This window comes from Biomphalaria glabrata, chromosome 14 (assembly GCF_947242115.1).
Source record: "Biomphalaria glabrata chromosome 14, xgBioGlab47.1, whole genome shotgun sequence".
NCBI classification, from domain to species: Eukaryota; Metazoa; Mollusca; class Gastropoda; family Planorbidae; genus Biomphalaria; species Biomphalaria glabrata.
This window is the reverse complement of record NC_074724.1, coordinates 20,485,672-20,688,100: the sequence shown is the minus strand read 5'-3', so window position 1 is coordinate 20,688,100 and position 202,429 is coordinate 20,485,672. Positions and strand designations below refer to the sequence as shown.

At 37.0% G+C, this 202,429-nt stretch overlaps 2 protein-coding genes across 6 annotated transcripts; one reads left to right on the top strand and one right to left on the bottom strand.

Moving 5' to 3' along the window:
• The first annotated feature begins 70,123 nt into the window (after positions 1 to 70,123).
• LOC106052591 (serine/threonine-protein kinase SIK2-like) lies at positions 70,124 to 129,190 on the top strand. Of its 5 annotated transcripts, XM_056010754.1 has the most exons (15): positions 70,124 to 70,409; positions 89,704 to 89,804; positions 97,836 to 97,952; positions 98,747 to 98,911; positions 99,459 to 99,634; positions 107,578 to 107,641; positions 114,912 to 115,073; positions 115,213 to 115,337; positions 115,977 to 116,100; positions 116,286 to 116,506; positions 116,795 to 117,658; positions 119,980 to 120,186; positions 121,069 to 121,374; positions 121,582 to 121,782; positions 125,175 to 129,190. In XM_056010754.1, exons 6-15 carry the CDS (start codon positions 107,581 to 107,583, stop codon positions 126,300 to 126,302), a joined length of 3,399 nt encoding a protein of 1,132 aa, XP_055866729.1. In that variant the 5' UTR covers positions 70,124 to 70,409; positions 89,704 to 89,804; positions 97,836 to 97,952; positions 98,747 to 98,911; positions 99,459 to 99,634; positions 107,578 to 107,580; the 3' UTR covers positions 126,303 to 129,190. The 5 variants fall into 5 exon arrangements, with proteins under 5 accessions (XP_055866729.1, XP_055866730.1, XP_055866728.1 ...); XM_056010755.1 differs by lacking the exon at positions 98,747 to 98,911; XM_056010753.1 differs by lacking the exons at positions 98,747 to 98,911; positions 99,459 to 99,634.
• LOC106052590 (uncharacterized) lies at positions 128,750 to 196,016 on the bottom strand. The gene is made up of 18 exons (XM_056010751.1): positions 195,851 to 196,016; positions 179,482 to 179,598; positions 169,887 to 169,950; positions 156,773 to 156,934; positions 153,310 to 153,434; positions 153,089 to 153,212; positions 151,542 to 151,771; positions 150,936 to 151,107; positions 149,688 to 149,836; positions 147,662 to 147,877; positions 146,925 to 147,045; positions 146,450 to 146,568; positions 143,918 to 144,015; positions 139,412 to 139,554; positions 137,143 to 137,246; positions 136,912 to 137,019; positions 136,731 to 136,817; positions 128,750 to 135,228 (listed from the first exon to the last, which is right to left on the bottom strand). The coding sequence occupies exons 1-18, from the start codon at positions 195,989 to 195,991 to the stop codon at positions 132,889 to 132,891; spliced, it is 4,620 nt and encodes a 1,539-aa protein (XP_055866726.1). The 5' UTR covers positions 195,992 to 196,016; the 3' UTR covers positions 128,750 to 132,888.
• Positions 196,017 to 202,429: the final 6,413 nt, after the last annotated feature.

Genomic DNA, 202,429 nt, shown 5'->3' with positions numbered 1-202,429 from the left:
AAATGTGAATGATTATGACATTTTATCCATGGCTACTACATATATTTATAAATGTATGTTTATTAAATAAGAAATAGACTTTACATTAACTGAGCATGTTTTTCTTCTTAGACTTTAAATTCGTTTACACATTACGGACACTTTTTTTCATTATGCTAACCTTATTCAATTTTTGACTACCATCTAAAATATTTTAGAATCGAGACCAAAAAATATTCGCCGCCCCCTTAGTCATTTATTGGTCCAACTTTTTTCAGTGTTTCTGAACTTCAGACACGAATTTTCTTTGGTTTTAGATTGCATCATTTCTCCTAGTCAGAAATCGCCGGTTAAAGAAAATAAATTAAGAAGAGGTGGACCTGCCGAATTTGAAGTTTGAGAAACATTCAAGGCAAATGAACAGTGCTCCTCAAACTTTTTCCTGTTTTTTTCCTGGACATTTTGTTTTATCGCACCCCAGCTAGGTACCTAAAAGGGAAAACCTATGAAAGCGCTAACAATTGATTTTGGAAGGCTTTTAAGAATGTAATGAAAAAGAAAAGATATATAATTATGATAAAATTTTCCGGTTTAATTTTTTTAAAATATTCATTTTATGTTTGGAATCAAAATGTACGAAGTGAATGTTAATTAAAAGCTAGTTTGTTAAGCCTTTGGTTTCGTAAATGTTGATTTGTAGATAATTCTTTCTTGCAGGAAATAGCATAAGAGAGGAATCAGTTCCCCCCCCCAACCCCTTTTTAAGTGACAAGATCTAGGGGAAGTGCCGTAAGCTTCGCCAGACGCCTTCCTGCCTTCTGGGCTTCATAATTTTTGTGTTTTTATTTTCTGGCGTCTACACAGCGCTTTGTTCTCGTGGTATGCAGACAGCGCTTTGTTTCTCGTGGTATGCAGACAGCGCTTTTTTTCTCGTGGTATGCAGACAGCGCTTTGTTTCTGGTGGTATGCAGAGATCATGTACAAAATGATTAACAGGCAAATACGTTCCAATATTGAATTATTTTCTTGCAATCAGAAGACACTATTCATCCAAATTTTAAAAAGCAAAAGTCTAATAAAGAAGGATTGGTCAAAACTGGTATACTAGGGATATTCGAGCGCACGTATGACTGTAGTGTGAGTGACGGTCTTAAGATTATTTTCTTGTTCAGTAAGAACTTACGCTTCGGAACTTTAATTTTTGTCACACAAAAGTCGTCAAACTACTTCAACAGTTGTGAGGATGTCTGGCCTAAGAAAGACATTTGACAGGATTCATATTAGAACGTTGATTAATGACTACAACAAAAATACAACTTTTTAATTTTAACCTTGAAAAAAAATTTGAAAGGTTTCGCACCCTCCAGATTTTTCATTCCCCCCAGTTTGAAACACTTCAGTATAACATGCAAGTTTTTAATAGGCTTATCCACAAACATACCGTCATTTCATCCTATTCGTGTTTAGCCAAAGGGCTTGTAGCAGGCCTGTTCTGTTCACACACAATACTTCGATTGTAGGCTACGTCAGAGAAGATCGGGGTATCTTACTCTGGAATAAATGTAACCTGACACAACTACACCAAGCTGCACTAAACTTTCAACAAACATTCTTATTAGAAAAAGACATTAACCAACCAGTCGATGACCTCTGGAATTTCATTAAAAACCATCTTAAAAGCATTATAGAAAATCATATACCAACTAAATACACATCAAACAAAATAAATAAATGCTGGTTTAATAATAGACTAAAGAAGCTTTGTAAACAGAAGGTAAACCTATATAAAAAATTTAAAGAAACTAATGCAGAAAGAGTTTACAAAAAGTATATAAAAATTAAACACTTAACCCAAAAAGTAAGCAGACAGCTGCAGAGTGAATACATAAACAATGTAATATCTAAAGATAACAACAAAAACCTATGGTCATACATTAAGTCTAAGAAAATTGAAACAACAGGCATAGCGCCATTAAAAGATGAACATAACATAACACATAATGATAATGAAACTAAAGCAAACATCCTAAACAAATACTTTGCATCAGCATTCTCAGCCCCAGGAGACAAAGACATATTACTGAATTTGAACCAAGTAAACAACATAGAAGATATAGTAGTACAAGAAAATGGAATTCAAAAACTATTAGCCAACACCAAACCAAATAAAGCTTCTGGGCCTGATGGTATTCCAGCTAAATTACTCAAAGAACTAAGCAATGAGCTAGCCCCAGTGTTCAAAATACTCTTTCAGGCTTCACTTAACCAGGGCAGAGTACCAAAGGACTGGAAAGAAGCTAATGTCACCCCCCTATTTAAAAAAGGAGAAAAATCTGACCCAGGCAACTACAGACCAGTATCACTTACCAGCATCACATGTAAAATCCTAGAACACATAATATGTAGCAACATCATAAACCACTTAGACAAACATAATGTCCTCACACCATACCAGCATGGCTTTAGGAAATATAGATCATGTGAAACACAACTAATAGGACTAATTGATGATTTTTCGAAAGGTTTAGATAATAGTGAAAAAATAGATGCTATCTTACTAGATTTTTCTAAGGCTTTTGACAAAGTTCACCACCATAGTTTGCTTTAAAAATTAAAATATTTCGGCATTAATGGTCCACTGCATCAGTGGATTAAAGATTTTCTGATAGGGAGAGAACAAACTGTAATAATAAATGGCTCTAAATCAACACCGATAACAGTAAACTCAGGTGTACCTCAAGGAACAGTCTTGGGTCCACTACTATTTTTAATTTACATAAATGATTTACCAAATTGCATTAGTTCAGGAACAAAAGTCAGATTATTTGCAGACGATTGCATAATATATAGAACAATAAAAACAACACAAGACACAGATATTTTACAAAGAGAATTAGATGAATTACAGAAATGGGAATCAAATTGGAGCATGTCTTTCCACCCAGAAAAATGTCAGTTGTTAAGAGTAACAAAAAAACTAAAACAAATTAATTCCACTTATCTTATTCATGGCAAACCAGTAACACAGACTAAAAACGCAAAATACCCAGGTGTTATAATAAATGAAAAACTATCATGGAATCCACATATTGATGAAACTACAAAAAAATCAAACAAAGCATTAGGATTTATTAAAAGAAATTTCTATAAATCAAATAAGAACATAAAACTAAAATGTTATTTAACCTTGGTTAGGCCAATAATAGAATATGCATCCTCCGTTTGGGACCCCTCAACTCAAGAAAACATTAAGAAACTGGAACAGACACAAAATAGAGCAGTGAGATTCATAACAAACGAATATTTACATTTGACTAGAGTAACACCTTTAGTAAAATCACTAAATTTAGAAAGCCTTCAGGACAGAAGGCTCAAAAGTAAAGTAGCAATCATACATAAAACACTGAACCATAATCTTCAAATACAAAAACAAAATTTAATAAAATACTCTGAAAGACACAAAGATAAAGGCACATTCCTCGTCCCATATGCTAGGACAAATTTGTACAAATACTCCTTCTTCCCTAGTGCTATTAGAGCATGGAATGGGTTGCCTGAGCTAGCCAGGAAAACCAGTGACTTGGCAGAATTTAAGTCATTGGTTAATATGCATGACTAAATGCATGACGCGTAGGACGTAATCATCTACTTTTTTGAAGTAACGTCTGTATTATATAAGATAAGATAAGATAAGATCTGTGTTAATGTAACCGGGACTGCTTTTTAAATGCGTTTTAAAAAAACGTGTTCACTCTTGGCTCAAGCCTCCTCACGTGGATTAATTCTGCTTATCTACTTATACCACCACATCTGTCAAGTACGAGTTCTTTCCCTTGTTCGATACCTAACAAAATAATTAATTATCAATAGTTAATTAACTAACTGATTATTTTTCATAGATTCTTGTTTTGTCAGGTAAAAGAAATAATTGTGCAAACTTTCAACTTGCTGCTAGACTGGGTGTGGGAGAAATAATGTGTCCAAACTTTGTACCAGACAGACAAAAAGCTTTGTAAAAAGCAGTATTAAAAGTACTTTCAATCGTACAAATTTATTGTTATTAATCTAAATCTGTACATAGAAAATTTATTGTATGATAGATTCAAAATAAGTGATGCAATATCACTCAATATTTAAGCTTTCTTTTTTTTAAATATTTTTTTATTTTGCCCCAAACAATACACCAACCCCCCACCTCTCTTCTTGTACATACACCACTGTCTCGTTCTGTCAATGACATCGAAATTAGTTGTAAACTATTAAAACACAAACTGGTGGAGTTTCTAGGTTAAAAATAGTGCATTAAATGTGCAAGGAGCTAGGAGAGTCCGACACTTTATAGCAGTGAATTCAAGTCGGGAAAATCCAAGATGTTCTAATGTAGGAGACGGGTGGCCGATGTTGTAAAGTAAATTCAAGTCAGATATGTATACAAGAAGATGTGGGATAGGGAAGGTAGCAGAACGATTGACAGTGTCTATTTTGATGACGTCAATACAGAGCGGCCGAGTACAAATTGACCAATCAGAGACAGGCTTGTATCAGCGTAAGGCGCACTACTTGCGTCATTAGAGGTAAATCGAATTCGAACTGTAACCCTCCCGGTCTTTTTTTTTTTTTCTTTCTATTTTATTGATTGCTGTTTTCTGACGGACGTTTTTTTAAACACAACGAATTTAATTTCTTTCTGCTATCTTTTTTTTTTCCAGTATATTTTCTTCTCTAGCTCGTTGGTTTCTCTCTCTTTCTCTTCTTACTTTCAAATTATATATATATAATGTAGGCACACACACACACACATATATATATATAGGCCTACTTGCCGTTCCTTTCGAGACATCAGCTACATGGAAAAAGGGGTGGGGGGAAATAATGTGTCGGCGACGTCGTTCCGACCATAGCAAATAGCTTAGCTTCACGATTGAAGAAAGCCATGTAAATACATTACATAGATAATAAAAATACTGTGATATAGGGTTTACCCGATTGTTAAAAATTTTCGTTCTTTAATTGAGATAAATGTATTTATTTTATTTTCATTTTTAAGGCATTCATACATACATGCATACATACATACATACATACATACATACATACATACATACATACAGCATACATACATACATACAAACAAACAAACAAACATACATAGTATATATATATATATATATATAAGGCTTGTCTTCGAGTCCGAAGATTAGTGAGGAATACAGTATTTCCCGTGGCTGCGCAGCCCCAGCTGTGACCTACATATTTTACCACATCCAGGGCAAGCATAACCATTGTCCGCAGGTGGTCGATTTAGATTTTCTTTTCGTCGTCTGCAGAAGATTTTCTTTTGGTCTCAAATGTGTATCCCACGGCCTTCGTGAGTGACCTCCAGCTGTCTCGTTCCGACGCCGCAAGCAGCCAGGTGCTCTCTTCTATGTCAGCCAAGGAAAGTTGACGCCTAAGCTGGTCTTTGAAGCGTTTCCGTGGGGCGCCTCTGTTACGTCGACCGCCTTTTAGCTCACCAAAATAAGACTGCCTTTGGCATACGTTCGTCTCCCATACGGGATATGTGCCCTGCCCAGCGTAGCTGTCGGACGATAAGAAGTCCCTCTATACTGTCCGTACCGGCGTTCGCAAGGACATCGCTGTATGTCCATGATGGAGCGCAAGCATCTTTGGTGAAAGCGCTCAAGAAGTCTTAGTTTTTTATATAGTGTCCATGTCTCAGAGCCATTTGGAGGATTGAGAGAACCACCGCCTGGTAGACATTGATTTTTGTAGGCAGGCTGAGCGATTTGTTCTTCCAAACTCTCGCCTGAAGGCGCCCAAAAGTGCTACTAGCCCTGGCCAGACGGTTATCAACTTCCCTTGAAAGTGAGGCGTCATTTGACACTATACTACTTAGATATGTGAAGTGGTCTAACACGTTAAGGGGCTGTCCGTTTACTGTGATCCTTGAGGCTGAGTATGTTTCATTGGGTGACTTCTGGAACATGACTTCTGTTTTCCCTAGGTCAGGGGTGGGCAAATTACGGTACGCGGGCCACATGTGGCCCGCCAAAGTGTTTTATGCGGCCCGCGGACAGCTAAAGATATCAGGTGTGCCCACACATTACACATAAAAATGCAAATATATTAAAAATAAATACTTGTAAATATCTATAGAAATGATTGATACTTTTGATTCTTATGAATTATAATGAAGAGGCTAAAGAAACATTGTCTCTAAACGTCATTCTAAAAAGTTATAAAAGTTAAAAAGTAATAGTAAACGAAGATCATTTTAAATGGCAATATTTAAAAAAATTCAGTCAAAGACACAAGCCCAGGCCAGAATACTATGGAGAACTGTGTTGAAAATGTTGGGTTGGCTTGTACAAGATGGCAAGGGTAACAACTGATGGAGACCGTGCTTTGACTGAGAAAAAAAAGGCTTTGTAATAAAATAAAGAGCAATTTCCCAACTATAAACTCATTACGGGAAAATTTACAAAAATCTGCATTGAATATCGATCAAGTTATACTTTCCTCATAATAAATATTCACATAAAAGACATAGAACAGGCCTTAAGCATAGGCAAACTATGGGCCCATGATTGTTGAGAGCCCAGCAAAGAGTATACATTTTAGAGAAGAAATAGCAAAACTTGTCCTTACTGTTATTGTTGAAGTACACTAGACCTTTAATAAGCTGTTAATTTATATTTTTCTATTTTATTTGGGGCCGTCAAATTCACTTCAACCAGGCCCTCCAATTATCTAAGGCCGATCCTGACTGGCAGTTCCGAAAAGTAATTGAAGATTTGGAAATAAAACACAGTAGCATCCGCTGGCCTAGCAATAGAAGAATATGGAATCTTAAGGAAAAAAAACAACAACCAGTAGGCCTAAGCTAGTTCCATGGTTCCGGAACATAAAGCATGAGAGTAAACAGTTATATACTTAACATTAAGTACAACTATATACGAGTACAACTATATATTTGTGGGGAAACAGACAAAGGCAAAAATATTTTAAAAACAATTGGTAAAAATATAATTCCTTAATTGGGAGTGCATATAGATGTATATATGCAGCCCCCAGTCCCACGATTGTTTTGAATGCTGCCCTCGGCAGAAGAAGGTTGCCCACCCCTGCCCTAGGTTTATAGATAGACCGAAAGAGGTGGCAGCGTATGCAAATTCGTTTACCGCGTTCTGGAGGTCATGTTCATTGTGAGTTAGCAGGGCGCAATCATCGGCATAGAGAAGCTCCGTAATGACCATCTCCTTTGTTCTTGTATGGGATAGTAGACGCCGGAGATTGAACACATTGCCGTCTGAACGAAACCGGATGTAGATGACTTCATGCAATTGCTGCCTCATTTGACCCAGCATTACGCCAAAGAAGATAGCGAATATAGTAGGGGCAAGTACACAGCCCTGCTTCACGCAATTTTCTATTGGGAAGTGATCAGAAAGGGCACCATTGTGTCTGATCTGGCCTCTTTGTCCCACGTGAAACTGCTTGAGAATGGATAGGAACGTGGGTGGGCATCCCAGCCAAGCCAAAATCCTCTACAACCCATCGCGTCTGACCGTGTCGAAAGCCTTGGTGAGGTCCACAAAGGCAGCGTACAGGTTTAGGTTCTGCTCTTTGCATTTTTCTTGTAGTTGTCGCAGAACAAATATCATGTTAGATGTACCTCTACCGGCTCTGACACCACATTGGCTTTCAGATAAGACCTCGTCCACTAAAGAGTGGTTTAGTCGGTCGAGCAACACTCGAGCAAAGTTCTTTCCTGCTACTGACAGAAGTGTAATGCCTCGATAGTTGGAGCAGTTAGACTTGTCACCCTTTTTGTATAGGGATATGATTACGGAGTCTCGAAGTTCCACGTACTTCTCCCAGCATAAAGAGAACAAGTCTGTTAGCCTCTCGGTCAGGACGACAAAACTCATTTTAAATATTTCAGCGGGAAGTCCTTCAGAGCCAGGTGCCTTGTGTTTTTTTGAGTTTAGAAATTGCTGTCTCAATTCTTCAGATGACGGTCGGTCGTCGAGCTCCTCTCTTATAGTTTTCTGAGGGACATTTGCCAGCGATTCCTCCGATACATGCCTTTTATCACCAAACAGCATACTGTAGTGTTCTGTCCAGCGATTTAGTATGTCCGCCTTGCTGGTAAATAGTGTAGAACCATCGGATGATCTTAGCGGTGCTGTAGTCTGGTAAGTTGGGCCATAGGCACAACGAAGCGACTCTGTTTACGGACAGCTGCTTAAGCCACCAATTATTTTTTATTTTTTAGTTCCCTGATCTTTGACTGCTGAGTGTGACAAGAAGCTTTATAGAGAGTTCTGGCTGCGTTGTCGTTAGGATTCGCGAAAACAGAGCGATAGTATTCATTAGCAGTTCCTTAATTGCGGTATTGTTCTCATCAAACCAGTCTCTGTTGGGTTTACTGCAGTATCCCACGACTTTGGCTGTCACGTCTTGAAGTATCGCTTTTAGCTGGCTACAGTTACTCACTGGATCATCGTCCTGGGGTTTTCGAAGGTCAGCCTCGAGTAGTACTCTAAAGCGCTCTCGTACGTCAGCCAGCCTTTCGACATACATAGTATACATTCATACATAGTATACCTACATGCATACATACATACATACTTATACATACATTGTGGTTCGATGATGACCACTTTTGTCATCCAGAGGGCCGGGGCTTTGTGCCTCCTCATGTGGGTGGCGAGACATATGTGAGCCCGGAATGTTTGGTCGCACACTGGGCAGGTTATTCCAGCTGGAGCTAGTGTCCTTGGCCTTACTTTTTTTTTCCTTTGACTACATACATACATATTGTAGTAAAGCTCTGGCAAGCACGCATTAAAAGAAGATTAATAGCTACAGAGATTTAATAATTAATTAACTAAATAAAGTAATCGAGACATACAAACCAACAGAACACAAAGTTCTCTAAGTCAATACTTTACAACTTAGCCGGCATCCACCATATCTCTATCTCCTCTCCTGTTTTTCCATCCCTAGTGGTCAGCAGGTGAGGGTTAGGGTGAGAAGCAGTGTAGGTTGTAAGGTCAAAAAGTCGTTAAAACGATACTCTACATAAACTTACGGGGATATCTTCCACTAACAGGAACAACCCTTTCCACAATATCCTCACAAGACTTCTCCCTGGCCCTACAACATTGAACAGTGCACTGGTGCGCACCAGCGTAAGAGCAGAGATACAAAATTGCTCACTTCTTCACAAGTTCCCGAACACTCTAGAACAGTAGAGGTTTGTCAGTGCAGGTGGAGGTCGATCGGTGGGACGGATGACAGGGAGCATATTCTCCACCAAGTCATCTGCTCTGTTCTCTGCGGGCTTCGCTTTCTCCTTTGGTCATTCTTCTCTTGGAGAGATGTCTTGGTCGTTTGACACATAAAAAGATTGTGTTGAACTTTGTCTTCGTCAACAGTGTCGTTGATCTGACAGGCGGTCTCAGCAAACCCTCCTGAGAGACGCCTCTCAAGAGAGATGCAGGTTCCCATATAGCCATGTTGCAATCATCCTCAGCCAACAGTCTGACGTTCGGGAGATAAATCTCCTGGACACGTCCCACAAGCTCAAGTTGCATATGTCTTCCTCTTGTCTGTCAGCCTCGATTGATTGACATTCGTCTGTGATGTCGACAATGATGGCAGAAGTACAAATGTCGATTGGACACAAGCCTTGTTGGTGGGTTTCTTGGCTGTGATAGTAAGTGTATGTGTTTTGCGTGGCTGGTAGTGCAGTGTGTGTGCATGTGTATGAAATGACCAGTGGACCTTGAGTGTACATGCTTGAGTGAACAGCAGTGTGTCAGGGACTGTGTGTAAAAGGAAGTCAGAGTATAGAGAACAAGTGGCTGGAGTAAAGAGCATAAATAAGGACGAATAAAATCATTGTGTATTATTGAAGCTCGTGTTGTTTTAGTCTATTACAGCATCTGCCTTCTCTGTGAAATGCGCCGCACGTATAGTTCATGCTAAACTGCTGAATGCAGTTACTGAGCTTCAAATTTCCCTCGTAAGCATTGGCAGATAAACATAACTCTGTAAGGTCCATAGCAACAGACATGGAGCAGACCCAATGTTGTCTCGATCTGTCCAGTTGGTCGAGGTACTCATATCAAGTACTCCTGTAGCAAGGGCAGTCAGATTATAAGTTAACAAGTCGACCGGCGGCATAGCATACGACGCTATTTTGCAGGGCCCGCTTTAGGTTAGTTTAACCTATGCGACGCAGTTGGCCCCGCACTTTCATAGGACCCGCGCTAATTCTAGGTGTATAAATTATTAAATTAAAACCATTTTAAAACTCATAACAGATTTCCCGCGGCCTCTTGTCGATTTACCAGGAGCTCCTGGAAATCTCTTGAAATTGCAAAATATAGGAAAAAGTCCTGGAAATATTCGAAATATATACTCATACAAATCTCATGAAATATATTGACAAAAATTGTCATTTTGGGGTGTCATTCAATATGGAAAACGCCATTCCTACGCGCGATAAAAAAAAACGGCATTATGCAAAACCCGTAATTGTGTAATCTGGTGAAAGAAGCTTCTCGCACCTCAAACTAATAAAGAATTACTTGAGGTCAACAATTCTCGTAAATAGATTGAAACATTCGGTAATTCTTGCTATTGAGCGTGATCTATGTAGGTAGATTGAAATATTTTGGTATTTCTTGTCATTGAGCGTCATCTATGTAGGAAATAACATTTTTATGCAAGGCTGGTTAAATAGTTTTGTACGTAGAAAAAAATTAATAAAATGCAAAGTCGAATTTATTTTCTAATACAAACTCTTGAATTTCACTTATTATCCGTATCCCTACCCAAATCCGTTTCGCATAGGGACCCACAACGGTTGAGTTCGGCCCTGCTTTTGAGGTGACGGGTGAATACAGAGTAGATTACTTGTTCTCCCCCCCCCCTCTCTTTTTCGGCGCTACGTGAGGTAGAAATAAAAAAAAAAGAGTGATCTTTCTTGGTCACAACGGTCCGGCCCTGCTATTTTGTGAATACTTGTTCCCCCCCCCCCTCTTGTTTTTTCGTGGGGTGACTATCCGCAGAAATAAGAGAGTGATCTTTCCTTTACTTCTTCTTCTCGTCCTAACTCTTGAGCGACGAAGAGAATTATAAAGGCCTATAGAGAGATAGATTAACTAAATAAAGTAATCTAGACACACAAACCAACAGAACACAAGGTCACTTCTTTACAACTTAGCCGGCATCCACCATCTCTCTATTTCCTGATTCTATCCCTAGCAGGGAACAGTGCGCTGGCGCACACTATATATGGAACTTGGGAAAATAGTTACAATATATACATACAAAAACAAAATTTAATAAAATACTAACAATAGATAGGTATAAAACGTTCTATTTTCATAAGCACTTTCCTGGCACATTGGTTTGTGTATTGGCTTGAGGAGGCTTGATGGGACTTAGACCTCGAGTTCGAACTTATTAATACTTATAAACAAATGCATTGAAAAAAAAAAGTAATCACGGTAACATTCTCAAGGTATCCCCTTCTTTCTCCTCCTCCCTGCCACTTTTCCCAACTGTTTCAGGCAAGTGATAGGATCATAGCGTGTTGAGGAAGCTAAAAGCAGGAAATTGCTCTAAACAGAAACAACAGGTAAAAATATTTCTAATTTAATCGTTAGTCTAAATTTGATTACATGAATTAATTACAATTACACTTTTTTTTAGCGGCCCCCAGAAAGGGGAAAACACTCTATTAGTTTTGTGTGGCCTGTCTGTCCGTCCGTCCCGTTTAGATCTCGTTAACTAGAAAAGATAGTGAAAATCCGACATCACAATATTTTAGACTTTAGACCATTCAAAGTTCTGATGCAACGGCTACTTTTTTCTTTTCTGAAAGCGAAAAATCCAATTTTTTAAATCACTATACTTTTCACTATTAATAGTAACAAACACTTGAAGCTCTTTATTAGGGGAGACAACAATTAACCATATTTTTAACACATTTATGCAAACGGTTGTAGAGTTTTTGTAAAAAAAAATATTATTTTTATATTTTTATTGAAGTTACGTAAGTTCTATTATACTAAGTACTACAATTACACACAAAAATGTTTATTTTTTTTTAAAGAGAAAGAATTTTTTTAGTATGCATATAAGTTAGACATAATTTAAAACAACAATCAATAAGTAGTTTTTCATATTATCGCGTGAACTATAATATGCCACAGGCGTATAATGGAATTCAATAGAGCTCTTAACCCATTGTTTCTGTGCGCGGAAGATTTGCAGATGTGCCGCGGCAGTTTCTACAAATATTTGAAATGTATACACGTGCAGCGTTACACAGATCAGCCTACTATTAAATTTTTATCCTACGTTGCGATGACATCGCCACTTGCACGACCAGTAATAGTGGCCCGCACTCTCCTCCTTTCTATGCCCTGCTAAATCGGAACTCTACATTGTGACGGAAAGAGGTGTTAGCTATTCAGGTTATTGAATTTTTCACTATACATATATTATTATATTGACTAAAATATAGGCCGCCCTAGCAGACGCACAGCAGTTTTTGAATTGGTAACGATAATAATAAGCGATGTGTTTCATGTAAATTTTTTAGGTGTATGCTAATAATAACAAATTATCAAAAGCATTATTCATTGTTATCCATGGAGAATTACGTTAGTAAGAATGAAACTGCGAAAGCGTTAATTTTAACAGTGATGACCAAAATACGGCCCGCGGGCCAGATCCAGCCCGCGATGTGGTTTTATCCGGCCCGCCGAAACGTCTGCACAAAGTGTAAAATTTATCTTTACCCACGTTAGGGTTCAGACTTTTTCACTGATGAATTGGTACCATGCCATTTAAAATGTGTAGGTTTATGAAATGAGAGAGAGCCGAAGAAACTACAAGTTGAATCTGGATTTAGAATCAAACCAGGAAAATTGAACGGATTTTCAATTATTTTTGTTGGAACATGATAATAAACCAGCATATTTGTTTTGTAAATTGTAGCTGTTTTAAAAACAATAACATATATACGGATTTTAAAACAAATATGAAGGCATTCTTGGTTTGAGCCGCGAATAAAAGGTTGTTAAACTAAGCCTAGAAATTGAAGGATCGATGGGAATATTAACCAAAAAGAGACAAGAAAATGAGTCGTTGGTAAAATGAAAAGCAAGGAACGAAACGAAGGTACAAAGAAGATTACATCGGATATGGTTTCATTTCTTCGGGACCTAAAGATGCTCCATTGCCATTCTGAATGATCTGCAATGCAACTCTGTTGAATGAGGCGCTTGTTCCAAGCAAATTGAAGAGACACTTGCAAACAAAACATACAGCTGTAAAAGCGCAACCGAAGCACTACTTCGAAAACATCAGGGCTCAACAAAATAAACAAGCTAAGAAACTTACGAACTACCTAAGAGAGAGACGTCTTACAATAGACGATCAAATGCGAGTTTCTTTGTCGACTTTGGAGCCTCGATTAGATCGCATTCGCTCTAAACTAAACAGGCACATTCTTCCCATTGAATGTAATACTTATAGACAGTTAAAATATGTTTTCATTTTATTATAAAACAACGTGTGTCTCTTCCTGGTGGGCCGCGAAATTTTTTATATTTTTTTTTAGTGTGCCGGAAAACAAAAAAGTTTGAGAAACACTGACTTAACGAAAGTGTGAATTTTTTTTTTTTTTTTTTTTACGGAAATGTTTTTTTCTTGACGAATAAGAGATTGACCCTTTACAAAATAATTAGATCAATTAGATATTCATTATAAGTCATCAGTTAGGCCAGGTTCACATCTAACTTTACATTCACTTTCACCTATCCTTTGGTCTGCTGGACCTCTGGGGCACCACACACGATCTGTTAACCTTTTTTCTCCATTCTTCTCTGTCATTTCACTTTGATAAAATTTCATTCCGATAATATTGAAACCTGCCTTTTTACCTATGTGAGCAGGTCAGGCAGGTGCGAGTGGGAGACCAATTCTCTGCTCAACATTAAATTTTACACAGTAGGCAGATGGTAGCGCTACTGGGTAGGCTCAGTCTGTGACACCTCATTCTACGACCAAGGGGCTAGAGCCGCCTAAGTAACCAGACATACTAACCTAAACTAAATGAAAACAAGATAAACGAACTTCAGTTTAGGATAATTAAAAAAAATGAAACTTTATTAACTTACAAAAAAATTAATCAATAATAAAATAAATACACTACAACGAAAACAACTAATACTAACTAAAACCCTCTGAATCTACGCCACTAAAAACTAACCAAACCAACTATCTAACACAAACTGATCAAAACAACTATCTAACTAAAGAGAACTAAATCACTAAAAGACAACTACTATACTAGACCTAGATCTACACAAACACACTACAATAAACTAGTCTAGATCTACAATATTCTACTACTACAACCAACCCATAACTAATACTAAAACAAGAATACCTTAGTCTTAGTACCTTACTATTAGTATTCACTAAGAACAGAAACAGACTATAACTAAGCCACTAAGTGTGACGAAGGCAACACTTCAGAAACAAAATAAATCTAGATCTACAGCAGAGTAATAGCAGCATGTATTTCAGCAGTAATATTCAGCAGTAACACAGCAGTAATATCCAGTAGTTATAATCACTAAATCAGCAGTAATAATAGCAGGCCGTCCCAGGTACAGAATAATAAAATAATTACACGACAGACCACAAAGATCTTCGGCTGTCACACAGACATACTATACTGACCACTGGTCAACTGTACAGTCAACTGTTTTAAAACAGCATGTAATACATCACTTTTTATACTATCCCGCACTAACCTATATAAATATGCGGAAGTACAATTATAAAATCTGACACTAACCTATAAAAATAAAATATACAAAAATAGCTAAAATTACATATAAAAATAGCTCTGGGAGCGCAAGCTCACACTTACCTGGGTGGACCACTCCGGGGGCCCATTTTCAGTTTGTGTTTCCACACCAACTGTCTTTGTAACCTTGTTTTAAAGTATTTTTATGTTTTTCTTTTCGTCTCTCATTCTATTATAATGCACAAACATTTCTTAGGCCATCAGTTTGGACATTGTATATTCTAATCAAACTGCTGTCCTTGAATTCTCAAAATACATAACTATACCTGATACATGTGCTACGCTACTATTGAAATATTGGTATATGTGTATATGATAATATCGCCTTGAACACTTTTAAATCCATCAATAAAACAGTCCGCATAATAACGTTACCCCACAGCTAACACGATTTTCTAGCCTTCAAATTATTTTTTTCGTCCTTACATCGAAGGGCCCACAAAACCCTATTATGCAGTATGCACAAGCACTTCTTTTGCCCATCAGTTGTACACTTATCTACCTGCATTATAATGCTCTCAAAAACATACACGATTTATAATGAAACTCCCCTCCCCCAACAGAAGGCCTACACTTTGCGGCGTCTGTATATTTAGTGCAACAGCCAATGTTAAAATAATATATGTTTTCGCAACTTAGACCACTCTTTACATATTTATTTTCATTGTTTTTCATAGATCTAGAACTAAGGCAAATTATTTAGAATAACAATCGATACAAACAAACTCCTATTTCCCCCCCCCCCCCCCCCCCAAAAAAAAAAAAAAAAAAAAAATTCGTACACAGTCACACTTTTAAGAGTGACAATTTTTAGCACTTTTAATTTTTCCTTTAGAATAGTGGACTACTTGTGGATCTAGATTAGTCGTTTTAAATTTGTTTTACACACACACGCTTTCATACAGATGTAAAAACACATTTCATAATCACAATGATCTAAGGATAATCCCTCACATTCATTTCGACAATGATCTCCACATAGAGGAGAGTTACATTAAAGATCTGGATCTGTGAAGAAGTATATAGGAATAACTAATTGGAATGAAAATAAAAGTTATACATGAATTTCATAGATATTGGTAGAAGTGGGAGTATTGGTGATTATGAATGAATGAATGGTCAGAACCAAGAATTATATATATATTCTTTTATTTCATCGTTAACTTACTCGGAAATTTAGGTCACTGAAATGACAATTGCCAGACGAACTAAGATATAAATGGACTTCTGACATGGTTTTCGTGGAGGGATGGGAGGATGTTTTTTTTTCCTCCCATTAAAGTCATTGACGTCATGACCCAAGAATAACTATTATAGCAAATCACAAGAATGAGTCATGACCTATATATCTCTCTTGATGTCCCTGTTGACAATGCGACTGTAAGTTTCATTCTGTGAGCTTGTCTTCGTCAGTCATCACATATCTAGTTAGTAAGAAAAAACGTGTAAATATTAATATGCTAAAAACAAAGTTAGTCTGCAAGACCATTTTAAAGCCAAGTATTGAAACAATCTTACAGTTGTGTGTTTACTTACTACTAGTGGTGCCCAATAGAAAAGGCAAGACCCGAGTTTTTAAAGTAGTTATGCTAACTACTGAAAGTCGAGACATTACTAGAATGACTTGATCTATGAACTGAGTGTGCTGCATCACTCATGGGTAAACGAAGACTTGTTATTTGTTTTGCAGTGTTAACTACCTAGCATGATATTAAAGATCTAGACTTCTACTACTAGACTTCTACTAGGCCTGCTAGACTTCTACTACTAGACTTCTACTACCAGACGACTTCTACTACTAGACTTCTGCTAGGCCTGCTAGACTTCTACTACTAGACTTCTACTACTAGACGACTTCTACTAGGCCTGCTAGACTTCTACTACTAGACGACTTCTACTAGGCCTGCTAGACTTCAACTACTAGACGACTTCTACTAGGCCTGCTAGACTTCTACTACTAGACTTCTACTACTAGACGACTTCTACTAGACCTGCTAGACTTCTACTACTAGACGACTTCTACTAGACCTGCTAGACTTCTACTACTAGACTTCTACTACTAGACGACTTCTACTAGACCTGCTAGACTTCTACTACTAGACGACTTCTACTAGGCCTGCTAGACTTCTACTACTAGACGACTTCTGCTAGGCCTGCTAGACTTCTACTACTAGACGACTTCTGCTAGGCCTGCTAGACTTCTACTACTAGACGACTTCTACTAGGCCTGCTAGACTTCTACTACTAGACTTCTACTACTAGACGACTTCTACTAGACCTGCTAGACTTCTACTACTAGACGACTTCTACTAGACCTGCTAGACTTCTACTACTAGACGACTTCTATTAGACCTACTAGACTTCAACTACCAGTCGACTTCTGCTAGGCCTGCTAGACTTCTACTACTAGACTTCTACTACCAGACGACTTCTACTAGGCCTGCTAGACTTCTACTACTAGACTTCTACTACCAGACGACTTCTGCTAGGCCTGCTAGAGTTCTACTACTAGACTTCTACTACTAGACGACTTCTACTAGGCCTGCTAGACTTCTACTACTAGACGACTTCTACTAGGCCTGCTAGACCTCTACTACTAGACTTCTAGACGACTTCTGCTAGGCCTGCTAGACTTTTACTACTAGACTTCTAGACGACTTCTACTAGGCCTGCTAGACTTCTACTACTAGACGACTTCTGCTAGGCCTGCTAGACTTCTACTACTAGACGACTTCTACTAGGCCTGCTAGACCTCTACTACTAGACTTCTAGACGACTTCTACTAGGCCTGCTAGACTTTTACTACTAGACGACTTCTACTAGGCCTGCTTGACTTCTACTACTAGACTTTCATCTATTATAAAAGCCAATGGTTCACCTGTAATATCAGGATTTCTTTATATTCATTAATGTGAAGACTTCGGGGTCTATCGGTTGTATTTTCCTGCATTTTAAGTGCGAATATGGGTTTGGAATGGAAGAGGTAAAAAAAAAAAGAAATGTATTTTGAAGAGTCTTGTGTCTAACAAGTGGCACACTACAGAAAAGGCAAGACCTACGTTGTATGAGTTCTAGACTCCTGTCTACTGACAGTCGAGGTATTAGTACTATTACTACAAAATGGCTAGATCTCCACTCATTGATTAACCTGGACTTATATTTGAAAGTTATAACTTTAAAGTCTAATTGTTTAACAAGTTAATTGTTTTTCTGAGTTGACTACTCGGCTTCACATTAAAAATCTGGATTTATACCATTGGGTGGTCACTTGTAATGAAGGCTAATGGGTCACCTATAATTTCAAAATTTCTTTTCATTCATGAATATGAAGGTACTGGGGTCTTTAGACTTTATGCTCATGTGTCATGAACTTATTGTCAATACTAAGGAATCCTATCATTGGTTGCTGAATTACATGCTCATTGTTCGAGGTGTTGGCTAGTCATAATTCTCAAGACTAGCCTTCAACATTTAAACTCTATGAAAACTAGTACAATTAGTTGGACTGCTTTGGGTAACAATATTTGTTGTTGAAGACGAAGGAGAAACAGCGCCCACCATTGGCTCACTGAAGGACAGATAACTCCATAAAGAAAGTATACACATGGCGGATAAAGCTGAGATAGTGGCCTTGGTAGAAGAAGGGAGACTATTGATCAGAACTGAGAAAAAAATGTGCAAGAAAGATTGATAGAAAGGGAAAAGTTGTCACTAGGGTAAAAGAAGTTGATCATGGTAAATCTAAATACCTTTACTATACTTATTTGATTTGGTAGGAATGTAAACACAACCACGTTCCTCGTCATTACATTATGACTTTATTATGTATGTACATTGTATTATTTTTTATCGATGCTGTATCTTCATATAGTATTATTAATGTCAATACGAGATATACAGATGTTTATATACATGGAGACATGACAAACACATAGGACATCTGCCTTGAGCACACTATCTTCATATCGGCTCTATACTTGGGCGAAAATCGTTCTCTGCTAATGTCAGCATCTTTTTCTGTCTAGTTTCTGGCAGTGCGCACCTTCTGCACTAGCTTGAATGGCGGTGCGCATGGCGGGGTTATAACATTGCCCCCTTCTTAGCGCTTTTCGTCCCGAAAAGAAACAGTGCCGTGGAGGTTCGACAGTTAAGGTGAAGGTCGATCGGTGGGAGCCATAGGTGGCAGGGAGCGTGTTCCCCACGAAGTCATCTGCACTGTTCTCTGCGGCCGTTGCTTTTTCTTTTTCCAGTTGGTCAGTCCGTTCTTGATACAATGACGTGATCGTTTGACACATAGAGAGATAGTGTCGAGCACTGTATTCATCAACACAGCCGTTGATCGGGCTCGCTGTTTCAGCAGACCCTTTCGACAGACGCCTATCAAGAAAGCTACAGGTTCACCTTCAGCCACGTTGCAAACAAAGTCCAATGCGCCGCAGTCTTCATCAGCTAATAGTCTCACGTCCTGAAGATAGGTCTCTGCAAGTTCAAGTTGCAGAGGTCTTCCTCTTGACAGCTCATATTTCGCCTGGATTGACAGACATTCGTCTATGCCAATGACTAATATGAAGATGGCAGAAGTACACATGCCCTGTTGGTGGTTTTCTTGGCACCTACATTCTCTGTGTGAAGTGCCGTAAGTACAGTTCATGCTACACTTCTGGATGCAGTTGTCTAGCTTCGAATTTCTCTCGTGAACACCGGCTGATAGGCAAAGGTCTTTAAGGTCCACAGCAACATGCTTGGACGCAGACCCAACGTTGTCTTGGTCTGACGGCTAATTGAGGCACTCGTTGCAGGTATATCAGGAACAAACGCTTCAGGCACATAACAGACTTCAGTTCCTTCATTTTTCTCTTTCCTTTCGATTAGGTAAATCCCGTTGAGATCGTCGCAGCAATCGTTGTCACGGTTCTCATCTTGAAATTCACACCCACAAGACTAGCCCACAACACTTTCACAGACAGCACTCCAATCCCCAGCGCCTCCATCACCACTGTTTGTGCAGCCACAGTCTTGACCAGGTAACTGCTCCTTCACTAACGAGTTTATTCCTCCTTTCGCTTTCGACACAATTTTATCACTTTGGTCTATTTGGCCTTCTACTTGCAGTACACTTTCATCTACCTTGTTCCACATCATGTTCCTAATCATGTTCATTTGTTTAATATAAATGCATCCCTACAGTCCTGGATCTTGCCAATGACCTCAAGAATCCCAGGTTCAATTTCAAATTTCAGATATCCGGATCTTCTTCTTCATCGATCAGGGCTTGCCAGAGACGAGCCGTGAGCGTTTCCCTGCTACCGACAGGTTTTAAACCTCGGTCCCGAAGCTCTTGTCTTAGCTCTTTAATTAAGAGTTGATGTAATAGCTTCAAAGATGCCATTAAGATCGAATCCTACCTCCTCTCATTGAGTCGCCTATAATCCCACTTCTGACACCAATGTAATAACTGAAAGGAGGCAACTCAACGAGATATACAGCTGTTTATTCACATGGAGACATGACAAACATATAGGACATCTGCCTTGAGCACACCATCTTCATATCGGCTCTAGAAATGGACGGAAATCGTTCTCTTCTAATGTCAACATCCTTTTCTGTCTAGTTTCTGGTAGTGCGCACCTTCCGCCCTAGCTTGAATGGCGGTGCGCATGGAGGGGTTATAACAATATTATTATTTCCCACGGCCTTGTGAATTATAGTTCCCTGGATGAATAAGGTTTTGATTAATCATATAAACCCTTTAGCATTGTAGCTCGATACCTCACATTTTCGCCTTATTGTGTACTTAAGTGTACTGTGCTCATTCCACATTTTACTATAACTGATTACTTATCGACGTAATCACATTCAATGGATGAATCTTGACTAGTATCATCCTACATTGTATGATAACACATTTATTGTGGTTAACTCACTCGTATTTTGTTTATCATTGAGTTATGTGTGCTTTAAGATTTCACGCTAATTGTTTTAAATGCCTTATTGGGATTGATACCAATGCCTGCATCTGAATGATTGCAAGACATATGAGAATCCCTGCTCAATGCTTTTAGGAGGTTCCATAATTGTCTATCATATCCTCAGCCTGATTGCTGTAACTGGTTGCTGTTAACGCATTATCGACGTAGACCGGCATTTGCCTACATCTGCCAGATCTCCACGCAAACCTGTTGTAACATATTGGTATTATATGTACATTTGCACACAAGCGCGTCAGTGCAACACCGCTTGTGTTTACGTAATAAATGGAGTTCATAATTTGTCTTCCCTCTTAAACACTAGTTTGTTATTAGTGTAACACAAATATTCTACATGGCGTCAGAGTAAAACTAAAAAAGCTGTCCAGACAAAAGGTTTTTATTAATCTAATAATGGCTTCTTTTTATTTTGAGCAACCAATCTTGAATTGGAATACAAAAGATCAATATTAAGAGTTTTTAAGGTTTCAACAGCAGGTGAGCTTTTGTTTCAAAGGACCGTTAGCTGGTGCCGATAGTAAACAAAAAGCTTGGAATGTGGATAGGTCAACGGGGCCGAGAAGTTTACAAAACTCTAAATATTACTGATAGTGAAGAGGGAGATTCGCAATTGCTATTAAAGAAAATAGAAGACTACATAAGGCCAAGACAAAATAAAAGAGTGTCTAGATTTAGAGCACATCAGAGCAAGCAGGTAGGAGGTGAAAGTTTTGATAACTTTGTTAAAGACCTAAAGCTTCTCATTATGGACCTTGAGTATGACAATCCAGACGATATGCTTATTGATTTGATCATTAGTGGAGTCATACACGAAAAGATACAATTAAGATTACTTGATCAGGGACAGAAGTTGACCCTTAGCAAGGCTTTTGAAATTGGACAACAATATGAGATGTCGCAAAGCCAAGTGAAAATGTTTAGGGGCCAAGAAGTTCTAACAATCAAGAGACAGTCACACAAAGTACTAAAGCAGAAGTCTAATGTTAAAGACAACTCAGATCAATTATATAGTAAATGCGGCAAGAACCATGAAAAGGGAAAATGTCCAGCAAAAGGAATCACATGTGTGACAGGTTGGGGAAAGTGACGTGTGTTTGGCGCGTTTAGTGTCTAGGGGATGATTATTTTAGAAAGCTATCACACACCTACCCGTCAGCATATAAATCGGGAGCAGGCACGCAACGAGACAAGCAATAAAAGAGAGATACAAAAGTTAACAAGATTACAAAGAGAGTTTGTGTTACACAAACTCAGAGGCGGCCCCCATCGAAGGCGGATCCCTGTCGGATCTGCATATTCGCAAATAATATTCAAGAGGTGATTTAATTTTGATGTAAAATGTTTTACATGTTTCGGATGTTCCTTCAGAGTTGAAGATAATTACTTCCTAGTCCAAACCTCCCGCGGGACGACGGGAGCGGGCAGGGTTTGAACCCTGGACCATCCATAAATCTGAACGACAGTCCAGCGCGCAAACCGCACGACCAGGCAGCCATCCGATGGTCAAAAGTAATAATGTTTCAAAGATTCATTTGCCGTAAATTTAAATTTAAATAAAATAAAAAATAGTAGATTAGTTTTAGTATATTGAAGATAATTACTTCCTAGTCCAAACCTCCCGCGGGACGACGGGAGCGGGCAGGGTTTGAACCCTGGACCATCCATAAATCTGAACGACAGTCCAGCGCGCAAACCGCACGACCAGGCAGCCATCCGATGGTCAAAAGTAATAATGTTTCAAAGATTCATTTGCCGTAAATTTAAATTTAAATAAAATAAAAAATAGTAGATTAGTTTTAGTATATTGTAATAACTTAAGTGAGGCAACTCAACGAGGACATAGACGTTTATTTACATAGAGACATGACAAACACAAAGGGCATCTGCCTTGAGTACAGCATCTCCATATTGGCTCTCTCCTTGGACGGAAATCGTTAGTCTCTTATGTCAACATCCGATTTGTCTAGTCACAGACAGTGCGCACTCTCTTTCTGCACTATCTTAAATGGCGGTGCGCATGGCAAATAATAACATTGCCCCAGTCTTAGCACTTTTCGTCCCGAAAAGAAACACTGCAGCTGAAGTTTGACAGTTCAGGTGGAGGTCGATCAGTGGGAATCTCAGACGGAGGGTGTCTGTTGCCCACAAAGCCATCTGCACAGTTTTCCGCGGCCGTCGCTTTCTCTTCTTCCAGTTGGCCAGTCTATGCTTGAGACGATATCGTGGTCGTCGCTTTCTCTTCTTCCAGTTGGCCAGTCTATGCTTGAGACGATATCGTGGTCGTCGCTTTCTCTTCTTCCAGTTGGCCAGTCTATGCTTGAGACGATATCGTGGCCGTCGCTTTCTCTTCTTCCAGTTGGCCAGTCTATGCTTGAGACGATATCGTGGTCGTCGCTTTCTCTTCTTCCAGTTGGCCAGTCTATGCTTGAGACGATATCTTGGTCGTCACTTTCTCTTCTTCCAGTTGGCCAGTCTATGCTTGAGACGATATCGTGGCCGTCGCTTTCTCTTCTTCCAGTTGGCCAGTCTATGCTTGAGACGATATCGTGGTCGTCGCTTTCTCTTCTTCCAGTTGGCCAGTCTATGCTTGAGACGATATCGTGGCCGTCGCTTTCTCTTCTTCCAGTTGGCCAGTCTATGCTTGAGACGATATAGTGGTCGTCGCTTTCTCTTCTTCCAGTTGGCCAGTCTATGCTTGAGACGATATCTTGGTCGTCACTTTCTCTTCTTCCAGTTGGCCAGTCTATGCTTGAGACGATATCTTGGTCGTCACTTTCTCTTCTTCCAGTTGGCCAGTCTATGCTTGAGGCGATATCGTGGTCGTCACTTTCTCTTCTTCCAGTTGGCCAGTCTATGCTTGAGACGATATCGTGGTCGTCACTTTCTCTTCTTCCAGTTGGCCAGTCTATGCTTGAGACGATATCGTGGTCGCTGCTTCGACTTAATGACGGTAGTCTCTGATGCCAGCCACTTAACACAAATGGAGGTTGTGGCGACTACTGTAGATTCCAGGGTTGTTGTTCCAAGACGCTGAGTCAGCGGACCTTTTCCATGTCTCGTGACACAGTTGTAGGCCCACTGGTAGCCATGGTTTCAGGCACATAGTCTTTCTCAGCCTCATCTGTAAGGTATGCCCATGAAGCATCCTTGTAATGTTCATCCACCGCTACATCAGGTTTCGCTGGAATTAATTCACAACCATTCAAGTCACTCTCACTGATGTGGGCAGAAGTACACATTTCTGTCAAGTTCAGATCTTGTAGCTGGGTTTCTTGGCATGGGCACTGTCCCCGCATGGCGCCGCATATACAGTTCATGTCAATCGTCTCTTATGCCGCTGCCAAAGTCAAATTCGTTCTTTCTGTCTCGGCCATTGTTGGGGCCCGTATTCATAATTTCACCCGACGTCATCCAACGCAAGGAATCAGAAACGGTCTTCAGGCTTTCATGGTTTGAATTCTCACCAAAGGTACTGACAGATAAACAGAGGTCTTTAAGGTCCACAGCAGAAAGCTTGGACGCAGACCCAACGTTGTCTTGATCTGTCCGGCTCATTGAGGTACTGGTAACAGGTACAACAGGAACAAATACTTCAGGCACATAACAGACTTCTCTTGTTTCTTCATTTGTTTCTTTCCTTTCGATTTGAAACATACCGTTCAGATCGTCGAAGCAATCGTCGTCACGTTTCTCGCCTTGAAAGTCACCCCCGACAGACTCGCCCACAACACAGTCACAGACGGCGCTCCAATCCCCAGCGCCTCCATCACCACTGTTTGTGCAGCCACAGTCCTGACCAGGCAACTGCTCCTTCCCTAACGAGTTTATTCCTCCTTTTGCTTGCGACACAATTTTATCACTTTGGTCTATTTGGCCTTCTACTTGTAATACACTTTTATCAACTTTGTTCAACATTATGTTCCTGCTCATGTTTCCCATCTTGTTCCCAATCATGTTCAGTTGTTCATCAAATGCATCCACAAAGTCCTGGATCTTGCCCATTACATCAACAATCCCAGGCTCAATTTCAAATTGATAGGTCTCCGGATCTTCCTCTTCATCGATCAGAGCTTGCCGCAGACTAGCCTTGAGCGTTTCCCTGCCACCGACAGGTTTTAAACCTCGGTCTCGAAGCTCTTGTCTTAGCTCTTTAATTAAGAGCTCATGTAATAGCTTCAGCGATGCCATAGAGATCTAATCCTACCTCCTCTCGTTGAGTTGCCTATAAATCCCACTTCTGAGACCAATTGTAATAACTTAAGTGAGGCAACTCAACGAGGACATAGACGTTTATTTACATAGAGACATGACAAACACAAAGGGCATCTGCCTTGAGTACAGCATCTCCATATTGGCTCTCTCCTTCGGCGGAAATCGTTAGTCTCTTATGTCAACATCCGATTTGTCTAGTCACAGACAGTGCGCACTCTCTTTCTGCACTATCTTGAATGGCGGTGCGTATGGCAAAGTCATAACAATATTATGATGTCAATAAGAACGTAGAGATAAAATGTGATGCAAGTAAAGATGGACTGGGAGCAGTATTACTCCAAGATCGTCGTATAATTGCATACGCATCACAGATGCAGAAACAAGATATGCTCAAATTGCGAAGGAAGGGCTTTCAATTGTGTATAGTACAAGCAATTTTACTGCTACATATTTGGTAAAGAAATAACAATTAATAATGATCACAAACCTCTGGAGCAAATCTTCAAGAAACCTCTATTGTCAGCATCAATGAGAATACAGAAGATGCTAATGAGACTACAAAGGTATGATCTGAAAGTCTGTTACAGAAAAGGCAAGGAAATGTTTATCTCCGATAGATTTCTTGTGCACATCTACCAAATACTGATACACAGACATGTGAATTTACAGATGATTCAGTACATATGATCTCTGTAAGTGATTCGAAATACAGTGAAATTCAAGACTGTACAAGCAAAGAACTTTCAAAGCTTCGGGAAGTAATTATGACTGGTTGGCCAGACACAAAAAGTCAGGGCATATTGGGATTCAAGAAACCAGTTATCAACTTCGGATGGTATTATATACAAAGGTCTGAGAATAGTCATGCCACAAAGCTTACGTAAATACATGCTAAATCTGATTCACAAGTCTCACTTAGGAATAGTCAAGTGTAAGCAGAGAGCCAGAGAAGTCATGTTTTGGCCAGGCATGAATGCAGACATTGAAGTGACAGTTAGGGTTTGTAGCAGGTGTGCTGAACATCAGAATCAAAATGTGTCAGAACCGCTAATAAATATCAAGACACCAGACCTTCCATACAGTATGGTTGGGTGTGATCTGTTTAACTTTGAGGGGAAAAGTATGTGCTTCTAGTTGACTACTTCTCAAAGTTTATTGATGTCAAAGAACTGTCACAGGAAACTATCATCGAAGCAATGAAGAGTATATTCGCAGGCCATGGAATTCTTGAAGGTTAAGGTCAGATAGCGGGCCACAGTTCGCTTCAAGAGAATTCCTGAACTTCTGTGGATCATACAGAATAGAGTTTGAAATGTCGAGTCCTCATTTTCAGAGCTCAAATGGCTAGGCTGAAAGAGCTATACAGACAGTGAAGAAACTGTGGAAGAAAAGCAAAGACAAATTTCTGTGTCTATTAGACTACAGAACTACTCCACTGACTAATTAATTAATTAATAATTTTATTTATAAAGCGCTGTTAACAAACAAAATGTAGGCTCAACAATACAAACACAGACATGAAAGTTAAAACGACAGTTATTCTAAAAAAGTTTTAAACAGATAGGTCTTAATGTTCTTCCTAAAAGTGGTGTAGCATGTTGTCTGAGATCAATGGGGAGTGAGACTAATATTAATTTGTCGCCAGCTCAATTACTCATGGGACGCCGACCCAAAAATTTGTTACCTTCGAGAGAAGAAATATTCACACTTAAGAAGCGTGGTCGAGAGGCCAAGCTCGCTTGAACTTGGCTTGGCTTGGCTACCTAGAAGGGGGCTCGAGGTTCGACACCCGACTCGGGCAGAGTTGTGTTTACTGAGCGCCTCAAGGCAGCACGGAAAACCAACTCCTAGATACCCCCTCCCCCCCCCCCCACTGGTCCACAAATGAGATTGGACAAAAGCGCTCTGAGCATGCTATAAGCATGAAAGCAGCGCCATATAAAAGCTATATATATATATATATATATATATATATATATATATATATATATATATAACACCAGATCTCAAGGTGGCGAAGAAACACTTTGACTCTGAGAAACAGTCTCAGAAACGTTATTATGACAAGAGGAAATGAGTTAAGAGTAGTTTCGAAACATTCTAAGCCTAGATCATATAATGTCAAAAGTGGAAATCAGGTCTACAGAAGAAACAGGAAACACATCAGAAAGTCGTCTGAGAAATCAAATAATAATTATGACTTTCCAGATAGCATCTCAGATCAGCCAGAACCACTACACACAAGATTACAAACTACACTACATGTAGAGCCGCCACTACACACTGCTTCTTCTAACACCTCTAGACCACATGAACCTTACGTAACACGCTCGGGCAGAATAGTTAACAAACCCAAGAGATTTAATTTGTGAATTGACTTTTTAGTTGACTAGTTTGTTAGTTATTCTGATAAATAGATTTTCTGAATTAAAGAAGAGAGATGTAACATATTGGTATTATATGTACATTTGCATACTAGCGCGTCAGTGCAACACCGCTAGTGTTTACGTAATAAATAGAGTTCCTAATATGTCTTCCCCATAGACCATGGAACTATACTAAAGGAACGACGACTTCAAAACCGGTCTTTGCGCACCTGTCTGCGCATTCTGCACTGTATTTTTTAAAAAGTACAGAGACAAAGAAGGATTGTACACCTCGAACGCGCGCAATTTACCTGTGTAATTACGGTGTTGATTAGAAAATGTTTTTTAGCTCTGTATAAACAGATTCTTAAAAACTTCATCAATTTTCAGACAAGCTGTTATGGTAGATATAATTTTTTAGAGTAAGAGATCATCACAAAATTATTTTATTTTTGATCGTCCTACTCAAAATTATATGTTCTCAGGGATTCCAAAGTTGTGTTTTTTCTACTAGATCTGGTGCAGTTTTATGTGCTACTTTCAGATGAGCCTACCGTTCCGCATTAAGCGGAACTGCCCCGCTAAAACATGAAAAATTAATTAATTAAAACTCACATGTTACGTCGTTCCTCATTGGCACTTTTATTTTGTTCCGCAAAGTCCGAATTCCAACAAAATAAACAGTCATTATTTTTTATTAATATAAAAAGAAAATATTGAATACAAAATCCATTTATTGTTTACATTTCGTCCTATTGTGGCCTAAATTTGGTTAAGCTAAGCGCCAATGCTTTGTTTATTCGTATATTCAACGATAAGGGTCATTTATAATCATGCCAAAACATTTGTACGATATGTCTCTAACGCACTGATTTCTAAGAAAAGAATAGAATTTAATAAGGACAAGGATTCTAGATTATGTCTCAATTATAGTACAGACTTATTTGAAAACTTTGTCTTGAATGTAGATCCAGATCTACTGCCTATTTGATCTTCCAGGACTAGATATAGATTCAAGTTATAGTCTAACCCTAACCCTAACCTTGACTTAAATCTTGATCTAGATCTATCTATAAATTTAAATCTATTCTAGATCAGATTTACATCTAAATCTACACGAGATCCAGTAACTAGTAGGCCTACATTTAGGCTGAATCTAGATATTACATTATTAATATATTTATATTTATAGAATAATCTACAGTAGATCTAGAGTCCTAAAGTGTCTCTTTTTCTCTTTATCTCTCTATCTCTCGGATAGATAATCTATATATAGATATTTATTCTATATCTAGATTAGTAGATCTTATAGTACTACAGGCTAAGTTAAGACAGTTAATAAGGTCTAAAATCTATTTGAATTAGAATATTTAGGCCTAAGAGGCTTAAGCTAAGATTTTACAACTAAAATATATTTTAAATTAATATACGTCTGGATTGAAATTCTTGATCTATTTCTCTATAATTTGTAATGTTAATCTAGATTCTAGATCTATAATGACAACGTTAGATCCATATAGGCCTAGAAGTTTAGTATATGATGTGTATGATTACTTTTCTAGTTTAAAAAATGGTAGATAAGCCCTTTAAACGGTGACTGAAAATTACAAAGGCATAAGATCTAGAGCTACGTTCGTCCCTTTAAGTGTAGCCTACATTCAAATATATATAATTGAATGTAAGCAGTATGTATGTAACTATGTATGTCTAATGTCTGTCTTCGATAGAAATTAAAACCAGTTGGTCAATCTTGATGAAACTTAGGATAAACGCTCCTTATACACAAGCGGTAAACCTAAAATATGTTAAGTAGCCCTACCATAAAGTGAAGATCCTAAAAATAATATAAAAAATTGCCTAGCTCTGTGGATTAATATTGGATATAGCCCGAATGGTCTTCTTGACATCGACAGCTCCATACATAATAACGCCCGCAGCTTACATGAGCAGCACGGAGATACAAATCAAATAAGACTAAGACTAAGACTGCTTTATTGATCCTTACGGAAATTTGTTGTGATTACAAGGACACGTTTCTCATATAAAGACAACACAACAGAAACATACACATAAATACAACAGACAACATAAAGAGTTCATTCAGCGACTACACACAGGTATCTTGGTGCATTTCATGTTCCCTGATCAATGAGTGGCGGTGATAGAGTCTGACCGAGTGAGGTACGAACGAGTTTTTGTACCGCTCCGTTCTTGTTTTGATTGACAGCAGTCGCCCACTTCGCGACGACCTGGCGTAGTTCTGATGGAGCGGGTGGCTGTTGTCTTCCAAGATTTTTTCGATTTTTCTTAGGCACGTTTGTTCAAAAAGTTCCTTTAAATGTGTTAATGTTGTGAGTGTAATTTTTGATGCTTTTTTAATGATGTTTTCTAGACGTTGCAACAGTTTAGATGAGGCGTTGCCTTGCCAACAACTTATTCCGTATGTTAGCAGATTTTGTACAGTTGCGCCGTAAAATGTCTCAAGGATCTTCTTGTTTAATTTAAAACTGTTGAGTTTGTATAGAAAAAAGAGTCGCTGGGCTGTTTTCTTTGTCAGAGTTCCAAGGTGGTCTTCCCATGAAAGCTTGTTGTTGATGATAACGCCTAGATATTTATATGCATGAAAGGCCAAAAACAAACAAAATATTAAAGGCGTATTATTGGACATGTTAGCCATTAATAAACAATAATAATACAACAATTATGAAATCTTTCCCTAGATTTGTTATTAGCACATCCTTTGCATCTTTTTGATTGGCCAAGGCTTGATCTATTCACTCTAATCTGAAAAAAGATAAATTTTAGTTAAAGGGAAACTCCGATGGTTTTGACAATTTTTGATATAATATGTGTTTTGATTTACAGATAGTGAATATATTCTTCTTTTTTTTTTATTTGCAATAATAACTTAGTAATTGATGTTTTTCCGACGTAATTTTCCTGCGCATCCAAAACAGTCAGACCTTTCACCGGGTTTCTATGTGACGTCACAAAGGTGTTTTAATCTATTGACTTATTGTATAACAGGAGACCATACAGCAAAGTTTACATTCTCGTAAAAGAAATATATTGTTGTAAACCTGGTGGTGACACAGATGGGGGTAGTGCTGTGTGTTTTTAGCCTACCCCAAATCGCCCCAGTCCAGCGCAGGACGATCGGTCAACTGTGACCAGTGACAGTACACGCCAGTCCGGCAACGACCTGTGTGTAAATATTACGCACGCAAGTCACGGCGATTGTGATCATTCTGAGTGGTCAAGAACGTTCCATCCGATTCTAGAAGGCCAATAGAGACACTATATAAGAGCGAGTGTGTCAGAAGGACTGGACTTCACGTTACCTCGCAATGTGACCAGACGAGGCGAAGTTAGAGACAGACGGTGTGTGAAGTCAGGCGGAGCAAGGCTTGGTTTTTGTAAAGACAGTGTGATGTTGTTGCCAACTGTACAGTATTTGTAATGTATTTGAAATTAAATTGACTGATACTTTGGAGCCCTGAGTTGTGAGGTTCTTTAAGTTCGTTGTGTCGTGTGGTGCAGTTTGAAGAGAGCCTGGATAGTAGGAGAGATACGTAACACTGGCGTCAGAGAGTGGGATCGGATCTACTATGGCTCGTCTGAAACTGCTGAACGACTGGAATTGAAAGAACTGAGGCGAGAACTCCGTGATCGAGGGCTGAAGGCAATCGGAAAGAAAGAAACCTTGCAAGCACGTCTCCGAGATGAACTAACTGAAGAAGGTGAAGATCCAGACACCTACCTGTTCGAGTTAGAACCCGATGTAGTGCAGCTGCTGATCACCTTTCAACAACAGATGTTGGCTGACTTTCAGAAGAATGTGTGGAAGGGTGATTTACAGAAAGATACCTGTACCAGAGTAGACCAGATGTACACTTCAGTGAAAGAAGTGATGAGCCCCGAGCTGAACGCTTTGAACGAGGTGGTAGAAACCCCGTGCTACGAAATACTCACATACGACGGCCATGCTAGTGGAGATGGTGCTTCCTGTGACTCTAATAGCAAGCCGTACGAAAGTAGCTCCCAAGAGAAGAAATGTGATTGCTGTGATATCCTCAGCGAGTACAAACCTGATGAAGCTGTTAAAGAACATTTGCATGATGAAAGCTACCGGCGAGGTTTGAAACCAGCAGATGTCTGTCTAGAGGTCAAGACCAACGAGATAAGCCCTGGTGATGATTACGAAAACCCACCGAAACCTGATGACGCATCAGAGACCCCCTTGCAAGTAGAAAGTAATCGAAAAGGTCTCAACCCAACAGACGATTGGTCCGCTGCTGAAACTAGTCGACCGAAGCCTGATGCGCAGCCTGATGCCGAAGAAGAGGGACCATTGCGTGTGGAGAGTTACCAACCTGCCCCACAAGCATGTCCTCCATACAAGTCTGAAGATGATGACCTGTCCCATAATTTCCCCTCCAGTGAACCTGAAACCCACCCCAAAAGTCCTCTTCGAGAAAACCATTTGAAACCACCTGTTAGGCCAATGATTTTGGTGACACCGGCCCTGGCATCCTATCCCTCCCCATGTGTAAAATGGCTGCCCGCAGTACAGAATGACAGAAGGCGACGTTTGATGAGCCCAAGGTGCATGGTGATGCAACCACGACGTCATTGCAACAAGATGAAGATCGACTGGAGGAGAAGAAAGCGACGTTGGCTGCGTTCGAGGATGGCGATGCGACCACGATGTCAGTGCAACCAGGTGAAGGTCAACTGGCAGAGAAGACGAAAGCGACAGTTGCTGAATTCAACGTGGATGGCTTCCTCTAGCTCAAGAGGCAAGCCCACTGTCACCCCCACCGATAGACCCCCACCTGCAGCGATGAAACTACACATCCCATGTCATGAGATTGATGCTGTCTGGGACGGACAGATCTAAGGAGGGGACAGTGTTGTAAACCTGGTGGTGACACAGATGGGGGTAGTGCTGTGTGTTTTTAGCCTACCCCAAATCGCCCCAGTCCAGCGCAGGACGATCGGTCAACTGTGACCAGTGACAGTACACGCCAGTCCGGCAACGACCTGTGTGTAAATATTACGCACGCAAGTCACGGCGATTGTGATCATTCTGAGTGGTCAAGAACGTTCCATCCTATTCTAGAAGGCCAATAGAGACACTATATAAGAGCGAGTGTGTCAGAAGGACTGGACTTCACGTTACCTCGCAATGTGACCAGACGAGGCGAAGTTAGAGACAGACGGTGTGTGAAGTCAGGCGGAGCAAGGCTTGGTTTTTGTAAAGACAGTGTGATGTTGTTGCCAACTGTACAGTATTTGTAATGTATTTGAAATTAAATTGACTGATACTTTGGAGCCCTGAGTTGTGAGGTTCTTTAAGTTCGTTGTGTCGTGTGGTGCAGTTTGAAGAGAGCCTGGATAGTAGGAGAGATACGTAACAATATCTTTGTCTATGCAGTTAGATCTAGGATCTTGTAAGCAAAGAAAAAATGCGTATTAAAAGTAGATTTACATGCTTGACTAATCACGGCAGTGTGTATTTTCTCGTCAGACCACTCAACACACAACAAACACTATCGCTTGGTTGTCTTGTCATGACCGACTACACGTAGTCTCGACTAGCCTTACACTGACCAGTTTGTTCGAATCATTCAGACACACGATCTATTTACTTCTTGCGATAGGGTGAGGCTTAGATGAAAATGTTACTTTTGTTTTTCTCGAGTTGGTTATCCTAATGCTTTTGGATCTATCTATACATAATATATAACTGTATCATAGCTCTGGACTAGGCCGTCACTAAGCCTAACAGCTTAACAGCTACTGTAAGAATGAAGCGATACGATTGGTTAAATCAAGTTTCTCTTTCAATATTGTTTAGGGAAGTGACGCATGAAATAACTTAAAACAAAATCTCAAGAAATCCCGTTTTTTTTTTTTGAGATGTCAAGAATTTACTGACTAATTTATTAAATATAAAATTTTCTAAGCATTTAAATAAAAAATGATATAATGTTTACTATTACAACTTTTTTACGCAGAATTTAAATATGTCAATAACCAAAATTTGAATAATTATCGGAGTTTCCCTTTAAAGAAGTGAACGTACAAAATATAGTCTATCCAATTGATTATTTAACCAAATTTACGTTGAAATGGGCGTTTTCAAAACATTTTTAGAACTACACATCACTGTAGTTGTAAGTCTTTATTTTAGATTGTGTTTAGAAAAAAACAACTTTCAAATTAGCCTACTATTAAAGGACCACTAAGGTGTATTTTTAAAAATTAACAACTATTAAGGTATATTTCAATTTACTAATTATATTTAAAAGCATATACGCACACACTCCACCTTAACCACGTATTTTTTTAGATCTAGTAGGGTAAAAAAAAGTATGTATAAAAAATAAAACAAAAAAAGATTCTGTATCAATCTTGAAGAAACTTGCCATGAATATAAGAAAACAAAATCATAATTAAAAACCCGAAAAAAAAAAGCCGGGTAAAATAGCTAGTTGTAAATAATAATGTATAAAATCTGGCAATCTGGGTATATTTAAAACTTGAATATAGATTTAGGCATTTTCGTTATCAAATATTGATCTACAGTGTTTACACTCAATCTAGATGACTATTCTACACTGTCGTATTATATAAACGTAGTAATAATGAAACCGATAATAGATTTAGATTAGAAAAACGTATAGACAGGCACTATAATCCACTAGAAATAGATTCTATTTTCTAGATATAGCGCTAGATCTAGTTCTACTTTAGATTACGGCATTTTATTTGTTTGTAAACACAGTAGATCTATTTCCGTTAAGGATCTATTTTCTAGTTTTAAATATACCCAGATTGATATTTCTTTATTAACATGGTTTTAAGTAGCATCATTTATTAGCTAGGCTCATAAATATCGTAAGCAAAAAAGCATACTAGATCTGATAGGCTATCGTTATATTAATTATGTCATCAACATCATCATCAAACTCCATTAGAGTGAGGGCTTGAGAGGTTCAAATCCTCTCTTGCAAAAGCCCTGGACAGAAACCCTGCTGTCTTGCGTAGTGCATAAATGTCGCCATACAGGTCGAGAATTTTGGGTTTCCCAGACCTGTTGAGACGGAGATAAGCAAGTCTGGGGCAGTCAAACAGAATATGAGGCACGGTGTCCTCTTCTTGCCCGCAGCGGGGGCACCGTAAATCGAAATTTGGCCATAGCCGCGAGAAATATGAGCCAACAGGACAGTGGCCTGTCATGCACTGTGCTATAATAGCTTGCTCAGGCCTGGACAGCCTCCACCACGTGGAAGTGCTGTCAGGGCGCCTCATGCCCACGGGCTTTTTGGGACTTTTCCCAGCACTCCAACCACTTTTCCATTTCTGTTTTTTGAATTATAGCCAGGGCTTGATAAAAGCTTACAGCCTCATCAGTGGGTGGAATTTGCCCTCCCTGGTGGGCCAAAGAGTCTGCAATAGTGTTGCCAGTGACACCTATGCATAATTACAGGGGTGCCATAGAGTTGTTTAATGTTATGTGAAGCCATGATGACAGTGTTGATATTGGGGGGCCATGGTCCGGGGCTTTGCAAAGCCTGTAGTACAGATTTTGAGTCAGTGACCACAACAATCTGTGTTGCCCTCAAATGTCCCTCGCCGAGGGGGAAGGGGATGAAAGCGTTGAATGTTTTGTTGGTTGGTGGAGAGGCCAGCTTCATCAGATACTCTAGTGGCATGATGCATAAAAGACTGGATCTGGATACGTCTTCTGCATCTCCAACCATCCACTAGTTTTCTAGCTGGGAGGTATTCATCCAGCCTTTTATACCGCTCATAGCAGGTCAGTACTGACCTTTCCCTCCTAAGGTTTAGTGGACCTATATTAGCCATTATTTCAGCCGCATTTACTGGACTTGTCCTAAAGGTTCCACAGACAAATCTTAGTGCTTGGGACAGTATTTTATCAAGTTGTTCAAGAGCAGTCCTAGAGCCATAAATTTGCACAGGTAGGCTGTAGTCCAGTGTTTCTCAAACTTTTTTGTCTGGCGGCACAGTAAAAAAACTACAAAAATTTCGCGGCACACCACTAAGAGCAACAGTTGTTTTATAATAAAAAGATTTTACCTGTTTTTAAGTATAAGTATTACATTTAATGTGTAGGGTATGCCTGTTTTTGAGAGCAAATGCCCAAATGCGATCTAATCAAGTATCCAGAGTCGACAAACAAACTCGCATTTCATCGTCTATTGTAAGAAGTCTCTCTCTTTATAAGCTTTTCTTAGACTTGATTTCAATCAGTGCTGAAAATTCAATCTCACAATACCATAAAGATGCAAATGGAAGAATTATTTGGATTGCTTTTAAACTGATTGCAGGATATAACTTGTTGATTGAAATCCAAAACATGTCCTGGCGAGATAGTATCATTGGACAAAGGAAATTTCTTAACTTTTTCGGCAGTATCGGGTCCAAGGATAGTTTCAACAACTATTGCTAAAGCTGGTGCAATGACAGATGCAGCCTCTGTGTGTGCTTTCTTGCTTTTTTGCTAATAACTGAGCAACCTTATAACTTGCAATCAATCCCTTTTCTGGCAGCTTTAGGTAGTTCGTAAGTTTCTTAGCTTGTTTATTTTGTTGAGCCCTAATGTTTTCCAAGTATTCCGTAGGTTGGCTTTTACAGCTGGATGTTTTGTTTCCAAGTGTCTCTTCAAGTTGCTTGGAAAAGCGCCACATTCGACAGAGTTGCATTGCAGATCAGACAGAATAGCAATGGAGCATCTTCAGGTCCAGAAGATATAAAACTATATCCGATGTAATCTTCTTTGTACCTTCGTTTGGTTCCTTGCTTTTCATTTAATGCTTTCGAAGTTTCATTTTTGCTAACGTATTTCTCCATGGATAACTTTTTTTTGTTTTGTTATTATTAGCTTACACCTAGACTCTAAACAATTTACACGAAACACATCGCTTATTATTATCGTTACCAATTCAAGAACTGCTTTGAGTCTGCTAAGGCGGCCTACATTTGAGTCATTATAATTATGTATAGTGGAAAATTTCATAACCTAAAGAGCTAACACCCCTTTCCGTCAATATGGAGCGACCCACTACTATTACTGGTCGTTGCAAGTGGGAATGTCATCGCAACATAAAATAAAAATTTAATAGTAGGCAGACCTGCGTAACGCTGCACGTGTGGCGTTCTCAAAACTCCCGCGGCACACCTGCAAATCTTCGGCGGCACACTAGTGTGCCGCGGCACACAGTTTGAGAAACACTGCTGTAGTCTATCTGTGATCGGACTGCTCCTAAATACAGGGATCGGAGCATGTCTGCTCGGGCTCCCCACTTCGTGGATGCCTGCTTCCGCACAATGCAAAGTTTCCCTGAGGCCTTTCTTACAACATCTCGGATGTGCTCACACATTTTTAGTTTGCGATCTAAAGTTACACCAAGGTATCTATTTCCGTTAAGGAAAATTCCTAGATCTATTTTCTAGTTTTAAATATACCCAGATTGATATTTCTTTATTAACATGGTTTTAAGTAGCATCATATATTAGCTAGGCTCATAAATATCGTATGCAAAAAAGCATACTAGATCTGATAGGCTATCGTTATATTAATTATGTAGACTTATATGTTGATTTCATTGGATTATTTTTAAATATAGTCTAGAATTACTTCAAATCTTGTAGAATGGGTCGACGCAGTGACAAATTACATCAAATTCTGTGAAAACATGTGTGTCAGCACTAAGAGCATCAAGATATACCCCAACAATAAACCATGGGTCACTGCAAAAATTAAACGGGAAATAATCAAAAAGAAAAGAGCATTTATGAGTGGCGATGGGCAGACAAGGAAAATTGCTCAACGAAATCTCAACGTCGTTCTTGAGGAAGGGAGGAGAAACTACCGCACCAAGATGGAAGACTCAATTGATACAAGTGACATGAGACAGGCGTGGGGCATAATGAACAAAATGGCAGGAGCACAAGTCAAAATAAAAAATAATCTTGCTACAAGAGACGAAAAAACATTGGCCAACGAGTTAAATGATTTCTATTGTCGCTTCGACACGAAAGATTTTAATTATCTAAGACTCAAAGCCCTTGAGGATGTCAATGTTAACAACTGCTTAGAATTAGCGATTACTAAAGAGCAAGTTTGTAACATTTTCAAAAACGTCAACCCAATGAAAGCTGGTGGGCCTGATGGAATAAAAGGGCGAATCTTAAAAGAATGTGCTGAACAACTAGCTGAACCTTTAAAAAATATTTTTTCTACTTCATTACTAAACCATGAGGTACCACCTGTGTGGAAGTCATCTATAATTGTACCTGTGCCAAAGGTTTCCAAACCGAAGGAAATGAATGACTATAGACCTGTTTCACTTACTTCCATTGTGTCTAAATGTTTAGAAAAATTGGTTAAAATGTTTCTTCTGAATGATCTTTGTAATAAGTTAGACCCTTTACAATTTGCTTACCAAAAGGGTAAAGGTGTAGACGATGCCATCCTAAATATTTTAAACTGTGTCTACAAACATCTGGGCTTACCGAACACTTATGTAAGATTGTTCTTTGTTGATTTCTCATCAGCTTTTAACACTATACATTTACTCATTGAAAAGATGAAAGCGTTGCAGATTAGTCAATACATAATACTATGGGCTAATGAATTTTTGACCCTGAGAGCTCAGAGGGTTAGGGTAAACAATGTTATATCTAATGAACGCATAGTTAACACAGGGGCGCCCCAGGGGGCTGTGACATCGCCATTGTGGTTCATTTTGTACACCAATGATTTTCAATCCGATAGTTCTTGTTGCTCCTTCACAAAATTCGCTGATGATGCGGCTCTTCTTGCCCTGCTCTCAGAGCTCAGACGTAAATGAGTATTTCAAAGAATTAGAACACATTGAGGTATACTGTAAAGATAATTTTTTATTATTAAATGTAAAAAAAAAAAAAGAAATGATAATCGATTTTCGCAGGGACAAGAAGGAAAATGATATTGTTTCTGTAGCTGGAGGGACTATTGAAATTGTGCAAACCTTTAAATACCTTGGTACTATCCTAGACAATAAACTAAATTTTACTGCAAATACTGATTATATCAGCAAAGATTACGACTATTAAGAAAACTGTCCTCGTTTAATGTTAGCGAAAAGGCCTAGGCTATGTTTTATCACGCTCACATCTGCAATATTTTCAGTTTCAATATCACTGCCTGGTATGGCAATCTGAGCATTAAAAATAGGAATAAACTTAATAGAATCCTCAATGCTGCTGGGAGAATCATTGGCAAAAAACAAACCCCATTTGGGCAGTTGTTTGAGACAAACATCTATAAAAAAGCTAACAAGATCCTCGAAATAAAGAATCACCCTTTGTGTCAGGATTTTGTGATTTTACCATCACAAAAGAGATACAAGACACCGATAGCAAAGACAAACAGACACAAACACTCTTTTGTTCCCCTGGCAATCAAATCATTAAATAAGAACAATCTGGTATAAACTTTGTCACATGTAAATTATGAGTGAGTCTGGTGTGAATGTACACTTTGGTTTCTTATAGTTATAATGTTTTTTGTTTGGTGTAATGCACAAATTGTAAGACAAATTTCCTTACGGATAATAAAGATTATTATTATTATTATGATTAAAATGTCCGTTTCTAATATCGTAAAGATATAGATAGTTGAGCTCGACTTTTAGAAACATTGCTACAAATAGAATAGCATCTAAATATACCGTCTGCGAATAAATGTACTTTCAATAGACCTAATTGGCTTACAATTTATTTTCATAATCTAGATTTAAAAAACTCTCTTAATACTATATATAGTCTTAGATCTATAAAAAAAATTACTTTTTAATGAAAGGGCTCCTTTCTATCGATCACACATGTATTAACTTCGTTTACATTAGGTCTATGTTTTGTATTACTTACTGTTGACTGTTCTTATGCAAATATGAATTAAACTAATGAGAGATAGGAATGGCATTCTCTATGGATTTCGTTTTTATTTTTATGTGTATATCATATCATACATTTAAAAGTAGCGCGTAAAAAATAACCCAGATCTAGTAGAAAATACCTAACATGAAATTTACTAAATGAACGGTAACTTCAAAACAAACGCGAAGGGGGATAAAAAATAAGATCATTTGTGATAATCTCTTACTCTAATAAATTATATCTACCACAACAGTTTGTCTGAAAATGGCTAAAGTTTTTATCGATCTGTTTATAAAAAGCTAAAAAACATGTTCAAATCAACACGGGTAAATCGCTCGCGTTCGAGGCGTAAAATCCTTCTTTGTCTCCATCATTTTATTTCGCAGGCATTGCAGGATGCGCGAGAACATGAGTAAAGAACCTGTTTTCTATACGGCTTTGTAAAATAACCTCGAAGTCGTAGTTCCTTTAGTATAGTTCCATGGATAGACTTATATATACTACTCTAGACTGGACATGGAGATTTTTTAGCACTACAAAAAAAGTCGGGAAAATTTTTTAGAAAGTTGGATCAAGGCGTTGTTTTGTAAAGTAGTTCAAAGAAGTAAAGTTGTTTTTTTCTCAACCCTAACCTATGTAACATATAATTTAGTTTTTAGATCTAGATCTAGTAATTGAACATCAAAAATAAAAGTACTCCCGTCTCATAATTATTATTTTGCAATTTTTAGATACGTAATCTAGAAAGATCTAGGTAATCAATCAATTTAAATGTACATAAGATAATTTAAATCAACCTGAGTAATTTCTATCTAGGATTTTTGAAACATTATCTCAATGGAAACAAACAAGAAATGGCTTTGTTTCATATATTTGCGTGAATATCCGAGAAATGATTTTGCATTATTTCTAAACTTTGAAAACTAAAGATCATTACTTTTCTAAGACAAAAAAGCCTGAAAAAAAGAGTTTACGTACATAAAAATCTATATATCTATAGGTCTGTGAATCGATCAGTCGCGGATAAGAATTTATTTCCGGTTTCCAGTCTAGATATAATACATAAGTCTATGGTCTTCCCTCTTAAACACTAGTTTGTTATTTTTGTAACACAAACATTCTAAAGCTGTGACCGCAGCCGACGACACTAGATACCCCCCCCATTACATACCTGTCAACAAAAACGCATTGCCTACTGTCCCTGGCCATAGAATATAGACCAGTGTCCACAGTGCCTACTGCCCAGTATCATCTGCCCAGTAGGCCTATCCGGCCCAAGCTGTCCACTGCCCAATAGCTACTGCCCACTGCTTAGAGCAACCTTCGCTACAGAAAATAAACCGGTGTGAGTTAGCACGCAATCTACGAGCTGGAGACTACGGTTGAGAGTTCATTCAACGATAATTACCACAAACTTAGTCTGCAGCACCAACCCTCCCACTGCTAAACAGACAGCGGCCTAACCCTAGCGCCAGCTTGCCAACAGCATAGAGGACATCCCAAGACGACGTCGTACGACAGAGTCGGATGACTCATCCTTTCAGTATAATATATATAGGCCTATATGTCTATGAAAAAAAACAACACTGCAGCTATTGTATTGTTACGAATCTCACTATCCAGGCTCTCTGCAAACTGCACCACACGACACCACCAACTGAAAGAACTTGACAACTCAGGGCTCCAAATAACGTAATATTTTCATGTCAATAAATAACAGCCAATACTGTACAATTGGCAGCACAAGACTGTACAAATATCTCTCCGCTAATAGCCGTACCGCCGTATCAACTCGTGCACTGGTCTCTCTGTCTCTTCTCGGACTTGTACTGAGCCGTCGTAACGAACCGTAGATCGAGAAGTTGTGTCTCCTCGTCTCTGATACCTTCTCTCTTTATAGGGTCCCTGCTGGCCTTCTAGAACCGGACAGAACGTCGCTCGATCATTCTGGGTGGTCAGACGATTACATCCCTCGTGACGCTCCTGAGCTCTGTTCACGACGCCGATCCCTCTAGAACCGTCATGTTGACACTCGTCTCGGCTGACCGTCGTAACTCGTCACGGTTGACCGCTCGTCTAGCGCTGGCCTGGGGCGATTCGCGTCGGCTGACTACACACACACACCACTACCCCCATCTGTGCCACCACCAGGTTTATAACACTGCCCCCTCCTTAGATCTGTCCGTCCCGGGCAGATCCAGCTTCACCATAGTACTTGTTGAGTCTTTCGATGTAGACGACCTTCAGTTTTGAGCTTGGGCACTTCTGTATTCGATACACGACATCTTTGATTCTTTTTATCACGCGGTAGGGTCCTTCCCAGTCTTTTTGAAGCTTTGGGACTTGCCTTTTCGTCTTTGTGGGTTGTACAGCCAAACCAGATCGTTCTCCTGAAACCCAGCGGCATTGGCCCGTTTGTCGTACCTGTCTTCACCTGGTCACTGTTGATCTTGATGTTCCTGCGGGCTAGAGCGTGAGTTTTCTCCATCCGTTTTCGGAGATTTGTGACAGTCTGTCGAAGAGGCTGGTACATTTCCATGAATCCCGAATAGCAAGTCACATGGTAGTTGCAGCTCTCGGACAAACATCTTTGCTGGAGTGTAACCAGTGGTGCTGTGAATCGATCCTCTATATGCCATAAGGAACATTGGTATATAGGTGTCCCAGTCATCTTGACGTTCATCGACGACTTTCGACAGGTGTTATTCTAGTGTTCGGTTAAATCTTTCTACCATCCCGTCTACTGGGGGTGAAGAGGGGTTGTGCGTGTTTTTTCGATGCCGAGTACCTGGCACATCTCTTGGAAGATCTTGGATTCGAAGTTTCGGCCTTGGTCGGAGTGTAACTCCATGGGGGCCCCGATTCGGCTAATCCAATTTTCCACAAGTGTTTCCGCTATGGTGGTGGCCTCTTGGTTTGGTATCGCATACGCCTCAGGCCACTTAGTAAAATAGTCGATCACCACTAGAACTTGTTTCCTCTCTGGGACTCAGGGAATGGTCGGGCTACATCGATAGCTATTCTTTCGAAGGGATTACCGACGTTGTATTGCTGCATACGTCCCCTCGTTCTCCTGTGCGGGCCCTTCGCTGCTGCACTAGCGTCGCACCTTCGTAACCATTCTTCTACATCATCTCGGTAGCCGAACCAGTAAAACCGCTGGCGTACTTTTTCAAAGGTTTTGTTGACACCTAAATGTGACCCACTGGAATTATTATGGATTTCTTGCAACACCTTAGCAACTCTTAATTTAGGCAACAACAGCTGTAAGCGATTGCGTGTCCCATCTGCTGTTTCCCAGACCCAGACTTGAGGACTCCATTGTCCATTGTCAGTGAGTCCCATTGCGCCCAATATGCCTTGGTGGCAGCTCCTTTATCAGAAAGGTGATCTTCATCTTTTAACTGGTCTTCTCGGATTCTTTCGTCGGACCATGACCCACAAGCTTGTAAACCTAGGCGTTGGCAATCAATGATAACTTCCTTTTCTTTAACCTTACTGCAGTGTTTACAACTTTACATTCCATTCTGCAAGGTCGTCGAGACAGCGCGTCAGTATTCTGGTGAGTTTGTCCTTTTCGGTGCTGTGTCTTGAAGTCATAGGTTTGCAAACGTTCAATCCACCTGGCGACTTGTCCTTCAGGACTTTTAAATGACAATAGCCATTGTAAGGCAGCGTGATCTGTCCTCAGGATAAATTTTTGTCCATATAAGTATTTGTGATAATCTTGTATGACATCCACAACTGCCAGTAGTTCACGTCTGGTGACACAGTAGCTTCTGCTGCACTAGCGTCGCACCTTCGTAACCATTCTTCTACATCATCTCGGTAGCCGAACCAGTAAAACCGCTGGCGTACTTTTTCAAAAGTCTTGTTGACACCTAAATGTGACCCACTGGAATTATTATGGATTTCTTGCAACACCTCAGCAACTCTTAATTTAGGCAACAACAGCTGTAAGCGATTGCGTGTCCCATCTGCTGTTTCCCAGACCCAGACCCAGACTTGAGGACTCCATTGTCCATTGTCAGTGAGTCCCATTGCGCCCAATATGCCTTGGTGGCAGCTCCTTTATCAGAAAGGTGATGCCATTCCGGTCTTTGCCCGTCTTCCTTCATGATCAGAATGGGAGCCAGGTCTTCATCTTTTAACTGGTCTTCTCGGATTCTTTCGTCGGACCATGACCCACAAGCTTGTAAACCTAGGCGTTGGCAATCAATGGTAACTTCCTTTTCTTCAACCTTACTGCAGTGTTTACAACTTTACATTCCATTCTGCAAGGTCGTCGAGACAGCGCGTCAGTATTCTGGTGAGTTTGTCCTTTTCGGTGCTGTGTCTTGAAGTCATAGGTTTGCAAACGTTCAATCCACCTGGCGACTTGTCCTTCAGGACTTTTAAATGACAATAGCCATTGTAAGGCAGCGTGATCTGTCCTCAGGATAAATTTTTGTCCATATAAGTATTTGTGATAATCTTGTATGACATCCACAACTGCCAGTAGTTCACGTCTGGTGACACAGTAGCTTCTCTCGGCTTTGGACAAGCTCCGACTAAAGTAAGCTATGACCCTCTCAATTCCATCTACCTTTTGGGATAAGACAGCGCCTATTCCGATATTGCTCGCATCGGTGTCAAGTATGAACGTCTCGCCTGGTATTGGGTAGGCCAGAATGGGGGATGAAACAAGAGCCTTTTTAAGGTTCTCAAAGGCTTCATGACATTCCTGTGTCCAAATAAACGGCCTCTTCGGTTCTGTCAATTGATGAAGGGTACTACAGAGGCTAGAGAAGTTTGACACAAAACGTCTGTAATACGTGCAGAGTCCAAGAAAGCTTCTTAACTCCTGGATATTAGCGGAAATCGGCCATCCCTTTACGGCTTCAACCTTATCCGGGTCTGTGCTGACACCCTTCTTCGACACGATGTGCTCAAGGTACTTGACGCTTCTTCTGAACAAGAAGCACTTCTTTGGATTCAATTTCATTCCAGCGTTTCTAATTCGTTCAAACACTTCCTTCAGGTTTGCAATATGTTCCTCATATGTTCTGCCTATGACAATAATGTCATCTAAGTAAACAAGACACGTGGTCCAGTTGAGTCCTCTTAGCACCTGTTCCATTAGTCTTTCGAATGTGGCTGGGGCGTTGCAGAGACCAAACGGCATCACCTTAAATTGCCAGAGACCATTACCAGCAGAGAAGGCCGTTTTATCACTGTCCTCGGGATGTAGTCCCACTTGCCAGTAACCACTCTTCAGGTCAAGGGAGGAGAAGATCTGTGACCCAGCAAGTGTGTCCAATGTGTCGTCAATCCTAGGAAGCGGATAGATAGCTGTCCTTGTGTGTGGCGTCATTTAATAATCTATAGTCGACACAAAATCGCATGGATCCATCTTTCTTCTTCACCAAGACGATGGGTGAACACCACGGACTGTTGGATGTTTCAACAACCCCCTGCTGCCTCATTCGTTCTATCATGTCCATAGCGCGACGTGGTTGCTGTCGGATAGGCCTTGTGTTCCCTGTGTCTATTCGATGCTGGATCAGGTTTGTTCGCCCAAAGTCCATTTCATCAGATGGCAATATGTCAGAAAACTCTCTGAGGAATTGTTCTGCTTTGATGTACAGTTCTTTCGACAAGATCGTTTTGACCTCTGACAGAAGGTTAGTAACCTGTTGTCCACTCGGCTTATATATTCCGTCAGGGTTTTCACCGCTACAGTTTCTTATCATCTCAAAAGCATGGCAACCAGCGATGAAGCTACCTTCCCGTAACAGCTTCTCTACTGTGCCGAGGTTCATAATTCTTACAGGTACCTTTTGGTTTTACCCAATCGTGACTAGTGTCTTTCCTACTGCTATCCCGTTGTGGTTGGTGTCCAAGCTTTCTACCAGCGCTGTTCCTGTCGTGGGATAGCCGTCCTCAATTTTCCCCCAAATGATCATTTCAGACTTAGCAGGCAAGGTTGTATTTTCTACCAACTTAATCCTTCTGACTCGGCCATCTTCTTCATTCTCGTCGCCAAGCAAGGGTACTTCGAGGTCTCCATATTGTAAAGTGCCTCCGCCGATATTAAAGGAAAAGCCATATTTGAGCATGAAGTCGAGCCCTATTATGCAGTCATCTGTGACGTCAGCAATCAGGAATTCGTGTTTGAATGACTGATTCCCGATCTCGACTGTTATGTCGATCAGGCCTTTTATGGGCATCAGTTCTCCACTGGCTGTTTTCAAAGAATAGGCCCTAAGTGGCGTTTTCTTGTTATTGCTCACTTTATCTGACCGGATCACTGATCGTGAGGCACCAGTATCTAGGAGAAAGTGATAGTTCTGACATCTAATTTTCCCGATGACTTTTAGACTCTTACTTTGCCCTAGCACGGCGACCGGGATGATGGTTGCAGGGGCTTTCATTCTTTGTGTCGCCGGGTTCCGCCCCTTGAAGCCGGCGCGTGCTAGTTTCCATGGTAGCCTTGGTCTTGCATTAGTTGCATACCTTTCTGATCTGTGATGTGTTCCGTTTTGTGGAAATCTTCTAGTGCAGCTTCTCTGTATTTGTCAGAGTTCACCACAATTTCAGCACCCTACAGGAACCCTAGGTTGATTTTCTGGTACCTGGTTTATTCGTCGTTCATCTAGTGCCTCTGTCACTCTTCTAACAAGTTGCGCGAATTCTTCCTCTTTGACTTCCAACTTTTGGCTTTGGTGAGCGCTCCCAGATGCGTCTTTAGCGGCTTCATATGAGAGAGCGTATACGAGGGCTTCACTGGCCTTACGTCTACCACTAAGTCTGGTGGCTTTCTTTTTAACTCGGGGTCTCGAAGTGCATCAATGAAAGCGTCTGTGATAATGACTTCTAGAAAGTAGTGTGCGGCGGTTGGGTAGGCCAAATGTTCGAGGCGTCTGTCTCTAGCTCCTGTAGTGTTTTCATCAGGGCGATGTTGTCGGGTCTTCAGCTGCACTCGATAGACCTCCGTATCGGAGTTCCATAGCCTGTACAAGAGCGGCGAAGTCTTGCTGGTTTGGTAAGGACTGAAGCAATTCGGAGGCTTTTTTTCCTCTTAAAGATAACACAAGGGCAGTTGCTTTCTCCTCCTCGCTGTTCCATTTGTTAACTGTTGCCGCTGCGTCAAATTGCTTCTTGTACACTGACCAGGACACGGAACCATCAATTTCAATTTCAATTTTTTCCGGAGACTTCAGGCACAAATGACGTCATATTTTGCTTCCAGTGCATTAGTGTGCTTACAGTGAACTTGCGTTTTTTATTTTTCTTCGATTGCCTTCTCCACTGCGTCGACCCTCTGATTCATCTACTCGTCAATGTTAGTGATTCTTTCCACCACAGCATGTATGCGTTGGTTCATGGCCACTAACTCGGTTTTGATTCCCGAGTCCATCGCGCCTATCTTGTCATTGGTGTTTTCTAGCCCCCCCCCCCTCACGAACAGCTGCCATCTGCTCCTGTTTGCCTCTGGTGATCTCTTCTTGCATAGAACCGATCTTCTCATGAACAGTTGCCATCTGTTCCTGCATGCTACTGGTGATATGTTCCCGCAAGTCCGGTTCGACTTCAAAAAGATATGTGTCCGGATCTTCTTTTTTTTCCTTCATCAGCTCTTCCCGAAGGCGTGCTCGTAAGGATTCTTTTATTTCCGCTCGTCTTCAGATCTCGGTCACGGAGCTCTTGCCTCAGTTCCTTCACAAGGATTTGGTCTAGCGTTTTTTCGTAGTAGCCATTGCAGATCCCACTTCTGACACCAGTTGTTATGAATCTCACTATCCAGGCTCTCTGCAAACTGCACCACACGACACCACCAACTGAAAGAACTTTACAACTCAGGACTCCAAATAACGTAATATTTTAATGTCAATAAATAACAGCCAATACTGTACAATTGGCAGCACGTAACACAAGACTGTACAAATATATGTCCGCTAATAGCCGTACCGCCGTATCAACTCTTGCACTGGTCTCTCTGTCTCTTCTCGGATATGTACTGAGCCGTCGTAACGAACCGTAGATCGAGAAGTTGTGTCTCCTCGTCTCTGATACCTTCTCTCTTTATATAGGGTCCCTGCTGGCCTTCTAGAACCGGACAGAACGTCGCTCGACCATTCTGGGTGGTCAGACGACTACATCCCTCGTGACGCTCCTGAGCTCTGTTCACGACGCCGATCCCTCTAGAACCGTCATGTTGACACTCGTCTCGGCTGACCGTCGTAACTCGTCACGGTTGACCGCTCGTCTAGCGCTGGCCTGGGGCGATTCGCGTCGGCTGACTACACACACACACACCACTACCCCCATCTATGCCACCACCAGGTTTATAACAGTATAAAATAATCAACGAATATAGGTATGAACAAGTAAGCTGGCTAGGACTACTTCCCATGCTTTTACAGATTTGAGAGAAAGCCGTGTATATTTTAAAAAAACAACACTGCTCTAATTAATCGACCGCTCTTCACCAGTTTATCAGCTCTTAAATTATAGATATAACACCTTTGGTTAGTTTACTTTTCCGTTATATACGGCTTCGTCTTTTTTTAAATCATAAAACAAGCATTGTTCTGTCTTTAGGGGGTTCATTGGTTAGGTAGATATGTCTTTGATATTAAATAATATTTCTATCACTATTATTATATTTTTAGGTTAATCAATTTTCAATTGTTTATGATTTAATACTTGTGAATTTTGATAACTTACAAATAAAAAAAAAAGCCCACAAAAGAGGCAAGATGGCCCATAAAAGAGGCACATAAAGCCCAAAAAAGAGGCAAAGAAAAGAGGCCTAAGGCCCAAGGATTCCTATGATGATAAAGCTAAAACTGAATAGCGCAAATTCTGAGGTTTCCTTTTAAAAAAAAAACAACAAGCAATGTGCGCATGGAATGAGACACCGTACATATTTCTTTAGACCATTTGTTTCAGGCCTAAATGAAACAAAAATCTTTTTCCGAAAGCTTCAATTAAATGGCCCATTCTCGCCCCCCCCCCCACCCCAACTACATCTAAAATTGGAATGGTGTTTTCTAAAAAATAAAAAAAATACCAAAATTCGTTTATTTATTATCTTTTATTTGACCAATTTTGAATGGCCTCACTCCACACTACATTTATTTAGACTGTGAATAATGCCTCATCCATAACAACAGATTTGATAAAACAGCAGGTCTGTGAATATTCCCTTACATTCAGAGTGACAACTCTGTGGGTTCTCAAGTGTAGATCTAGGTCTAGAGGCAATGAAGATGATGATGTAGTAAAGGCCTATCTACACACACACAGGCATGAAATCATTATAGTTCTTATTCTCAACAAGAAAAACATTAAAAATACATTTTTTAAAAAGACAATATCTTAATTATAAAACTTAATATACAATTTAAAAAAAAATATACATAGGTAGGTAGGGATAGGTAGGTAGTTAATCGATGTACTTTCTCTTTATCATTGGGCCAGACTAATTTCAACTAGGCCTATTGTAATTATTATTTTATTATTTATTGGCACTATATGGACTTCCAGAACTAGATTTGGATCTAGACTATTGATTTAGAACTCTTAAGGTCTTGATCTTTATCTACTTCTAGAATCTATATGCAATATAAATAAAAATAAAGCTTTGATACGCCTTTAGATCTAGACTTAGTAGACTAATCAATAAACCCTAACATTCGGAAATTCTCGAAAAAGCGGCAGTCTTTTCAAGAACGCAATAGTAATTTCAAAGCCAATGTTGGATCTAGGTCTAGATCTAGTTCTGTAACCAAATTTGCATTTTTTTTTCATTTCAAAAATTACAACGGCCAAAGAAGAGTTTACCCTATGTGGCCGACGAGCTAGTAATTTTTTCTCATCAATATACATCAATTGTTAAATTTCTAGGAAAATAGTTAAAATCTTTTGAAAACTCTTACAAATCTCATGAAATATATTGACAAAAATTGTCATTTTGGGGTGTTATTATTAAACGCCAATCCTACGCGCGATAAAAAAAACGACATTATGCAATACCCGTAATTGTGGAATCTGGTGAAAAAAGCTTCTCGCGCCTCAAACTAATGAAGAATTACTTGAGGTCAACAATTCTCGTAGATAGATTGAAACATTTGGTAATTCTTTCTATTGAGCGTGATCTAAGCAGGAAATAGAATTTTATGATATACTGTATTACTTCGCTACAAGCAAGGCTCGTAATTCTGTAAAGAATGAATAAAATGCAAAGATGAATTTATTTTCTAATACAAACTCTTAATTTTCACTTATAATCCGTATCCCTACCCAAACTTGACCCTGCCAAATCCGTTTCGCATAGGGCCCTACAATGGTTAAGTCGGCACTGCTATTCAGTGATGGGTGAATACAGAGTAGATTACTTGTTCTCCCCCCCCCCCTATTTTTTTTTTGCCCCTTAAGTTACGTGGAGTAACTCTGAAATGAAAGAGTGATCTTTCCTTTACTTCTTGGTGTCCAAACTGTTGATCCATGAAGAGAATTATATATATAGAGAGATTTATATCATCTACAAACCTGAGATTGGAAATAGGCCGCCCGTTTATGGTCAAGCTAGGAGTAAATCATTCTAGAGCTGACATCAAAATATGCTCCAGAAGTCTGTTAAAAAGAGTTAGAGAATACATCTTTGCCGCACTCCTACACTTTCGCCGCACTTCTATGGATGTTCTAAAACTCTCTTCAATTTGGTTGTTTAGAAGTACTCAGCTATTCGCATTTTGGTGCCAAACCTGGTCAAAAGTTTTTTTAGCGGCCCCCGAAAGGGAAAAAAGCGCTCTAGTTTTGTGTTGCTTGTCTGTCCGTTTGTCTGTCCGTCCCGTTTAGATCTCGTAATCTAGAAAAGATAATGAAAATCCGACATCACAAAATTTTAGACCATTCAAAGTTCTGATGCAGCGGCTACTTTTTCTTTTCTGAAAGCAAAAAATCTAATTTTTTAATCACTTATGCAAGCAGTTTTTTCATAAGAATACACCACTTTTACAACTATTCACTATTAATAGTAGCAAACACTTGAGGCTCTTTATTAGGGGAGACGACAATTTATCATATTTTTAACACATTTATGCAAATGGTTGTAGATTTTTTGTCAAAATATTTTTTATATTTTTATTGTTAAGTTATGTAAGTTCTGTTATACTAAGTACTTTATTTACACACAAAATGTTTTTTATTTTTTTAAAGAGAAAAATTCTATTTAGTATGCATATAAGTTAGACATAATTTAAAACAACAAATATTAAGTAGGTTTTCATATTATCACGTGAACTGCAAAACCACTGGAAGACACCTAACGAAAGAAAAAATATTTTTTTTTACGAAAATGTTTTATTCTTGAAGAATAAGAGATTGTCCCTTTACAAAACAATTATATCAATTAGATATTCATTATAAATCATCAGTTAGGCCAGGTTCACATCTAACTTTACATTCGCTTTCACCTATCCTTTGGTCTGCTGGACCGCTGGGATCTGTTAACCTTTTTTTTCTCCATAATTTTCTGTCATTTGACTTTGGCAGAATTTCATTCTGATAATATCGGAACTTACTTTTTTTTTACCTCACGGGGTGGACCACTTCGAGGCCGATTTTCATTTTGTGTTTTCACACAAACTGTCTTTGTAACCTTGTTTTTTTTTTTAAGTCTATGAAGTTGTGTGCTAGTTTCTTTTGGTGTTGAAGGCATTGTTTGTACAATGTTTTACGTTTTTCAGATGTTCCTTCAGAGTTGAAGATAGTTTACTTCCTAGTCCAAACCTCTCGCAAGACGACAGGGAATGGGAGCGGGCAGGGTTTGAACCCGGGACCATCGATAAGTCTGAATGACAGTCTAGCGCGCAAACCGCACGAGAAAGCAGTCGTTCATTTATAACTTGAGAACTAGTGTTTCTACCATTTTAATATCACAATTGACATTATCTACTTAGTCTTCAGGATCATTGACCTCTCCCTTCATGACAGCCAATCTATACCCTGTCCTTCACTGGTTGGAAGTGAATGTCATTGAAATCTCCAGTAACTTATCGCTGGAACTGTGACGTCAAACAAGACCTTCTGTTTGGTTCCCTCCAACCTAACCCCATTTCTTCACACTCCATGTTTTCCCCCTCCCTTTTACTCTCTCTCTCTCTCTCTCTCTCTCTCTCTCTCTAACAGAGACAAAGCCAGTCTCAGACAGAAGACTGTAGTTGAAAGTGTCTCCAGCAGACGATTGGAAGGTGTTTTATAACTGTGATGAAATGGGAATGGAAAAGGGAGGGAAGGGATGATTATTATATGAAATTGATCTAACACCCAATTATTAAGAAATTAAATCTAAATTATTACGTTGACACAGACCTTCCTTAATTATGATTATAAGCATTTTTTCTCAATTATAAAGTAAAGTATTTTATGCTTAAAAGGTGGACAGTATGTTGCATACAAATTCGAGATACATTTTAACTACAGTCTAACCAACAAAACGCCCTGGACAACAGAGACATTGGCGAGGCTCTGATTCTATGATCGTTAATAGAGGAAGCAATAAGATCCCTTAAAGGTAGCAAGTCAAACTCCATTTGAGTGGGGGCTTGAGAGGCTCAAATCCTCTCTTGCAAAAGCCCTGGACAGAAACCCTGCTGTCTTGCGTAGTGCATAAATGTCGCCATGCAGGTCGAGAATTTTTGGTTTCCGAGACCTGTCGAGACGGATATCAGCAAGTCTGGGGCAGTCAAACAGAATATAAGGCACGGTTTCCTCTTCTTCCGCGCAGCGGGGGCACCGTGAATCGAAATTTGGCCATAGCCGTGAGAAATATGAGCCAACAGGACAATAGCTTATTCTGCACTGTGCTGTAATAGCTTGCTCAGGCCTGAACAGCCTCCAACACGGGAAAGTGCGGTCAGGGCGCCTCATGCGCTCCCAGACTCCACGGGCTTTTTGGGACTTGTCCCAGCACTCAAACCACTTTTCCATTTCTATTTTTTGAATTATAGCCAGAGCATGATGAAAACTTACAGCCTGTTCAGTGGGTGGAATTAGCCCTCCCTGGTGGGCCAAGGAGTCTGCAATAGTGTTGCCAGTCACACCTATGTGACTTGGTACCCACTGCATTATTACAGGGGTGCCATAGCTTTGTTTTATGTTGTGTGAAGCCATGATGACAGTGTCGATATTGGGAGGCCATGGTCCGGCTTTGCAAAGCCTGTAGTACAGATTTTGAGTCAGTGACCACAACAATCTGTGTTGCCCTAAAATGTCCCTCGCCAAGTTGAGAGTCAATGATTCTAAGGCTTCACAGACTGCCATGGTCTCCGCATCGAAACTGCAAACACTATCACATGGTCCATAGATTTTGACTGAGTGAGAGCCAAGAAAGTCGATGTAGGCTCCATAGCCTGCTCTTCCAGAATCTATCGATACTGACCCATCGGTGTATGCAAAAATAGCACTAAGCTTGAAGGTATTAATGGTCTCCAATGCTAGAATTTGAAGGTCTTTAGATGAACGACTTAGCTTAGTAACATTAGGGTCTACTAGTTTTAAAGTATGTCTGGGGTCGTTGGGCGACACCAAAGGTGAAGGGGGTAAAAACGTTGAATGTTTTTGTCGGTTGGTGGAGAGGCCAGCTTCATCAGATAGTCTTGTGGCATGATGCATAAAAGACTGCATCTGAATACGTCTTCTGCATCTCCAACCATCCACTAGTTTTCTAGCTGGGAGGCATTCATCCAGCCTTTTATACCGCTCAAAGCAGGTCAGTACTGACCTTTCCCTCCTAAGGTTTAGTGGACCTATATTAGCCATTATTTCAGCCGCATTTACTGGACTTGTCCTAAAGGTTCCACAGACAAATCTTAGTGCTTGGGACAGTATTTTATCAAGTTGTTCAAGAGCAGTCCTAGAGCCATAAATTTGCACAGGTAGGCTGTAGTCTATCTGTGATCGGACTGCTGCTAAATACAGGGATTGGAGCATGTCTGCTCGGGCTCCCCACTTCGTGGATGCCAGCTTCCGCACAATGTAAAGTTTCCCTGATGCCTTTCTTGCAACATCCTGAATGTGCTCACACATTTTTAGTTTGCGATCTAAAGTTACACCAAGGTATTTGGGTAGCTTTTCCATGCTGAGAGCCACTCCGTTGAGGGAAAGCCGGAAAGGTTGCCGGAGAATGCCAGTCCCGAGCGTGAACAGAGAATAGACCGTCTTGAAGGTGTTTATTTCTAACCTCCATTTTTTTGTGTATGAGCAGAGCGTATGGAGATCTTCTTGCAACACTTTTTGTATAGGGGTTGCGCTCCTTCCGGATTTCCAAAGGACAATATCATCAGCATATAGCAGCTTTTGGCATTTTAGCTGAGCCTTTATGAAGGCCGTGAAAAGGGCGCATGACAGGACGGAGCCTTGGGGGAGGTCGTACTCGAGGGTCATTTCCCCAGAGACTTCTCCGTAGATTTTGTTCTTATTGTAAGAAGTCTCTAAATCAGTAAAAAATCCGTCACCGCACCCCCACGGCTCTTATCTTGTGAAGCAAACCAGACCGCCATACTTTATCATATGCCTGTTTTAAGTCAATGAAGACTGCGTATGTGCTTTCGGTCCTTTGGAATCCATCTGCTACGCTCTGCATAAAGATAGCGAAATATTTGTTCAACAAGGTGGCAATTTTCTTCTTTGATAAAATGGTTACCCCACTAGGTGAAGATAATGGGGTTGCTGTTTTCGTACGCCAAGCATTTTCGAGATTTCTTAGAAGACTCCAGGCCTTAGAGCTATTCCTTAGGTCTAACCTTGCACAGATGTTGGTCCAACGTTCTCGTTTTTCCCTGTTAACAGACGTTTTGACTAGTAGGCTGAGTCTGTTATATATCTGCCTGAGTGTTGGATTGTTTTTTTTTTTTGACCTTTTGGTATGCCCTTTTCCGAGCCATAAAAAGTTTGTTGATTTTAGCCGTCCAAAAGTTTTTGAATGTTTTACAAGGGTAAGTTCGAGGAATAAACTTTTTAGCAATGCCCAGGATAGCTGTTGTTACTTGACGGTATACAAGGTCGACAGAGCTAGACTCTACATGGATTTTTTCAAGGGCATTGTCGACAGCTGTCTCGTATCCTTCCCAATTAGCCTTACTATAGCACCACTTTCGTGGTTCTTTAGTGGCCTTGGTGTTGATTTTAGAAAGTAATATTGGAAGGTGGTCACTGCCAATATCGCCTAGTACTTGATAAGTTATGACAGATTCCAAGTTAGCAGAGACTAAAGAAAGATCTGGTCGTGATAGTGAACCACTGCTAGCATGCAGAAGAGTAGGAGGAGAGAAATTGATAACATACCTCTACAATTTTAAAACATAGTGGCTCTCGTGTAACCAAATGTTTTAGGACAATCTGCTAGAAAATAAAGGACGACAAGTAGTTGATTGATGGAATAAGTAGGCAAGTGATCCGATAAATAGTTGAGTAGATCCCAGTAGGCAGGAGGTGATACCCATAAACAAATAGGCAGTAGTGTGGTGCTGAATAGCACTAAGTACAAAGGCAGACACCTGAGGGAGGCTGCGGATTAATAAAGACAAGTTAGGACCTCGACTGAGGTGCATTCGTCAGATTGCAAAATTGCTTTTGAGCACAATGGGGAGATGATGACAAATGGGATTTGGAAAATATATGGCTGATAGTAGCAATATAAAAGTGTACATAAAAGGGGAAATAATAATTTAAAATAAACAACACAAGTAGAAAGAGAAAGAGTGTGTGTGTGTGTGGGGGGGGGGAATGGACGCTGGTCAGCGACCATGACGCTATTGTTTACACATGGCCATCGACCGAGAACAATGGAGAGCGCTTGAATGGAGAGAGAGTCCGTTCAAGGGGCTCAACTCTCGTCAAAGTAAAATGACTAAAGGGGAGATAATTCATATATCTTTTCTAAGCGCAGTATTACTGCGCTAGTTAAATTATCAAGGCGGTCAGCCGAGATAAAGGAAATAAAATAAGATGTACAAATATATACATGGTTGCATCAAAGATCAATTGAGCAACGTAGCATTAATAGGTAAATGCAATACATAAATATATACATATGCCATGTTTATGTTGTCTACTTACAACAGTGAGAAATACACAATGCAATAATTAAATATAAATGAAATAATAAAATACACATGATAGTATCCAGTGAGAAATATGCACAAAGTAACTAAGATGGAACTTGTGATTAAGTTCGGCTTACCACCAGGTATTCCTCTAAGAGTAAGAATAAATGAAATAGTCCAGACTCGATTGACAGCGAGAGAGAAATGAGCGGGTCTGGTTTGACTTTGTCTACCTTATAAAGGTCTGGAAGAGGTGGGCGGAAACAGGAAATGTCCTAGGCTAAAGATTATCTCTCACGTGGGTGAATCTGACTCGAGATGGGAGTCGCACCTTGGAGTGTCGAGGGGCGTGTTGATCCGAGTGATCTCTTTGAGACGTGGGAGAGGGGGGGGGAAGAAAGAGCGATTTGTATTCCACCCAAGGTGGAGTCAACCGCGACCGTCAGACATCCGGCGGGTGAACTCAGTTTAGTGAGAAGAGGAAGAGGTGGGGCGGGTGATGAAATTGGGGATAGAACGGGGAAATAATTAAAATAAAATAAATAAATAATAATTAATGATAATTAATGCTGTGATAAAATTGAGTGACTCTGACAGCAAGCTTTTGACTTGTCACAATGGTGATGATACGGAGACTGCCGCCTTTTGGGGAAATACTGAAAGTAAAATACAAAGGTTTGATAGAACTTGCGGTTTTTCACGAATTGCGGTCGTCAGGTTGCGAATCTATTCAAAAGCGTTTTTTAGTGAACACCTAAGAAGCAAAAGGAACTTGTGTACGAAATTTGATGCGGACACGTACGATATTTTAAGAGATCTCGTGATCAATGAGTGGTCAATGAGTGGTCAATGAGTGGTCAATGAGTGGTATTTTCGCGTATATATTGTAGATAGAAAGAAAGAGAACGTAGTTAAGTGACATAAAGAATAAAAAAAAATAGGTTCTAAGAGGGAAAGAGAGAAGGAAAGAGAAACATTATAAACGAGAGAAAAGAGGAGAAACAGTGTAGTACCGAGAGAGAGAGAGAGAGAGAGAGAGAGAGAGAGAGAGAGAGAAGATGGCAGAGAAAAGGTGTGAAAAAGAGAAAAGAGAAAAAGAAAGAAAAATAAACACTGTTAAGGACGTGGAGTGAGAAAGAGAGCCAGATAGGGATGATGTCTAGTGCCTAGTTAAACAAGAAACATTAATAGCCTTGGCTTTTGATCAAATTGTTGAGTTTACATTGATTTGAAGACTGTCATTACTTGAGTTTATAGCGTTCTCAAACACAGTAAAAAAAAAAACACTATCTCTCTCTCTCCATCTCTGTTTGTGGGTGTGTGTGTGCCATCTATATTTCCCAAAGTTAACTCATTTTAATGCACTAGTGACTGGCCTAAACACTAGTTATGTGAACAAATGTTGATGTCTCTTGCCAAGTAAGGTAACTCCTTTATGTGCTATTTAAAATACAATGTATCATATTTAACTAGATTGTTTCCCTTTTTTTTTAATTTTGAAAAGATAAACAAGAAAAACATTTAAAAACTAATACGTTTAAAAACAAGATTATTAAGAGAGTTTGTGTTATCATACAAACTCAGAGGCAGCCCTCGTCGTATCCCTATCGGATCCTCCTATTTGCAAGGTATATTCAAGACATGCTTTTGTTTTGATTGTCCAAAGTAAAAATATTTCAAAGATTCATTTGGCGTTGTAAAAAAAAAATATTTTGTTGTAAAATGCTTTACATATTTCAAATGTTCCTTTATAGTTGAAGATAATCTACTTCCTAGTCCAAACCTCCCGCTGGACGATGAGGGATGGCAGCGAGCAGGGTATGAACCCGGGACCATCAAGAATTCTAAACGTTAGTCCAGCGCGACCAGGCAGCCATCCTACTAGATCTACTAGCAAGATTTAAATCTAATCTAGATTTTTTAGACTACATCTAGATCTATATTCTAATTAAAGTCATTGTAGATTCTAGATCTAGAATCTCTAGGTTTAGTCTAGAATTATATAGATTAGATCAAGATCTAGAATTTCAATTCCACTACGTCACACGACCTAGTAAGACTAAAAACATGCATCTATTATCACGAGAGAGTTGACGAGGGTTCCTAGACATTGGTGCACCGAGTTCTTATAACATTTCAGTTATAGAATTTTTCCATATGGACATCAAAGGAAAAAAATTCAACTTTGTTACCCGGCCTAGTTAGACTAACAAAATGTCTTTATCAACACGATAGAGTTGACGAGGGTTCGAAGACATTGATGCAACGAGTTCTTATAGCACTTCATTTAAAGAATTTATTCCTTATGACGTCAAAGGAAAAAAAACCACTACATCTCGGCCTAGTTAGACTAGCAAACTTTGGACATTATGTTACACTTCCTCTTTCATGACCTGGTGTGGTACAATTCTATTACGTCTTGAGGTCTGATAAGGTAACCTTTCATTTAAAGCCTTCTCCACCATTCTTCGAATCAACCGCGGAAGATCCTCTTCTTCCGACACATGTCACTTCCGACAATAGTGTATTGTCATCACTGAAACTTCGGCCGCCTCGTAGGACATGACATGAATGAGCGTTTCGTTGATTTTTCGCTTTCGTTTTCCGCTTATTTGATTGGCTTTTTTTACTTCGAATCTCGCACTCCGTCTATAAAAGCACCTGTAACCAGAACATCGAAAAAAATCATGTGATGCCTATGGGTAAGCAAGACGGGCGAAACAGGCAAGACGTTCTATGTCTGCTGCTAATTCCTGCAATGTCTCTCAACTCTTCTGTTGTCGATTCTTTAATTGCATCCTAAACACTTCCTGCAGGTGTTCATCGCCGTATTGTAGTTCCATTGTTTGGGCCATGGCATAGTAGTCCGTCTGATCCGACATTGTCTGCTGTAACAATTTGGCTGACTTGCCTCTGTGACTGAGTGCCAGCATGAGACCAGTTGCTCACCCTAACCCTAACCCTAGCCCGTTTAATCATAAATAATAAACTAGAGCCAAACCAATAACAGCTAAAGCGTACTTGTTTTCATTCTCTCCTCTGTTTCTCTATTTTGTCCCATGGTGCACAATATCGCGCTTAATGACAGTGTGAAATGCAGGATATATCTGTCCGTCACGTTAAGATCGAAAAAAACAATACTAAATCTATTGAAAATCTGATGTAACTTAAAATTTTCCTTCCTAAACATCGCAATAGTTTTAATATATACATATATATATATATATATATATATATATATATATATATATATATATATATATATATATATATATATATATATATATATATATATATATATATATATACACCCCAGAATTTATTAAGTTCCTATTCCCCTGAGCTTTTCGGTTTAAACTAAAACAGGATTATATACTGTACTGTACGCCTTACGTCATTGGAGATTTGTCTAAAGACTTTTCAGATGATGGTCAAATACTGATACTTTTGTTAGCAAGAAAGCACTTAATTTTTTTTTTTTTTTTTTTTTTTTTTTTTTTTTTTCGTACTATACGTGATCGAAGATGAGCAAATTTTTCATATGCAATGAAAAAGACTAAAGTCCAATCCTCGCTATAAAAAAGCCGAACGCATACGTGGCATGGGTAGCTTTGATCAGTTGTAGATAGGCCTGCTTCTTCTCTCAGCTTTTTGTTGGTAGGGCGCTCTTTCACGCTGGCCACTCTTTTTGCTTCATATCTTGTGACTCGACACTCACAGCTTCACGCCATGAGGAGCGATCCAGAACTTCAAGCAATACTTTAACAACGAATATATGTTAGTTTGGAAAGTCTTTTTGCAGTTTTATTTAGATTTTTTTTTTCGAAAGCATCATGAGGAGATATGCACCGAGCATCATATACACTAACTACGCCTCTCTCTCTCCATTCATCTATCTCTCTCTTCTCTCTCTCTCTCTCTCTCTCTCTCTCTATATATATATATATATATATATATATATATATATATATATATATATATATAGAGAGAGAGAGAGAGAGAGAGATAGAGATAGATAGATAGATAGATAGATAGATAGATAGATAGATAGATAGATAGATAGATAGATAGATAGATAGATAGATAGATAGATAGATACGTCTTGAGAGAAGATCTTTTCCTTTGCAACTTCTTGTGTGACTAAAGAGGCCAATCCTTGATGCACAGCTGCGGTCACAGGTTGGGCTTATGTAATCACCAGGCGCCTTTGCATTTTCACCCTTCTTTTTACTACTGATGTGTATGGCATCTGCATCCGGGACCCTTCCTTTATGTTCACTCTCCATGTGGATCTATCCAGTGTCACTTTTTCGCAGCTGTTACTCTGTAAGTGTCGATTTTGAAGAGCTTCATGTCTCGTTTGCATACATCGTATACCGTAAAAAGGACCACCAGTGGCTCTCCTACCTTCTGTTAAATCACCATACAGAATGTCTTGTGGAAGTCGACTTTCTGACATTCTATGAACGTGGCCATTAATTAAATTTTTGGGATGGTCTAGCATGAAACTTAGATGCACCATAACCTTGTGGATAGATTTATTATACCATACTTTGGTGTTAGGAAGTTGTTTTCCTTAAAATCCAGGACATAACATTAACGATAATTAGATTTTTGTTTTATCTAGAAAATTAAATGTAGTGTAAGATAGAAGTGCGATTTTAAACAATTATCTAGAGTTAAAATGACGGACGGACAGACAAAATGCACAAATGTAAGCGGCTTTTATCCTGATGTAGGCACTGAAAAATTAATAAAATTTGAGTATTTAAAACTATTTGAGGGAACTAGCTTAGTATCATGTGGCCGCGGCCTTCACGCTGCTGCACGAAAATCGCTGCTTAAAAAATCGATGTTAACAAATGTGCTTTGACATTTACATACAAAGTGCATTCTTAGCCTTTATAAACAAATATAAATATTTTCTTTTAATTTTAGTAGCTAGTATACAAAACACAGTTACTAATATTTATATTTGTTGTAAATACTACTTGCACATTTGAAAAATATTTTTGAACAAGTGATAATAAAAATACACAAAAAAATAATCTTTCTTTGCTTACATATTGTAAACATAATATCCCTTACATTTATGTATTGTTTAATTTGATGTATTTTTATGAAAAACAAGATTACAAAGACAGTTTGTGTGGAAACACAAACTCAAAATCGGCCCCCGAAGTGGTCCACCCAGGCAGGCTTCAATATTTTCAGAAAGAACATCCAAATGAAATTATATCAAAGACAAATGAGAGATAAGAATGGAGAAAGAAGGTTGACAGATCTTGTGTAGTGCCCCAACGGTACAGCTGATCAAAGGATAGGTGCAAGTGATTGCAAAGTTAGATGTGAACCTGGCCTAACTAGTTCCCCTTTCAGACCTTGTGGTCTATAGGGCAGATGATGTAAAGTTCATCTGTTTTTTGTGGCCTACGGTTAACGAGGGTGTCATGTAGCCAGCACAACGACCAACCGCCTTTACTTTTCCCCAACTAATGTCAGGTACCCATTGGAGCTGGGTGGACTCAGAGGCGCCTAAGGATTCCGAAGTAGAAAATCTCAGTCTTCACCAGGATTCGAACCCGGGGCCCCCGGTTCGGAAGCCAAGCGCTTTACCGCTCAGCTACCGCGCCTCTCCTGGCCTAACTGAAGTCTTTTAATTGATGTAATTGTTTTGATAAGGCTCAGCCTCTTATTCGAATCACGAAAATGAAGTTTACAAAATTACTATTCGTTTTAATTTAGGTCTAACTTATAATGCATTCTAATTGGCTTTTTCTCTTTAAAAAAAACTGCTTGCATAACTCATTTTAAAAATTAGATTTTTCGCTTTCAGAAAAACAAAAAGTAGCCGTTGCATCAGAACTTTGAATGGTCTAAAATATTGTGGTGTCGGATTTTCAATATCTTTTCTATTTTACGAGATCTAAACGGGACGGATGGACAGACGGACAGACATTTCGCACAAAACAATTAGCGTGTTTCCCCTTTCGGGGGCGGCTAAAAAATCGCTTGCATAATTAATTTTATAATGGATGTGAAGTTGCGACTCTTTAGTTCCATACGCAAATATCATTTATTTTAGGGAAAAACAAAAACATTTTAAAATCTTTCTGAATCAATCAATTAAAGAGGATTAGGCACCGATTCTATCTCTTAGCCACGTTTCACCGCACCCCTCCGCCATTACACGCGTCGTCACTGTTGTCAGTCCGTCGGAATCTCAAGAATGACGCCGTCGTCGGATGTTTCTATGTAGGTTTTAATTGGCTTTCGATGCAAAACAATTTGGCGTCTTGACCAGTGGCTTTGACGTATAGTTTGTTATTTCAAGTAAAAGAGTTAGAAACGAATTATCTTGTCAAAGTTATGTATAAAACAAAATGGAGGCTCAGTATTCTGATCTACGTTTTCAAATCAAAGTCCGATGGCTTTCCGAAGATAAGGTGTTGAAACATTTCGCTTTGTGCTTGAATGAAATAAATACATTCCTAAATTTAAAAGAATCATTAATCACCTATTATAAAGGAACGAAAAATGAATGCAAATAGTTTACTTTATGGAGGATATAATAGTAAATTAAATGAGCTGAATCTAAAACTATAAGGAAATTGAAACCCATCCTATTTTTTGGTAGAAGAATTGTTTGTTTTGAAAAAAAAAATCTTTTTGCAGCAGATATTCAAAGCGGGCAATTAATTCATTTTCAATAGCTAAGGCAGCATTGCAATAAAACCAGTAAACTGTTAACACGAATTACTTCATCATAGTTATAAAAAAATTAACTTCAATTGTCTGACAGATTAGAGTAATTCAAAACCATTCTAGCATTCACAAATAGTAACGAAATCCACATTGAGCCGTTAGGAATTGACAATGGATCTCTAGAAATTCTATTGATCGATTTAACAAGTAAAGCTTTGTGGAGTGTAACATTTACAGAGTTGAAAAGAAAGTTGTAAGAGATGGAGGTCCAGAAATGTATGTGCGATACGCAACAAAAATGGACAGCTTCAAAAGAAATGCCGCGAGATGAGGCATTTATATTCAACGCATATATATTATTTTATTCTGGAATCGTCTCTCATTCTTAAGACAATGCAGCTTATCTTGCATCATTCACAACCAATCGTTAATCATTTTTCACCGTCGCCATAGAAACACATACACTCCATATCAAGCACCCGTACCTGATTAATAGTTGTCATTCTACCGTCCCTACCAACTTTCCCGCAGAAAACATGACTTTGAGAACAGGATAGTCAAATATGGCGACATTTTTTTATGTAGTTACTACAGTTCTAAAATGTCTTTCTCTGGCATGAATTTATATCAATTATTTAATGAAAGACTCATTTTGGAAAATTTAGAATTCAAAAGGAACTTTTAAAGTATAATTTGAGCAAAAAGAGATGAGTTTTGAGCCAGAATTCTTTCTTCTTATTCACCTTTTCCCAACCTTTTTCAATTTTTCAATTTTATAAATGACTTTGATCCTATAAGAGTATTTTGAAACTGTACACATACAACCCCCCCCCCCCCCCCCAAAAAAAAAAAAAAAAAAAAACATACATAAAAAATAAGAGTAATAGATCTACTTTATTACAATATCTCTATTCAACTCATAACTTCATGGAATATTGGTGGGCTTAGGACTCATAAACCTGGGTACGTATCTTGAAAACGGCTCTAACGATGAAAATAATTATTAGCTCGTTGGTCACACTGGGAAAACTCTAGTTTGACCATTATAATTTTTCAAAGTTAAAAAAAAAGAAATGGAAATTTGGCTAGTGAAATTATTTTTTCTCAACGAACTTAACCTCTGTACGGGTATTTCCGCATTCCTTGAGAAATGTAATACATTGATGTTAGGAAAATTTTGCGCATCGTCTTGCATGTCTTCCTTTGAGTAGGAAGATTAAGGAAAAGTCATAGACATAAATAAATATAGACTGGAAAAAGGAAATAACTTCATGTAACTTGAAAACATGTATATCTATTGTTGTCGGATTTCCGAATTCTGAAAAGTAGCACGATCTTCAGTCTTAGAGATTAAACAAGACTACACTGCTGTATAATAAAGTACACAAAATTGCAAGTCACAAATTTTCGTTTCATAAAACTCTTTTATCAGCCAGTCTATATTTATTTATGTCTATGGGAAAAGTGCTGTATTTCACGTTGTAAAACATGTCCCCCAGTATCACTTTAAAAATACTTAGCCAGGCTGAAGTATATCCAAAGAATCGCTAAACCAGCAAACCTTCTCTGGTGGAAGGAGCGGAATAGAGCGGGGCTAAATACATTGTTTTAGCGGCCCCCGAAAGTTTTGTGTGGCCTGTCTGTCCGTCCGTCGCGTTTAGATCTCAGAAACTAGAACAGAAAATGAAAATTGGACATCATGATATTTTAGATCATTCAAAGTTCTAACATCTTTATTAATAACTCTAGCTTCATTCATACATTCGCGCATTGGTATAAAAAATTAGCCTCTAAGGTCGCAATGGTAGAAGTGTCAATGGATCATTATAAAATATATTTTCCATTTATTAACTAACTCATTGAATATAACACTGATTCAAATGTTGATTTAAAAAAGAATTTTGATACGAACTTCGTTTTAGTTGAAAGTTTGAAAAATAACGAGCTACTTTTATAGCGCGCAGTTTTGACATATCCTCATTATAGGGGCCTACACTTGACGGTCTAAATAAAACTAAATAGAGCCAAGATCTAGATATATTTATAATATATTATATATATATATATATATAAATATATATATATTAAAAATGTATTGATAATTAGAACAAAATTTTAATTATTAAGGCAATAACTTATCTTCTGACAGCTTAGGAGTGCAGATTTATTTATTATGTAAATAGTATCACATTAAGAAATGAATCGGATACGAACAGCCTACACCATTATCCGGTAACAAAAAGCCTACTATTCATGATCATATTATTGGCCTAGGTCTAGTAATTTCAAGATTAAACGTGTAAATTTTATATCGAGATTCTATATCTAGTTCTTAGATCTAGATATAGACTTAGTCACTTAGATCTAACTCTAGATTCTAGATCTATACTTACATCTAGTTCTAGATCTAGACTTAGATCTTGAATTTAGATTTAGAACTAAACTTTTATGGAAAAATTGTTGACTCCCCGCCACTGCCAGCAGAGGTCTGGGGGAGAGCTAGGAGCTCTCCCAACGCAGGGTGGATCCCCGCCGCCAAGAACCATTTCTGGTATTGAAAGCCAACTAAATGCATATTCTGGGGTATCTACAGTGCGTTTTCCTGCTATTAAAAAGTTTTATTTGAAAGACCTAATGTGCTATTCTTACTGACTTAGACCCTCCCGCGCCGTTCGGCTCATTTGCCGTCAAGCTGTTTCCACTTTAATGTCTGAAGCCTCTTCCCACCTGCTCTAAGGACCTGCATAAATGTGTGGCGCCAAGTTGTAATAGGATTTCATCGCAACTCTTATTATGCGTAATTCATTTTGTCGCAGAACATGTCCCGCAAACCCCTTGCGACGCTCTGTCACAATCTTACTAAGGGGTCGACTCCCAGTTCGGCATAGGATTTTCTTGATTTAGACCCTATCTCTATAACTGACTCCTAAAATCCGTCTTAGCCATCTTTGTTGAGACACATTTAGTGATTTTCAATTTCTGCAGATGACTATTCTCTGCACATTATCAATGGAGCCCAGCCACTGGTAGATGTGTAACCTCTCTTGAATACGCTTTTGGAATTAGGTGACTTATAGTAGTTTGGTTTAGATTTTATATCGAAAGGGAAGTTTTATCGTTAAAATCATTTGGGGGTGGTTGTTTTTTTTTTTTAATTCATAACTCCATTTAGCTACGGTCATAGAATTTGGTAACTGTAGTTTGCTTTAGAATAATATTGAAGATAGAGGTTTTCCACCTCAAAACGCTCTCTAGGGGGATTTTAAACTCAAAACCATCTGGAGTAAAGGGGTTTAAACTCAAAACCCATTTATCTACGCTCATAACATTTTGAGTGCACAATTTGCTTTTTTTTTTCATATTCTAGAGGTATTTTTAGTTTCAACCCCCGCTGAAAGCTGAGTAAAAACCCATTTAGCTACGCTCATAACATTTTGAGTGCGTAATTTGCTTTTTTTTTATATTGGTATTACTCCGCCATACGCACCGACATCTAAGCTAGAAGGTGAGCACTGTGATAAACTAGACTAAAAAGGATGTCAACATTACGAAGAGAGGAGAACTATTTCCGCCCAAGTTGAGAGCCGAAGTGAAAAGACTGTGCCTAAGAAAGATGATGTTTTATGAACTTGTGATGTCGTGTAAATAAAGATATATGTGCCTCGTTGAGTTGCCTCACTTAAGTTATTACAATTGGTGTCAGAAGTGGTATCATAGGCAACTCAACAAGAGGAGGTAGGCTTTCTTCTTCTTTCTTCTTCATCGTTCTCATTGTTATGTTGGAGTGTTCATATGACTAGACCAATCCATGAGATGAACTGCGCAGTGGTTTCCAAATCAGGGAGCTCTCCATATAGTTTTCTTTCTATTGGGGTGATTTGGGGCCAATGTCTTATACGGGCCTCTTGGTAGAGAGAGCAGTTTTGGAGAACGTGGTCGGCATTTTCTGGTGATACTCCACATGGGCAGATTTCACTGGTTCCAATTTTGAGCTTCCGGAACATGTGTTGTCGCATTCTGTAGGTAGGCTTTGATTACAATGACATATTTGAAGCTATTACATCAGCTCTCAATTAAAGAGATAAGACAAGAGCTTCGGGACGGAGGTTTAAAATCTCTCGGTAGCAGGGAAACGCTCACGGCTTGTCTGAGGCAAGCTCTGATCAATGAAGAAGAAGATCCGGAGACCTACACATTTGAAATTGAACTTGGGATTGTTGAGTTCATTGGCAAGATCCAGGACTTTTTGGATGCATTTGATGAACAACTGAACATGAGCAGGAACATAATGTTGAACAAAGTTGATGAAATTTTTTTGCAAGTAGAAGGCCAAATAGACCAAAGTGATAAAATTGAGTCGCAAGCAAAAGGTGGAATAAACTCGTTAGGGAAGGAGCAGTTGCCTGGTCAGGACTGTGGCTGCACAAACAGTGATGATGGAGGCGCTGGGGATTGGAGCACTGTCTGTGACTGTGTTGTGGGCAAGTCTGGCGGGGATGACCTTCATGACGAGAAACGTGACAACAATTGCTGCGGCGATCTCAATGGGATATACCTAATTGAAAGAAAAGAAACAAATGAAGAAACTAGAGAAGTCTGTTATGAGCCTGAAACTTTTGTTCCTGGTATACCTGCAACGAGCCGGACAGATCAAGACAACGTTGGGTCTGCGTCCAAGCTGGCTGCTGTGGACCTTAAAGACCTCTGTTTATCTGTCAGTACCTTTGATGAGAACTCAAACCATGAAAGCCTCAAGACCGTTTCTGATTCCTTGTCTTGGATGTCGTCGGGTGAAATTGCGAATACGGGCCCCAACAATGGCCGAGGCAGAAACAACGAATTTGACTTTGGCAGCGGCATAAGAGAGAACTCCATACTTGGCAACTGCATCCAGGCGATTGACATGAACTGTATATGCGGCGTCCTGCGGGGACAGTGCCCATGCCAAGAAACCCAGCTACAAGACCTGAACTTGACAGAAATGTGTACTTCTGCCCATATCAGTGAAAGTGACTTGAACGATGGTGAATTAATCCCAGCGAAACCTGATGTAGTTGTGGATGAACATTACAAGAATGCTTCATGGGAATACCTTACAGATGAAGCTGAGAAAGACTATGTGCTTGAAACCATGTCTAGCTGTGGGCCTACAACTGTGTCACGACACGTCCATGGAAAAGGTCCGTCTTAGAACAACAACCCTGGAATCTACGGTGATCGCCACAACATCCATTTGTGTTACGTGGCTGGCAACCCTGACTTCCACTAACTCTCCATGTGTCAGCTGGGTGGCATCAGCGACTATCGTCATGAGGTCGAAGCAGCGACCACGATATCACCTCAAGCGTAGACTGGCCAACTGGAAGAAGAGGAAGCGACGACCACGGGAAACTGTGCAGATAGCTTTGTGGGCAACAGGCACCCTAACGTCTGTGGTTCCCACCGATCGACCTCCACCTGAACTGTCAAAGCTCCACTGCAGTGTTTCTTTTCGGGACGAAAAGCTCTAAGAAGGGTGTCGTGTAAATAAAGATATAAGATATAAGATATATGTGCCTCGTTGAGTTGCCTCACTTAAGTTATTACAATATTGTGGTATTTTTTAGCTTCAAACCCTACTGATGAGAGAGGGGTGCGGTTCGTGCGGTTTGCGCGCTGGAATGTCATTCAGATTTATCGATGGTCCCTAGTTCAGACCCTGCCCGCTCCCATCCCCCGTCGTCCTGCGGGAGGTTTGGACTAGGAAGTAATTATCTTCAACTCTGAAGGAACATCCGAAACATGTAAAACATTTTAAAACATTTTTACAAGGATATTAGAGAAGGAAGAAACGAACTTTTGGACAAACCAACGATTGAAAGAATCAGGCCCAAAATTCAGAAAGGAACATCAACAGAGTGACAAGGGGCCAAGACAAAGGAAAACGTGTAAATTTTGCTAGGGTGACCATGAATACATAAATTCAGAGGCCAGTGTTTCATAATCCTTTCAGTGACTGTAATCATTCTTTTGTATTAGTCATTACAATGTCGGGCTTGGAAACCTCATTATTTGACGTAGTTACAGTATGATTTAAAGCATGGGTGTAGTCAGGGAGGGGGTTCAACCTTTCTTTTCCCGCGGGTGGAATTTTGTGACTGATTTTTTGCTTTATTTAATTAATTTTATTTATTTAGGTGATATTTTAAAGTTTAAACCATCACTTGCCCCAGCGCAGCCTGGGGGAAAGGGGTTAAAATCCCCTTCCATGGGGGTTTTGAGGTTAAAACTCTCTCTTCAATAAAACAAAAAATAATGCAAACGACAGTCACTTATTTACATGAGCGTAGCCAATGTGGATTTTGTGTTTAAAACCCCCTCCAATTTTTATTTTACGATAATACCCCCTTTTCGATATACAATGGTTACCAGTTTCTACTAGCGTAGCCTAGAGTTTTGAGTTTAAAAAACCCCTCCAGAGGATTTTGAGTTTATTTCCCCCTTTCCAGCGGGGTTTGAAGCTAAAAACCACCTCTTCAACATAAAATTAAAGCAAACAACAGTTACTAAATTCTATCAGCGTAGTCAAGGGGGGAAGGGTGATTTTAACTTCCCTCCAGGGCTTTAAATTTAAAACCCCCTCCAGATGGTTTTGAGTTTAAAACCTCCTACAGAGAGTTTTGAGGTTAAAACCTTCACTTCATTATTATTCTAAAGCACACTACTGTATCAAAATTCTATGAGCGTTGCTAAGGGGTTTTGAGTTTGTTAAAAAAAAAAAACTTCAGAGATTTTTTAGTTTTTGATATGAAATCTAAGCAAACTATAATCACCCAATTCCATGAGCGTAGCCAAGAGGGGTTACAAATTTCTATCGTCGGGCTACATTAATAAAGTGCAGTGATTAGCAGATTTGGTTTTCGAATGTAGATACCTCAAAATATGCATTTTTTAAATACGGAAATAGTGCTTGGCGTCGGGGCTGGGCCACGAACCCCGCTATGGGAGCTCGCAGCACTCTCCCAGACCCCTTGCTGGCAAGGGCGAGGGTATTTAAGTCTTTCCACTAAATCCTGGAAGAACCTATTCTATGGCACAATAAACGTTTTCCGAAAGAATGAAGGGTCGGAATGTAATAAAGATTAATTTATAGTTCGTCCATGGTTGTTCGATGATGACCACTTTGTCATCCAAGAGGCTGAGGGCTTTGCCCTGATAGATACCTCAGAATATGCATTTTTTAGGGTGAGATTTTAAAGTTCTACAAAGATATATATATATATATATATATATATATATATATATATATATATATATATATAAACTAGATCTAGCTAGATTACTAGTACCTATCTATCATTGTGTGTATTTCGAAATAGCCTCCGACTTTTTTTTACTCATTATTTGCACTTCTCGTCAACAAACACGATGGAGAAAAACACGGTTGATGCTTACACTGCAAAAAAATCACTGTTGTCACTCTAGCTAAACATCGATACACTGAGCAGGCTTGCATGCACTTATTTGTGTTGGCGCCGCAAAACCCAATGACCTACTCCCTAATAGTACACTTTGCACCGATCTCTCTCTCTCTCTTAAGATATAAATTCTAGATCCAGATCGTGTATTTCCTAGATATACATCTACCACTGACTGGCTCGCTGACAACTGACTGTCGCATTCATGTTTGTTAATATCGGTATTAGTCATCGAGGCACGAGATACTCACTACCAATCATAAAAGGGTCGGTTGGTGAGTGAACGAACAGGCATTTTCCCTTTCTTAAATTATCTCTTCACTTCCGTCACTCCCCTCCCCATTTTTTTTTTTTTGTGCCCTGGACCTGTTCTTCTTTTGTGGTACACGATGAACATTTGCGTCACGCTTCCTAGCAACGACCGAGTTCGAAACTCCGCCTTCAAATCAGAAGATAATAGGTGAGCATGACGTCAGAATGACGTCACTCATCGAAGTCGGAAACGCCATGCGAGAAAATCAGTAAGAAAGAAAATGTCGGGTGTTTTGAGTATTTTTCGAGGCCTAACGCGATTGAAAAGTGGCCTCAGAGATTTCACAGTATTCATGAAATCAAAACCCTAAGCAATGGTCATGGCGGAAAGGCCGAAAGGGCAAATCCGAGTAGGATTTTATGATATCGAAAGGACTATCGGCAAGGGAAACTTTGCAGTTGTCAAACTTGCTAAACACCGGATAACGAAAACTGAGGTTGGTTTTTCATCTTATTGTTCTTAATTTATAATATCTAGATCTAGATCTATTTGGTCTAGATCTAGATTTAAATCTAGTATAGATCTAGATCTAGATGATATTATCAATATCAATATCATACTATTTAAATACTAAGCATAGGCACCTATAGGTTAGTCATTAGTCATAGAATTCATAGATTAGATTTTAGATCTATAGATGTAGATTCTAGATCTAGAATCTAGATCTATCCTATCGTCTAGAGTTCTAGAGTCTATCTAGATCTACTCTATAATAATTTAATAATAATAGATCTAGTATAGTATTATTCTAGTTAATTCTAGATCTAGATCTATTTAATCTACTTTGACTCTTCTCTAGGATCTCGATTCTAGAGTCTAGATCTATTTATTCTATTATTTATATTATTATCTAGATTCTAGAGTTACTAAGAGTAGAGTAGTAAATTTAACCCGGACATTACAATAATTACATGAATTCGGACCTTGCTGTTTTTGTGGTCATTAAATCTTTATTTTGATATTTAATATGAAACTAGTGTGATGATTCTGACCCAATTTCATTCCGTTTACTATCATTTAGCTGTCTTTAATGTAAGAAAAACCAATATCAAATTTGTAAGTCAGGACTCAGGTTGTTGTTTTTTCCTATGTTACCCGGATGACTTTACCTCTTCCTAGGGCTAGGGTTAAGAGTTAAGACTATATTTTTGGATTGGCTAAGTCTATGCTAATGAGCCCGGCAATATTTATATTGTTTTTGGAGCTGATTTATTTAATTCATAATGCCATGATAAGCCAAGTTGTTTCATGATTCCATACAAAAAAAAAAGTAATAGGGCAGGGTATTTGAATTAAATTACGATTTTCTTACCAAAATTTATTTCGGACAGCCAGTTTTGGACATCAATGTTGATGATCTTATATAAATATTTGTTTGTTGTTGTTTTTTTATAGAGAATAAATGGGCAAATGTTTTGAGTGAGCTTGGTACATTGAATGAAGTTAAATGCCTAGATCTAGACCTACTAGATAGAACTAGATTTATAGAAAGAATAGAGGATTCAGCTTTTTAGGCAAGAATGGCTACCGAGCCTGTACTATACTACAAAAGATCATCTGTATTAGAAATTTATTAAATGAATAAACAAAAAACACAAATATTCAACACACATCTAATCATGCAAACATAAAATAAGTCTAAAAGTTCGCGTAGAAGTCATTATCCCAGTGACCTAATTTTTGAAGAATAAGTGTGTTTATTTTAAAAAAAATTTTTTTTTTCACATTTATGCATAATTTGAAAACATCTTAATGATTTCATGTGAGGGGCTATGCCTGGGGATCTTAATATTTAGTTAATGCTAATATAGAATTAAAATCTGAGTTTATTGATGCCTAAATATAGAGACTGATATAAATTATGGTGTCTGGAATCAAATAATGTAGGTCAAATATGTCTGAATTAAATGAAAACAGCTGGCCTCTTTGACCTTAAATATAATAACAAATATATAGGTTAGGGTACAAATATAAGTAGTCATCCTTATTCTCCATAATATAAAGTAAAGTAGATTTTGATACTTCATTTTCTTTTCTATGTCAAACCATTGTCAAATAATGCGATGTCAAAGTCAAACTTTAGAAATTTTGGCCTATAGGTGTCCGAATAGCATATATAAACTACTCTAGATCTAGATTAGATTTACTTATTGATTAGATGAATAGAGATCTAGATCATTACTAGACTAGATCTAGATAATCTAGATCTCTAGAATAGATGGTAGATATAGATCTAATTAGTAATTACTTTTAGTCTAATGACACTAAATATTGACTTAAAACGCTTCAGATTCCCACTATAAACTAACTAAAACTAAGTATGGCGCGCGATGTAAACAACCCCCATGTGACTCGGAAGAAATCCAGAACAACCCCATTAAAAAGATAATAGGTTTCTTACCTTTTCAAACGGGATCACATAAACCCATTTATTAAATTAAAAACGTGTTGATTGCAATTAGCATACATGGTGAAATTCACTAATGCATCAGAATAACAAGATTACAAAGACAGTTTGTGTGGAAACACAAACTCAAAATTGGCCCCCGAAGTGGTCCACCCAGGCAGGCTTCAATATTTTCACTAAGAACATCCGAATGAAATATCAAAGACAAATGAAAGATAAGAATGGAGAAAGAAGGTTGACATATCTTGTGTAGTGCCCCAATGGTACAGCAGATCAAAGGATAGGTGCAAGTGAATGCAAAGTTAGATGTGAACCTGGCCTAACTAGTTCCCCTTTCAGACCTTGTGGTCTATAGGGCAGATGATGTAAAGTTCATCTGTTTTTGTGGCCTACGGTTAACGAGGGTGTCATATAGCCAGCACAACGACCAACCGCTTTTACTTTTCCCCAACTAATATCAGGTACCCATTGGAGCTGGGTGGACTCAGAGGCGCCTAAGGATTCCGAAGTAGAAAATCCCAGTCTTCACCAGGATTCGAACCCGGGGCCCCCGGTTCAGAAGCCAAGTGCTTTACCGCTCAGCTACCGCACCTCTCCTGGCCTAACTGAAGTCTTATAATAGATGTAATTGTTTTGAAAAGACCCAATCTCTTATTCGAATGCTCCAAAAAAAAAATTAAAAAATTTCGCAATAAAGAAAAAGTTCACGAAAATGAAGTTTACAAGATTACTATTCGTTTTAATTTAGGTCTAACTTATAATGCATACTAATTAGCTTTTTCTCTTTAAAAAACTGCTTGCATAACTGATTTTAAAAATTAGAGTTTTCGCTTTCAGAAAGAAAAAAGTATCCGTTGCATCAGAACTTTGAATGGTCTAAAATATTGTGATGTCGGATTTTCAATATCTTTTCTAGTTTACAAGATTTAAACGGGACAGACGGACAGACATTTCGCACAATACTAATAGCGTCTTTTCCCCTTTCGGGGGACGCTAAAAAACAAATATGCCCACAGATGGCCTATATAAGGAGATAATGAATCATCAAAAATTGAATGCATTTTCAGTGAAAAATCAGTTTCCAGCCAATACTAATTTGTAGACTAAGAATCTAGATCTAATTATTAATATTCATAATCTAGACATATATATATATATATATAAATATATCATAGATCTATATATGTCTAGATCAATATTAAATAATAAAATTTAATAAATGTATAGATCTGGGGCTAGGTTTAGAAAATGTATGTCCATTTTAGAGTAGATATCTGGACTAGACTCTAAATTGAAGTCAATTTCCTATTGAATTTTAATAACAATATTATCTTGTTGAAATTTATCTAATTGTCCAAGTACATAATCAGAATTGGTTTTAATAATGTGATTAAAGGAGGGTGTTTGAAAGAAATTTATTATAATGAAAAAATAATGATTTAGAGAGAGAAACATCATTTGAAATAGCATTTATTTTTGGGGTTGGGGTGATGGGTGCAAATAGATTTAAATTGTTTAAATAAATTAGGTCAAACTTTGTAAGTATTTAAAAGAGTACTTAGAACCTCTTTGCCAAATCCAACTCTTGTTTACTACATTAACTCTTTCTCTCCTAATGGATGATTAAGACTAAGACTAAGACTGCTTTATTGATCCTTACGGAAATTTGTTGTGATTACAAGGACTCGTTTCTCATATAAAGACAACACAACAGAAAAATACACATAAATACAACAGACAACATAAAGAGTTCATTCAGCGACTACACACAGGTATCTTGGTGCATTTCATGTTCCCTGATCAATGAGTGGCGGTGATAGAGTCTGACCGAGTGAGGTACGAACGAGTTTTTGTACCGCTCCGTTCTTGTTTTGATTGACAGCAGTCGCCCACTTCGCGACGACCTGGCGTAGTTCTGATGGAGCGGGTGGCCGTTGTCTTCCAAGATTTTTTCGATTTTTCTTAGGCACGTTTGTTCAAAAAGTTCCTTTAAATGTGGTAATGTTGTGAGTGTAATTTTTGATGCTTTTTTAATGATATTTTCTAGACGTTGCAACAGTTTAGATGAGGCGTTGCCTTGCCAACAACTTATTCCGTATGTTAGCAGATTTTGTACAGTTGCGCCGTAAAATGTCTCAAGGATCTTCTTATTTAATTTAAAACTGTTGAGTTTGTATAGAAAAAAGAGTCGCTGGGCTGTTTTCTTTGTCAGAGTTCCAAGGTGGTCTTCCCATGAAAGCTTGTTGTTGATGATAATGCCTAGATATTTATATGCCTTTACTTGTTCTATAGATGTAGTGTTTATTTGCAGTTCACGTATAGTTTGTTTTTTTTATCGACGTTGATTCGACTCCCATTAAGCAAAATTGATTTTTGGATTTATAAACTTTAATTTGTGTTGCATAAAAAGAGCAAGCTTTTTCCTATAATTCAATACCAAATTTAACATTTTCTGCTGATAAACAAAACAAGTTATTGGAAGTTTAATTATAAAAGGATAGTGAAATACAAATGAGCACAACGAATAATACTATTGGAACAAGAAAAATAGTTATGGAGAGAAAGAGTTAAGCTTCATCAGTAAATACACCTAAACTCTATACATTAAAATGCCCACTAATTACATTTTACTATGGGGTCATATAGATCTGTGTGTTTTAGTTTTGTGAAATGCTGCCATTTTTGAAAAGTAAACTTTATACACACCCACCCCCTTTCCATTTTTTTTAATTAATAGGGATTAAAATTCATTGCTCCCTTTGATTAGAAAGAAAGAATAAATCAAATATATAATACAAATTAAACTTTAAGCAAGTTGTACCATTCACTTTTTTCTTGCAAAAGTTTGACTTTCATTTCATCTCTGGGTTTTCGAAGTTAGTGTATTTTGGTTTCAGGGTTTATAAAAAAATTGAATTGAGAAGTTGAGTTTCAGGGTTTACTGGGAATAAAAAAGGGAAACAGCGACAAACATTGGTTGTTCTCAGAAGCAGATATTAAAGACATACCAACCCTAGAGTTCAAGAGATTTACAAAGCAGGGCAGGAAGTCTTGCCCTGATAGAAGAAGGGTTTTCAAGGTTTCAGTCAGAGCATCACAACATGGATAGGTACACTAAGGTTACCAGAGGTGTCATGGATTGCCTGCCAGACTTGCTGCCAGCGCCTCTCCACCAACAGACAAAATATTCAATGTTTCTCTGTCTTCCCCCTTGGTGTCGCCCCATGGGCCCAAATGTCACTAAGCTAAAGCATTCATCTACTGACCTTCGAATATTAGCAATGGAGACCATCAATGGCTTCAAGCCTAGTGCTATGTTTTGCATATACTGCATGGGTTGGTATCAAGAGACTCTGGAAGAGCATACTAAGGAGTAAGGAGCCTACATTGAGTTTTTTTTTGCTCTAACGCAGTTAAAATCTTTGAATCATGTTGTATTGTTTGCATTTTCGATGCACAGGTCATGGCGATCTATGAATCCTTAAAAATCATTGAGCTTGACTCTGCAAGGGACATTTGAGGGCAACACAGATTGTCATGGACCATGACCTAATATTTTTTTTTACTATTTGAATTGTGAATGGACCTTGTTTTTAATAACTTAGTTTCATAACGTTTAGCACTTGAGCTATAAAGGGAAAGTAACCCTTGTGGGATTTTGGGCCTTAATTGTGCTGATTTGCCAAAAAAAGTTTTAAAAATGTCAAGTGCCTATATTGACTATACAATGGGTACCAAGACTGGCAACATCATTGCAGACTAATTGGTCCAACAGAAAGGGCTAACACCATATATAGAACAGGCTATGGGTTTCCATAATGCTCTGGTTTGAGTGCTTGGACAAAAAAATCAGCACATGATAATCCTGGGCAAGATATTATAGCACAGTGCAGGATGGGCAAACATCCCGTTGGCTCATGTTTTATGTCCCAGGCCAAACTTTGACTCACAGTGGGAAGGAAGAGGAAACTGTCTCATGTCCTTTTTATTTGCCCCAGACTTGCTAACCTTCATCTGCACAGGTCTGGGGACCAAATTCTCTACCTGTTTGGTGACATAGATGCACTACGCATAACTGCAGGGTTTCTGTCAAGGGCTTTTGCAAGAGATTTGAACCTCTTAAGCCCTCACTCAATGGAATTTGGTAATGATGATGATCTTAGCTGCCTCTCCAGACTTACACCTGCCCCAGTATCTCCAGCACCCGTTGCAGCTTCCGCCTCCTTTTTTTCTTCTGTTTCATTTCATTACTTAATGTATTTTATAATTATAATGGTACTGTGTTAGGATATGATAAGCACTCACAGTATTTATGTACTTGCACGAAAAATGTGTTTATGATGGAACATAGGAATGGATCAGTGTCATAACTCACCCAAGGACCTGTATATATATACATATATATATATATATATAGAGAGAGAGAGATAATGCGTATATAAAAATATTTTAAATCACTCAAACGCTCTATTACTCTATCACTCACTCAATAAATAAAAAAGGGGCAAGATTAGGACAATTTAAATTTTAGATAAGCAAATACACATTATACTGACACACACTCACATATAAGTCCAATACAGCAATACAGTTACTTTTTACCAAATACACTTTCTAGATTATATATTGCTTTTTCAGTTATTTTCTCTTACTTTTTGCTGTTATGCTGAAAACAAAAGATCGTAAATACATCTATATGTTAAATGTATTTAGATCTATTATTTTTATGAATGATAGTCCTAATTTAGTAACTTATTGCACGCATTATTGACTTTTATTCTATAAAGTCATAAGCCTATGTCGGAGAAATTACGATGCACAGGTATAAAAACGAAAGACACACATGGGGTTTCTAGAGAAAGAAACGGAGGAAGAAGGAAAGAGAGCGAAACGTTTTATTTTATTGTAACAAACTTGCTAAAAAGTATATCAGGGGATCTTGAAAATGTGGCCCATTTTTTGACATTTAAAAAAGAAAAGGAGTGGATATTGCTGCCATAATAAACAATATAAAACCTGCTAACAAATCAACGGGCGTAGCTTCCATGTTCTAAGATATCTTTTTTTTTCTTTGGAGCCTTTTAGAAATGTTGAGTAGGAACAAGGATGTATAACAGTCGGCACTTGGCATAACTCTGGTGTGCATTATTTAAGTAACACCGCATTGTCTCACCAGTATGTAATCATTTATCAAGTACATGCAATTTTGGAGCAGAGTTCCAACAATAGTCGTTTCCTGTTACAAATACCATGTGTCTCACTATGTCATTTGGCCTTGTGCCACGAGTTTCTCCCTTTTTTGATTCTCATGAAGATGCTTTAGAATAACGATGAATGTTGGAGGGAATCCGAGCCAAGATAAAAATCCTCCACAAACCATCGCCGACTCATTGTGTCAAATGCTTTGGTGAGATCGATGAAGGCAGCATACAATTCCAAGTTCTGCTCCCTCCATTTGACGCAAGACGAAAATCATATAGCCTACGGTGTGCCTCTTCCAGTCCGAAATTCACACGACTTTCAGATAGCACATGGCCTATTGTAGAGTTGGTCACTCTGTCAAGGAGCATTCTGGCAAGGATTTTTCAGTAAGGTAGTCCCACGGTAATTGGAGCAATCTGATGTGTCGCTTTTTTGTACAAGGATATGATAATGGCATCGCGAAGTTCGGGCGGGATAGTACATAAGTCCCAACACAGTCTTCTTTGTAAAGACACCAATATAACCTTTGTCTCAATAGATCCTAACTTCACTTCCTGTTTAATGCCTAAGTGACTTCCTATGGAGCATTTGTGCATCTCCTGGATTACTTTTGGGATTCATGATTCTAATTTTTGATAGAACTTGTACTTGTTGATATCCTACAGAGAATATTAAAAAGAACAATTGGTGCCCCCTCGCCCCGCACCCAATACCTATGTTATATTAAGTTCACTGTAAATACATGTTTTATGAAATAAAAAAAAAACAACTAACGTGAAAAAACTATTTACTGTTTATCCGTGCGGCCCGTATATCCTAACGGTCGATCAAACAAAAAATGCAAACGCTGCCAAAACTGTGAATAACTTTACTACTGAATTGCATCTCGTCGCGATGGACAAGCCGGCGATGAATATTGGTTAGGCCAATAACAGAATATGCATTCTCTGTTTGGGGCCCCTCAACTTAAGAAAACATTAAGAAATTGGTACAGACACAAAATACAGCAGTGAGTATCATAACTTACGAATATTCACATTGGACTAGAGTAACACCTTTAGTAAAATCACTAAATTTAGAAAGCCTTCAGGAGAGAAAACTCATAAGTAGCTATTATAATAAAACACTGAACCATAATCTTCAAATACAAAAACAAAATCTAATAAATTTATAAAATATTCAGAAAGACACAAGGATAAAGACACTTTCCTCGTTCCATAGGCTAGGACAAATTTGTACAAATGCTCCTTCTTCCCTAGTGCTATATAAGAGCATTAAATGGGTAGCCTGAGCCAGCCAGGAAAACCCAGTGACTTGGCAGAATTTAAGTCATTGGTTAATATGTATGACGCGTAGGACGTAATAATCTTCTTTTGAAGTAACGTCAGTATTATATAAGAAAAGATAAGATAAACGCTTATCCGGCAGTTCTGATATTGTTCTGCACGTTGCAATTCTTGAATCGTTTTAGGATGTAGACAAAACAAGTTGAACTGAGCATTAATATTTGTTATGAAAATTATATGCTGTATCGGTTGTCGTTCTTATGTTTACATGTGCTTGTAACTTGTCTGTAAGAATGTGTTCACGAAATGTGGGTTGTGTAGTCATTCAATGTATTAAAGTCATTGTAAGCGGACATGGTTTTCGACTCTGTTATCATTATGTTCATAACAATTTAATACACTGAATCAAAACTGTGAAGTTGTAAGAATTTCGAAATGGATAGGATATTTCGGCCAGAGAAGTTTGACATCGAGCCCACAGCACCTCAAGCAGCAGAGCATTGGCAGCACTGGTATGAAACTTTTAAAAAATTTGTATCAGTAGTATCAGTAGATAATCTTGATACTAAGAAACTACTGATAAACTATATCTCTCCTGCTGTTTACCAAATGATACTTGATAGACATTTGATGAAGCAATCCAGACTCTAAACAGCATCTACATTCAACCAAAGAATGAGGTGTTTGCTAGGCACAGGTAAGCTACTTGCAAACAAGAGCAAGTCAAACGATAGACGCCTACATGCAGAAATTAAGAATTCTATCCAAATATTGCAACTTAAAGCGGTGACTGCTGAACAACACCGAGAAGATTAGAGATTCGTTTATCAATGGACTAGTGTCCAACAGCATTCGAAAACGTCTTCTTGAAAAGACTGTTTTGACTTTAAAGGACGCCTTCGAGGCTCGCTTACTAGAACATGCTTATCAGCTCTCATTATAATACGAATCATCAGATCCGGAAACTAATTGCGCGGCAATTACTCTCACCAATTCGTTGACCACACCCTTGCCAAAAATAACGATTCCTCAGTGTGCAAGCAATTCACACATACATGAAGTAAATGCATTAGCTAGGAAGTGTTTCTTTTGCGGCAGGGTTAAGCATCCCCGCTCTCAATGCTCTGCAAGGGAAGCGAAATGCAATCAGTGCTTCAATAAGGGTTATTTTCAAAGATGCAAATCGAAATCTTCAACAGTGTCAGCTATCGCTACTGTGCAGCCTTTGAGTTTAAACAAATCTACGATACCCATTTTCATCAACAACGTGCAATTGAAAGCCCTAGTAGACACTGGGAGCTGTGAAAGCTATATTTCGACGCACATTGCTAAGAAGCACAAATGGCCGACATGTTTCTCAGGCAACAGAATCTTTATGGCTTCCACCCATCTATCTCGAATCACTCAAGGACACATCTACGCTAACATACGACTCAAAAATGAACTATACGAAGGAGTTAAATTTTCTCTACTAGACAACTTGTGCTCCGACGTCATTCTTGGACTTGACTTTATAAGTTTACACCAAAATCTGTTTATTCCTTTCAATGGTCAGAAACCATCGTTGTGCCTGAGTACTCTCCAGCCAGCGAGGATAGAGGCTCCTAGCCTATTTAGTAATCTGTCACCAAACTGTACCCCAGTGGCTATAAAGTCTAGCAGATACTCAATTCCAGATAGAAAGTTTATAGAGAAGGAAATTCAACAACTGATAAAGGATGAGACTATTGAACCATCTAAGTCTCCCTGGCGTGCAAAAGTTTTAGTCACAACAAATGACAGACATAAGAAAAGAATGGTTATAGACTACAGTCAAACCATCAACCGGTTCACTCTACTAGACGCCTATGTGGACAATGTGACCATTTGAGGTGTGGACTCCGAATCACACGACCGAAACCTACAGCGCTTTCTTAATAGTGCTCAAAAGTATGGAATCACTTTTAATGAAACAAAAAGTGAAATTAGCACTACTAAAGTGAGACTGTTAGGATACGATCTAAAATGATCTTAGATTAAGAACTAGGCCCAATTACAAAGTGTAAAAGCTCACTAGCTTACTAGAACTCTTAAGTTGACATTCAATTTGTCAATAATAGTTTCCAAAATGACTTTTGTTTATTTTACTATCTTCATTTTACTTTGTTACTTGACTTTATTATGATATTTGATTTGAACTGGGGGTGAATGTTATAAATATTATATGCTGTATCGGTTGTCGTTCTTATGTTTACATGTGCTTGTAACTCGTTTGTAAGAATGTGTTCACGAAATATGTGTTGTGTAGTCATTCATTGTATTAAAGCCATTCTAAGCAGACATGGTTTTCGACCCTGTTATCATTATATTCATAACATTATTGCTTGAAGAGCGAGACGTTAATGAAGAAACTAACGAATAAAGATACGCAATGTAAAGTCGTGTTCTGTAATAATCCCAAAATGCAAACATGTGGTATTTGCTCGGTGTATCTGTCGACTGCAAAGTCTCGGCAGCACCAACACATTACCAAGTTTGTCTGCCAGCAGTGTCACCTTACTCAGGATGCCATTCTTGAAGTGTTCCTCGGCATGGTCAAGTTGGTTTTATATTATGTCATTATGTGACTGCTGATGTGCTGTTGAGCGGCCGTTTGTGCTAAGCCTGCAACATCACGGAAACTGGTTCAAGAATGAGTGAATAATTGAAGACATTAAAAGGCCAATCAGAAACACACGAGAAGAAGGCACTGATTACACAGATGCAGATTGTCTGGTTATTATATAGTTTTTTCAATAGTTATTTCAAAACAGTCAAAGATTTTCTCAAAGTTGTGACTTAAAGCGCGAATTAATTCGTTTTTCTCTTTTCATCGTGTCTCACACAAAAAAGGTTAATTTAGCACCAATGCTCTCGCTTAAGACTGTTACGGAAGAAATAGATAATCTTCTTGATGATACCAACATTTTTACGTATATCTGAAACGTCATTCAGGTCAATGATAACAAGTTTAAGTCTGTGGGACGCGCAACGGACAAAGTCTGCTTTTGGATATTTTTTTAAGAATACTAGCCTGAACACAGTTCTGAATGCTATCCATCACGGGGGCAGCCATCGTAATCTTGTCTGAGCAGTTTGTCCATTTCTAGACTGTACTTAATGTATTCGCTGACAATGACGTTAGACACAGGCAATGCGCCTCTCAACAACAGGGACAAAACCAATGAATTCTTCTCGAATACAATCGCCATCAACAAATCCAACGCTCAAACACATCAATACAGTGACAGAGATATCTGCATTTTCATTACCGAAATACCAAGAAAACGCCGTTAATTCATGCTGTTGCCAGTGCTCGTCGATACAAATCAAGGTTTTGACTTAGATGACATGGGAAGAACTTTCTTATATCCTTATATCTCTTCTATCGTAAACTGGTGGACGTGTTTAACCTATTTTATTCGCAACTCTGCAAGAAGTAAGTACATTTACCAAGATAAATGCACTCCTCAATCTTGTTTAAAGAAACTTTCGCATATATCAAATCGAAAGATAGCTAGCAAAAATTTGTCCTCAAAGAAAAAAAAACAACTTTTGTCATATTCTTGGCCTAAATATAATAACTATAATAGTGTGCAAGTGAAAATAAATAGTCACGGCTAACATGCTATAGAATATTGAATTGCAAGCCTATAATAAAACGCACATGGTCGGACATGAACTACAGATTAGCCTATTCTAGTTTATTACAATAATGGCTTATCTTTATTTACTTTATTTCAGTGAAAGCACTACATGTTAAGTTGCTTTCTAGCAGTCATTAATTGATTTGAAGGTTTCAAAAAAAAAAACTGGCTAAAAGTTGGTTACTCAGAATTCAGAGGGGTGCACGTAGCCTACATGGTCAGCCATCAATTCCTGATAAGCCTAGGCTAGTCTACTACTACTGTACTTCAGTCAACAGTGGAAGCACTACTTGTTCAGTTGTTAATTAGATTTTGATTGATCTGATGTGGCAAAAAATGGCTAGAATGTGGCTGCTCAGAATCCAGGTGGGTGCAAGTGCAGCCCCCTGCGGGCGCCCATGGTTCTGGATCGCCATTTTTTTACTACCAGTGAGTTTTATAGTGCCAGTAAACCTTGATGATCTCTCCCACACTAGAAATGTGATGCCAATCAGGGCGTTGTCCAATCTCCATCCTTGGCAAGATTAGAATTTATATTTTTATCATCCCTTTGTTCTCTGCTTATCGCCAGCACGTTAAAAAAGGTTAGTAAAAAGGGGTGAGAAGAACAGTTTTACGCAATACCTTGTGTGTATATATATATACACACACAAACATATATATATACACACACATATATATATACATACATACATAGGTTATTATTAATTTTGGCTATTTTATAATCGTATATCATCTGTGATGCGTGTGTCTTGTTTCTCAAACCTATACGTTGCGCCATCTATGTTTCGCTACTAGAGCCCCCATGACCTAGTAGCTCCATCCTTTAAGTATGCCTATTTTAATAAGAAGTGAAAAAAAAAGACAATATCAACTTTAAGAACTAGACTTGCCTATGTATTTGTTATAACACATATCAGTAAATCGTAGGTGGTAAAACGAAAATAGTAATATCGTATATTTTTCTCAGACGAGCGACTTTTCCCAATTAGTTTATCATTCACTCAAAGATTGATTACTCCATTCCCATCATTTTCTTCCAATAGTCCTTATGGCTCTCACTGAAAAATCTATTTGTATCTTTTCGTTATCTAAATGGTAGGCAGCAAGTATTTAAATTATAAATTAGTCGACCCATGGCGTAGCATGCGCCGCTATTTTCAGGGCCGGCCTTAGGCCACTGCAACCTATGCGACCGCAGTGGGCCCCGCACTTTCATAGGACACGCGCTAATTCTAGGTGTAAATTATTAAATTAAACCATTTTATAACTAACAGATTTCCCGCCGCCCCCTGATTTACCAGGAGCTCCTGGAAATCTCCTTAAATTGCAAAATATAAAAAAAAAAAAAAGTCCTGGAAATCTCCGGAAATAATTAAAATCTTTTGAAAACTCAATAAAAATCTCCTGAAATATATAGACAAAAAAAATTTCATTTTAGTGTGTCAATCCGTGTCATACAATATGGAAAACGCCAATCCTACGCGCGATAAAAAAACAACGACGTTATGCAATACCCGTAATTGTGGTGAAAGAAGCTCCTCGCGCCTCAAACTAATGAAGAATTACTTTAGGTCAACAATTCTAGAAGATAGAGATTGAAACATTTGGTAATTCTTGGTATTGAGCGTGATTTATGTAGGAAACAGAAATTTTAAGATATTCTGTGTGACTACACGCAAGGCTCGTAAAGTAATTCTGTACGTAGTAAAAAATGAATAAAATGCAAAGACAATTTTTTTTGTGCAATAAAAACTCTTAACATTCACTTATTATCCGTATCCCTACCCAAACTTGGCCCGCAAAATCTGTTTCGCATAGGGCCCCACAATAGTTAAGTCCACCCCTTCTATCTAGTTACGGGTGACCATAGAGTAGATTACTTGTTTCCCCCCCCCCTTTTTTTTTTTCGCCGCTAAAGTTAGCCGCTAAAGGAGCTCCTGGTAAATCAGGAGGCGGCGGGAAATCTGTTATAAGTTATAAAATGATTTAATTTAATAATTTACACCTAGAATTACCGCGGGTCCTATGAAAGTGCGGGGCCCACTCTAGTCCGACTTGCAGAAATAAAAGAGTGATCTTTCCTTTACTTCTTCTTGTCCAAACTGTTGAAGCATGAAGAGAATTATATATATAGGTAAAAACACTTTATAATTTTTTAAACATAATTTTTTTTTCTCATGACAAAGCTCACACAGTGTCATGCCAAATGAAGTTTTAGTATTTGGATATATGCTATTTCTACATTGTCTTTTCCTCTATGTCCATTGGCCCTTTCTTGAATTGTCAAAAATTTCAGTGATAAAATAATTAACTAGATCTATTTCGTTTTTTTTTTCCACAATCGTCACAATGCAGGGTTTGAGCAACTTTGATCTAGCCACGTGAACGTCTAATTAGTCGTATTAAACTTGGTCACATAGCATTTTTTTCTTTCATCTTTCATACAACGCAATATGAAACATCTTCTGTTTTAACAAATTACGTAACACAATAAAAGTTGCACATTGCAACCACACTTACACAGTGTAATTAAAACGAACGCTTTTAAAACTTGACAGAATTCTTCAAATTGCTGGCGAATAGAAATATTTTAAATCATGGAGCTAGAATCTAAATTTCACCATTAAATAAAAATTTCCAGCTGTTCTAGTCATTCTATAGAATGCTGGGTTTTATACTTTGCCGGTAACATACATTTGCATTTCGCAAATTGCATAAGTTTTTCTTTTCTAGTAGCTGTTAATAAATAACATTTCTCTGTTTTACTGTTATGGTTTTGGCTAGTTATTACACATTGGCTAAAAGAAGGTAGTGTACACTTACTAGCACTTTTACTCTAGTGAAGTCTTTACAGCTCTCTTGGTCTTAGTTGAAAGTCTCACACTTTATATATAGTTTATTTTTTAGGCATTTAACCTAATCTATCTTCCATTTGTACTAAGGCTCCGTGCTGAGATTAATCCCTTATAGCATAGTCCAGATATCTGACAGTGTTATATAGGGTTTGTCTGTGTCGTACATATCATAATCCCGCATACACCATTCTATCGGTTACAAGACTAGTCGTATCTTCAAATGTGTTTCTGAGCACCCTGCAGTCGTTGAGGATGTATTCGACTGTCTAGCCTTCCATGTGACAGTGTTGACATCTGGGATCGTGGTTCTCTCGGGTCCTAGCGAAGTAGGCTTCTATCGGACTGTATCCCGTGCGAAAACGAATATCTTCCTTTTTTTTTATAGCGATGCATAGTAAGATAACTACAATAAAAGTCTTTTGTCATTGTATAATCCATTATAAATCTGCTTCCCATTACAATGTAGTAACTATAGATTTACTTTCCAATCAGCGATACTTCCGAGCGAGTCTATTGAGTGTTAAGGCAGTTATCTGTGTCTGATGGTGACTTGAAAGAAATGGGTGGATGAGAGTAAAAAAAAACCGGTTTCATCAAGAGTAATATTTCGTGCGCCATTCGGTGAAAATTAAACGGTTTAAACAAGTCATTGTGCACCAATACATTTTTACTGTCCATGACTAGATGTATATAAACATTGTACAAGTGAACAGTACGTTACATATTGTGTCAGTTGTTTCACCTGCAAAATGAATCGCACTCTTGAGTCAGTTTTGCAGTTTGTCTCGTATTTCACTTTAATCTGTACTTAAAATGAGGCAGTGACATATACCAAAGTAAGGAAATGTCATGAATAATGCATAATCTCTCCCCAAGTGACTATTTCTGAATAAGCAGAGCGCCGAGGAATAAGCAGATCACAGTGTGAAAATGTTGTTGTGTTTAGTGTCTGCAGTTGTCCACAAAATTCGTATAGTGGATATGCTATATTCGCACAAGGAAATATTTCATAGATCCAAATCTCGTTTAACAAATGTAGGCTACTTAAAACTTTTCATGTTACCCTTCCTAATTGGAATTTACTATAATTAACAATTAAGGCGTACGTTTCATTTATTCAGGAGTTGGCTTCACTACATGAAGTCATCATACCGCAGAATGAAATGAAATTTATTTATGTCAGCAGAAATGAGGTCGAAATCGAAAATTTGGCAATCTAATACCAATGACTAAAAAGTCAGAAAACAAAACAAAAAAAGGGTGACTATGACCACATAAAAATAGCCTCTATAGAAGTACTTCACTAAAACTAAATGTCTAATCAAGAACAAATCTGCAGTTGTCAGCACTTGTTGGACAACTAGGGTCACCGCATAGTGGCTCCGGCCGAATAGCCGGCCATTTTAACTATCCGGCCAAATTGGACAACTAAGGTTCACCGGAAATTTTTCAACAAAATTAAAGGGAAATTTGAGCTATTGACATTTAAAATTAAATTAAACATACCATTTTTTTTTATTTAGATGCTTGAAAATAATTATATTTAAGAAATTAGACATTAAATTCTTCATATCCTGCCCCCCCCCCCAACCAAAAAAAAAAGGATAATATATTTTGTTTTTAAAACATGTCTACGTCACTCTAGATCTAGCCAATTGCATCGCTCTGGCAGTTTCGTAATAGGTCACGAAGGTTACGATCGCTTAATATTTACTGTTACTGTTAGGCATAGTCCATGGGATAAGGCTACCTGTCATTGGTGTAGTTTTACATACTTTTAAAAAAAAATCGATATACGATAACTGTTTTGATGTAAAGTTTAATTTTAACTTAATCTCTAACCCCTCACCCCCCAAAAAATTAAGTAAATAAGCTGATTTTGACAATCTGGTCAGATATGCATACACATGTAGGCCAAGTCTGACGTCACATAGACCCGGTGAAAATCTGCTTTGGATGCGTAGAAAAATTACTAAGTTATTATTGAAAAAAAAATTCATTAGCTGTAAATTCAAACACATGTTGGACTCCTTCAGTCGTCAAACGACTATGGTTCGTCTCGAACACTTTCATGTGGCTGTGGAGCCCTATTTTAGAGAGACACTCCCGTCCACATATATTGCAGGTCAATGTGGCTTTCGCTTTGGTGGTAAAGGAGCCGGCCTTTTTTCGTATGTCACGCTTTTCTTCAAGCGCTGAGGCCCATGTTTTCTCGCTGTACATAGCTTTTTTGTTCACCGTCTCTCTCTCCAACTAGTGCGGTCTAGGGCTATGTTTTCCCAATGGTCAGTATCAATGTTCATTGTTTTTAAATCCCGTTTTATCACATCAACTTAACGGAGGTGGGGGCGATCAGTTTTTCTTGAGCCAGATGCAAGTTGCCCGTAGAGAATGATTTTCGGAATGCGATAGTCCTTCATCCGGCGGACGTGCCCGAGCCAGCGCAGGTTGCGTTGCCTGAGGACTGTGAAGATGTTGAGAAGGTTCTTTCGTTCGAGGATCTCAGTATTGCACACTCTTTTTGTTTTTCGCCATGTTATTTTCAAGATCCTTCGGAGGCAGCGCAAGTGGAATGAGTTGTTTTCTCTCTTGCTTTGGGTAGGTAGCCAGCGCAGGTGGCGTTGCCTGAGGACTGTAAAGATGCTGAGAAGGCCCGTCGGCTCGAGGATCTCAGTATTGCTCACCCTTTCTTGCACAGTAGCGTACTAAAAACGCATGCCTTTTAGACCTCCATTTTGGTCGCTTTAGTGAGCTTCTGGTTTTCCCAAACTCTTGGTTGGAGTCGATGCGACCTTCCCTATGCGTTTTCTTATCTCCTTCTAAAGACAGGTCATCTTGAATTGTAGATTCGAGATAGCAGAATTCATTTACGGCATCTAGCATGTTATCGTCTATGAGGATGGAGGGTGGTGCTGTAGCAGGTGGTCCCATAACATTAGTTTTCTTTGTGCTAATGGTTAAGCCATACTCTTTACAAGCCGTTGAAGCCTGAGAGTGACTGAAGCTCCTTGTGTGAATGTGCCACTATCGCTGCGTCGTCCGCGAATAGCAAATCTCTTGTCCACCATACAAACACATATTATATCAAAAATTATCAAAACCACCGGAGATTCCCTTTAAGAAAAAATGCATCGAAAATAAACCGACAGCAGACATTTTTGTTGGTGAAGATAGGCACCCAACATTTTTATGCATAACGCTTTTAATCCTACGGAAACATAAGACACACATAATCGTATAGGTGATTCGAAGTTATGTTCAAGTGAGATTTTTGGTGGTAGAAAGAATGTTTCGTGATTAGTGTTTTACAAAGTTAGGGGCAACTGAACACAAGTTTCTTGAAACGGATTGTACTTAGAACACAGACCGTGTAGAGTTTAGTATTACGGGGCCATGTCGTGTGTCAGTTGTGTAAGTACTTGCTTGGACAACCAGCAGCTTAGTCTAGGCGGTGAGAAGATTGACATTGATTTATTGACTCCAGTCTCTGACGTCAGGCTAATGCTGTAATGTGAGTAACTACTCCATAAATACTACTCACACCGCTCGCTTGTCAGCAATCAACTTAAACTTAGACGTTGCTGTTTTGTTGCTGTTTTGTTGCCTCTTTCTGGGGGTAGGGTGAACTTTTTTTCATCATTACAGTGATTCTCGCAGCTATAATTCTGGTACACATTTCCTTTGGACACATCTGCAGAAATAATTATGGGGAAATGAAATATTTTGATATAGTATGTGCTATATCCTATTTATTTTCATGTACATGTTTATTTCCAAAGTACACAAAGTACAATAATGTCTAATCAAGAACAAATCCGTATTGCTATGCATTGTTTTGTAACCTTTACTATTTTAACTGTGAATAGACCTTGTTTTTAATGATTTAACTGTATGGAATTTAGCTCTTGTAAAGGAGAGTAATCCTTGAAGGATTACGGGCACGACATGGCCTAAATTGTGCCGATGTGCCAAAAACTCAAAAATCAAACTCTATAACAACAGAAATCGTCTTTTGATCATCAAATTTAAATAAACATATAATATATGAGATGATTCTACTGAATTTTCGATTTATAGATTCACAAAAAAAAAACAAAACAACAAGACTTAATATGAAGCATGAAATGAGCTTCTCTAATATCGTAGAATAAAAGAGAACTTTACTTTTCACATTCTTAGCTACTTTTAGTACTATCATGGGAAAAGTGTGTGACTATCTTAAATACTGTGGGGAAATTTATCGAAGCTTCTTAAAACATCTTATTTTCACATCTCAAAGAGATACTGACAGTTTTTTAATTATTATTTTCAGGCCGAAACCCTTCTCCTTTACATACTGCCCGTGGTATCTTCTACGATGAAATTGAACAGCCCGCTTTATAACGCCCTTGTTCACACACATACTTTTGACCCGTGAGTTCTAATTTCACACTTCCAGCACACACAAAATGTCCTTCATACGATATCTGACTATTTTTCTGCCAGATAATCATAATCTAGATTTATTCCTAGGGTATATATTGTTTTGTTCTGTTGTTTTTTTAGTCGGTGCCCCAGCCCTCCCATTAATTTTTTTTTTTACTTCCAGTAGAACTGTCCGGGATCCCCCCCCCCCCCTTTTTTTTTTTTTACTAATTGCATCCGTGCGCTTGGTAACGCTCTTCCACATAGTATTCTGGACGGAACCTTCCTCCTTTGATTTATTTTCACTTCCAATAAAACTGCCCACACTTTAACGCTTTGACTTGTATATGTCCGTAGGTTGAGATGTCGGTTGTTTAGAAAGATTATGTCTGCGATTGAGAAATCCGTAGACAAGCCAAAAAGACAATAAGGGGATGGTGGGTTTATCTGTTCTATGGTAGTCATAGGCTAAGTACAGTTGTTCTAATGTGATCTTCCAAATTCCAGTGATTAAGAATCAGTTCCCCTTTCTGGTACGGATTGAGACAAGCTATTGCTTATATCCATGACATTCAGCTAAGAACTAGTTTCTAGATTTCTCAAAAACCTTGCGATCCACGGCCAATGAGAGTGTTCTGTTTGGAGCCTTCAAAATGTCCTGTCTTCACGTGAGTTTGAACTCGACACCCCTCGGTTCGAAAGTTAAGTTCTTTACCGCCCAGTCTGCTTGATTTCCTACCCTTTTACTTGATTTTCTTCAGTTTTGAGGGGAGGGGGGTTCCCACACCCTAACTATAACGCCCATTAAACCCTAGCCCGCAAAGCGCTTTCTTGCAATCTTAACGGCAAAAAGGCATTTTCCAGACATCAAAAGCTCATAAATCATCCTACTAAAAACGGCAGGTCGAATCAAGTAAAATCAAGTAAAATCAAGTAACGTGGGGGGAAAGGACTGCTACTGAAGTGTGACCGACAATCGAGGCACAAGTAGCGTAAGTATTATTTTTATGAGCTTTTGAATAATGTTTTAATTTTTAAAAATCTAATATGATCCGCATTCGCATCCGCCAGGGAAAGTACTTGAATTCCCCCCCCCCCCTTTTTTTTTCATCCCATCTACCTAATATTACCCCATTTCAAAATAAAATTATTATTTTTAAAAAATCGGATTTCACTATAAAAGAACTGCATTTTATTTTATCTACATTAAAGTGATTTCATGCAAAGCTATTTGTATTGAGGGATCACATTTCACAACTATTGAGAATTAAGTATTTGGGAGGGCGTCCTTGTTCGTCTTACCACCGGTTACCTTTAATATTTTGATATTGACTAGTGTTGCCTCTGTTACTTTCGCCTTTCTTCTTGCATTCATTTTAATTGCAATATTTGTTTGAAAACGTAAAATAGCCATATCGTTTTTTTTTCACTTAATTTTAAGATCCCAAATGTTGATTCTTGTAATATTTCTGAAAGTTGTAAGACTAAATTCAACGATAGCTTGTAAATTCTGAAACTAGATTTGACAAAATTATTAAGGCCATGTAAGTTGTGGGACTAGATTTGATTAATAACAGATTTTTTATTCTTTTGACGAGAGGAGGGCGTTATGAGAAGAATTACTGGCATCTATTTCAGATTTTTGAACTGATGATGGACTGTTAGTATTCTTTATGTCTTTGGCGATTGACAGTTTCATTATTTTGTGAATTATCTTTGGGCTTTGATATGTTTCACTAACATCATGGAAACTCTTAATCATCTTGAAATCTAATGAAAACAACTAATTTGTAGATATACTGTAATTAAGTATTTGGGAGGGCGTCCTTGTTCGTCTTACCACCGGTTACCTTTAATATTTTGATATTTAGTGTTGCCTCTGTTACTCTCGCCTTTCTTCTTGCATTCATTTTAATTGCAATATTTGTTTGAAAACGTAAAATAGCCATATCATTTTTTATCGCACTTAGTAAGGATTTTGATATACGCGCATCTATTTTGGTTTTATTTTTCAATAGGCTATGATCCTTACGCTTGGCTTATTTAAGTGACCCCTAATAATACTTTGCCTTTTCTGTAACACTGTTTCATAACTTACCCAATTCTCAATATATGCTTGCGTTGTACCACGAAAACATCACTTGATACTAGTTCCAAAACTGCTGCATGGCGTGGTGTTTGTTTAGTCATTGTGGGCCATTCAACCAATCGGCGGCCCAAGGCGGCTGCCTAGTTTGCCTGTGCCTAAGGCCGGCCTTGATTGGCAACACCTACATCACACACACTGCGGAATAATTGTAGCTATAACCTCAATGTAGAGCATATCCTCCTTGATTGCCTCAGATACCAGGTTATTAGAAGGAAATATTTGAACACTGATAGAATCTAATTCAGATAGGCCGCGAAATGCACATTTGAGACCTAAAGAAAATCCGCTGCCGAGGACCGACGCAGACGGCGAAAAGAAAATCTTAATCGACATTCGGCGGACATAGTTATGCTTGCCCTGGATGTGGCAAAATATGTAGGTGACAGCTGGGGCTGCGTAGCCACGGGAGATATTGCATATTCCTTATTTATCTTAGGACAGCCTTATATATATATATATATTAATCAGAATGTAAAGTGTATGTATGTCCCGCATAGAAATCTCAAAAACGTTTGACCAATCTTGATAAAACTTGGCATAAATGTTCCTTTGGGTACTAACTGGAACCGTACCTATGTATAGTAGCCCTAAAACAAACTTAAGACCCTCAAAAAAAAAAAGTTGCCAAACTCCATGAAAGTATAGTAATAAAGTATTTCATTGATTATAGGCCATGTTTACACGAGACAAGATCGAAAGGATCTAGATCTAATTTTAAGAACTACACTTTGCACCGATAGTTTTTTTACGTTGACACATGACAAAATACAAAATATAGTATGAAAATACAAAATATAGTCTATGGATTTCATTATTTAATAGAACTAACCTTCAAACACTGGTGGTATAAGTTGAATTTGTTCCATTCATACTTTTTCTTTAAAGTTTGAAGCTAACATTTGATAACTATAAAGCCTTTTATTTTCATAAGCACATCTCTAGTACAGTGATTAGTGTGTTATCTTGGGGAAGCTAGAACCCTTGTGTTCGAATCCAGGTTCTTTTTTTCATATAAATAAATACATTTGAAAAGCGATCATTGTAATATTCACCCTTTTCCCAACTGGTCCAGGCAACTAGTGGGATCATATGCTTATTGAGAAAGCTAAAAGCAAGAAATTGCGATAAAAAATAATTGGTCAAATATTTCTAATCGCTTAGATTTAAGAATGCTAGTCTATATCTATTACAAATTTAATTACACGACTGATCCAAACTAATTAATACAACTACGCTTAATATAAGCTTTGTTTTTTAAAACGTATATTTTATATTTCAAGTGTAAATTTGTTTTGTAAACCAAACTTGTCATTCCTCCGACCTATTCTTGTCAAACGACTTGGATATACACACATGGAATGAAATTAGAAAAAACAACAACAGGTTGTAGAACTTTTTGGTGTATTAAACATATTCGATGAAGATTAATAATTTAATTGAAAGGTGGTTCATTATTGATTTTTCCAAACTGGTCGCTGCAGAGAGCAGCGCAATGTCTGGCAAGAGTTACTTTTTATTCTCCCAATCGATGTGGAGAAATGATTTCGATCAAAATCGTTTGTCAAGTAAACTCTATATTGTTGAGTTCCTCGTTCTATCATGCCGTCATTCATCTCCCTAGTCCACAATCTTTTGGTTTCTAGGGAGACAATGGCACGCACTCAACTTAAGCTAGGGTGTTCGTGTGGGTGTGACGGGGGCAGGGGAGGAATCGTTACAGCTTTCTAACGGAATAAATGTTTTGTAAATGTCAACTAGCATTGACAGTGGTTGTATGACGTCATTGCCAACGTCATTAGCTTAAGAATTATGGGATTCCTGACGACTCAGCCGTTTTACTTGGCCTTCTTCTTGCTTTGCTCGCTGTATTTAGTTGATCTCGCGTTAAGTCATTTCAACGTGAAATATAGGGCCTAGTCTTAATCTCTGTCTTTCAAAATTTGAAATTGAGAACCGTCATAAAGAAATAAAATTATTAATTATACCATGTCTGTGCAAATCTTTCAGAGCGTGTTTGAAAAATAATTGAATTTGAAATCAATAAGTCAGAATTATAATCTAAAAAAATCATCAAATATAAAACCAAAATTGTCCTGCTCCGATTGTTACATTATTAAAATGAAAATAGTTCTTGATTGTGTATACATGTATTGTTGTACCTGATCAGTGCACAATACAAAATGTATCTCATGAGAACACTAATGCCTATTTCTATAAGCTGTATTTTCATCTTTCAATGTCATTGTCTTATAATTGTACAACATCTAGCTATCTATTGTGATGTTGCCTATCTGTCTTGTAGTTAATTGTTGCCTGTCTGATTACGACAGATTACTCTGCAGATGTCTGGGTTTCTTGTGCGGGTGTATTTCAATGCGATTAACTCCCAAGCAAACAAGCACATCCGTTTGAACAAGTTAAGAGACGAGTCCAAACACCGTTGGAATAGTTTAAATAAAAGTTTAATCCACAAAAGGCCACATTTGATGTCTCTGTCGATAAATACGTCATACCCTTATGAAATCCTATCACCAACTAATTTCTGTCTCTAAGTAGCCTCTAACCCAACTAAGTCATAACGTCACCAATCGTGTTCAACATCCGTCCATTATGCTGCGTCTCTACATAAACTAAAATCGGACTAGAGTTACCCTACGTAGCTTTCGCCTCGACAGAGAGCACGGCCCAGAAAAAATATATTGACTACATTTATGTGTGTATTTTTTTTACACATGTCAATATCTGGTGTCATTAAAATAGTTGCATGTTTTTTCTGTACATTTGTTTTGATTTTGTGTTTATTTCTATGGGTCGTATATTTCATGAAAAATGTCATCGACAAAACTGTTGCTCTCGAACTTCGCAAGATGGCTGTAAGCTTTGTTTGCGAACATTGGGATAACTATGGCGACACTCTGTCCGTTGTTCTTACTCACGGAAGCATAGTCATACGCTCGACAATACGCTGCCTACATACTTCCGGCGTTTATGGTGGCGAGGCTGAAATTGTGGCGAAGTCTCAAATACCTCCCGCTACTATCACTATTCACTTCCGAGAACGTCCGCTTGACCCTGCTCGAATTTACAATCAGGGTCAACGTCTCTCCATATCCCTTTCTAATCAGCGCTTGCATTCACCGCAACATACTGGAGTGTTAAACTATCGCAGCTACTACCTCACAAACTGTCCTTATTCCCCGGATATCACTGACTCCATCAGATTCAAATTTGCCTTTTACCTTTACGCGCAGACAATTCCCTGTTAGACTAGCTTTTGCCACGACAATTAGATTAGCTTTTGCCATGACAATTAATAAAGCACAAGGCCAAACGTTTAAAAAGATATGCCTTTATCTTCCAAAACCTGCTTTCAGTCATGGACTATTGTATGTTGCTCTCTCCAAAGTTTCTTCTTTTGATTCACTCACAGTCGTTTGCCCCAACCCACCCCATTTGGACAACTGTGTCTTTCAGGAATTGTTCACCGTCACTAATTAGCGGCATATGCTACGCCGTGGGTCGACTAGTTTGTTATACATTCGTCTCTATGATTTATTTTGAATGTCAAAGATTTAAACGAAAGTCATTGTTTTACCATTATGAATTAGTCGTTAGAAATGGCCATATGATATTTGGTAATTATTATCATTATGTATGAGCATTCTTCTCAGTTTTTCCTTCTAGCAGCACCTACCATTTATCTAATAACAGAACTATTCAACTGCTGCTATTAGCCGAACGTTTACAGTTAGCATTGCTTGCATAATGCGGAGTTTCCCTGGCAAGTGAATCCTGGATTCAATCATTTTCATTGTTTACTACAGACGTCACAAAAACGTCACAGTTGACACATACAACTTTTTTTTCCGGCAATAACTTGTTTATGAAAAGGTCAGAAAAGCCCAAGTTTTCTACCATCTTGGTTTCATTTTTAAATCTATTTATTGACAAAGTTCAACATATTCACGAAATCTGTTAACTGATTAAAAGACTGGAATGAAAACTAGAGATAATTCACGGTAATGTCCGTTAGCCATAGACTCATTTTTAGTTATTAACACACACTCACAAAAATCAATTGGATAATGCCACTGTGCTAGTTTTAAAACTTACATGTTAGATGTTTCTGTGATGAGAACATCTTTACCAGGAATCAACCCGTTTGTCGAAACTTTATTTCATCCACGCGTCCCTAATAAGTTGTTTTGAAACCTTCAACTAGATTTTTTTTTTCACGGGCGTAGCCAGGAAAGGGTTTTTGGGTTCACCCCCCCCCCTCCGAAATGAAATTGTGGTGGATGGCTGGAATTTTGTGACTGATGTCTTAGCGGCCCCCGAAAGGGGAATAGACGCCATTAGTTTTGTGTGGTCTGTCCGTCCGTCCGTCCCGTTTAGATCTCGTAAACTAGAAAAGATAGTGAAAATCCGACATCACAATATTTTAGACCTGCCTTTTTACCTGCCTGGGTGGACCACTTCCGGGGCAATTTTGAGTTTTTAGTTTGTAATCACCATAAATTATTTGACATAATTTTTTTATAATTGTTATAAAATTATCTGTTATTGACAGCATGAAAATTGATAAATAAATGACATTTTATTCAAATTAGCCTTCTCACACTTATTTTAGTATTTTTCTTAGAGCGGATTTTTTAAAACAAAAAATACGAAAAGGGGGTGGTAAGCTAAAAAAGGTTCAAGACCACTGATGTATGGTTATACATAATTTATATGCACCACAAGAGTAAGGAATTCCAATAAGAAAAAATTGCAAAACGAGTCGACACTTTTTCTATGTTGATGTTAATAATTTAGCGTCAAATAAATTCCTAGCGTTTGTCAAACTGTGTGGGACAAATTTTTTTATTGTAATAATTAATCCATGTTACAATATTAACGAAGTAAAACAAAATTTAAATACAATTTTTAAATTAGCCTTATCTTTTCTTTAAATCGTTTTCGCGAGAGGCGTCTGCAAAAGTATCGACTCAAAATTTTTTTCCAGGATGAATATTGTGCTCTGATTGCAAGAAAACTCGTCAATATTGCACCCCCCCCCCCCTTTTTTTTGTCTTAAATATTTTTTTTTAACATGCGCTCTTATTATGAGGAAAGGAATTGCAGACACCAGGATAAAGAATTTCAGAAGCTCGGGGTGCTCGAAACGCTTGGCGCCGTGGCTCCGGACCCCGCTGGGGGAGCCTAAAACGCTCCCTCAGATCTCGTTGTTGGATGTAGAGAGCCTGCTGCACCTCCAATCGAAATCTTGTTTTTCCACAGTAGAACCTTTTCTAGTATACAAAGAAGCATTAAATTTTCTTTTTCTTTGTTTTCTCAAATATGTTATAATTATGTCTAAGTTTCTTTTCTTTTCATTACATTCTTAAAATCCTCCCGGATCCTACTGTGGGAGCCTACAGCGCCCATTACGGTCACCAGCTGATTAAAGAGGGCGCGAGTATTTTTTTTTTGGGGGGGGGTGCCACCAGTAAAAGTTTGAGAAACACTGTACTATCCCATAAATCACATCGTTTTAATACTGAGGAGAAAGAGAATCCTGAAAGAATAAAGGAACGTCATGGCTTAAGTGTTCCGATGTGCCATATAATCATACTATTTTTTTTAAATCTTATAAAAGTTATCGAGATGATAATTTCATTTCCGAATTGGCATTTCTGTGAATACATGTGTATTCTAGATACAATTCTCTGTATAATACATGTGCATTCTTGATACGTTTAGTCCATCGGATATCATTACGTAGTTTTTGACTTTAAATTGTTTGTGTTAGTGGGATATTGTTAACCTGTATGTGTTGAAACGTACCTATTGAGTTCAGTAGGACCACATTTGTGGTTGTTTGTTTAATAAGATGGATTTCTTTTTCCCAGGTGGCTATAAAAATAATTGACAAGACCCAACTAGATGAAGCCAACTTAAAAAAAGTGTACAGGGAAGTCCAGATCATGAAACTCATCAGTCATAATCATATCATCAAACTCTATCAGGTGAGTTGAATCACCAACTGAATGCTGGACATTCAGTTTTAGAAAACTCAACATTGTGCCTTCTTCGCAGCAACAGTATAAGGGCGTTATTTCCGTGCTTATATTTCTGGCTGCAAAGCTTGAACAATTATGGCGTCTACACTTTGGTTTGGAGTTTCTAAAGAGTTTTTTTTTTTTAACTCGTATTTAAGAATTGTACATCATCAATTGCTGTTGCGATATTATTTTAAAATCATGTCTCGTTGTTTAACAAAGTTCAAAACTGATTACTAGTTTTCTTTTTACATTAACATTCTTTTCAATCAACTCTCTTTCGTACTCATTTGGAACATGGTTCTCCTATTTCCCATTCTCGGATCAACCTGAAACTTTTATTCATTGTTAGTGACAAAACATGAATCAATTTTTAAAAATAACAACAGTTAATTAAATAGTGGTTATAAATTTAATTTGTTTGATATATGAAAAGGGAAATATATCTTACAATATTGAGATATATAGCTGTAAATATAACTATAATACTTTTTTTTTTTTCAGATTTTTTTTTATCATTCCTCCTACCCCGTTTTTACAAAGCTTATAAAGTTTGTACACGTTATTTCTCCCACACCCTATCTCTGATCAAGCTGAAATTTCGCACAATCATTTCTTTTACCTGACAACACAAGAATCAATTAAAAAAACAATTAGTTCATTAACTATTGGTAATTTTGTTTTGTTTGCTGTCTCGAATAAGGAAAAGAAATTGTAAATGACTGAAGTGGTAGTATAAGCTTAATTAGTCTCCTTTATAGGTCGTCGTCTGAGTCTTAGTGAACAAAAATCTGGAAAATAAGACGAGACTATAGAAACAAAGATAACTATACAATCTTCCAAGTTCATAAGCTCTCCACTAGCAGAGTGGTTACCGTGTTGGCTTGAAAAGCCTGAGAGGTCTTGAGCCATGAATTGGACTTCAGGTTGTTCACCTTTTTTAAAATATTTGTTTATAAATGTTTTTTATTGTTAGTTTAGATCTATTACAAATTTAATTTCATGACTGATCCAAACTAATTCATACAAGTACACTTAATATATGCTTTTATTTAAAAAGTATTTAAAGACATATTTCCTTGTTTAAGATAAATTTTTCTTTGAACTTGTTAATGTAAATGATTTTTTTTTTGGTTGAAGCATTCGTATTTATTATTGTTCAAAAATTTTAAAAATATATATGTAAACTGTATATATGCAAAGTTTTATTATTCGAATATCTTTTTTTTTTTAAACATTTGCACCACTGTAAATAACTTACAACAGAAAAATCCGTTTCAATTATACATCTCAATTTAGGGGTTTATGTTGTCTTCAACTCATTTGTCTTCTAACAAATTAGACGGATGTATTTGAGAAAACCTATTCTCACTTGTACAATTTAAACAAATGTCCTGGTTTTGCTTGGCGCATTTTATTTCCTTGGCTAATGAATAAACCCAAATTAAATGTATCCCTCCCTAACCCATACAGACCCAAGCATACTACAAGTTCACTTTAGGGAACTGCAGGAGAGCTACGGAGATTGTGGCACCATCTACACAGACCGATCTAAAATGGATGGAAAAGTCGCGTGTGCCTGCTCCTTTCGGAACAAAATACCTACATCATGCACTCTTTTGTGCTGAAGAAAGAGGAGCCCCCACTTTGTGAGTACTGTGACTCTCGCCTCACCGTGGAACATATTCTCATTGATTGCCCCAGATACCCGGATGTCAGGGAGAAATGTTTTAGAACACAAACCTTGAAAACACTATTCGACAATGTCGACCCTGGGAAGGTACTGGGCTTTGTCCGGGAGGTGGGGTTGTCTACGAAGATCTGATTTTTGAACTGTGAACATATAATATTTACATAAGATTTTTACCAAATTATTAAATTTTTACTACCTTTACTATTTTAACTTTGAATAGACCTTGTTTTTAATGATTTAAGTGTATAGAATTTAGCCCTTGTTATGTAAAGGGAGAATGATCCTTAAAGGATTACGGGCACGACATGGCCTAAATTGCGCCGATGTGCCTAAACTCAAAACTCAAACTATTCATTACAAATGGATATTCTCTTAAGATGTGTGTGAGTGAGCATGCGAAAGCGCTCTTTCTATTATCATTTTAGTGTGTATTCATCAGATTAACCGTGACTCCTATTTTTCTATATGTGACGTCAAGTTGGCGTCATTTCGAAGAGAAAAACAATGCACGAGAGAAATGAGTGCTCCGAATTAAGAGTTCGGAAGGGTGAAGGCACAAACTTTTTTTTAAAAGTATGATTTTATAATAATAGAATCTTTATCCCTATTTTAAACTTTAAGAGTACTCTGATTCTAGACCAGGATGTCTCAAACTTTTTCTGCAACGGATTTCAATGCTACCGGTACTTCGAAAAGTAAAAGGAACATTGTAAAAAAAAAATTGTTTAAAATTTAAACTTTTTTATTATCCATTTTTAATAATAAAACTACTAGACAAAAAAAAGTCTGTTGACAGGGGAAAACGTGAACGTTGGACCAACAACTGTGCAGGGATAGCTCTTAAGGCCTCGAGTCTTCTGAGATATCTTGAAAATGTTGGGCGTACGAAAACAGCAACACCATTATTCTCACTCAGTGGGGTAACCATTTCCTTAAAGAAGAAAATGGCCACCTTGTTGAACAAATATTTTGCTAAAATCTTCAAGGCTGCCAAGAAGTCCCCAAACTCCAAAGCCATTGATAAGGCTCTTAAATCTGATAAAAAAAAGAGACCGAAAGATACCATGGTCATCTGCCTAGGGCCTGGATACGTGCCACCATTTTTCCTAAACAAAAAAAAAAAAAAAAGGAAAAGGATGCTCCCACTGCTGAGGGCTACAGGCCCATCTCACTCACGTCTTGTGTGGGAAGGATGGCTTCACACAACATAAATCAACGCTATGGTTCCTTCTGTCTCGGAAGATAGTGGATGCGACCATGTGAGTCGCTGGCTTTGGTTACGTCTTGAGACTGGGCAGAATCTGGTATGACTGATCAAACCAATTCTGGAGCGGCAGTGTTTGCCACAGTTCGTGCATGTATATGCATCTGTCCTAGGGCTAGTTGACAAGGCAGCTTTCTTCTTCTTTCTCTTGACTGATGCAGCTTCGTTTCTTTTGCACTCGGCGAAGTTCGTACCAGCACGTACAGTCTGTCTCCTTACTGTCCGGTCTTGGGCTATCTCCTCCCACATACTTTGATCGATGCCCGTGGTTCTCATCTCTCTCTTACAGACATCTCTGTAGGTTATTATTGGGCTTCCCTTGGGTCTGACTCTCTCTGCAAGCTTAACGTTAAGGAAGTTTTTAGGGATTATTCCATCTGGCATGCGAGTGACATGACCGAGCCAGCGTAGTCTTCTCTGTGTAAGAAGAGCATAGATGCTGTGCATAATAGCCCGTTTCAGAACGTCAAAGCTATGGCACCCCTGTAATAATGGAGTGGGTACCGAGTCACATAGGTGTGACTGGCTACACCCTTGTAGACTCTGGCTCACCGGGAAGGACTAACAGCACCTACCGAGCAGGCTTTGAGTTTTCATCATGCTCTGTCAACAATTTAAAAAAAATTGGAAAAGTGGTTTGAGTGATAGGACAAGTCTCATAAAGCCCGTGGAGTCTGGGAGTGCATGAGGCGCCCTGACCGCACTTCCCCATGGTGGAGGCAGGACAGGCCACTGTTTTGATGACTCATATTTCTCACGGCTATGTCAAAACTTTGACTCACGGTTCCCCCGCTGTGGGGAAGAGGAAACCGTGTCTCATATTGCTTTTGACTGCCCAAGTCTTGCTTATCTCCGTCTCAACAGGTCTGGGAAACCACAAATTCTCGTCCTGTATGTTCTCTGGGTTTCTGTCCAGGACTTTTACAAAAGAGGATTTGAGCCTCTCAAGTCCTCACTCTAATGGTGTATGGTGATTTTGATGATGAATTATAAAACGAGATGAAATATTTTTAAAAAATAAGAAAAAAAACATTTTGATAATTTTGGATTCTTTGAATTATCTTCTTATCGAGCACAATATTTGTCTGTTGAATTCTGTTGTCTGGTGTGACTTTGATCTTGTTCCTATACTTTGACCTGATCTATAATGTAGACATAAATACTATCGAATCCATCTTTTCCTACTGTATGTCTCTGTAAATAATGCCCACAATACTTCTATCACGTTTTCTGTTTTGTGCAGGACGCGTGGAAGGAGATGGAAGTGAGTAGAGTTCGACATTGGGACCTATGTGACGACAATCCGAAGCGCATATCACACGACCAGGCGTAAAGTTTGATAACAAATACCAATATTATAGCTTTAGTAGTAGTTGTCTCCTCGTTAAGTACACATTACATTATACCTGAAAGAATGTCTCTCCAATTGTATGAGCTTCAATTCGATAAGAAGCTGCTGTGGAATATTCCTTTTAGCCATTTGAAATGGATACTTTTCTAAATACTCATCTTGTCTCCTTTTTTTTTTTTTTAAATGGGTAACTATTTCTTTACTTACTTAGTCTTAGGTCCTCCCTCGCCGTTCGTCGTATAGAGCAGTAAGGTCTCTCCACAGAGATCGGCGACTTCCACAGCCTCTTTCCAGCCCAAGTCTTCTTTGAAGGCGCGACCCTTTTATCTAGTTTCTTACTCCAAAATGAAACACACATTCAAACCACTCGAAACAAGAATTTTGGGTAGAATTTTTTTGTTTTCATCGTATAAATTATGAGTTCAAAACTTTCTTCAGTGCATTTTTAGTGAAAAGATAGAAGTATACACATATACTGTTGTTGTTTTTTTTTTTAATTGTAACAAACTGTAGGCAGTGTTTTTACAAACTTTTATCAGTGGCGCTCCCCCCCCCCCTCAGCCTGCTGAAAACCTTGAGGAGAGCTGTATACTCCCACAGTGGCATCCGGGAGGGTTTTTAAGAATGTAAGGAAAAAGACAATAATATAATAATTTTATTTATAAAGCGCTGTTAACAAACAAAATGTAGGCTCAAGGCGCTGTTATAACATTACAAACACAAGAGCTAACATGACAAACTAATCTAAAAAAGTTTTAAACAGATAGGTCTTAATGTTCTTCTTGAAAGTTGAGTAGCATGTTGTCTGTCTGAGATCAATGGGGGTGAGTTCCAAAACCTTTGATCCGTGCACTGAAAAAGCCCGCAGACCTTAGCTCTTGAGGGAAAAACGTGGCACCACTTAAAGCGTTGAGTCCATTGAGCGTAAGACTCTCTGGGGGACATATGGAGTGATCAGTTCGCTAAGGTTTAGGGGCATTTATACATACACTGATGACAAAATGTGGCCACCTTGTCGATTCTTGCTTTCACAGGAAGCCAATGGAGCGTGCGCAAGAGCGTAGTAGCAGAATCTCGTCTTGTTTTTCTAAGGACTATTCGAGCGGCATTGTTCTGAATACGTTGCAGCTTGGCTATTTTGTCATCGGGTATACCTGCTAGCACGGCGTTGCAGTAGTCAAGGGGGAGAGAATGAATGCCACAGCTAGCTTTTTTGTTGACTCCGTTGTCAGATATGGTCGGATCTGATCTAATCTGCGCAGCTGCAGATAAAGACCCTTGCAGAGTTTTTTTGTGTAGATTTAGAGCTAAAACTAGGGCTAGATCTAGCTGGATCTATGTCTAGTTTCTATGACAAATGACAATGGAGATATTAATTTTTATTTGCGAGAGGAAATTCTTGTCAAGTCATTTGTACAAGATTGTATCTTAAAGTAGGTCAAGAATTTTTTTTTTCGTGTTGCCAATTTATTTAATTTTGTAAGAAGAATAAATCTTTTTTAGTTTCTGTTTGTTACAATGTAACATGTTATTAATTTTGAATGTATGGATAAGGTTAATAATTATTATTTAAAAAAATATAAGTGTACGCTAAATGAATATATGGAGATGCTGTGGCTGAAGGGTAAAGCACTTGGAACCGAAGCACTTGGAACCGGAAGTCCCGTGATCGAATCCTGGTGAAGGCTCAAGGTGGACCACTTTGAGGGCGGATTCTGAGTTTGTGTTTCCAAACAAACTGTCTTTGTAACCTTGTTTAAAACCCAACAATTTTAGCAATATCTCTGAATACTGAAGGATTATTCTCCCTTGTTGGTATCAAACAAAATAATTGATTAGCAGTAATTAATTGATTAATTGGTTACTTTTTTGATGATTCATGTCTGGTCTATGCCAATGAATAATTGTGCGAAGTTTCAACTTGATCAGAGATTGGATCTGGGAGAAATAACCTGTACATACGTTTACCAGACAGACAGAGTGAGTCGATAATCTTGATATAATCTTTGTAAAAATGTGGTATTAATTTTGACTCTAACTTTTCTATGTGTTTTAGTATTTTTAGTTTTTAAATATAAATTTAAGTTACTAATAATAATACGGTACTGCATCAGAACTGCAACATCACCAGAAAATTCCTCAGTGGACACTGCTAAAGGGACTACAATGAATTTTGTTTCTCTTTAACGAAACTCGACCCTGGCAGCGTCAGAGAATGAATACTCGTTCGTTTCTAACATAATTATAATAGTAATAATCTTTATTATCCATCTTATGAGAGAACTAAGCTGGTTTACTTGGAGATATATCTTAATTAGGGGGGCTGAAAACAAGCCACACTTCTGCACGGGTTCTGAGTTAGTTTCGTTTTTCTATTTGTAAATTAGGATTTAGTGTTTTATGTAATATAGTTACTTTAGCCCATTAGCGTAAGACTCTCTGAGGGACATATGGAGTGATCAGTTCGCTAAGGTTTAGGGGCATTTCATTGTTATATATACACTGATGACAAAGTGTGGCGACCTTGTAATCGATTCTCGCTTTCACGGGAAGCCAATGGAGCGTGCGCAAGAGAGTAGTAGCAGAATCTCGTCTTGTTTTTCTAAGGACTTTTCGAGTGGCGTTGTTCTGTATACGTTGCAGCTTGGCTGTTTTGTCATCGGGTATACCTGCTAGCACGGCGTTGCAGTAGTCAAGGGGGGGAGAATGAATGCCACAGCTAGCTTTTTTGTTGACTCCGTTGTCAGATATGGTCGGATCTGATCTAATCTGCGCAGCTGCAGATAAAGATCCTTGCAGAGCTGACTTATGCATGGGTCGAAAGATAGTGTTGAGTCGAAGAAAACTGCAAGGTTCCGCACCACATGGACATAAGGAACCTGGCAGTTCGTGATAAAAAGAGAATCTGTGCTCTCGGTATGTTGTTCCGAGTGCCAATCTTAATTATTTCTGTCTTGTCTTCGTTCATCTTGAGCTTATTCTCAACCATCCAATCGCTCACCCTTGCAACGGTACCACTGATTTTCTCTGCCAGATGCGACACCTCTGAGGGTACTGAGGAATCGTATAACTGTGAGTCATCGGCAAAGAGGTGGTATAGGATGCTGGCCAAGGTTGGCCGTATGACACCGCTGAGTGGGTATGTATACATAGTAAACAGTACTGGGCCTGGGGTAGTCCGTACTTCAATATTCAGTTTGCTGATTCTTTCCTGTTGACAACGACACTTTGGGTGCGTTCAGGTAGGATCCAAGCCACTTTAGGACGATTCCTGCTAAACCAAAAGTAGCAGAGAATCTGGCCATCATAATTTCATGGTTTAGAGTATCAAAGGCTGCGGACAAGTCCAGCATGGAAAGTATTGATATGTGGCCTATGTCGGAATTGTGAAGTCATTTAGTACCTTGATCACTGCTGTCTCTGTGCTACGGCACTTCCTATATGCAGATTGAAATTCTTCCAAGAGACAGTACTGTTCAAGATGAGAATGAATTTGCGCTAACACTATTGCGCTCCAGAACCTTTGACAGCGGAAGATATGATACCGGGCGATAGTTTTTTTTTAGACATTCCGGGTCAAGACTGGATTTCTTTAATATGGGCCTGACAAGTGCATGCTTAAATTGCTGTGGTAAAATGCCTAAAGTCAGTGTAGAGTTCACAATGTTAATAATTGTAGGTACTAGCTCATCTAAACATCCAAGGAGCAAGGAAGCTGGAATGGAATCAAGGTCACATGATTTATTTGACAATTTTAAAATAGTACTTTTGACATAATCTTCCGAGACACACTGAAACTCGCCAAAAGGAGAATTTTGAAACATTGAAGAGTGGTCAAGCTGTGATGAGAGGGATAGCATGTCATTTCTGATCTGCTCAATCTTGCCAATGAAGAATCTAATGAAGGAATCAGGGAGTTCAGATACTGGGATAGATGACGTCAAACGTTCGTTATTTGCTCCCCCTAACATTGCAGCGGTGATCCTAAATAGCTCCTTTGAAGAATCAGAAATTTCGATTTTTTGTCGAATATGACTAGCTTTTGCGTCTCTAATCATGCGGTTCACCTAGTTTTTTTCTTTGATGTAGATTTGTCGATGTATCGTCAGACTTGTCTTTTGAAATGCACGTTCCGCACGTCGGCGAATAAGTTTGACGGTCTTTATGTCTTCCGTCATTTAGGGTGCAGATGGCCTGAGACAAGAAGTGCATGGCTATCCAGCAAATTTTTCTAGCAAGAATTTTATTGCTGAGAACGTCTGTGTTGCTATGTTGCAACAGCAAAGAGGTCACCTCCATTTTGAATGAGGCAATGTTAATGGCCTCCTAATAAACAATAAATAACATTAAACTGAAAGACAGTTATAACGATTTTCGGGTTTTGTTTTGCATTAATATTTCCACAATGTTTAAAATTCAAATGTTTATTAAAGCTTGTTCGTTTCTTTTTTTTTGTTTTTTTTTTTCAAAAAATGTTGTTTGTATACATTTATATTTCGTTAATAAGAAAAATTGGAAATACAGCAAGTTTCATCCTCACTCTCAAGGTCTAGGGGAACGCTAAAAACTGTATCTTTTTTTATGCTATTAGGATTAGGTTGTTTTTTTTCCAGCCAATCTCTGTGTTCAGGTTGCAAATCTATCAAAACCAGTTCTTAGTGAGCGACTAGGACAGTGGTTCTCAACCTTTTAAGCCCGGCGACCCCTTTTTACAATCCCCCACTCTGCTGCGACCCCCTCCACACACACATACAGCAATAGAAGAATAGACAAAAACAATCCATATTTTCGATGGTCTTAGGCGACCCCTGACAAATCGTCATTCGACCCCCAAGGGGGTCGCGACCCACAGGTTGAGAACCCTTGGTCTAGGAGGTAAAAGGAACGAAATTTCATGGGAATCCGTACAACACTTAATGAAATCTTTTAATCAGTCAGTCTGTGGTGTTTTGCGTTTGTAATAAAGATTTACCTTGTTTTTTGTTTTTTTTTAATTTTGCTGTAATTTCCGCAATCGACTTAAATGTTATTTTATATTCATTTGAGTGTTCGATGAATAAAAAGACGTACATGAACATTTTGCTCATCTTTATGTAAAAATCGTTAGCTAGACTGCTAGAATTAATTCGGGGTATTTTTTTCCTTTTATAAATTTTTTTTATCATATATTAGATGTTATGGACGAAGTGATTGCTCTTACAAAAAGTCATCAGCTTCATAAAGGAGAAATTGATTAAAAAAAAACAAAAAAAAAACTTCTTTTATGTTATTTGTTTCTTTCCAGGTAATGGAAACTAAGAATATGTTGTATTTGGTCTCTGAGTATGCTCCTAATGGGGAAATATTTGGTAAGTACACAATCTGTAATAATATATCAATATCCATCCGCTCATCTATCCATATTCTATCTTGCTCTTAAATATATATTTTATTCTATTAACTTAATAGACACTAGAATTTGCTTGCCCAAGAAATGTATGCGTTAGCGTAAAGTTGTGACAAGTGAGCCTTTCATTATGCTCTTGCTCTCCATGTGGATCTATCCAGCACTCTTTGCAGCACTTCCTCATTAGTTATTTCATCTTGCAACCTTATTTTAAGAATCCGCCTTGGAGGTGGAAGATATTCAGTTTTTTTTTTTTCTGACAAGGTGAACCGTATTTTATTATGGTATAGAAGAATGCTCATCACACAGGTCCGTATACTAAGACGTATTGTCCCACACTCTTTTCGTGCCATGGCTATCCTGTTGTTGATGTCTTTCCACGCGAAATTCAAATACCACTAATTCACTGATTTATTCTGAAATTTTTGTTAAGCGCCGAACAGATTTACATAAAATTTGGCACACCCATTCTTCTCACCTCTTAGTTGTTTGCTAAGAAACAGTTTTGATAGGTTCGCATTTTAAGCACAAAAATTCTCTAATAAAACTTTATACGAACAATGTGATTTTTTTCTCCTAAAATTAGGAAAAATATGCATGTTCCACAATCCGCCTATATATGGGGGTAGCCCAGGCTGTTTGTGATGGTCGTTGTTTTGGGGTTGGATCACTGGGAAGCAACTCCAAGTCCCAGTTCAATCTTTTGACGACAGGAAATCTTAACTTTACTAATGGAGCACTAACATCCTCTCCAAAGAGACTCTACACATATGTGTAGTAATAAATAACTTTATTAAAACTATAACTTATTTACACTAGTAGTACTATGTTGATCAGTGGTCTTCAACAGGGGGGCGCTAGCGCCTCATGAAGGACGTTTTCGTGAAATTGGGGGCGCTGGGAGCCAAAGGGGCGGTAGTGAGGCGCTGGGCACAATAGGGGGCGGTAAGGGGGCGCTCGCTAAAAAGGGGGAAAGAAGAAACTAAAGGTGCACTGAAACAAAACAAATTAAATAATTCTTCAAAAATAAAGCTGGCAAACTAAATATAGTCAAATTATAGTTAGCTTGCTTCTAATTTAAGAACAGAAACAATGTTAGAATTTGAGTTCGGGAATCCCATTTTCTATTTTAATTTCTTACTCTATTGCTGTAATCAGAGGGCATGTCTTGTCCTTAGATCTTGCGCACGTAAACATTTATGATTTGATTAACAAACTAGATAATACGCGTTTTAGATTATATTTTTTTTATCTACATATTTTAATATATTGATATGTAAATGTTAAAAAACGTTAAAGCTAACTTTCAAATAGAATAATTTAACCTTTTTTTTAAACAAAAAACATTGACAGTGTTGTTATGAAAACTCGCTGGTAAGTAAGGAGATATATATAATAAAGAGTTTTAGTGAATTGCCACCAGATAAAAAGTATTCCAAAGTTCTAATTTGAATACTGCATTTTCAGATGAGGTTATGAAACCATGTCGGCTTCACAAACATATAGACATATCCAAAAATAAAGTAAGAATATCCATGAACAATTATAAAAATCTAATATTCAAACAATATAAAACAAAACGGCAAAATAAGATATGTTTTAGTGGCCTCTTAGAAAAATGCATAGACTTAAGTCTTATGATATTGTTTGAAAATTGATTAATACTAAATAAAAAATTTTCAAAACACATCTGTTACACAAAAAGACTTTTTTTTGTTAGTGATGAAATATTATTTTAAAGTTGTCTAGTTATGTAGCTTATGACGATATATAGGGAACCATCAGTGGTTGGATGCTACAATCGCTTCATAAATAATATAGAATCAATAGCAGATCTATCAACTATTCACCTTGTGAATTATTGATACACAGGCAACATCTTAATAAAAGTTTAGCCCGCAATTTCATTTCTATTTGAATCTAATTATAAAAATTGTAAATAAAATACAAATTCATGCTGAAAATAAACGCATCTTTCAACAGTTTTGCGAAATAAATGATGAGCAACATGTTATACACTTGTTTTAAACTGAATTTCGCTGGATCTCGAAAGGGGCTTGTTATTGCTTGCTTTGTTAAGCTCTTAAATACAATTATTGAATTTTTGGTGAGAAACAGGAAGATTCAACGATTGGCGATGACTTAAAGCAGGCTAAAAAAAAATGTTTTACATGGTAGACAGCTAACGCAAATGAATGAAACCAACCTCCGCCTGCAGGAAAGAAATTGACTTTCATTGGTTATATCATTCTCCTACAAAATTATGTCTTCAATATAAAGAATGTTAACATAGGAGGCACAACAGAGATATGGCTGTACTTAAATGTTTCAGTAAAATTACAAAACTGTGGTCGAAAATGGAATTATGTTTTAGCTTTTCCACCAACATACATGGTTAACTTAGATTTCGTGCTAACATACCAAATGAATAAGCAAAGAAATAGACTGGATGTAGCCACTAGAAGGAGACCTGCGCTTTGCTTTGGCTAATTAAAGCTTGAAATTTCTAATATTGTCAGACTGCAGGAGACACAAGGTTCCCATTAGCTTAATTTCATTTTGTAGTGAAATCAGCAATATTAATATTTATATTAAAAATGAAACTAAATTTACAATTTAACCTAAAAACAGTATGCCATAAAATTCAATAATTTAAAAAGATTTGAAAGAAAGTCATGACAATGAGAGTAATTTTTGTGTATAATCACTGCAAATTATTTGACATAATTTTTTTATAATGATGATAATGGCAATGTCTTCGATTCCGAATATTAAGGCTGAGTGCAGTGTTTCACACAACTACGCAAACCAAGTTGCGACCTGCATATTTTCCCGAATTTTTCGCAGACAAAGTCGTCTGCTGTTTTCTTTCCCTCTTTTGCGCATGTCTTCAATAATGGCTTTTCTTTGCGTCTCAAATGTTTGTCCCGCAGCTTTTGTGAGAGCTCTCCAACTGTCTCTCTCAGAGACCATCTGCTGCCAGAGAATGCTGCCAGGTACTTTCCTCTATGCCAGTGAGGGCGAAATGGCGCCTGAGTGGATATTTATAGTGTTTACGGGGGGCATCTATGGCGAGCTTAGAGGAGGACGGCGTTACAAAGAAGATCGCCTTTGGCATGCGGTCGTCTTCCATGTGGGATAAGTGTTATTGACATCATAAAAATTAATAAATAAATGACAGTTTGTTCAAATTTGCCTTCTCACGCTACTTTATACGTGTTTTTCTTAGAGGGATGGCGCTGGCGGATTTTTTAAAAGAAAAAATACGAAAAGGGGGCTGTAGGCCAAAAAAGGTTGAAGACCATTGATGCAGATCATCAAATAACTCTAAATACAGCGTCAGTGTGAACTCAATCTAGTATATATCTACCATAAGAAAAAAAACTTTCCTACTAAATAACTCTCGACTTACTCAACTATAGTCTCCAGTTACTTACTCTCTCAGAGTCTAGTCCTCTACGAACTAAAAATTGACACATCTCATCTACCCTTACACACAATCACGTGGACCTGTCGACCACAATCTCAATTATTTGATGTTGTCTTCCCCTCGCTTTCTTTGTCTTGTCTTCCTGGTACCTCAGAAGGAATGTATTTGCAAGGCCAGAGGACTTTGTTATACGACCATAAAGTTTTTGTTTACTTTTTTCGACAGGGGTCAGCAGGTCATTGCCCGATTGCTAATGTGATTCTGTTTCTAAATTCCTCATTTGTGATGCGGTTTTTGTAGGTGAGAGCTAGGATCCTCCTATAGCATCTCATTCCATTGCTAGGATTCTCCACTTTAGTTCTGCGGTTAGCGTCCAAGATTCACAAGCATGCAAAATTGAGAAGCTGAAGAATAGTTGGAGAATATATGTAGGACTATTTTTTTTTAAAGGGGAATGGACTTGGATTAAGGTGGAGATAAGTGCTAGAATTCACAATCGAAGCGGCTGCAGTTAATTGTGTGTGTGGTAAAAATACATTATGAAATGTAGATATAGAGCTTGATCTGTTCTAAATCCAAAATTAAAGGTCAAAGAATTGTTACAGTTAATATGTAGGCATATTTTAAGTGTGGGTTCTACTGAACAATGCAATGACCAAAAAGCGTGTGGTTTGGAGTGGGAGAGGGGTGATCTCATTGGAAGATACAAAATTAAATGCGGGCCTGCTGAAAATGCATTTTTATTAGGACTACAACTGTTAGGCCAAAGAAGTGTTTTTGTGTAGTCTAAATTAGCGGCTTGCAGGCATTTCGTTGAAGGACAAGAAGAGACAAAACAAGAAACAAAAATTTTAAAAAACTTTTTAAAAAATCTTATATTATGCCTAGTTGTATCAGTAGTTTGAATCAGTTCTATTAAATGTGTAATAGAACTAGACTAGCGATAATAAATCTTGTCGTCCACTTTACCGTGTATGGATGTATGCAAACGCTCTTCAAAATGGACACTAGTAGCTTGGAAAAAGTGGCACTGAATAGATCCACATGGAGAGAGAGCATGAAGGAAGGATCCTGGATTGCAGATGCCATACACAACAGCAGCAGAAAAAAGGGTGAAAATGCAACGGCTGGTCATTACACATGCCCAACCTGTGACCACAGCTGTGTATCAAGGATTGGCCTCTTTAGTCACACAAGAAGTTGCAAAGGGAAAAGATCATCTCTGAAGACATAAAATGCCACAGAGAGATTAGAAATATTTAAGCGCAATTTCATGCTTTTAGCATGGACCAGTTGGAAATGGGAGGGGGGGGTATCTGGGTGATTGCTTTTGAAAAGCATTTATATAAAAAAAAAGGTGAACGACCTGAATTCAAACTCGAGGGCAAAAGCCTCTTCAAACAAATACATTAATCACTGTGCCTCTGAAGTGCTTATGAAAATAGAAGTTTTTTTTATAGTTATGTATTGTTAGTTTCAAACTTTTCTCTCTACAAAGTATAAAGGGGACTAATTCAACTTATACCACCTCATCAGTCAAATACAATTTTGTTTCATTGTTCGAGATAATAAAAAAATATAATTTACTATCAATAGTTAATTAACTAATGTTAATTTTTTTTTTCTTTTTTCTTGTTTTTTTGCAGGTAAAAGAAATAGTTGAGCAAAATTTCAGCTTGATTCGAGATTGGGCATGGGAGAAATAATGTGTAGAAACTTTTTACCAGACAGACTGAGTGATTTGATATTAAAAAAAAAAAGGGGGGGGGCAAATTTTTTTTTATAATTCAAAGGTTAAAAAAAAAGTGTGATTGAAGGGAACGTTTTAATGCCGGCTATTCGATTGAAGAATTCAAAAATAGTGTAACCAAGTACTAATTGAACTGTACGGGGATGTAAGCTAGAAGCGGTTATACAACATTTACAAATATCCGCGTATAAGCTGCGCCATTCCTCATGAAACCATTTGATGTATCATTAGTAGTAATTGTAACGCTCATCTGATTAAGAACGCAACTGACTTCAGAATCAATACAAGATAGATCCTAAATAAAGAGATTAGACTTGTGCTGAAATTCAATGCATAAGCCATATAAAAACGTCAATTTTTCAAAAGATGTTTTCAGTATTTACACTTCAGCAATAGTAGAATGATTTCAGTTACAGCATATCCTTGCTTAAAATATTCCGACAGCCGTGAAGCACCTTCACACTTATGTATTGGGATCTACCACAGTGCTGTGCTTTGACGTGATATTGTCAGTTGACGTCAGCACAGTGCTGTTCTTTGACATGATATTGTCAGTTGACGTCAGCACAGTGCTGTGCTTTGACGTGATATTGTCAGTTGACATCAGCACAGTGCTGTGCTTTGACGTGATATTGTCAGTTGACAGTTGATGTCTGCACAGCTCAACCCTTTCCACAAGTTGAAATAATATTGTTACATTAACAGCTTCGATGCATATGCTTTAGAAACTTTGATATGTGTATGTGAATTAAGGTTTTCAGGTTAGGATTAGCTAGTTTAATGAGCAGAGTTTGATTGAGTTTAGGGTTAAGAAAGGTGTATCAAAGATTTTGAAGTAGCTTTAGGGAATGAAATATGATCAAACTAGTCCTAAAAATGTTTAATCAACAGCAATTTTTTTTTTTATAGAACTTACACCAACCATGATATCTGTTTTTAGTGACTAGATATGTCCCAATGAAATGAGCACCAAGTCAATTTGACTGTCAGTTTTACTCACTTGGGAGACTATGACAAACATAGGTCAAAAGTACTCTCCAATAAATGTGACACTTAGATATAGGAATCAATGAAGAAAAATATCCACTCCCAAAAACTAATCAACCCAGTTTATTTAGCATTGATGAACATTTGTCTCTTAGTCTGCAACATTAGTGATTCAGTTGAAGCTTTGTTCCAGATAGTTCTGTCCTTGCAACTCTGATATATATATATATGGAAAAAAGGTTTCCAAAATCGGCAATAACAATTAAATTTAGACACTGCCTAGAGTCCAAACGGTTAAAATTGATTCCTCCCACCCCTATAATTATGTTTATTGTTAGAACTAGAGAAGATAATCAAAGAATGTTGTATGTGTGCAGCTTGTTTTTATGTAGCACCTTGAAGATCATTCTCTCTTCAGACTCTTAGTCAATCAGATGATCTTGTATTGACAGTTTAAAAATAAGCAAAATAAAAAAATAAAAAAACAACCACCTATATTAAGTGTATCCATTAGTTTTTATCAGTCATCATGTAATAGATCTAGACTAACAATAATAATATATCTGTTTGATTAGAAATTTTTTTTTTACCAATTGGGGTATCTGGGTGACTGCTTTTTAAATGTATTTTTTTTTTAAAAGGAATCAGCCTGAATTCGAACTTGTTTGCTAAAGCTTTCTCAGGCTTCTCAAGCCAACATGATGACTACTACTAGCAAAGAGTCTATGAACATAGAAGATTGTATAGTTGTCTATTGTTTCTATTTCATGTTTCTGTTCACTAAGCTGTACAAACCAGACAGACAGAGTGAGTTGATATAAGCTTTGTAAAAAAAAAACGGGGTATGGGGGAGATGCTTATGCCAGATCTCAACTATTTTAGTGGACTGAAGGCATCATTAGTGGGAATATCAGCAAGCATTCAATGAATAAAAGAACACCACTTTCATTTTGAATACAATAATAATTTTTGTTGTTGGTATTTATTTACTTTAGAAATGTAAAAATTGATAATCAAGTTAGATATCATGCATTAATGTAATTTCAATGCTCTTTTGTTTAATAGATTACATTGCCCAGCATGGTAGAATGTCTGAGCCAGAAGCCAGAAAAAAGTTCTGGCAGATTTTATCAGCTGTTGAATATTGTCACAATCATAGAATAGTCCATAGAGATTTGAAAGCAGAGAATTTGTTGTTAGATGCCAATATGAATATCAAGATAGCTGGTGAGATATTTTTTTAGCTCTCTTTTACACAGTTAAAATTTTGTGGATATACCTTAAATACCCAATACACACAGTAAGATACTTTAAAAAAGAGTTACAATAGGATCTGTTGCTTAAGCTAACTTTGGTTGTTTCTTAGATTTTGGCTTTGGTAACTTTTTTGAACCCAATGAGCAGTTAGCCACTTGGTGTGGTAGTCCTCCTTATGCTGCTCCAGAAGTTTATGAAGGAAAGAAATACTTAGGACCTCAAATAGACATCTGGGTAAGTTTCTGAGTCATTGGTTAGATAAATCTTTTTCATCATTTGACTGATATAGTTAAAAACCAGTAATTACAGTTGCTAGACTTGAATTTTGTTACTGAATAAATTTCTGAATTTTATAATTTTTTTAAAGTCTGTTCCCATTCACTGTTATCAAACCATAGGAAATTCAAGCATCCTGCATCTACCAATCTTAAAGAGCAGTCAATTGTCCTCTTGGAATTTAAAGCCAGCAATCACATTTAAAAAAAAAAAAGGGTGAAAGTCAGTGAGAATTAACATTTCTGCTAAGCTGGTGATGCTCCTAAATATGACCACTATGTATTGCCTATGCAAATCAATGCAGAAAAAAAAAAACTAGACACAAAGCAAGTGTGAAATCTTAAAAATATCTTCCAGAACAGCTTATTAGAATTATATGTACTATACTAAACAACACTAATTTCAAGCTGATTCATGGAGTTAATAAGAATGTTATTAGGCATGAATTGTAGATAATGTGTCAAATGACAAATAATTGACTGGATCCAAAACTTGATTGAGGCTGTTAAAAAAATAACTCTAACACGTCTTCTTTACTGTGAGTCTTAAATGTGCACTTTTACTGATGATATGCAAGGTAACTTATTTATGTTCCAGAGTCTAGGAGTAGTGCTCTATGTTTTGGTTTGTGGAGCCCTGCCATTTGATGGTGCCAATCTACAAGTCTTAAGAGACAGAGTTCTCTCTGGACGTTTTCGGATCCCTTATTTTATGTCTTCAGGTAAGAAACATTTTTAAGTAACATGCTTTGCTTAGTCAGAAAGAATTAAAAGCAAAAAGAAAATACTGATAGAGTTTTAAAATAAGAATTAAAGAAACGATAATGGAGACCTAGACATCATAACAGAATAAAACATTTCCTAATTGATTTGCTTTATTGGTTTCAATATTGATTTATGTCCTTAGAATGTGAGCATCTTATTCGAAGAATGCTGGTGTTGGAGCCTAGTAAACGTTACAGTATTGTTCAGATACAGAGTCATAGATGGATGCAGATGGAAGGTGGCTACCCAAAGTCTGCTCCCCCATCTCCTATAATTGGATACAATGCTAGTTGTGGGGAATTCAATGAACAAATCCTGAGAATCATGCAGAGTTTAGGAATAGACCAAAAGAAAACTATGGAGGTCAGTGCATTCTGTTCAAAAATCCAAGTTTTTGTTTCTTTGAATAGGTATTCATCAGGTGAATGCTTTGTTTTGGTCTAGCTGCTGGTTAAAGAAGGGTAGTATTGAGTAATTGAAATATTTATTTATTGAAACTGAAATGAAAATGGCTTAAATTGCTGTAGTGGTAGCTCTATTTCCTTTAAATTTCAAATTATTGTGTGTTTAAAATTCTTAGTGCAAGCTTGGATCATTGAGATGTATTGAAAGTAATGTCTATTATCCTAACCTGTATTTTTCTTTTTACAGGCATTACGTAAAGATGCTTATGATCACTACACAGCCATCTATTATTTGTTGCTAGACAGACTGCGACACCACAGAAGTAGTTTTCCTAATGATGGAAGAATAGATGCTCGAAGAAGACGTCCTAGTACTATTGCAGAACAAGCAATGCTACAGAACATACCAGGCCGGCCATTGATAGGAACCACCAAACATGGTGGCTTTTCTAGAACTGTTGATACACCTCATGCTCACAGGAGTGATCCATTGAATGAAGTGGATGTAGTTCCCCAGCCTCCAACAGTCCCACCTTGTATGTCTGAAATTGTACCCCAGTCTTTCCTCAAGTCACCAGCAGTTCCACAAGGAAGCGTTATTACAACCTCTATTGATGAAGGTGTAGAGGTGGACTTACTAGACAGAAGAGACTCTGATGTTGACTCAATTGTTGGTAGCAGCAGTGCCAGTTACCGAACAGGTGGATCATTCTCTGGACTGGGCATGAGCCAGCGATCTAGCATGTCAAGTGGTTGTGGACACAACCAAAGTGCCACATCTATCAATCTATCTCCATGTACAAGTGTAGACTCTAGTCTTGGTGTGGACTTCTCTCAACAAGGATCCACACAGTTTAGTGCTGCTGTACTAGCTTTCAGTCAGGAAGGGAATTACATCAGCTCCAGAGGCAGTGGTAAAATGAGTCAAGCTCATGATAATCCACATCAGCATCTTCTGTCTCTATATCCAAGCTCTATGTTAACTCATCTCACAAACACTAGTGGTTGCAGTATGCCCAGACATGGACGCTACTCAATCAGTGGCCCTTCAGGGAGTCCTTCTGCCATGGCACTCAGACCAGATATGGCTATGGGAACCCAGTTCCTACAGGTTTGTCTTGTAACAATTAACTATTTCAATTAAGATAGAAATTAGTAAATGGCTTCCAGTTAAATCCCTGGAACAAAGCTTTTGTGCAGTCTGTCTGTCCTTAAGTCATGTATAGGTGTCACAAAGTAGAAGCACTATTAATAATCTGATGTAACAATTGTCTTTTTTTTATCTCTAAATAGGTGCAAAAGCTAATTTCGGTCTTTAGAACTAAATCCTTTTATTAGTACAATTAGATATGCAATGCACAATTTTTTAAGCATAAGCTATTTTTTAAATGATTTTGAATAATAAATCTTTCTTAGTATAATATTATTACTATTTTTTTTGTGCTCTTTCTTTTTTTTAAAATAATATTTTATTAAATTTTGATAGTTTATCAAAATAGTATCTTCGAAAATAGTGTATTTAAAAATTATAAATGTTTTTTTATGCATAAAAAAAATATGCATTGTATGCATGCATTAAAAAAACAAAACAAATTTCATAATCACTTGTTTTTTTAATCTCCATGTCTGCATGTAAAACAAAACAAAAAAATAAACAATTTTCATGGAGGATGATAGTTCAATGTTCAAAGGTTTCTTGTAGTTTCTGTTAATTCAAAGATATGGTTAGCTCTTTATATTGTTATAATTCTTGTGGTATATGTGTGGTCAGCCTATGTAAATCACCCCAGCTCAGTGCTACACAAGTGGTCAACCGTGATGACGGTTCACCATGACGACAATCAACCACCACAAATGTTCTCTGCTATATCGTGCCATTCAAAGAACTAGGCCAAGCTTCATTTTTACATTTCCAACCGACAACCTTGAGACTCCACGAAACATCAGTCTGTTTATTAATTGTGCATATTTTATGGTTAATTATTAAGTTATGTAGTGGTAATTCATGTTAGTTAAATTTTTTATCGCATGCCCTCCTAACCCTTAGATTATGGATAAGTAATAGAAACTTAGGCTAAGCAGACATCTGAAGAAGAGTAGGAGGATAATGGAAATAGCGGCAATGAACTTGAGGCCATGAGAGAGGCAATTTGCTCCTGAATATTCTGATTTTTATCATACAAAGGCTACAATGATCAGCCACAATGTGTCAAATGTTTCAATGAGTAATCATCATCTTATAACAAATCATAATAAACATAGACAACCTGTTGATAACTATGAACGTGAAGCACAAATGTATGCAAATCAGTAGAAAATTATTAGCAATGTGTCAAAAGGGAATTAAAAAGCTCTAAAGGCTTCATATTATAGAGAGGCCAGTAGATTTTGATATAGCTGTACATGAGCTAATATTGGAATGGTGTGGTTAATAAAGAACTATTTCTACAGTCAGTGTTACATGTTGCCAATTGTACACAATTGGCTGTGATTTATTGGACATTAAACTGTTACATTATTTTGGTGACCTGAGTTTTTGAGTTAGTATTGTCGTGTGGAGCAGTTTGCAGAGAGCTTAGATAGTGAGTCATTACAATATTAACAATGACTAAGATGATAGCTCACTTATGTCAAAAAAAGAAAAGTATTATTGTTGTCTAATTTCTCCCTCATGTTTATTATGCTAAACAAAATATCAAAACCTGCCTTGCTTCTGCATTACTTACCAAACAACTGACCAACAAAGACCACACATGAACACATTTATCTTGTTTTTCTCTCAATTCGCTTCTGTTCTTGAAAATTTGTTAGTTTGAACGCCTTTTTTTCCCTTCAAGTTGTCTTTTTTTTTTTCAAACAAAATGTATCATCTAAGTAAGGTTACAATGGTAATCATTGTACTTTGATATCAATAGCTAAGATTTTGTCTTTCTGTATTTTTGTTTGGATATTATATTTTTTTTATACTGGTTCTTTAAATACTACACAAAGTCAAGTTAACTTACAGAATTTCACAAATTTAACTGTAGAGCACATTTCTTATTTACTGCTATGACTTATATTGAAAATAATGTTTTAAACTATTTAACCTAAAAACACTATGTGTAAGCCCCTAGAAAGTATTGGATTTATTTATGTGAGAAAGATTGAATGTTTGAGTTTTAAGGCTGCAATTGATGAAAAAAATTATATATACAGATTTTTACTTTAAAAATAATATATTTAATATACTTATACTAATTGTATTTTTAATAATAAATTATAAAAGAAGAAAAATTGAGTGCAACCTGAATAGTGGCCATATACAAAAAATGTAAAACAACAAACACAAATATAAAAACACATTACTGGAAATTAAATAATGCAAAACCAGTTACTGAAGGCATATTTAACAAATACAACTTGATTCTACCATTAATTCTCTTTTTTCAGGTGAACCATGAAGAGCGTCAGCCACAAATACCCGAAGAGCTCTTACAGGATAGAACTCAGACACGTTCACCTGTCAACTTTCGCGAAGGTCGCAGGGCATCTGATGGTCTTGTGGCACAGGGTATCATAGCATTCAAACAGAAGCTGAAGGAAAGTATGAGAGCTCAAGGAATGTTGGAACTAAGACAGGAACACCAACAACTGCAGGTAGTTTAGAATTCTTTTAAGCAAGAACATTTTTTGTTTTTGCTGCTGCTCTCCTACTGGCTTTAGCATCCTTTGAGTGCAAGTATCAATTGCAAGGGGGCCACACTTTGTTATCAGTGCTTCTATAATGGTAAATTCCCTGATAACTTTGTGAAGTAATTATGGATTAATGCATTACTAATTTATTTGATTGTCTGAGGAAAGTAGTTTGTTTTTTTAAACCTACTTATTTACCAAATGTCTGTTTTTTTCAGGTCAACAAATGTATTCATTGGATTAAATGTACTATCCAGTTCTTTGTACTGTAAAGATTATTATTTGAGTAGTTCTTTGTGTATCTATTAGGATCACATTGCTACTTGATCATAGCTATAAACTCAATCTATCCTCCTGTATAGTACGATTTTGGTAGACATTATTTCTCCCACACCCAATCTGAGATCAAGTAGAAATTTGCACAAACATTTCTTATACCTGACAAAACAAGAATCAATTAACCAATTAGCTAATTAACTAATGTTAAAGAACTTTTTTGTGTGGTTTTGAACAAGGGATAGAAATAGTACTTAACATATATAGTGGTGTTTATATATATGTTGAATTAGTCCCCTTTATACCTTCTATAGAGAATCGGGTTGTCACTTAAAAGTTTTAAACTAACTAAAATAGCTATGAAACCTTCTCACTTTGCTGGCACAGTGGTTAGCGCATTGGCAAAAAAGCTATCACTGTAACCTTCACCCAGAACCCCCTTTTTCTACCCCCCCCCCTCCTTTTACCTTCCCAACTGGACCAAACTAATTGATAAAATTACACTTAATATAACCTTCCTTTTTTCAATAAGTATCTTTTATATTTCTCATGTTTTATCAATCTGCACAGAACATGTACAATCCAAAAACATCTGCTAACAACAGTTCAATAGCAGGCTCCCCAGCAATGAGCAGCCCAACTTCTACAACTACAGCCACAACTTGTACCATTACAACCATCATGTCAACTTCTGCAGCTAGCAAGCCACCTCCACCCCACCGCAAACTCTCAGCACCTCACCATGGATACCGTCAGTGGTCACTGGATGAACAGTCTCCTCAGAGGCGACGACCACTAATGAAGAGAATGAGTTTACCATCAGAAACATTTGACCTTCAACCTCACAGGTTACTAGCCTTGAAACAAGCCATTCAGGTTAGTTGCTAGAAAAAAAAACTTATAAAATTAAAAAATTTTGTTTGATTAAGTGCACATTTTTTGCAATCAATATTGTTAAAACTTTTGTTGACAAAAATTAATCTAAAGTTGTCCAAAATTGAAACAAAATAATTTCTGCTCAATAGGATACTGTCCTTTAGCTTTATAGGCTATACTGGTACATATCTCTTGTTTGGCTTGTAGGTAGAGGAGCAGTTAGTCAGAGCTACCAGTCAAGAGAATGTTGATCAAAGTCCTGCTGTTGGAACTGGAGATATTTCTACTGACCAGCAGAGACTTCAGCAGAAAAGACAAACCTTTCAGAAACATGGCCAGTTGGCCCAACAGTTTCAGCAGCTCAACCTAATGACTAACACTTGTGGTACAGCAATATATGGTCCACCTGTGAGTTATTGAATATAAAAAATTAAGGTTTACATTATAAATCTATTAATGCAAATATCCATCTCTCTTGGCCTTTACTTTCAATTTAAAGTATAAATTCAAAACTGTAATCTTCTTTCAAATAAATACAAAGCATTAATTCTGGAACTAGGAATCACTTTAAATAATATGATAATAATAAAGCTTGTCTTCGAGTCCGAAGATTAATGAGGAATGCAGTATTTCCAGTGGCTACTTTAATAATATACACACTACATAAAAGTACAATATAATTCATATTAAATTCTTTTACTCTAGCCGTCTCTGTTTTGAAAAAAATATCAAATTCTTTAAGTACTACCTCTTGCCCCCTTTCTAAAAATGTCCAAACTATTTTTAGAGCTTATGGAAAAACCATCATCATTTTAAATAAACTAGTCAACAGCATACAAACCATGACCTTGTGCTGCAAATATACATCTACAAATAAACTTACTACAATCACTGCTTTATGTTATATGGTATATTACCCCCCTGACCTCTTTAGCATTTGGTTAGAAATAAAAAATGGGTACATAACATACCAATATGAAATATAATAAATGAGTTTGATAATGAATGATAACATTATGTTACATTAATATGTTTTGATAATAATTATTTAGTCTAAATACTTAATGGTATTGAGTGTAATGACAAATTGCAAAAAAAATTAAATTAAACACATGATTACAACTATATGTATATATCTGTAACACCATAAAATAAAACAAATTAACAATTGTTTATATACATCTTGATAGAGTTTCCGCAAAAACATTTTTTTCCCCGGAATGGTCTTCACTTCAAATTGTTAACTCCAATGAGTCAATCGTCCTATTGCCATCTTCCTTGCATTTAAGAATGCTAATGGTGCCTGATCAATGAGTAGAGTGAAGCAAGCTCCTAGCAGATATGTTACTAAAATGTGAGATATCTAAAAACACTCTCCCTCTATTGTGGAGTATCTGGTTTCATCTGATGTAAGTTTCCTGCTAATGAAAAATACATGATGCAAAGTCCCTTGATATTCTTGCATGAGACATGCTCCTATGGCTGTAGAAGAAGCGCCTGTAACAAGATGAAATGGTCTGTTTCTATTTGGAAGTTTAAGAATACTGTCCTTAGAAAATGTGTCTGATCTTTCACATTGTCTGACTATATGGTTTTATTAGGTTTTCTTGGCTAGTGCTGACATAAGTGCTGATAGTTTGATATGGAACTTCTTAAATGCCATAAACGAGGTCTTGAACCCACAAAGTCAGGCTCATCCCTTCTACTAAATGCTGATTGGACAATCCTATTGACAGATAAGGAAGAAATCCTAAAACGCTGGGCAGAGCACTTTGAAAAGGTCTCAATACACCTTCCATTATGAATGAAGCGGCCATAGACAGGCTAAAGCAAGTACCAATAAATGAGAAAATGGATGACCTCCCAACGCTATAGGAAACCGATCTTCAGCTCGCAAGTGAAAAAGCTGACTCCATTCCCGCAGAGGCCTACAAATATGGTGGATTAGCCCTGATTGAAAGACTTCATGAGCTGCTCTTAATTATGTGGGAACAAGAGTCAATACCACAAGACTTTAAAGATACCACAATTGTCCAAGCGAAAAGCCAACTCCCAAATCTGCGACAACCACAGAGGAATATCTCTTCTCTCTATTGCATGCATCCTACTAAATCAGCTCATGCATCATCTAGAACAGAGATTCTCAACTTGGGGATTGAATGACATGGCATGAAGGCTCATGTTCAGAAAAGTGGAGAACCATCAGAGCCCTTCGAAGTATCAATCAGGGTAAAACAAGGCTGTGTCCTAGCACTAACACTGTTCAGTATTATGTTCTCTGCTCTGCTGACAGATGCATTCACAAATAGAAATAATAACGGGATAAATGTAAGGTATAGATTTTATGTTGGTTTATTTAACTCGAGGCAGCGCAAAGCAAATTCAGAACTAAAATAGCAGTAATCAGGGACCTATTTGCTAACCACTATGCCCTAAACGCCTGCTCTGAAAATGATCTGCAGAGCATCATCAGGGACTTTGCAAGAGCATATTCAGACTTTGGCCTCACTATAAACGCAAAAAAGACTCTTATATTTGTCTGCTCCAGGTAAAGCCTACTTGGATCCAAGCATCAAGATAAATGGAAAATTGCCAGAATTTTCCTAACATTTTGTCCACTTACCTAAAAAATTTTCCCAATATTTTTTTAAAATATAAAATATAATTTTGCTTATTTCTTGCTAAACAATGTGAACAAAAAATTATTTTAAAAAGCAGCATATCTAGGCATTCTGATCGCATGACAGGCCGGCTGCGTTAATGAACTTATCAGTAATGTGTCTACACCTTTCACCCATTTGTGAAGCTTGACCTATTATAAGCTATCTGGAAAAGATCAATGTCTAATCTTTCGTCTCAGAAGACGATATATTTTTCGTAAGTTAAAATTTGGAACTAGTAAAATCTGCCCATGTGAAGTTTAACCAGAGAATGCTGACCGTGTCTTTCAAACTGCATTCTTTATAAAGAGGCCTGAACAAGACACTAGCCCCAAAACACCCCATAGAAAGAAAACTATATGGAGAGCTCTCTGATTTGGAAACCACTGCACAGTTCATCTTGCATATTGGTCTGGTCTTCTGAACGCTCCAACATAATAATGAGAATGAGGAAGAAGAAGAAGAACTATTGGTAATTAATTATTTTGTTTGGTATCTCAAACAAGGAAAGAAATTGTACTTGACTGAAGTGGTGGTGTAAGCTGAATTAGTCCCTTTTGTAGGTCGCAGCTCTAAGCTTAAACAAACTATATATCACTAAACAATTTTCTCTAGTCATAAGTACCTCACTTCCAGAGTGGTTAGCATGTTGGCCCAATGGAGGTGTGAGCCACAATTTCAAATTCAGGTCGTTCACCCTTTTTTGTAAATACTTTTAAAAAATAATTATTGTAAAATCCACCTAGATATCCCTTTCCCCCCCCCCCCCCCCCCTCTATTTTCCCAACTGGTCCAGATAAGTGATAGAATCATAGCATATTGAGAAAGCTAAAAGCATGAAATTAGTGCTAAACTAAAACAATATCACAACAAATCACAATCACAACAAATTTCCGTAAGGATCAATAAAGCAGTCTTAGTCTTAGTAAACAATATTAATTGCACAAATTTATTGTTGTTATTCGAAATTTAATTACACGACTGATCTAAACTAATTCATACAATTACGCTTTGTTTTAAAAAAAAAATATTTTTAAAAATGTTTTTCTTGTTTCAAATCCAGTTTTTCTATTCTAAATGAGAATTAACTTAATTGATTAATTTTATTCTATTGATTAATTTTACTTCTCTGTTCCACAGATGGGACCAGGCTACTTCAGTCAAGCCATGACACAGTTAGATCACGTGAACAGTTCCACTCAACTTCCTGTTCCCACCATTGTTCAGCCAGACATACTAAACCATACCTACAGCAACATAGAGCAGTTGGACAAATTACCTCCTCCTACCATAGCTGCTCACAATGTATCCTCTGTCTACAATCCAACAGGTCTAGTTGACAGCCAGGGGGAGATGACTCCACAGCCAGGGTTACAGGAGAGCTTCCCTAGCTTGTTCCAACAGAGACTGGCTATGTCCTCATTTTCACACCAGCCCATAGGAGAACAACTTCAGCACTTAGTAGTCTCTAACAGTGTAGGCTGTTCCTTTCATCAGACCAATACAGCCATCAAGATGTTCAGTGTAGATATGGATATAGGATGCAGTGACCCTTCAAGGATTAGCAATAACATTCAGACCAAAGCTGTGGGAGACTCTGACAATAGCAATAATATTGTTTTCTCTGCTACTTTCTCATCAAACTATCAGTCAGGTCAGGCTGATCCAGCCACTATGCTGCAATCTTGGATGAGCCCATCTGTATCTCCGTCCACATGCCTCCAAGACAGTGGCTCAGACAACTCCTCCAGTGCATCACATGATGGCTGTAGTAATGCAGCCCCTCCATCATACTGTACTTATCTGGTCTCTGACCAACATAGTGTGACACATCCAGCCAACAACGAACTCTTGTATGACTCGACAAGTCCAAGAATATTACCTGCTCGATCTTCACACAAAAATTCATTTTCCAAAGATAATGGAATTCAAAATGAATCAACTGAGGTGGGGGCTCAAGGTCATTGGCACAGACGTACAGGTGTCTTCATGGCTGTTCATCCTTTTCAAAATCAGGAGAAATTTTCTTTTCTAAGCCAGAGTTTGTCAGCCCCACATGGGGACTGTCAGATGACACCAATGTCAGTGCAGTCTGACAAGTTCTCTTGTCACAGTGTCATTGAGGCACCACCTTGTTCTCATAACCCAACATTAGCTCAGATAGCTAGTGCTGGACCTTTCTGCCAACCCCATTTATCAATGTCTGTTGATGGAAATAGTCATATTTCTGGATGGAGTCAGAGTGAGGAACAGATGGACATGTCCTGATACATGCACAGTGATATTGAACACATTAAACTCATGCTCAAATGTTGTAGGACTGGGTGACATGCTATCCACAAGTGTTATGCATCTATCTGGCAAGCTGTTGTTCTTGTTTTTTTTGTGTTTTTTTTGTTATTATATCTAAGTCGATTTTGGGTTGGTGTACATTTTGTTAAGGTATCAAACAGAAATAAAAGACAAATTCCTTTAAGACATTCAGTAGAACTTAAGCCATTTATTTCAAATGAATTTTTACAGCAAGTAACTATCTTTTTTCACATTTGGATTTTTCTCATTGGTGAAAAAAATTTTTTCAGCAAAATTTTATTACTAATTTTAAATAGTTTTTTTTTCTCTTTCTTGTGAATAATGTGATTAATTGTATGATGTTTATATAGATATCTAGACTGACTTTGGACCTTTTTTTTTCTAAGGAAACCATTTTAACATCATAGCATTTTTTTTTATGTAATGGTATTAATCAATCTAGGAAATTTCTTTTACTTGGTTTTTATGACATATTTCTTGTTTAAGACAGTGTTTCTCAGAATCATGTTACACCCCCGTGCACTGCATCCTGATGATATGGGATGAGGAGGCGGCTGGCAGAATTCACTTTAAGGGACAAAAGATTCACTTTCATTTGTAACTGCAGGATTGTTGTTTTAAAAATGAAAATCTGCAACAATATTGACTCAGCTTTTTGAAGAAGACATTTCAAAATGTGATTCATTTAAATCTTTATTAAATGCATGAGGGAATTCACATGATGTTTTCAAAATAGACCACATTTAATTCTGAGTTGATTATACTTCGGAAAATCATAATAGTTAAGTCACTGTTTGGCTGGTAATTTGTTTTTCAGATAGATATACATAAATTATCAAATTTTGAGGAAATTCGCTAGAGCTGTCTTCAAACTCCGTGCCTGGGTTCTACTGATGAACTTGCAAGCTAATATAAGAAGAATCATAAATATAACATTCATTATTTAAACATGACACTTAGGACCTAATCATCTTCTTTTTTGAAGTAATGTCTGTATCATATAAGATAAGATAAACTTGGTATCAAGCATTTAACCTTTAAATGAAAAGAAAAACTTATAATTAAATGTTGTAAGTTCATCCTTTAAAATAGACCTTAGCAGATTTAACTGTGGGAGCTTACAATAATTCCCCCAACCGCAGCTTGCTAAAAGGGGGGGGGGGGGGGGGGACATTTTTTTTTTTCAGTTTGAGGATCCTTTGGTAAAAGTTTGTAGTTTTATCTTTTCATGTTTAGATATGAGATATACAAAAAATTGCTAGACAACTATTTGCTTTGTCAACAAAGAAGTTTTAAAATAGTTTCATGCAGTCTCTCTCTTTATATATAGGGTTCTGTGCTGCAGGGTCATGAAAGTTTTGATATGAACATCTCCATAATCAGAATTCATTGTTTTAAAATCATTGTACTGACCACACTTGTTCATTTAAATAGTAGGGTAAATGTTTACATTGGTAGAGGTCTCAAACTTGTCTTTGTTAATGAGATTTACATGAACAAGTGTGATAGGATCGTTTTGTGATAGCCATTGTTTTCCATCCCTGTTTACACATTTGGTGTAGAGCCTTCAAGACTTTTGCAATAAAATGAGGTTTTGTTTGGTACATAGTAAATTATTGCATTTGCTTAAGAACAGGATTGGATTGGTTATTTTGGTTATTATTCTATTTTCACCTGTACTTTTTTGTGATTCATAAGTTCACTTAGGATTTATTTAGGACAAGTTTGGGTACAAATTTGTCAAAAAGTATTTTTGTGATTGTCATGTTCAGTGAACATACTATGTATGTATGGTTGTAATATAAGATATTTTCTCTTTGCCATGTTGGAACATAGCAATTAATGATGTAATGAAATACTACAAACTAGAAAATATACTTGTGTGAATGTGTTTGCCATGCCAGTTCTATTCAATGTTCCCATTATTCATCAGATATTAGGACTGACATATCAGTAGAGCCTTATACTGTGTTCATAGGGAGCTGGTTCTCCCCCACACCCTTAACTCATCCACTTCACATTTTCATTGCTAACTCCAGCATCTGATCACCTTTCATTGAAACTGTTTATTGTTGTTGATCAAAGCAATCAATGAGTTGTTGATGTCAAAACTGACTAAGCAATTCACTCTCTTAGTATATTTTCTCTCCATAAAATGATTGATGTATGGGTCATATAGGCCAGCCTTTGTATTTCAAATAGGCTTGGAGGGTCTGTTTCAAAAATTAAAAGTTTGTTGTATGTTTTGTTGATTAAGAGTAGTCCCAACAATGTTACTGTAGTTTTTGATACAGTAGACTATATATATATATTGTTCTAGCAGATTGGTTTATATCCACTCTCTAGTCACATTTGTAATATGAAATTGACAGTGACAACAGGAACAAAAAATAAACTAAGTGTTTAGTGTAAAACTGTTTCTTTATACACTGGAAGTCTTGAAGGTCATGAGAATGTACAGTTCAAAATGTATTTTGTTTCAAAACATTACCATATAGTTTAATAGTAGAGGTGCACAGTTTCAAAAGAGTGTGGACAAGTGAGTTTTGTCCCCTTCACCAAGTTACAACATTCATTTCACCATCAACTAACATATACCAGAACTTTAGACCCAAAAAATCAACAATGTCTACCTATTAGACCAGCCCCTGCTAACTAACATTATTAGCAAATATATATTAAAAAAAAAAAAAAACCTAGAAAACTTGTGTACATCATCAGCAAACAACATCAACATAACCCAAACTATAAAATGTATCATTTAATTAGATTTAAGTCGTATATAAATTGCATACATATTTAAATGTAAAACTATCATAATACTAATACATTACATTAACAACTTTTGGTTGTGTTGGGGCTTCTAATATGGAATAATTCCCAGTAGAACATTATTCCAATTTTTAAAAATTTGAATGGTGAAATGGGGCTTGCTCAAAAGGATGGCTGCCTGACAGATGGTCTGGGGTATGATGCGGTTCATACCCTGTCTGAGTTTGGGGCTAGGATGAAGATTACCTTCTACTCTGAAGTAACATGTAAAACAAACAAACATACTCGTTAATCTGAATTTAAGAGTGTAAATAAATACTGGTATTCTGATAAGAATATTCTCTGTTTGCTGCACTGTGACACTCTGGAAGGCAAATCTTGCAAATTTAATTTAGCAGACTAACCAGATAAGTGTGAATCTAAATGTAAAGAAATTAATGTTTATATACAGATGTATTTGTAAGTTCAACTTGCAAACAACTAATATGTACTAACCCATTTTTTTGTTTAAAGAGTAAATATCATAAGGTAATTCACATGGCTAATTTGGTACCATACACTAACACACATTAATTTCTGTATATGGTACTAATAAGCAACCTGAATATGTTTAATTTTCTGCATATTAAAAAAAAAAAAATCCAGAGAATGCTAGAAAATGAACAACATTAAGTGTAGCCAGTCAATTTTAAATTTTGAACAGAGCAGTTTAAAAACATGTCATAATCCAGTGTACAGTGGGTTCCATGGACATATTTACCATTTATTCCTTAATCCCATTAGTGTATTAGGCCACCCTCAATGATTTAGTCATATGTGTATTCAGGTCATAGTTCATGGGAAATTAAATTTTACTGGATCATTTCTTTTGAGGACCAAATTGGGTCAAATCAAAGCAAACTTCTAGATTCTACAGTTATATTAGTGATGGAAAATTCTATGTACATACTTGAATACTGATGTAACTTCACAGCAGGATACAGTTCAAGTGCAACTAGTTGTTGCCAGTACATGGACAAATTCTAGAACATCTTAGACAAACAAGTTGAATTGTAGTGCCAGCCCATGGAATGATATGAAATTCATAAGAATATTTATCTTTTAATAGATGAAAACAATCTATAGTTTCTTATTACACTGTATTTGGAGTCTACTAAATTTAGAAACAAATCTGAATATCACAGAGTAACCTCCCTACCATTCAGTGAGCCATCATCACTATTTTGAATAACATTGGTAAAGTAATTGAATTAAAACATATCACACAAATGTACACAGCCACAAGTAGAAGTTGCAGTCAAATGTTGACTTGTCTACTGCAAAGAGGTTCATTCAAAGAGAAAACAAAATGTAGGCACATTATTAAGAAAGTGTTTTTGTTAAGTTACCAAAGAGAACAAATAAATAAATAAGTTTAAATAATTGTGACATTTAAGTTAAAAATGTGATCTTTATCTTTGTGTTTCATTACAACATAACATAACATAAGGATCAACAAGAAATGCATATCAAAATCATTTCATTCAATACACATCTATCCATTAGAACTGTATATATATATCGGATTCAATACTTATACTGCAGAAACAAAACTCCAACTAATTTAGGTGGCGTCAGGCAATTTTCCAAGCCATAGTGCTAACTTAAGCACAGTCAGTGAAGTTTCAGACAGTACTAAATTACAATAGTTTGGCACTTGATCTGTTTAGATCTCAAAAATTAGAACTGATGAACTTTTGATGCCATAGCTGAAATCCGTGAGACTATCAATATTCTTTTCACAGTCTAATGTATCACACAGTTGGTTAATCAGTGAAATAGTCATTTAAAAAAACAACAACATGGCATAAGGTTGCCTGTTTTACATGAAAATAAAAAAAACTAGATTTTTATAATTATGGGCTTAGTGGGAAGTATATATCAATTAATGTATAGTATCCACTCCATAATGTGGTGCTTTTGTTAACAAAATAGAGATCTGGTATTGGTTCACCACTGTATTGAGAACAAAATAAAATAAATTTCACCAAAAGTTTTTTTTTCCAAGAATGAATCTGAAAGAGCCTTAAGTCATAACTGGAGAGTTTTCTTACAATGTACACATGTTGGTTAAAGCAAACAAAAATGATCACACTTATCATGTCATTGAAATTAGGATGAGATTGGAGACAGTCTCTTTAGATCAAGTCACTAGTTAAAAAAGAAATAATTTGATGCGTGTGGTTCAGTGCTAGTTTTCTTGACAACCCATTCACTTCTTGGTAAGATATTTAAGTAAGATGTTAGTACCTGTAGGTCAACAAAACCTAGGGCTAGGAATAATGAACAAAATAATGAAAGATTTAAGAAATATAATAAACAGCAAAACTACAAATCACTAAGAAAATTAACAATAGTGTTTATAATATCAAGAAATTTGTTCTATGTGAATGTTAAACAGAAACTATATTGCTATCATCAAACCTTATAACTAATTAAATAAATAAAAACAAATTAAAAAATAAATGTTGAGTGTCATTTCATGTTCATAACTTCCTATTAAAAAATAAAAAAAAAAATCTTGCCATTATAGACAATGTTTACAGACTATTAATACTATTTAAATTTATTGACACAAAACATTATCTTCTTCAGACAGACAACAACAAAATACCAATAGAACTGCAGATATAGTCTCATATCTCTAGGCAGCACAATTTAGTGCTAAGTTGGACATGGGATTTGGTTGACAAACTCTGAACTCATGCTGAAAAATTAAAAACCCCAGTACATAGCTCAGAGAAAATTAAATGACCAGTGAATAGGACTAACTAATCTTACTAAACACCTAATGCAGAAGAAAGAAAGTTGCCAGAAGTTCATTGGTGAAAGTTTGTCTTTGCCATTTAGTTGCTTTGGTTTTCATTATTTCAATAATAAGTCATACAACTAAACAATACAAAAATAAGCATTACTCTAAAACAAGTTTACAGCCCATTATTTTCTGTCTTGATCTAAAATGACTGATAAGCTATTTATTAAAATTTCAAGTCAGATTATCTGGACAAAAATAATGGACATAAAAAGGCTATTACAAACACAAAGTAAATTTTAAAATTTAAGTACAGTACACAATAATTAAATCATATAAATATGTGTCCACTTTTGTATGAATTAGTCCTATTTCAGTTTTCAATAATTTTAATATGCTAATTTTTAAACATAAAAAAAAATTGTATAAGGCATCTTTTCAGAATATTAATGCTCTCTAAATGTTCAGATCCACTAACAACTGAAGTTGAGGAAAAACAAAATAAATAAAAGACAAAGATTAAATCTGAATTGTATTGTTTTTGGATTTTGTTTAAAGACAATAGTTGTAGCATACAAAGAAATAAAGAAACATAAAAAAAACATTTCTGACTACTAGAGGTTTCAAATATGATCTTAGTTCACACTCTGTTGACTGACTAGTTTCTAGTGCTCCAAGCACCATGGAAGAAATGTATTTCTTTTTCTTTTTTTAATAGTCAAGTTTCAGTTTACTAAAACATAAAAAATATATTTTAAAAAAAGATGTCAAAGTTGAAATCCAATGAATACACATAAATACTTTTCCCCACATACATATTAAATATCTTTTTTTTTGTTCTGAAACTGAAAGCATGATTCAAAATTATTTGTTAACAAAGGCCATGTTGATTTGAGTCAGTCTAATGCTATCCAATTACTGCACATGCTCAAAGTATCAGTAATGCCAACAGACATGGTGGAGTATGTACAGAAAAAATTAGTTGTTGACACAAGCCATTAGATGGCTGCATAATTTGGCATACTCCAAATTATTTCCAGAGAGTTTTCGTACCTGAAGGCCGGGAACATGACCATCTCTGTTGCTACAGACTTCAAGTTCCATTTGTAGATCACTGTGTCCATTAAGTTTAAAGGAAGTCTCTGAACATTGATAGTCAACTTGTGGACAAATGGAGTCTAAAGCAGCCTTTACAGCTTGAAGAACATCTTCAACACTCTTCCTATGAGTTGTTTTAATTTCCAACAGAATTGAGGACATATTGGGTTCATCAGAAAAGGGAGATAAATCATGCTCCATCTCTGAGTGGCCAGAATCAGTGTTGCAAATAGAAGGTCGGGGTGTGTTGGTGGGAGTGGGGAATGGTGAGGTTGCAGGTGAGTAGCAACCATAAGTGGGGGATGATGAAGATGGAGAAGGTCCAACAGAAGGAAAGAGGGGAGACGAAGGCCTTGAAGAGGATAAAGTATTGAAAGATGGAGTTATTTGTGGAGGGGACGGTGAAGAGGAGCTGCGTGGTGAAGGTGAACGATCATGCAATGGTGAACGATCATGCAGCGGGGAAGATACTGGCACAGGGGATGTAGCTGGTGATGAAGGCAAGGAATGTGTTGATACATTCATGGAATGTTCAATGGAGATATCATTGGTGGAGCATGCATTGTCCAGATGGCTTGGAGGGAAACATGTTGGAGAAACTGCTCGTGCTGATAATAAAGGGATGGCTTTGTTCTGGTAGCTTCTTGCTTCACCTCCAAATGACATGAAACTCAAAGAATCGCTTATCTGAGGAACGTAGAGTGGACTGTATATATCACATGAAGCCTCTGAAGCAAGCTGGTGTTGGTGGTGATGCGAATGGTGGTGATGGAAGCCATTGGCATGCCTCCGCAACCAAGAGGCAGAAGTTCGATGCCTCATGGCTGACCCAGCACCTGGCATTGCCATATAGGATGAGCCAGCAAAAGCATCTGATCTGGAAGTGGGAGGAGTGTAAGGAAGGAATGAGGACTGGCCAATGGATGTCACTGTAACTGAAGTGCCAGGTATGCTGGCCAGATTGGTGTTTACCCATGATGGGTTAAAGAGCTGTTTGAGTTTCTGCTGGTTGGCACAGTGCTGATGAAGTTGATGGAACTGAGAACCAGCACTAGACATAGACACATCCACACCAGACAAGTTCTTTGTCACAGAATTTCTGGGGCTGTCTAACCGGTCATCAGACATGTCACTAGGATCAGTTGTTATCACATCTGTCACATGACCATGAGCATCTGTGATGCTGATTTGAGGATTTTTAGCATAGTGATGCTTCCTAGACAAAGCATATCTCTCATGGTGAGCTTGGTCAGGAGACTCTGGTTCTTGGAAGTACTGATCCAGCTCTGATGATGAAGTTGGTGTAAGAGGCTGGTGTTGTATGACTGATTTCCTTTTAGAAAACTCACCACTTCTGACATCAACCTCAAAGTCTTCCATTTCCTCAATATCTTCTTCAAAATCTTCTGTTCCATTGTCCATGACATCCCCTGCATCCTCTCTGATCATATGTAAATTTTGGAAACTTGATGGGGGTGAGGATCTCTGTACATAGTTCTGAAGCATACCAGGATATATGCCAGCAGTCAGATGGGGTGGAGAGTCTGAGCTTCTCTGAAAGCCTCCGATGTAGCGCGCACTACCACAAGATGGATCTACAAAGTAGCTGTTCTGACCTACATTACCAGACGATGATAGCCGAGGGCTCTGCAAGGTCTGAAGCAACTTAGAAAAGTTCTCTGGGGGTGTATCTGAGCCAGACTGAAGTCCCTGCATCATCTGTGTGAAACTATAAGCAGGAATAGAGCCTGGCTCAGCACTCACACAGTTGGAGGAACTTGTAGGGCTCTGTCCAAGAGCTGCTGGACTGGGAATGCCAGAGACTATGCTCCCTGAAGATGGTGACCCTAGTACAGATGAAATTGGCAAGCCTGATGTTATTCCTCCAGTTTTCATGGTATACTGATGTGGAATGCCAGAAGTAATCCCTCCAAATTGATGAGGAATGCCTGAAGTAATGCCTCCTGCTGAAGGCTTGATTCCTGAGATTGGAAAACCTGAGGTTATTCCCCCAGACAGCAATGGAGGTGATGCTCTTTGCAGCCCTGAGGGCGTAGGTGAGGTTGATGGTGATCCACCAGCAGTGGCTATGTGATGCAACTGAAGCTGTTGCAACTGCTGATACAATAGTGAAGACTCTGGTGAGAGTGGTCTAGAGGACACAAAGGAAGGAGAGCTGGAAGGAGGAGGAGATGGAATTGGTGATCCACACAAACTGGTCTGGAAAAGACAAATACAAACATTTGTGAGAACTGCCAGCTAAGAGACTAACTAATCAAAATACTAATGACAAAAGACAAGACTTGCCACTAAGCTTGATATTTATGATCTACTGTTTTTGTGTGAAATTTAAAATTAATTTTAAATTAGGAATGTATTGGAAAATACAAAATAAAAATTAAGCATAAATAGGTTACATTTATAGTGCAACTTTTGAAAGCTATTTTGTAGAATATTTTAATGTTGTAGAATACTTCTGAAAAAAAAAACCAGCTTGGAAAATTTCATTAAGTAAAAAAAAGTAAGTGTAACATGCATTTTAAAAACAATTGTTAATTTCATTTTCTAAGAGTTACTTTCCCTAATATTGTATTTAAAAAATCATTTAAAAGTTTTTCTCAAATTGATTAGCATACACTGATGTTACATTTTTTTTTTTTTTTTTGCAATCTAAAAATAAACTGATGTTTGCACATTCAAATGAAACATACCATGTAATCAATGTATATAAAAAAGAATAATCAAATCATAAGTTTTAAATGTCTCCAAGAAGGATTCCTGAAAAGCTCAAAAGCAGACATGAGGTTTCACAGATGAAAAGGGTTGTCTTTACTGAACCAATGCTAAACTAATGTAGCTGGCAAATACACATATTATACATATTGAATGCAGAATAGAACTGCCAATCTTCCTACATGATAAACCTTGTCCATGTACCAGTAGCATAATGCTTTCCTGTTGACCTCAACAAGGGAAGGGAGTATTTCACCAAGCCAAGGATAAAGCAGGATAGGTTTGGTTAGTAATCAGAGAGGCATCCATAAATTGTATTACTATAATCTGTGTTTATAATGTGTTGAGTTCATTGCAGCCAATAGAAGATTAGGATTGGTAAGGCAAAGTGTTTTTGTAAAATGTGGAATTAAAAGTGTCTAAGACATCTACTAATACTGATTCAACAACTAAATTTATGGAAATCCCTCTGTTGTATAATGCCAGTGATTGTCTGTTATTTGAAAAATAAATTAGGCATGAAGAAACAAAGACAAAACCCACCATAGTGTTGGCCTTTGAGAATAGTCACTAGAAACAAATAATAAAACAGGCGAAATAACAAGTTATTTTTTCTATGATTATCAACAAAACAGTATCTATTTCATATATTTGTATCCTCAATCTTTAATTGCATAGCTAGTTAAATATATAGTTTTAAATCAATGAAAATAGCTTAAAATATTGTGCTAGATGATATTAATTTCCTTGGCTGTGAGAAACCATTTTGAAAGCTCTTTAAAATTGAATGAGCTTTCTGTAGGACTGCTGTTTAATTTTTTGTTGCTTTACAAATATGAAACTATGATCCTTTTTTTCATTTTGGGTACCAGTAATGAATTTAATCATCCTATTCTATAACTATTTACAAACCATCAAACCAAAAAGTGTTTTGTCAATGAGGTAATATTGATCTAAAAACACTGCCAGTAAGAAATGTCTGTAGTTACCTGTAGTGAATGCTTCTGTAATCTATGGAGGGCATGTTGCTGTTGTAACTCTGCCTGTTTCTCTGCTGGGACACAACCTGATTGTTTCTGGAGATGACAATAATGGAACAAATTCACAGGCATTTTATAGAATTTAAAAAAAAAGTGATTTCACTAGTCTGTGTACTTGATACTAACATACCTGCAGCTCATGGCACTCTAACTGTAACTGTTTCAAGCTGCTGTGTGAAGTAGTTGGTTGGCTGGTTCCATGACTAACTGTTTGATTGTAGAGGCTCTCCAAGTGGGACTGTAACATAAGTAGATACACACCTATATGCTAGAAACTCAACAATTGATAGGGCTACAAAAGTCAGTGAACTAAAGAAGAGAACTACTAAACAGTGACATGAATGTGAATGATTTTCAATACCTGATGTTTTCCAGATATTGCAGTACCATCACTGGCTCGTCTGACAGGTGAGAACCTTTCACTAGGTAGATGTAAAGCATGGACGTCTTTAAATGAGTCTCGGTCTGAGGGGTTAAAATTTAAATTATGATTACTAGTGTCTTCACTTAAGAATACCTTAATGGAAATTAAATATAAATACCTAATCTCCCACAAAGACATGTTTATTCAATTGATGCACCTAAACTGAAGGAGAGACACAAATGCATATCTCACAATAATAAACATATGTAAACCAGTTATTTCAATGTTGTTTGAAAGTGTCAGGCAAACTCTAAGGTAATCTACAGGATTCAAATACATTTTTGTTTGTTTCTTAAATGAGTAAGGAATAGGTGGAGTTAGCTAGTGAAAGTCTTGATGCTCATGAAAAGCAACATTTATGACTAAAACAAAAGCCTTTTTTTTTTATGAGTAAGGAATATGTCCTAAAGGTCATGAGAATGTTCAGTTCAAAATGTATTTTATTTCAAAACATTGTCATGCAATAAATAAATAAAAATAGTTTTTCAGCCCAAAAAGAGGGATTATAGAGAGAAAGTGAGAAGTAGCTGCTTTTTTTGCAGTTTTCTTTGTTCAAATTATTCCCTTTTTTCTAAATTGTAATTCTAAATTTGAAAATAGATTTTCTATACAATATGTCATCACATCAGTACTTAAAACTTTTCTATAGTTTCACTTGTTAAAAACATGTCCATTTATGGTCCATTCACTCTTTGACTCAGCAACAACGCTCCCATCAGTGATATTACCCAACCATAGTGCTTGGATCAATGCTAGCAAGGTCGTTCCTTTTTTTTTGTTGCTTCAATTTTTATCTTCTCTATGTTTTTAATTGCTTAAAACATTATCATAAATAGTTTTTCTTTGCTAAACATCCAGAACTTCCTTCTTTCAATGTGTTTTATCTCAAGACAATGATTGATTATGTGTTTTTAAATGGTTTACATATAAAGTAATGTGGAAATATGAATAAATATTGTAAATAATTTTTGTTTACAAGGCTTATATCAACTCACTCTTTCTGTCTGGTAAAAAGTTATTATTTTTATTTAAACATGTTATTTCTCCCACACCCAATCTCTGATCAAGATGAAATTTGGCACAATTATTTCTTTTACCTGACAACACAAGAATCAATAACAAAAATAATAATGATTTAGTTAATTAACTTTTGGTAATTAATTATTTTGTTAGATACCAAACAAGGGAAAGAAATTATACTTGACTGATGTAGTGGTGTAAAATGAATTAGCCCCCTTTGTACATTGTAGGTCGCTGCTTTAAAGTTTGAACAAAACAAAACAATTGAACAAACTATAAAACCTTCTATTTTCATAAGCTGGTGCAGTGGCTAGTGTGTTGGCTTGAGCCCTCCAGTTCACATTTAGGTCCTTCTACTTTTTAAAAATAAATACCTGGTACATTGAAAAGAGGATCACGATAACATTCGCCCTGATATCCACTTCTTTCTCACCCCCCTTTCCCTTTTCCCAGCTAAAAGAATAAAATTGCACAAAACAAAACCATTGGTAAAAAAAAAAATTCTTATCACACAGATTTATTTATCTAGTTAGTCTAGATCTATTACACATTTAATTACATGACTGGTCCAAGGTAATTGATACAATTGCGCTTAAAATAAGCTTTGTTTTTTTTTTTTTTAAAGTATTTTTTATATTTTCTTGCTTTACTTTGGATCATAATATATTTCCTAGATCTAATTTAGACCTCGAGCTATTGACTTGTCCACAGTGGTTAGTTTTAATTTTTGTATTATGAATTATTAACTCAAAATTTCCATTTTATGCATTTTAGATGAGTTTTCTCTATAAAGTTTTGTGACAATATGGATTAACATGATAAAAAAAATTATTTCCAATAGTGATAATACAATTTTTCCAAGATCAAGTATAGATCCTGGAGACTTTCAAAGTTAAGTTTTCATTTTAATTTTGAAACATTAACATTAAAATAATTTTTTGTTCTATGAAAATTACTTTGTGCTATATAAAAATGGCATGCATTCCCCTTTGATTCTATACCAAATATATCTTTTTCTAATAACAAACAAAAAAGTAATAGAAGTTTAATCAAAGCATCTTTCGCACTCTGAAAAAAAGAAAAAAAATAATTTCGTTCATATGTGGAAAATAATTCCAGAGTTAAAACATGAATAGAAGCTAAATTGAAACCCAAAATAATATTTTCATAAATTAAAAGAACATACAGAATGTCCTCTCTGATGGGGACAAAAGACCAGAAGATCTCCGTGACCTCATTGGCTGCTGTAGTGATAGTTTCTGCTGTAGTTCTTCAGCACTGACCATTGCTAGAGTGTGACGTTTGTTGACACCTCTGGTAGACATGTACCTGAGATAAAAATTAAATTCCTATAAAACAGATTAAAAAAAAGGAAAATGTCTTTGACAGATAAAAATCTTATCTTATAATATATTACAGACATTACTTCAAAAAAAAAAAGATAATTATGTCCTACCCTTTTCATGTGTCTATCTAGTTATTCATGTTAATTAATGACCTAAACTCTGCTAAGTCTTGGTTTTCCTGGCTGATTGAGGCAAACCTCTAATGGCACTAGGGAAGACGAGCACTTGTATGACTTTGTTCTAGCATAAGTAATAAGAAATGTGTCTCTATCTTTGTGTCTTTCTGAGTATTTTATTAGGTTTTGTTTTTTTATTTGTAAATTATGGTTTAGTGTTTTATGTATTATAGCTACTTTATTTTTTATTCGTGTTCTGAAGTTTCTCTAAGTTCAGTGATTTTACTAATGGTGCTACACTAATCAAATTGGAAAATTCGTTTGTTATAAATCTCACTGCTCTATTTTGTATTTGTTCTAGTTTTGTTTTAGTTGAGGGATCCCAAACAAAGGATGCATATTCTAATATTGGCCTAATTAAAGTTAAATAGAATTTTAGTTTTATGTTCCTGTTTAATTTGTAAACATTTCTTTTGATAAATCCTAATTTTCGCTTGCTTTTGTAATTATTTAATCAATATTGGGATTCCATGCTCTATTTTGTGTCTGTTCCAGTTTCTTAATGTTTTCTTCTATTGAGGGGTCCAAACAGAGGATGCATATTCTATTATTGGCCTAACCAAGGTTAAATAACATTTAAGTTTTAAGTTCTTATTTGATTTGTAGAATTATTTTTTTTAATAAACCCTAATGCTTGAGTTTTTAATAGTTTTATTAATATGGGGATTCCATGATAGCTTATCACCTAGATATTTTGAGTTTTTAGTGACTGGTTTACCATGAATAAAGTAAATAGTTTTTATTTGTTTTAGTTTGTTTGTTACTCTTAATAACTGCATTTTTCTGGGTGGAAAGACATACTCAATCTGATTTCTATCTCTGTAATTCTTCAAATTCTTTTTGTAAAATTTCAATATATTGTGTTGTATTTATTGTACTATATATTATGCAATTGTCTGCAAATAATCTGAACTAATGCAATTTGTAAATAAGTAAATTAGAAACAGTAGTGGGGCTAAGATTGTTCCTTGAGGTACACCTGAGTTTACTATTATTGGTGTAAATATTGAAACATTTATTATTACAGTTTGTTCTCTTCCTATTAGATGTAATGAACCATTAATGCCAAGGTATTTTAGTTTTTATGCAGGTGGTGAACTTTGTCAAATGTCTCAGAAAAGTCTAACAAAATTGTGTCTAATAGCTCACTATTATCTAATCCTTTGAAAAATCATCAATCCTATTAGTTGAGTTTCACATGGCCTATATTTCCTTAAGCTATGTTGGTATGGAGTGAGGACATTACTTTTATCTAAGTGATTTATGATGTTGCTACATATTATGTGTTCAAGTATTTTACATATGAGTGATACTGGTCTGTAATTCCCTGAATCAGATTTTTCTCCTTTTTTAAATAGGGGAGTGACATTAGCCTCTTTCCAGTCCCTAAGTACAATGCCCTGCTTGCAAAAGTACTTTGAACATAGGTACTAGCTTGTGGCTATATCTTAAAGAATTGGTTAAAGTTCTAATCCAAGTACACCAACTATGATATTGTGTGGTAAAAGAAAATTACAGACCAGTTTATTTACCAGCATGATATAAATGTATAAAGTACATATATTCAAGGACTAAGCAACAAGCACCTAGGCAAACATATTGCTCTAGGCTTATATCATTTCAGTTGTAAGAAACTGAGTTCATTTTAGACTCAAATATTGAAGATTTGGATAGATAATAATGCAAAAATAGAAGCCATGTTATTAGACTTCTCTAAACCTCCTTAGCATAACTACAAATTAATATACCAATAAAATCTGTATTTCCCAATTGGTAGAAAGCAAGTAGTAATCATAATTTATATCTTATCAAATCATTTCATGTTGCCATTTAATAACTCACAAGACTTAAAAGATGCCACAATTATCCATCAACACAAGTGCAAAATCTGTGACAACCACAGTGGAATATCTCTTATCTCTCTGTATCATCTAGGACAAAGTCTACAGCAGAAAGCCAATGCAGTTTCAGAAAATAGTGGGAAACCAATGACAGAGAAGGACCCTGAAAGATCATGTCCACAAAAATTCATAACCATGGTGAGACTTATGGCATGAAAGCTTGTGTTCAGGAAGGGAGGGGTCTATCTGGCTTTTGTTCTTCCCATATTACTCTATGCCTGAGAAATGTGGACAGTATACTTAAGACATGAAAAGATCTGCCTCAGAAAAAATACTGAATGTTAAATAGCAAGACAAAAACCTAACACTGAAGTCCTCCAAAGAGTGGGCCAGCAAAGCATTCACACAATCCTGATGCAGTTTCAGTTGCAATGGGCAAGCCAAGTTTGCAGGATGGAAGACTCACACATCCCTAAAAGCATGCTTTATGGATAATTAAAAAAAAGAAAGCGATCACAAGGTGGACAAACAAAATGTTTCAGGTACCCCTTAAAAGTATTTCTGAAAGCTTATAACATTGAACTTGCCACATGGGAGAAGGAAGCACAAGATAGAGCATCATGGCGTTGGTGAAAACTGGCATAAAAATTGCAGAGTACAAGTGAACATCGCTAGCAGAAGAAAAATTTTATAAAGAAAAAATCAAGACAGCTGACTAATCTGCCAGTGTGCAGTGGAACATTCTGGGCTAACAAAGGTCTCACCAGCACCATGAGGAGGTACAAAACTGCAGAGCGAAACCCTCAGCCCCCAGGATGATGAATGTGATCATCATCAAAGCATAATGGAGGAACTATATACAATTTCTTTCAGTTCTATTGAATATGGTATCTTGTTAAGTTGATAACTCTTCAATAGGTTTGTCAATGTTTCTGTTATTACTGTGTAGTTGGGTATGAAAAATCAGTCAAAGTTACATTGTCATCAAATGGTAGACCCCGACACTTTCACATTAGTGAATGTAGACAAATCTTATTATTACAAGTGGACAACTGGCCTTCATAACAAATGGGCACCTAATGATATAAATCTAGATTTTAATGTTAAGCCAATTGGTTAACTCAGCAATAAAATAGCCCGTTCACCAATTTTAGTTAAATTTCAAATATAGGTTTATGTTTACCAATGAGCTTAGCACATAGATTTAGATGGCCAGATGACTCTCATTCAGTTAATACTAACAGATCTAGAAATTTGGTGGTTATACGTTGACTGTCAGTAGACAGGAGTTAAATACTTATCTAACGAAAATCTTACCTTTTATGTTGATCGCCACTTGTTAAGACAGAAGACTATTTAAAAGTAAGCAGACACTCTAAGGTTCTATTTTATTTAATATTCTTATAAATAATGTAATCATAATATTTGAAACTCTTGTTCCATATTTTTTAACATCCCTTCCAATAAATACCCTAATTCACACCATTTGTCATTCACACCATGCTGCACTATGACCATAACAAGTGATTCATTGACTACAACAAATGTTTTACCAGTATCTCTTACATCTTGGACATGCCGACTTGCAACCAAACCTGGATAAACTTCTACACCCTTTGTTTTTGTAACTATAGTAATTATTGTGTGGTTTCGCAAGGTTGTCATTGCCAGAAGTGGGAAAGAATATAAGCACTCTACTACCTATAAGATGCTTCCTTATGGCATGTGTCTCAAATAGCCTCTGACAACCAGTCCAGCTACTGGCCTTCATGTGTGGCTCAGATATTGAATCCGGCAGAACTGTTTTCACTAACTGGAGAAGGGGCGAAGGCAACTTTGGGCAGGATAGGCTTGCCATTGCTGGCTACCCACCAAGGAGAAGGAAATCTCAGAACTCAAACCTCTGCTACCCAATCATGAAAAAGGCTTCGGGAGCTAACCCTGAGGAAAAATCTGGAGCCAGCGACCCTTAGGCAGTTTGCAGCACTCAGTGCTACACCCTGGCAGAGCCTACGATGTTGCTGATCCCAAACTCTATTGATTCTTGCTGCTCCATTGGATACATCAGCTGCGTTGAGAGAAGGGAACTGGTATGTGGGCGACATCATTCCAACCACAACTTATGCACGTTTTCATAAGATAATCCATAGTTGTTTTCACAATAGAACGAGGCCATAAAATCCTTGTGTGATCAGATTTTGTTTTTCCATTGTAGACTTTGTTTTGGTTTCTGTAGTTCTGATTTTTTGTAGGTTGTGGTTGGTATCTTGATGTTTATTTTTCTTTTAATTTGTCTGAAGTAAAAATTAAAAAAGAGAGTTGTACTTACTCAAGTATAGAGTCTGAATCTGGTTCCTCTGATTCCTCTACGGTAACACTGTTGTGTAGGGAAGGAGTAGGCAGAGGTATTCCTGTAGGTGACAGCGACTGTAGAAACATTGGCATTACATTAACAGATAAAACAACACATATTAAATACTGGAAACAATAATAGTAGCATGTAGAAAGGCGCAGACAAAGATACAGCCCTGAAGATATTGGGGAAGCTACACCTGCAGATAAAACCCATAGTAACAGAGGATATACTCAAGCTTGTGACTAGGGACAGGAGCTTAAAGGAAAAAATATGTCCAACCCAAAATATGCCCACGAACACAAAAGTGTCAGCATACGGATTAAGTAGGAAATGAAAGAAGTGAAGAACTGGATAGAGAAAAGTGTCAAGAAATTGAGCAGAGACTGAACAGAAACTACAATAAAAAAGCACACCAACTGGTCAAGTATCTCATTACCTCACAGCAAGGAAGAACTAACACAACACAAGACAAAAATAGATGTTTAACAGAGGAAAAGGATGTGATAAAAGGATGGAATAACTTTGAAATCTCAGGAGATTTAGAGCTACTAAATGTCCTGGCAGTATCCAACATTGACAAATATCTTTTTTTTCGCTAAAAAGTAGCATCAGCAGTGAAATCCCTGAAAATGGTCAAATCAACCAGAGTTGACAACATTCCAGATGAGCTTCTACAGGCTGGAGAAGAAACCATGATAGATGCACTTTTTAAGATTTTCAATAAGATCTGGAAGTCAGGAAAATGGCCCAAAGCCCTGACCTAATCTCTCGTCATCACCTTTCCAAAGAAAGGCAATTTACAATGAAAGGCAATTTACAACTCTATCAAAACTACTGCACCTTATCAGCCATCCCAGCAAAGTCCTGTTAAAATAATATTAAATCTGCTAAAACCGTTAGCAGAAAAAAAATTTATCAGAAGAACAAACGGGTTTTAGACAAGGTCACAGCACAACCTAAGGATATTCCGCGAGAAATACATTCAACCCCAACAGAATCCTTTTCATGCCCTTATTGATTTAAAGAAAGCTTTCGAAGGAGTATAGCATGCGGCACTCTAGGCGACAAAGAAAAAGTACAATATAAATCAAAACATAGTAAAAGAAATACAGAGCCTATACAAGCAGGCCAATAGTGCAGTGCATTAGAACAATAACAATGGGGACTGGTTTAAAACCACATTTGGAGTAAGACAAGGCTGCCTACTTTCACCAACTTTTTTTAATGTCTTCCTTGAATGGATAAAGGAAGATGCCCTCAAGGGTTACGAAGGTACTGTAAGCATTGGAGGAAGAAATATTACTTGTGCTTCGCGACCGACTTAGATGGTCTCACACAGTGATGCCCAAAATACAGCCCGCGGGCCAGATGCCAAGTTTTCTCCCGGCCCGCAAAAACATCGACAAAAGTATGGAAAATCATTTAGTTTTTGTACATTTTCAGTCATGTGACCTTTGACACGAGTGTCGAAAATTGAAATGGCCTGCAGGTCGAATCAAGTTGGGAATCACTGGTCTAGCAGGAACCAAAGAAGAACTAGCTGATTTGGTGATGCGCATAGAAAAGACTTCCCAGCATATGTGTAATAAGAATAACTAAGACTGAGAGAAACCTAAAACAAGGCTTTACTAAAAGCTAGAACAACACATGAACTGATGAAAGATACTTAGACAATAACAAAACATGTAAACATAAACACTAGTATCCGTAGTATGATTGATAAACAAATACTAGTTTATGTAATCAATATAAGTAGTACAATAGATAAACAACACTAGACTTGTTCAGTCTTCATCCTCATTCTGAACGAAGAACAAAGGTTCACTTGTTGTGTCTTAGAGCCTCTCCTCTTTACCACTAGGTAACCAACCACACAACAGCATATTGGGTTTATAAATCAGTAACTCAACTTCTTCCGTGAGGGGATAATGCTTCAAGGAGTGTTCTCTCTTCTCAGCAGCACTCAACTTGTGATTGATAGCCAAGTGGGGTTAGATATCCCTAAGGATGATTTATGATTGAACCAGAAAACTCTCTTGTATGGAGTTTCAATTGTCACTGTAGATAATACTGATATAATTGAGTATAGAACTTGGTTCTAGACCAGCTCCCATCTTGAGATTGGGAGATCAAGATCTTTCAAGTATTGATTTGTCCATTCCACTGCCTTGGGGATTTTATACAAGGCAAAAGACATAGGAATGGAGAAAGACAGTTGTCAGATCTTGTGTTTAGCCCAAACAGTCCAACAGACTAAGGAATAGGTGAAGAAAGATGCATTAAGTCTTTAATTTTAATTTAACTCTATTGTAAAGATTGACAAGATTCATATAAGTCGTTAAACAAACATCTATATTTAATCCTACATTTAACCCAGTGTCGAGTGCTAAAATAGTTATAAAGATACTAATGTTTAGTGTAACAAGGTTCATTAGCATCAGGCATGAGTATGCAGGAATGATATGTTATGATTTGACTCTTTACAAATCAAGTGTCACTACTTACCTGTGGAAGTCCCTCATGACTACCTGGCTGACTGTTGGCATAAAATTGACGTTGAAAGTGAGAGAAGAGGTGTATGTTGGCCCCGCCATCAGATGCCCGACGGCCGAGAAAAGAGGAAGCTACATATTTAATTAGAAGAAAAAAAATTAGAATTAAACATAAAATATGCAGCACAATTAATTTCCTTTAAATTAATTTTTAAAAATAGGTATGGTATAGTATAAATCAAAGTTTCAAGTAACTTGTTTTAATTACTAAACTCATAATAATATGCTTAGATACAGAATTAAATGTGAGAAGTTCTGAGTTTCAGATTTACATTCATGTAGCAAAACAAATCTCAATATATTTCTGCTGCGAAAATATTTTAATTAAGTTTTCTCAAGAAATAATTTGATATTATTAACAAAATCAACTTTATAAGAACTAGTAACTATTTATAAAAATGTATGTATCAATCAAAAGAAAAGTTTACCTGGTCCAAAGACTACAGGTGGTCTAAGTAGATTGGAGTTTTCAGAAGGATGTAGATAATTTGTGGTCATTAGTAAAGGGTTATGTGTCCAAGTGGACATGACAGGAAGACACTGGGACTGCTGAAACACACATGGAAAAATCATTTCCTTTTTTTTTTCAAGTTAAATATAAGTTTTCATTCAATACTGCTATAGCAAATGTGTCCATGGTCTTAATAATGGCCAGCAGAATATTATTTTTAGGAAAAAAAATGCTTTAATAGCCTTCAACAGCCAGTCCAACTACTGGCCTTTATGTGGCCAAGCTATTAGTTCCAGAGGAACTATTATTATTGATAGTAGAAGGGGGCAAAGGCAAGCAACTGGCACATAGCCAATAATCTACAGGCAGAGGAGGCTCATAAGGCTTGGCTGATTCAAATCTTTGCTGCCTTGTGGCCTTACTCAAATAAGAGAAAGGCTTTGGAAGTCGACCTGGTCAGGAGCTGGTGACTTTAAGGCAACTTGCAGCACAGTGCTACAACTTGACAGAACCTACAATGCTGCTGATCCCTAACTGTTTCAGTTTCCGTCATTTCTTTATACACATTAGTTGTGTGGAAAGGGGAGAATCAATAGTTGCTTCTAAACGAGGCTTCTGTATAATGAATCTTCATTCCATATATTTCAAAAGCAGGTTTAGAATAAGATTTTATTAATATCAAAGAAATACCTTAAGAAAAGACACCATAATTACCTCAGAAACATCAATATCTACAGGAGGAAGATAAGGGGAGGCTACTGCTTGAGGCATCAGAGGATAATAAGGGGGCAACTTGACCCGAAGATCATCAGTGACCTCATGTCTGGGGTCTCCAACTCCTACTGTATGTCTGCGCATGGCAAGGTACCTTGCAAGAGCCTCTGGAGAGGGCTCCTCATCTGAATCTGATTGATTGCTACTGTCTTCAAACTAAGAATGGAATTAAAAGCAATCAGAAATCAAAACAGTTTAAACATTTTAATAAAGCTATTGACTTTCATTTTTAAATTACCAAATTAGTGGAAAATGTGATCGAGTGGCTAAGTGCGCTTGAACTTGGCTTGTCTTGGCTACCTAGAAGGGGGCTCGAGGTTTGACACCCGACTCGGGCAGAGTTGTGTTTACTGAGCGCCTAAAGGCAACTCCTAGATACCCCCCCCCCACACACACTGGTCCACAAATGAGTTTGGACCAAAGCGCTCTGAGCATGCTATAAGCATGAAAGTAGCGCTATATAAAAGCTATAATAATAATAATAATAATAAAATAATATTTCAATTTTTTTTTTTTAATGCATACATGTATACATGAAGAAAGAATAGTTGTAGATTGAAAGCAGCTGCGTCACTAGGGTCAGTGTCACCCCCCCCCCCATCAACTTTCTCCAAACTTTTCCCAATAAACACTATTGTTAGTTCGTTCTTTTTGTTGAACCAATACAGTGAGCTGATTTTCTTCTTTCATTGATTGTTGCACAAATGTAAAATAAGTGTTAATTCTATTATAAAGTCCCATGCCAGTTTTTTAACAGACTGAACATAACTTGAAAACGTTTCCTTTGTTAGGCTTTTAGATGGAAACGATTAAACATTATGAAATGTTGTTCAAACTTCGACAGAAAATGTATGTTTGCCACCCTTAGCCAGCAATAGGTCTGGAGGAGCGCTTAAAGCATTTCTAAGCTTCAGAAACTCATTCTCCTTAAGTCTAGATTATTCTATTTCTAAAAGTAAGAAGATTGCAAGTCACTTAAAATTAAATTAATTTACGAAAGAGTGGGACTGGGTGTATCTGAAATGTGAGACATCCAACTTCATCAGAGACAAATGAAAAAGTGTTTCTCAAACTTTTACATTTGTCTCCCAGATAGAAATTTAATAATTTTAAAGAGTTTTTGATAACCAAAAAAAGTTCTTTTTGGAGATAGTATTAGAGAGGCATCAGGTTCCCTCTCTAGCAGCAAAGTAGTCAGGAGAAGGGCCGTTAGCTCCGCCAAGCTTTTTTCTGCCTTCTGAGCTTCATCAATTCTTTCTCTGTCGTCTTCAATGCATTTTTCTTCCCATAGTAAGAAGAGTACATGTCAACGTTAAAGTATTTGGAAAGTTACGCTAATTAAGTATTTTTTCTTGGAATCAGAGCGCAATATATTCATCCTAATGAAAAAAAGTTGCTAAAATAAGTGTAATAAAGAAGGAGTCAGCATTGGCCAATATAATCATGTTCAAGGTACATATAGTGCACATGTCTTGAGACAATTTAAAATAATCTTCGTGTTAAATAAGAAGCCTTGAAGCAAACTTTTTAGTCTTTGTCACAACTTAACGATGTTAAACACTACAGAGAATTTTGACCATTCTGTTGATTTGAGAAGAACCACATAAGCGGAAAAGATTTGAAATTCAAAAAGTTTTGAATCAATATTGTTGCAAAAAATTTTGCTAAAACGTTTGACATTTTAAGTGGTCCTTAATTTCTATTAATTTCTATGAAGTCTTTAACTTACAATATTTTAACTTTTTAAATATTAATAATAATGACATTTAATATTCAAACATCGATGATAACTACAATGGAATACAACTTTTTAATTTTATCTTGTAAAATAATTTGAACCACTTCACCCCTCCCAAATGGTCAGGACTTAAGGTTTTGTTGACTGACTAAATTTTTAAAAATGTAATCTGTCCTAATCAAAGGAATTAATAATCTCAATAAAACAAAAAGGTTAAGATGAACCCACCTGAGTATACTGACTGCGGAAAGCCGCTAAAGCACTTAGGTGAGCTGATAGTGCTGAAATTGGTGAGGCTGATGATACGGGTGATGATGATGATGATGTAGCCTGAATAGTTAATGATTGCTCTGTATTCTCAGCTTCAACCCTTTCAACTGGAAAGTAAATAAAACACATTATACATACATGTGCTATCAACATACAATTCAGACATACTACATCAAAGATAAAAAATTCTACATTTTGTTAATGCTATATCAATTTTAAACATTCTATATCAATGTATTCTTGTAATTCTAGTGGTGCACTGATAAGGTTAATGTGTGTTCGATCTTCTGACACACGTGACTCAGGTAAAACTCATAGGTCAACGACTGTCAATGGACAAGGGACAGTACTGCTAGTACACGCAAATATGACTAGTGTTATGATCATGTAATCAAAAGCCTTTGTGGATTAGAGACAGTGTGTAAGAAAGGGGAATTCAGTCCAGGACAGCTAGGCAGTAAAGACAATGCGTTACAATGTGAGTCCTTAAGAATGTAGCTGTACTAGTCCAGGAGTAGACAAAGAGACTAGTAGTGTTTAGTAGGCAGTTCTGTTAAGTACAAGAAAGCATTTGTAGTTAGTGTTGCCAATTGTGTTGTCTTGGCTGTTGATGTATTTAGTTATTAAACTACCACAATGTTTTTTAGAGTTGTGTTGTTAAGCAGTGTTTACAGAATCGCAACAGTATAGTATATCAAAGTTAAAAAATTCTACATTGGTGTATTCTATATCCTATACTCTAACTATAATTAACTAATTGTTTAATTAATTGATTTATGTTTTGTTAGGTACAATAAATAATAGTGTAAAGTTTGGGTATGGGAGAAATAAAGTGTGCTAAAATTGTTCGAGACAGACAGACAGAGAGAGTGAGTTCCCTTTTCAGACAGATTTATAGGGCAGATGATGTAAAGGTCATCTGTTTCTGTGCCCCATGATTAACGAAGGTGTCATGAAGCCAGCACAACGACCAACCGCCTTTACTTTTTCCAGACTATTGTCAGGTACCTTTTAGAGCTGGGTGGACTCAGAGGCGCCCAAAGATCCCAAAATTAAAAATCCCAGTCTTCACCAAGATTTGAACCTGGCACCACTGGTTCAGATGCCAAATGCTTTACTACTCAGCCAAATCACCTCCAACTTGATACAAGTTTTGTAAAAATTCAATTGCAGTTCTGAAAATTCTATTCTTAATGTCAAACTCACCAATTCCTGTTGTAATACTGGACCGTCTCTCTGATCTAGTGAGTATAGGAAGGGGGGAGGATTGGATGGTAGACTGAGGTTTACACGCCATTGATCTAGGATGTTTTCTAAACTTGTCAGCCAGAAGATGATAGATTGCACTATGGTGGTCAAAACTATTGGATTCCACAGACTGTAAAGAAGTATTACATCTCATTATCATCCTTCATATCAGTTAATATACTGTGTTAGTATGTCATGGACATTCCCTCAACAGTTAGTCTTACTTAACTTATTCAAGTTATTCACACTATTCTTATTTATAAAAACAGCTATATTACGGTTGGAATCTAAATATAAAAATTACTGTTGATACAGTCAATTCTGCTGTTAATTTAAATAACTAATACAGACAGTAAAATTATACATGTTTTCTTTATAGGAACATTCTACATATTGGCAACATTAGTCACTGACATAATGGCCAACAAAAAATTGTTCTAAGAACACAAGAATAAGGATCAACTATTAGTAACCACATGAAAGATTCTATTTACTACCTTCTCTAGCTATTTGCACAGAAAGTAATCTTATGCAATGTACAAGAAACAACTACAATTTAATAACCTTGATTGTAGTCTGAATATCTTGACCTAAACTGGCCATGTGATTTAAGATCTGTTGTCCCAGCTCAGAGTCTATCGGGGTATTGTGTTCCTCATCACAAGCTCCATTATCTAGCAACTCATCACATTCATCATAGCCTGCCCTCATCCAAGAATGTTGAATTATCTGGGCTATGGTGTACCTTTTCTCACTGTCTACTACCAGCATGTTACTAATTAAATTTTCACAATCTGATAAAAAAAAATAAGAAAAACATAAAGAAACACTTCTTTAAAAAAAACAAAGCTGATACAAAGCATAATTGTATCCATTAGTTTGGAATTAAATTTTGATTTTTAAATCTGTGTGATTAATAATACTTTTATCAATTGTTATTGTTTAGCGCTATTTCATGCTTTTAGCGTTCTCAATACACAATCCTATCACTTATCTGGACCAGTTGGTAAAATTGGGGGAAAGAAAGGGATATCTGGGTGGATTTTACCATAATTAGTTTTTAAAAGCATTTTTTTTTAAAAAAGGAGGGGGGGGGGGAATGACCTGAATTTGAACTCACATCTCCTTGGCCTAATGTGCTAACCACTCTTCTAGTGAGGTACTTATGACTAGAGAAGATTGTATAGCTATATATTGTTTTGTTTCAAATTAGAGCGGTGACCTACAAAGGGCACTAATTCAAATAATACCACTTTAGTCAAGTACAATTCCTTTCCCTTGTTCAAGATACCAAACAAAATAATTAATTACCAATATTTATTAACTAATTGGTTAATTTTTTTTTATTGATTCTTCTTTTATCAGGTAAAGGAAATAATTGTTCAAAATTTCAGATTGATCAGAGATTGGGTGTACAAACTTTTTACCAGACAGAGTGAGTTGATTTAAAATTTGTAAAAAAAACATTTATAGATACTTTCCACCTTAACAAAAAGATTATTAAGCATTTATCATTAAATCTTCTAATGAAGCAAACACAATTACAGTATTGGGAAGAAAGATTATTTAAATACAAGGGGTAGTTAAAAGCTGTTTTAGTGTAGCAAGGACCAAGCAATGTTTGCTTTGAAACTAATTTACATCTTTTTTCCCTATATCCCAATTACTTAGGTTCAGCGCTTAAGGCAACTTCCATAGCCTCTTCCCAGATGGTGCCAAAAGATTTTAGGCCATGTTATAAGTGGACGGCCTTGTTTTTGCTTTCCTCTTTTTGGCTTCCATGTCATGGCTGACTCGGGTAAACGTCTTTAGTTTTGTCTAAGGATGTGTCCCCCTGAATTTCGTGTGACGTTTAACTACCATTTCACTTAGGCATCAAGTGCCAATGTGTGTAAGGACTTCTCTATTGGTGACATGATCTCCATGTTATTCCTAGGATCCTTATCAACCATCATCGCTGAGCCATGTTTAGTCTTTTTTCAACTTTTATGGATGACTTCCATGCCTTCAGTGTTGATTGTTCTTTAACAAAACCCCTTTCCACAGTCATATTTTTCTGTTACATGAGGGTATACAACAAAACCTTATGCCAAGTGAGGACTAATGATTACCTCTGGTCATATAAAAAGGTATCCTATATTTCCCAGCTAAAACTCTGTTACGTAGACTCTGTAATGTACTTCCATCAAATGGTAAGGCTCCACAAACAAGCACATACAATACTACACCCAGACTCTGTTGAGAAAAACAACATATTTAGTGAGTGTTTAATATAGAATAGAAATAAATGTATACTCTAACTGTGTAGCGAGAGAAGCAAAAATTTATTTACCCAAACATCTACTTTAGGAGCATCATACTCTACACCTTCAAACAACTCAGGAGCAGCATAAGGTGGACTTCCACACCATGTTTTCAATAATGTTTTTGGGCTGAAGAAATTACTGAAACCAAAATCTACAAAACAAACAAACTAGAGTAGAACATCCAACTTAGGAAAACAAATGTTTCAAACATGTCTTAACTCACATTCATGCAAGAAAAAAGATTTTGTATTTTCTAAGGATCTTTAATTTTTATTTCTAGTTATTAGGATTATTTAGTGTCATGGTATCAAATTACGAGTCATGGATCACATGAGGCCTGCCAGAGTGTTTTATGCAGCCCAAAGACACCTACAGAAATCAGATGTAACATAAAAAATGGAAATAAATTAAATAATTTCAAATATCTATATAAATTAATGAAACGTCTGATTCTTATCACTTATGATAAAGAGGCTAAAGAAACATTGTCTCTACATGTCATTCTACAAAGATTAAAGTAAATGAAGATTATTTGTAAAAATAAATATTGGCAATATTTTGAAATATTCAGTCTAAGACACAAACTCAGACCAGTATTTATTGAACGCTATGAAGAACTATGCTGAATGTTTAAGGTTGGTTTGGAACAAGATGGCGCATGTAACAACTGCTGGAGCCAATGCTTTGACTTAGAAAAACAGTTTTTTTAATAAATTAAAGAACATTATCCCAACCATAAACTCTACAAGAGCAAGTTTGTGCAAGGATGCATTGAATATCAAACTTATTCATCACTGGCCTCCTTTAGTCGTAGAACGACTATGGTTCATCTCGAACACTTTTTCATATGGCTGTGGAGCCCTATTTCAGAGAGACACTCCCGTCCGCATATATGGTAGGTCATGGTGGCTTTCGCTTTGGTGAAGAGGAGCTGGCCATTTTTCGTGTGGCATGCTTTTCTTCAGGAGCTGAAGCCCATGTTTTCTCACTGTCTATAACTTTATTGGTCAACGTTTCTCTACAACTAGTGCGTCTAAGGCTATGTCTTCCCAATGGTCAGTATCAATGTTCACTGATTTTAAATCCCTTTTTATCACATCAAGGTAACAGAGGTGGGGGCGACCAGATTTTTTTGAGCCAGACGTAAGTTGCCCGTACAGAATGATTTTCAGGATGCGATTGTCCTCCATCCGGCGAACATGTCCGAGCCTGCGCAGGTGGCGTTGCCTGAGGACTGTAAAGATGCTGGGAAGGCCCGTTCTAGCAAGGATCTCAGTATTACACACTCTTTCTTTCCAAATTATTTTTAAGATCCTTCGAAGGCAGCGCAAGTGGAATGAGTTTAGTTTTCTCTCTTGCTTTGTGTAGGTAGTCCATGACTCACTGCCATACAGTAGCGTGCTAAGAACTCATGCCTTGTAGACCTCCATTTTGGTGGCTGTGGTGAGTTTCTGATTTCCCAAACTCTCAGTGATCAAACTTATCAGAGCTAGGGGACTTAACTACAAGCAGTTCCAAAAAGTATATGAAGATTTGAAAACTAAACATTCCGTTTTTTGGTTACACAGCAGTATACGTTTGGTTAGCATGGGCAAGGTATTGAGAAGAATAAGAGATCTCAAGAAAGAAATTGTTATGTTCCTTGAAGAACATTGACTGTGACTTTTTACTAATGGGGGTGCAGTGACTGAGTGGTTAAGCACTTGGCTTTCGAACCTAGGGTCCTGGGTTTGAATCTCCGTGAAGACTGCTTTTGAATTTTGGGATTTTTAGGGCGCCCCGAGTCCACCCAGCTCTAATGGGTACCTGACTTTAGTTGGGGAAAGTAAAAGCGGTTGGTCGTTGTGCTAGCCACATGACACTCTACTCATTAACTGTTAGCCAAAGAAACAGATGACGTTAACATCATCTGCTCCATAGATCACAAGGTTTGGAAGGGGAACTTTTTTTTTCTTTACTTATTACTAATAAGACAGACTTCATTTTTTTCATTGTAAAAATTGGGTTGCTTGCACATGAAATGTATGTGCATCTTTTCAAACAAAGCTTTCCCATTTCTACAGGCAAACAATTTAAAACCTTTGATGAAAGGTGAATTTATTTCTATTGAAATGGTTGAAAAATACAAGACTAAATTGGATTTCTTGATTGTGGAATTTGAAAGCAAATTTTAAGACGTCAAGAAATTAGAACCATTTTCAATAGCTTTAGTTCATGATTTAGTGCTGAAGCTGATTTAACTCCAGAGGAAAACTTTCAAGTAAATTGTGACCTGAAAGAGAAGTTCCAGTCAGTTCTTCTGCAGAAATTTTATGGGTGCCAGAAGCTGTATTTCCACACTTTAAAAAATGTTCATGCTAAACTTTCACACTATTTGGGTCCACATACATCTGTGAACAAGATTTTTTTTTTTGAAAATAAACAAGTTTAAGTACAGGTCGATGCTGATTGGATGTAATTTGACAGCAGTCACGAGGAAAAGAACTAGTAAGCTAGTTCTACAGATCCGGAACATTATGCAGAAGTGTAAACAACTAAATACTTCCCATTAAGTACAACTCAAATGTTGTGATGTAAAATGACAATATCAAAATTGGTAGTGTAAAAAAAAATGTAAATGTTTATTACAGAATACATTTAAATTAAAAGATAGTTAGCTAGTGCATTTTTTCTAAGTTGTAAATACATATTAAATATATATATGAAGCCCCATTCCTTTTTTTTTTTTATGTGGCCCTCGATAGAAAAAGGTTGCCCACCCCTGATGTAAAGTGCTAAGCTAATTTTTAAATAAAGACTTCAAGCAGCAATATCATTTCTAGAGAAATATCTATTTTAGAAAAGTTATCTCTTTGCTCTCAAATTACAATGCATTATTCTAATTCTGGTAACTTCTTTTAGAAAACATTCTACTATCTTTTATTTACAGTGTTTGCATTTAGCATGTATATGTACAATTGTTATATTTAGTATACTGCACCATTAAATGACACCTTAAAATCACATGTACATCTAAATGGGATGTTCTAACACTGGAGATACCAATGTATTGGCTAAATGAATGAAGGTTAGAAATTTGAATGTTGGTCCATTGGGTTGTGTGTTTGGCAGTAGAAATGTGTGTAACAAGTCTCAATCTTGATAGAGAGATTAGAGAAAATTATCAGGAGGTCAATTGAATAGAAGGTTTTATTGTAGGAATAAGGATCAATGGTCTGAATTTCTGTAGACTTAGTTAAGATGGATTTTTAATAGTAACCTAACATGGTAGAAAGCATTAAAGTGGTAAGTTGTTTTGCTGATCAGATAACATTTGAGTTATCGGATGACAAAACAGGATTTAAATAACAAAGGGAAACTTTATATTTAGTAAGTCAGGAGTTTGACTAAGCTAAACAAATGTCAATTAAATTTGTATGAAACTGTTAGAAAAAATTTTTAAATAAAGAGATGATTGTCTGTTTATATAGAACAAGTTGATTTTCTCACCAGCTATTTTGATGTTAAGGTTGGCATCCAGCAACAAGTTCTCTGCTTTCAAATCTCTATGTACAACACCTCGATTATGGCAGTAGGCCACAGCAGACACAATCTGGTGAAACTTTTTCCTGGCTTCTTTCTCATTCATTCTTCCATGAGCAACTAAGTGATCTAAAATACAAAATTAAACAAGTGTGTATTACTGGAGGAAAACAATGTACAACTGTTTAGTACAATATGAAACATAGGATAATATCAGATCTTACATCTTACAGGCTACAACACTAAAAATCATTTGCTAGAAGTGCAATAATTCTACATGTAAAATAATTAGAGCTTAACATTATTGTTAAGTTGGCGATTGCAATTTTTTTTAGTAAGTAAAATTACATAGACTTGTGCTGGTTTTAAATGTCATGACACATTCCCCTTTGCAATCAATGTTTTGTCAACTGAAGTACCTGTCTCTTGATTAGATGAAGGCATCTTTTAGTGTTTTTTGTTGTTGTTGTTTTTTTTTCAGTCCTCTGGACAAAATTGAACACACAGTATGGGGGACAAAATAAAAATAATTCTATTTCTATAAATTTCAATTATCATTGCAATGCAAACTTACAAGTGTACAATTAGGTGAAAAGCAAATTGTATAATTAAGTTCAATTTGATATTTCATATTTTGGGTTTTTGGCACATTGGCACAATTTAAGCCATGTGGTGCCCATAAACCCTCAAGGTTTACTTCCCTCACAGCCAAAGATCTAAATGTTATAAAGCTAAGTTATTAAAAATAAGGTCTATAATTCATAGCTCTAATAGTAAATATAGTAAAAATTTATATAGTTTAATAAAAATCTGTTGTAAATATTTATTTACAATTACTTTGCCCTATCTCAAATCAATTTTTCATAGTCAACTCCAAAGCCCAGTATTTTCCCAGGGTTGATATAACCAAACAGTTGTCTGCTTCAAAATAATTCCCTCTAATATCCTGGTATCTGGGGCAATCAAGGAGGATATGTTCCACAGTGAGATAAGAGTCGCAGTACTCACACAGTGGGGGCTCTTCTCTCTTTATCACAAAGGAGTGTGTTTTGTAGGTGTGGCCAATCCTAAGTCTGGACATGGTCCTGCTTCCACCCTTGTCAGACCTTTACATCTGGACCGCTACCTGACATACGTCACAACCATCTTAGCTTGTTGTGGGTCTTAGCCTCCCACTGAAACTGCCACTCTCGATAATTAAGGTTCAAAGTGTACTTGACAGTTGTGGTGGTATAAGTCATAAGTAGAGTTAGTCCTCTTGAAGAGGCTTGAGTCCTTGAGTTCAAACTCAAGTTCTACCTCCTTTTTTTATTTAAATTGTTTACAGTAACATTCACCCCTCCCCCCCCCCCATTTTTTTTTTCCCAACTGGTCCAGACAAGTGATAGGATCATAGCACATTGAGAAAGTTAAAAGTATGAAATTGTGCTAATCAAAACAATTGGTAAAAATATTTATAATCGCACAGATTTATTATTGTTTGTCTAAATCTATTACAAATTTAATTACATGACTGATCCAAACTAATTGAAACAATCACAGTTAATATAATCTTTGTTGTTTTTTTTTTATGTTCAAGTATTTTTAGTGTTTTTTTTTGTTGTTATATGTAGATGAGAGTAACTTACTATGGTGGGTCCATGAGAGCATGAACTAGTACAATGTTGTTTGTAGTTACCTTTTGTTAACTGGATGAGGACTATGTTAATGAGCTTGTAGACTTAAAATATATTTACTCAAGAGTGATGCCCAAGTCCTAGCGTAGGTCAACGGTGTTATGGTTATCTGACTATGGCCTGTGTGTTTTGTTTCGACAAGGTTGGGTCACGCGAGTTTGACACAGTAGAGAACCAGGAGAGTTAGAACGAGAACGAGATTCAAGTACAAGTTGTGTATAGCTGTTATATTCAGACATTGACTACTGCCAATTGTAAAGTATTTGATTGTTTACTTTACATTATTTATTACACTTATTTAAAGTGTCCCGTTAATTCGGACCCCAAGTTGTCAGGTTCTTGCGTTAACCCTATTGTTCTGTCAAGGGTTTATAGAGAATGGTAACAACTGGTGTCAGAAATGAGATGTTTTGATGAATTCTATGAAACCTCTTGAACTGAAGCGAGAGCTCAGCGAGAGAGGGCTAAAGCTAAGTGGAAACAAGGATGCCTTAGCAGCACGAAGAAGATGAGGATCCAGACAAATATTTGTTCGAAATAGAACCGTATGTGGTGGAGCTCTTGAGTGCTATGAACAGATGAACTCTGGGCAGGAAAACATCAAAGAAAAGATAGACTAAATGGATTCGGGAATCAAAACCGAGGTGTTGACCATGAAGCAGCGCATACGCGCCTTGAAGAAATAAAGACAATATGTCCGAGGTAAACTGACCAATTTACTGGAGACAACGTTGTCATTTGTACCAGAAGTTTCTATGAAAATAAAGCCTCCAGTTTTTTTGACAGAAGGTCGACGGAGGGCCCGTGCACGTTGTTGGAACTGTGGTGAACTTAGCTATCTACAAAGAAATTGCGCAGAAAGGTCTCCTAGACAAGCAGGAGCCCAGCATCGATCAGAAACGGATGCAAGACCAGGTCCTCACGATTATCAGGGAAACTAGCTCTCGCCGACTTCGGGGGGGGGGGGGGGGGCGAAACCGGCGACCAGGAAAATGATAGCCCCTGCAACCACCACCCCAGTCGCCGTGCTAGGGCAAAGTAAAATTCTCAAAGTCAAGAGAGAAAATTGGGTCTCAGAAATTTGGTTTTCTCCTAGATATCGGTGCCTCTCGATCAGTCATTCGGCCTGATAGTGTCAACAAGACAACCAATGTAAGGGTTTACAAGTTGAAAACAGCTAGCGGGGAACTGATGCCTATTAAAGGACTGACGGATATTAAACTCGAGCTGGTGAATCAGGCATTCGAACATGAATTTCTGATAGTCGACATCACTGACGACTTTATTATTGGGCTCGAATTTATGCTGAAATTTGATTTCTCCCTGAATATTGGCGGAGGCACCTTGAAATGTGGAGATCTTGAAATTCCTTCACTCGGGGATGAGGATGAAGAGAATAGACTAGTCAGGAGAAAAATAATGATAGTGGCTTCGACTTTGCCTGCCAAACCTTATTTGATTATTTGGGGAAAATTAGAATATGGCCTTACAACGACTAAAACAGCGCTAGTCGAAGGCATGGACTACTACGGAGTAGCCGTAGGAAAGAAACTGGTCATGCTAGGAAAAGATCAAAAGGTACAAGTCACAGTTATGAATCTTGGCTCACAGGACAAGCACCTTATTCAGAAGAAGCGTAAAGTACCTAGGCCACATTGTGTCGGATGAGTGAATCAGCACGGACCCAGAGAAAGTTGAAGCTGTGAAGCAGTGGCCTACCCCATCGAATATACAAGATTTTAAAAGTTTTCTGGGACTTTGTACGTATTACAGACGTTTCGTGTAGAACTTCTTCACCGACTGTAAAGCACTTCATCAAATGACAGAACATAAGAGGCCATTCCTTAGGAAAACGGAAGATACCAGCATGCCCGCACAGTCTGAAGCCATTTTATGGGCAACAATAGAAAAAAAACGATCCTGTATCTATTATCACAAGCCACATAGAGCACTCAAAGGTATCATGCTGTAGCCTGTTGGGAGAATACTGGCCTAAAGAAGACAGCAGTGTACCTATTCGGGTATTGAAACTAGACACTTGAAATTGCAATCCGGTCCAGTGAGGTTAATTGCAACGAGCGATACAGTGCGCCCAGTAGCGAGTGTCTTGTCATGTGATTCTCGACTAGATCGTATGCTTGAAAATATATGTGAGGATCTGTCAGTACGGTAAGGCTAAACAACTGTTGCTAGAGGACATCGTGCCAGACAGTGAAAATGAACTCGGCCGAACTAATTTAGAATAGATACAGGCAATGAGAAACTCATTACTACGAAGTGCTCATTCCTTAACAGGGAAGTTATATCCCAAGACGAGGTAGTACTTTTTGGGAGTACACTGAGAATACCTGTTACCGGTGTGTGGAGAAGAATGAATGAGAGAATGTTCGGGAAGCACAGACATAGGGAGTTACATTGTTATAAACATGTTCCTTCTCGATTGAGGCGTCTTTTTTTTTTGCGTGTGTGTCGAGATCGGTATATTGGAGTATTTGTAAAGTGGAGTTGGTTGCCTCCTACAGTCGTAGAGGGACTATGGTTTATCTAGAGCATTTTTTCCTGTGACTGTAGAGCCCTATTTTGGAGAGACACTCCCGTCCACAAATATCGCAGGTTAAGGTGGCTTTCGCTTTGGTGGAAGAGGAGCTGGCCATTTTTCACATGGCACGCTTTTCTTATGAAATATTTAAAATGGGTGGTCTCACCCTAACCGAGAGGCTAACTGACTTATTCGCTCTACGCTGGTAGAAGTGCGTGGTCCCACCTGAACTTCAAGACACCGTAATCATATCCCTATTCAAAAAGAGTGACAAGTCTAACTGCTCCAACTATCGAGGCATTACACTACTGTCAGTAGCAGGAATGATCTTTGCTCGAGTATAGCTCGACCAATTAACCAATTTTTTAGTGGACGAGGTGTTATCTGAGAGCCAATGTGGCTTGAGAGACGGTAGAGGTACACCTGACATGATATTTGTTCTGCGACAATTACAAGAAAAATGCAAAGAGAAGAACCTAAACGCTACCTTTGTGAACCTAACCAAGGCTTTCGACACGGTCAGTCGCGATGGTTTGTGGAGGATTTTGGCCAGGCTGGGATGCCCACCTACGTTCCTATCCATTCTCAAGCAGATTCACGTGGGACAAAAAGGCCAGATCAGACACAATGGTGACCTGTCTGAACACTTCCCAATAGAAAATGGCGTGAAGCAGGGCTGTGTACTTGCTCCTACTCTATTCGCTATCTTCTTTGGCGTAATGCTGGGTCAAATGAGGCTGCGATTGCACGAAGGCATCTACATCAGGTTTCGTTCGGACGGCAATGTGTTCAATCTTCGACGTCTATTATCCCATACAAAAACAAAGGAGATGGTCATAACGAGCTTCTCTATGCCGATGATTGCGCCCTGCTAGCTCACAATGAACATGATCTCCAGAACGAGGTCAACGAATTTGCATACGCTGCCGCCGCTTTCGGTTTATCTATAAACCTCGGGAAAACAGAAGTCATGTTCCAGAAGTCACCCAATAAAACCTAGTCAGCCCCAAGGATCACCGTAAACGGACAGCCTCTTAACGTGGTAGACCACATATCTAGGTAGTATAGTGTCAAATGACGACTCCCTTTCAAGGGAAGTTGACAATAGTCTGGCCAGGGCCAGTAGCGCTTTTGGACGCCTTCAGGCGAGAGTTTGGCGGAATAAATCGCTCCGGCTGCCTACAAAAATCAGGCGGTGGTTCTCTCAACCATTCTATATGGATCTGAGACATGGACACTATACAGAAAGCAACTAAGACTACTTGAGCGCTTGGTCTCCATCATGGACACACGGTGGCAAGACCACACTACAAACAACGATGTCCTTGCGAACGCCGGTATAGGCAGTATAGAGGGACTTCTTATGGTCCGACAGTTACGCTGGGCAGGGCACGTATCACGTATGGGAGACGAACGTATGCCAAACGCAGTCTTTTTTGGTGAGCTAAAAGGGGGTCGACGTAACAGAGACGCCCCACGGAAACGCTTCAAAGACCAGCTTAAGCGCCAACTTGCCTAAGCTGACATAGAAGAGAGCACCTGGTTGCATGCGGCCTCAGAACGAGACAGCTGGAGGTCACTCACGAAGGCCGTGGGATACACATTTGAGACTAAAAAAAAATCTGCAGCCGAGGACAGACGCAGACGGCAAAAAGAAAATCTAAATCGACCACCTGCTTCGTAGAACTGTTTCGTAATTTGAAAAACAAACCAGAAATTTTGAGAAAAAAAAATCAAAGATTTGCCACAATACGCTAAAACAGTACAAGATAGAATAGCTAAAATGTCTTCAAAAGTAACATATTTGCAGGTTGAAGATATTACACTTTCTTCTGTCTTATCACTTGCTTTAGATGAGTCTTGAGACATAAAAGACATGGCACAAGTCATGTATATGTCTTCCCAAGGTCCAAGAGAAGAACTTGTCTCTTGACAAACTAGAGGAGATGTTGTATGCAAAAGTACCCTGAAAACATTAAGACAGATTTAAGTAAAATCTTTTAAATAGCAACTGATGGTGCCAGAAATATGACAGAAAAAAATAAAGGGGCAACAATGATTTTTCGGAGCAAAATAAACCATGAAATTCTTACGTTTTCCTGAATAATTGGGAAGTGCTTTGTGCCTAAAAAGGATTCCGACCGAAATAGTTGAGGTCATAAATTTGATAATCAAGGTTTTTAATATCATCTAGTCAAAAGCACTCTACCATCGTCAGTTTAAGGAATTCTTACACGAAATTTAGACTCAGTATTCCGACCTCCTTCTTCCCACCAATGTGCGGTGGCTTTCCAAAGGTTGAAACGTTTTACTTGAATGAAATAAATACCTTTCTAAATGAAAAAAATGCATTAACCACCCTGAATTAGAGAATGACAAATGGTTGCAAGTATTTTACTTTATGGTATATACAACAATAAAATTAAATGAGCTGAATTTAAAACTGCAAGGAAAAAAGAGAAACCCATCCTATGCTTTGGCAGAAGAATTTGTTTGTTTTGAAGGAAAATTAATTCTTTTTGCAGAAGATATTCAGAGCCGCAAGTTACTTTTCATTTTGAATGTCTAATTCAGTTTCGCGACAAAATCCGTGCAACTTTTGTCACAAATTACTTTAGCACAATTTTTTTAAAAATCAAAGATGCATTTCTTGACAGAGTTGAGCAGTTCAAAACCAAATAAAAAATAAAAAATTCGAGCATTCCTAGTAACTCCTTTCAACACCAATATTAACGTAATCCACGTTGATCCATTTGGAATTGATACTCTAGAAATGCAATTTATCGATTTAAAAAAGTAAAGCTTTGTGGAGTGGGTAATTTACAGAGTTAAAAAAATCAAGTTACAAGTGTTGGAAGTCCAGAAATGTATGTACGTAACGCAACAATAGTGGACAGCTTTAAAAGGAATGCCGCGAGCTGATTCGGCGCTTGGAATACTCTTCCAGATTGCTACAGTGAGGTGAAGAAGTTGGCATTTAGAAGTGCTATCTTTGGATTGACATATTAGTGCGAGAAAGCGTTCTCTTGCATGAATCTGATTAATATTTAAGTAAGAAGCCAACTAACAAATGAAAATTTAAAGTCGTGTTTGAAACTAAAAACAAGCTATGAGCCGAATTTATCCAAACTTTTAAAACCATTGAATTAGTTTTGTAATTAAATGTTTAACTGCTTTAGTTGTTATAGAAATAAAAACTATACATATCAAATGATGCATGATGCAATATATTCTCTCTCTCTCTCTCTCTCTCTCTGTATATATATATGTCAATTCAAATGTCAATGTTAAAGTGACTTGTACTATGGATTATTGACTTTGTATTTAACTTAAGACAAATATTCAGCGCTGAGTGGCTTCAATTGCTAGATAAATTTGTAGGCAAATCTGAATCCATGTATGTCAGATGATTGTGGATACAATGCACATCTCTTCAAATAGCAATCGTGATCATTATTATGAAAGTTAAAAGAACGTTGAAAAAGTTTCACTGTCAATGGCTTTTGTATTTCGAGTTTTTTTGTGTTTTTTTTTATACTTTAAAACTTACAATAACAAACAAGTGAACATATCCACGTCCAGACCATATATCGCTGTTAAGCAGTCAAAATTATCGAGTAATTGTATATAGATCATGATCATTTACGCTGTTCCATCAATTATAATCGTCGCAAATACAGGAGAATAAGCGAGTGGGCAGAATGAGATTCGTTTTTCGTGTTTATCACAAAGCACCAAGATGTCAGATTTCTGTAGGCACGTATATCCGAAATTGTTCATAGTGCATGGTTCATAGTTGTACTTAAGGGATACGGTGCGAATATGAAAGCAAAAAAATGAAATGGTCTACACAAAAAAAAAAATGGATTTAAATCAAAGGTCACTTTTTGGAAAAATGTGTCCAGCTCAGTCTAAATGGAATATTTTTTTCTAGAAAAAAAAAGGGGGGGGGCGGCATTTTTTATTTCGCACGCAGGCGGCCACAACCCTCGCTGTGGCCCTGTATATATATATACAGACATGCCTACCCCCAAGACCCAGAATGTGGAACACTCAGGTTGAAAATGTGGAATTTTGGGCCCCAATGTGGAACATACACGCGTTTATGTTAGTCAGCCATACTGTACCCAATATAAATAAAACTTCAATTATAATTACTTTAATAACAATACTAGTTTGATTCTTATACATTAGATGTAAATAGTATAATTAAAAGTAAGAAAACCTTTAATTCATAATTATGTCCTTTGTTGGAAATCAATAGTTCCTATTTGATGAATTCTAAAAAAATGTATTCTAATGACTAGACTCAAATGTTACAAGTCTAGATTTATTTTTATTTGTTATTACTACTAGATCTAAATCTAATGACTAGATCTAGATTATTCTAGATTTTAGATCTACTTGATTATCTATCCTTTTCTAGGGCTTTACTCTAGTCACTCTAGATGTTGTCTCTAGTTCTAGATCTAGAATAGACCTAAAATAAATTAAGAGTCAACTAGTCTAGACCTAGACTAATAAGTCCTATATATATATATATAGTGCTTTTTTGTACAAAAAAAAATAGGTGCCGGTACTCAGTAGATGATTGACTAACTTTTAACTATTAAAAATTAATAAAGACGTTAAATTGCAAGAAAGTAATATTTTTTTTCAAAAAGGTGATTTTTCGTGTTTTTCCGAGAAAAGAAATTGTGTCAGTAATATTTATAATTGGCAAGAAAAAACTTTGTGGTTTTTTAAAAACTTTGAAATTTTGTAAATTGTCATTTTTGGCTCTTCCTACTCAAAAGGTTGCCGACCCCTGGACTAGATTTAGAAAGATGTTAGCATAGATAATGGAGTTCCGCCCAAGTCTAGAACGTATAGAGAGGCTGTGCTCATAGAACTTATAAATAAAGAGGCAGTGCTCAAGGCAGACATTGTTGCGTCGAGTTGCATCCCTTGAACTATTCCAATTCATAATAACGTAACACACACATTAGCCAATAAGAGATTCTTAGATATTGATAATTAAATTAAAGTGTAAGCTCTCACTAACTGTATTAGAACTGCTATAGGATAAAATGTGGTTTAATCTTTTTTTTTTTTTTACCATAGTCAACCGTCAAAAGAGAGGTATTTATTTTTATGATATTAAGTAAATGATATAAACATATATTACAAAATCATGATGATATCTAAAAACTGTTGGATGGATGAGCAAAGGAACAGATACAACATAACAATAAATACATAATTGATATTTGCGTAATATAACCAAGGGTATTAACAAATATTGCATATCTTATAGGTAAACTATATGAAGCAATACATTGTCTGTTCAATGATGTAAAAGTTAGGCCTTATTGGTAAAGGTGGCACTTGGCCTCCAAATAAATCTTCGAGCATACAAACATTAACCATGTGGTGTCCAAGGACATTTAGCCAACAAGGAACACACGCTAAATGACAACAAATACTGGACTTTCTCTTGGATCAAGGCAAACAAGCCCAATGTTTATGCTGGCTTGGATTTAACAAACGTTAAAAGTCTGGGCCAGACTATTACTGCGAGTTATGAAAGTATTAAGTCTTGTTCAGTTAGTCTTCAGTAGCTCGTGTACATTTAAAATCATGCCAAGGTATTGAAGATCAAGTTGATATACACATTAAGTGTGCATACTATAGCATCGAAATAATGGTATTGTTATACAGCAGTCGAAAACACACTGTGGAGTTCAAGTACTTGTAAACCATGAATTCATTTAGTGATTGAATTGGTCTTAACTGTGGTGTATAAATGTTCATTGTTGCAAACAAAGAGAATTGTGTATGTACAGAAAAACTAATGACAATTTATATACTTCCAAATATGATTGTAACAATGGAAAGCTAAAGAAAATTAAACTACACTACGCCACGGTAACAAATCAGCAGTAGTAAACACAGACCAACTTTTTACAACCTTGGGTGCACTCTTATAAGGACGCACCATTTTTTAAGGTCGTGGGTCAGGTGCACTTAAAGATATCACTTCGCCGTAAGGTAGCGAGTTTTTTTTTTCTTTAGGGAGGGGATTCTTTATCAAACAATGGCACAAACAGGACACTCACGCCAAATTCACACAGGTAATTGTGTTGGCCTTTGACTACAATACGTGGACATGTTCACACAGGATACTAGACTGGCAGAAGACTACAACAAATGTACACATCATTAGCGAGATGGAAGTACAATCAAATTTTAAAAATGCTTATATTCACGGGATCAAGTACAAGCTAAGATAACATGGGTTAAGATATCGAACAGTGTCCTAGAGGGGTTTCTTTATCAGAGCATGCCACACGCGCAGGATACTAACACATGTATAGCAGGTCACTGTATTAGTAATCAACTAAGTCGCAATCATCGCAACTACGAGCTAATTGATCATGCCGCGCATTGTTTTGTTTACCCCGAGATAAAGGCTATACAAAGTTGATAAAATTAAAACAAAGACATGTTTTTTTCTTTAACTTCCAAGGAACGCTTGGTGTCTGAAAAGGAACTTGAATAACCTTATAGTTTCCAAGGACTTCTTGCTTAAGTGTTACGTTTTTTTTAAAAAGAGAACATCTTTAAAATTCAGATGTGCTTTACTATGAAAAAGTTGGACTATCAGAAAAATGACATTTAATAGCCTCAATATGAAGATGAAAATTATACTATAGTGGATGCTCTGTGGCATTTTACCTCTCGAGAAACGAACTTTTCCCTTTGCAACGTCTCATGTGACTAAAGAGGCCAATCCTTAATAGACAACTGCAGTCACAAGTTGGGCTATTGTACAATGTGTACGCCATCTACAATCCAAGGCTCTTCCTGTATGCTTGTTCTCCATGTGGATCGATCTAGTTCCGCTTTCTCCCATCTGTTTGTCGATTTTGAAGAGCTTCATGTCGCATTTTCGCATCAGTAAACCTTAAAAGCTCTCCTGCTTTCTTTGAGATCACCATACAGAATGTCGTATGGGAGACAACCTTGTGGCATTCTGTGAACATGCCCAAGCCATCCAAGGCGTCAACTAGCGCGCATGTCTTGGCACCCTTATATTATATATCAGATTAATGGGGTAGTTCCGTATCTCTTCTCAGTCACGTGGGTGTGTTGTTTACATTAATGACCTCATTGATTTCATTGTAATTTAAGCATGAAAATAGTCTAGATCTATACATCTTTAAGTAATCAAAAGTATGTTACAATAATTCACTAATTTTTATGATTATTTAGTAGGTCTACTAGATCTAGGCTAGCACTAAATCTAGATCTACATCTTATCATAGGAAGATATTGCCATGTATAAGACCACAGTCACGTGACTTTTTATAAAGAAGGTCAGAGATTCGGAACTACCTCATTACAGAAGAGAAAAAAATCCCATGAACCAATGGTATTATTCTTATTTATAAACTGAAGGAATATATAGGTCTTTAAAGCTCTTTCTTTTAGTCAAGTAATGCATTTATATAGCAGGGAAGAAAGTTTAAACTTCATAGCTTCAATCAGTTTTACATAGCTGATATCAAATTACTCTGTCTGTCTGGTCAAAAGTTTTAACATGTTTTTTCTTCCGTTTTCCATTTTCGGATAAAGTTAAAACTTTGCACAATTTTTCATTGAGCCTGACAAGACATGAATCAATCAAAACAGAATTAGTTAATTAATTCTTGGTGATTAATTATTTTGATTTTGAAATAAGGGGAATAAATGCTACTTAATGATAGTGGATATATATTTATATGGATTTAGTCCCCTTATTACGTTTTGACACTTCCCATTCTTGGATCAAGTTGAAATTTAGCATAATTATTTTGCATTATTATTTTTAATTGATGCTTGTGTGGTCTGGTAAAAGAAAAAATTGTGCAAAATTTCAGCTTAATCCGAGATTCGGTTTAAAAGAGAAATAACGTTTACTAAATTTTTACTAGTCAGAGTTGATAAAAGCTTTGTAAAACAGACAATACGTTACAATTGCTTTAAACAAAAACTACAAAAATGTAAAGACATTTACAAATATGGATGGTATTGTCAAACTGATAGAGGTATAATCCAACATCCCTTTAATCTATTAAAGAGCATCTATGTCTATTTTTATAGACAACAGTAACTCTACTACAGACATTGACTTTACAACAGATTCAGGATATAGATGCTGTTAAAGCCACACAACTGGGCTATGAAAAATAGGCAGATCAACTTTTGTAATCCAAAATTTCAGACTTTTTAATTAGCCTTTTTTTTAATTGAAATGTAACAACTCGCGCATGCAAGTTTCATGCTTGACTGAACTTACTGTGTAACCTATAAAAATATTTGACTGCCATCCAATCTAGAAGGATTTCACCATATACTCTCTGGTCTAGACCAAGCAGAACATAATAAATCTAAACGTATGTTCCAATAATTATATAATTCAATACGCTAGTGTAGCAGTTCCAATGAAAAGCTTACAAGACTTTCATTCAGTGACAACGAACAGTATTAGAAAGGTAAGGAGTGAGGAGATTAATACATGTTACATCAAAGGAATCAATATACATAATACAAAGGTATAAGCACCACCAGTAACCTCTCAACTACAGCCTTTTTCTTGAGCTCGTTTATCATTGTTCCATTTGGAAGACGCTCCAATATAACTGTTTACAAGTAGATACAGTGTTGGCTTCAATGTGCAACCAGTACATCAAATGAAAACATTTTAGAATCAATTACAGTCCATAAATGGAAACGTCCATATTTTGGAGGTAAAATAGAACCAAAGAATTTAAAATAATAATGGTTATTCATTTGAAACTAGTTTAGAAGAGGTACTTCTTAAATTAATAAATCATAGACTCACCAAATATTTCTCCTCCACTGGCATACTCCGTGACTAAATATAACATTCTCTCTGATTGCATGACCTGATAAAATCAAAGATATTTTATAAATTGAATGTATAATTTACACATAGTTTACAATTTTACATTCAACTTAATATCAATGTTCCATGTGCATTACAGTAGGACAAGGGTGTGATAAAATGAAAGGACAATAACAAACAGAGGTAATAATCAGTGTAGACTTTTGTTAAAATACAACTAATAAGGCTTTTTTATAACATCTATTTTTCTAAAACCATAACGAAGGGCTGTTAGGTTGATCACAACAACGAGAATTTTGGCAGTAATTTTAAAAGAATATCAAAATAAGATGTCATGGAAAAATAATCATTTTATTCTAAATAAAAGTCTTTAAACTTGCTTACTAAAGGTAATGACTAGCGAGGCAGCAATGTTTCTTGTAATGTAACATTTCTCCTGTCTGCGTTTCAATGATAAAAGGAATGGCTGTTAAGTATAATAATAGGGCGTTCTTCAAGATTAGCACAATCTCATCTTCGTTGGTCAACAAGTAGTGAAAGATGTGGATACACTGGCAGCTATAGCTACAAATTTTTCCAGTGACCGAGATAGCCATTTGAGCATCGAAGCAACCCTTTTAAGGTATACACTGCTTACCTCCTAAGCGGAAGAAGGGGCTAGAAAAGGTGTCCTAAATGTTACCTGTCTCATATGACCATGACCAGTCTCCCGAAGCTGGAGGAGATCCCATTAATGCGAGAAATGTCGAAAGAAACTAAGTCCAAATAGGAAACCAACCAAAGTACATGAACTCACATTCGGATGTTGGAATTACAACAATCTTCTAGAGCATGCTAAATCCAATCGGCCCTCTGACCTTGTGGCAATGTACTAGATATTGCTGCTTTGAGTCAAAAGCCTCTTGCAGATGAAGGTAAAATTACGGAAGTTGGAGCAGTTATACTTTTTTTTCTGGATAGGTAAAACAAAAAAAAAGGGAGGAAAGATGTAAAGTTGCTGTTGGCTTTGCAGTGAAAATAAAACTAGTCAACAAGCTTGCCGAACTCTCATAAAGGATATACCCCAACTTTGCCCAACCCAGATAATATCAAGGAAACTTTCAACACAGTTCTGATCTCTGATAAATAAAATGACTAGAATAGATATATAATGGGCGACTCGATAGTCTGGAGAATGTTCTAGGCAGAGAAGGCATTGATTCCAGCAACTGCAATGGCGTATTGTTTTCAGAAATGTGCTCAGCCTACAAGCTGACAAACATATACACTGCTGGAGGACTAAGTTTACTCTGGATAGCAGTTTCCCTAGGTCAGCCAAAACGCAAGCAACAAGACTGGTTCAATAAAAATAATGTGCAAATCAAAGAGCTACAGAAATACAGTCAAAACTGCAACAAGGCTTATCGCTGCAAGCCAGCTTGCCCCCAAAACAGAATGCTACACTCATACTAAAAGACATGCACAGCGAAACAAACTCTTGAAGGAGTCGTAGTTCAGCATAAAGGCAGAAGAAATCCGGACATACGCAGACAATAACAACTCAATAATAGGCCTATTCATTAAGCCCACTAAAGCTGTTTATGGTCCACAACCAAAAGGCTCATCTCTCAAATTCAGTGCTGATGGAAACAAACTGGTTTTAGATAAGGAGGAGATACTTGTACGCTGTCCTGTGTTAAGTATAAGTTGCAACTGATGAAATTGTTCCCATTTTGATGAAAAGCAGTGTTGGGGGGATTTCTCGCCGACCCCCCCCCCCCACCCCCGCCCGGGGACAAAAAAAAATATGTGTGCTTGTGTGCGTGTACGTACATAATTAATCTTTATTACATTTTGACCCTTCATTCTTTCGGAAGTTGTTTATTGTACCATCGAATAGGTTCTTCCTAAGCTGAGCTAGTGGGGGAGCGCTGTGAGCCAAGCACTATTACCGGTATTGAAAGCCAACAAAATTCATTTTCTGAGGTATCTACATGCATTATCCTGCTATTAAAAAGTTTTTTTTTAAACCTTATGTGCTATTCTTACTGACTTAGACACTCCCCACGTCGTTCGGCGCATTGGGTGGCAAGCTGCTTCCACAAAAATCTTTCACTTTCAATGTCTGAAGCCTCTTCCCACCTTCTCTGAGGACCTCCATGAAAGTGTGGCGCTAAGTTGTACTAAGATGTCCCTGTTTGCGCTTTCCTCGTAATGGCCTCCATGTAATCACAACTCTTATTAAGCGTAATTTATTTTGTCGGAGAACATGTCCAGCAAACCTCATGCGACGCTCTGTCAAAACCTTACTAAGAGGTCGACTCACAGTTCGGCATAGGATTTCCTTGATTGAGACCCATCTCTATAACTGACTCCTAAAATCCGTATTAGCCATCCTTGTTGAGCCACATTTAGTCTTTTTCAATTTCAGCAGATGACTATTCACTGCACTTTATTAATGGAGCCACTGGTAGAGAATTTTAACCTCTCTTGGCTAAGCTCTTGGAATTAGGTGACTGTAGTTTGCTTTAGATTTAAAATTTTATATCGAAAAGGAATTTTTATCGTCTAGTACTCTAGATCATCGGGGGGGGGGGGGGGGGTTAAACTAAAAAAATCTGTGGAGTTTTTTTTTTTTTAATTCAATACGCCCTTAGCCACGCTCATAGAATTAGGTGACTGCAGGTTGCTTTAGAATAAAATTGAAGAGAGAGGTTTTCAATGGGGGTATTTAAACTCAAAACCATCAGGAGGGGTTTTAAACTTTAAAAAGCCCTCTGAAGGAGGGGGTTTAAACTAGAGATGGGAAACGAACCGAACACGAACCGAACTCGAACCTCACTTATAACCGAACTCGAACCTCACTTATGACCGAACCGAACCCGAACTTTGAAACTGCTCGGTACGAACCGAACCGAACGAACCCTCCTTCTCTTAACCGAACTAATTTTGCAATTTGTACATCCCTTTTTTTTTATTTTTGTTTTAATAATAATAACAAAATTACTTAAATATTTTATTTAAATTCTAATGATTCCATTATCCTTTGAAAAAAATCGGAAAGGATGGGGGTATTTTGGAAACTTTAAAAAGAAGAAAAAAGGCGCGAGAGATATTCCCAGGGGTTTTTCCATACGCGCGGGCTGTTAGCGATATTTGCCTTGTAAGTAGATCTAGTAAGTAGAAAGTCAATTTTAAAATATAGTCACTTTTATTTGAAATGGCTGTTAGAGTAGTATATTTTTGGCCGATTATAGAACGTAGATATAAATCTACATTAAGTTAATTTAGTGTTATAATTTAAAATTTAAAATTAAATATAACTATCTTCTTTTCGTTGTAAAATCAGTTAAAAATGGAATCTGTTTTATAAATATTTAATATAAGAACTACTTAATATTTAAGTTATATATAACGGTGTTTGCATTTCTTTTTAGTGTTTTAATTTTTAAAATTGTGAAGTATTCCGTATTGGAACATTATTACTATAATTCTGTTTTGCATTATTGATCATCAGTATTTTTAATGCAGCGTTTCTCAAACTTTGGGTCCTACCCCCGGGGCTGGGGATGGCGAGTACCTCGCATGGTGGGCGGGGGGGGGGGGGGGGTTGCAACTTCCTGACAAAAAGGGGTGTTATAGAGTGTGTGTGTGTTTCCTGGTGGCGGTAAGAAGAGGTTAAGCAATTGATTGGTGTTTATGCTTTGAGGATGACGAAATGCAAATGCAAATTTGAAATCTTAAGGTATGAAAGAGTAACGACGTTGTTTTGTGGTGAGCTAAATTTCGTTTAAATTATCAGTATATTTCATTTATATGAGATCTCTATCTCAAGTTAAATAAGTGAATATTGTAATAACAGTTAGGCTAGATTGAGTTGTTCACATAAGAAATTCCTTATAAGTTTATTAAGTAAAAATATAAAACGTCTTATTGTTTCAATTGTTCTAGCTGTTTGTAAGCGACAAACCAACGAACGCTCATAGAATTATCACTAGCTTGGGAGTCACCCGGTGCGGTCAGCTCAGGGTGTCAACTCCCCCCCCCCCCCGGGGCCAAAAATAATGCCGTTTTTTTTTCCGTTAAGTCATAAAACATTTGTACTTAATACTTACCAACATCAATTAATTGTTAAATAACTATAAAAGAAGTGTCGATTCTATATTAGAATTACAAGTCATCTATAGTTCATTTTTGCAACAAAGCGGTCTGAAGTAAATTACAATGTTTTGTTTTTTTCTGCATTTCAAACTTGAAAACTTTTCAATAATAGTTAAATTTGATCTTAAATATGCATCTATATTGTGCATATATATTGTTATTGAACAGTAGTTACGCTGAGGTTGTAAATTGTAGTCAAACCGAATTTATATTTGATTGGATCAATAAAGTTATCTTATCTTAAATGTATCTAATCTTTAATTTATTTTTAATATTTTTAAAAATCATTTTTTCACATGACGCCATATATACACAGATGGTAAGAAATAGTTGAAGGCTTGCTAAAGGATTCAGAGACATTCTTTAATATCTTAGTGACATTTAAATTTTGACCTTTCAATGTTTAATTTCTTTTTTAAAAAAATTGCGGGGAGGGGGGGGGGTTGAACCCCCAAATCCCCTGGCTATGCCCATGGTTCAAATCATACCTAAAAGAAATAAGAAATTGGCTTTGTAAAAAAAAAATGCAACATGCCATATTGTAGATATACCTTTGTTTTCTTAACTTGCAACTATCCCATTAATAATAAATTTTTAGATGTAGAATAGATCTAGATCTCTAGACTAAATCTAGCCTCTAGATATGGTTTCATTTTTTTAAGAAGAGAAAATTCCATAATTAATTGAATGTTGCATGCCGGCAGATAAAACTTATTAGATCTACTTAGGCGTCTTAGGCCTTAGCCTTAGATATTTATTTTGACACTTTTAGAGGCCCCGAAAAGGGGAAAAGACGCTATTAGTTTTGTGTGGAATGTCTGTCCGTCCCGTTTAGATCTCGTAAACTAGAAAAGGTACTGAAAATCCGACATCACAATATTTTAGACCATTCAAAGTTCTGATGCAACGGCTACTTTTTTTTTCTGAAAGCGAAAATCTAATTTTTTAAATCACTTATGCAAGCAGTTTTTTAAAGAGAAAAAGCTAAATAGTATGCATTATAAGTTAGACCTAATTTAAAACGAATAGTAATCTTGTAAACTGCATTTTCTTGAACATTTTCATTTGCGGGATTTTTTTTTTAGGATCTATTTCAAGAATTTTACCTGGTAATGAACATTTAATACACAACAAAGCAAAAAAATCATACACAACACTTAAAAAGCTGTTACATGAAAGCCTAGTGAATAGGATTAAGTGGGGGAGAGTTCTTGGGGTGACAGAATTCAAGGACACATTCATAAACCTACACAGCAAACATATCCCACCAAAAGCTAGAGAGATAAGTTATAGACTTATCCTTGGGATGACCCCTATGGTTAGAAGACGGGCAAATGACCGTGAATGTATATTATGCCACCTTGAAAATGCTGATAATGAGAAACATATGTATTTGGAATGTCCATTATTCCTTCAAGTTAGAAGTACTGTAATGGACCTATTGGAAGCAAACTGTGGCAATTATGTAAATGTTAACTTGTCTATTATTTTAAACAAGCTGCCAAAACTAAAAAATAAAATGATACATAACTTTAACTTGATTATTGTTTCCGAATACAGGAATCTTGTTTGGGCTAGCTGGCTCAAATGTCTACATAATAATAAGGTGTTTGATCCTAATCACTTGGAATTAACATTTAGAAAAATAATGGACTTTAGGGTAGAGAATTATCTAGTTTGATTTTCATATACCTGTACAATGCTCATGTAGTTTTCCAGAAATAGGGTGTTGGGGGTCAGGGATATCTGATATTGTGTTGATTGTTCTGGAGTAGAGGATACTTGTATCATTTTTCTGTCTTTAGGGGGTTCATTGGTTAGGTAGTATGTCTTTGATATTAAATAATATTTCTATTACTATTATTATATTTTTAGGTGAATCACTTTTCAATTGTTTATGTTTTAATACTTGTGAATTATGATAACTTACAAATAAAAAAATAAAAAAAATAAAAAAGCCCACAAAAGAGGCAAGATGGCCCATAAAAGAGGCACATAAAGCCCAAAAAAGAGGCAAAGAAAAGAGGCCTAAGGCCCAAGGATTCCTATGATGATAAAGCTAAAACTGAATAGCGCAAATTCTGAGGAAAGAGATTGAGCCTTTTCAAAACAATTACATCAATTATAAGACTTCAGTTAGGCCAGGAGAGGCGCGGTAGCTGAGTGGTAAAGCGCTTGGCTTCCGAACCGGGGGTCCTGGGTTCGAATCCTGGTGAAGACTGGGATTTTCTACTTCGGAATCCTTGGGCGCCTCTGAGTCCACCCAGCTGTAATGGGTACTTGACATTAGTTGGGGAAAAGTAAAGGCGGTTGATCGTTGTGATGGCTACATGACACCCTCGTTAACCGTAGGCCACAAAAACAGATGAACTTTACATCATCTGCCCTATAGACCACAAGGTCTGAAAGGGGAACTAGTTAGGCCAGGTTCACATCTAACTTTGCATTCACTTGCACCTATCCTTTGATCTGATGGACAGTTGGGGCCCTACACAAGATCTGTCAACCTTCTTTCTCCATTCTTATCTCTCATTTGTCTTTGATATAATTTCATTCTGATGTTCTTTCTGAAAATATTGAAGCCTGCCTGGGTGAACCACTTCGGAGGCCGATTTTGAGTTTATGTTTCCACACAAACTGTCTTTTGTAACCTTGTTGTTTATAGTTTTGATAAAAAGTGAAAGTACGAAAGCGCATGCACCGTAACTTAAGAAATTAACTTCTTGTCTTTCTTTAAATTCAACTTATTATTAATTTTTAGTTTGAACGCCAACAAAGCCTAATAGACTAGTAGTAGTCTAGAGTTATTGCATTGAAAATAAAGTCCAATACCGAGCCGCTAATCAGTCGGACTGGCGTTTGCCGTCAAGCTTTTTTTTTTTAACTTTGACTTTGCCGGCATGCCGAATATATCCGACAATCTTGCAGAAAATCCCTAGCCAGAAAACTTCCATCAAATTATGATACTCTTAAGCATATCTATATTATATTTGTAAAATACCTCTCACTGACTCATGTATTAAAGGGATCTCTTATACTAGCAAAACGATTCGCATGAAATTTCGTAAACTGGTTCCTTTTACCAGGAATTGTCACGGATTGCAGATGTCACACACAACAAAAGCAGAAAGAAGGGTGAAAATGCAACGGCGCCTGGTGATACATATGCCCAACCTGCGATCGCAGCTGTGTATCAAGGATTGGCCTCTTTAGTCACACAAGAAGTTGTTATGAGACAAAGATATATTACTTAATTTGAACCAAGTAGACAACATAGGAGATATAGAAGTACAAGAAAAGGGAATCCAAAAACTATTAGCCAACATCAAACCTAATAAAGCATCTGGACCTGTTGGTATTCTAGCCAGATTACTCAAAGAACAAAGCAATGAGCTAGCACTAGTGTTCAAAATATTTTTTCAGGCATCTCTTAACCAGGGCAGAGTACCAAAGGACTGGAAAGAAGCTAATGTCACCCATCTATTCAAAAAAAGGAGAAAAATCAGACCCACGAAACTACAGACCAGTATCACCAACATCACATGTAAAATCCTAGAACACATAATATGTAGTAACATCATAAACCACTTAGACAAACATAATGTCCTTACTCCATACGAACATGGCTTTAGGAAATATAGATCATGTGAAACACAACTAACAGGACTAATTGATGATTTTTCCAAAGGTTTAGATAACAATGAGCAAATAGATGCTATCTTACTAGATTTTTCCAAAGCTTTTGATAAAGTTCACCACCATAGTGTGCTTAAAAAATTTAAATATTTTGGCATTGAATGTCCATTGCATCAGTGGATTAAAGATTTCCTGATAGGGAGAGAACAAACTGTAATAATAAATGGCTCTAAATCAACATCAATAACAGTAATCTCAGGCGTACCACAAGGAACAGTCTTAGGTCCAATACTATTTCTTATTTACATAAACGATTTACCAAATTGCATAAGTTCAGGAACAAAAGTCAGATTATTCGCAGATGATTGCATAATATATAGAACAATAAAACAACACAAAATACAGAAATTTTACAAAGAGAATTAGATGAATTACAGAATTGGGAATCAAATTGGAGCATGTCTTTCCACCCAGAAAAAAATGTCAGTTATTAAGAGTAACAAAAAAGCTAAAACAAATTAATTCCACTTATCTTATTCATGGTAAACCAGTAACACAAACTAAAAACGCAAAATACCTAGGTGTAATAATAAATGAAAAACTTCATGGAATCCCATATTGATGAAACTATCAAAAAATCAAACAAAGCATTAGGATTTATTAAAAGAAATTTCTATAAATCAAATAAGAACATAAAACTAAAATGTTATTTAACCTTGGTTAGGCCAATAATAGAATATGCATCCTCTGTTTGGGACCCCTCAACTCAAGAATACATTAAGAAACTGGAACAGACTCAAAATAGAGCAGTGAGATTCATAACAAACGAATATTCACTTTTGACTAGAGTAACACCTTTAGTTAAATCACTAAATTTAGAAAGTCTTCAGGACATAAGACGCAAAAGTAAAGTAGCAATTATACATAAAACACTGAACCATAATCTTCAAATACAAAAACAAAATTTAATTAAATACTCAGAAAGACACAAAGATAAAGGCACATTCCTCATCCCATATGCTAGGACTAATTTGTACAAATACTCCTTCTTCCCTAGTGCTATTAGAGCATGGAATGGGTTGCCTGAGCTAGCCAGGAAAACCAGTGACTTGGCTGAATTTAAGTCATTGGTTAATATGCATGACTGAATGCATGACGCGTAGGACGTAATCATCTTCTTTTTTTTAAGTAACGTCTGTATTATATAAGATAAGATAAGAGGTTGCAAAGGGAAAAGATCGTCTCTCGAGAAAAATGTAAAATGCCACAGAGGTTCCTTTTACCACATTATAGCGAAGAGGCAGTTTTGACAGATTCGAAGCCTGAACACATCAAAGCACAAAAAACGGCAAGCTTTCTATTATTTTCGGCAATTCGGCAATAATAATAAAACTAAAACTAACCAATTGTGTTATATATGGAATTCAAAAGCTGAAACGTCTATGGTGAAGGGTCGATCAATGGGAGGATGCTAAGAAATGAAAATGTTTTAAGGATTGTCTTTGTAATAATTTGTAAAAAAAAATAATAATAGAGAAACAGAGAGAATGAAGGCCGTTTCATTTCATTGCGACAGATGAGTTGATTCACGGGCTTAAAAAGTATGTTGTGGGATCGTTGATATGACTCGTTTTCATTTTTTTATTATTTAAAAAAAGGAGGGGATGTTCCAGGCAGAAGAAACAATATATTATAATCAACGGGTTAGGATTAGAATTGAAAACTGATTAGAATTGAAAACTGCCTAAGTGTTTTAAACAATCTAAATACGTTTAAAGAATTGCAAACTGCTTACCTGGTACAGACGTATTATATGGGGGTGTCTCAGTAGTTTCATTATTTCTATTTCTCTGTAAATTTTCCCGAGATTATCTTCGTCAAGTTGGCTCTTATCCACAATTTTAATGGCGACCTGGTAGACAAAAATGGAAGCTTACGACAAGGCTATTCATATACAATTTATGGAACAGATGATGAAATGAATCTAGAATAAGTGTACGCAAATAAAGGACCGAGGGCCACATGCAGCCCCCCGGAGTGTTTTATGCGGCCCGCGGACACCTACAGAAATCAGTTTGTGTCTATGGTATATACACATATAAAAATGCGAATATATTAAACTATTCAATCACTCGTATATAAATAATTGAAACTGTCTCAGTCTAAAAAGTTTCAATACAGTCCGTCATCATCAAACTCCATTTGAGCTTTTTCACATAGTCTATTGGCATGATGCATAAAAGACTGCATCTGGATACGTCTTCTGCATTTCCAACCAAGCTGAGGAAATCTTCTTGCAACACTTTTTGTATACGGGTTGCGCTCCTTCAGGATTTCCAAAGGACAATATCATCAGCATATAGCACATGGCATTTTAGCTGAGCCGGTAGGTCATTTATGAAAGCCGTGAAAAGGACGCATGACAGGACGGAGCCCTGGGGGAGACCGTGCTCGAGGGTCTTTTCCCCTGAGACTTCTCCGTACATCCTTGTTCTTCTTGTACGCTCTTGTCTCTAATGCAGTAATATATCCGTCCCCGCACCCCCACGACTCGTATCTTATGAAGCAAACCAGGCAGCCATACTTTATCATATGCCTGTTTTAAGTCAATGAAGACTGCGTATGTGCTTTCGGTCCTTTGGAATCCATCTACTATGCTCTGCACAAAGATGTTGACTTGGTCTATAGCCGACATTCCAGCCCTGAAACCAGCCGCCTGTTCTGGAGTCATATGACGGGCACTCTCAAGGTACCAAACCAGACTCTCATTTACCATTTTTTCAGCCATCTTTCCCATACCGGGTACAAGATGTGAGTGAGATGGGCTTGTAGCTCTCAGCAGTGTAAGGATCTTTTTCCCTTTTTTGGTATAGGAATAATGGTGGCACGTTTCCAGGCCCTGGACAGATGACCATCTGCCCAGGCTCTATTTATAAATGCCAAGAGCACGGCCCTTCCTTTCCCCCCTACATGCTTGAGCATTTCGGGGTAATACCATCCGGCCCGGGAGCCTTTTTGAGCTGGCATTTCCTTATGGCAGCATAATATAGCTCGCCTATTGAGAAGGAGGAATCCATCGTTCCCTCAGCACTTTCGGTCTGTGGTTCCTTTCGGTCATTTTTTTTCCATCAGCTTTGCGAGCTTTATCAATGGCTTGGCAGTTGATCTTAGCAAAATATCTTGAACAAGGTGGCAATTTTCTTCTTTGATGAAAGGGTTACCCTACTGGGTGAAGATACTGGGGTTGCTGTTTTCGTACGCCCAGCATTTTCGAGATTTCTCAGAAGACTCCAGGCCTTAGCCTTAGAGCTATCCTTTAGGTCTAACTTTGCACAGGTGTTAGTCCTACGTTTTCCCTGTTAACAGACGTTTTGACTAGTAGACTGAATCTGCTATATTTCGGCCTGAGTGTTGAATTGTTTGGGTTCTTTTGGACTTTTTGGTGTGCCCTTTTCCGGCCCGTAACAAGTTTGTTGATTTCAGCTGTCCAAAAGTTCTTGCTTTTTTTTACAAGGATAAGTTCGAGGAATAAACGTTTTAGCCATTCCCAGGACCGCTGTTATTTGACGGTATACAAAGTCGACAGAGCTAGACTCTATATGGATTTTTTCAAGGGCATTGTCGACAGCTGTCTCATATCCTTCCCAATTAGCTTTAATATAGCACCACTTTCGTAGCTCTTTGGTGGTCTTGGTTTTGATTTTAGAAAGTAATATTGGAAGATGGTCACTACCAATATCGCCTAGTACTTGTTAAGTTATGACAGATTCCAAATTAGCAGACTAAAGAAAGATCTGGTCGTGATAAAGAACCATTGCTAGCATGCAGAAGAGTAGGAGGAGAGTGTTTGTTTTGCAAAAGAAAAGGGTTAGTAGAATTGCACAGGTCAGAGGCCAGTATTTATTCAGTGCTATAAAGAACTGTGTTGAGTGTTTGGTAAGTTTGGAACAAGATGGCAAGTGTAACAACTGATGGAGCTCGATCTTTGACAGAGAAAAGCGTTTTGTTTGTTGTTTTTTTCTAAATAAAGAATATTCCAACTAAAAACTCTAAACAGGAAAGTTTGCAAAGTTGCATAAAATATCAATTTATTATTGACCCACAAATTTTAGTAATCAAACTGATGTGAACTAGGGGTCTTCTGAAAAGTACGTGAAGATTTAAAGACAAACTATTCTGATGTATCCCCAGACAAGGAAATGAGTAGAATTTAAAAGCTGAAGGAAAAAAATGTTATGTTCCTTGAAAGACATTGACTGTGATTTTGTTACTAATAGTTCTAATGAACAGTGGATTTCATGTTTTGTCATGGTCATTAATGCAATGGGTTGTTAGCATGTGAAACGTAAGTGCATGTTAAATCTTTTTCAAACAGCTTTCTCATTTCACCAGGCAAGCAACAGAAAAAAGGTTTTGTCATTTTCTTTTGCTAAAAGGTGAAACTATTTCTAGTAAAATTTATTTGGATTCCTTTATTGTGAAATTATAAATGCAAATTTTAAGACGTCAAGAACAAAGTTTTCAATACCATCAGCTCACCATTTATAGCAGAAGTTTATTCAGCTCCAGAGGACATAAGTTATGCAAGCAGTTTTTTCATAAAAATATAGCATTTTTACAACTACTCACTATTAATAGTAACAAACACGGGAGGCTTTTTAGTAAGGTAGATACAATTTTTTTTAACTCTTATGCAAATGGTTTTAGATTTTTTGTCAAAAATATTTTTTCTACAACTGTATTGCTAAGTTATGTAAGTTCTGTCATACTAACTATTACATTTACAAAAAAAATGATTACTTTTTTTTAAAGAGAAATCTATTCAATTTACTTCAGTAGTCTAGAAGTTCCTTTTACCAATAAGCTATAGACTGCCAAAAGTCACAAATAAACTATACAGTACCAATTTTTCAATTTCGGGTTTGTTTTGTTTGGTCTTTGAAACATTTTTGACCAAAACCAATTTATGTTACTTGAACTTTCTGATAAGAGCAAATGCAGACTAAAATAATGAGCAATATATATGAGGATTAACCTCCCCCTTTATAACAAATCGTAACAAATTTGTATGCCCCCCCCCCTATCTTCTAAGTCCTTGCGTAATATCAGAATATTCTCTATTAGATTTAGTTTCAAACATAAAGCACATTAGCACTAGCAGGGATGAGCAAGATGCTGTACGTGCACAACCCTGGATTCTGATTTGCCAAATTGAAACCAATTATTTGCACGTTCAAATCAATTAACTTCTATGTAAAAGCTTAACAAGCAATGCTTCAACTAAAGTACAGTTCTAAGAATACGTTATCATTGTAATAGGCTAGCCTAGGCTAATCAGAAATTGATGGACATTCATATACAAGCATCCCCCTAGATTCCTAGTTTTAGCCAGTTTTAGCACCTAGACTGGTCGTCAGAGGCTTCTAGAGACGCATGTCATTAGAAGCATTTTATAGACCTAGAATGTGATTTTGCGTGCCATGAAGGAAAAATCCTTACCAGTTATCTTTCAATATGAATTTTTTTATGAACAAGAGTGAAGAGTAGTCATCTTGGTAAATGTATTTTATGTCTTGCGAAGTTGGTCGGTCAGTGTAAGCGTTGAATAAAATTACAGCTTCAACACAGCCATCAGTTGACAATGGAAGAGGATATAAGAAAGTTCTTCACCTACCCTGCTCCGAGTTAAATTGGTGATTTGGATAAACGGGGCACTTGCAGCAGCGCGAAACACAAAAAAATGCATTTGCTGGGTCTATTAGTACTGCAGTCACTAAGCGTTTCACAAGCTTATATAGCTCTTCGTTCGCATGAGTAAGTTGGGTCTACTGCAGATAAGCCTACTTCTTCTCTTAGCCTTTTGTTTGCTTTGTGCTCTTTCATGCTGGCCGCTCTCATTGCCTCATGTCTTGAGACTACGAACCCTTGATGTTGATACTGATCATATTTGACAACTGCAGGATTTCAAAATCTGGTATGCGGTCGAACAGTTCAAATGATGATTTTTTTTTAATACAAAGCGTAGGTGGAATGAGTTAGGTTTTTTTGATGTGGCAGGAATATACGGTCCGGACTCTGATGACTCTTAGACTTTCAGTTGTGTGGAAATGCTGAGTCCTCCCCTTTGACACACGTTTCACAGACTTGTTATCAATGACCCAAAACACGTTTCGGATATACGTAATGTTGTGGTGTTATCAAGAATATTGTCAATTTCTTCATTTGGCAGTCCCAATAAATGAGCGTTGAGCGTTGGTACTAAATTTACCTCTTGTGTGCGACACCATGGACTAAAAAATACAAATCCATTCGCACTTTCAGTCACAACTTTAAGAAGATCTTGGAATAACGGCTGCTGATGAAACTAGACAAACTACACAATGCCTGCTCCTCATGTACGTTTCTGATTTGTCTTTTCATTGATAAATATTCATCCGTTCTTGAACCAGTTGCTCGGATGTTACAGTCTATCCAACTTAACAACGTAGCCTCTTGACAGCAAATCTCACTGACATAATTAAAATCACCGTGACCATACGGAGAAACACTTCAGGGATAACATCCTGAATAAAGCGAAACTGCTAGGAGACAAACTTGGTATTGAGTTGGTGCTGCTGAGGATATGTAGTCTACAGACACACACCAATACTAGGATTTTGAGAGTTGCATGTGTTACAGAACAAGGCATTACATTCTGTAACTTGATGCGTTTTTTTTTTTTTCATTAATGTCTAACTTTACCAGCCACCGTGTGTAGCATTGAACGATCTTTCAGTCCACTATGACAAATCAAAACCTGGTTGCGGACAACAATAACTGATGAAAGACTCTCAGCACTGTGCACGATAAGCGTTCATCGCCAGCTTGTCCGTTGTGACGAGAAGCAATTCATCAGTAAAGTTTGACAGTTTTGACAATTTTGTTTGATCAACCGTAGGGAGGCACGAGCCGTACATATAAATAATGTGTACAGTAATTTATTTTTCTTTTTTTTTTTATTTCATGAAACAAGCATTACAGTGTACTTAATATCGCAAAAAAAGGGGGGGGGGGCACCAGCTTTTTTCTTTAACATTTTCAGTAACAAGAAAGTTGAAGCTACGACTATGAGCCATAAGTTGCACCTTACACACCCGGCAAAAATCCTGCAGGCACCCCTGATAATGCATACATGTTTGCATTTTAACAAACAAAATTGAGCATATTGTATTTAAACAAAAAAGATATTGTATTGGGCAGGTGATGAGCACAATGACTAGATGATGACATGTGAAGCAAGATACTGTTAAGTAGGTCAAGTGGAGACAACAACTTTAAACTAAGAGTAGGTCAAGTCATTATTTATGACATTTTAAGTTTAACCTAGGCTGTGCAGACAAGAGTATCAAAGGTACCATGAGCAAATATATGTATTAACCACAGATAGGTCTTAAGACATAATTACTAGTTTGATAATAGTGCAGTGGCAGAAGTGTAGAGAAAACACTTAGCACACAGCCAAAGTGTACATCAGAAAAGTAAAAAAATATATAAACAAAACATTATGTGTGGAAACACAGCTCAAAATCAGCCCCCGAATTGACTCGGCTCAAGTACGTTAAAAGGCAGGTTTCAATATTTTCAGAAAGAATAACAACACTAAGAACTACAACCCTGTCTCCGTCGATACTAAAAGAAAGTGTCGAAAGTGTTGCTTATACTGTTGTATTGTTAGTTCAACCAACAACTTGATACCACAGGATATTGAGATTTATTAATGTTATTTTTATTACATTCTTAATATTCATATGTATTCAATGAACTGATAGTTATGAAGATATAGTCAATTATGAATCTGGCCTAACTTGAATGATTATCTAATTGATTTGTTTTGTAAAGAGCCAATCTCTCATTCAAAGCCTCAATAAAGAAACTGTTCTCTTTAGTTTTGTATTATAGTTCGATACTTATGTACACTGCATTTCACGTCTATAAAATGAAACACTACTTACAAACTGATGTTTTAAAATATACTGACTTATATGCATACTAAATAGATTTTATTCCCTTTTATGAAAATGTAAACATTTTGTTTTAAATAAAAGAAGCTGGTGTTACAGGCGGAGTTTATTTCGCAGTACAAATTTTTTTTAAATATTTTTTTAAACTTAAACCGGTTGCATAAATGTGTTAGAAAATATACTAAATAGTCTCCCGTATTTTTTACTATTATCGTGAATAGTTGTAAAAATGATGTATTTTTATGAACAAAACGGCTTGCATAGTTGATTTTAAAAATTAAATTCTTTACTATCAGAAAAAAGTATACGTTGCATCATAACTTAGATTCAAGCCTTACCAAGTGGTCAGTTGTTGTCCGCCCCTGCCAGACTCAGCACTGGTAGTCAGAGATATATATATATTTCTCTCAAGGAACCAGATTTTAAAAATTAGATTAGTTCACTTTCAGAAAAGAAAAACGTATACGTTGCATAGAACTTTGAAAGTTCTAAGATATCATGATTTTCCACATCTTTTCTAGTTTATGACATCTAATTGGACAGACAGACCGTACAAAACTAATAGCCCCCTTTCGGGGGGTCGCTAAAAAAAAAACTATAAGAAATATCCTGATGCAATGGTTAAATAATTAATGAAAAGAAAGAAAGAAAGAATAACATAAATTTTTGGGTATGGGCCAATAACTTTTAAGGGGACCACTATTCCATAGAGAGTCATCATTTAAAATTATACATAACATAAATCTTAGAAAATGTATATGACCTGGTACCACAAGAATATTTATGCAATAATTATATTACTATATTAATTATTTTATTATTATTTGTATAATTTTATTACTTGTTCACTACTCTTGGACTCTAAATTTTAAATAATGATTGCTTTAACAAAAATATATAAACAATATTATTTTGCTACCTAAACTGTAAATTTATAGCTTCTCTTTGTCATAAATAAACAGGACTTTCAGCCACAAATATACATTGAGGAAAAAGATAACCATACGCAGCATATGAATATTTCAAAGAAATTGTTAATGAACACACCAGGACCATGTTTAAAAAAAAAAAGCAAAAATAATGACTTAGCTAATATTTTTATTTTAATAAAGTATTATATTTCAAATTGGTAATTAAAAAATGTGAAAATGGATGGTTGGCTAAATTTCTCAAGTTGAAAGATATGTTTTAATCATTTGAAACAACCTTAAAATTATAAAAATAATTTGCATTCAAGATAGCAAGATATGAGCAAGGAAAAAAAATGTCTGATGTTTAAATATCTATAATAATTTACTTCTCTAATTTGATTATATTAAATATGAGAGCTTTAATCAATATTATCCTTGCCAATAGTTCCCCAAGGTTGTCATTACTTAAAACTGACAGTAGATGGAGCAAAGGTGCCTAAGAGCCAGATAGCTGAACAGGCAAGACTGGCTTGATAACCTTGGTAGGCCACTGACCTATGCTGCATTGCAGCTAATCCTATGGGAAAGAGTCAACCATAAGAAAAAATCAGGAGATGGTGTCCATTAGGCAGCTTACAACACATAGAGCTACACTTTGACAGACTCTACCATGCTGTTGATTCCAAACTTTGTTTGGGCGACAACCTTCAGACCATAGCTAATGCCCAGGCTCTCATCTCATTCAAAGCCTTGTTCTACATCAGTGATGCCCAACCTTATATGGCCAGCGGGCCATTTTAATTTCTAACACTCGTGTCGCGGGCCACATTAACAAAAAGATACCAAAAAAAATGAAATAGAGAATAAACCATTTTAAATAGTTATATTACAATTTCGTGGCTCCAATAGCCCTACTTACACCATAATTCTATTACGTAACAAGGGTTTCAGGTGTCTTATAACTGAACAAGTTTTCTACTAAAACAAGTGTTTGTGAACAATGTGATTTTATTGTAATCATACCATCAATTGTTTTCGCAAATGTGCAAGACTTAAGTAGACAACCTGACAAAAAAATGTACTGTCACTATTGTTCAAAATTTATCAAGCTGGAAATCTGGATTTGTAAGTCAATCAGTTCCAGCGGCATTAGTCATTTTTTCGAAATCTGCTGCTCTGTCATTTCGTTTTCAATGGAGATTTTCACCAACATTGTCTATTTGACTCGTTTTGCTATTGTCATGCCTGAAACGCTGACAGCTTCATTTTTTTTTTCAGGCCGATTTAATTCCATCATTGCTAGCAAGCACCTTTTTATGCTTCATTTCTCTTGTTAATGTGAGCTACTCTGTAGCCTTCATTACAGTCGACTCCTTCTCTTGACTTCTTAGTTAATATTTTCGTCAATCGCTTAACTCTAGACGTAACTTTACGATCTTTTCTTGGCGACTCAACCATTAATGCCAAAATATTTTTGTAATGGTTTGTTTTACAATGCCTTTTATGCTATGTTACTTAAAAACAGTCAAATTTTACAAATCAAACATGTTGGCTATTTTGTTCCACCAACAAAAAAAATATCAGTCAACTTTTCCTAGAAGTTTCAACATCCAATTTTCGTTTATTCAGCTCTCCCATTTCATTAACGTGCAAATGTGACACGACGCGGCACCAATCATGTTGATGTCAAACGTACACGAAACAAATTGATGCAGAAAAGATGTGCTGCGTTACACACATGAGATGTCAAGAACACGGCTAGCTCTAGACAGCGCGGTATTGTCAATTCTTGTTGCCGAAAAAAAAAAACACCTTGTGTTCTTACAGAAAAGAAAATTAACATGAATATTACAAGAAAATAGATTAGAATGAAATCCATCAAAGAAAAAGCTAGAGTCCTATCATAGAAAAAATAAAATGTTCAACCTTTTTTTTCCCCTACATTTTGTGCCGATGTTTTGGCGGGCCGGTCAAAACCACGTCATCTGGCCCGCGGGCCGTAGTTTGGGCATCACTGTTCTACATGATGAACCACAGTCATTCCATGACTGATGGTGGGCAATACATTGCAATGAATTTATATAACTTATTTTATTTGTGATAAAATCCTCATTTGTTGAGCTAGGTCAAATGTTTATTACATTCTTTTTTTCTTTCCTTACTAAATCTAGCTGCATACACCTAAACCTATTTTATTTCTTTTACGAGATTTTAAACTTCACTGTAAGGTTTTCTGTTAATACAATAAGTTAATAGAATTTTTTTTAATGAAGGTAACCACTTTTCAAAAGCTTTCAATTGAAGGGGAAAAAAAAGTATCTGACATAGACTTCTAACTTGATTCAGACCAACATGCTTTTTAAAGCCTACCCCTGACACACTACCCCAATCTCACAATTTTTTACTTTCTTTTTTTTTTATTACAATGATAATCCCTTTTTAACATTCTCCAATTGATCAGGCCCTCAGATACACTTTTCAGTTTTCATATAGCACAATTGGTTTCTTTAATGTTTTTTTTGTTGTTGTTTTAGCACCCTTTAATAATAAGGTAAGCAATGTATCATATATTAGACACTAAAAACATTGCTTTAGACCATTAGGCCTAGAGGGGAAAAAATTTTGTTTTCGAAGGCCCCAATTCCACTTTCTTGTTCCCCACACTACTTTTATATCTACATAGACATTGTGTCAACCAAAAAAAAAAAAGGAAATAATAATTTGCTTGTATTATTTGTAATTGTTTGTTTTTTTTACCCATTTGGAATTTAGAGAAAAGACAGTGAACCTATCAGTATTAGTATCTGTGGGTAGGTACTTTGATATCCTTAGCGTACTGAACCAGAAACCACTGTATTTCTGTAATAACCACCAAAATACAATGATAAAAATAAAGGAGGTGTTTGATATCATCTATACACATTCTCCTTTCAATCCTAAAGTCATATATGTAGGTCTTGCTAGGCCATGGTCGGCAACCTTTTGAGACGGAAGAGCCAAAAATTACAATTTACAAAATTTTTAAATTTTAAAGAGCCACAACGTTTATTTTTTCTTGCCAACAATACGTAGTACTCACATTACTACTTTTTTAATGAAAAAAAAAGAATCTTTTCATAAGACAAAATATTTATTTATTCATATATAGGCCTAAGTATTGTTTTCACGGCAAAAGTAGATAATATATATATATATATATATATATATATATATATATATATGGCATTATTAGATAATTGTTTTGTTTATGTTGGTAGCAAATACAGCAGTTAAACATTTATTTGCAACACTAACTTGTACTTCAATAACAAGCAATTAAGCAAACAATTCAATGGGAGCGATGGCTTTGGTTTTAGAAATTTTGTATACATTTGGCTCATAACTTGTTTTTTAGTTTCAAACACGACTCTTAATTTTCATTTGTTTGTTGACTTCTTACTTTTAATAATATCATGCAAGAGAACGCTTGCTCGGACGAATATGTAGATCTGAATATAGCACTAGAAATTTCACATCTTCACCTCAATGTTGCAAACTGGAAGATTATTCCTTGCGGCGAATCAACTCGTGGCATTTTTTTTAAAGATGTCCACTTGTTGCGTTACGTACATGCATTTCTGGACTTTCAACTCTTCCAACTTGCTTTTCAACTCTTTAAATTTTCAACTCCACAAAGTTTTACTTTCAATCAATGGCATTTCTAGAAATCCAGTATCAATTTCAAATGGATCAATGTGGATTTCGATACTATATGTGTTGATTTACTAGTAATGCTAGAATGATTTTGTTAGTTTGTAATTCTTTATAACTGTCATACAATACCATCAACAAATTCATCTTTGAATTATTATTTTTTTTTTGTAACTGTGCAGAAGTAATTCAAGTCAACAGTTGCACTGATATTATCACGATATTTCTTTAGACATTTAATAAAAAAGTAACTTACCGCTCTTCTGCAATAATTTTTTTTTTTCAAAAGAAGCCTAATCTTCTACCCTAACATCAGCTGGGTTTCCATTTCCTTGTGGTTTAACATTCAGTTCATTTAATTTCGCAACCTTTTGCTGTTCTCTAATTCTGGATGATAAATATCTTTTTTAATTTAGGAATGTATTTAATTCATTCAAGCACAAGCCAAAACGTTTCAACACCTTACCTTTGGAAAGCCATCACACTTTATTGTGAAGGAGATCGTAATACGGAGTTTCCATTTCGCTTAAGAATTCTTTAAACTGACGATGGTTAAGTGCTTTTGACAAGATGCTGTTAACAATCTTGATTACCAAACTTATGACCTCAACTATTTTGGCCTGAATTGTTTGGTCAAAAAGCGCTTCTTGGTATATTATTCAGTGAAACGTAAGAATTTCGCAATTTATTTTGCTTCGAAGAATCGTAGTTGCTCCCTTATTTTTTCCTGTCTGGCTCAATCAGTTGTTATTTAAACGATTTTAATGTCTTCAAGGTATTTATGCTCGGCATACACTCTATCATCCCCTCTAGTTTGTCTCCAGAGCGGTAGCAATCCAAATTCTTCTTTTGGAACTTGGGAAATTATACACGACAAAAGGGTCAACTTATCCGTGTCTTTTATGTTGCAAAACTCCTCTATAGCAAGTGACAAGACAGAAGAATATTGAATATCTTCCACCTGCAAATATGTTACATTTAAAGACATTTTAGCTATTCTATCTTGTACTGTTTTGGCTTTGATTTTTTTTCATGTTTTTTTTTTCGAAATCATGAAAATGTTTTCCAGATGCACGTATAAAGCAATCTTTGACATACCATATATATGTAAAAGGTTTGCCTTTTTGTGAAATTTCTAGTGGTAGGTACTGGTACACCAACGTTTGCCAGATCAGCATTACTTGTAGATTGCTTCTAACTTTGAGAAGATAATTCGCTTCTAACTCATTTACCTGAAACAATAAACTATACGTCACAGCCAAAAGCGAATTAAAGCGTACATAGAAGCATCAGACGATGGCGTCAATCAAAAGCTTCCGACGGACTGATTACAGTGACGACGCATGTAATAGGGGAGGGGTGTGGTGAAAAGCGAGTACAAGTGGCTGAAGATAGAATCAGTGCCTAATCCTCGTTAAACGATTCAGAACTTTTTTTTAAAAAAAAATTTCGATAAAATAAATAATATTTGCGTATGGAACCAAAGAGCCGCAGCTTCACACCCAAAGAGCCACATGTGGCTCGCGATCCGCAGGTTGCCGACCCCGGTGCTAGGCTAATGCATCATGGGGCAGTACAATAGCCTTAGTACCAGAAGCACCTCTATATATATATGTGAATGAGATAAAAAATAGTAGAAAAATGATATCTTGCATAGGAATACAAAACTAAGTGTGTTAAAAATTAGAAAAATGGATCGTGTACCATATGATAAAACCACATTATTTCTGTAAATAATGTAAAAAAAAAAAAAGAGATGTATTGATAAAAATACTGTGAGGTGTTTCATATGATACACAAAAGGGGGATGTTCGATAGGGCAGTTTTACTCTACATGATAGTATATATACCGATAATTATAGAGTCTAAACCTAGATATAGATTAACGATTATACTTATAGTAAGTTATAGACCTTAGGAGTCTATCAATGTAGGATGTGTAGTCGAAAGGCCAAGTAGGCTTGAACTTGGCTTGGCTACCTATGAAGGAGGCTCGAGGTTCGACACCCGACTTGAGCAGAGTTGCATTTACTGAGCGCCTAAAGGCAGCACAGAAAACCTTCTCCCAGATACCCCCTACTAGTCCACAAATGAGATTGGACAATATCGCTCTGAGAATGCTATAAGCACATCATAAAAGCTAAAATATAATGTGTGTCTTTATATGTAAAAGGAGAGGTATAGGGTCAAGAATAGTCTACATTAAAATCTAGATTGTAGAACTCTAGATCCATATCTAGATTATTAGATTAAGAATAAAGATCTACTTTCCAACTACCTATTTCGAATCTATAACTCTACGCTTGATCTAGATCTAGTATTAGTAAATTATTAGTCTTAGATCAAGATCTAGAATCTAAATTATCCCAGATCTATATTCTAGACTCACTAGTCACTAGATTAGAATATTAGATCTAGATCTAGAGTAAAGCTGCCACATCGAACAAGTTAAGCTGAATCGCAGCGATTTTTTGCATTTGAATTATTAAATCTTGTATTGGCTAGTCCTAGAAAAAAAAATGAAACCATAGATAAGCTGGTCATCCATTAGCCTAGAAAATTAGATATGTTGCACAGTTTCTTCTTAAGTAGTTAAAATAAAATCCGATGTCAAAGAGGGGTGAGGTAGGTATGACAAAATGTAAACTTCAGACAAATTTTTTTCCCTGACTACGATATCGAACACCTTGTAAACCATATCAGACAATATGCATTTAAAAAATGTTTTATTCATCTAATGGACCTCATTCATCAATCGTAAACAAACAATATTTAGCCACGTGACAATATTGATAAAACAATGAAAATTACGTGACAGCCTTTATGGATTGCATAATTTGTATAGAAGATATAGAGAACCACGTGGCAAAATGTTGTTTCTTTACGGTTGGTGAATGAGGTCCATTCTTTCATTTCAGGTATTTTTAATTGGCATACAAATGTCACAAGAGATAGTTCAAAATTTAGACAAAGTCAATTCTATAAACAGATTTAGCAATGGCAGGGGAGAGCATACTTAATATTTTATTTTTTGGGCCAAAGGGAAGTAAATCTGAAAAAAATAATTTTGTTAACTTGTACCAAAAAATTTGTTATTTGACAAAATAATGTTTAATAAACATGTATTTATCAATTGCTGTGTGTTTTGTTGTCTTTAAAATTCTAAAAATTTACTGATTATGTTTATTTTTGCTTTGAACATTAAATTAAAGAACACTCAAAAAAACAAATTGTTCGATATTGTAGCATTTTCTAAAATGGTAGACCTCACCGCGAACACTTCCATAACTCTGAATAGGTTTAATGGATAGCAAGGGAAGTGTAATATACTTGTTCTCCATTCAATCCTAAATCCAAATATTTAGGTCTTGCTTGGCAATGCACCATAAGGCTATACAGTAGCCTTTGTTCCGAAGCACCCCATTCATGTGTATGAAGTCAAAATAACACACTTTCATACCAGTGTACTTTATCGCCTACTAGAAAAATGATTTTGCACAGGTATGCATAAATGATGTATACATAATTGATAAGTAACACATCGTTAAAAAAATAGAAAAATGGATACCACAGTATTTCTATACCAACGATAAAAAAAAACGATGCATTAATAAAAATAAGGTGAGACATCCGATATGGTACACAAAAGGAGGTGTTCGATATGGCAGGTTTACTCTAGATATGCTTATAGATCCTATGATAGATTTAGATATATACGTATATACTAACTTATAGCCAGATCTAGATCTATTAATCTAGAATCAGTACAGTAGATCTATTCTAGATATATATATATAGAATATAGATCTAGATTATTTCTAGATCTATAGACTAGATCTATTAGAATATTAGATCTATTTATATTGCTGTAATCCTGCTTTGCTCAAGTGCTTGTGGTGCATGATTGAACCAGAACAGAAATGCAATAGGACAGAAGAAAGAACAGTGTATCAAGTGATTGTGGAGAGTCTGAATTGTTGGAAACTAGGGAGCAGTCTTTTGTGCTTCCTGAAGACTGTGGTGGGGACATGGGAAAGGCTGTCATTGGTCTGTATTCAGGTTGCTGATGATAGGACTGGTATAATTAATAACAAGTTAAACAAGACTCTTTTGGAATGCAAAAGGCTGTTATAGTGTTATGTGTTTGTTCTGGTAAATTAACACACTTATTTACTGTAGAACCTAGTTGAGTTGCCTGCCTTAGATTTACAACAATATTATAATCTAGATCTAGATAAATAATATCTTTCTAGTTTTAGCTCTAGATCTATATTATATACTATATAGACTGAGTATTAGATCTAAGTCTAGATCAAGAATAATCTAGATCTTAAATCTAGATTTAGTCAAAAATCTAGAATTCTAGATCTGGAGAATCTAGAGTCCAGAGTCTCCAGTCACAGAAGAGTCAGAGTCTAGATTACTCCAGATCTATCTAGTGATTCTAGTCAGTCTAACTAGAATCTAGATCTAGAATGTAACAGTCTAGACAGTCTAGATTCTAGATCTAGAGATGATATAGATCTCTGCTAGAGATTCTATGTGTAGAAAGTAAATCTAACTATTATCTAGGCTATAATAGATATTAATATATTATATATATATTCTACATTATTAAGTAGAGTTTAGTTAAACGTTTAGTAGTCTATGACTAGGTCTAGATCTATAGATCATCTAGTAAATCTAGTAGATCTAGAATCTAGACTTGTCACTAGGCACTAGGCTAAATTGTGACTAGATCTAGAATCTAGATTACTCTCTAGAGATTACTCTAATCTAGAATCTAGATTCTAGAATTAGAATGTCCGTCTCCAGAACTAGAATCTAGAGTCAGACTAGGTCACTAGAGTCTAGTCCACTCTAGATCTAGATATATAGATCTAATTCTAATATTCTATCTAGACTTAGACTCTAGAATCTATATTGAACTTTATCTACTAGATCTAGTAACTAGTTAGTACTATCTATCTAGATTTAGAATCTAGATCTAGTATAGTATAGAGTTATAGAGTTTTATAGAGTATTAGAGTCTATAGTCTATAGTCTATATAGAGTCTAGTAGATCTAGATTCTATATAAAGTATTAGGCTTAGCCTTAGGTCTAGATCTATATTCTATAAAGATATCTATTCTAGATCTAGATTGCTAGATCTAGACTTAATAATATTACTGATTAGCCTTAGCCTTAAGTTTAAGTTACTTGCCTTAGGCCTTAGGGCGCCTTAGGCTAGGCTTAGTGAAGTTAGATTTATTTTAAGTTAGATCTAGTGCCTCTTAACTGTTACTAATCTAGTCTTAGTCTAAGACTACTTACTAGATATCTACTTAGACTTAGGTCTGGATGTCTGCTCTGGGTATCAATCACTCAATCTCATTAATGACTAATGATTAACTTAAGGCTTAAGCCCTTAGCCTTACTCTTAAAGTCTTAAGTTTAAGACTAAGATTAAGAATTACTAAGTTTAAGGGTTAAGGTGTAAGTTGTAAGACTAAGACTACTAAGAGACTTTATTATTAAACATTGAACATAGATTCTAGATTCTACATCTACAAAGAAACAAACCTTTGTTTTGGTGGCAATATGGGTTGCTAATTTCACCACAGCAAAATTTCCTTTACCGATAGTTCGTTCCATTTCATAATATCCTACTCTAACCGGTCCTATTCCTGCCTTCTCTTTACCACCAGCCCTGTCGGCCGCCATTTTACTTTAACCCCTCTAGAGCTACACATGTAAAGCCTCGATTTCATATGAGTTGGGGAGGGGGAGGGTAGTAGGTCATGTTTTGGAATCCACTGGGTCGGATCTAGGTCAAATTCATGACGTAAATGCTCGCCTGGCATTTTTTTTCCTTCGCCCGATTCTGATAGTTCATTTCCTTTCTATTCCTATTTGGTAAACTTGTTTAGTTTTATTTTTTCTGTTACAGAAAATCTGCCATTTTCATATAGATCTAGATCCTAGTAGCTAGATGTATATTTCTATTTGCATAACCAAAATCCAAATAGATCTAGAATCAATCTAGATCAGGGGTTCTCAACCTGTGGATCGCGATCCCTTTGGGGGTCGAATGACCATTTGCCAGGGGTCGCCTAAGACCATCGGAAATTTTGGCTTTTTGTTCATTTTAAATTGAAAAATTATTTTCTTGGGGGGGGTCATTTCTACCGTGTTGTAACAAACACATTTGTACCATAGATGGTATACAATTACAATCTAATGTAGTAAGTAAAGGGATATAACTCAGATTAGCATCACATGTAGTAACTCATTTAACGATTGTGAAGTGTCAATTAAATGGGGGGGGGGGAGACTACTTTGTTTCTATCGCTTTGCTGAACTCCACGGAGGAATCAAACATTATTTCAATGATTCAATGATGGCTCTCGTAGAAAAGAATGTTAGAAAAGAAGATATAAAGACGATCTTTTTGCGGCCTGGTTTTATGAAGTCAGAGCAAACTGAGACGTCTAAGCTTTGGCGATAAGCACATCCAGTAGTTTAGTTTTAAAGCTCACGGAGTCAAAAAAAAATCTAAACTCATAATCAACAGCAGCCGTTATTACTTCTTATTTGGTGTTGGTGGCTCTCAGAATTGACAGATCTATCAAATCTCACACCATTGCCGATGAGTTAAAAATTGCCAGCGGTCAAAGACATTGTTCAAGTTATGAATGGAGTCGAATTCGTCACTAAATTTAGGGCGATTTTTCTTATCTAATGACACTTTTCCCATTGAGAATAGTTCTGCTGAAATCATCAATCAGGTAATTCAGGAAATGATATCTTCTCCGCTTCCAATATTTAGCATCCAGCTTGATGAATTCACAGACGTTGCAACTTGTTCACAATGACTGGTTTACGTAATTTTAAAGACGAGTTTCTATTTTACAAACGTCTTGAAACAACCAGCACGTTTTTATATTTAATAAAGTATAAGATCTCTTGGAAAAAAAACTGTGGTGTCTGCACAGATGGTGCTTCGAGTATGCTTGGATGTCGTTTTGATTTCAACGTCTGGTTCTGAATGAGTCACTAAAAGTCATCGAAACTCACTGTAGGATTCATGGTTATGTATCAGCAAAGAATACATTGCCACCAGCATTACACCAATAACGATGCAGCTGAATTTTTTTTTCAATGTTATTTATTCAATTCTGAATCAAGTGCTTGCTGACATCTTCAGTTCTATCTGACATATTTTTGCGCCTTCTTCTTCCATTTCCAACAACATATTTTTGCACAACATGTTTCTCCAGTTTGCTAGTTATCAATTCAGAAATAGACTGAATGATAGATTGATGCTGAAGATGACATTTGTTGTGATCTTTCAAAGTCTGTCCTTAGAATTCCTGAACTGGTGAAACAGAAACAATCTCAACATTCGTAATAACTTTGGCTTGTTTTCAAATACTGTTTCAACAATATTTTTGTAGCAATATAGTTTACTGTATCAACGACTGTAGGCTAACGTTTTACATACTTAGTCATACATTTAAAATTGTCACTTAATTATGCAATATGAATATAATAAACATGCAATTGAAAAGTCATAACAGTAATTTTTTAATTAGTAATTTAAACACTCATTTTTTATACAATGATATAAAGCTTAAATACATCATAAATTTAAAAAATTTGATCATGATTTTATAACGTTAGCAAAATCACATTTAGGGCCTACTTAGGCCTAAGGCCGAAACAAATTTTATGGTAGGGGGTCGCCGCCTAGTTGAGAATAGTATTAGGGGGTCGCCGACCTAAAAAGGTTGAGAACCGCTGATCTAGATTATCTTCTTAAATAGCCTTTTATTTTAATATATATATATATATATTAATCTGCCGGAATTTTAAAAAAGACTAAATGTGGCTCAACTGAGATGGCTAAGACGGATTTCAGGAGTCAGTTATAGAGATCGTGTCTCAATCAAAGAAATCCTATGCTGAACTGGGAGTCGATCCGTTGGTATAGTTGTGACAGAGCGTCGCATGAGGTTTGCGGGACATGTTCTCCGAAAAATTAATTACGCATACCAAGAGTTGCGATGACATGGAGGCCATTACGAGGAAACCGCAAAAAGGGACATCCTAGTACAACTTCACGCCACACTTTCATGAAGGTCTTCCGAGCAGGTGGGAAGAGGCTTCCGACATTGCCATTGACAGATTTTTTTTTAAAACAGCTTACCGGCCAATGAGTTGAACGGCGCTAGAGGATCTAAGTCAGTAAGAATAGCAAATTAGGTTTTGAAATAAAACTTTTTAATAGCAGGATAGTGCACTGTAGATACCTCAGAATAAGCATTTTTTTGGCTTTCAATACCGGAAATAGTGCTTGGCGGCGGGGCTTCGCACCACGCTGGTGAAGCTTAAAGCGCTCCCCCAAACCCCATTGCTAGCAAGGGCGGGGAGTCTACAATTTTTCCACTAACTCCAGGGTACAATAAACGTCTTCCGAAAGAATAAAGAGTCAGAATGTAATAAAGATCAATTTTATATACACACACAAACATATGTATATATTTGGCGGGTTGGGGGGGGGGGGGAGAAAAAATCCCCCCAACCCCCCTCCCCCCCCCCCCCCAAAAAAAATCCTGGCTACGCCCATGATATATATAGGGGAAAATTAGTGGAGGTTAGGTAGCCAGCCACAAATCCTGGCTACGCCCATGATATATATAGGGGAAAATTAGTGGAGGTTAGGTAGCCAGCCACTTAACACAAATGGAGGTTGTGACAATCACTGTAGTTCCCAGAGCCGTTGCTATAAGACGCCAAGTCAGCGGACCTTTTCCATGGACGTCTCGTTACACTTTTGTAAGCCCACAGGTAGCCATGGTTTCAAACACATAGTCATTCTCAGCCTCATCTGTGAGGTATGCCCATGAAGCACCCTTGTAATGTTCCATAAGCAAGTGTTTATCCACCACTGCATCAGGTTCCGCAGGAATTAATTCCCCATCGTTCAAGTCACTCTCACTTATATAGGCAGCAGTACAAATGTCTGTTAATTTCAGACCGTGTTGCTGGGTTTTTTGACATGGGTACTGTCCCCGCAGGGCGACGCATATACAGTTCTTGTCTATTGCCTGGATGCAGTTGCCAAGCTTCGAGCTCTTTCGTATGCCGCAGGCAAAGTCAAATTTGTTGTTTCTGTCTTGGCCATTGTTGGGGCCCGTATTCACAATTTCACCCGACGACATCCAAGGAAACAAATAAGAAACGACTTTAGGGTTTTCGTGGTTTAAGTTCTCGTTAAAGGTACTGAAAGATAAACAGAGGTCTTTAAGGTCCACAGCAGCAAGCTTGGACGCAGACTCAACGTTGTTTTGATCTGTCCGACTCACTGTGGTATTTGTTACAGGTACATCAGGATCAAAAGCTTCAGGCACATAACAGACTTCTCAAGTTTCTTCATTTGTTTCTTTTCTTTCGATTCGGTACATTCGGTTGAGATCGTCGCATCAATCGTTGTCACGTTTCTCGTCTTTAAAGTCACCCCCGCAAGACCTGCCTATAACACAGTCACAGACAGCGCTCCAATCCCCAGCTGTTTGTGCAGCCACAGTCCTTGCCAGGCAGCTGCTCCTTTACTAACGAGTCTACAAGCAACTGCTCCTTCACCAGCGAGTCTATTCTTCCTTTCGCATTTTCATTTCTTCACGCATCGAGTCGTAAATGTTTTTAGCGAGTCTTTCATAGTTTTCAGAAGCTCGCCGATATCTGGATCCACCTCAAACAAGTATGTTTCCGGATCCTCCCGTTCATCAACCAGAGTCTGCCGAAGACGTGTTCTTAGAATGTCTATATTCTTTTCATAGCGTTTCAAACGCCGCCATTTGAGGTTTTCTTTCAGTTCCCTCAATTCTAGCTCGTCTAGCCGTTTCATAGCTGTCATTTTAAATAAGATCCTACCCAACGCCTCCGTATAGCATTTCTCAACCTTCGGCGAAAAACAAAACAACTGGGGCAGCGCTATGTTTTACATTGTTTCGGATGTTCCTTCAGAGTTGAAGATAGTTTACTTCCTAGTCCAAACCTCCAGCAGGACGACGGGGGATGGGAGCGCGCAGGGTTTGAACCCTCGACCGTCGATATATCCGAACGACAGTCCAGCGCGCAAACCGCACGACCAGGCAGCCATCCGTATAGGTTTAAGGTTTATAAGGTTCTCTTGTGGGGTTCGGGGCTAAGCCCCGACGCCAAAAGCGTTTTCTTGCATTCTTCACTGCAGAAACGCATTCTCCTGACAAGTACAGCTCATTATTCATCAATGGAGTTCGGGGCAAAGCCCCGACGCCAAAAGCATTTTCTTGCGTTCTTCACTGCAGAAACGCATTCTCCTGACCTAAAGCTCATTATTCATACTATTAAAAAAGGACCTTTCGAATAATGTTGTTCTAAAAAAATATTTTAATATGAATATATAGGCCCATAATACATTAATACCCCACATATTTAGATTTTTGCTTTGAGGATCGCCGCCGAAAAAAAATTATTCGATAAATAGTATTTAAGAAAATTAAAGTATAAATTGTGAGTTATAGTCCCAAATTTATTTAACTAGAAAAATATCAGATTGAGTAAAGGTTGGGAAAAGGCGACTATGGAACCATTATTTGAGTTTCAATCATGACTTTTATACTGAAAAATTTCGTTTCAATTCTAAATTTTCCAATGCAAAGTCTTTCTTAAAATAATTATGATAAAATAATTATGATAAATTCATGTGAAATTACATAAACTTTGTCTGGAAAGGGAAGGGGCGGTAGAGTGAAAAGGATTAATTCCCAACGTTTATAGATCTCCAAGGAGGCGGAAGCGTGTGCAAATTCGTTTACCGAGTTCTGGAGGTCATGTTCATTGTGAGCTAGCAGAGTGCATTCATCGGCATAGAGAAGCTCCGCTATGAACATTTTTGTTTTTGTATGGGATAATAGACGTCGAAGATTGAACACATTGCCGTCAGAAAGAAACCGGATATAGATGCCTTCATGCATTCGCTGCGTCATTTGACCCAGCATTACGCCAAAGAAGATAGCAAATGGAGTAAGAGCAAGTACACAGCCCTGCTTCACGTCATTTTCTATTGGAAAGTGATCAGAAAGGGCACCATTGTGTCTGATCTGGCCTCTTTGTCCCACGTGAAACTGCTTGTGAATGGATAGGAACGTAGGTGGACATCCCAGCCTGGCCAAAATCCTCCACAAACCATCGCGACTGACCGTGTCGAAAGCCTTGCTGAGGTTCACAAAGGCAGAGTATAGGTTTAAGTTCTGCTCTTTGCATTTTTCTTGTAATTGTCGCAGAACAAATATCATGTCAGATGTACCTCTACTGGCTCTGAAACCACATTGGCTTTCAGATAAGACATCGTCCACTAACGAGTGGGTTAGTCGGTCGAGCAACACTCGAGCAAATATCTTTCCTGCTACTGACAGAAGTGTAATGCTTCGATAGTTGGAGCAGTTAGACTTGTCACCCTTTTTGTATAGGGATATGATTACGGAGTCTCGAAGTTCATGTGGGACCACGCACTTCTCCCTGCATAGAGCGAACAAGTCTGTTAGCCTCTCGGTTAGGGCGACACCACACATTTTAAATATTTCAGCGCGACATCCATCTGAGCCAGGTGCCTTGTGTTTTTTTAGTTTAGATATTGCTGTCTCAATTTCCTCTGATGTCGGTGGGTCATCGAGCTTCTCTCTCTTAGTTTTCTGGGGGACATTTGCCAGCGCTTCCTCCGATACGTGCCTTTTATCACCCAACAGGATACTGTAGTGTTCTGACCAACGATTTGTTATGTCCGCCTTGCTAGTTAATAGGGTAGAACCATCGGATGATCTTAGCGGTGCTGTAGTCTGGTAAGTTGGGTCATAGGCACATCGAAGCGACTCATAGAAAGAGCGTGTGTCACCATTGTCAGCATGTCTCTGCATGTTTACGGACAGGTGAAGCCACCAATTATTTTTTAGTTCCCTGACCTTTGACTGCAGAGTGTGGCAAGAAGCTTTATATAGAGTTCTGGCTACGTTGTCATTAGGGTTTGCAAGAACAGAGCGATAGTTTTTGCGCTTATTCTTTAACAGTTCTTGAATTGCGGTATTGTTCTCATCAAACCAGTCTCTGTTGGGTTTACTG

What these genes read in the sequence shown, in the direction of transcription:
- LOC106052590 (XM_056010751.1), bottom strand. Translation starts at nt 195,991, where the DNA reads ATGGCGGCCGACAGGGCTGGTGGTAAAGAGAAGGCAGGAATAGGACCG. An exon ending in GTCATGAGGGACTTCCACAG is followed by an intron (nt 144,016 to 146,449) that starts GTAAGTAGTGAC and finishes ATGTTTCTACAG; the next exon opens with TCGCTGTCACCTACAGGAAT. An exon ending in CAATATCTGGAAAACATCAG is followed by an intron (nt 137,020 to 137,142) that starts GTATTGAAAATC and finishes CTTATGTTACAG; the next exon opens with TCCCACTTGGAGAGCCTCTA.
- LOC106052591 (XM_056010752.1), top strand. Translation starts at nt 70,287, where the DNA reads ATGGTCATGGCGGAAAGGCCGAAAGGGCAAATCCGAGTAGGATTTTAT. An exon ending in ATATCATCAAACTCTATCAG is followed by an intron (nt 97,953 to 107,577) that starts GTGAGTTGAATC and finishes GTTTCTTTCCAG; the next exon opens with GTAATGGAAACTAAGAATAT. An exon ending in CCTTGAAACAAGCCATTCAG is followed by an intron (nt 121,375 to 121,581) that starts GTTAGTTGCTAG and finishes TTTGGCTTGTAG; the next exon opens with GTAGAGGAGCAGTTAGTCAG.